The sequence below is a fragment of the Polypterus senegalus genome, chromosome 9 (assembly GCF_016835505.1).
Source record: "Polypterus senegalus isolate Bchr_013 chromosome 9, ASM1683550v1, whole genome shotgun sequence".
Classification (NCBI taxonomy): Eukaryota; Metazoa; Chordata; class Cladistia; order Polypteriformes; family Polypteridae; genus Polypterus; species Polypterus senegalus.
This window is the reverse complement of record NC_053162.1, coordinates 91,423,115-91,711,472: the sequence shown is the minus strand read 5'-3', so window position 1 is coordinate 91,711,472 and position 288,358 is coordinate 91,423,115. Positions and strand designations below refer to the sequence as shown.

General features: G+C 37.0%; 1 protein-coding gene across 5 annotated transcripts; it reads left to right on the top strand.

Annotated features, from left to right (window-relative positions):
• Positions 1–105,507: 105,507 nt before the first annotated feature.
• LOC120535554 (c-Maf inducing protein) lies at positions 105,508–287,153 on the top strand. 5 transcript variants are annotated; one of them, XM_039763476.1, is made up of 21 exons: positions 105,508–106,349; positions 206,805–206,930; positions 217,283–217,333; positions 219,574–219,741; positions 220,877–220,918; positions 222,154–222,216; positions 227,422–227,502; positions 231,261–231,364; positions 235,752–235,856; positions 238,423–238,782; positions 243,089–243,154; positions 261,641–261,667; positions 264,269–264,317; positions 267,960–268,085; positions 271,741–271,857; positions 274,254–274,394; positions 277,226–277,273; positions 279,744–279,890; positions 281,475–281,580; positions 282,546–282,616; positions 286,130–287,153. In XM_039763476.1, the coding sequence occupies exons 1-21, from the start codon at positions 106,026–106,028 to the stop codon at positions 286,181–286,183; spliced, it is 2,376 nt and encodes a 791-aa protein (XP_039619410.1). In that variant the 5' UTR covers positions 105,508–106,025; the 3' UTR covers positions 286,184–287,153. The 5 variants fall into 5 exon arrangements, with proteins under 5 accessions (XP_039619410.1, XP_039619413.1, XP_039619409.1 ...); XM_039763479.1 differs by having other exon boundaries at positions 105,509–106,349; positions 219,571–219,741; positions 267,960–268,067; XM_039763475.1 differs by having other exon boundaries at positions 105,509–106,349; positions 219,571–219,741.
• Positions 287,154–288,358: the final 1,205 nt, after the last annotated feature.

The following is a 288,358-nucleotide window of genomic DNA, read 5'->3' as shown; positions in this document are numbered from 1 at the left end:
ACCCTTAAATTAAAGACTTCAATGTACACTTTGATCACGTCCAAACTGTTTGATTTGTAAATTTAAATTGTGGAGCAGAAAAAATTGTGTCTCTGTCCCAAACATTATGTAGGTTGCTTAGTGACTCTAAACTGTTCATGGTGGTGCTATGCTCTTGAGGATGTTCTACACCATATTGCATTCCCATCCAGGAATGAATTCTGCCTCATGTCTAATGTTATTAGGATAGTTTACAACTACCCAGAACCTTATGTTACACTATGCAAGTTAGTAAAATATATGGACAGACATATATTTTAGTGTGTTGCCATTGACACAGAAGAGGTAGTGCCTGTCAAGCAGTTTACTGAAAGAAGCAAAACACACAGGAACAATAAAAAGAATCACTGCATGCCATTGTGAGCAGATGGAGCCACCAGGGGATGGTACACTCTGTACTTGTTAGGAGTCCCCTGAAAGCAGGTTCCTCATGAGCATGATGGTTACAGAGAGCTCATGCAAGCTTCTAGGAAACCTAGGAGGTGTTTCTTGGTCAAAATTTTGCTATATTGTGCCCATCTCTGATCACCTGACCTCCATCTCTCTGGTGTTTTTTTCCTCAGAGCCTTATTTCCCATAAGATTTCAGATAATGAGAGCAGAGAAACAGGATTAAAGAGTACATCAGGTAGACTGATTTTGTCCTCTGTTGTTAAAACCTTGTATCGAATATGCGGTTGCTCTTGGCGTCCCGAATGAGGCACATTACCTGCATTGTGAGGGAGCATCAGTTACAGCACTACGGCCATGTGGCACATTTCCCCGAGGGTGATCAAGCTCATTGTTGGGGACCCGAGTGGCTGGACCAGGACAAGGGGTCGCCCACATATCACCTGGCTGCAGCAGATAGACGGATTTTCTGGAAGGTGGGACTGGACCGCGTGTCTGCATGGGTGGTTGCCAACCTTGATCCAGAGCTGTTTTGTTGTGTGGTGGGTGCAGCAGTGCACTGTACCAGTGCATGCTCCCCAACTTGACTTGACTTGATGTGTTTTCATACATTCTTGTTTATCATGGCGCTAGAGTGTAGCAATGTATTGCATATTGGTCAGACATGCCAGTGAGAAGTTTGCCATTCTTTGACAGTTCCATCACTGTTTCTACTACTTGTAAGGTTCCAAGAGAAAGAGCAAAAGAGATCTCTAGGGCCACACTTCATTTAATTTCCAGGACACGATGATGAATGGTAGCTGTCTTGAGCACGAAGCTTTGGAAAAGTTTGGGGTGCCTGGCTCATTTTGGGTGTATGTAGGAAGAGCAAGGAGCTCACCAGAAGTTGCAAACCAAAATGTCTGATTGGGATGTACCACATCCTGGAATTAGCCCTTTCAGCCCTGGATTTTCTATTTTTATGGGAAAAATTATTTTGTGAGATACCTTTGGGGTGTCTAGGAAGCTCAAAAATGAAAAAAACAAAGAAATTATCACTATCATTATACAATAGCTGTCAAACACATCAATCTTTTTGAGGAAATAAAATTGAAAGTGGAGCTTCTTGCTATGTGGTGCACACAGTTCAGAAGCGTCCATTTTCACTTCCATGTCTCGCGGACTGTATGCCAGTCTCTCCAGTCTACGCTAATAGTAGCACGCCTGGTGCCAATGGCTGCAATCATACCCGTGCTTTACAAAAATGGCTGCATATTTATGTACTAATAATAGGACGTCAGGGTCAAAAGGGTTACGTTAGTTGAATGCCTGGAACTACATAGACTTTAGAAGGCTGAGGATGTCTTGCAAGGTTAGGGATTGAGAAAGAAAGAAAAAGATAATAACAGATTGCTGAGAAACTGGAGGCAATCCACACTCTCAGCTCAACAGGGTACATGTAAGTCTGAACTGGCACAAAGTAATTTACTGCTTTATTGCAGTCTGTTTTGTGTTCTCTCCCTTGTGGTTCTACTTTGTTATTTGAAACAATGCCTTTGGTTTGTACTAATAAATGGCTCTCTCTGTCCTTGTAGGTTTTAAGGCCTGGGGATGTGGTCTTTGTAAATGTCAGCTGACTCAGTTCTTGGTTCATATTGCAGTAGAGCAAATACTAACCAGCAGAGGGCATGAGTGAGTTTCCTTTCTCATTAATCATATCTCATAAAGTCACATCACATAAGGATTTATTTGTACAAGTTAAAAAAGACATTTAAAAGACCAGATGGATAAAATCAAATTTTATGGCACCTCTACAATATCAAACAAGTAAAATGGTATAATTATGGCAGCCATTCAGTCAGTAAAACATGAGCAAAAAAAAAAGCAAAACATCAGGACAGTTGTCCTTACCGTTTATGTAAAGGTAACAGTATAGTAATATTTATTCCCTCTGAACTATGGCAGTCTTTTACTTAAAATACTTGGACAAATGTCCAAAATCAAGAATAACAGGAGGGCGAAATGCTTACCATTTTCTGATTAATCAAAAAAGAAAAATTTAAAAAAATCACCAGTATTAGTCTTTCATTCACTGTCAAGCAGAAACTCAAGGGTTCCCCCAGATTGGTAGAATATGTGTGGTGTCTGTCAGCTCTTTCATGTGAGAGCTATGAGGCTGCTGTCAACCTGTCTTTACAGGGGTACTCTGAATTGGAAATGTCGGTGGTCTCTCGACAACTGTCAGATGATTGTTGTCGCTATCAAGATTTTGGAGTTCCATTTTTTTTCTTTCGTCTAGTCCAATTTACCTTAAGGGCTCCAGAGTCATACTCAGGTTTAAGTTTCATCCCAAAGATTTTATGTTGAACCAATGTAGATGAATCTTAGAGATGGCCCTGCAATGGCCTGGTTTTAATACTCAAATGACTACAGCACTATGTGATCCTACTACAGACAAAACCCGGCTCAGAAAGTCTGTGTGTATTTTATTATCATAAAGGTGAGTCTGCTGTAAGCAAAACAGCTGGAAAGCCATGCAGAACCTCCTCAAACATCCCACCGACAGCTTCAGTTGTACCATTTGCAGCTTGGTGTTTTCTGCCCATTAGATTGAGTCTTGCATACTGTGGCACAGCACTACAATAAGATGACTTTGATTGCTGATGGAAAAAAGTGTTTGTAGAGAATAACTGAGCAAGGCAATCATATCTTGAGAGTGCTATATAAAATGCTAGACGTGAGGGAGCTACCTTGTGCCGACTTTTATCTCTGCTGTGATTACATATTCTGCGGCACACAAGACAGCCATTTTGCAGCTGCTTAACGTTTATAAAGTTAGCCACAGCTCCTTTTAGAACTGTGTACAGGTTTAGATAATAATATTTTGTGGTTTGTTGTTATTTTTGGCAAATCTAAGCAGGAAGATTTAAAGTCAAGTACAATAAGAGGGCAAGTAACATTCACTTGCATATGACTCTGCATAACTGGAAAACACTGAGGTGTTTGTATTTTATAAATGGCCATATTGTCAAAGTTCTATTAGTATGAAGTATTCAGCATGAGCAACAACAATTTCTTTCAATACAGAGCACATTAAATGAATAGTTCTGTTCATACCTTGGATCAAAAATCCTGGGATTGAACCCCTCACATGGTCAGACATGTACATGCGAATTGTTGAATTTGTTGAGACAAAAATGACAGGTTCAGTTGAACTCGAAATTGTGGAGTATGGATTACGAATTTGGGTGGCACGGTGGCGCAGTGGTAGTGCTGCTGCCTCGCAGTTAGGAGACCCGGGTTCACTTCCCGGGTCCTCCCTGCGTGGAGTTTGCATGTTCTCCCGTGTCTGCGTGGGTTTCCTCCGGGCGCTCCGGTTTCCTCCCACAATCCAAAGACATGCAGGTTAGGTGGATTGGCGATTCTAAATTTGTGTGTCCTGCGGTGGGTTGGCACCCTGCCCAGGATTGGTTCCTGTGTTGCTGGGATTGGCTCCAGCAGACCCCTGTGTTCGGATTCAGCGGGTTGGAAAATGGATGGATGGATGGATTACGAATTCGACTTTACGGATAAACAGAAAGAGATAGGAAAAGATTGTAACTTGAAATCAGGAAGATGTAGTTAATGTTAACCAAAGTGAAAATCTAACTCAAAAAAATGATTTGCCAAACTAATTCCTAACTTTTCTTAGTTTTATGCAAGTGCTGTAATCATTAACTATTCCTTTGTTTTAATACAATTCTGATGCCAGTTTTAAAATGGCGAGATAATGATGTCGATTAACAATGGGTGTCATTGCCATCCATGTAAAACAATGCATGAAATGTCTTCCCCATAGTAAAAAAAAATAATAATTACATAGCAAAATGATGTCACAAAAGTAAGAAAATGAACAATAGTGTTGTGAACTGTAATAATAATTCATAAAATGAAACAAAACAATACTTAATGTGATCCTGACACAAATATATAACAAAAAAAACCAACATGTTTAAACCTGCTCAATTCAAGTCAAGATTTTGGCATACAAGTACATGTTTTTCTAAAATGCCAATGTATAAGTTTATTAAGGTAAGATGGAGAAGACCGCACCATTTTTATCTACACAAATTCTATATTAAATAAACACTTGAGGTCCAGTGTCATTGTGAAATGGCACATAAGAATTTCTCTTCCTTATACCAACTGGCTTTTGAGTTCCCTCCTGGTAAAGCCAGCTCTCCAACATGTCCTTAAAAAATCACTACTAGGTCCATTTGGGTCAGTTGCAATGTACAAGACAAAGTGCCGTACCAGCAGCGTATCAAGACCAGACTATGTAGTACGATACTAAGAGGAGATGACTAAGTGCTAACTCGGCAAACATCGGAACAAACTCAATACCAAGTTTACCTAATCTGCAGCCAGTCTTGTTTTGGCCATGTGTTTCTCCTCTGGTTCCTCATCCAGCTGGGTTAATGGCAGCTTGCTGGCAATTAACGTCTCACCCTCTCTCAATTAATGGCATTCTGCTTCATATTTCTTTCAATGGGCGGCAAGGTGGCACAGTGGGTAGCGCTAGTGCCTCGCAGTAAGGAGATCTGGGTTTGCCTCCCGGGTCCACCTTGCGTGGAGTTTGCATGTTCTCCCCGTGTCTGCATGGGTTTCCTCCGGGTACTCCGGTTTCCTCCCACAGTCCAAAGACATGCAGGTCAGGTGCATTGGTGATTCTAAATTGTCCCTAGTGTGTGCTTGGTGTGTGTGTGCCCTGCGCGGGGTTTGTTTCATGACTTGTACCCTGTGTTGGCTGGGATTGGCTCCAGCAGACCCCCGTGACCCTGTAGTTAGGATATAGCGGGTTGGATAATGGATGGATGGATGGATATTTCAATTATTTCTTGTCCTTCTGACTATAGATTAGTCCCATTTTATGATCTGCCTTGCAGTTAGTAAAGCATAGAGAGCAAACAGTTTTCATACCTAACGTATCCCGTAATACATCATATTGACCATATTGAATGTGTCATATGTATAGAACATACTGAATGTATTAAGTAAATTGTATGTAAGTTTGCCATTCAGAAATAACACAACCTTTAAGTAAAGAAAGCAACTGAAGTTTAACAAGAAAAAGCTAAGTTTGTAGAAGAAACATTTTTTCCTTTTTGCCTTTTATCCTGCATGTGCAATAACTTTTTTCTCTATTTTTGTGTGAACTGTTTTGCTTTGCATTTTCACTAAACCTTTTTAAAATGAACTTAAATAGACTGAGAAATTCTTTTTGTTATGTGTTTTGACTCATGCTGGATCCTACCTTGCCAACTCGATAGCTGATCAATTTTGGGAAACTGGAAAGATGCTGCTACACTTTAAGGTTTGTCTGAGGGACAAGAAATAGAATATTCCATTTCAGTTTAGCTTGTGGGGGTTATAATAGAATCTCCCATAGACTATGCATTAATATATAGGGTAATAACTGGAGACCAGAGGCGTGAAAGGTTTGGGGCAGCCACCCGTTTAATCGGTTTCCGGCTGCAAAGTCTTTGAGGCATTTTCAAAACAGTTGTTTACACAACAGAGTCCAAACAGAACTGCCTGCCTAAGCAAAGGCAGTGAGCTTTATAGCTCAGAGGCGGAAATGATGTAGTCCTCTGGGCGGAACTGAAGTGACATCACCCTTGGGGCGGAACGGAAGTGACCTCATTCTTGGGGCGGAACGGAGGTGGTGTGTCCTTCCTGGAAATGGCGGCTCCTGGTGGGATTTCCGGGTAAGACCTGCAGAGAACTCAGAAAGAGCGTCAGCGTACCCCGCCCCCCCCTGGGCAGATGTATAAACAGTATTGTCTAAGCCCTTCAGCTGCTTCCCATGCACACGTGTGTGACAAGACTCCCCCCTCAGCCCAGACCCGTCGGTGGGCGACCTGCACCGAGAGGTCGTGGGCCGGGAGAGGGCATCGGCGTTGGCATGAAGGGACCCCTGTCGATGAGCAGCGTATATTTGTACTGCTGCAGGTCAAGAAACCACCTCGTGACCCGCGGATTCGACTCCCTGTGAAGGGCCATCCACTTTAAAGGCGCATGATCCGTCACCAGAGTGAACACGCGACCCAAGAGGTAGTACGCAGCTGCGTCACCGCCCATTTGATCGCCAGAGCCTCCTTCTCCACCGCCGCGTACCTGGTCTCCCGGTCCAACAGTTTCGGCTCAGGTACATAGCGGGGTGTTCAACACCGTCGGCGCTTTGGCTCAACACGGCTCCCAAGCCTGTGTCCGGCGTCCGTCTGGAGGACAAAGGGAGAGAAGTTAGGGGAGATTAAGATAGGTGCTGAAGTCAGAGCCCTTTTAAGTCACTGAATGCAGCCCCCGCTTTATCAGACCATACCACCGTATTAGGAGCTCTTTTCTTTGTCAAGTCGGTCAAGGGCGCCGCTCTCTCGGAGAAACGAGGCACAAACCGGCGGTAGTACCCGGCCAAACCGAGAAAGGATTGGACTTGCCGCTTGGTTTGCGGACGGGGCCAGGCCATTATGGCTTGCAACTTGGAACACTGTGGCCTCACAGTACCCCGGCCCACTAGGTAGCCCAAATATTTGGCTTCTCTCAACCAGTAACATTTCTTGGGGTTGATCGCGAACCCGCCTCTCCCAATGTCCGTAATACTGCTGTGACCTGCTGTATGTGCTCCTTCCAGGTGCTGGAATAGATGACAACGTCATCCAGATAGGCAGCACAGAGCGAGTTATGGGGCGGAGCACTTTGTCCACCAGGCGCTGAAAAGTCGCAGGCCCGTGTAACCGAATGGAAGGACCGATACTGCCAGTGTCGCTAGGAGTGCTAAGCGGTTTTTCCTTGCGGACTCCGTTAAAGGAACCTGCCAGTACCCTTTGTCATGTCAAGTGTAGTCAAGAATTTGGCTGGTCCCAGTCTCGAGGAGGTCGTCCGCGAGGCATGGGATAAGCATCAAATCGGAAACTTGGTTGAGCCGGCGGAAGTCATTGCAAAACCTCCAACTGCCGTCAGGCTTAGCAATCAAGGCGATGGGGCTGGACCAGGGACTACTACTTTCCTCGATCACTCCTAGTGCCAGCATTAAGCGATTTCCAGTTCCACTTCTACTTTCTTTGCCTCCGGGAGTCTGTAGGGTCGCTCACGGACGATCACCCCCGGGTCAGTCACTATGTCGTGCGCAATCAGAGAGGTCCGACCTGGTTGTTCACTTACCACCTCTGGGACGGCGGATAGCTGCTTGAGCTCCTGTCTCTGTCTGGGAGATAGCTGTTCGCGAAATTAAGGGCACTTACTTCCGAAGAGAGCAGGGCTGTCGGAGGAGGATCGGGATCCCTCTCCTTCCACGGTTTCAGCAGGTTTACATGATATATTCGCTCAGCTGGTGGCGATTGGGCTGTTTCACCAAATAGTCGACCAATCCCTTCCTCTCCTTAATTTCGTAGGGGCCTAGCCAATGCGAGCAGTTTAGAGTGTGAAGTAGGAACCAATACCATGGCGATCCCGGTTGGAACTCCGGAGAGTCGTGCCACGGTCATACAGGCGGGCCTGTGCTGATTGTGCCTCCTCGATATGACTTTTAGTATAGGTCTTATTACATCAAATCTATCGCGCAATTGGGCGATATACTCCAAAATGTTAGTGGAGGGCTGTGCCTCCCCTTCCCAGCCCTCTTTTAAAATATCTAATAAGCCCGGGGCTGTCTTCCGTATAGTAATTCAAAGGGAGAGAACCCGTAGAGGCTGAGGACTTCCGGTAGGCAAAGAGGACAAGGGGGAGGAGTTGGTCCCAATTCCTCCCATCCTTGCTGACTACCTTACGTAGCATTTGCTTGAGAGTTTGATTGAATCTCTCCACTAGCCCATCGGTTTGAGGATGATACACGAGGTTTTAAATGCTTTATTTTCAGTAACTTGGCAGTCTCCTTGAGCGTTTCCGAGGTGAAAGGCGTTCCTTGGTCCGTCAGGACTTCTCTAGGAATGCCCACCGTGAAAAGACTCCTACTAGTTCCGTGCAATATTTTTAGTGGTAGCGGCGCAATGGAGCGGCTTCAGGGAATCGGGTTGCATAATCCACGAGGGCAGTATATATTTATATCCTCGGGCTGAGGGCTCCAGGGTCCTACTATATCCACCCCAATCCTGTCAAAGGAGCGTCAATAAGGGGAAGGGGAATCAGAGGAGCACGGTCCTTCCTAGGAATTTGCGCAGTTGACACTCCGGGCAGGAAATGCAAAGCGGCGAACCTCCTCATTAATCCCGGCCAAAAAGCGGGCTTAATGCGCTCTAATGTTTTATCGGGCGAGATGGCCTCCAAGAAGGTGAGAGTGGGCTAACTTCGCAAACCTGCGCCGGTAGGTCAGCGGGACTAGCAACAACTTCGGACCTTCCCCTCATGTTCAGCAACCCGATACAATAATTCATTATCCATGACAAAGTGAGGTCCCTGTGGCATGGGCAAATCGTCGTTGGCGTTAGCGAGAACCACTGCATTCTTTATGTGCTTCAGAGAGTCGTCATTCCACTGTTCTCTCTTGAAAGAAGCGGTCGCTCTAAACTGAAAGTGCAACTCAGAGGCGGGTCGGTCTGACCTCAAGGCGGAGAATCCTCCCTCGCTGCGGGGCTAGTGGATGGCGTAGTAGCCAGCGACGGTCGGGAGTATCTTCGTCACTCTCTTGGCCTACCGCCCCACTCCCTGTCGGCTGATTACGGTGTGGAAGCAGCTTGAGATGAGTCTTTATCATCTATACGAGGCCAAAAGCTTTTAGGGAATGCTTTCTAAACTACGCGTTACTGTCAGACCAGTCCGCCCGAGGATTACGGAAGCGGAGGATCGGGTGTACCTTCTGGTAAGCCGCGAAGGGTTCCTCCGAGACATACGTAACACCGGGCGGTATTATGCGGCGGATATCTCCGTGTATACATTTTAGACTGGTCTTTTTTAATCCATTGTTGCGGTAGAACAAAGCGGCGAGCAACGACAGACCGTTACTGCGGAATCAAACAGCGCTGTTACCATATGTCCATTAATAATAAGCTCTCCCGTATGTTTATCCGCCAGGGATTGCTAAGGGCACACAAACAACCCGCCATTGTCCCCTACGGTCCGCCTTGTTCCCGACAGGTCGCAAGCCAGGCGGCCCGGCGACTTGAACAGGCTCTGGATTGCGTGGAAGGGACTGCTTTTGTAGGACATAACTCCGGGTAGTCCACAGAGCGGCTGTTCTGCCCTCCCAGGTTTCACAGCCGGCCTCTGGGGTTGCAGGAGCTGTAGCAGCTCGTCCAGGAATGGAATTCTCCCCAGGCGGCTGGGCAAATTCCTGGGGTATGCTGTAGCAGCAAAAACAGGCCACTTGCTGCACTATTTGCAAGGGGGTCAAATCAAATGGCCGTAGCCACTCACCCACCTGTTGCCAGAGAGACATAGCCTGCTCTGACAGCCCTTTGTTGGGTTAAACTCCCAGTCTATTATATTCTTTACCTGCCGGCCTGGGGACAGCCCATCGTTAACAGGGACCTTGGTCCCGATGGGCTTCGGCTTTCCTACCAGAAGAGCATACTGAGCCACTCGTGTGTTTTCCCCAGAAGCCAGCCCGCCTGTGGGTCCCCTCTACCTTCTCCACGAGATGGGTTGGTAGCCCGGGTTATGCTCGTGGAGCAGAGCCTGCACGCGTCCTTCCTGACCCTCCGGCACTCCCTGCCCGAAACTTCGGCCCGGTACTCACCCACCTGGTTCCTTGAAGGTCCGTGTCCCGGGTTCTTCGGGGACACCATCCTGCCGACTACGCCACTGTAATAACTGGAGACCAGAGGCGTGAAAGGTTTGGGGCAGCCACCCGTTTAATCGGTTTCCGGCTGCAAAGTCTTTGAGGCATTTCAAAACAGTTGTTTACACAACAGAGTCCAAACAGAACTGCCTGCCTAAGCAAAGGCAGTGAGCTTTATAGCTCAGAGGCGGAAATGATGTAGTCCTCTGGGCGGAACTGGAAGTGACATCACCCTTGGGGCGGAACGGAAGTGACCTCATTCTTGGGGCGGAACGGAGGTGGTGTGTCCTTCCTGGAAATGGCGGCTCCTGGTGGGATTTCCGGGTAAGACCTGCAGAGAACTCAGAAAGGCGTCAGCGTACCCGCCCTGGGCAGATGTATAAACAGTATTGTCTAAGCCCTTCAGCTGCTTCCCATGCACCGTGTGTGACAGTCACAAAGACCCCAGGACAACGTCTAAAGAACTGCAGGCCTCACTTGCCTCAATTAAGGTCAGTTTTCACGACTCCACCATAAGAAAGAGACTGGGCAAAAACGGCCTGCATGGCAGATTTCCAAGACGCAAACCACTGTTAAGCAAAAAGAACATTAGGGCTCGTCTCAGTTTTGCTAAGAAACATCTCAATGATTGCCAAGACTTTTGGGAAAATACCTTGTGGACTGATGAGACAAAAGTTGAACTTTTTGGAAGGCAAATGTCCCGTTACATCTGGCGTAAAAGGAACACAGCATTTCAGAAAAAGAATATCATACCAACAGTAAAATATGGTGGTGGTAGTGTGATGGTCTGGGGTTGTTTTGCTGCTTCAGGACCTGGAAGGCTTGCTGTGATAGATGGAACCATGAATTCTACTGCCTACCAAAAATCCTGAAGGAGAATGTCCGCCATCTGTTCGTCAACTCAAGCTGAAGCGATCTTGGGTGCTGCAACAGGACAATGACCCAAAACACACCAGCAAATCCACCTCTGAATGGCTGAAGAAAAACAAAATGAAGACTTTGGAGTGGCCTAGTCAAAGTCCTGACCTGAATCCAATTGAGATGCTATGACATGACCTTAAAAAGGTGGTTCATGCTAGAAAACCCTCAAATAAAGCTGAATTACAACAATTCTGCAAAGATGAGTGGGCCAAAATTCCTCCAGAGCACTGTAAAGACTCATTGCAAGTTATCATAACGCTTGATTGCAGTTATTGCTGCTAAGGGTGGCCCAACCAGTTATTAGGTTCAGGGGGCAATTACTTTTCACACAGGGCAATGTAGGTTTGGATTTTTTTTCACCCTAAATAATAAAAACCATCATTTAAAAACTGCATTTTGTGTTTACTTGGGTTATATTTGACTAATGGTTAAATGTGTTTGATGATCAGAAACATTTTGTGTGACAAACATGCAAAAGAATAAGAAATCAGGAAGGGGGCAAATAGTTTTTCACACCACTGTATACACGGTGACTCAAAATTATGTTAACACTAATGGATTATTTATCTTGACCACACCTTTCTAGGTCGAGGCACAGGTCATTTTGGACCATTGCCATGGCCTCTACACTCGATTTGACACCCTTTCTGGTTATGGAGTATGGTGAAGGTGTGTGTGTTTAGCAGGAAAGTTTGTGATATCAATGTCCTGAAGGACAGAATACAGACTGCGGTGCCATCTATTCCCCACAAAATGTACGTCTTGGCTTTAAATGGTACTGTTGCTCATTGGTTTTTGTGTGTCGAACATGATGGCGAACAGGTTGAGACATTCCTGTAAATCATCTTGCACATATGAAGTATGTTTTGTGAAGAAATTGTTTCCGCCATTCAAATGTTAACATAATTTTGACTCACCCTATACTTTATTTATATTCTGACAATAGAAGCAGCCATACCACGTGCACTTCAGAACATATAATCCACTTGAAGCTATGCATTGTTGGGCCTGGCCCGTACTTAGTTGGGACACCATCCAGGAAAACCTTTGGTTGCTGCTGGAAGAGGTGTTGGCGACACCAACAGGGGGCATTTACCCTGTGGTCTGAATGTAGATCCCAAAGCTCCTGTGCAGTGATGGGGACACTGAGACATAAAATCAATGTCCTGACTCTCTGTGGTCATAAAAGATACCTGGGCATCCTTCATAAAGAACACGGTGTATCTCAATGTCCTGGCTAAATTGCTCACCTCAGTGTAGTCATTCTGGACCCCAAATCACCAAACCCCCCATATGTAATTGGCTAAATATCTCTCACCCCTTCGGCAGCTAATATGTAAAGCACTTTGAGTAGTGAGAAAAGCTCTATATATGTGTAAATAATAATTATTGTTATAATATGAATTCAAGAACATTAATCATGTAATCAGATTACTAAACCTCTTTAGGGTTACGTCAAACCCTGGAAAACAATTTAAAACCGTACTTTTTTTTAATAAGAAAAATATTATTAGGTGTAACAGAAACATGCATCCATCCATTCATTATCCAACCCACTATATTCTAACTACAGGGTCATGGGGGTCTGCTGGAGCCAATCCCAGCCAACACTGGGCGCAAGGCAGGAAACAAACCCTGGCAGGGCGCTAACACAAACATGTAAACACCACAACATCAATATAAATAAAGTAGGAAAGGTATGTAGTTGCAATCAGGACAGCAGAAGTGTGTTTCCTACCACACGTTTCTTATATATTTTCAGTTGCTAGTGTGTGAGTGGTGTGACAAACATGTGCATAGGAGGCAGCTAAAGGGCTTGAATGAGGGTGATTCTGAGCCAGACTGGGATGGGGCAGAGTGCACTGACTCTTTTTCTCACTTTTCTGCAGACCGTTCACGAGAAATTCCGCCTGGCCCTGATGACGTCAATTCTGGTTCCGAGCCCATGGATGAAGACCCTTCTGGTTCCGGCCCCTCTGATGTCATTTCCTATACTGGCCTTTAACAACTGCCACCTTTCTCCTGTCCCCTCGGGTCTGTTTTGGATTTGTGCACATCAGTGCTATCACTTTATTTAATTTTGCAGCCAGGAAAAAATATATGGGTGGCTGTTCCAAACCTTGCTATGGCTATTTGTCGAGTTTGTGACAGTGGGTAGAATGTCAGTGCCTGATCTGCTTGATAAATTGTGTTATTGTAGGCTACCACAGCACAAGGCTTAGCGACTTACACATTTTCCCTGACATGATCAGCATTGTGAACTAAGTGGGCTAACATCTTTCATTTTCTTCCCTTTCATTGAAATAATTTTGCCTTTTTGCCATACACCTATTTGCACCATGTTGAAGCTTCACATGACCAAATTCACCAAGCATATCACTGCGGTTAGGCCATACAGTACATTCGTTTCACTATCCATGTCAATACCCAATGACCTATTCACATTGTCATCACTATTGACTCTCACAACCCCCGTGTGCTTTTTAACACATTGAGTTCTGTACTTAATGTTCACGAACCTGTCTTTCTGGAAGCCTCTAGGGAAACGTGCGATAGATTTCTTTACTTTTTTTTTGAAGGTTGTAGCACTAGGGCCCTCGTTTCACCACCTTCTCATGATCCATCCATTTTAATACCCTGTTTGGCGGTGTTTGATCACTTCAAGCCTATCATTCTCCCCTTTTTAAAACAGCTGGTTTCCAGCATGAAGCCGTCTGGCTCCCCTCTTGATGTTGTCCCTCCTCAACTTCTTAAGGAGGTCTTTTCTACCTTGGGTCCTTCTATTCTTACAATTACTAATAGTAGTTTAACCTCTAGTGTGGTGCCTAAAAATTTTAGACATGCTGTTGTGCAACCACTGCTGGACCACTCTGTAATGTCTAACTTTAGGCCTATTTCCAAGCTACCTTTTCTGTGCAAACTCTTGGAAAAAGTCATCTATACCCAACTGAAGTCCTATTTGGACAAACATGCAATTCTGGAAGTGTTCCAGTCTGGGTTTAAAACTCACCACAGCACTGAGTCTTCTCTGTTAAGGGTTTTTAATGATATTCTTTTAACAGTGGACTCTGGTGACTTTGTACTACTTATGCTTTTGGATTTAATAGCCGCCTTTGACACGATAGACCCTGAGATTCTCATCTCCAGGTTGGAGCAGTGGGTGGGCATCACAGGTTTAGTTCTCCAATGGTTTAGGTCCTACCTCTCAGATAGAGGTTTTGCGTCAGCATTGGTGATTTTACTTCCACCTCTGTTGCGCTCCCCTTGGGGGTACCCCAGGGCACCATCCTGGGACCTCTTCTGTTCTCCTTATACCTGCTGCCACTCTGCACTATTTTTCAGAAACACGGTAATTCCTTTCATCTTTATGCAGACAACTGTCAGGTTTATTTCCCTATGAAGCGCCAAGGTCCATGTTCTGTCCAGCCCCTGCTTGATTGCCTTATTGGCATAAGGAGTTGGATGGCATTAAATTTTCTAAATTTTAATGAGAACAAGACAGAAGTCATGCTATTTAGACCCAATAGCACCAGCGGAACCCCCTGCATCGACCTTTCCACAGTGGCTCAATTTGAGAAATCCATGATCACAAATTTAGGTGTGAAAATGGATCTCACTTTAAAACTTGATAGCCATGTGAATGCAGAGGTAAATTCTTGCCTTTTCCAGTTGAGGTGGCTGTCAAAAATCAAGCCGGTCTTGTCTAAGTGCAACCTTGAAACAGTGAAACATGCTTTTATAACCTCTCATCTAGATTACTGCAATGTGCTTCTTTTTGGAATTAGCCAGGCCTCCATTGCTCGCCTACAGCTGGTACAAAACGCTGCTGCTCAATTTTTAACTGGCACAAGAAAGCATGAGCATGTTACCCCGATTTTGGCTTCCCTTCAATGGCTTCCAATTAATTTTCGAATCAATTTTAAGATCTTTGTATTTGTTTTTAAATCTTTTAATGGTTGTGCCCCATTTTATTTGTCAGAACTGCTGCACCCTTATGTACCATCTCGCTCTCTGAGGTCAGCAGACCAGATGCTTTTATGTGTTCCCAAGGCACAATACAAACTCCGAGGTAATCTGGCTTTTTCAGTTGCAGCCCCAAAACTCTGCAACGATTTGCCTTTGAACGTTAGGCCAGCTCCTTCGCTAGCTGTCTTTAAATCTTATTTAAAAACACATTTTTACTCTCTGGCTTTTAACCCATTTTTTTATATTGGCTATCTGTATACTTTATATTAAGAATCTCTTCAGTTCTTATGTGTTTCTGTTTCATTTACCTTTTGGTTTTGTGTGTCTGATATGTTGGGTTTTCTTTTTTTTATTGTACAGCACTTTGGTCAGTCTTGATGTTGTTTTTAAAGTGCTTTATAAATAAATAAATAATAATAAATATTGCTTGATTTAACTAACGGTTCCTTTTCTGTTGAGCTTTTCATTGATACATCATTGTGTGTTTTGGTTGAAGGTTCCACACCACTCATGAATTTTCATGAGTTACCATAGTGGCAAAACATTGCTTGGTACATGTGACTACAGTATTGGTTTAACCTTTGCTTTTTAAATATCCTTCCTAGTAACCTAATTGTTGCAGAAATCTGCTTCCGTGTCATTGCCTGTAAAATGTATGGTTTGTTACAAGCATCTGGAAGGAAACTCCACACAGAACTAGGGAGACTGTGCGATCAAGGTATGTTATGTTAATAAACGGAATAGTAATACATTTTATTGGGATACAAGTTACAGTGGTCTTGGTCAATGGGAAAATCATAAAGGACCAAGAGTGAAACTGGCTTTCATGTTACAGCAGTCCTAAACTTGAAAAGAACACCATGCTTCTTACTGATGGCTGATCCCTAAACCCAATGTCACATTACCAAACTTATAGTCAGAAGGTATGTCAAACTTGATGCCTCTTGCATCCACTGAACAGTGTCATCTCCAGACAGAGGAGTAGCTTCAGTGACAGACTTTTGTCACTGTCTTGCTCCATTGACAGACTGAGGAGATCGTATATCACCCACACTATGCTATCTTGTCACTGAAGAATGTCAATTTACATGACTAAAAATCATGGGGCATGTCAAATTATCAGACTGTGTGACAACTTTCCAGCACTGTTTCACATTTCCAACGCACCCTTTTTATAACTGTCAACAATATGCTTCTGAGCAGAGTCAGTTCCCGTGCAAAGGCTTATTGGTCACAATCTCTGCCTCCTTTTTTCCATTTTATTGTAGGGTATACCGTATGTAAAACACAAGATAACAGTCTGATGAGCCTTTCATCAGTTAACAAGTTCCAAAATACCTGTGTTCCCTATATTTCACCTGTTTGATTTTGCCAGTATGAGTCGGAAAACTAGCTAGTCTGCAAACGAAAATCACTGCGATAGTCATGTAATGCGACATGACCTTTGTAATTCTAATCATTATGTTTCAAGTTTAAGGATATTCCCTTTGCACCTTTCCTCAGAAGATGATGTCAGACGACAGCCTCACAAATGTTACATTTGTTACATTTCCCTTTGGAACTTATAAAATACTATCTGTGTGCAGAGTTGTGGCTCTGCGCCAGCAATTGGAAGGTTGTGGTTCGAATCCCGTAAGTACCAGAAGTGATCCTGCTCCATTTGACCCTGAGCAAGCCTTTAACCTGCAATTGCTCCGTTCCTGGGTATGACTTAAACCTGTACCTAGCCCTGCAAGCAGGTCCTCTAACTTGCAATTCAGGGGTTGGTGGCAAGATTGGCACTCTAGCTATTCGAACTAGTGGTGCTCAGGTGTCACCCGTTACACGGCTGCACTCAGGTCATAATTTGGGATCCTGAAGTGGTTTGTCTTGTGGTGGGCGTGGCAACCCAACCTCTGTGTGTGTGTGTGTACGAATGTTGTGGACGTTTTGAGTGATACATCCATCCATCCATCCTTTTCCGCTTATCTGAGGTCGGGTCGTGGAGGCGGCAGCTTGAGCAGAGAGGCCCAGGCTTCCCTCTTCTTCTAGCTCTTCCGGGAGAATCCCAAGGTGTTCCCAGGCCAGCCGGGAGACATAGTCCCTCCAGCGTGTCCTGGGTCTTCCCCGGGGCCTCCTCCCGGTTGGACATGCCCGGAACACCTCACCAGGGAGGCGTATAGGAGGCAACCTGATCAGATGCCCGAGCCACCTCATCTGACTCCCCTCGATGCAGAGGAGCAGCGGCTCTACTCTGAGCCTCTCCCGGATGACTGAGCTTCTCACCCTATCTTTAAGGGAAAGCCTAGACACCCTGCAGAGGAAACTCATTTCAGCCACTTGTACTCACAATCTCGTTCTTTCGGTCACTACCCATAGCTCATGACCATAGGTGAGGGTAAGAACGTAGATCGACTGGTAAATTGAGAGGTTTGTTTTAACCACAACAGACCGATGCAGAGCCCGCATCCGCCTGTCGATCTCATGCTCCATTCTTCCCTCATTCGTGAACAAGACCCTGAGATACTTGAACACCTCTACTTGGGTCAGGATCTCTCCCCCAACCCTGAGAGGGCACTCCACCATTTTCCGGCTGAGGATACAAGAAGAGTGAAATCCAGAGTGGTGCACAGTCCACAAAACTCAGAGAAACTGCCATGTACTTTATATAAGAAATATAGTCTAAAGTGAAAACAGAAGTTTGGAATCACAAAAAAAAGTTGTAATAGATGATTGGGTACACCTTGAAAGTTCAGAAAATCACTAATTCCAGCTTTCTCAGAAAAGTGCTGTCACAGGTTCATATAAATCACCTGGGCTTAGAAAACAACAAATAGAGTCAGGATTATGCAAAGAAATTGAGATCATAGTTAGAAAGTAATCTTGGACAAAATCCCTTTAAACCTGGAGTGTATTAGACAGGACCTTAAGCTGTAATCTTCACCAAACATTAGCTTAGATCATTGAAATAGGTTCTTATCTAAAGTCCTTCACTTTTTGAAGTCCATTCTGGTTTACGTAAACACAGCTTTCTTTAAACACTCGAGGCAGACATAACTTTCCTTATAGGGATTTGAAAAAAATGCGTTGGCTGACATTTCACAGAAAAATAGTACAGGGAAACAGTTTATACCGTATTTTTACTTTTATACAGCAAATACTGGATAGAGTGTGAGATGTTATGCTTAGACTATATAGCATAGCAGCACTTAAAGCTGTCCAGAGGAACGTGACCAGAATTTAAAGCCAGGGGCATCCCAGGACTTGAGGACATGTTGCACTCTGACAGACTCAGAAAATGAAACCTGTTTAGTTTTGAGCAGTAGAGACAGTGTGGGGACCTGATCCAGGTCCTCAAATGCATTGGTAAATTAGATGCAGCAGAGTTCTTTAACTTAAGTGTGAATCACGTACACGAGGACACCAGTGGAAGTTTAGGGGAAGTGCATTTAGGACTGATGATAGGAAGCCTTTCTCTATGCAAAACATGTTGGAAATTTGGAACAAACTACAGAGATATGGAGTTGAAGCAGAAACCTTGATAACATTCAAGAAGTATCTGGATGAAATATTGGGGCAGCTTAGCTATTAGCTAAACAAATGAGCTTGATGGACTCAATGGGCTTTTCTCATTTGTCATTTCTTTGCTTCGGCAGCACATATACTAAAATTTGAACGATGCAGAGAAGATTAGCACTGTAAGTGAGCCACTGAATGAGAATTTTCCCAAAATTGAATTAATGGTCATGCAGGTGTTTTAAAGTAATTAATGGAAAATCTTAGAGTGGAGCATAGATACTCACTCCTTTGTCTTTTAGAGTACCATAACAGCAAATTGACAATTTTAAGTCCCCCAGCCAGCAGTTGATTAGTTTTACTCAGTCTTCTTAATGTCAAGCCAGCAATTTTACGAGAAAGGTGTTCACGGCCAGAGTAAATAAGAGCAATATCAAAAAAAAAATACAATAAATGGTCGACCAAATCAATTTCACAGCTGCTCAGAGGAAAACAATATAGAACATATGGACATGGATGTTGGAAACCAGCAGTTATCATCTAGCCTTTTGGCATAGGAAATTGTATCAAGTGTATTGCACAATGAATTGTATTGTTACAACAAGAAGCTTTTGGCCCATGACAGGCATTAAAACAAAGTAACACACTGCATGTACTAATAATAACAACAACAACAACATTTACTTATATAGCACATTTTCATACAAACAGTAGCTCAAAGTGCTTTACATAATAAAGAATAGAAAAATAAAAGACACAATAAGAAAACAAAATAAGTCAACATTAATTAACATAGAATAAGAGTAAGGTCCAATGGCCAGGGGGGACATAAAAAACAAAAAACTCAGGCGGCTGGAGAAAAAAATAAAATCTGTAGGGATTCCAGACCATTAGACTGCCCAGTCCCCTCTGGGCATTCTACCTAACATAAATGAAATAGTCCTCTTTGGATTTAGGGTTCTCACGGAAGGGCTTGATGATGATGATGGTCACGTAGAATTCTGCCTTTTGATCCATCCATCATTGTTGGAGCATCATGAAGCTTTGAGTAGGTGGTTGTGGGCGCAGGCCACCACCACAAAGAAACCGGAAAAACAAACAGAAGAGAGAATTGGGGTCAGTACGGATTTTAGAGCCACCATGAATAGTTATTATGAAGAATTGAACATACAGAGTATCAGGATTAAGTTAAAGTGAAGTTTTAAAAAGGCCACGTTAAAGTAATGTGTTTTCAGCAGTGTTTTAAAGTGCTCTACTGTATCAGCCTGGCGAATTCCTATTGGCAGGCTATTCCAGATTTTAGGTGCATAACAGCAGAAGGCCGCCTCATCACTTCTTTTAAGTTTTGCTCTTGGAATTCTAAGGAGACACTCATTTGAGGATCTGAGGTTACAATTTGGAATATAAGGTGTCAGACATTCCGATATATAACATGGGGCGAGATTATTTAAGGATTTATAAACCATAAGCAGAATTTTAAAGTCAATCCTGAATGACACAGGCAACCAGTGTAGTGACATTAAAACTGGAGAAATGTGTTCGGATTTTCTTTTCCTAGTTAAGATTCTAGCAGCTGCATTCTTCTTTTTTGGGTAGTCCTGAGAGGAGTGCTTTATAGTAATCTAGATAGATAGATAGATAGATACTTTATTAATCCCAAGGGGAAATTCACATAATCCAGCAGCAGTATACTGATACAAAAAACAATATTAAATTAAAGAGTAATAAAAATACATGTAAAAGCAGACAATAACTTAAATAATGTTAGCATTTACTCCCCCGGATGGAGTTGAAGAGTCGCATAGTGTGGGGGAGGAACGATCTCCTCAGTCTGTCACTGAAGCTACTCCTCTGCCTGGAGATGACACTGTTCAGTGGATGCAGTGGATTATTCATGATTGACAGGAGTTTGCTTAATGCCCGTCGCTCTGCCACAGATGTTAAACTGTCCAACTTTAGTTCTAGTCGACTGAAAACAAAACGCGTGAACTAATTTCTCAGCATCTTTCAAAGATATAAGAGGTCTAACTTTTGCTATGTTTTTTAGGTGAAAAAAATGCTGTCCTAGTGGTCTGATGAATATGCGATTTAAAATTCAGATTACAGTCAACAATCACCCCTAAGCTTTTTACCTCCGTCTTGACTTTTAATCCTAATGTATCTTGTTTATTTCTGATAGCCTCATTGTATCCATTATTGCCAAACACTAAGATTTCAGTTTTCTCTTTATTTAACTTGAGAAAGTTACTATTCGTCCATTCTGAGATACAAGTCAGACATTGTGTTAGTGAATCAATAGAATCGGGGTCATCAGGAGCTATTGATAAGTACAGCTGTGTGTCATCATGGAATTAATGGAAACATTAAGATGGAATATGGTAATACACAAATCACTGCACAGTCCAGAAGAATCAAGTAAAGCAGACACACTGAGTGTGTCTTACTTCATAAGAAATGGACACTGTAGAGTGAAGGGTACTGGACTAGTCACTGGGGTGTCAGGTCTACTTAGCCATTGTTGAATATTGTTCATTGCTCAAACTACAAATTCTCTTGAATCTTCTGGATTTTCTTCCTGCTGCCAGTTAAATCCTTGTTTTCAGCTACCTTCTATTCAAAGGAGTTTTTACGTTGAAAACAGAAATTGCTTCCATTGCACCCTATACAGAGGTGGGTAGTAACAAGTTACATTTACTCCATTACATTTAATTGAGTAACTTATTAAAAAAATTATACTTCTAAAAGTAGTTTTACTGCACCATACTTTATTTATTAAGAATCAAAAAAAAAATGACAACACCTTTCCACATAGTCACCATCATTTGCGATGCAATTTTCCCAGTATCGTACAGCATCCCAACTTTTTAATGCACAATTACTACTCCTCCTGCCTTCACTGTTTCCAATGAAAATACAAAAGCGTGGAAAGTTTTTGAGCATCCCTGATACAAAGCTAACAAAACTATTATGACACATTTACAGGTAGTTATCAGTCCTACGTTTACAACATAAAGGACAGTTCAGAAATGTTTGTCACCACTGGGCATTCAAGGCTTTAGAAGAGCTCTTCCCTTAAAAGGTGATGGTATTTTGATGCTGAATGTCACAAGTTAGAAATACATTCCTGATTTCTTTTTCTGTTCTGTTTTTTTTAAAGGATGAGAGAAATAACATTCGTGTGCAAACATCATGGTGTGAGGCTGAAGTACACTGGAAGGTCATATATTTACAAACAGCCATATCTAATATATAAAGATCAGAATCTGTATGTGTGTATAGATATGTCTTGATGCAAATCTACGCCATTGGATCTCTGCTAACATTTGCACAGCTACCCCATTTGATCAGGGAAAGACCATAAACTAAGTGCTGACCCAATTTTTTGACCCGAAATATATCAATATTTTGGGGTGAAAATGGTAGCAATGCTGTTATTCACTGACTGCTGTGTGCTGGGAAGGGCATATGAAAGGAACAGTACAAATGCTTAACAGGCCACGTGAACACCACCAATGTCTAATAGCGTGGACACACAAGTAAACATGGGGTGGGGTCCTGGACAGGAAAAAAGAGACGTTATCATAAAACATGTGGAAAGTGAGGTATCCAATGGACAGTGAGAGGTCGGTAAAGCTCAATGAATACATACTGTACTTGGCAGGAGTGCCTTAAAGCTTGAGGAACTTGAGAAGTTGTAGTTGTGAGTTTTGATGTTGCTTCACTAGAAGTACAAATGAAAGAGATGGCCAACACAAGGGAAACACAAGGTGTACGTTTACACTTAACAACTCCCCTTTGAGCTATTCCATTGTAATATACATTCACATCTACAGACTTGGAAAGTAGACTCACACACTGACCTCCACAAACATTTTCATTTACATGCACTTCTGCTTGCTTCGAACATAGACGCCCTACTTCCCCTTTCCACCACTCTCCAAAATTCTTTACATATCCATTTATATCTGTAGACTTTACATGGGAACCACATTGTACCAACAGTTATTTTCTTCCACTTCAAGCACTACTGAAAACAACCCCAAAAGTACAAACGGTTAATTCATTACGTGAACCACCTAAATGCCCAAAGCCAGTAATTGTCATTACTGTTTGTAATATGTTAAAGAAAAATGCAATGTGTTAAAACTTTGTCTGTGTAAGGCTAAGTTAAAAAAATAATACAAGCCTGAACATACAACTGATGAAAAACACAAAAACAAATACTTGAGTGAAAAACATAAAAAAGTGAAAATTGAATAGATCTAATCATCATCTTCATCATAATATATACCCAACTTTCACATTCCTACTACTGACCATTTCAATTCAAAGGAATGCACTTTCCGTCAAATTGTTTTTTGCAATGGTCATCAACAAAAGCAAAGTCTCTGAAGAAAAGCAAGTCTCGATGTAATGCAGAAATGTTTTACTTTCACGCACCTGTATGGGATGTGTTCAAGTATCAGGAGCTCCAGTGGCCTGCTAATATTATTACTTATAATTTGACTGATGCCTTTATCCAGGTAACTTTTAGAATTTGAAATGCAATTGGTTACATTTCATTTGTTTTTCAGCCTTTAGTAAACATCGGACAAACACTGTATTTTATACAATTAAGTGCTTAGTTACATAGTATTTCTGATGCATCCAATTAACTGATAGCACTATAACTCAAGTCTGTTGTCTTATGCAACTTCCCAGGTAACACAGCTAGTTGTGAATATTTAGGCAGTATAAAGACAAACAACGGCTTCTATGCACCTGCTAATCATGCACTGCATTGCCAAACACACAAACACTCTATGTACAGTATCCATATTTTATATGATATATTATGGAAACTAGCACTGAAATTTACAACTATTTACAATTAGTGCTCACACACAACCCCAAAACTCCCCCAAAGTCCAGGCCTCACAATGCCCTTGCCTCTTCAGGTCCACCTCCACTCCTCTCCACCAAGACTTCGTCTTCTACATATACTCGACTCCAGCCATCAAATGGAGGGAGGCGGCCCCTTTTATATTATTTTTATGTGCTCCAGGTGCCACTCGATTAGCTTCCGCTGGCACTCCCCAGTGTGGCGGTAGTACCAGCTGCACACCCGGAAGCACTCCAGGTGTCCCTGGTCTTCTTCCCTCCAGCACTTCCGGGCGTGGCTTTGGGTGCCCCCTAGCGGTGACCACGGGCCCCTATAGGGTTGAGCTTCCAAGCTCTGCTCCCGTGGTCTCCAAAGCCACCAGGGCAATCGCCCCCTCGTGGTCTGCAGGAGGCGTAAGCCCTCTTCCGGTCCTCCTGGGCATCCCAGCTGGGTACCACCCCCAGCCACTCGCCACAATATATATCCTGATGTTTGTAATACAGGTCAAATTCCGTTACAACAAAGTGCCGGGGACCTAAAAAATATTTTGTTGTAATGAAAATTTCATAGTAATGAGATTCTGAATTTGTCACTGTAGTGCTTTCTTTAACTTGCGTCCAGGCATTTGCAATCATTTCAATAGCTTCTTTCACATTAATTTTCATTTCACCCTGTCTACAAGTTGTGCTGATGAGAATTTTTCTCAGCATTTCTTTATGATAATACACTTTCAGGGTGTGAATGATGCCCAAATCACCCATCGAGATCTTTTCGGAGTTGCTTCGGCAGCGAGCCACTGGAGCACTGTGAGGATAAACAGTCTTTCACAGACGTGGTGAACGCGCTTCGGGATGGTCTTTGGCATGTCGTCCCATTGGGGGAGGTCCCAAAAGAGTTTAAAAACCTCAGAACAGTGATTTTGCTTTTTCTTGAATGAGTGGCCCAGTAATAGTAATGTTTCTTGAATGAGCATCACTGAACCACATAAAAACTGCTTTTTCAATGGCTCAAATGCAGCACTTCTCATACCTTTGTGTTGAGGCCCAAGGTGTGCAACACAAGATTTTTCTACTATTTTTGCTTGGTCTTTCAAGAAAGTTCACAATGTCAGGGGCAAAATTTCGAATTCACCGGCAACGTCTTTTTTTCTTTTTGCCAGAATCAAGAGCCAGATAAAATGTTTTTTTTTTCTAATGTGCGCTGTTGTCATTTTTTCGTGTCTGCCATTTCTATTGGAGGGTGACAATGAGATAAATTCCAATGGATGTATTTCAAATGTCGAAGAGCAATAAGCAAAAGGTATCACTGAAAACCACAGAAAACAAACACAGCAAAAAAACAGTATGAGGAAAGTTCAAAGAGAGAAAAATGTACACTGTTTCTGTTTGGGGATCATTGTACACAACTGAGCTGCGACCACTGAACTAACTGCTCCGTGGATGATTCATTCAGGCATTTCAAGGTTACTTCATTATAATGACAGTATCTGCTGAATATATTTCGTAGTAACAAGATTTTTATAGACTCTGTCTTATGGGAAACCATAAAAATGCCGTATCGGGACTGTAAAAATACTTTGTTGTAATGAAAATTTCGTCGTAACGATATTCGTTGTAACGGAATTAGACCTATATATACAACTATTTTTCAAACATATTATAACAATGTCCTCTCTTCATGGCCAAACTGCTCAAAGGGAGCTGGTAATGAGATACTCAAAAGTCTATATTATGTATTTTAATATGGGCAGACACTTAATGGTCAGGTGTTTTATCTTGGTAGAGTAATATATATATTGCTGTACTGTCCCCTATTGTATTATTAATATGTAGCCTTAGAATGCCTAATCTCACAGACTTACCACTGTATATAACTTATCCCCACCTTCTCTTCTATATCTATAACCTCAGGCAATTAGATGTAGTAAAAAGACACGCAGGAGTTAAGTTACACATAAAATAATGTATTACTGATAATATTCATAAATAATAACAAAATGCAAAGTACATTTGAATATTGGCAACCATACAACCTGATAAAATGGACGTGTAATTCAGGTGGCACACAGACTTGCAGTTACTTAAAATGTCTCTAGTTAAGGCATCGTTGGTGCTCAGCTTTCAGCCACGTCTGTTCAATATGGCTGCTGAGCTGAGCTCTTCATTGTGTGGTCTTCATCCTCACAGGTTAGCAAGAGAGATGCTTCTTCATCATATGTGGGTCAGAGAGAGAGATTGTGGTTGAGCAAGTACATTTATAGATGTTCTCTCCAATTCCTAGAACCAATAGGATATCATGGTACTTGAAGGCCTCTGAGACAAGCCAATTCCAAACAGCCATACCTCAGACCAATGGGTGAAATAGAACATCTTATCTCCTGCCCCCAGAAGACCATATATTACGCTAACCTGGCTTTGTGTGGGGGATGGGGGAAAAAACTTTAGCAAAGAAATGCTCATCAAACTGGTTTAAGACACATCCCCCAAATCCTGTCGTAAAATTACAAAGAAAAGTCGTAAACATGGGGGAATAAACAAGAATGCCTCGCACCAAGGTACCACTAAATTACATTGGTTTGCCTAAATTATAAATAAAGACATACAAAACATTTATCAAGTTATGTGCAAAATCCTACATCACAACAGTCACAACAGTGACTTACTTTTTTGGTGAGAAGGAAAATATTTGCTTTAATATTATGAAAAAAATACCTTTTAGTTCAGTTCAAATGTACTTCTTCTACAGTATGGCCTTCTTTAATCTTTGCTTTTTTTCCTTCCATGCATTGATTTTGAAACCCACTTAGTCTAATTAAGGATTACTGCAGCTGAAGTCTATCCCAAGAGAATTAGATATATGATCGAAACCCTTGGAAATAAATCAAATTAATAAAACAGACATTCACAGACACTATGGAGCTATATACACCACTCTGTCCCTATCAGCTGTGTAGGCTTGTAGTCCACTTGCCAACCTGACAGTGTCTTGTTGTACCAGTTCTATCCTGTTTACTTCTTTTCCTCCAACCAAATGAAAGCATTAAGGGATTTCATCTTCCAGCTACAAATTATTTCCAAGGAACTACTGCTGGGGTTAGGACTGATCATTTTGAGTCATTCTTCTAGAATTCCTTCTATTTGTTGTGAACTGGCAGTTTCAAAAGCACACACATCCTTCCTAAATACTTCCTAAATTGCCCACTAGTGTGGATTGCTGTTGTAAGATATGGCTGACCATTTATCCCGGCCAATACCCCCAGGCCGCCAGATGGAGCCCTCCTTGCAGCATAGAGGTGCCTCGAATGCCAGCAGGGAATTATGGACAGTGGACTTTTAAAGCGCAGCCCTGCTGGATACCGTGGGGGCCGCCAGGAGTCGCTGCAGGGAGGCCCAGAGACTATTTTCCCCACACCCTGGAAGTACGTCCCAGTCACATGGACAGAAGAAATAACGTGCTTCCGGGATGAAGAAAAGGAGTTTTTACCTGACCTGGAAGGGCTAGAAAGTCACATGGACTGAGGGACAAACACTTCCTGGTCAAGGACTATAAAGGACTCTGGGAAATCCCAGACGGGCGAGCTGAGTTGGGAGGCAGGGTGGCTAAGCGTCTGGGAGTGGAGGATTGTGGAGGATTGTGGATTATTGTGGATTATTGTTTATTGAGAATTGTGGAGAGGAGCGTGCTTTGTGCACCTTATTATTATAAAATAAAGTCATATTGGACTTTTATCTGGTGTCTGACGTCTGGGCTGAGGGTTTAAGGGGTCGACAGTGCCCTCATCTGTCACACTGTCAAAACCCCGGTAAGAAGCACAAGAAGCTCTGTGGAACAAAGAAGGCAAGGCAATCTACAGCAAACACAATCCCAATACAGAATTCCATACAAAGTCAAAAAACAGAGCACCGGTTCAGTAATCCCGAAGTCACAAGGGTACAGACATAGCAAACACAAGTAAACATTCCACTACCTGGCATTCAAAATAAACTTGGCAGAAACCATGGAAGGGCCTTCAATATATAGGGTAGAGGGCAGTTCCTGGTGGTGATTGGCAGGTGGCCCTGCCTGTTGGGAAACCACTCCTAAAGCACATGGTATATAACATGGGCTACATATAAACATAGACAAAACCAAAAAGAAAGAATGAATATTATGGAAATAAATTAAGAGACATTAAACATGAATTTGAATCCCAACCAGATGAGGAACCCTGGATGAGATATGCCACTAGCAGTCCCAGGTGTTCCTCCCCTACTGAATCCCAACACCTACTTCAAGGCCAAGGGGCTAGGTAACTTGTTGTCAGCAATGTGTAAAAAAGGAGTCACATTTTTAATGCTTCAGTCTTATGCAGTGAGTAAGCATAGATGCCACCAGGTCGGTCTGTCTATCATTGACTTCCTCTAGCCCAAATCTACAATTGCTAGTGAGATTGAGTCACCCTGCATAGCTAAGTAGTAGTGTCTTTTTACCAATGATATCATCTTCTTCAGCAGATAGTCAGCCAATCTTATTAAATGAAGTCTAGACTGCACTCTGACATCCTGGAAGTACATGTAACTACTCTATCCAGGACACACATCATCAGATTTGTTTCCCAGAGTAACATACCTGGAGGTATTTAGCAACCCCTGCAGGAGCTAGCTTGGTGTCATTGACAGGTCCACAAGAGTTGTTACCAGTGTATCATCTACTAAGCTATGCCATATATGTGCTGCCTCCTCTGACTAGGTCACTATCACAATGGTTAATAATCTTTTATTCTCTCATCAGAAAGGTTAATAAACCTTTTATTTAATACTAGTAAAACACATGTTCCTAAAATAATAGGCAAAGTACTCTTGAATTTAGCTGGAGATCCCAATATTCCTACAAAAGGATGAAATTCCAAGTCTTTAGAGAGCTGGTGCTTCCTGTTTTGCTATATGGTTGTGACACATGGATACTATCCAGTGACCTGAGACAAAGACTGAACTCCTTCAATACTGCATCTCTTTGGGGAATCCTTGGGTACCATTGGTTTCACCTTGTCAAATGAGTGGTTACTTACGGATTTCCAAATGAGGCACATCACCTGCATTGTGAAAGAGCATCAGATAGGGCACAATGGCCAAATGACGTGATTCCTCAAAGGTGATCCGGCTCTCAGGATCCTCATTGTTGAGGACCCGAGTGGCTGGACCAGGCCAAGGGGATGCCCAAGTAATACCTGGCTGTGGCAGATAGATGGTGTTTTCTGGGGAGTGGGACTGGACCGCGTGTCTGCCTGAGGGGTTGCCATCCTGAGATGTTTGATTGTGTGATGGGTGCGGCAACATGCTGTACCAGTGCATGTAACCTGACCTGACCTGACCTGACATTTGTTCGTCTCTTCTTTTATAATAAGTTTGCCATATCTTCAGACGATATACAGTACTGTACCTCTAGGGCTCACTGAGATACACAAGCCCACCCACAATGCAAGTATTACAGATGTGGGAGATGACAACACAGCTCTTATACATCATAGATAGTCAAGAAAAAAAAATCACACTTATTAGCTACATCTTCCTTTATCTTTTTAATTTATTTTTTTTAACTTTGTGATTCATTGAGACTTCAGATGCCATACTGGCTTTTCTCGCATTTCAGTTTGAAACATTAAATATTGACACCTCATGGCTGTAGTGATCAGGGTGCTGTGAAATGCCCATTTCTGTCTGTGCTTAGTTTACATGAACTTCAGGGTACTAAAGTTTCCCTTTCACATCCCAAAAATGTGACTTGTACATTATTTGGGAACTTTAAACTGGTCCCACTGAGGCTAAGGCTCTGTGCTGGCAATTGGATGGTTGCCAGGTTATATTCAGTGTTGAAGTGTTGGTGGTAGCATTGGCACTCCAGCCACCATATAAAAACCTCACACTGTTCCAGTGTGATGCTGAGGTGTCACCCACTGCACTTGTGTCCCAATCCAGATGGTTCCTCATGTGGTGGGTGCAGCAACACGTTATCACCGCATGCTCCCAACCTTGTGTGTCTTATGATGTACTGGCATCCCAGCTGGTGTTTTGTTTTTTTTGTCTTGCATCACCACCATTTTTCTGCCTGTTTGAAATCATCAAAAGTAATGAGGTCTCTCTTCTCAGGGGCAACTGTAAACCTTTAAAGGGAAAGGCAAATTAAGACAAAAACATGAGATTCTGTCAATTGAGATAAAGAAAAAGTAATTTATTTTTTTTTTTGATTGTGACATTTTATTAGTTTACTGGAAGTGATACTGTATGTTACAACAGTGCATTGTGAGCATATTCCTGCATCACTCTGCCATTCCAAACAAATGAACAGATATAAAAAAATTAAACCCCCCTTTTCATGCATAGGTTTCTTTCATGTCAAAAGTTTAAATGCCTGTGAAAACCTTAAAGTGTGTGAACAAACAGAATGAACAATAAATTTGACCTTTGCACTTAAAAAATAGTAAATAGTTAACAATAAATTCTCAAATAAACTTAACTCAGGAGTGTAGGAGAACCATCACTCATCTTGCTTCATCAAGCACAACACAGTGATCTATACAGGACAGAACTGAATCCATTGCCAAGTCCATTGACTCGCGCTCACACTTGGTCATTCTGGAATTACCAATCATCCTAATGTGCAAGTCTTTGGAAAACAAGAGGAAAACTGGAGTTTGAAAGGAAAAATCAAAACTCTGCACTGGCAATAGCCGAGCATGGAAATTAAACACAAAATGTTGGGCCTGTGATTATGCAGTGCTAACTACTGAAATTGCTACCTTAATAACAACTATAGATCAAAGAGTCGCAAGTAAGCACATGTAGAATCAAATAATCCTCTTAAACTCCTATAAAGTGTCAGCCCTTATAAGTCATTTGTTCAGCATAAGAAAACACTGGATTAAATAAGAGCAAGTTATATTTTTAAAACTACCACAGTGTGTATTCAGATGTCATAAATGACTCAACCTTTTACCCCAGCAAGTCATCTGACCTGTCAGTGCTCTCATTATCTCATTATAAAGAGTAGGTGGATGAGTAATTTCAGAGTCGGGAATCACAGTGACACAAAGACTCATTTACTGAGAGGCAGTGAAGCCACAACAAAATGGTGAAATTTAGACATTAATAAATGGGGGGCAGTGTGATAGTCTTGGGGTTTTTTAATTTATTTAATTTATTTCATGTTTATGTTTGAGATTTTTTCAGCTCAAGCGCAGTGAGCCACACACACTAGAGAGAACAAATCTGTCAGTACATTCTAAGCAAACAGTTATAAATCTAGATGATTTGTACTATAACTTTATAGTTCAATGAAGATTCCAAAAAAATACCACTTGAGTTTTTTCATGTAGTGAACAAGCCAGACTGACCATCAGAAGACCCATTTGTGGTTTTACAGGAAGTGGGCACTCACTCGTGGAAACAGACTGTTCATCTATACTATATAGGCTTTAGTAGTTATCACCTAGATACAGTAGGTAGTGTGCTCCCTGGGAAATTGTTCATTAGTTATTGATGCTTTTACTAACCCAAAAATTTCTGTCTTAATATATATATTGTCATGCGCACACACAAAGGAGACAGCTTAGGGCTTGGCGCTGTGTACTAATGCCTTCTCCTCTCCTACCTCTGCAGAATGGAAGACTGACATTACGAACATCTCTGACATCACTTCTGTGCCTATTCACCTGGACTCTCCCCTTCCTGCGACTTGAACCCATAACTCAGAAATCAGCCATTTTGTTTCATTTCCTATTTAGAACTCTGGTCTGCAAAGGCTACTCCGTATTGTGTTCTTTGTTTTCTCATTCAGTTATATGGGGTCACCAAGGTGGTGCCCCAACTCTTTATTGTTGTTTATGTTCTATTTTACAATTTATATGTACATAATATAAATACTGTATCCATCCCTAGTGATACAGCAGTAATTCTAATATGAAGAAAGAAAGAAACACTTACACTTCTTCTTCTTCTTTCGGCTTCTCCTGTTAGAGGTTGCCACAATGGATCATCTTCTTCCATATCATCCTTTCTTCTGCTGGCAGCTCTATCCTTAACATCCGTCTCCCAATATACTCAGAATCTCTCCTCTGCACATGTCCAAACCAACACAATCTCGCCTCTCTGACTTTTTCTCCCAACCGTCCAACTTGAGCTGACCCACTAATGTCCTCATTTCTAATCCTATCCATCCTTGTCACACCCAGTGCAAGTCTTAACATCTTTAACTCTGCCACCTCCAGCTATGTCTCCTGTTTTCTGGTCAGTGCCACCATCTCCAACCCATATAACACAGCTGGACTCACTACCGTCCTGTTGACCTTCCCTTTCATTCTTGCTGATATCCGTCTTCTCTACCCACTCCACCCTGCATGCACTCTCATTTTTACCTCTCTTCCACAATCCCCGTTACTCTGAATTGTTGATCCCAAGTATTTAAACTCATCCACCTTCACCAACTCTACTCCCTGCATCCCTGGAGTCAGCTCCATTCAATTTGAAGGTGCGGGAGGCATTTTTCTAGTTACAAGAGCGATGTGTGCCTATAGGTGAGCTTCCGTTTTCAGTGCAGTTGCCAGAGCTTTATACTTTTCTCACAGTGTTTGGTTCGAAAATAAGAAAATGCAATTCCCAAACATGGGCTACAATCTTCTGCCAGCACAGGTCAATTTAATTAGCACACAGTAACTGTTGACCATAAATTGAGAGTCAAACTACCTTGTTTAACAGCTACCTGAATTGCTTCCATTTATTTCTTCTCATCTCGGTTTCATCTTCTCCCTGTCAGCCTGTCCATGTGGCTCAAATGTATTCTGGCTTATATGGCCAAAATGCTTGAGCTGTGTCTATTCAGGGCCTCAGTTACCCATCCTAAGTAAAATAATGTAATGTGGAACGAATCTTCCAGTTCACCGTGGCACACTTTACACCTTTGTCTACAGCCTCCAGGGAGTGTAAGTCTTCACATGGTTAAATAATAATGGCGATATGGTTTATTTACATAGTGTTTTTTTCCCATTCTCAATAATTGCTAAAATCTAAAAACACATGAAGTAATTGTAAATTAGTTTGAAATAATGAATGATGTAAATAAATATTTAACAGTTTTTTAAGACAGAAAAAGAAATCATGCACCTTGGCAAAAATAATAATAAGCTCAATATTCACAATTACATAAAATAGAAAAAACACTAGTAAAATGAAAACAGTATTCTAAAATATCAGTATTTAATTAGAGGCGTAAGTCTAATTTACTTTAAAACAAAATCAGCTACAATATAGGGTGATCCAGATCTCATGATGCAATTTTCATTATGCTATAACATTAAGTTTATTACATAGAAAATCACCCGAAAAATCCCGGACCATCGAGAAGTGTTTCGAACTGACGACATGAAGAATCGTCTTTGCACCGAACTGGAATCGTCCCCGCATAATTCAAAGACATCCAGACGATCTGGATCTGCAGAATTAGATCTGGACCACCCCGTATATGCAGTATTTTTTATTTTGATTTTTAAAAGGACTTTTGTAACATTTCTTCTAAAAAATTAAAATAAAAAGTTTTAAGTTTACAACACTGATTTTGTCTGACCCAATTTCCAGCTTTTTGGTATTCTGAAAAACTTGACATACTTATCCATTAAACAACAAAATGACACAGAAAATGTTCTTCAGTTTTGTAGGGGGATCTAAATACTTACATGATTATAATTTTCCACACATGACTTGTTTGTAGGCATACTAATACATTTTTAAATGCTGAAATGACTTTTTCCACATTGTTTTGTGCAGCACACACAATTAGCCTTATCAGACTGAATCTAAAGAGAGCAATGGTGAATGGAAGGTTCCTGCCAACACAGATCACTGAGCTACAGAGAGGTGGTATTTTTTCGTTAAGTCTTTGCCGGGAAAGCTAGATGGATGTTAATAGTTACAAAATCATATTTGAAGAGATATCATCCAACATGGCAGAGAACAAGTACAATTGATCATATTTGCAGTGCCTAACAGAAATTAAAATCCATAGATCTTTATGTCATGCAGTAGGCATAAAAACAATGTCATCTTTCTAAAATGCTGCTTCATTTCTTCATGCTGATGATGTCGGATTGCTGTCTGTGTTCATGCATTGATAGAGATTACCCTCAAGTGCAAGTAGGAACAATTAGATAAAAGGTCAGATCTAAAGAGAAAATGATCATTGTGTTTTTAGTACCATAATATAACAGATATTGCTAAATATGAGTAAATGTTTCCAATGAACCCTAATCGCACACCTCTGTGTAAATAAACAATACAAACATTTGCTGTTCCTGGAAAAGTAACATGAATCTTTAACATTTTATTTTAGGTAACTGTTATTTCAGGGGGTCATCAATTGGATTTCACTTGGGGCAAAATTCTCTCAGAGCATGAAATGAAGCAGTGACTGGAGGCCATAAACCCCTGACACACACTTTCCTCACACATTTTAAGTCCTCATATAGATACTCTCATTTAATCATCCACTTACTCAGATTAATTCTGACTTATCAAATTTATCCATCCATCCATCCATTCATTTTCTAATCCTGCTTTACCTTGCAAATACGAGTGCAAATAAGAGTGCAAGGCAGGAATTAATTCTAGACAGAGTTTACCTACACAAAAAAGGAACCATAAATACTATGTTGCACTGAATTAATTCTGATGTTATTTTCGTTCTAAATGAGCAAACCTAATCATTTAAATTCATATTTTTTTCCTCATGAAAATCCATGGTTAGCTGGAGTTTTATTGTTATTTAAGATTAAGGGATTTTAACGTTTTCTGTGAATCACTGGATTAAATGTACTTTTATCTTTTGCTGATAGCAGTGAGTACTTGGTTGCTGTATTATAATGCTTTTATTAAAATACATACTTCTGGAATTATGTAATTGTTTAATTAAGAAAATGAAAGAAAATCCAAGAGGTTATAGCAAATAAGGTAAGTGTTATTGTTTAATCAGGAAATAACTTTCAAAAATTCATGTATTAGCTAGTAAAAATGTCTTAAAGGAAAAACTGATACCTAGAATTATTGTTTGATTGACAAATAGACCAAAAAGTATGCATTTGTAATCTCATCCTTCTGAAATTCACAGCCAACCTCTGATATGGTGTATACCGTACAGCCTTCTTAAATACCGCCTGCATGATGACATCACATGCAACAACATTGGCAGTCACATGGTAGCAACAGATGATGGTGCCAATAACAAAATGGCCATGGTAAGGAAGTCCCACATGATCTGGTGAATCTTGTAATAAAATTTCACCCTAAAATATTAACACATAGACATCACTATCATAGCAATAGTATAAGTAAAACATTAGAAATGTCAAAGAATAGTATGCAAAGTGAATTAAAAATGATGAAAAAAAATCCCCAAAAGCTGATGTTCAAAACACAATCATGACAGATATGATATTCAGGAGATAATATGGTCATCCAATTAGGGGATATGCACTACATGCTCTCCCCATTTTGTTTTGTACTTCTTTATTTTTTTGTTTTTGCTTTTATCCATTGTTCTTTCACCATATTTATACTCCTGCATTGAAGCATTTTCTTCAATGACATCAAGTATCTAGTAGACTGTTCTAACCGATGAAACAGGCAAGCGAGAGAAATTAAAAAGAAGGCCCAGGAGACGAGAGGAGTTTAGAGATAAAAAACACAAAGGTCTGAGTCAAAAAGTTAATCAAACTAAAAAATTCCAAAGCCTGATGCAGAAACCAAACTGTCAAAAAAAAACAGTTTTTTGCTGCACTAAAAAATTTTGTTAGCCTAACACTATATAAAAATCTCCCTTATAAATACAAAAACTCGGACCCTAGAACTAACATAACACCTTCTTAAATGCTATTACAGCGATGACTTCACATAGATAGATAAGTTACTTATAAAATCATGTTTCATTTTAAAATCTCCTGATTCATAAAATGGAATCCTTAACTGCCTAGACTGATGTGACGTCACTTTTTTTCAGTAACAGTCCCTTTTTTTTTTTTGCATCGTGTTCTACTTAAAAATGGTAATTTAGCAAAATGTCCTGTTTTAGCAGTCTGGTCATTTCACTAAACGTGAATGAAAGTTCAAGAGGAGAGCTGTCTGATTTTATATACATCTAACAACACACACAAAACTCCAAGGGCCCCCATCCCTGTGTTTCATTTTAAGTTATGTTGAACAACGGACACGAAACTCTAAGGGGGACCTCCTTTTCGCTTTGATTTAATACACATCTAAATTAATTATGGACCAATACTTCATCACTTACAGTAATTAATAAGTTAGGTCTCACTTTGGAACTATGAAACTCTGATCAACTTACATTTGCCTGTTTAGTCATTTGGAGGCTCAGTGTTATTTGACCTTAGACAGTTTGCATTTAAAACGTCAGGTAGATGTTTCTGTTTTTGCACTACTGAAATCATCTGAGTAGACAGTAATGTTAGGACGTCCTCCTCCTTCTCCTACTTTGCTGCTATTGCACAAATGAAAATAACTCCTATAAACTTATGGTTTATGCGCCCGCAGTACCAGGCCAGGTTGCTGAGAGGCAGCTTTGATTATGCGCTTGCGCATCACTTCCACTCAACCACGTCTCACTTCAGTAAAGAGCTTGCAACAATCCAGCTGTGACGGTGACAAATGGCTCACTTATCAAACTGACGATTACTTCTAGATAAGCATTTCTATGGATGAGCGCAATTTGATTGATCTTTAACCATATGGGTGAACAAGAAAAGTCCCGAAAGAGTAGCATGGCTGCCTATGAATGGACTCACTTATAAACAATCAACCTGCTGATTACCTAAAATAAAATGCCCTACCATAACACACACAGGAACATTGAAAAAAGGTCCAGAGAAGATGTCTGAGAAGAATGTAAGGAGTATTTTAAATTTTTTAGATATTATTCCACTAAACGCAAGTACAGCAATAGTAATGCACACTCTGAACATGAATGCTATCTGCTGATTTCTGTACTGATTAGTAATTTTCTTTTGAAAATGTTAGACTATATTGTGCTTATATTTGAGTTCAGGTGCAATGTGATAGTATCATATATTTTGGTTACAGGAATAACAGATGTGATGCCAGCAGTGTTTCTCCTATTATGCAGTGTATTGTTCATTGTGTCATTGTGTGTTAAGGCAAATACACACTTATATTGTTCAAAAAAAGGCCTCATCAAGCAGTGAAAAAAATGTGAACATGTTGATTTTAACACACTGATCAGTAGGCTGATGTCCTTGTCTTTTTTAAATCTACATAAAAGTTACGAAGTGAAAATGATTCTTTTTATGTAGGGTCACCGGACCCTTAAGTAGTTGTTTTAGCCAAACGTTCGACAGAAGATGCATCTTCATTATTCAGTCTGACATGACCCCTTACCCCCAAGTTCTCTTTTCATACATAGTATTCACTGACACCATGCACTTATGGCACTGAGATGGTAGCAGCAGATTAGAACATTAGAACACTCTAGATGAGAACAGGCCATTCAGCCCAACAAAGCTCGCCAGTCCTATCCACTTATTTCCTCCAAGAAAACAAAGAAAACAAGTCGAGTTTTGAAAGTCCCTAATGTCTTACTGTCTACCACACTACTTGGTAGCTTATTCCAAGTGTCTATCGTTCTTTGTGTAAAGAAAAACTTCCTAATGTTTGTGCAAAATTTACCCTTAACAAGTTTCCAACTGTGTCCCCGTGTTCTTGATGGTTAATTTTAAAATACAAGTCTCGATCCACTGTACTAATTCCCTTCATAATTTTAAACACTTCAATCATGTCACCTAAGAATCTTCTTTTTCTTAAACTGTAAGCAGTAAACTGTAAACTGTAAGAGCTGTAAAGGCTCAGCTCTTTTAATCTTTCCTCATAATTCAACCCCTGTAGCCCTGGAATCAGCCTAGTTGCTTTTCTCTGGACCTTTTCTAGCGCTGCTATGTCCTTTTTGTAGCCTGGAGACCAAAACTGCACACAGTACTCAAGATGAGGCCTCACCAGTGCATTATAAAGGTTGAGCATAACCTCCTTGGACTTGTACTCCACAGATCGTGCTATATATCCTAACATTCTGTTAGCCTTCTTAATGGCTTCTGAACACTGTCGGGAAGTTGATAGCTTATAGTCCACTATGATTCCTAAATCCTTCTCATAAGGTGTACTCTCGATTTTCTGACCGCCCATTGTGTACTCAAACCTAACATTTTTACTTCCTATGTGTAATACTTTACATTTACTGACATTAAATTTCATCTGCCACAAATCTGCCCAAGCCTGTATGCTATCCAAGTCCTTCTGTAATGATATAACGGATTCCAAATTATCTGCTAATCCACCTATCTTGGTATCATCGGCAAACTTAACCAGCTTGTTGCTTATATTCCTATCTAAATCATTTATATATATTAAAAATAGCAACGGTCCTAGCACTGACCCCTGTAGAACACCACCTTTAACATTGGCCAGTTCTGATGAGGATCCTCGCACCATCACTCTCTGCTTCCTGTGTCTGAGCAAATTCTTTACCCATCTAAAAACATCACCCTGAACTCCCACTTCTTTTAGTTTGATGCCCAACCTCTCATGTGGCACCTTATCAAATGCTTTCTGAAAGTCCAGATAAATAATATCATAAGCTCCACTTTGATTGTATGCTTTTGTTGCCTCCTCATAGAATTCCAGCATGTTAGTAAAACATGACCTCCCTCTTCTGTACCCATGCTGACTGTTCAGAATAATTCCTTCCATTCATTTTCCTGTGATGCTTGTTAAGCTTACTGGCCTATAGTTGCTTGGATCTGCCCTGTCACCCTTTTTATATAATGGGATGATATTTGCCATTTTCCAGTCCTTCGAATCTCTCCAGTGCGCAGTGACTTCCTAAAAATATGTGTCAAGGGTTTATATATGTACTCACTAGCCTCCTTAAGAACACGAGGATAAATATTATCTGGTCCTGGTGATTTGTTTGATTTCATCTTATTTAATCTGAGCAGCACTTCTCCCTCTACAATTTCCAAATCCCTCAGTACCTCCTTAGTAGTCGCATTTACCTCTGGCAGGTTATCCACTTGCTCACTTGTAAACACCTCAGAAAAATGTAAGTTTAGGGCATCCGCTCTTTCACTGTCTGTATCTTTTAATTCCCCTTTACTATTCCTGATGAACTTGACCTCCTCCTTAACTGTTCTTTTACTACTAAAATACTGAAAGAATCTCTTGGGGTCTTCTTTGCCTTATCTGCTATTCCTCTCCAACTGTCTTTTAGCCTCTCTGATATCCTTCTTAATGGTTGCCCTCATGTTCTCATACGCTCTACGATTCACTTTGCAGTCATTAGTCTTATATGCCTTATACAGCAGTTTTTTCCTTTGCAACTTCTTTTTTAAATCTTTATTAATCCACCTTAGAGTTTTTTAATTTCCTATTAATTCCAAATGTAGGTATGTATCTGCCCTGCATTACATATAAAACATTTTTAAACCTGTTCCACTGCTCCTCGACTGTCTCCACACTTAAAAGCTTACCCCAGTGTATCCTACTTAAGACATTGTCGCATCTGCTCAAAATTAGCCCTACCAAAGTTCAACTTCACAATTTTAGTCTTTACATCTGCACTCTTACAAAATACTGAGCACTGTATTACATTATGGCCACTTGACCCTAGTGGTTCAATCACCTCTACACACTCAGTTGTATCCTGATTATTACAGAATACAAAATCCAGACAGGCTTCACCCCGTGTTGGTGCTCTAACATGCTGTGGTAAAAGACAGTCACTGATTACTTCTAAAAACTCCTGCTCTTGTGCTCCTCCATCTGCAAGGTTATCCCAGTTAATATTTGGATAATTAAAGTCCCCCATTACTATAATATCCCCCTGTAAACTTGCCTTTTTGATATCCCGTAAGTCCTGAAGTTGCGGACTGGACTTGTTTTTTCCAGCACACCCCAGAGATGCTTGAATGAACTGAGATCTGGGGATGGGAAGTTTGGAGGCCAGGTCAACACCTTGGTGTATTTGTCATGTTTTTCAAATCATTCCTGAACAATTAATGAAAATTTTGTGGCAGAGTGCATTATCCTGCTGAAAGAGGCCACTGCCATCAGGGAATACCATTACCATGAAGGGGGTGTACATGGCCTGCAATAACCTTTAGACAGATGATACATGTCAAAGTAACCTCCACACAAATGTCAGAACCCAAGGTTTCAGAGAAGAATATTGCCAAGAGTATCACACTGCATCGGCTGGCTTGCCTTCTTCCCATTGTGCAGCCTGCTGTCATCACTTCCTCAGGTAAGTGACACACACGCACCCAGCCATTCACATGATCTAAAAGAAAATGTGATTCATCAGACCAGGCCACCTTCTTCCATCGCTCTATGGTCCAGTTCTAACACTCACATGCCTATTTTAGGTGCTTTCAGTAGAGAACAGGGATCGGAATGGGCACTCTGACCGGTCTGTGGCTACCCCGACCCATACACAGCAGGCTGCAATGCACTTTGTGTTCTTAAACCTTTCTCTCATGGACAGCATTAAGTTTTTCAGCAAGTTATGCTACAGTAGCTGTTCTGTGGAAACAAACTAGATAGGCTAGCCTTCATAGCACACATATATCAATGAACTTTGGGTGCTCATGACCCTGTCACTGGTTCACTGGTTGTCCTTCTTTGGACCAAGTATGGTAAGTACTAGCCACTGCAAGACCTGCTGTTTTGGAGATGTTCCCCTCAACTGGCCATCACAATCTGATCCCTTGTTAAAATCATCTAGATCCTTATGCTTGCTCATTTACCTGCTTCCAACACATTATCTTCAAGAACTGACTGTTCACTTGCTGCCTAATACATCCCACCTCTTGACACGTGCCATTGTAATGAGATCATCAGTGTCATTCACTTCACCTGTTAGTGGTTTTATTGTTGTAACTTTCAAACAACAATTAACATTAAATACAATAATGAAATTTACTCAAAACTTTTAATGAAAAGTCTTATCAGAAATAAATTTCCCTTGGCCTCCACCAAGGATTTAAAATTGCCTCTCGTTCTACTAATTCAAACTGTTTCGGAACTCTTTCCTATATTGCTGGTGCTGCTCTGAGATTTTTTCATGTAAGAAAGACAGAAGTTTTTAGGAAGGGCGGTTTTACTTTCTAATGGATGTTCCAGTGAGTGATGACATTTTGCATGTTGATTAGCACATGTAAGTAAGAATGTCATTGTACTTTGTAAAAATAAAAATAAAAACAATAATAACAATTTTACAAATACATTGCACTGATTAGCACTGCTGCCTCCTGGGTTAAAATCCAGTGTCTGGTTTTCATCCACATCCCAAGATTTACTGCCGACTCCAAATGCTGTGTGAGTGGGTACTGTGTTGGACTGGCACCTCATCCAGGGCCAGTTCCTCTTTGGTATCCAATGCTGCCAAAAATATACTTAAGCCCCTCTATTGAATTAAGCTGGTATGTTTGCTTTTGTGAAGTAACAACATACTGAAAAGATCAGTAATTTAAATCGACTGCTACCGAAGAGAAAATTTAGGAAGCATGAAATAAAAATTAAGAATACGGATATTAGGTTAACAGAAGATATGGCTACCAATTGATAACATCTCCAATACTTTGTAAGGTATTAATTCATTGAATTAAAAAGAAAAACATAGGCACACACATTCAGATGTATCTATTTAAAATATGGCATGCTTATAGTAAGAATATTTCATATATTTTCTTTACCCACTTTTCCAGCTATAGAGTCATTGGGATCTTGGATTAGATAGAAATCCAATTACAGGCCCCAATGACACTCACTCATACAGGGCCAAATTATAGCCTCCATTTAAAAAAATGTCCACATTTTTGAGCTGTTAGAAGAACCAGAATTTCTCAATAGAAAACACACCCAGTTTAAAGAAAAACACAGTGTTCTTATTTATTTTCATTGTGGAATCTTACCTTGAACCTCTAACATAGGTTTAGCGTAAACATGGGAGTAGTAGGGGGCCAAACAGCATCCACCTACAGTCAGGATCTTGTCTGCCAGATTACAGACGTAATCATCCATGTCACAGACATTAGACCTCTAAGTGAAGCCTTCCAGAGCTACCAAAATGCTTAGTGCAAATTAAGTTAACTGTAGTCAAAGGCTATTACAAGTAGGTTAACTCTTAGTCAATTATTGATGTTGCTTCGAAGTAAAAAAATAAACAGTACATGTGGTCAAATTGAAAGGGATTCATTGAAACTTAAAATTTAATTCACATAACTCAGATTTACAGTGTCAAAGTAAGAGATGTTTTTCAATAGCACCAGTAAAGACTGATGGCATTAAAATGTCAATTGCCTGTTGAGTAAAGCTTGATATATAACAGATTTGCACACTTTTTGGTGTATTTCTCTTGTTTTTTTACATGGTGCCAAGTAACCAAAAACTGACTATAAATAATCAAGTGGACCTGGAGAGTTGTGCCAACCTGCCTCTAACCTACTATTAACATTGATCAGCCTGTCTACAGGGTATTTCACCCAAAACATTCAGAAAGATGACATTAGTTGTGGACTAGAGAGAGAAAGAAAGGCATGCTGGTGTGACTGACACACAAACCAGTATTAACAACCTTTTTTCTTATAGTTAAATAGGGAAGCATGAGGTGGACCTCAAGATATTTGGACCTTTCGAGTTGAATGCTAATTATAAAATATTAATTTACACTATAATAAGCAAGTTAACCAAAGAGGTTATATAATACATTTATATAAAAAAAACCTTCCATAATAAAATAAAATTTGTATAGCTACAGTACAACATGGGAGATCTTCTTGCATCTCTTTTTTTGATTTGATGTTCATTATTGAACATGTATTTTTGTATAATCTTTGGGGGTCAGAGCACACGGCCAGTATTTGTACAGCACCCCCAGAGCAATTTTCAGATTAAGGGCTTTGCTCAAAGGCACAAAGGTATAGGAGCCTGACAGCAGCAGGATTTGAACCAGCAACCTTCAAGATACCAACGTAGCACCACCACTGCAACGGAAAGGGGCTAAACTGTCAAAAATGGTGGGTTTATTAAAAAAATAAAGTACACAAGGAAATAAAATAAAGGGATACAGTAAACACAAATATCAAATTAAAGACAAAAAAACATAATGCCATTCTGAGTCTGGCAATAGAAGTTTAAACCCCTGTGTCTACCAGATGTGGTGGCTTTCCCATTTCCTCATATTCACATGACCACACAGCTTCCCTTTTCTTAACTCCATTCAGTCTTTCCTACTCACAGTTCAGGCATCTTTCTCCCACCAATAAGGTAAGTCAAGTCAAGTCGAGATTTATTATCAACCATATACATTAAAGCACACAGTAAGACGAAATAACATCCTCAAGGACTAAATGTGCAATGTACAACACAACAGGACAACAGCACATTCAGACAGCACTTCAGATGATGAATGGGAGGGGGGAATAAATAATATAATATCTGTACATATAACTGAACATATTGTAACAAAGTCGCTATATAGCCGTCTGACCCAACACAGACTCACACTGGAGGCACATACGAAAACAAATAAACTCACCTGTGGGGCACATCTTCCCCGTGTCCCACAAGCACAACACAGTCCCAAAGCACCACATTCTTCTCCTTTAACCACCACTCCTCTCCGTCAAGCTTTGTCTTCCTCTTCCCGACTCTGGCCCCTTGAGCTGTGGCTGCTGGCCCCTTTTATAGTCCATCTGGAAGTGTTCCAGGTGGTTGACTGCCAAGTTCCAGCTGCACTTCCAGGTGTGTAGAATACACTGCCCATAAGGGCTCAGGAGTCCCAGCTGCAGCACCCCCTGGTGGCGCCTGTGGGACCCAACTCCAGTTCCCATGGAGCCCTGCGGGAAACCGAGGCACCACTCCAACCCGGGGGGCTGCCATCTAGCATCCATGGGGAGGTATTACACAGTCCATGGTGGCTCCCCCTGAACATATAGCGAAGGGGGGTCCCGGCCGGGGATGGAACCCCAGCCATCCACTACAATATATACTAAATATACAAATACAAATGTACAAATACCTAAATATGAAAATATATCTAGCAAAAAAGACTTTGGGAAGGGAGGCACATCAGGGAGGCTGTAACAAATGCAGACTATAGACTAAGAATTACAAAAAACAGTGCAAAACAGCAGGTAAGTAGCGTAAACATGTCTTATGTGTGCAATTCTTTTGTGTAATTATACTGTGCAAATATAAACAATAGTATGTATTGAGTTTAGAAAGTAAGGATGTACATATGGACAAGAATGTTGGCATGTAAACATAACATTGTTTGCATAAACATTGTAGGTAAAAGAAACAGCCAGGGGGGTTAAATACAGGAGAGCAGTTTATGGAGAAGACAGTCCAGTGCGGACGGGGGCAGCATGGCGTTCAGCAGCTGAAATGCTTGGGGGGAAAAAGCTAGTAAGCCTTTGCTTCAAACTTTCCCCATAACATCACAGTCTATTGGCATTCTGGTATGAGGTGTCTTTCAACTCCACCATAAGTTCTTTTCTGTTCAAGCTCTGAAATCACATTTGGGATGAATGATAACACTACTCCCTTCTCTGTGTGGCCTCTGGTGTCCCTGCACTCCTGATCCCTTAAGGGGCTGGGTTTGTGTGGCACCTGATTACTTATTCACTCATGTAGTGAGACAGCATAGTCCTTCCTCTCTGTTCTCAAGAGGCCTCATGAGTGCCTTCTGTCTGTCCATTCAGGAAACATCTTGGCTGCTCCAATCATGCTATGACCTAGTGATTTCTTGTGACCCTTTGTTTTTCCTCATCTGTTCTCAATGTAGAATGTCTGGAATTCCAAGAAACCGCTGGGTTGCCTGTCCTCTGGCAATCCTGAGCAAATGGTACATGTTTCTCCCCAGGCATGCTTTGTCACACTTTCTTTAAAGACTACATATTCTTAAGATATTATTGCGTGATGTTGAAATTTAAAAAACATAACTGCTGGAATACAGTATTTAAAAATGTGAAACTATTTTCGTGAAATGCTGTCTGTTACATAGGGGTTATGTTGCTCCCTGCATTTGCCATCTTTGTTCCTAAGAGCAAATAGGGACCTTTATGCAGATACTTCAGCTTTGCCCTTCAGTACTCTCCTTTTGGAAACTTACTACCCAGACTCTGTCTAATTTAATTAATGATTAATCTTCCGTGCCCTCCACACATTCTTATCATGTTAGACACTTTTATCACTAGCTCTTGACACCATCTAAATGCTGTCTGCTCCTTCCTTTTGTGATGGATGCTCTCAGCCTCAAAGGAGTTCTTTGACTCAGCCCTGCTGGATTCTGGGGTTGCTGCTAGAGGGTGCAGAGAGAACTTGAGAGCCCTTCTTGGTTGGGCTCCAGCCTCACCCGGAAGCACACCTGGGACAGGATTTTGGGGCACCAGAATTACTCCCAGGTTTTGTATAAAGGTAGCAGCCCCATTTCAATCTGTATTCCATCAAGCTTGCTGAGAAGACAGGAGGAGAAGGAGGCAGACTGACACAGAGAGAGAGAAGAGAAGAGAAGACACAGAGTTACAGAGCACTACATACTGCTAATTGTTCTGTGGCGTGGGAAACAATCGATAAGGAAGAGTTTCCCACGAATTAAAGTACTTGTTTGTTGGTAACTTGTGTCTGAGCCTGTGTATGTTGGGTGTTTGAGAAGCTGCAGTGTCCCCTGGTGGCCACACTTTTAAAACCCAAATCTTCACTTCCTCTATCAGCTCACTGCTCTCAACTTCTGCTGTATATCAGAGAACATGTTGCCTATGGTGCCACTGTGACAAAGACTAGCATGATACCTTCAGCTCAAAAGGGTAACCAGTGATGGACAGGAAAAATGGAAGACTGTCCATAAAAGGATTTGGATAAGGGGTGTCATTAGTCTAAATCTTGCTAAGATAGTGAAGGACTGAGCATAGGACAACTGTAAACAACACCACCATTCAGCTTTCTGAAATTTAAAATGAACACTTGCTTGATTTAAAATGAACACAAGCCCAGAGGCTAACTGACTATGGAGTTGAAAGGGTGGCTAGAATGTTATTGGACCAAAATCCAGATCTTGAAGACGGAAAAATCCAGATTGTGAAGACTGAAAATGTTAGAAGTATTTTTTTTATTTTTCCCTTTTTGGTCCAATATGCCATAAACTTTAAACTGCCGTTGGTTAGATTTTATTTTTAACCATTCCCTCAGGGATGTCATTGCATCACCATTTTGAGTCTCTGTTTTACTATGAGTACTGGCATTTTTCATAGTTAAAACCAAGGGTGTTACCATTTTGTGTCTGCAGGTGCAGCATATGTTGTCAGACAGTGCAATGCGCACGTGTTTGGTGTGTGATGTTGGCACAATTGTGCTATAAAAGATAGAGGTTGGGAGCATGTGTTGATAGTGCGTTGCCACACCCACCAAACAATGAGCCACCTGGATTTGGATCCGAGTGCAACAGGCAACACCTCAGCACTGCACTGGAACAGTGTGAGGTTTTTTTTACATGGCTGGAGTGACAATCCTGCCTCCAACCCCCAAGTTTTCCCTGTACATTGGAGGACATGCTTGTAAAGCTAGATGCAGATTGACGTCATACCCAGGATGAAGCAGGTTAAGGGTCTTGCTCAAGACAGAGTAGAGTCACTTCTGGCATTTATGGGATTCAAACCGGCAACAGCAGCCCACATAAGGAAGTGTCTGAACTTACACCAAACAAAGAAAAGATACTATCAAGAGACTTAGTGTTCAAGCTGCTAAGAAAAAGAAACTTCTAAGGAAATAATTACTGGTTTTGAATTTGTTCATTCAGACTTAGTAACATGGTGATTTATAAAAGAGGATTTCTGTGCAATGCCCCTGGTAGCAACCCTGACAATTCTGATACTCAGTCTCTCCTGCTCGCTGCAGAATTTGACTGATAGGACTTCTTCCCATCCTACTGAACTTGTTAAATGGGAGATAAAAGGAATATTATTGTGGTGTACTTTTAGGTGGGAAAGTGAGTGAGCCATCCCTCCAGACATACAGGGTTTCAATACCGGGTGAGGGGGAACAAAGAGGCATCATGGCTTTCTTTTCTTTTTCATTTTAGTACTGTGTTTCCTCTTCTTGTTTATTCCTCAATGTTATTTATTAGTTTAATAAAATAGCATGTTACTTTTCATACCAGAGATGCCCACAGAACAGAAATCTGGAGATTATGGAGGAGACAACATTAAACTAAATTAACTGCTGTGCTTCTGGAACTATTCCAGAAGTTTTGTAGCATTGCAGCACTTCATGGAAATTTATCTCAGAACAAAAGATGGATACACTACTGCTATGAACTGATGTACCTTTACGAGACTGATATTTATATTTGTTGTGTTATAATAAAGTTTGATCTACTCATATTAAAATAACCAAAATATTCCATGAAAATACAATTTACATAATAATACCACTGTCTCTAGCAAGTGCTATTCACATCTATCAGGCTGGACCCATGGTGTTTTTCTCGAAATTTCAGATCTTCCTTAAAAGCAATGAAGTACAGTATATATACCTCTGCAGTTATATTGGCATGTTGTTAATTCCAAAGAATTGAAAATTGCATACAAACAATGAAGGAGATTAGTCAGACAATATCAATGACAAACAGTAGTGTAACAATATAGTATTAAGTAAATAGTGTTATGTTCAAGGTTGTGGTGGCATGTGTTATTGGGGGCAAAGTAAAGATTAACCTTGGACAGGAATCTCTCACCCCAGGCCAGTGCAGTGTCTTTGTTTAACCTAATATGAATATTTTAGGATTTGTGGAAAAACTGCAGATTATGAACATACACCACATAGATAGGAGAGAATATGGCCACTCTACATGAACTGAGAGAACCTGGGCTGGAAATCTAACCCAGGTTCTTGGAGGTATGAAGTGGCAGAACTGAACAAGTGCCACTTTGTCACCAGTTATTATACACGGTCTATGGAATTTATCTATACATATTACTGCACAGTACCAGTGTGATGCCCTGGGCGCGTACCAGCCACCCTACCCGACACCGACAGGCAAACATAAATACTGTCTTGCACACACGTTTTATTCCAAGTGGGGTAGCGCTTTCTGTTCGCTCCCCTCTACAGAGCACAGTACAATAAAGCACTAGAAACCAAACACAGTTCTTTCTTCTCTCTCTTTCTCAGCCACCTCCACTCCTCTACCAGCAAGCTTCATCCACCTCCTCCCGACTCTGGCTCCCTGAATGGTGTTGGGCGGCTACTTTTATTCAAGTCCTTGGATTGTTTCAGGTGGCTCATCAAGATTATCTTAAATCACTCGCAGGTGTGGTAGAAGTCCACTATAGGGGCTCTGCAGCTCCCCCTGTTGAACCAAGTCACCCAGAAACATGCAACTTGCAATATGCTCACACAACTTTTTTGTACAGTCACCCTAAAACTTGAATTGTTTCTTCATGTGATTACTTCAGTTGTTTAACTTGATTTTATAAGAAACATTTCTTTCTGCAAAGATACCATAGTTAAAAAAATACAATCTCTGCCATGAAGCCCAAGCTACCATATAAGGCCGGGTTTATACTTCACGCGACATTACGCATGCTACAGCGGACGCTCCTGCTATGCAAGCGTTTTACTGTTTATACTTGCGCATGTACTTTACGTAAATCTGGAGGAATCCAGCAGGTGGCAGTGTGAGATATTATCATGGAGTTCAGCTTCTCTGTGTTGTGAATTGCCTGGAACACCTATTAAATTCCAATGACACCTAATCCGCAATATCTCTGAAAAGGATTTTTAATGATTAAATCTATCAATCCAGGGATATGCCCATTCCAGCTAGCATTGGGCATGAAGCAGAAACAATCCCTGGATGAGGCATTAGTTCATTGCAAGGTGAATACAAGCACTCACATACGCTAGCGTTATTTTAGTGAAACCAAATCTGCATAAATTTGGAAGGAAACCAGAGCACAGTGTGGAAACTCAGCAGGAAAACAAGTAAACTCCATGCAGGGAACAGCAGCGACGTGACTGCCTGCGAGACAGCAGTACTACCGCTCCGCCACCGTGTCTCCCCCTATTTGTGTAATTATTAACAGTATTCATTATTTAAACGAAATTAATGATTTATCTGTAAAATGTAATATACATACTTTAATGCATTTCATCATGAAAGTGATATCAAGTATAAATCTAAAGGTTCTACATTTGCAGAGAGTTGGAATATCACACATTTAATGTGTTCTGTGTGGTATTCTATTGCTGCTTGCCACTGCTGTCAGGTCCAAGAAGCTCGTAGCGATTAAAAACTGGGATGACAGTAATGATAAAGTAAACTATGAGGTTAAAGTGGACATTTCGAGATTAAAAATTTCCACTTTAATCACAAAATAAACGTTTTCACCATGTCCTTAATTTATTTTTCTCTGTGGCTCAAATACAGTGCTGTACATTATGTTGCTGTTGTGAAGCTGCAAAAAAAAGATGGCATAAAAGATGGTATGTGAGACTTTTAAAATGTATCGTGTATTACGATCTGGAATATGCAACGCTTGAATATAAAAGCAACACGAATGCATCTGTATGTCGGCATTTTGCTTCACCACATCGAGCCATTCAAACATCAAAACACGCACATCGATCTCGTAGGATCTGCATAGAGGCTTTCTGTCACATGTAGATAGTAAACAGAGACTCTGAAGTCACATTCCAATTTTTATCACACTGCACCCCCTGACTTTTTGCTGGTACTGCAACTCGCACACGCGTTGCTTTAATTACTGAGGACCTGCTCAGGGGACGCATCAAATGAATGCTGGGAATGCATGGCAGCCGTGATGCGTGCGTGCATGCATTCTAAGCGTGAAGGATAAACAAGCCCTAACTCTGCGACAGAATAGCTAAGTATTATGTAGTAGTATCACCAGCGAGAGACTGGTATTCAGAGGAAGTTTGTAGAACAATAGAAAATAACTAGAAGATGGAAGGAATAAATAGGTTGAGACAGAATCTTTAATCAAGGAATATTCAGTGAACCAAAACAGCCAGCAGAACCGAGTGTCAACGCAAAAACACAAAAAAGGTGTAGTCGTAGCAAAAATAATATAGTTCTTAAAATCACTTGTTTTATTTGTCCTTAGGTCACATTCATCTTTTTCCTGTATTTAAAAAATTTGCCCAATGCTTGGATAGCTGAACCTGAGCAACATTGTAGCAATGGGAACAAAATGGTGGAGTCCTATGTGGTCTATGGCCGGCCAGTCATCCCGGCCAATACCCTCAGTCCGCCAGGTGGAGCCCTCCCTGCAGCATGGAGGTGCCCCGAATACCAGCAGGGAATTATGGACAGTGGAGTTTTCATCCTCAGCCCTGCTGGATACCACAGGGGCCGCTAGATGGAGCTGCAGGGAGGAGAAAAGATTATTTGCCCTACGCCCTGGAAGTATGTCTGAGTCACATGGACAAGAGGAATGACGTGCTTCCGGGGTGAAGAAAAGGACTTTTTATCTGACCCGGAAGTGATAAAGAATCATGGACTGAAGAAGGTCAGGGACTATAAAAGAACTGTGGGAACTCCCAGACATCGAGCTGAGCTGGGTGGAAGGGTGGTAACGTGTCTGGGAGTGGTGGCGTGTATTATTGAGAATATTGATTATAGTTTATGAGAATTGTGGAGAGGAGGGTGCTTTGTGCACTGTGTAATAATAAAAAGTCAAATATTTGGACTTTTACCTCGTGTCTGATGTCTTGGTCAAGGTTTCAAGGGAGCGATAGCACCCCCTATCTGTCACACTTATATAATAACAAGCATGGAGGCATGATAAGATGTAAAAAAATCTTAAATGCCTTAAATAATTTTCCACAGGGACTACAAAGGAGGTACTGAGGGATTTGGAAATTGTATAGGGAGAAGTACTGCTCAGATTAAATAGGCTGAAATCAAACAAATCACCGGGACCAGATATTATTTTTCCTTGAGTTCTTAAGGAGGCTAGTGAGTACATATATAAACCCTTGACACATATTCTTGGGAAGTTACTGCGCACTGGAGAGATTCCGAAGGACTGGAAAATGGCAAATATCATCCCATTATATAAAAAGAGTGACAGGGCAGATCCAAGAAACTATAGGCCAGTAAGCTTACTGTGCATCAGGTAAAATAATGGAAGCAATTATTAAGGGAAAGATTGAGCAAAACATGGCAAGAACAGGAGTTTAACTGACTAGTCATCATGGGTTCAGAAGAGGGAGGTTATATTTTACCAACATGCTGAAATTCTATGAGGAAGCAACAAAATGATATGATCAAAGTGGAGCATATGATATTATTTATCTTGACTTTCAGAAAGCATTTGAGAAGGTGCCACATAAGAGGTTGGGCATCACACTAAAAGAAGTGGGAGTTCAAAGTTTTATTTGTAGATGGTTGCAAAACTGGCTCCGACACAGTAAGCAGAGGGTGATGGTGTGAGGGAATCTTATCAAATTTGGGTGATGTTAATTGTGGTGTTTCACAGGGGTCAGTGCTAGGACCACTGCTATTTTTATATATAAATGATTTGGATAGGAATAAAAATAACAAGCTGGTTAAGTTTGCAGAGGATACCAAGTTAGCTGAATTGGCAGATCTCAAATCCATTGAATTTTTATGGTGAGTCCTGGACAGCATACAGGCCTGGCCAGATTTATGGCAGATGACATTTAATGTAAGTAAATGTAAAGTATTGCACACAGGAAGTAAAAATGTTAGGTTTGAATGCATAATTTGAAGTCTGAAAATCAAAAGTACACCTTATGAGAAGGATTTAGGAGTTTCAGTGGACTCAGCACTAATAAACTGCCAGACAGTATTCAGAAGCCATTAAGAAGGCTAACTAATGGTTGCTTATATAGCATGAGCTTTATAACGCACTGGTGAGGCCTCATCTGGAGTACTGTGTGCAGTTTTGGTCTGCAGGCTATGAAAAGGACATAGCTGTGCTAGAAAAGGTCCAGAGAAGAGCAACTACGCTGATTCCAGGGCTGCTGGGGATGAATTATGAAGAAAGACTAAAAGAGCTGAGCCTTATCAGGTTAAGCAAAAGAAGACTAAGAGGAGACATTATTAAAGTGTTTAAAATTATGAAGAGAATTAGTACAGTGGATTAGGACTGTTATTTAAAAATTAGTTAATCAAGTTGGAAAATTGTTATGGGTAAATTTTGCACAAATATTGTCGTTTTTCTTTACACAGAGAATCACAGACACATGGAATAGGACTGGCAAGCTTAGTTGGGCTGAATGGCCTGTTCTCATTAAAAATTGTTCTAATATGTTCCCATGACACTATTTTTGTTTTTTATCATGGTCTTGTATAACACATGATATCATGGCATAAATGTCAGTATATAGATTTGTCAAAAAATTAAATCTTAAGGTTTAATGAGTGCATTTTCTGACCAAGGCTTACATTTTCCTTGATGCTTACTGGCTTTTGATTTTCATTACATTTGTTGATATACATTTTTGATTTTACATTGTGAAATTGTTCTTTACATATCCAACTTCCAGGCTATGACCCCCTTGCTTTCCTTTGGTTACTAGCCTATCTCCCAATTCTAGTCTTCATCCCTGTGACCTACTAGTGTGGTTGTTACATTTTTGGGCTCTGACCTTTTCTAGACTAGCATTTAGTCCTCTCATCTGCAGGTCCCTCACACTAAATTTTCTTTTGTCATTCTGTCTCTGGCAGAATAAATATGAAATAATCTAGATGTGTCTGAGTGGTGGCTATCCTCCCAAAATAAATGCTAATGGAAATGGCCAAGAACACAATAACCATCCTGAGAAGAATACAGAATAATTTGTAATAAAAGATTGACTTATCCAGTGGACCACAGTCTCTGTAACACTTCACCAATGTAACGACTATGTACTATTAGCTGGACAGAAGACACTCATGAGAAATGCATGCCTGGAGATGATAAGAAAGAACTTGGTGAAGAACTCTGAGACAATTGTGGAAAAAAACATAGGTCTGCAAGAAAAACAATTAAACTTTTGGTCTGAATGTTAAGATGTAGATCTGACACAAACCAGAAGTCAGAATTAAAGAGCCATTGGATAGAGCCAGCTTCATTCAAATCTTAGAAGAGAGTGTGCATTAGTTTAGGCCAATCAATCAAGTGTACCAGCCATAATGATTGAGTCTGGAGTAAGACTAAGGGTCAAGAATCTTCACAATAAGCAAATGAAAGTTTTTGATTTGCAAGCTAAAGAGCACTTGCATCTCACAGAAAAAAAATTTGAACACCATAAATATTACAACATTATTTTAAAAATGGATATGTTTAAACCTGTAAATATTAATCTGCTTATTACCATGGTGGTGCACTTTAAAAATTAAGTGACAAATAATCATGATGTTAGAGAGTGGCAACATGATGAATTAGCCCATGCAAGTAAGAATTTCACTGTATTCAGTACATGTGACAGTAATGACCCAAAAAACCTATTAAGACATTCCAAACAAAATTTGACTTATAATGTGCATATCGGTAGTGAAATATTATTTTAAAAAATCCTCTCATTTACATAGACATATTATTCAAAGAATACTTGGGTAGGCCAAAATCTGCAATGGCTGCACAAGGTGTTTCAACTGGGTTAGGCAATATTTCTTCTCGAGTACCAAAACACTTCAGAGAGTATGTCACTTTAAAGTTATTCCTTATATGTTTTGGGAAATACAGTCATATGAAAAAGTTTGGGAACCCCTCTTAATTCTTTGGATTTTTGTTTATCATTCGCTGAGCTTTCAAAGTAGCAACTTCCTTTTAATATATGACATGCCTTATGGAAACAGTAATATTTCAGCAGTGACATTAAGTTTATTGGATTAACAGAAAGTATGCAATATGCATCATAAGAAAATTACGGCACCCCAACAGAGATATTACATCAATGCTTAGTTGAGCCTCCCTTTGCTAATATAACAGCCTCTAGAAGCCTCCTATAGCCTTTGAGGAGTGTCTGGATTCTGGATGAAGGTATTTTTGACCATTCTTCCATACAAAATCTCTCCAGTTCAGTTAAATTTGATGGCTGCCGAGCATGGACAACCTGCTTCAAATCATCCCATAGATTTTTGATGATATTCAAGTCAGAGGACTGTGACGGCCATTCCAGAACATTGTACTTCTCCCTCTGCATGAATGCTTTTGTAGATTTCAAACTGTGTTTTGGGTCATTGTCTTGTTGGAATATCCAGACCCTGTGTAACTTCAACTTTTGTGACTTGTGCTTGAACATTATCCTGAAATATTTGTTGATATTGGGTTGAATTCATCCGACCCTCGACTTTAACAAGGGCCCCAGTCTCTGAACTAGCCACACAGCCCCCCCACAGCATGATGGTACCTCCACCAAATTTGACAGCAGGTAGCAGGTGTTTTTCTTGGAATGCGGTGATCTTCTTCTACCATGCAAAGCACTTTTTGTTATGACCAGATAACTAAATTTTTGTCTCATCAGTCCAAAGCACTTTGTTCCAAAATGAATCCAGCTTGTCTACATGAGCATTTGCATATAAGAAGCGACTCTGTTTGTGGCGCGTGTGCAGAAAGGGCTTCTTTCTCGTCACCCTTCCATACAGATGTTCTTTGTGCACATTGCGCTGAATTGTAGAATGATGTACAGATACACCATCTGCAGCAAGATGTTCTTGCAGGTCTTTGGAGATGATCTGTGGGTTGTCTGTAATCCTTCTCACAATCCTGCGCATATGCTGCTCCTGTATTTTTCTTGGCCTGCCAGACCTGGGTTTAACAGCAACTGTGCCTGTGGCCTTCCGTTTCCTGATTACATTTCTTACAGTTGAACCTGACAGTTTAAACTTCCCCTAAACCATGATACTGAACAATCTTTGTTTTCAGAGTTACTTTGAGGATCCCATGCTGTCTCTCTTCAGAGGAGAGTCAAAGGGAAGCACAACTTGCAATTGACCACCTTAAATACATTTTCTCATGATGGGACACACCTGTGTATGAAGTTCAAGGCTTAACGAGCTAATCCAACCAATTTGGTGTTGCAAGTAATCAGTATTGAGCAGTTACAAGCATTCAAATCAGCAATTTTCACATTTTTTGATTTAATACTAAGAGTCACTTAGTTTTTTTACTAATACTATGGAAATACTACAAACAATTTCAAAATACAGCATACAAAATCATCAATTTCAAACTGGTATACACAGTCAATTGAGGTTTAAAGAAGGATTTTCTATGTTTTCCCAATTTCCAGAACTTTTATGATGAAACATAATGGTTTAAAAATATAGTACAATGCAATACAACAGATGATCTGCCTCCCATAGATGTTTTAAAATGTACATGCAAGATGAAAACAATCAGGACATTAAAACGTGACAAAACTAAGGTGAGTGATACGGTCACTGAAACAAACTGTGTGTTTCTGCATGGCATTTTTTAATTCTGAGAAATGATGTACATTTCATAACAATGAGCAAAGGGTGTAACTCTTTTGTCATTGTTGGTCCACCGCCAATGAGCCAACTCATGCAATGACATGCACACTCTCATAAATCATTTTTATGGTCATAAGCAGACATTTGCCCTCAAGATCAACACAGCACCTTTAAACTGATGGGTAACATATTTATTATCTCTAAACCAATGATTTCAAAGCTTTTCCAAGAATGTTTGCATTGATAAATCCAGGATTGCCTTTATTTTAGGAACTATTAAAAAATGTACTGGGTCATGTTATGACTCATCCAATCCCTTTCAGAAAGGTCATAAAACTATAACAAAAAAATCCCTGTACAATTTATAATAACTGAATTTGAAAATAGTGAAGTTTGTAGGTGAAGGGCTTGGCACCACTACCTTGTAGATCAAAGGTTGTGAGTTAAGTTCCTGGCCTGATCCATGGTTATGCAGAGTCTGGACATCTCAAACGAGTGAGTGAGTGGAATTGTGTGTGCCAGTGTGATGATCTGACACAGCATCTGCCTGTACTTACTGTTGACAGGATATCATGTGCCTCCATATATTGCTAAAGGACTCAGAAAATTGAATTTTAGATAAATCTGTTGTCAAAATGTATGTCTTTTTTTATTCTTAACTTTATTACTTGTTATTTGGCTTACTTATCCAAGGTGACATACAACATTTGAGATACAATTGGTTTCACTTATTTTGTTTTTCCACTTGGAGCACAGGCAGGTGAAGTGACTTGCTCATGAACGCACAGCGTCAGTAGCAGGATTTGAACCTACAACCTCAGTGCTTGAGGTCCAAAGTCTTAACCACTGAAAATGTCTTAAAGAAAAGAACAACAAAAAAAAAAACTACTAATGCTATATTAAACTAAAACACCATTATATATACAGCATACTGTATACACATAAGCATACAGTATAAAGGAGCATTCATCTTGTGAGCGATCAGGCTGCACTTACACCCTTCAGAGCAAATTCACTTACATAGAAAACACATTTTCACACAGACAGCAGTTCAAAAAGCCATATCAGCTGCAGGTTTGCAAGAGTCTCAACAGAAACCTTTAAAGCCAAATGAGTCACAAAACATTCTTTCTGTTCACTCTCTGGCCACATTTTTATTTTGTAGATGGTGTGTGGTGCTGCTAGTCCTGAAATAATAGCAACAACTCAGTAATGCTGAGGAAGACACCTTTTATTTCTTTCAATTCTGAGGAATGCTCAACTGGAGTCAGACAACTGAAGTGCTGCCAGAAGAAGCTCGTTGGGCACCTGGACTCCTTCAGGGTGCTCTTGAGGAGTGGAGACGGAATGACTGGTGGCAAAAGGGACAGTGTTGTGATATGTGAGCACTGTGTGCTGGACTGAATAAATAAACTGTGTACTGTGTGACAAACTTGTGTCCTGCCTGTCTGTGTCGGGGATAGGGCGGATGTATGCGCCCTGGGCTTTACACTCTGAGCCCCAAATGTGAGAATACTTTATATACATTGTCGCAGGCGGCTGGGGGTGGAGCCCAGCCAGGACGTCCAGGAGGAGGGCTTGTACCTCCTCCAGACCGTGAGGGGGCGACCGCCGTGGTTGTACTGGGGGCCACGGGTAGAAGGCTTGGAAGCCCAACCCTGTAGGGGCCCGGTGCCTGAACAACCCTGGACCTCAGCACTTCCGCCACACCAAGAAGTGCTGGTGGGAAGAGGAGCAGGGACACCCGAAGGGCTTCCGGGTGTGCAGCCGGCACTTCTGCCACACTGGTGCATGTCTGCGGAGGAATGCCGGGAAGCAGCTGGAGCCCATCCGGGTTCCTATATAAGGGGCCGCCTCCCTTCATTCAGTAGCGGAAGTTGGGTGGAAGAAGGACGGAGCTGGAGAGAGGACTGGAGGCGGCCAGAAAGGCATTTAGACTGTGAGGCCTGGACTTTGGGGTTCGGTGCTGGAGGCACTGGAACGTGCACTGAACTGACTAACTGTAAATAATGTGTAAATAAACGTGTGTTGGGTGCAACAAACGATGTCCATCTGTCTGTGTCCGGGTCAAGTTCCACAACATATAACCGGAACACTCTTTGCAATTATATATACATTCATACATTGTAAAAACTGCCAGCATTTCACAGGAATTAAATGTAATTTTCCATAATAAACTACTGTAATGAAAAATGTGTAAACACAGCGGGCTAAGTAATCTTATGTCACAAGACAGCAAATTATTGTAAATTTGTATATGGACTGGTCTGCATTGCAGTGTAGGACATTTTCAGTTTGTGCATTTCTATACCGTTTCACTTCTATATGTGGTAAGATGACAGCTAAAAGTGAAATCCTGGCTACAGAGACTCTGATGGAGACGAGTTTGATATTGTACAAACATCACAACGCTTTCATTTATACGGAGAGACACAGACACACGAAATAAGGGACCAAATAGTGAGGTGAACAAGAGTAAAGTCCTAGCAAGATTAAAAATTCAGCTTGATGTACATTTTTAGGAAAATATGTGACTTAATTGTAAAAAAAATTCTGTGAAGATACAATACATTAACTGTGTATTTTCAGTAAAAACTGTAATACAATAAATGGTTAAAACAATTATTTTTACATAGATAAAGGCACATAAACTTACTTTTAAGCAGTCTTGTAGCTGTCAATTTCAATTAACTGTTACTATTTTCTGAGTAATTGTTGTATTGCTGTAAAGGCACAATGGCACAGAAAACTACATTTGCATAAAACTTAGTATATTTGCATAAGAAACATCCCCTTTGTGACAACACTGCAGATGTTTTCCTGATGACTCCCACAACTTTGCACCGTGAGAAACAAGAACTTAAAGATGGCTGACAAACTCATTTTTCTGTGCCTGCTGAAGGGTTTTTTTGTGGTTAAGGGAGCTGATTTATGGTGTACTTTTTTGTTTTCTTTCAATAAACTGGTAAACCTGTAGCAACCTACATCTACACCTTCCCACTAGACAACATGAAGTAATTCATACATATAAGAGTTATTCACAACTAAAATTGTTTCTGTAAAGGTACAGTAAAGTATTGGCTACTAAACTAGAGTACTACTAAAGTTAATAGGATATTACAATAATTTAACAGCAGCATACTGCTACACAATATTAATTTTCTAGCCCAGTTTATTGTGAAGTCCCTTATAGTATTGTATTTTTGTTGCAATATACAGTAATATAATTCAGGAAAATGCTGTAAAAGTTTTGCAATCATTAGCCAGTAATTTACAGTAAATTTACAGTCAAAATGTTTACTGCGTACACATGTAAAAAGGAAGCAACAAACAACATATATAAACTGGAAATTAACATGATTATGTAGCCTCAATACACTTTTTTATTTCACACATATCCCTACTTCTTGTTTCTATTGATGACTCATTCACTAAGTTCTTGTAGTCTTTATCTTAAAGCTCAATTTACTTGGGTCTTATTTAGTATCTCTGGTGTGTTGACTGATTCTGTTATGAAGTTTATTGCTCCTGCCTGATTTGGATCTTGACATCATTAAGACTCGCTCAGATTTGCCAGCTCCAGTTGCATCTGTGCCTGCCTTTAGTCCTGACTTCAGACCCATTTCTACTATGTTGGTGGATGATTTTAGTCATGCTTCTGACATTAACGAAGAAAACCCCTCACGTATGCACCACTACTGTGTATCTGCATGTGCTTCCTCACTCATGTAGCAAGCATCAAAGCTTCTTGAACAGCATCAAGAAATTACTGGAGTTCCCATTTTGGTGATTATTAGGAATATTTACTTTAACTTTTTTTTTTTTAAGTTTGAGCATACCTCATCACACTTATGATTTTACCTGCTTAAAACCTGATTGTCTAAGCCCAATATACAAAAGAGGACATGTGGTTTAAAAGAATAAAGCAAACGCTAAATGCTAATTCATATTTTTTGTCCTCCAAACAAGGACGCTGAAATTATATGCATTGCTGTGCATTGCCGTGTTTTATACACATTGGGCCCAGACGTGACATGTGGTCAACATGGAAAATATAGTTGGTAATACAAATACAATAAATACAATTCATTTTTTCAATAGCCCAAAATCACAAAAGAAGTGCCGCAATGGGCTTTAACAGGCCCTGCCTCTTGACAGCCCCCCAGCCTTGACTCTCTAAGAAGACAAGGAAAAACTCCCAAAAAAACCCTTGTAGGGAAAAAAATGGAAGAAACCTTGGGAAAGGCAGTTTAAAGAGAGACCCCTTTACAGGTAGGTTGGGCGTGCAGTGGGTGTCAAAAAGAAGGGGGATACAATACAATACACAGAACAGAACAAATCCTCAATACAGTATAAAAATAAAAATTTTACAAGTACAGAGCAAAATTTAACAGTAGATGATATCACATAATATGATTTGGATTTCTTTAGAGTCTTGGAGACCTCAATCATCAAGCTGCCTCCCCCATTTGGCCATTCCACACCTGAAACAGCGCTAGGCCTGTAAATTGTATTGCATTGTATTGTATTACACATCCATAAACTCAATCTTAATAATCTACTATAAAAACACTACCCAAATTGGAAGCTGCTGTCCATTGTGTACTATAAATGCAGTATGGCAAGTATTCCCCAACCCTTTTTACCTACTCTGTGATTTGTTTATGGAATATTCATTAATACTGATGCAAATTAAAGGTGTATACATTCAAGGCAACTTGTAAGTTTTCATTCTCAAAAATGATGATTGATGTACTGATTAGTTACCAACTGTTTGTAAAGTTACAGTTGTAGTTTCACATCTCATTTGAGATTTTAGTACCCAAATGAAGCCATTTTCCGCATTCTTCAGGCTCAAATAGTTCCTTATCCTGGTTTCCTTGATGTTTTGCAAATTAAGACAAATTAAGTGCTTTTACCTTTTAGCACCTTTAATGTTTGCTTGGGAGTAGGTGCTAATGCTATCTGCTAGACTTATTATATTTAATAATAAATGTACCATACAGTCATAATCTGCTAGATTATGATATTTCCTAATTGCAATATCTATAGTTCTTCTCAGTTATGATATGGTTTAAATTGTGTTTTTCTATTTGGATTTTATAGTGAAATTCCATCTGAATCAAAATTAAAAAACTGTTTTGACTCCTTTGATTTGAGTTAATTAACCAATATACTGATTTCTTTGACCCTTGCACTAATTCTACTTTGTAAATGTATTCAAAATTAAACTAGAACCAACTTCTTAATTTGATACTTTTTATCTAACTACGGCCACATACAGCTGTCTGATTAAGAGGCTAAAGCATCGAACAGTCTTATTATGCTGGAGAAATTGACTGATATTATGTCCAGTAATCCAAGTCTCCAAGGGCAGAAAGTCTAAAATGACTTGGACTTTAATATGTCAGTCATTTCAGCCTTTGGTAGCTATACTTCAATTGCACTCTTAGACCTTAAAAATAAAGGTGGTCCTTTAGAGCGATGCCATAGAGCAGTGTTTCCCAAACTCGGTCCTGGTGGACCCCTGTGGCTGCAAGTTTTTGTTCCAACTGGATTCCTAATCAGTGACAACACCTGATAGCACTGATTTCATTTACTTAGCTGGTATTTTTTTTCTTTTGTTCGGCATTCAGAAAAGCATAGCAGCATGATTTTTATATTTATAAGACATTTAGAAATATGTCTGCTTTTGCTAGATTTAAATACTTAACTCTCTTTTATTGATTTCATTATACTTCGCCCTTTCTCTGTGCAGTTTTTCCCACTTCGTTGTATATTAATAATGACAATTTAAAATGAGCAGATCAGACACGCAGGCAAACAACATTGAATAATTAAAAGCTGCAACTACTTTAGAGTCAGACCCACTAATTAGTAAATAATACATTAATTAAAAAATTAGAGCACCTAGAAAACTAGAATGAAAATCAAGATGAAGATACTGTTAAAGAGAAACAAAATATATTCCTATATAACTGCTTAGTACATTTTAATATTATTTTTTTAGCAAACTTAGTTTTCTAATTTCTATATTGTTCCCTAAACACAGAACTTGGGAACTATCGGTTCACTTAATTAGCACAGGAGTTCAATTAAAAACAGAAGCTGGTTGGAACAAAAACCTGCAGCGACAGGGGTTCCCCAGGACTGAGTTTTGGAAACACTGCCATAGAGGAACCATTTTTGGTCCCCAAAATACCCATCTACATGAAGGTTCCAGAAAGAACCATTATTTATATTGATCTATAACAGGCTCCATACAGTGAATAACCAAAAATAGATGGTAACAGATTTGTGAAATACCAATGTGATCCTGATTTTAAAAGGACTCTTGCCACATGCAATGACACAGGCTATGTCCAGGCTTTCTTAAATGTTAGTGTTGTGTAATCTATCATATATTAAAGATTTCAGGTTTTGTTCTACATATTAGGATTTTTTTCAAAACACAAAGAACCATCTTCATATGCAAAGAACCCTTCCCAGAATTATGTGGTGCTTGGCCCAACAATGGTTCTATAACGAACCATGCAACCCAGTAAAAAAACATGTAGCACCATTAAAAATTATATTTAGATAAATAGTTAGAACTTTATTTGCCCCAGAGGGAAATTTTTCTTTTAGTTTAATTTATTAAGAGTGTATGTATTGCATTCCACATTTAATATGGTCATTCTGTACTCTTTACCAGAACATGTTTTAATTAATATGGTTAATAACTTGGTTGACACAGTGGTTAGTGCTTCTGCTTCTTAGCTTTTAATCTTGGGGTTTAGTCCTGAGGTGCTGTACTGTCTGTGTGGAGATTACACCTTCTCCCTGTGCACTTTGGAGTATAAACTGATCCAATATGAGTATATGTGAATATATGTGTGAATATGTCTTGAAATAGAGTGGTGCCCTGTCCACAGTTACCTCTTGCCTTGTTCCTGATTCTGCTGGGATAAGTCTAGGCCCCTGCAACCCATAACTGAATAAATTTTTTCAATAATGAATTATTGTTTGTTAACACAATAATAAACTGATACATGCTAATTAAACAGTTTTCAAATTTTCTTGTGCTGCTGATGATATTTTCAGTAACAAAGAAGATAAAGTTTAGTGAAGTTTAACAACAGATAATAAACTGTATTTGTATTTAATGTTAGTGTTGGGCTTCTTTGTTGTTTTTGCCTGTTCAAAAAGTGACTTTTATTTTCAAAATAAAAGGATTGTTCATTCCAGTTGTATACCAGATCTTGGTGTAGAATATATCCATATAAAGGTGATACATCTATCCAATGTTAATTAGACTGTATCAGACTATCCTTTTATTGCATCAGACTGTTCTTATATATATTAAAAATCATGTTTGAAATAAAGCAGTGGTCAATTGGACTTCTCTCCAGATCCGGATTAATTGTTGCGAGTGCTGATCGATTACATCCTCCTGGGAAGACGCTGGAGGCTCTTGCAAAACTGCAGGGTCTACAGAAATGCCCAGTTTGTGAATTCTCACCACAGACTTGTTGTTGCTACTCTTAGGATCCAGCTTAGGTCCAGTAGGTTACCACCTACTAGGAAAATGAGCCTGGACTTGGCCAGACTCCAAGACCAGGCTGTTTCTAATGAATTTGCACACAGTTTGCGTGAGGAACTTTCAGATTTTGGTACGAGTGCCAATCCTAATGTGATGTGGGAGACCATTCCCTGACAAGACCCTGAAGGTTGCTCAGGGTTGTGTTGGTGTTACCGGTGTTCCCAGGAGGAGGTGTTTCATTTTGCAGGGCACCCTGGATATCATCGAGAGGAATCGCAGCGCACAGCTCAATGGCAACTCTGGTCTGTACCAGGAACTGAGAAGGACGGCTGCGAGGGTTCTGAGTGCAGATAAAGAGGCGTTTGTTAGAGGAATATGTGAGCAAGTGACACACCATCTGTGGTCTAGCGACCCAGGTCCTGTTTACAGAGGAATCGAAGCATTGCGCACATCTGAATCTGTTCCTCGGAGAGTCGCAGTCAGGGCAGCTGATGAAACGGTCCTTACGGATGACACTGCAGTTGTGACCTGCTTGGCTGGCTACTTTGAGCAGTTGCTCAAAGCTGATCCTCCGGCTAGGACGTTGGATATCTCTGGGTCCATGGTTCTTGAGGGTGATCCTCCAATTAGCTGTGAACCACCCAATCTCACTGAGATTGCACAGGTGGTGAACCAGCTGAGGGGAGGAAAGGCTGCAGGGATCTGTGGTATCTGGGGTGAACTTCTCCAGGCTGGTGTTAAGGCTGTCTTCCTGGCATTGCAAGCAATCTATGCTTCCATTTGGGAGACTGGCATCATCCCAACTGACTGGAAAACGATACTTGTCGTCCCTATCTGGAAAGGAAATGGTGATCGCCTGGATTGCAAGAACTACACGGATATAACACTAATCTTGGTGCCGGGTAAGGTCCTTGCTAGGGTTGTTCTCAATAGGATCCGTGACCACTTGCTCACTTATCAGCGACCAGAACAGTCTGGTTTTACGCTTAAGAAGTCTACCATCGACTGCATCCTGGCACTGAGGATTCTCATTGAGTGCAAACATGAATATTGGCAGAGTTTCTTTGCAGCCTTTGTCGATTTTTGCAAAATCGAGCTGCCCTGTGGAACATCCTGAGTGTTCCTGGGATCCCCTCGAGGTTGCTGGATATCATGGCTGGCCTGTTCACTGGTACTGTGAGTTCTGTGCAGAGTGGAAGCAGGACCTCTGTGTTTTTCCCAGTTGATTCTGGGGTTCGTCAGGGGTGTGTTCTTGCTTGTACTCTGTTCAATGCTTGTATGGACTGGGTGTTGGGCAAGGTCGTGGGGTCCAGTGGCTGTGGGTCTTCTGTTGGTGAATAAAGATTCACAGATCTTGACTTTGCTGACGATGCTGTGATCTTCATGTAGTCAATGGAGGCTCTGATCAGGATGCCCGAGAGACTGACTGAGGAGTCTGAGTGTCTGGGCTTGCGAGTGTCCTGGATAAAAACCAAGATCCAGGCCTTTAATGACTTCTTGGGCACCGCCATCAGCAGTGTGTCTGTTTGCGGAGAGAGTGTTGACCTTGTTGAGAGGTTTACTTACCTTAGCAGTGACATTCATGTCTCTGGTGACTCTTCCTGTGAAGTCAGTAGATGGATTGGGAGAGCATGGGGGGGTCATGAGGTCGCTGGAAAGGGGTGTGTGACGCTCCCGATATGCAAAAAGACGAAGGTCCAAGTCTTTAGAGTCCTGGTGCTTCCTGTCCTGCTATATGGTTGTAAGACATGGACGCTATCCAGTGACCTGAGATGAAGACTGGACTCCTTTGGTACTGTGTCATTCCAGAAAATCCTTGGGTACCGTTGGTTTGACTTTGTGTCGAATGAGCGGTTGCTAATGGAGTCCCGAATCAGGCACATTACCTGCATTGTAAGGGAGCATCAGTTACAGCACTGTGGACATGGACTGTGGCGTATTTCCCCGAGGGTGATCCAGCTCATAAGATCCTCATTGTTGGGGACACGAGTGGCTGGACCAGGCCAAGGGGTTGCCCTTGTAACACCTGGCTGCAGCAGATAGAGGGTCATTTTTCGGAGGGCAGGACTGGACCGTGTGTCCGCCTGGGGGGTTGCAAACTGGGATCCTGAGTTGTTTCGCCAAGTAGTGGGTGCGGACTGTACCAGTGCATGCTCCCCAACTTGACTTGACTTGCTGCCCTGCTTTGAGTTACTTACCTAAGACAAAGCACATGCCTTTTATGTCATCACTTTGCTTCTTATTCATCCTAATGCAAAAAAATGTATATTTGCAAATATATACTGTATATATCCAAAAACAGATGAAGAAATTAGGTTAGAGTTAAAAATTGTACCATCTTTCTGCCATTTGTAACTATACATTTTTCTGAAGTGAACTAATTTACAAATGTATAATATACTGCATTCACATTTCTACAGTAAAATACGTATATGTTAACTGAACTGTTCTGGGTCAGTCTGTGACTGTGCCACTTTTCTGCTCTGGCCTGGTGACTACTCCTTCTCTGTTCTAAAAGGGGGTAGTGGACCACGAACTCTGGGAGTAATTTATTTTGTAAGCCAAGGCCAATGCTAAGACTTTCTAAACAATGACAATATATCCAATTCCAATAAACAATTAGCAACATTTATATTTAATTGAAAGGTGAATATAGCTGAGTAAAAAATTACCAAATCACATAAATGACAATCATCCTATGTGGCAGTGCTATTAAATACAAATACAGTACACGACAGTTCTGACTATATATAACAAGTACACATTAAATGTTAGTCCGAAATACGTTTATTGTGATGATAAATTAAGTTAATGTCCCAGATGTACAGATGTACAGAAAAGGAATAAAATGAACCTCAAATGAAAGTGAAAGCACCTACCGCTCGGTTTATTTTACTGTACATTGATCATTATGCTGCGATCCCCTTTGGCTCCTCTGAAGCAGTCTTTGTTCTGCTACTGTCTCAATTATAGATCTGGTGTAACAACAGATAATAAACTGTATTTGTAATTTTTTTCGGTTTGCATGCCTTTTGTTTCACTAAAGTTACACCAGCTACCGTACTTACTTTCATTCGTTTTAATGAGTTGTCTGGATTCTGAATCTTCCAATTTGACTTCTTTTCCTGTTTAAATCCTGAACGATCCTAAATTGTCTCTAGTGTGTGCTTGATGTCTGGGTGTGTGTGTGTACCCTGCGGTGGGTTGGCGCCCTCCCCAGGATTGGTTTCTGCCTTGCGCCCTGTGTTGGCTGGGATTGGCTCCAGCAGACCCCTGTGACCTGTGTTCGGATTCAGCGGGTTGGAAAATGGATGGATGGATGGATGGATGATGTGACTGTTCCACCAAAGTCCAGGAACATTTGGTCTACACTGGCCTACACTGCCTGCCATTCATCAATAATGAAATACCCGCTGAAAGACATAAAGTAGAATAATAATGAAATAGCCAAAGTTTTTAGTTCCTTCTTATTTATTGTGGTGCCAGAGAGTGGTGATGATAAACATGTAAGTAAGACTTTGTACGTACTCTGTACATGTGCAAATATTATTACTACCAATCACATGGTGCTGTTGCAAGGGGAATCTTTGCACCTGAGATCATTTGCATGTCCCATTTTCCAAGGTCAGTGCTATTCATTTCACCTCCTCTTACTATACTTTTTATCCAATTTCCAGCTTTGCTTAGCTTTTTGGTCCAATTTGCCTTGGTTTATGCTATTATCTCTTTTTTGGTCATTGTTTGTTTTACTGCTCTAAGAATAAGGTGATTTCCAGGAGAACAAAAATAAAGGCATTTTTGAACCAAGGATATAGTACTTTTAGTCACAGGCATTCATTATACTATTACCTGCAGTCATTTCCTCTGAAAATACCAGCTATCCATTTACTCAGATTTTCCACAGTTTGTCTTCTTATGGACCTGTTTCTCAACCCATTGAATGCTTTCCGCCTTTTAAATTGAAAAAGTACATTTCAACATATGTTCAAAGACAGCCCTTCTTTGTTAAATTTGTCAGTCCTAAACTGTCTTACCTAATTTTCATGGTATAATCACCTCTTATCACTTTCTCAACTTAGAAAGTAAGATTAATCATTCATGCTTTTTGTGAGCTAAACATATGCTAATCATGGCAACCTCCCTTTTAGGGCTGATATCCCTGGAGATCATCAATGTCAAAATTCTGAAGGAAACCTTTAATCAACTAATCCTATTGTTTACTTGCTTTATCTGTCAGATGTAATGGATGTACCTTAAAAAAGGAGAAACTGTAAATTGGCTAATCTTATTAAAATATTCACTGATGAAAGCTTTATGAAAAATAATTTGAAAATGTATCACGAACAGTTAGTGACAAACATCACTTTATACAAGAAATAACAACACAAAAATCAATGTTAGTTAGCTTGTTTATATTTCCTACTGCCTTTAACCTAAACTCCCCCATTGTTATCCCACTGTGATAAATCTACATTTTTGATATCTCTGATTCAACTCTTTTAATTTCCAGAGTTTATTTACAGTATGTTTGTTTCAACCCATTTAAGTACATCTTATAACTTTTATGGATGTCACCATTTTCTGAGTCTTTCTGCATGACCACTACCATGGTATTTACAGTTTCTATGCTATGCCCATTGCTGGCTGAGTGATGCGGCGTTATGTCATTAAACTCCACCCATTTAAGATGGCGGTGAGCCTTGTCTCATTATTAAAGTATTGGATCAATTTCAAAAAATTTTTTGTGTTATTGGGAGACTGAAGAAATCAAGTTAGTATGAGGCCTTTTGGTAACATTTATTTTGTTGATTGCTTTGGCCTAAAGGTTTTGTTTTGTTGCAATGTTTCTTTTCATTACTTTAGTTCTGGCCTCCTCCCACACGATGATTCTGGTAGCCCTCTTTAACATTCTTTAATTTCCTGCTCATTATTTCCATCACTCTCTAAGGACTTTTGAGTTCCCGTGTTCTGAGAGGACATCATGATGGATTAATCAGAGTTCCACCAGTTCCTGTTCTTATGTATTGCCAGCCCTTTACCATCGTTTCTGTACCTTGTACTTCAGAGCTCACCTATGTAAATGAGTGGCTTGTCAATGTTTGTTAATTGGAAATCACGTGACATGAAGGTAGGAAGACAAGGATGAGCAAATGCCTGTCTCCGTTTGTTCTTAATTATTTGCTGTTTTTGGATTTCAGAGCTCTATTTGCATTTTCTATTTTGCCTATATCTTTATGTTTTTGTCCTTTAGCATTGACATGTGTATGTGCCAGACCTCATGCAAGTTTCATAGATTTGATTCTCCTTTATATTACTATGCATCCATCCATCATCCAACCCGCTATATCCTAACACAGGGTCACGAAGGTCTGCTGAAGCCAATCCCAGCCAAAACAGGGTGCAAGGATGAAACAAATTCCGGGCAGGGCACCAGCCCACTGCAGGATGCACACACACACACACACCCACACACCAAGCACACAATAGGGACTATTTAGGATCGCCAATGTACCTAACCTGCATGTTTTTGGGCTGTGGGAGGAAACCCACGCAGACATAGGGAGAACATGCAAACTCCACGCAGGGAGAACCCGGGAAGTGAACCCGGGTCTCCTTACTGTAAGGCAGCAGCCCTACCACTGTGCCACCATGCCACCCTTTTGTATTACAAAACATATCTATTTTTAAAAAATTACTTTCTGCATGTCAACCCTACTTAATTATGAATCCTGTTCATTCTGCTGCCCAAGGTGTATGTTTATCAACCTTACACATGCATTAGACATAATCAGTGTTTGCTTCATTAGCTGTAAATTGGCTCTCCCCAGGTGGATGACACTCTACTCTGTTCTATACAGTATACCACTGAATTTGTCATTTTTTCCTGCTGTTAATGAGACTAAATAGGTGCTCTCAGTATTCTGATAAGGCATAATGTTATTCTGCATAAGTTGTACAATGCCCATACTTTTTTTTTTAAATAAAAACACTTCTGGACTTCAGTCAGTGAGAACAAAAACTGCCCCTTTAACATAAAAAGAATATCCTACTATGTCTGTGTTATAATATTCAACATAAAAAGGCAAAACAAGAGAGAACAGACTTCAAAATCAACCAAAAACTGACCAGGACTGTCTTGAAAACAGGCGATATCCAAGGCAGCCTGGATCCAACCTCAAAAGGTAAGCTTTAAAGTCTGCACAGGCCCAAAATGGGTCTCAGAAACTTAAACATTCAAAATACTCAAAATAAACAGAAATCCCCACCAAGAGAGGTAACTGTAAGCCTGTGGCTGAAGGACAAATACTGAACAATGTTCTTTAAATGTATATATATAATTCACTAAGGCAAGACAACCATGGAAAGCACGCCGGAAGGGGCGTGGATTCACTAAGCCGCGACAAGTGAGACACCTATGTTGCACGCAGGAAGGAGCCACGCCCACCAACTCCAAGACCATTGGATGCAACGACAACTCACAGGGCCACGCCCACCAACTCGGACGCGACGACACCGAAAAAATGGCGTCATTTATATTCATCTGTCGTAGAGGCCACATGCAGTGTAGGTCAGGTTAATGTCATGTGCATGTCATGCACCTCCGAGCTACGTTGACTGTTCATAGAGGCATGTTTCCCGCGGAGGTGAATCGCCATATGCAGCGTGTGAAACGGTTTGTGAGGGATATCCCATGGGATCCTTAAAACAATCCTTTACAACTGAGGTTAAAGCACAATGAAGTAAGCAGTCTTTAAAAAACGACTTTTTGGTTATGACGCATGACTGCGTTCACCATAGCAAACTGTTTTACACGCTACATACAGCTATTCGCATCCGCGACAAACATGCGTCTTCTTAGATGCTCCTGCAGGAACACGGAAGACATTTTCCTGCCCACCAACACTCCTTTTTCACCGGCCGGCGTCTACCCTCGCTCTCTAGGCATTCACACTGCCTGCCCATTTGCCCGGACGCAAAAACTCACTGACCACCCAGTTAGTCCCTTTCGTCTGTGGTAAGAGTCCACATGCACGTCTGAGCCACGCAACGTTTGTTATGCCACGGGTTCACTATTCTGTTGTATTTTGCTCTCTCCAGAGTTCCATCTTTTCATTCACTTACTGTTGTATTCTCACACCAACCAGACATCCATGTCTTTCCAGAAGTGTTTAGCATTCAATAAATAATTATGAGATTGACCATGTGTCTACCCAGCGCAGAGAGGCGTGGGTAAGCCGTTGAACCCCATTCGGGCTGCAAACCATGGAATTCCCACTAAGTGCGACTCATACGCTCCCACTGGTTGCGTCCCAACCCTTTGTACACACCCCCCTCCCATCTCGCTACTACCGTGGTCGGGTGTCTTGGTGGATTATATATAGAAAAGCAGCCAAAACCACACAGAGCAATGAAAAGTCTACGTCAGTCACAGGTACATCTGGACTGTGTAAAGACGACGACTCAAGTGATGAGTTGGAGGTGGGAACATAAGCGAGCAGTGCATACTGAACGAGAAATCAGCAGACTAGCATGACGGACGGAGCTGAATGGACGTCCTTCTCCTCTCCTCCCGTTCCACACTCCGTGCCGTGCACCCCCATCCCTCCGTCTGGCAGGAGAAGGCGTGAGGACGGTCCTCCAGTTTTCAGTCACGGACGATTGTGTGTTGGTTTGTTACATGCATTGCTACAATGTTGCTTTTCTTTCTGATTTATTACATTACCGATTTTTCAAATGTTAATTTTCTCTCTGTGCTTAAAAATCATTAAAAAACCGGCCTGATTATGCAGCATATGGTACGCCGTGGGTTAGCTAGTATTAAATAATTTATTAAGTAAACAGCAAAGCACAAAAAGATAATAAGGCAAAGAAAAAGGCAAAAATAAAGCAAAATGGAAATGCCTAAAAAAGGCAACCCAAAGCAAAAAAGTCTCCTACAAGGAAAAAGCTACAAAACAGAAGGAAAAAAGGAAAAATATTAAAAAAACAGAAATTTCCTAACAATACTTACAATGATGATCCTTACTATACAACATTTAATAATGCTTTGAGGGACCAAAGTTCTCAGCCTGAATAAAAAATGCTGGGTGGTCCCTCAGCAGTGATGCCACTGTGACTCCGCCTTTGGAGGGCTCCACGATTAAGACACAAGTCATGATTGGCCCTTTTGGTCAAGGTTTAATTGTTTGCATTCATTTCTACCCAGTGGTGGCTGGTGAAAAAAATTTGGGTAAGGGCACAGCATTTGGGGGGACAAACTGAATCAGCACTTATGTATTATACAGTGCCTTTCACATCTATTCATCTATCTATTATATCGTGCTTTTCACATCTATTTATTATATAGCACCTTTCATACCTATCTGTTTATTCTACATGCTCTCGTGGTCCTCATCATAGTGTCAATGCACATCTTGGCCTGCCCAGTACCAGACCCATAGGACAAATCCAGGCTAAAATGTATTATATCCTTTCTCCCATGCTGTCCAATCTGATGCCAGCTTTTCACTTTGCTCCAAAACTTCAGTCTGTGACATCCCAGTCCCTTTATTCTTCCCATAACTTGCCGTATAGATGTGGAAAGGAACGGTGCACCTGCCACCCAAAATTTATACTGCACCTGTCTCTAAATTGACAAATCCTCTGTCAACATGCCTATTTACCCTTTCTGCCAATATCCACACCACAGTGTCCTCACCCCACCTTAGTAATCTTGCAATAATGTGGATTTTGTCTGTCCTATAACACATCCAAAGCATAAGTCCAACACAAATCTTATTCTGCCTCTGCTAATACAGTGCCCGGTCCTTGGCTATTTCCACTGTATTCCATAAATCCACATCATACAATCACTAGTTCTCAGATTTTACTCAAGTCTTGCATCCCATTTTGTCCTTTACCACACCCACAGAGTCATTCCTGACCTAATTTTATTCTGCACTTGCTGCTAGTCTGCAATGTCCTATGCAAGTTTGCCAGGCTTACCGCACCTGGCCACAAATTTGCATTCTAAAATACACAGACCTCCACACCTTAAAACATAATTCGTTCCCCCAAATTGTCTTGTACTACACCCACAGGACAATCCATCCATCCATTATCCAACCCACTATATCCTAACTACAGGGTAATGGGAGTCTGCTGGAGCCAATGCCAGTCAACACAGGGCGCAAGGCAGGAAACAAACCCTGGGCAGGGCACAAACACACCCACACACCAAGCACACACTAGGGACAATTTAGGATCGCCAATGCACCTAATCTGCATGTCTTTGGACTGTGGGAGGAAACCTGAGCACCAGGAGGAAACCCACGCAGACACAGGGAGGGCCCGGAAAGCGAACCCAGGTCTCCTTACTGCAAGGCAGCAGTGCTACCACTGCGCCACTGTGCCGCCCCCCCACAAGACAAGTCCAACCTAAATCTTATTCTGCCTTTACGATCAGGATACCTATATTTCCTTGAACAAAAATTTTGCACTTTTTTCCTTTAAGACTGAAAATGTCTCAATTACTTTCTGATTAAATTGAATCATTTCACTGTGCCTGCCAAACAATATTAGCCGCATACTATTGTCCAGATCAATGTTTCTCAAACTGTTTTTTTCTGAAGTGGCACACTTTCTGTAACCAAAATAATCCCAAGGCATACCAACATTGTACTAACCACAAACACATATATAAAGTGCATCCAGAAAGTATTCACAACGCATCACTTTTTCCACATTATGTTATGTTACAGCCTTATTCCAAAATGGATTAAATTCATTTTTTTCCTCAGAATTCTACACACAACACCCCATAATGACAACATGAAAAAAGTTTACTTGAGATTTTTGCAAATTTATTAAAAATAAAAAAACTGAGAAATCACATGTACATAAGTATTCACAGCCTTTGCTCAATACTTTGTCGATGCACTTTTGGCAGCAATTACAGCCTCAAGTCTTTTTGAATATGATGCCACAAGCCTGGCACACCTATCCTTGGCCAGTTTCTCCCATTCATCTTTGGAGCACCTCTCAAGCTCCATCAGGTTGGATGGGAAGCGTCGGTGCACAGCCATTTTAAGATCTCTCCAGAGATGTTCAATCGGATTCAAGTCTGGGCTCTGGCTGGGCCACTCAAGGACATTCACAGAGTTGTACTGAAGCCACTTATTTGATATCTTGGCTGTGTGCTTAGGGTCGTTGTCCTGCTGAAAGATGAACCGTCGCCCCAGTCTGCACTCTGGAGCAGGTTTTCATCTAGGATGTCTCTGTACATTGCTGCAGTCATTTTTCCCTTTATCCTGACTAGTCTCCCAGTTCCTGCCACTGAAAAACATCCCCACAGCATGATGCTGCCACCACCATGTTTAACTGTAGGGATGTTATTGGCCTGGTGATGAGCGGTGCCTGGTTTACTCCAAACGTGACACCTGCCATTCACACCAAAGAGTTCAATCTTTGTCTCATCAGACCAGAGAATCTTGTTTCTCATGGTCTGAGAGTCCTTCAAGTGCCTTTTGGCAAACTCCAGGTGGGCTGCCATGTGCTTTTTACTAAGGAGTGGCTTCCGTCTGGCCACTCTACCATACAGGCCTGATTGGTGGATTGCTGCAGAGATGGTTGTCCTTCTGTGAATACTTATGTACATGTGCTTTCTCAATTTTTTCATTTTTAATAAATTTGCAAAAACCTCAAGTAAACTTCTTTCACGTTGTCATTATGGGGTGTTGTGTGTAGAATTCTGAGGAAAAAAATGATTTTAATCCATTTTGGAATAAGGCTGTAACATAACAAAATGTGGAAAAAGTGATGCGCTGTGAATACTTTCCGGATGCACTGTATCTCATCTATTATTCTGGACAGGATGAGTAAATATTTTGTCACCTCTTTGTTGTGCCTTCTAATACCAATCCTGTAGTCTTCATCTAGCTGTTGAGCAATATTAAGCTTGCCAATAATATTAGCCTAATGCTATTGTCTGGATGACAGCAGGTACTTTCATTCCACTTGCAACATTTCAGAAAAATGTTTAGATCTTGTACCCCCGTCATTGTACACAATGCTTCAGTACCAACAGTTTGAAACAATAAACAGGGAATGCAAAAAAAGGCATTACTTACATCACACCCAGTTAGCCAACTCCATTAGTCATAAAAAGATGTAAAAAGTCCACGTGTAAGTTTATCCTCGAATTCTTAAGTCAGGTTGGTCTTGTCCAAGGCCCTTTATCTTCTTTTTTTCTTCAAGTGAACAATTTATGAAGGGGTGTTTTGTTAAAAAAATAACCACATTTCTTTAATTTCTGAAGTTCCGCTTGAAGTTGTCATCAAAGTTGCTCATTTGTAGTTACGTAACATTAAAGACGGGTGTGAACTGTGAATCATTGACGTCAACATGACATAATGTGTCAATGATTATCCAATCACATTAGATTAAAAAAACCTAAAACAATACTAACTTACTCCCAATGAATGTGGGGGTGTCCGGTGCGCAGATAGCTGTGTCCCCAGAAAAATCTGAAAACAACCAATTAAGGGGCAGCCTCAGGTCACCTGCTTGCCAAAACTTCAAGGACTTACTGTACATAGACTCTCATTTGTTAAATATAGGCATTTACTTACCTTTTTTTCTTTACACAGAAACTAAAGAAATCAGAAGTCAGAACTAGTTTCTAATGAATGTTGACATGCACAGACACCATGCATGTTGCACAAATAAACACATTTAGTTCGTGATTATTTCACATTACCCAATTAATTACAGTAGCGTTTTTAAAATATTTGGGGGAGCGGTGCCCAGCAACCAGCATTACAAATTACCACTGTTTCTACCTCTAAAAAAGCAATTCCTGATGTCTGTTTTTTGATTTAAAGTTATTTTCATTGAATTTGCGTCTTTCCATGATACCATTTCAGTTTCATACTTGAACCGTTATTTGTCTTTACTGGTTGCTAGTGTCTTCAGAGGTCACAGACTAGTGACATCAGGAGTCATATGGTGCAAAATGCGCTTCCTGAGGCCACTTCATTGGCGAATGTGTGGCTTTCTCAAAGAAAAATAAAGAATTCTAAAGCTTGTTCGGAGTTTCTGGTTCTTTGATCTGTTTTTTATTCTTTGACTTCTTACTTTGGGTTTGGGTTCTGTTTTGGGTTTTGATACTTTGATCTCCTGTCCTCCTGGTTAGTATTTGAGTTTTGTTTTGACTCAAATGTATTTCCTAGACCTTCCATTTGTCCACATGGCATTAAAATAAGGAACATAATCATGACACAACTGTACACAATAATGCACAGAAATACTGAATAATAATCAAACAAAACAATATTTAAAAAATTACAAAGTGCAAAAGAACACATGAAAAATAATAATTGAAAACCAGCAAGACAAAGAAAAAATACTTATGCTAGGGGAAAGCTCTGGCTGAAACATAACAGTCTGAAATAAAAAGGTAACATGCATCAAAACAGTGGCTGGTTAGTACAACTGCAACATCCATTTTATTTTTAAATTAATTTGCACATTCTTTAAATTGCTGTTTATATGACATTTGGTTTATTGCTTATTATATGATTTACAGGAATGAAGGCTATCAAACACTCTGAAACAAAATGCATATCATCCACATATTGTGTCAAAGTTTTAGTGAACCGTGTAGTTTAAGAGTTAAGTAGAATTTGTCACCTGGTTTCAGTTCACATTTCAGTAGTTCATATTAGTTCACCCCTAGCCGCTTTTAGTCTGCTGTCATGGTAGTGAATAACTGCACTCTGCTTCTGCATGTCCAAAGCGGCCATGACAGTGTCCAGTCCATGCCAACTGGCATATAAAATAGGGAGGTTTGGAAAAATGAATGATTCGCCAGAAGATGATAATGCAGCACATTTCTGCTAGAATTCTACTTGGTGGTCTATCACTGATCATGGCACCAGAGAATGACAGTGGTTTAGTACATGCAGGAAAGAATTTCTTGTGACAGTATTGATCCTGTAAACCTATATAAACATATTAAGTAAGCAGTTTGTTACAAAAAGGAACTTACATTGAACCTAATTTGAGTATACAGCAGGGCACTGCAGTGCAAAATTCTGAAGGCCATTATACTCACTAGGTAGGCTTGCTTCTTCTTGCATTTTCATTTTCAAGACTGACAGTTTCTTTTATCACCTGCATCATTGAGAGGGCCATCTAGACAAAGGCTACTTAGCCTTTTCCACAGTGTGTCAAAATGATGCATGTGATGATTTTAAAAGTCAATTTCCCCTTTTTTTCTAGTGCTGAGATTCCTGGCATTAAAAAAGGGAAGCCCAAGAGCAACACTGTGTTGTATAAATTCTGCACTGAAGTATCCAATAAATCTAAAAGAAGAAGAAGAATTGATAGAATTTTGTAGTAAGTAGTCTGAATCAGAAGTAAACCATTGGGTTATATTTCTCACTTTTTCATAATTATATGAAAAAACAGCAACTTAAAATCATCCTGTCTTTGTGAAATCAAAGCAGTACTTGCTTACAGAGGTGAATTGATGATTTAAAGGTTAAACTGTCACATCTACCACACAATTTAGATTGGCAGTTCATCAATCAGTTTGATTCTTCTAAACCTATTTTTACTTCAGTTCATCAGTTTAGTTCGGTCAAGTAATTATATCATTCATCACTGGCACATGTTTGTTACACTTGTTTAATCATGCATTTGGCTATCAACCTACAAATTAAGGGTTTTTCTTACCTAAAAAGTGTTATGTTGCTTAATACCGTATGTTGTTTTCTTTCATGAAATACATTTCTCTATAACACTTTTGCAGAATTAATGTTTGAATATCTGGGTGGTAATCTTTTATTCACACACGCAAATGCAGAAGACAAAAAATAAACATCTAAGACAAAATTTATATAAAACAATCTACAGCAGTGGTTCTAAACCATTTCTATGCCCCACACCCCTAGAAAATGTTTGATTTATGTTTAGACCCCTTAAAAAAGTAATATTACATTTGAAGAGGAAGAAGTGAAATTTCAAATTTTTGAACTGCAAGTTTAACAAACTGAACCAAAAAAAAAAGCTTTTAACCCAGTGCATAAAAATTAAATATAAATTGGGCAATTTTCCTTTAAAAATATCAATAACTTGTAAATGTGTTCCCCCATCAAGCTTAGAGATTTGATTGACTGTTCAGGAGTTGGCGTATATATCAATGATCAAGATGTTTGGGAGAGTGCAGTCCTCCTTGAAGCAAGGGGTAATGGCATGCCACTAAGCAGTGGAACATAGTCGATGAGCTTTGTCCCCTGATAAGACCTGCACTGCAGTTCAAAAACTGACTGTTAAAATTGTTGTGCTACTGCCAGGACCAATAGCAGGAGAGAAAGGCTGAGTGTAAGCAGCAGGTGTTGCATTCAATTCAGTCCCCCTTGTCTCCCTCTGTCACAAATGTCAATCACACATTGAAATCAGTGATGTTTCATGATTTGGGTTTACACAGAAATTCATACTAGATCTCATCCTTCTCTGCAGATCATTGCAAGGTCCAAATTCCATTCATGAACGGTCTGCTCACAGCATAATTGTCATTCACAGGTGACAATTGCGTACGCAATTCTCAATTCTTTTCATATCATAGAACAAGAGCACTAACTAATAAATGACCTACAAATGGTAGCACACTGCAAGACACCAAATACACCATGACAAAGTTGAACAATGTGCCTCACATAGTTTTAACAAATCACAACATAGCCTTCCTCTTTTTAGTACCCCCTGAAAAGCCATCTGAGTTTGATCCCCTGATCTAGGGTGTCTAAAACCTTTGCACATTATGACTTTAAAATCACAGTCTCTTGTACTGTGAGTCGAAAAAACTATCTACTGCACCACCAAGCACTCTTTATTACTAAGTTGTTTCTTTAAACTATCAGTATCAGTTTCCTTTTTCTGAACTGCAGAAATTTGTTAGGCTTCATAGGCAAACTTATGGATGTAATGGCACTACCCAGCAGATACCTCAGCTCCACCTTATGTTCTGGTTTCTCCATCAATTGCGCAATATCCTTGTTGTGTTTCTCAATGTGACTATTCAGTGTTGACTCAGTTCTCCTAAATATTTCCTTTCCTTTTGTTGTGTTTTGACCTCAGACTTCAGCAACATTGAGTACAACTTTACATCTGCATTAAACTGTCAGCTCCTTTTGTTTTTTGTAGGGAATTACCAGGCAATGCTGGTGCTTAGAAGAGAAAAGCCATCAGGATCACTTCTTAGATAGCTGAGAAATGCCCAAGATGGCTATGAATCAGGAAGGGTGATCTATGGGCCAGTGATGCTGAGACACATGTTAAGGTCTGATCAACCTTGGCTAGGTCACCTAGGCTAGGGTGTATGCCGCTGAAAGACCTGAAACACCCACAGACCCCAGGATACATCACTGCATCTCAGAAACCCAAGGTTTCAATTCAATAAACATAATGCAATTATATATATTAATTGACCCTTCCAATTTTCTGAATCCATTTATGTTTTCAGTGTATAAAACACAACCACACAAATAATATTAAGGAAAAGTATACACAAGTTTGATGGCACCATTTCAATTGAAAGGTATGGGAACTTGTAATTAAGAATTTATAAGTAACAATAAATAAGAAAACAAAGTACATTTTAAATACACAATGTTTCAATGAATAATAATAAGAAATTATATTGTGAGTTAAAGGATAAAATGCAAAAAGACGAAAAATATAAAGGATGGATAATAAATTGGTCTGTGTCTGTATGAATCAATCCCTCCATTTTCCCAATTCTATTATACGTTTTTATACACTGAAAAAATATATAATTAAACACTGCTCAAATCTATCCATCCATACATTATCCTACCCGTTATATCCTAACTACAGGGTCACGGGGGTCTGCTGGAGCCAATCCCAGCCAACACAGGGTGCAAGGCAGGAACAAACCCCAGGCTAGGTGCCAGCCCACCACAAGGCACACGCACACCCACACACCAAGCACACACTAGGGACAATTTAGAATCGCCAATGCACCTAACCTGCATGTCTTTGGAGTGTGGGAGGAAACCGGAGCAACTGGAGGAAACCCACGCAGACATGGGGAGAGCATACAAACTCCACACAGGGAGGACTCAGGAAGCGAACCTGGGTCTCCTAACTGCGAGGCAGCAGCGCTACCCACTGCACCACTGTGCTGCCCCTGCTCAAATCCACCACTCAAAAAAATTTTTTATACGGTATGCTTCTTACCCCATGTACTTTTTAGTGGTGTCTGTGAAAAATTTTTAATCTCATGTTTTTTTGGAGAAAGTACATAACCAAGTTTCAAATTGAATGGGACCCAACAGTGACCAACTCTGAACAATGACAAACAATGAGAAAAACCTCGATGGAAAAAAAAAAAAATCTCACTTAACTTGTGTTATGTAATCCACACATCAATTATCTCATCATATTCTCAGACTGTGCAAAGTACATTCATTTTTTGCTAAAATTTATTAATACTTCTGGAAAACTCGGCATAAAAGATAAACAGGAAATACACATTCCCATAATACTTTCTGTTTGAACTGAAGACAGGATTATTGACCAATGAATGAGGAGGAGGAGAGGATCTTCAATTTAAATCACAGCATTATGAGATGTGCCTTTTCTGTTTATCTGTTACACTAGTTTTCCAGGAAATAATTATTAATAGTATTTTAGCAAAAAATACACACATTTCTCAGAATACAAAAGGACAATGGATATGTCGAATATGCAACACGATTTACATGTTTTTTATTTACTTATTTTTTACAAGTTTTTTATTCTTTATTCCATGTTTTTCACATCATTACTTGTTGTTCAGAGTTGTTCCTGGTTGAGTTCCAGTGTATTTGAATCTTCTTTAGGTCTTTTCTCAACAAAAACATAAGATTAAAAATTTTATGGACTACATGGACTAAGTAGCATAAAAGAATATCAATTTTGGGTGGAGTATTCCTTTAAGTGATCATTTTAATGTTTATTCATACATTTGATTAATTTGTAATCACTTAGAAAATACATTTGAGCTACCCAGCACTTAAAAATTTTGTCCAAAATGATGTTAATTTGGTGCAGGCCCAAAACATGTGACCCAATGAAGCTGGGACTTGATTGCAGCATTCGCAGGTTGGATGTTGACCTGGGAATATTTTAGACAGCAAGACAGATGTGCTCGATATATCATATTGAGTTGAATAATTGTATGCTTTGCACATATGGAGCGTGAGTGAATTTTCTGCATTGCTACACTCCACTCATTTTGTGATATATAGGTTAAGAGATCTTTTTCCCATTGTCCTCTTGGATCTTTGAAAGGGAGGGACTGTAAAATAAATTTATATGTTGCAGAGATGGTGTCTAAGTCCTCGAAATTGAGCAATATTTTTTCCAGCATGTAGGAGGGTGCAAGATGAGGAAAATCGGGCAGATTCTGTTTAACAAAGTTCCTAATTTGAAGACAGTGACAGAAATGTGTAGCTGGAAAGTTAAATTTGGATTGTAATTGTTCATAGGATGCAAAGATGTTGTCTATATAAAGATCTCTAAGCAATTTAATCCCAAATCTTTTCCAGATATTAAAAACTGCATATATTTGTGAGGGTTGAAAGAGTTAGTTCTCTTGCAGAGGTGCCACAGATAAAAGATTCTCCATCTTAAAATGCTTTCTACATTGGTTCCATATTCTGAGTGAGTGAAGCACAATTGTGTGTGTATGTTCATCTATTTGTGTCCAGGTTTTTATAGCTTGTATGTTTGCTGCCCAGTAATAAAACTGAAAGTTAGGTAGAGCCATGCCACCTTCTGCCTTAGGTCTTTGTACGGTCGCTCTTTGGATACGTGGACATTTTGAGTTCCAAATAAATTAGGTTATTGTTGAATCTAACTGCCTAAAAAATTATTTATTAATGTATATTGGAATGTTTTGAAATAAAAAAGAAGCTTAGGAAGAATACTCATCTTAACAATGTTAATTCTTCCAGCTAGAGTGAGATGAAGGGTTGACTATCTATGTAAGTCTTGCTTAATTTTTTCCATACAGACGGCAAAATTTTGTTGATAAACAGCTTTGTGTTTACTACTTAATGTTAACCCCTAGGTATTTAAATTGATCTGCAATGATAAAAGGTAGGGTGTTCAATCTAATATTGTATGCTTGAGAATTCACTGGAAAGAGTACACTTTTATTCAAATTAATTCTGAGACCAGAGATCTTTTGAAATTCTGTGAGTGCTATTAAGACTGCAGGCACAGAATTTTGTGTGTCTGTTATATACAGTACCATATCATTAGCACATAGAGAAATTTTCTGTTCCAGTCCTTCTCTGATAATCCCCTTTATCTGATAAGCATTTCGACAGTGAACTGCCAATGGTTCAATGGCAATTGCAAATAGCAGTGGTGACAAGGGGCATCCTTGTCTGGTACCACATTCTAGTTTAAAGTAGTCTGAACAAATGTTAATACAAACTGAAGCTTCTGGATTGGTATACAGTAGTCTGATCCATGCACAAATGTTCGGACCAAACCCAAATTTCTCTAATGTAGTGAAAAGGTATTTCCATTCAATCATGTCAAATGCTTTTTTCTGCATCCAATAATAATAATATTTCTGGGGTGCTTGACTTTACTGGTGAGTATATTACATTAAACAGGCATTAAAGACTGGAAGATAAGTGTCGACCCTTGATATATCCAGTTTGATCTTGTGATATTGTCGAAGGCAGCACTTTCTCCATCCTTCTAGCTATGATTTTTGAGAGTATTTTAACATCATTATTCAAAAGTGAAACTGGTCTGTATGATGCACATTGTAATAAGTCCTTGTTTTGTTTAGGAAAGACGGTGATTAATGCTTGGCAAAAGTTTGAGGTAGAATTTGATTGTCTCCAGCTTCTGTAAATGTTGCTAATAAGAGGGAAGTTAGTTGAGTGGAGAATTTCTTATAAAATTTTACAGGATAGCCATCAGGGCCTGCTACTTTCCTGCCTTGAAGTGACTTTATAGCATCTAGTAATTCTGATAGTACCAAAGGTTTATCGAGTTCCTCCACACTAAAAGTATCTATTTGTGGTATCTGTAATGTATCCAGAAATGCCTTGGATTGTGTGTTGTCTTCTTTAAACTCAGTAGAATATAAGGATTTATAGTAGTCTCTAAATGTGTACATTATGTGTTTATGGTCAATGATTTAATCTCCGTTCGTGTTGGTGCTTGCTGGGATTGCATTGCAAACTTCTTGCTTATGGATTTGTTGAGCTAAAAGCTTATTAGCTTTCTCTCCGTGTTCATAGTAATGATGTCTTGATTTATTAATTAGTTGTTCAGTTTCTTTAGTTGTCAAGAGGCAATCAAAAAAATTTAATTTAGTAGACATAAAGCCTAAGAATAGTTTTAACAGGAACTGGACATTCAGGCTAATATTCTGTAAATTGGCTTGTCATTTTCTATTCACCCAAAATGTCCAAAATTCAGGAAGTTAGCATCTGAAGATCTTACAGGTGTTACTTCATGTTGTTATGATATGAGTGCACCAAAAATAGCAAAAAGGATATTAGGCCTCAAACATAAGCCACAGTAGTAGGCCAGGATCACTATTGACGTATCTAAAATAGCCTTACCCCAAATTATGAGCTACAGGCTTCAGTCAAAGAAGGCCCCAAAATAGGCTGAGGGCAGTTCTTAGCAGTGAATATAAGGTGGTTTCACCTCTTGGGGTTTGACCTACAAAATTCAAGAAACATCAGAGAATAATAAAAGATACAAGTATGCTGAATAAAAGCAACATTATTAACAAAAATAACACAAACACATGAACTACACTTAAAAATAAACAAAACACAAAGTAAAAACACATGTACATTTTAAGACAACATTTATTGATCCTTTAAACAGTATTTTCTGGTTGTAGACGATGATGAGTTTTGTAGTACCCCCAAGTTTTTGTTTTTTTTGTTAAAGTGTACAACTGAGCCATAGACCCACTTTATGCAATTATTTGTTAACATGTTTTTTACTTAGTATCTTTAAAACTTATATTTATATAAAACTTATTATATTAAACTTCATTAAGTAACACACCTGCTGAATTCTGTCCAAGTCCATTTATGGGGATTTTTTAATATTAATTCGAGCAAATTACAGTCATTGGCAAATATACTGTAAGCTACTTTTGTTTTTATTAAACAGTTTACAATGTTTATTAAAAAGAGCAGTAATCCCAGTGCAGCCATTACTGATCCAGCTTTTAAAACCAATGAAATGGGAAATTAAGTTATTTCTCCAAAACCCATTCTTCTTTGTGTTTAATACATTTCCGTATCCACTTCCAGGTAGTACAGTGTATTTCCCTCTTTTCAATTTGAGATTTATTCTGTATGGGGGATATTATTGTAAGGTTTTTAAGCATCAAAATCCAAATCACTCTGGTTTTGTCCATAAAAAATATTTGTTATTTTATCTGATTAAAAATATGGAAACAAAGTTGTTTGTCTTCAAACAGAGGACTATTGCTAACCTAGCTAAAGTCATTTTGGCCAAAATAAAGTTCATTTCCTGTATTCATATAGTACATGTCTCAGATCAAGTGTGACCAGTTTCACACTGCTATTTCATAACCACAACTTCATGATGACGAAGATTTCTTGATTCCACATGGAGCAATGTGACAAGTTCATCAAAGGTTACACTTTGCAGCAAATGCTGTTTTAAGTTTCATATTGCAAAAGTGCACTGTCATTATTATCTGAAAACTTGAACTCTTTAGAGCAATTTGTTTCACAACAAACTGAACTGAACCTCCACCATGTCAGTTTTAATTACTTTCAAACTAAATGCTATGTTTACATGCAAATCTAATGCAGTTCTACTTCATATATATAACCTTTCAGCTGGAAATTTAAATCATTCACGTATCTTGAAATGCTACTACAAATATGAACCATTTTTGGAATAAGGCACTATTAATTCAGTATTCAACTTTAGAATAAACATAATTTCACATTCTCAACATAGAAATATTATACATGTATATATTTTATTAATTAAATATTACTTTATTAATTAACAGTGCACAAAGCACCCTCCTCTCCACAATACTCATTAAACAATCAATACACACTACAATAATCAATCCACCACTCCCAGACGCGTGGCCACCCTTCCACCCAGCTCAGCTCGACTACTGGGATTTCCCATTGTCCTTTTATATTGCCTGACCTGGAAGTGTTTCCAATCCTTCAGTCCATGTGACTTCCTATCACTTCCAGGTGAGATAAAAAGTCCTCTTCTTCATCCCGGAAGTACGTCATTTCCCCTGTTGCTATAACTAAGACATACTTCCGGGTTATAGGGCACATATGATTCTCTGGGCCTCCCTGCAGTGTCCTCTAGGAGCCCCTGTGGTATCCAGCAGGTCTGTGGATAAAAACTCCAATGTCCAGAATTCCCTGCTGGCATTTGGGGCACCTCCATGCTGCAGGGAGAGCGTCACCTGGCGGCCTGGGGGTATTGGCTGGGATGACTGGCCGGCCATAGTCCACAATATATATAAATATATATAAAGGATATACAAAATTCTAAAAAATGTGTAATAAACTGGTGTTCCTTCCAGCAGACATCCCAAGTCACAAGTTGTTAAAAAAAAACTTGCATACTGGTGTTTGTCCTCCTTGTAAAAAGTCTCCCCTATATACTATTTAAGTAGATTGCAAGAACTTGTTTCAGTCATCATGGGCACTGGCACAAAACCCAACTAGAAAAAAAAAACAAAAAACCACAATGCAGAGAAAAAGAAAACAGAAACAAAAAAGTAAACAGTAACAAATCAAAAACAGCAAATTCTAAAGAAATTAATGTGCAAGGTACACTGGCATAGATGGAAAAATTTTCAAGAAATTAGAAAATGTAAAGTCTGTCAACTCCAAGAGATCAGAAAGATTAAACATGTGTCTTGGACACTATGAGACCATGGTCCCTGGTACCATGACACATCGCTCATTCTTATGTCCCTATAAACAACTGGATATCAACAGGAAAATAAACAAAGATAATGTAAATGAAAAAATGCATGCCATTAAAAACAAGAAACATATAAAATATTATAAAAATGTAAAAAATAATAAAATGAACAAAATCAGCTGATACTACTAACTGGTGCTAACTTTGATTTGTCTGGCTATGCAATGCATGTTTTCTTATCAGGTGTTGCTGTCAAGGCTGCTGCCTTTTATATTGCATTCGTTATAATAAAGAAATGCTTGCTTTCACATTATATTCTGCTGACTGACTGTTAAAGATGGAAGTGCATCAGTCCATAAAATAAATGTTGTTGTGATCATTTTAAAACATATTTTACTGGAAGCAATTAATCTGTCTCATATCTATGTCAAGATTTTTCTTTAATTTAAAATGCTTTATAATGGTTTCTAAACAAAGGACTTGGTCAAACTGATCATACAGGTTGTGGTATTAATCTGTTACTTGCTCAAACACCTTTGCAACTTTAGGTTGGCATTATGCTAGTGCTTCAGAAGAATCTGCTTCTAAAAAGTACAAGTGTATTGTTCTTAATTTGTATGAATTTCAGGGAAAAGCAGAAGTGTTAGGTGTTTAAATATATCCTTTAAAAGCTTACATCCTCATTATTATGTGCACAATTAATACACATCTTTCATCAACTCGAAGCATGAAACATTTTATAAAATGCCTGCATTAAATCCAAAGAGTACTCCACCAATACCTGCTTTGTTGCAACAGCAACAATAAAAGCAGTTTCTTTATTCTTTTCTGTTATCTATCCTTTCATCTTGTTAGCTGCATTGTCATAATAATTAGTTGATGTATTAATTTTATCTTAAGCTGCTTCCATCATGGTCTGAGCTGCTTATAACTTTTTAATATTAATTACATTTATGTAAAAATGTAATGACACCCCATGGAAATTGTTGACTTTTTTCACATACTTGAACAGACAAACATTAAATCTTCAAAAAAATTTAAATAGTGCCTATAGATTAAGGTGATATACTTGAAAAAATCAGTACAGAACAAAAAAGTATAACCCATCTATAGGTATATTAATACCTGCTTATGTTCAAATACAGAAAGAATAAAAAAAAAAAAGCAGAGAAATCAATTAGAAAATATATTGTGTGTTTAAAACAATTGATTAGAAAAAAGGAATATAATAGAAAGCATGTGTAATCATCCAATATATATATTTGTCACACATTCACATCCAAGGATCACCTTCTGGGATCCTGGACACCAGCGGGCACAATCGCTAACTTTTGTATCTCTCCTGTCACTCATATCTCGAACAAGATACCCACTGAGGGCAACTAACCATGCCCCTTCGAGTCCAGGAGCTATAAGTCACTCCTGAAAGGTGCTGTCTTTTTTAGATGATAAGTGCACCACCTTACTAAACTCTGGCCCTGTAACTAGTTCACTTTCCAGAGCCTTTTGGTGTGAACCCAATAGCTAAAACTTTACCTTTTGTTAACCCTTGCACTATCATGCACCTGTTACTTTCAATTTTTTTCTTCATTTTCAAACAAGACCACGGTTCTCTCAACTCTCATTCATGTGAATGCTTTTGTCAGGCACACTTCCTGCACTCTCAGTTTTTATACATTTTAACGTTTTCCTCACTTTAAGTCTCCAATTAAAGAAGACGTAATATGTCCAAATTTTATTGAAGAATTTCATCACGAAGGGTTATCAACATAAAAAATGAGTGGACGCGCAATCCTAGCACTGAGAAATGAGGAAGTCAAATGAATTAACGCCAAAAATGTCGATCGGTTACACATCAAATTGGTTAAATGTGTCCAAAAATGTCAAATGGTTGCATAGCAAATGGTTAAATGCGTATCAATAGACTATGCTGAAACAGTTGGTGGTGATTGTGCGGAAGATGAAAATAACAACTTACAATATCATGAAGAATATCTACAACCGTTAACAACGTCCAATATTACAATGCATGAATTACTGTAGAAAGAAGGATGTATCCAAGAAAGGTAATGTATTACATCTTCTGCGGATAACATTAGACAACAAAGGAGGTGTTGATATGCCATTCGTATTAAAACGTTAACAGTTTCTGGTTAGAATAGCTTTTGCAAAAGACAATTAACAAATCTCAGAGCCAAACATTCCAAAAAAATGTTTTATCTAATGGAGAGAAAGAAACGAAATTCAATCACGGGCAGTTATACCTTGCATTGATGCATATGTAACAATTCCCATGAAAATAAAAATCTGTTTAAATTGTACATCTGCATCCCCATATGTGAGCAACAGAACTGCAAAGAGGCTAGCCAGGAGGTTGGCGAGTGAAGGGAGAAGGGAGCAAAGCCCCTAGTATATTGTGTAATAACAAAAAAATTGCCAGTACCCCTTTCTAATTTCAGTTGCCTTTAGCCAGCTTTGCTAAGCTTCCTGAAGTCATTAAAGAAACACTAGCAATCATTTGGTTTGGAAACTATTTGAATATACTATGAACTTGTACTTTCCTCAATGATTTCTAGCCTTAGTACATTCTGTACCTTCAGATCCACTTCAGTACATTTTGCCTAAGGGAGGCAATACGTGCGCTCAGTGTTGGTATACATATCATGTAAAATAAGGTGTCTTAGATCTGGATTATTCTTCACATCTGCCAGCTCATCTATCATCACAGTTCCAGTGACACAAAATGCATAAGAAAAGAATCACCATTCTCTGTCAGTTGGTCTAATGAAATCCAGAACTTCAGTATATTTACAGCTATGTGAGATGTGTATTTCACTGTCTAAGAACCCTTTCTTTAACCTTTCAGGGTCTGCGCCAGTGCATGAGAAGCATAGATTGGAATATGGAAACCAGGAACATGACCTCATACTCCTATTGGAACTTGTGCAAATGCAAATACAGCTCTGTGTCTGCTGAGCTTTTCCCACCTGCTGTCACACAAGGGACCACAGATTTTCAAAGTAGTCTCTCAGTTGAGTGACATATGCCAATATAATAAGTTGCATGCTAGTCTCCTCCTCCCATCCTTCTCAGAACAAGTTCAGGATGTGAAGCATGTACCCATCTGCAGGACCTCGCTGTAAGCAAACAGCAGAGATAGAAGCTGCGGATCCCAATCCCTCCCACCTGTTTGTACGACTTTCTTGAACATCTGCTTGAGGGTCAAGTTAAACCGTTCTACTATACCATTACAGTGGAGAAGATAAACAGACATTTTTAAATGCTTAATACAGAGGATTCTGTAGAAGTTTGTTTAAATATCTCTCTTAACTGATGGAAGTAGTTTGCACCTTTAAGATTTCTTTAAGAAATCCAAGGAATTGTAATTTGCATGAGTAATCCAAAGACCAATGGCAGGGACACTACAAGTCTAAAGAAAGGAAAGGATTAGTGAATTAGATGCCTAGTCTGCCAACATGGAATATCATTCTGTGGTATATTTTCAACAGAAGTGTGACCATTTGAAGAGATTATAGCATTTCTAGCATGCTTCAGAGAACTGGCCATTTTGAAATTGAAAATTGAAAAGTCAACAAATTCCAGTACTGAGGTAAAAGCCTCTTCATATACAGTAGGTTGGAAAGTTCAAATGTGTTTTTTGTAATGTATCCACTGAAATTGAGGACATAAGTATCTGCTCTGCAGATGCATGTATATCGTTTGTGGGGAATGTGGTTTGTGCCACCAGGTTTATTGTTTTTTTTTTTTTACTTATTGCAAGGACACAAGAGAGGAAGTAATGACAGACATGTTTGTTCTATTATTACTATTTATAATTACTATTATGAAAGAGGGCAGAATATTAAAAAATGTACCACAAGGACCAGGAGATGAAAGTAAATGCAAAATTTAAAACAAGAATATCAATGCCAAAGCCTAATACATTAACCAGAAATCAAACTCGATTCACTGAAAAGAATTTTTGATTGCTAACTATGCACATGTAAATTTTGTTTTAATAATCTAAAAACTTGAATGGTGCTGACAGCATGCTTTCATGTTAAATAGGGGTGGCTTTATTATGTCACGCACTGTTGCCAACAATAACATGGACATAGCTCATAGAAAACATTTAAAAAAAATGATGCTGCTAATGAGAGAAAACAAAATACAAAATGGCAGTGACAAAATCTAAATAAAATAAAAATAAAATACAGAACTGATTGAGAATTCCTAAACACTATGCTGCCTAAGGAATTGAATAGTGCTGTGTATCTAAACTCATTCATCCATTTTAGCAGCACCTAACTTAAAGGGCTGGACTATAATGCCAGTGCACAATACCATTTGCCATAGGCTCAGATGCACTCCAACTGCTGCTCAGAAACAATGGGTCATGAAGTGAGTAGGTTCCCCACACCAGAAGCACCTGGCCACATCTGTGCTTTGAGATTGTATCTTGTGGGCACCTTCCTTCTCTTTATGTGGGGAATCCAGTTGTTAGAAAGCAGATGGTACTGGCTGGGTATTCCTATGTTTGGCCACTCACTCTGCCTTGAACCTGTTTTTAAATAAACATCTGTTGGTAATGGTCAATCAGTTTGATTGGGTCTTCAAATTTTGCTCCACAGGTCATGCTACAATGACATGGAAAGATAATTTAAAAGAGTCTAAAGAACATTTTCGACGACTGGTACTTCTACAGTCTTCTCTATGACATTCATGCTGGCCTTTGACTATCTAGCCACATACCCCGAAAGATTGAATATCTGGTCACTGATGGGTTTGGAACAATCATATTTTAATTTATGGCACATGTAGGCTCGTACATTAGGTCTGACACAATAGTGAGTCAGAATAGTTTTTTTGCAACTACTATAATCACGTGCCCATGCTCCACTACATCCAAGTAGGCACACAGGGCCTCTGTCTGAGATAGGTAAAAGATGTTAACCCAGTGGAAGTTCCCATTTTATTGCCTAGTGGTGAAACTGAGTAAGAAAAAACAAAAATGCAGTCTCTGATTTTATACATTGCCTGCTCTGGTCACATCAGTGTACTGATTCCAGACGTTGGTCAATATTAAAGACTTGTTGTGGCATCTTTAGTCCTAAAAGGCCTTGACAATGAAATGGGATAGTCTGCCAGTGAGTCTTAGACAGGATCAGAAGGGTTTGCCAGGGCTGCAGTCCACACAGTAACAAATCCCAAATTTTTGCCAGGGATTACCTTTAAATTGGTGCCCATAAGTCTTGCAATATCTTCTTACACATGAAAATACATTGACACACATACAGTCGACATTTATTCTGATTTACAAAAATAAAGCAATTTGTAGATAATGAATGAAAATTAGGGCGGCACGGTGGCGCAGTGGTAGCGCTGCTGCCTCGCAGTTAGGAGACCAGGGTTCGCTTCCCGGGTTCTCCCCGTGTCTGTGTGGGTTTCCTCCGGGCGCTCCGGTTTCCTCCCACACTCCAAAGACATGCAGGTTAGGTGCATTGGCGATTCTCAATTGGCCCTAGTTTGTGTATTGTCCTGCGGTGGGTTGGCACCCTGCCCAGGATTGGTTCCTGCCTTGTGCCCTGTGTTGGCTGGGATTGGCTCCAGCAGACCACCGTGACCCTGTATTCGGATTCAGCGGGTTGGAAAATGGATGGATGAATGAAAATTATAACTCTTCTCTGATTTGATGAGTTAAATACCACTATAAACTGCTTTCAAATACAAATATTTCAGTAGGACGTACATAATGAGAAGCAGAGCTACTCTACATAAATGGATTGTGATGCCAAAATATTTTTTAGCTCTCACAACTCTAAACTGAAAATAAGTGATCTTCAAAATAGTTGGCTAGAAGGATATAGTAAGGACAATAAAACATTAAATCAGATAGGCAGATAAGAAAATGAGTGTTACATACTTACTGCTATATGTTTTACTGCATTCAAGACATGAGCTTAAGGCAACTGGGTATAAAAGACTTCTTTTCATTATTGCTGCTGCCTTCAACAACTGAAATGTTTTGGGCACACACCATATCTCTCTGCGATAGAAGTGATTCAACATTATTAATGTGCCTGAAACAGGCTGAGTTGCTAATCACCAAAATGCCAGAAAAAGTGCTATTTGATAGCCAAGGGTGCCCACATTCCAGCTGAAAAAAAATAAGGTTGGGCACACAAAGGTCAGCAACAATCCAAAGAAAATAAGACAAGCTGGAAAATAATTGACCGAAACACCTATGACTGATAATTTAATGTATTCATTTTATTCTTGTGGAAAGAACCTATTGCCTATCACTGCCTCCATTACAGCAACAGCAATAAAAAGATAGGAAGTGACAGAAACATTGATAGGCACCCAGATTGCACTTGACAACTGGTTCCTAATAAAGAATAAAATTAGGCAAATTCTGTATAGAGTAGATGACACCAGCAATACTTCTCCACTTTAGTGCTTTACACAGAAGCAGATAAGTGCCACAGAGTAAATCTGGTCTGGAGTTTTTATAATTCCCATATCCCCAGTTCTTCAATCACTTGCCATCAACTCTTATACACCAAGTTTGGTGGAAGTTAGGTCTGCTCTTTCTGCTGAAGCAGCCAAGGATGCAATGTATTAACTTGTCATACAGTAAATATTTTAAATAGTTGTTTGTACATTTAAAAATATTTATAAAACGGTCAAATTCTTTACTGAGTAAAATAAATACTTAAAGATGAAAAAAAAATCATTTTTCTCCAGTATTGGTACAATTCTGTGTGGCAGGCTTTTCTGCTACAGCATACAGAAATCAAATATACTGAAATGAAAGATTCCCATTATAACCACACTGTTTATTATTTTATGGCATATTTGGAAGATACCTTTTATGCATTGTGACTTACAGGATACATTATAATTGTTTACACTCAGGTTTGCACTTGGTGGACAGGCAGTGACTCACTCAGGGACAGGAGACAACTGGAAGCCTTGTGTCTTGTTACATAACGCTGCCTTCCTAACTGATATTTAACAATAAGATGATCACTCTGTTCGGATTTGCATAATTTAAAAAAAGATCATGCTGAGTTCCTCTAATGTAAATTTGTTGAATTTACTCACAATGGACTATTAAGTAGCTTCACAGAAATGATGCAGTCTTGCCCAGGATAACTATGTATAACACATTGCTTGATTCATCCATATTACATTTCCTTATATAATTGAGGCTATATTTTACAGAATAAAATTAAATAAGTAAAAAATATAAAACCATGAAGTGTGTTATGGAGTGTAGACTGGCTGGAGTTTATCCAAAGGTCCAGAGTCTCTAAAGGAGAGCAAGGGCTTGTGAGTGCAAGAGGTTACTAGTTCCAATAAGAAGCTCTAGTGAAACTTTCAAGGGGCATTCCTTATGCAGGCCATAGTCCTAAACATAGCCCTGCAAATAATCCCAATCAGGTGTTTGAAAATAACCTTTAAATCCCACCTTAGATTTACTTTTTGGCCAAGCCCCACAATCACTCCCGTTTGTTTTTTGGTGGTTTTAATGTGACAACTGCTCTGGCTGTATTCCTGATTCTCAAATTGCTTCCATTGCAGCAATGCATCATGGTAATCATGGTACTTGTGATGGCATGACATACATGCTTCCGTAACATCCTATAGCCAACATCTGTATAAAAAAAAATGCTGCTATGAAGTGGAGAGGATGACAACTTTACTAATAACATTTGAGAGATAGATGCCAGCTATGTGATGATTTTTGATTTTTTTAATTAAATATCACTTTCACTTTGATTGCATTTTTGATAACCTTGCCTTGTGTTTTGTTAAGCTTCTTTGTTCTTTTTCTTCAGTTATTGTTTATTTTTCTCAGCAGTTTGGTGCTTTGTATGCTCTTCGGGAGTTGGGCCATTTCAGGTAATTTCAGGCCATATACCTTAGAAGCTAAGCAAAACAAACACATGTATACCGGAAAGGCAAGGCTTTGTTGGGTTAGTTTAGCATAGAATAGTATTAGTAGAGATTACATCTTTTTGCACCACATGCTGGTTAGTTTCCTTGCCTTCCTTTCCCTGCACCATATTATATGTATTTAAACATATGCATATAGCTTCTGTTACTAGTTGGCTGTCTTTTGTTGCCATACCTGACCATCACCCAAATCAGCAGGGTTCCCTTTTTAATGTTTAATTGCCCTTTACTGTTTTAAAGACCTCTGCAACCTCATTCTCATTTTGAGGCTCTCACAGTATTTACTTTCTGGGGTACCAATAACACAGTGGAAGCCTACTTCCATCTAGTTGTCCCCTACTATCTTACTGTGCTGCTCAAAACACTGCAAATAAACTATATTATATTATCTTTAAGTAATAATCACAATTTTAAGATTCTGTCTTTAATTAAAAATATTGTAGTTTGGCTCTAATTGTGATGGCAGTATAACAGTATATAGAATCCAAAAATGTAATCAATAACATTTTTGTACTTCCAATCTCTGCCATAGAATTCTCATCATTAATTAAAGGCTGTAAAAAGACAGGCAACAACTGAGTAAAAATATTACATTCCACATTGAGAGAAGATATATGAATTTTTAAAAAGAGGGAAAAAATACACAGTCACACTGTACAAGACTAACCTAGTAAGTAAATGTTAATAGTAAATTCATGTTTGTTTAATTTGTACAAATGTAAGTTTCACGTAGCTACATAAATAATGGAAGACTTTGTTTATCCCCTAATAAGCTAACATGTCAATGTAATATTCTTAATATCCTGCTACATTTCTGTTGTGACAATAGAATTAACTCACTTTGTTAGACAGAAAGAAGCACAAACTGATAGATTAGATTGCCTGCAAAAAGAAAGCCTTTGAGGCATATAGTTTTCTAACCTTACCATTTTATGTAACATATAGAACATATAGAACCTTAAAGAAATGTAGCTAAGATACTTAAACCTTAAACAGAAATATTATAGACAAGAAATATTTTTTTTTTTATGCATTATCATTTTTTTCCCTTATTTTTTGTGTGAGCGATTTACTTTGAATTTCACTAAAACTATTAAAAGAAAGACACTTAGACTGTGGAATTTTTTGTATATGTGTTAGACTTAATCCAGGAACTTTTCAAGTAGCTGCATTTAGAATTACTTTGGAAGATCTCGACACACACAGCTGCATACAAATAAAACATTTACACTTGTAAGCTGGAGATTGGTCTGTACCTTCTTTTCTGTTTAATTTTCATTCATTTTTTTCTTTCATTCTGTGTGAAATGTTTAAACAAGTTTGTATTTGAGTTTAGTATTGACTAATTTCTTTTTTAATTTAATTTTAATCTTTTGAATAGTTTAAATGTATAAACTTTTTTCTTATTGTCTGTGCCACTTTGCTGTTGCTTATTTTCCTGGCTCTGTGTTGAGCCCAAGTGAGCCAGGTCCTCTTATTCATGCAAGGTGTGCTTCCAGTAGGGCAGACATCTCAAGCTGTTATATTTAAATACTTCCTTAGAGTTCAAAATACCAGTCTCACAAGGTACAGATAAACCATTAAACTCTGGCTTGCATGGACAAGTCTTACAAAGAATCTTTATTAATGAAAATATTTATTGCAAAATAACAAACATTTACAGAAGGGCAAATATAAGGCAAAAACAATTTGCCCAAATGGCAATCCAAGTCAAACAAGCCACAAATCCAAAATCTGAAGGTAAAATTCAAAGACAGAAATCAAATAAACCAGAACATTAAGAAAAACAAACAGTAAAGTCCTACACAAACTAAATGATCCACTGCTGATCTCTCTTTCTGTCTCAAATATTAAGTCAGAAGGAGGACTCAGCAGTGGTGTTATCAGGATGGCCCTGTCTGCTGGGGCTACACCCACAAAGTTCAAGGATGCCTCTTTAAAGAGACAGTACATCATTAAGAAATAATAAACAAAACTGACGGGAATAACAGAAAAATATGAAAAATAATTAACAATTAACAAAAATACAAAAACAAGTAAAAGTGAGGGAAGAAAGCTTGGATGTAAGAAAATAATTGGGGCATGACCCTACATAATAAATACTGACATAATAAAAATCGATCAAATAAAAATGACTGTTTTGTGAAAAGTGTTGCAGTCTTCCTGGACATTCGTGGACTGAAATTTTAATCATAACTGCTGCAGTGATTCAGTTCTCAGATTTGTCAGTTCTTATACTGGTAAGTTCAGTGGTTTAACATCTCCCTTTGTATATGCGTGGTTTTAACATAGCAGTATCACAGGTCATCCTCAGTGCAGTTTTACTTTATCTATGCTGAAGTGTTTTGCTCAGTAAACGTTAAGCTGACAGTGAGTCAATGGTCTTATTTTAGTAGCCTTGTTAGCTGCATGAGAGGTAGGCTAAGCCACTGAACAATTGTTCCTGATTTTGTATGCCTATGTTTAGTTTTTAGTCTTTTTTGTATTTTATGATCATTTACTGCATGAAATAGTATACCTGTATTTGAGTCCTGTGTGTTAGGGTTTCTGTATGCATAAGCCTGCGCTCTTATGAGTACCACACAACATGTATTTGATTCTCTGCTTGCCTTTGAGCTTGTTGAGCCTAAGTTTAAGTAAGATTTTTCTCAGGATGAGGTCTAAAAAGTCCTTTTTTACTCAATCACATGCACATCCATCAATACACTAATTTGGAATCACCAATTCACCTATTTGCCTTAGTTTTGGGATATGGAAAGAAACCCCATCTTCACTCAGCTAGAATGTGTAAACTCCACATGAACAACTTGGCATGAAATTCAAACCCAAGGTGTCAGATCAACAAAGCAGCAATGCTACTGTGTCTACCTAAATAAGAGCTACCTATATATACAGTATTCAATTTGCTAGTAAATGACATGCTCAGGGCTAATATTATACAGTTCAGAACAGATTGAAACATGTATGTGGTATCATGCGTTTTACTTATTTACAGAATGTATATGAAAACTTCACCCATGACATTGTCTGTGAACAGACAACAGAACAAAGATGTGTCTTTAACCCAGGAAAAACAGTGAACAGAATCAATGATAAGCTGTATTCCTTTTGTATTCATAAATGTAATTCAGAAAGTGGTAGGCATGTTTTCTGAAATTTAAACCATTGCTGCTTCAAAATGGGTGTGCTAGGTCATTTTAAGCTTCAAGAGAACATGCACAGCATTTTAAAAAAATGTATTAAAAAATGCTCCACTTTAGAAATCAATTTCCCTTGTATACCATGGTTGTAAAAAATAACTTGGGGTAAAAATACTGAACTTCTCCTTTAAGCAGGCTAGTCATGTTTTTCTTTATTTTCTTAGTTTTAGGGTTTCTGCAGTTACAATTCATCTGCTAATTTATTTTTCATTATTTTCGGTTCCTTCTGTCTAAAGTGTGGTTCGTTTTTTAGTAAATATTAATTTATTTTTACAGAGGAACTTCCCTGCTGAATTAAGCAAATGAGTTTCATAAAATCCATTTATTAATTTGTCATTGGGAGTTTTGAGAGGCCAATACCAATCTCAAATGCCACTGAAATTAAGGACAAAGCAAATGACAGCTTGTGGAGCAGCACAGAAAGAACTGCAGAAAATCTGGGCAGTGGTCAGCAACAGCAACAATCCTTATATGTATCTGTATTCCTCCTATGGAAAGTCTACCTTCAATAACAAAGTTTTTGATAATAAACTAATGTCCGGGAACACATCTACTTTGTTAGGAATCTCAGTATTTAAAAATGTGATTACAAAGTTATTTCTGTGTAATGTTAATAAAGTATCTATCTATCTAATGGGATAAGAGAAATGGTTAGCATAACATTCTCTATAATGCTTATAAGGCTTATTATAATGCCAATTCAGGGTCATGGGGGCCCATATCCTATAGCTAAAGCCCAGGGTACATGGCAGGAACAAATCAAGTACAAAAATGAAATGTGTACTATTCAAAACTCCAGAATCATGACATAACTGTGACTCTAAGGGGTGGACTGCAGACATGATTATCCAGTTTACTAAGGTGGCTTAAATGATTTTATGCTGCACCCATCATTGGGCTTGAATATAGCTGCCAGGTACTCATGCCAGTAAGCTAAATAATAAACCCTAGATTGTTGCCTGATAGAATCAAAGATTTTCTGAACTTCAAATTCCTGTTCCTCATCCACCTGTACAGGGGTGGTGGAGGAATGAAGTTACTTTAAGCACTAGTATGAATAGGCTATAGATAGAAAATTTGAAAGGAAGGATGGATTATTAAATTGACCATGCAAGGCCAATAGCTAAATACACTTAGGAATAGTGTAAAGTTTGAAAATTGTATAAGCCTATTTCTAGGATGCCACCCTCAGCTGGATGTCCTGTATATCAGGCCACACCTTCTGTAAAATCCTAAACTGTAGGGCCAACCAACATTAACAAAAAAGCAAGTGTTCAGACTTTGTTTGTCATGTTTCTATGTATGTTTGCTCCATTATTTTTCTTTCAAAGATTTTCTCTGTTAACACAGTCTGCTTGTTTGTTGCTTTCAGGAGGATGCCACGACATTAAATTCAATTTAAACCTTGATTTAGTGAAAATATATAACCAAAAATATAAATAAAATTGTGTCCCCTTTCAATGATAACAGATTTTGGGATCCCAAAAAGGTAAAAACATCAATAAAAATTCAAATTCCTTTGCTGTGGGCAGTTTTTCGAGTGGAAAAAAGTGCACTCTTTGAAAACTGATCCTCTACTACTAAAATTGTTGCATTACATTGTGATGGAGGTAGGTTCATAAAAAAATCTACTGACAATTCTTTCCATGGGCCATTAGGAGCAGGAATAGGCACCAGCAACCCCACAAGGAATCCTCAGCTATATTTAGTGATGTTACAGACCTCACATGCTAACATAACTAATTGCTTTATATCACAAGACATATTCTACTAAAACTGGCAATGCTTGAGCTGTGTGTGTTGGGTACTCACTGGATGGCCAAAAATAGCTTAATTATGAACCCCTTGGAGCATGTAATCTCCCCAAGCAGATGGAGGAATAAACAGTTTGTCTTCTGGAATGGCTTGAGGATGAATGAAAACTTTATTTCCTTTTTCGTCCAAAGCAACTGGAACCACTGTATCTCCACCACCACAGCTGCCAAACGTTTTGAGCAGAACAATGTTTTCTGGTGAAGTATGATCCTAACTCACATCAAATTGACAAGAAAGAGAATCGGTTACGTTCTGCTATGGTTTTTGATTTGCAATTTAGTCTTTGGTCACTTTTTTCTATTTTGTTTTCATTTTTTCCTGTATTATTTTAGCTTTATTTTTACCAGATATCTTGTTAATGATGATCATTTTCTATTAGTGTTTTGTATTAAGTTAATTATGTCCTTTGATAATCGTGGTGTTGTGTTTGATGGTGGTGGATAGGAAGCCATAATTTGACCACTAGCTCTAGGTAGGCACTGTGATTAGGCCTCTTAACAAATATCTGGAGTTTATGGTTAAAGCCTCAGTTAGGCCTTTGCAGAGACATTGAATCTATTTGTTTATGCTTGGCTTTTTCTTTTATATGTTTGAAAGTATAGTTAAAGGTTCCTTTGTACAGAATCTTAAGCTTTGACCTTTTTGCTCTGTTTTCTGAACTGGTATTTTTTGGGATTTGTGGACTTTGGTTTTTGTGGTTTAGTTTTTTGTTCAGAATTTCCTTGTTTCTTTTTGTTTATTTATGTATTGAGTAATCTTGTTGGAATTTGGTATTTATTATTTTTTTAAATTCTGTATTCTCTGGATTTTATTTTTGAAATTTAAACTTTGACTACCTAGACATTTTCACTTAATGTTGTATTATTGTATTTAATACTTTTAATTTAGATAATTAATAGTATATCTTTAAGCCAGAAGTTTCCCTTCCTCTTTTGGCATAAATGATATGAGCATTAGGCTTATGATTTCTGTCCCCTACCTGATAAGAAAAAAAAAGTCAGACCTGCTAAAAAGGAGGCCATCTAGTTTCACAGTAGTTCAGACCTTTACCTGGTTTCAAATATTAGAAATAGGCTGTTTATCACTGTTTAGCCAGTGACATTATTCTTCTAATACTAATTTAGTAGCTAGAAGCTATTGGTTATTCACATCTTAACTTTGCTCTGTGGATGTCAGCTTCCTTGAAAAATAAGTATATGGATGCAATTTCCTTGTGTCATCAACCTAAATAGTAAGTTATAAAGAGAGGTCGGGATGGTGTAGTACTGGTGCCAAAGTGAATTTTTCCTTCAATGTGTCACTCACAGAGTCGAGGGGTGAGATTATAGAACTTGATGAAACATCAGTAATAACTGGCAAACCAATTTCCGCTTTAGTCCTGTGTGAGAAATTTCATACTCTACAAATATGAAGGGGGATCAAAAAAATTTGCATTTTTCAAATTTTGGCAAATTATCTTTTCTAAGCCTTCTTAATAATTATCACATTTGACATTTGTTGTTGTTGGTGTTGTAAAAATAAAAATCAATTATGTCTTCAAAGTAAGCAAGTACATAGACTCCCAGGCTACCTCAACATATGTAATTTACAAACTGTGGGATCATTTGCTAATGCATAGTATGTTACTTGAATCAGAATGTCAGGTATCAAATGCTGTCTTCCATTCGTTCTCATCTGTTACACATGAAGTTATACATACTTTTTAAACCATGTTTAGTAAAAACTGTGGAACTAGTGCCACAATTTGATAGCAAAATAACAAAAGGAAGGAGATAACTGTTATAGTGATTTTATTTAATCTATGAAAATCAATGTATGGGTAAATGGGCCCACTCTTCTTTTGAACAAAAAATAAATAAATCCAGTCCCATTATGACTATTTGATGGTCAAGTTTTATAAACTGTAATCCTTCATATTTTTAGTTTCAGGCTTAGACAAAGTATACATTTCCTCCATAAACAGAGGGGCTCCAGGTAATAATTTGATAGTCATACTGTTTATGAAATGGAGGCTCTTAACACTTTTGCTTATTATAAATGATATACAGGTGCCGGTCATAAAATTAGAATATCATGACAAAGTTGATTTATTTCAGTAATTCCATTCAAAAAGTGAAACTTGTATATTAGATTCATTCATTACACACAGACCGATGTATTTCAAATGTTTATTTCTTTTAATTTTGATGATTATAACTGACAACTAATGAAAGTCTCAAATTCAGTATCTCGGAAAATTAGAATATTGTGAAAAGGTTCAATATTGAAGACACCTGGTGCCACACTCTAATCAGCTAATTAACTCCAAACACCTGCAAAAGCCTTTAAATGGTCTCTCAGTCTAGTTCTATAGGCTACACAATCATGGGGAAGACTGCTGACTTGACAGTTGTCCAAAAGACGACCATTGACACCTTGCACAAGGAGGGCAAGACACAAAAGGTCATTGCTAAAGAGGCTTGCTGTTCACAGAGCTCTGTGTCCAAGCACATTAATCGAGAGGCGAAGGGAAGAACAAGATTGGTAGAAAAAAGTGTACAAGCAATAGGGATAACCGCACCCTGGAGAGGATTGTGAAACAAAACCGATTCAAAACTGTCGGGGAGATTCACAAAGAGTGGACTGCAGCTGGAGTCCGTGCTTCAAGAACCACCTCACACAGACGTATGCAAGACATGGGTTTCAGCTGTCGCATTCCTTGTGTCAAGCCACTCTTGAACAAGAGACAGCGTCAGAAGCGTCTCGCCTGGGCTAAAGACAAAACTGCTGCTGAGTGGTTCAAAGTTATGTTCTCTGATAAAAGTAAATTTTGTATTTCCTTTGGTAATCAAGGTCCCAGAGGTCCAGTGTAAAGTTTCCACAGTCAGTGAGGGTTTGGGGTACTATGTCATCTGCTGGTGTTGGTCCATTGTGTTTTCTGAGGTCCGAGGTCAACGCAGCCATCTACCAGGAAGTTTTAGAGCACTTCATGCTTCCTGCTGCTGACGAACTTCATGGAGATGCAGATTTCATTTTCCAACAGGACCTGGCACCTGCACAAAGTGCCAAAACTACCAGTACCTGGTTTAAGGACCATGGTATCCCTGTTCTTGATTGGCCAGCAAACTCGCCTGACCTTAGTATTGTGAAGAGTAAGATGCAATATGCCAGACCCAACAATTCAGAAGAGCTGAAGGCCACTATCAGAGCAACATGGCCTCTCATAACACCTGAGCAGTGCCACAGACTGATGGACTCCATGCCATGCCGCATTGCTGCAGTAATCCAGGCCAACGGAGCCCAAACTAAATATTAAGTGCTGTACATGCTCATACTTTTCATGTTCATATCTTTTAGTTGGCCAACATTTCTAAAAATCCTTTTTTTGCATTGGTCATAATTGATATTCTAATTTTCCGAGATACTGAATTTAGGACTTTCATTAGTTGTCAGTTATAATCATCAAAATTAAAAGAAATAAACATTTGAAATACATCAGTCTGTGTGTAATGAATGAATCTAATATACAAGTTTCACTTTTTGAATGGAATTACTGAAATAAATCAACTTTGTCATGATATTCTAATTTTATGACCGGCACCTGTATGTGGGGTGAGTGAAAGTGAAAATTTACACCGCAAAATCATAGAAAACAGAGACACAGATACCGTGTAAGTATCTGACAAATTAAAATCAATCTCTAGGAGTTTATTCAGCTGTTGTGTTTCCTGAGCCAAGGGTAACTCAAAATTAACTGTTGAGATTTTGCTTTGAACAGTAAGCCTCTCTTCAGGTTTTCAACCTGCATCCTTAAGGATGGAACTAGAAATTCTAAGAGTCCACAGCCAGTGCAACCACAATCAATTTATATAATACTCACAAATATTTTGTGGACTAACCTAAAATCTTGAACACTGGAAGTAGTGTGCTGCCATCTTAAAACCCACCAGGGTACGATGTCACACAACACAACTGCTGGGAATCACAGGGCAGCAATGTGATTTTCAGGGGACATCAATAAAAAGGTACACTTTCACCTGGATAGTAACTTTAACGATATGGAGTATCTATAATTTGTACAGATCTTAAACAATTTTAACAAGCCAAGTTAACATTTACAGAAATCTCAAGATGCATCACACATAGATTAAACTTAAGGTTTGGAAATTGAAATAGCATAACTGGTTTTAAAATATGAGAAAATAAGCGCCCCAGAATGTTACTCCCCACGATTTACTTCCTGTAAAGCTGTACAGTTTTTTCAGGAAGAATTCCAGTCCTTTTTATGAGATCTCAAACTATATTTCAGATATTTTAAAATAATTAGGAATGCACTTTGAGATAACACCAGATATTTTTAAGAATATCTTAAAATGTACTTCAAATATCTTAAACTCAAATTTGAGGTGTTTTGAAATAATATTTAAAGAGTTCTCAGTTGGAAGAGACACACATTTTAATAACAACAAAATTAGTTTCAGATGTCCAAAAATGTACTTTTAGGAATGCAAACATGAGTCAGAATAAAGATATCTAAAACACATTTCTAGATATATAAATTTTTCTGTGCATTTTGTGACACCTAAAATATATTTCAGATATCATAAAATAACATCCTGGATTTTCAGAATATTAAAAGGCATTTCAGGATATACTATATGTAAAATGCATTTTGCCAGGTCTTAAAATAACTTAATTTGCAAATCAAGATATACAGGTATCCACATACATTAAAATGATAACAAACACGTACAAGAAATTTTATATAAGTCAGGTTCACATATTTCAAAATACAAAAAAAGTTATTTCAGGAGGTCTCAAAATGCATATAAGATATCATATAATATAACTTAGATATGTCAAATTGACGATGATGTCATTTTAAGATATCTTGAAATAGAAATATTATCAGACAACTACAATTAATTTTAAAGGTATCTTAAAATAAATTTCAAGATATCCTAAAACTTCTCTAAATGTTAAATCAACTAGCCACAAAACAATATTTATCATTATTTGGAAACCCAGCACAGTTTATTAAAGATGAACTGTCAATAGAATCTGGAAGATATTTTGCTACTCTTGCTACCATATCATTATTTTGTGATTCACAATATTACTTTCAAACTGTAGTATCATTACATTTGGCAAATGTGTTTCTTTAAGAGTATGAGTTGTACAGCAAATAACAAACTAGCTCAAACAGAATAAAGGGTGAAGACAGAAAGAACACAAAAAGTACCCAACAACATATGCACATGTATACAGAAAGTATTCAATGAGTAAAATTGGCGTGTCAGATAGATAGATAGATAGATAGATAGATAGATAGATAGATAGATAGATAGATAGAAACATATTGACATGAAGTTGGTTGTTGGATCTATGTGGTAGCAGTAGCTTACAAACCACTGTGCCACTCTCTTGTTTGTCGATACCTTTATTATTTAGTAATTATATTTAATCAGCACTTCTGTAATCGATTGCACTAAATTGCTATTTCTAACAGATACAGAAGTATTGTAGATACAATAAAAGCCTAAACCACGAAATAAAATTGAAGAATTTTAAAAAGAATCTTTGGGAAAACTAATATATGGGGAATTCATTGAAAGGACAAGATTGGGGTATTTAGTTAATTTTTACTACTTTACTATTACCATGTTTGCTTTAAATATAAGAGGTAAGTAGCACCTTCTTGTTGGAGTCTCTGATTCATTGAACAAAGCAGATCTATGGAACTACATCATAAGAATTTGTGGATTATACTATAACTAGTTAAGTATGTTTATGTAAGATAGATTTTGCCCATGAGGCAAAGTTCATATTTTTTTCTTGCCATGATAAACATACTGTATCAATCTGTGTCTCCTCAGTAGTAATCATGGTGGTGACAGGTACCTCTGTGTCAAAATGGAGAGGATACAATTTAAAATAAGTGCAACTGTTAATAGTTTTGAATATTTTGCTAATTATATGTGGGAATCTAATGAATTAGGGAAGTATGGTTTGCTTTTCAACATATGTCCACATGTTATTATATTTCTGATGGAAGGGTTATATACACTGAATACATAATTTAGGACATAATATCAAACACAATTATGAAAGATTACAGCAGGTATAGTAAAAACAGGTGAAGCCACGAGACTGAATGTTTGTAGATTCAATTGCATAAACATGTACCAGTAATTGCATTAATCTTGAATTTAGCTTGAAAGCCACCTAAAAACAACAAGCCATAATAAAACAACTTCATCTGAGCTTTGTCTTATCCACTTGAAACCATATAAAATAGCCTTTCCATCCAAAATACAATGCAAGAAAACTGTTCTGAGACCCACAAATACTTAGAACCACTAAACAACTGAAAGGTCTGATTGAGTAAAGCAGAAAATGAAAAGCCAAATAATCTAAAAAGCATTCCTACTATGAAATTGGAGATTAAGACCTTTCCCTTTGAAAATATTATACTTCTCATGCCAATGTAAAATACATCTGCAGGCAATACCAGGCTGTAACTTACTTGCAGTCCCGCAAATGGTCGATAAGCTTGTGCAAACAGTACTTTCCATTAGGGGTAATTTCTTCTTATTGATAAAGCAGAAATAAATATTTCTTGCATTCACCACGTATCATTCTTTATAAACAGTAGGTGGGGATTTATTTGATCTATCCATCCATTCATTCATCATCAAACATTATTAATCCAGGTTGGGGTGAAGGGGATGGAGATTTTTCTGGCAGAATCAAAGACAGGAAACAACCCTCCATAAGCACCATTCCATGATAGTTCATATTCATGCACATACCAACACTCACTCATTCAGGGAAAATTCAGCCTTTCCAGTTATTCTACATGCACATCTTTGGGATGTGGGATGAAAACCATGTTTGAAACCATTAAACCCAATTTTTGATCATGAAGTACCAGCAGAATCTTAGTGCAAGGCCAGAACCAATCCTGGACTGAGTGACAATGTAGTTGATCTAGCTCTCTGGACAATTCAATAACTGTATTGTCTCAGAATCTATTTTAAAAGGGCTGCATTATATTTCTTGACACTAACCAGGCACTTTGCTCCTTATTCCTAACATTCTGTGTGTGAAATGCTTATTGACTTCTAGCAGTAAAAGATCACAAATACTGGTCTGAAACTCATATTTATTTAGGAAGCACTGCCACCGCATGAAGAATTTCAGTAGGAAGAACATCTGCAAGGTAAATTCTAAAATACACTATTTACATTAAAAATAACTACACATTATCACCTTACTATTCTCACAATGTATGCTTTCTGTTCAAACTGTATCAGTTAAATTGGACATTAATGAAACTTGCATTTAATATGACATTGGGGAACATTTTCAAACCCATATATCCAATTCATTGTCAGAGGCAGGTGGACTGGCTTGTGTAGGCCAAGTTTCTCAACAACGCATGTCTTTAGGATGTGGGAGGCCACCCCACCAAACCAAAGGGATTCGTGAGATGGCAGCAACCACTACGACACCGTACCGCCTTTATCATGAGCTTGTATATATTAATATCCGCACAAACAAAGCCACATTGTTGGTTTAAAACGCTCTCTCACATTTCAGAAATTCATGAAGGCTCTCCCTTGTCAAAAAGAAAAAAATAATAAAGTGCCCGCTGTAAAAAAACTATTGTGCTTTAAGGTAGGCAAGTCCGTTAAAATTAAATTCTTACATTGCTTTCAGCAGGCACAAATCGCTTAGGTCGAAAAACAACCATTCTATTTAAAATTTCAGAAACCGAATAAAGCTCCTAATATATAAGACAAAAGTAGCGTGATGACAGGGATGGGTGTAGCAATGACAGGGACGACTTCAGCGCTTCCGTTACGTCGCAGCAGCTCGAACGACAGAAGGAATTCCGTGTAACCAGAACATACAGAAAAGATTTTTTTTTTATATATCGTCAGCGGTGCTCCCTTGTCGCCTCCTCTTTGCCTTGTGGCCGCGCTCCCTAAAAGATACAGACACACACGCGCGCACACACCCCCACGCACGCAGCGCATCCGTTTCTGTTCTCCATTGACGTCATCATGTTTTCACGTGACATGGTGGAGGCCAACCAGCGGCTCGCGCAGCTTCTGCAATCTTTCACCAACTGCCTTGTTCACGGCCACCAAGGAGGAAAAAAAAACACCCTTCCGATTAAGCATTAAAGAGGAAACCCGAAGCTCGTCTTTGTCTTTGTTATTTACTGGATCGGTTCAAATAATAGTTTTATGATGGAGATAGACATGGCTAAACGGGCATTTTAACCATTTAATGGAGACAAAGTCGATTGGTGGAAGAAAAAGGAGTTAAAGGAGATCCTGTTTTTATGCTAATATAAAGCCTGGACAAGGATTACCTTTTTACGTATACCCGTTTTGTTTCTGTCACTGTCTCCTGTTTCTCTGTCTTTGTCTCTCCTTCCTTTTTGTTGTCCCCTTTCCCCATCCCCCCTCCCCTTTTTTTAGGCTGCACTTCTGTGGTAGTGGTGTTTGTTGCCGGATTATTCCTCGATCATTCACTCTCAGTAAAAACTGTATTTTATTCAATCACTACCACTCCTTTACGGTTGGGACTGGGTTTGCTGTCTGCTATGGATTTTGATAGCAGTTCGGGTGGAGGCGCTGATCTTCACAACAATCATAACCCACATCAGACAGACGAGAGCAAACCTCTGCTGGGAGAGATGTCTGCCCCTACACCGCCGGACGGGAATAAAATGGGAGCAGCTCCTTGTCGGAGAGCCTTGCTCCACTGCAATGGTATGAGGTACAAACTGCTGCAGGAAGGAGACATTCAGGTGTGTGTCATCAAGCACCCGAGGACCTTTCTCAGCAAGATTTTGACCTCCAAATTCTTGAGAAGATGGGAGCCCCACCACCTGACCCTTACAGATACTAGTCTGGCTTCAGCTACGGTAAGTCTAACTGACACTTTATTATTTGGCATTCCCTGTTTTTTCGCACATTGCTTTCAGTTACGCCGATTTCACGCTGAGCTGCGGGGCCGAAGTGATTGGTTGCGATGGCCTCGGAGTTCAGAAATGAAGTTGGTCTAGCGGTCCACAACGGACAACGGCTTTTCTGAGACATCAGGCGCCTCATATCGTTTAAGCTTTTTGTTATTTGCTTTTTAAAACGCTTTCATTTTCTAATAATACAGTTGCTGCCCAAATACATGAGCAAAGCACAAAACTAGAAGCTTTCCATAGTGTACGATGCAGATCAAACCCTGTAAAACAATATTTAAAAGAAGTCGCATACAGTACTGCGAGAATGCCAATTATTGTGTCTTTTTAAACTCCATTATCATAACAGATTAAACCCAATGTGGATTTCCTGTTCAGCTTATTAATACAAGACGAAAATCTTGACGTACATTTAACGGCATGGAGTTCGACTTGCGACAGTCAGCACTTTTTCCTTTTAATTGGTCATGAAGGGCATCATATGGATCCTCTCATGAAGGCTGGGGCACATGTATAGAACCTGACGTACGATCCAAACGGAAGATAAGAGATGTTGCAGTAGCGGCCTGTTTTAAGTGTAGATAAGAATATGCCTTTCGTTTAAAACAACAAGGCTTTCACTACTAGTGAAAACACTGTGAACACCGATTCATTCACTGATTGCACCCGATCATCAATGGGAATTCACTAGACCGTGTTCTGTACGACAGAAGAGTGAAAAAGTGGTATCAGCAGTCGTCCGTTCATTAGTCGCCAACCTGTAAAAAGAGGAAGTAGTATAGGTGTCGCTGAGCCATTTAGGATGCAGCTAAATACATTGGTTTTTGTGCTTTCTTTACTTCAATTCAATTTTCCTTTAAATTTAACATTTCATCTTTAATTTCAAACGATTGCTTACAACGATAACAGAAAATCTTAAATTTATGAAGTGCGAAATGTAAACATTTCGAATTTTGCCATATTCAGGCTTTTATTTAAAGGGTTACTCCTTCACATAAATGATTCTTGTTAGAGGCAGGGACAATAGAACTAAGGGGAATATTTAAGCTGAGAAGTAGTAGCGTTAAAATTCATTTTTATTTTGTATGTCGTCTTTTTTAGTAACATTACTTGTGCATTTCAGCAGTTGTTTGGTAGTACAGTCCAATCATCAGGTCAAAGCCAAAATTGTACATAAGAAAAGGGAGATAAAGTTTCATTGCAAAAATTATATTTTTTAGGGGTGGGTCTCTAACTTCATAGTTGTGCGAATGATGATCAGTGAAAAACAATTTGTACAGAAGTGGATTTTACTGAAGGGTTGCAAGAACTTCCTGGAAAGAAACCGTGTACACAAGTGTGAACGTATTTGCCTACGTACTACCTGTAATACCCCAAGTATGTGCAGCATCATCAGTTTTTATTAAATGCATAATATACCATGTTTAATTTTGTGCGTAAATGAAGACTTTCTTCCTTTCATTTGCGGTAAATGCGTAGAAAAGCGCCATCATACGTATCCACGCATCAATCAATTCTTGAACCCGCCTAATAACGTACAGGGTCCGGACTATAGCAAGCCGCCTTCTTATTTAGTGTATGGATCAGATTCTCTTTTTGTACTTTAAATAGTCAGAACAACTTGTAATTATGAGTAGTCAAAGTAGGACACGGATGATAAAACGGATTGCTGCAGAAACTAATCTTGGTTTATTGTACAAATATATATAATCCTCCCTGAAAAATGTGAAAAGTAAAATATTTATCACGTAAACAATAGTTCTGCATAAACGATTCAATTTCGAACATTAATACACATAACTCCATAATGTATATACAGTCTAGTAATAATCTCTTATGAAATCAGGTTTAGAAGTTAATTATTAAGGGAGACAAGTAAAATGGAACTTTTTTTACGTTTATTTCATGTTTTCCAATTTTTGAAAAAAATCTTTTTGGGTACACGATTTTAATACTTTTCAAACAGAACTGTTCAGGAACATATAAAATGCATGTATTTAAGCAGAAGGTGTACGAGATGCCTGGTGAATGTTATTTATGTAATCTATTTTGTGCTTGCCGTTTTATTTACATTTATGACAGCTGAAAGGTCAGTCTTTTATGTTGCATAGTTAACCCGGACAGCAAACAGGAATACGACGTGTTCCTCGTCAATTTAAGCAACATTCGGCGAGATGAGTGAGTTGATCGCAATATAATGTTGCAGCTGGTGTGTGGGCTCCTCAACTGAGTTCAAGTTTGAAACAACAAAACTTGGAGGGCTTACAGAAAACCACTATGTTGTTTAGTTCAGGGACATATCAAAGCAGCGTTTTGCGATTTTGTTTTCCAGGTAAAAAACCTACAAGTTAGACTGCATAGTTCTTCTTGACAGTGTGGACGATTTAGTTTCTATAAATGAAAGTTTAACAGTGATTCCTGCTTTTTGGTAATTTCATTTCTTTGTTTCCATTAATGTTAGTTTGATATTGGCTTTCATGTATTGGGCTAGGACTGAATTGCTCCATGCTCAAAGTTTGTGACTGTCATATTCTCAAATGGGTATAGGTTAGGAATGGATAGCTGGTTGATGACATTTTAAATATCTTCTTCAGTCTTTGGTATCTGGCTTCACCTGTATATTGATATTTTGAGGCGAAGAGAACTGTCAGCTTAACTTAAGTATTTACTTAAATGCTAAATGCCTGGTTTTAAATGGATCGGTAAGACTACACTGGCCCAATATAAGTGATCATGGATGTGTAATTGTGTGTGTGTAAGTAAGTGTAAAAATCTGCCCCATGGTGGACTGGAGACCGCTCCATGATTGGCTTCTGTCTTTTCTCCAGTGGTGCTAGTTGTGGCTCCAGCACTTTGTGAACATATGTTAAACACATACGTAAAATTATTGTATTAATTATTGTACATTTTTGTTTTACCTCTTATTCCCAAGCAAATGTTAAACCAATTTATATGTACCTAGTTTATTGCTTACAGAATTCTTGCTGATGCTGTCTCTTATTTACTTACTATTTCTGTCCATCAAAGGAGGATGAGCTCCTTGTTACTCCTTAAAAGTGCGGGTTATATTGTTTGTTGAAATTATCAGTTTGAACTGTATTTTTCTGAAAGGCTGTTAATTTTAAAGTATTATCTGTGTAACATATATTAACTCTTTAGTCCATAAAACAATCTACCCTATAGGTAGTTAAAAACATCACCCACACTGTAAATGTTAAAACTTAATGGAGTCTCATCCAGCATTCTTATTCAAACCCACTTAAATCCAATAACTGGAAGGTAAGTCATCCAGCTAATCATTTTCTCACATTTACTTATCCAGTTCAGAATTATGAGTGACCAGTGCCAATTCCAGCATCACTGCTTGCAATAGAGAAGCCATCCCTGAACGCAGCATCACTGCTTAAAATACGTATCAATTTTAATAAAGAAGGCATAGTTTGTTTTAATACATTTCTAAAAGCTCACAGTTTTACAGTAATGATATTTTGTTGCACATTAAAATTCAAATTTGGAAGTTTTCAGTTAAAGTATCTACTAATAATCAGATATAGGAAGTTTATAAAATGATCTTTTGCATAAACCTTACAGTAACAAACAGAATTCTTTATTTAGTATGAATGATTTCCAGTAATCAAAGGTGTACTTTTTCACAATTAAAACAAAAAGAACATCGCTTGTGTAATATTTTACAAGGAAATGCATTGTTAAATGAATTAATACATTTCTTTCACATTTTCCTTATATTTGTCCTTAATCTATTTAAGATCATCCATCCAAATATTTTAAGTTGGAGATCTCTTAAATTATAGCGTTGTTTCTTGCTATGCATTTCTCTACTTTGTCATTATCAGTCATATGTAGCATATTTCCAGGAGATGGGGCTACTTGTATTTTAGGCCAGTGTGGCACTTTGTTGTTTAATTTTATGTTTCTCTTTCACCAGTAGTTATGGTTTAACCCCATGTAAAATCCTACAGTCAAATGAAATAAATTCAAGAATACCGTTTTGTAAGAAAACTATTATATAGGATTGTTCAAACCTCATAACTATGGTAGGACTACAGATTTTCAAATTGGGTAATTGATTTGCTTTTTGGGAGGTAGTTTGTTTCATTTTTATATTTGTATTGCCTGGTTTTGTCAGTTTCTGCCCACCATGTTTACTGTCATAGGTCAGAATAGTAATGCAGTGGTTTCTGATTCTGCTTTACTGCTCAAGGGCACTAGATTTGCATCTTGACACCACCACTATCACTTTGGGTTTGTGTGTTCGTCTTGTGTTCATTTGGATTCCTACTATTATCCTGGATTTCCTCTCGCACAATGACATGCGTGTTAGTTGAAATTTCTCTCATATAAAGCAAATGTTCCTTCCAAGGATATGGGCTCCAATCTTGTGGAAGGTTTAAAAAATTAATAGATATTTACCATTAAACAAGTTAGGAATAGGGAATAATATACTGTATATAATGAGAAAATAGAAGTCAGTAGTCTTTTCAAAGTCATGTTTCTAAAAATCATATAAATAAATGTGAGGTAACAATTTTTGAAAATTATCCAGTATTTTCTGTAAATTTTCCACTTATTTAATTTACAGTGTAATAATTGTAAATTTTAAATGTGGAAAGAATTGTGTGAATCAAAGCATCATTGCATAAGTGAAAGAAAGCTTGTTTTGTATACAGAAATACTATGATTTCTGTTTTATAAAATTTCCATCAGTTACATCTTACAGGTCATGTATGCACCAACTTAATGAACCCAATTTTAGTATCACAGACGTCCAAAGTAATTTTCACACACCTCAGACACAAACCAGCTACTAACCCTGCATGGGGCAACAGTCCATCGCAGGACGTTTTACATGAGTTCTTTTTGTTTTTCGCTTTGGCTAAAGAGAAATGAAGGTCCAGTAGGCAGATTTTCAGTCTCATGTAGATGTGGTGTGGTGTTCCTTCTGTGTGGAATGTGTGTGTCATACATGGTTTTGTGACATTGCCATTTCAGTATAAACGTATGCTGTTTGGCTGACTGGCATCCCTCAGTTTTCCAATTGTGCGTCACTCCCTTAATGTATTTAGGTTTGGTTTTGTGCCTTGTGCTTATTGCAGCCAGGGTGGCTTTGGCTCCCTTTTGACCACAAATGATTTTACATGGTTTTAGAAAATCAGTGTGTTATGTCCGAGGAAGCATTTTGAAAAGGATCATGCTTGTTAATTCTGAGTAAACCTATTAAATAATCAAACATAAAAAAATTGGTAGCCTGCAGTCATTTTTTTTTTAAAAGTTTAATTTCTCCCTGGCAGTTTAGTGGCGATTACAACCTTTGTAGAAATGATAAAAGACACACTGTATCAATCACAATGAATCTTCCTGCACTCCATGCATTTGGGAAAAGCAGAATGTTTGAGGGGAAATAACAGCAATGTATGATTTAATATTTTACATGTTTGCTTTATAATATCTCTGCAACAAACATAATTTTGTCTTGTGTCCACATCTGCACAATGCTTGAAAAAAAAAATCAAATTAATGAAAGTGTCATTTGTTACCTTCTTTTCTATTCACAAGATGCATTTACTTGTAATTTAAATATATTGATCGTGTCTTTCATTTTTGATTATATATTAATTTTCTAAAACATCCCTGAGATAAGTTTAGGCCAAAGCACGAGTTTATGCCTAAAAGGTACATGGCAGGATGTTTTTTAGCATTTTTTGACATTTTTTTTTTTTAATTTTTTTAAAGTAATTTACTTTTTCCTGGCAGTGAGGCCTACTGTAGTGCTGCACAACGTAATATAACAATTAAGAAAAATAACATTAATAATAAATCCCTACTGACTGCAAAGAAACACATTTCTGTTGCCAGTGCCACACAATTGCTGGCTAGATATGCTACCATTACTACCCAAACTATTGTCGCCCACCTTGTGTTCCACCTTTTAGACATGTTTAAAATAAATTTAAAGTGAATAAAAAAGCTGGCTGGCCACGCCTGTCAAAGTGTAAAACTGAATGAGAATATGTGCAAATATTTTTAAGTTTTAATGTTCAGATCTTAAATGCAAGGCAAGTTAATACATTCACTTGTCAGATCAGGCTATCAATTTCAGGCAGTATGAAAGGTGAGAAGCCTTCATGTTGTCTGAGCAAAACAAAATTCACACCCCTTCAGAAATATAACAATGATAAATCCTCAAAGTGTAGTGCTTTCAAAATTATAATTTTATTAGAAGGCTTCAGAAGTGGCCACTGAATGCTAACATCACCGATCCTAAATAAGATAAATTGTATTCCTTTGTTTGACAATCTGAAGGATTTAAGTATTCGTGTAATTTACTCTTCCCCACCTTCCATCTGTGTCCATGTACCCTTGGTAAGCAGGTTTTATTAATTATATAGTTTAGTTGGCAAATGCTTTTACTGTACATAAGGTAACTTACAGCATTATCTAAACAAATTTAAATTATCTTATTTATATTTTTACAGTTGGTGGACAGGTGGGTTAAGTAACTTGCCTAGTATGAGACCATTGATGTATACTACAGTACATCACACTGACTTGCAAGATGAAAGCTTAAACAGAGTTCTGTGCAGCTCCAGAAAACATTAATAATGGTCATTTCCTCTGTTCATCAATCTTACATAATCCAGTTTTGTGATTGTGAATGAGGAGATGAAGCACATTCCAGCAGCCCTGGGTACAAATTGGAAATCAAGCTTAGATGAGAAACAAGTCCATCACAGAATACATGAGCACTCTTATATGGGACCAAATTTAGACTTGCCCAGTTAACTCTATGGGCATCTTTGGGATGTGTGAGGAAAACCACAATAACTGAAGGAAAAATCCACAATGACATAGGAAGACTGTGCAAAGTCTTCTCAGATATTGAGGCAGCCACTTTAAAAACTGAGCCATACAGATGATTTACTATAATTCATATTCAAGCATTTAAATACACAACTCTGAAAACAGATTAAAGTTTTCAACTAATCTTTAATACATTGCACCATTAGCAGTGGTGAAAAGGCAATTTATTGGGCTAATAAGACTGCAGTACTATATCAGAAATAAAACAACTGTACAGTAATATAAAATGAAAGTTACAAGAAATGCAGTATTGGCAGACACAATGAGTACACTGGAAGAATACATGTTAGTATTTTGCATAAGGCAGATGAAATTGAGCGTAGCCTGTGTGTCAGTCTAAACCTTGGACTACCTTTGTGTGCCTATTGGTAAACTTTATTTATGCTAATATGTGCAGAACACTTTGGATTGGAGTTTATGTTGAAAGGATGCTGCTTTTTCCATTGTCATAATACTCTGTTCCTACTAAATGCATTATATTTAATGTATGTTTTAATGAAATTTGTTATAAAATAACTACTGCAGGAAACATGGAAATAAGAAACTATTATCAAAACTGTTTTCTCTAATTAAGAATTTATGGCTGCATTAGGTGAAAGGTAGGGGCATCAGCCCATTTATCATGGTCCATTCTGACACAGTCAAACTCATGCAGGGAAAGTTTAGGATCTAAATTAACCTAACCTGCACAATGTTGGGATGTATAAGGGAAACGCATGCAGACACAAGAAAAATGTGTTAAGTACACATGGTGAGCAACTAGGATTTGAATTTCGGAATAAGCAAATCTGTTAAGTAGGCTAACTGTTGTGCCATCTTGCAACATTTGCACAGAAATACAAGTGTTAAGTGAAACATAAAAGACTAATACTCAAGTAGGAAATGCTTGCAACTACTTATTGTGTAATTGATTGAACTCATAAGGCAGAAACAAATTCACACTGCAGATGTTTTGATTAATAACAGAAGTTCAATATTATGTATGTCGTACCAAGATTACAAAGTTTTCCCTTTTTTTCTCCTATGTATGTGTGTTTTTATATGCAAAGGCAATAATCTCTTTTGTTATCTGAAGGTATATTTTTTTATTGCAAAAGCTCTGTGAAAATAGCTGGTCAGTTATAACCAGAGATAGTGCCTGGAAAATTAAATAAGTAATAAAACTGCAGAGGGTGACCTTCAGCTGCACCCACTCAATCAACAAATAAATGTGTATCAATAGAATCCAGATTAAACACGAGGCCCTCTCTTTGTATTCAAAGTGCAGAAGAGCACCTGGGAGGTTGACCGTGCCGCCTCGATTAACCAAAAAAAAAAATTCACAACGTCACAAAAAAGCAACACAACACCAGAATGGAAACCCCTGGGGTGGCCAGCCGCATGTCCACAAATCAGCTGTTTTCCAAGTCCCAGCTGAGCGACGCATATTCTGTCGCCTGCGCGTGCTTCTGTGGTTGTGTGTGTGTTGCATTCCTGAAAGAGAAACAAAATCCGAAATCTCCCGAGTTGCCCTCTTTCATTTTTAATAACAGCTTTGCCGTCTGCTTCCCACAGCTGATGACGCAAGCAGATGGGAGGCGAATATCCTGTAGAAAATGGGCTTTTGTGATTAGCCAATTGGGACGGAATTGAAGTGCAGTTTTATATATTCGCTCTGTATAGATCTGTATTCGCTCCAGTATATCGGGTGGCAGCAGTGGAGGGTTGGACTTTTTTGTGCGTGACATGCAGTTGACAGCGGCATCCTACCGCAGCTGCACAAGTTTGGCTCATAGTCATGAGGGCTGCTGTTAAAGAGGTTTCGAAAGACATTTTCTGGAGGCAGTAGCCAAAAATCATGACGGTCCTTATGGGAGGACAATGTAAAGTTCAGGAGTTGGACGGGAGCGCGAAACGCCAAAGCCAAAACCTTTTGGAGCCCCGATAGGCGCTGGGAAGGAATGGGAAATAGCTGATGTGATTGTGTGGGGACAGTGAAAGCCATTATCATCCTGCCCTTTTAAAATCACCCCATCATTTTTTTCTTCCTTTTTTCAGGCTGCGCATGAAGACATACATATATGTGACGACCACAGTTTGGTTTTCAGGTGGCCTTACAGCTCCATTGTACTACTGTAGTAACAAGTTTTCACATTCTGTACGCCAAGTTCGCAGTAAATTCTCGTGTCTGATCCCATAATCCAGTGCCGGGTGTGTCAGACAGATTGGCGGCAGTTTATGGACCCAAATTGATTTGTTCCTGACTTTCTCATAATACAACTGGGAAAGGCATTTCCCAGTTTCGATATTAAATTTGGCAACGCGTTACAATAGAGACTTTTAAGGCTACCAATAGTGCAATGTAACTTAACCGTAAGAGACTAATTTGTTCATGCTAATGTAAAACAAAGCGTTTGTTGAAGTCTTTGTGCATACAAGTTTGTGAGAGAGGCAATCCCTAAAGTGTCATCACTTTTCTTTCTGTGTTAGGAATTTGAACAAACTGTTGAAGATGGCAACCTATACATTTTATCTGTGTTTTTATGATCCTTTATATATTGGGCTTTTCTATTCTCTTCTTTGGTAACTACAGTGGTGTGACCAAACTTGCAGCTCCACGTCTCCAACAACCCCGAATTAATTTGATTAATCCATTTTTGAAATTAATGGGTTTATTATAAATGTATACCACACCTTTCTTGCAGCTTCTCTTCAATTCAGTTTTGTTATACTTCTTATATTTAACCTCCCCTTTCAGCGTTTACTTTTTGTGTATCCCATGGTCAGATGTTGTTTCCCCTTTTTAATTTTATTTTTTTGTCAAGGGTACTTGGGTTAAATAGTTACACAATTTAGTTATTTTTCTGTGAAAGCCTTCTACTGTCCACTAGGCCTATTCAAGCTTAGTGTGCAGCTTTTGTTGTTTCATGCATTAAAATATGTTCTTTTATGACTACAGTTCCAAGTTCCCACTTAACTCTCTGCCTCTATATTACATGATGTCTAGTCTGCCAGTAAAAAGATTAAGTCATACAGTTGGGATTTCCTCCCACATCGAAAAGATACACATTTTAATTAGCGAGTGTAAATTGACCCAGTGTAAAGCAGTCTGTGTCTAAACGAGTGTGCTCAGTCCATAAGTTATTTCTGCTTTGGTTCTGTCAGTAGAACCAGGTCTTAGATTTTATACTGGATCAGATAAGGGGTGATTTAGATGCACACAATAGCATAAACATAAAAATCATGGATACAGACTCATATGACAAAGAATACAGTCAATCAATCAGTTAACAAAGAATTAAAACAAATTATGAGGTTGTCGGATGAAAGAACAGTTCCACAAATGTTTAGAAGGCCCTGCTTTCACTCACGTTGAGCCAGTTTTTAATCTATAATTTTCCAGGCAGTATGTGTATTTTGATTTTGAGAAAAAGAGACATGCTTGCCACTAAAGATAGCTTAACCCTGAATACACAGTAAATAGGGCTGAAAGGCCGTTTATTGGCTCTGCTGCCTCATACATTGAGATGTACTGTGGCTATTAGATACCTGAAAACATATGAACTATATTTCACTCCCTCGTGCTTATTTTTTAGTTTACATAAAATAATTCTTTTAAGTGTTGGTCATTGTTTTTGAGTTCATACTGCAGACGTGTATGGCAGAATTGAGCTAATTAAGTTGTGATGCCACACCTGATAGGAAATTTTTTTTTTTTGTCCCATTGTGAGAGGGCTATGTCTGTGGTTGGCATGTATCTTGTGTGAGGATAGGATTATTCAGGTTTTAAAATGGATGGATGGATGGATAATAGAGTAACTCAGTGGTTCAGGTTTCCCTTTTAACTGTTGCTTTAGCATTAATATAGAAGCACTTTAAAAAGTGTTAATTAACGGTATAGTTTCCTTATGTCGTCAGTTTTTTTCTGTAATTATTATGCAGTTATCTCAGTGAAGTTAATAATTAAAAATAATAAAAAAAGAACCATATGAAATGTTCTGTATGTTGCTCCTATGTTTTGTAGTGCAGAATTGCCTCTGCTGCCATTATTCACTATTAAGCTTTAATTTGCATTTCAGCACTGGATCTCTTTCAACTCAGACAAGTGACATCCCAGAAGGCATTTTTTGCCAAACTATACTAATTACTTTTGATTTTTTTATAAAAAGTTAACAACCATCACTATGTATAACACAACAATTGTTGTTTTGCACCATTTACATTTTCTTCTGTGTATAATCCTGTAAGATATTGTTAACTGTAGAAATGCTGTTTTATGTTGGATGATACACTATGGCACAACTCTATGTGTCATCTCTTCCAGGGTTGTTTCTTAAAGGGATAGCTTCTGACAGTGGCCATGAAGGAAAAGATTAAAACAGTTTGCCCACTGCTTTCATGTGCGCTTTGTAAAATAACTGACTTCTAAAAAGGTAAACCGCTGTTCTTTGTAATTGAAATTTCTGATTGATGCATTTGGTGAAAAATACTAATATCTATAGTAGATAAATCTGTCTGCCTTTCTCACCCTGAAATAAAATCATTACTTCTGTATCTTTCAGGACTAAAAATATTAGTTGTGATGATTGCACCGAGTATGCTTATTGCAACTGTAGTGAATTATAGTGAGTTCTGTGAATTTCAAATTTAATATGGTGGATCCGATCCCAAAACATCAGCAGCAAAGTAGGAACCACCGTTGGAAGGAGTGCCAGTCTCTTGCAGGGTACTTGCACACATGCTCACACATACTCATGAGTTGTTAATTCCAAACCACCAAGTAACCTAGTACACACTTCTTTGGGAGGAAGATCATGGAATCTAAAAAAGAACTGTATGGTCATTTGGAGAATTTGTAAACTCCCAATGGCTGGAATTTGTCTCCCGGACTCTGGAGCTGTGAGGTAGCAGGGGTTATTACTGTACTGATATGTAGCCCTTGAACAACTGCTATATACAAATTAACTTTAATATGTAAAAACAATCAATAGTAAAACCCACCCACAAAGTGAGGCTCTCAATTCTAACAAATCATCTATTCTGACCACTCCAGCAGTGTAGCCCACATTTGTTTTAAGTGATAATAATGTGCACAGTTCTCTGTATGGTTGCATATTCTAGCATAATATAAAATAATACAGAGGTTATATGTTTGTTTATAAAGACTGATTCAGTGATGTTTAATGATAGTAAAAAAATGTTTGGAAGTTGTGTTACATTCTATGCAACCCTAAAATTGGAAAAGGCTGGATTAGTTAATTGATAGGTGGGTGAATGGATTTACACACATATTTATTGTGGTGAATTTCTTGTTAATTCCATAACTGATGGTAATTTAATGCAGTGTAGGCAGACCGTGAGGTGCCTTAGAGGTTTCTCCACTGGCAACAACAGCATCATTATTGTTATTAGACCACCACCAATGGTGGTTTTATGACCTAATGTAATGGATAGAGAAACAGACACAGATGGAAGTCAGTGGGGCAATAATAGGATATAAAGCGAGGGTCTTTCCCAGTAACAGATAGCAAAAGGAAGACCTGTTAATTTATCTTGTTAAACCTATACATGGTTTCCTGCTTATTGTAGATAATAGACTGTATTATGGTGGCCTTGCCCTTTAAGGGACAATTAGGGCACATATTTAAAGGAAAAGTTATAGGAAGACGTCCTTTGGATTTTGCCAGACCATTTCTGACTCTGGAATGATTTGTGTGGTTCCCCAGAAGTAGTTCCTGGGTGAGCCTTAAATTTCCCTGCTGGCCCCACACTAGAAACCTTGGAGATGGTAGAGCTACTTTATATAAGGGCTCAAGTGCTAAGAGGGAGAGAAGCCAGATAGATTGTGAGAATATGGAGATAGAGAGCAGGAGTTTTTTTAAAGCAATATTGATATATGCAAAAGAAGCAGACTCTACATGATAGGCAGGGTTTGAACCCATGCTTAAGCAGGTTCAGAGAGGTCTGTAGGTTTGTTTTAGGCCTCTGTACCCTTCTGAGTTATTATTTTTGAAACATTAGATCTCTTTCTTTTCATTAAACAACTTTCTTATAACTGCCTAGAAATTTATTTTTGTTTTGTTAAAAACTGATTTCCAAATTTCTCATTCCACCAACACTTTCTAGTTTAAAGCATCAGTGTAATCATGTAGAAGTCAGATTTTGTTTATCTCAAAACTGCATGGCGAGAATAGTGAGTAGGAGTGTGGGAATCCTTTGACACACTCCACATTTGTTTGAAGTTTTTCATAGAATTTCATTTTTGTTAGCGTTTATCAACATACCTATGAGCAATGGTCCATTTTACTTAGGTTTTTCATACTTTGCTGCTGGCATTTCACTAAACACCACTCATTTAGGTACACTTTGACCAGTAATTGCAGTATGAAAATGAAATGGATATGTCTCTTACACTTGTGACCCTGAAATAGGAAACTTTAACCTTGTGTGATAGTGAAGCCATCTCTTTCTGTTATATAGCATCTTTCGTTGTAAAGGTTGTAGTGCAAGGCACTGTTAAAGCTTTTAATAATGTAATTGCACATAGATGTCTTCTGATACACACACACACACATACATGAGTTTTCAGAAATATATAGTGCAAAAGGGATCTATTTAAAATTTTTGTAAGGTAAACTCAGTTAGGTCAATGGACATAATAACAGCTCAAGTTTTTCTCTGGGAAATCACATGATTGGTGGTATGGGCAGAAAGTTTTCACTAACCAAAAAAAAAAAACTTAAGATAGCAATGTGACTTGATTTAGTGCCTTTCTGTAGTGTGTATTGTAGGGCAGAGTGGTGGCTCTGAGGTAGGGATGTGCACTGGTAATCAGAAGGTTGCTAGTTCAAATCCCGTAAACGCCCGAAGTGACTCTACTCCATTGGGCCCCTGAGCAAGGTCCTTGGAACCTACAATTGCTTCGTCTTGAGTTGATCTACATCCAGCCTTGAAAGTAGGCCCTCTACCCTTTAGGGAAAAACCTGGGGGTTGGTGGCAGAATTGGCACTCCAGCCACCATAAAAAAACCTCACATTGTTCCATTCCATCTGAATTAGTGTGGTGCTGAGGTGTCACCCATTGCATGGCTGCACTTAGGTCCTAATCTGGGGATCCTGAGTTGATTTGTCATGTGGTGGGTACAGGTGTATCAGTGTGTGCTCCTAACCTTTCTCTCTCTCTCTCTGTAGTAAACCTGATCCAAAGATTATTTACCACTATAATTTATTACATGCTGCATATGTGTGTGTTTTATATATACTGTATGTACAGTATATGTAAGTGTGAAAAGACTTGGTGTGACACAGGTCTAATTGCTTTTGTGTTGAGGTTCTTTTGAATTGTAAAGTAAGGGGATATGCTGAAACTGATTTGATTCTCTCCTCATGTGGCTGATATGACTGTGAGTTCTTGACATGGGGTTTTTAGGTACAGCATACAAGAAGAGGTGGGAGAGAAGGTGAGGCTAGTGAAGAGGTCATGGGTCATCTGTGTACATGGATTGGAATAAGTATGTTCAGAAAGTGTTTAAATGGATTAGAAAGCAAGAGCTGTTAGTTTAATAAGCTATGGCATTTATTTTTAATTTTCATTTACATTTTGCTTCTTCTGCCATCGCAGCAGAAAGCAAAAAGAGAAATGTTACATTTGCAGTCAGAAGAAATCTCATCCTTTAAAAGATTTTGTGACACATTTGAAAGTTTTAAAGGGGAAGGCTAGTGTTTCAAAATTTTCACCAATCTGCTAAATTTGTTTAAAAAAAATATATATATATATATATATATATATATATATATATATATATATATATATATATATTTCTTATTTGTTTTATTTTTAGCTTAGAAAGGATGTAGTTTCAGAATTTTAAGCTGACATACTAAAGCTTAATTTTAAGAAACTGGGCGTAGATGTTTGCTCTGCTTCATCTAAACCCTAGGCATTTGCATTCAGTTCTTAGTCTGATCTGTGCAGTTTTCATATTCTCCTAGTGTCTTCTCAAATTTCCTGTACAATCCCAAATAAGATTATGTCATGTTAACTGTGCATTTTAAATTACCCTTGTGTGAGTGTGGTGTGTAATGGACAGGAATCTTACCAGAGTTGGCTCCTACGTTGTGCTTGGTGCTGTTAGGGTAGGATTCAGTTCTCCATGGCTTTGCCCTGGAATAAGGCAATTCAGTTAATAAATGAATAATGATTTGAATTTCTCCATTCTCCATCTTCATTTCCACCTGATGGGGTAAACGTTAATATTATACAAAGTTATTGTCTGTTTTACCTGCATTTTTATCACTCTTTAATTTACTATTATTTTTTATCAGTATGCTGCTGTTGGAGTATGTGAATTTCCCCTTGGGATTAATAAAGTATCTAATCTATCTAATCTATCTATCTATCCATCCTCAACCAAGTAAATGTCATTATGACAGACACAAATACACGTATCTTAACAATCAAATGTACCTGTCCATTGTCAATTCTGCTATGTGTGAAATCACTTACAGGTCTTTTTTCAGCTTGTGATCTGTATTTTTCATTTTGTCTGTTTTTTCTCTCAGATGAAAATCTTATAATAATCCTTTTACAGTAAGTCACAAAACTCACTACTTAGAAGACTTGTGCATGGTTACTATTTTATTACAGCTGCAAAAGGGAACCCATTTTAAAATCAGAGAAAAGAACCCAGAACATCAGGTACAGATGTTCTAGAAAATTAACTCTCAAATCATCATTCTCAATACTTTTCATTTCACCAAAAGCATAGCTAAGACTTGTGTTTTTTATTTCTATGACTGACTGTGTTATCCTAGTTCTGCCTGACCTTTGGAAGATAAGCTGTTTTTCTGTATTCTCATTTCTGCCTTTTTCATGTGGAGCTTATGGAATACATCTCCTTATTTCTGTCGTAACAGATTAAATAGTTCCACCTACAATAAAAATATATGTACTATATATAATTACAGTATTTCCTTTTTAATGAAATCAGTGCTTTCTTTTGTTTCTTTTTATTACAAAAAAAATTGATATCGTTTTAAGTTTTGAACTAATATCTTATGTTTAAGATCTGTCCATTCATTTTCAGAACTTACATTTTCCATTACATGGTCAGAATGACCTGGAGGCTGTTAGCTGTTGTTAGAGTTTGAAAACAATTCTGGGTGGAATTGCAGTGCATCACTTTCACATGTACATACACAAACTCAATAGGGAAAATGTGAAAACTGCATATTAGGGTGGCATGCTGGAGTACAGGTTACTTTGATCTAACATGTTGGATTCAGATTCTGTTCCCAGTTGTTGTCTATGTGAACTATGCACATTCAGCCCATGTCTGCTTTGGGTTTTCTTCAGGCACTCCAGTTTTACTCCCCCATGACCAAAAATGTACTGGTTAAGGTAGCTGACCATTCAATATTGAACATAGAGTTGAGTTGTATCCATTATCCATTCTTGTACTACCATGAAATTATTATTTTATTCTTTTGTTAAGTTCATGGTCTTGATGTGTTGGAGCCTACCACCCTTCACTTAGTTGCCAGTGCTTATCACTGTACTTTATTATTTATAAATCCATTTTTTTAGTTAACTACTTAGTCCAGAACATGGAACTCTTAGCATTTTCATGGTTAAATTTGGCTCAAAGAATAAACTATCGCTAAAATGGGGCATCAATTCATTGCTTAGCATACTCAGTGACGCATCTGACCTCACTAAGATCAGGCTGTTTAGCCAACTTTACCTGCATATCAATGGAATGTGGGAGGAAATTGGAAACCCAACAAAAAAAAACACATGCACGTCATGTAAATTCTAGACAGAATGGTCCAGAATTTGAACTCATTTTTTTTGTCAGAAGTGCTACCCCCTATGTCCTAGCAATGTGTGCTTTGGCTCTGTTTCCTGGGATGGATCTTGCCTTAATGCCTAATGTTTGTAGGATTGCAGCTGGGTACCTGTTTGCCTACAACTGAATTAAGCAGGTTCAAGAAATGTGTTTTATTATAATACCAGTAACGGCGCGCTGAACGTTGAGCATTCATAGTTTTCATACTCTTTCTTTCTCTGTACGTTTAGCATTCGTTTGCTCAGAGGTTGATGCGCTTGCTGCTTCCTGAGCAGCTCTTCGTTTTTCCACCTTAGTGGCTCACTTCTTCTCTTCTTTCGTCATAATCTTGTCATGTTAAAACTGATTAAGTCAGCGTTTGTGTTGCAATTACTTAGTACATTTTTCTTAATTTTTCACTTAAGCTGGCACTTAAGTCAGCAATCCGCCTCAAGAATGATTTAAGATGTGAAGAGGTAGGGGAAGTGACAGTGAAGGTAGTAGGGATGAGAATGGCACCCATACGCATGTGCCGTACAGCCACCCTGCTGGCCGCTGCCGTGTTGATTCTACAATAAAATAAAATAAAAATAAAAAGAGGAATAACCTTGGAGGTCAATCATCAGCCCGAAAGCTGATAGTAGATGTGACTTAGTATATGTGTACAAAATTTCAGGTCAGTAGTTCAAACGGTTTGCGCACTACTGTTGATTTAAAATCTGGGAAAGACAAATGGACATCCACAGTAGTGTATTATATATAAAGATAATGCATTAAAAACCTTTTTAATCCAGTTCAGGGATGTTGGGGGACAGAACCTTTTCTTGCAGCTTTGGACACATGTTAGAAACCAATCCCAAGACAAGACAAGACAGGACAGAGTACAGTCAGTCATGCATCCTAGGAGTACAGATGACATTTATTTTTTATTATTTATTATTTTGGCTTATTAAAAAAACACACTGTAAACCTTATACAATGGACTTCCAAATAAGATTCTGTCAAATTATATTATATTATCCTATGATCTTGAACTGGTGAAATGAATTTGAAAGTAAATTGTAAATTGTTTAAGATTTACTTCAGTGATTTCAAATATTTGCAGTTACTTTTATTAAAGAGACTTAATTGACCCTGTGTGAATGAGTGAATAGGTTGGCCTGTCTTTGTATATCCCTAATTGTGCAATTCACAATTAATTTATGAATTAGATGTAGTCAGTCAATTTTGTTGTAAAAGCTGTTGAATTTCAACACTGTGCTGGTTTCCTCTCCATGTGAGGCAAGGCCATGTACAGTTTGTGGAGATCATGCTGAGCATCGTGACTTGGAGAGGTTTTAAACAGCAGGCTGTTACAGTCATCAGAGTCTTATCAACATCCCTTACTTCCTTTATTTTGTGGATATGCTCATCCTGTGAATTCCACTTAAACTACATTTATTTTAATGATTTTAAAAGATTTTTGTTGTAAGCTACATGTAATATTAAGTACATATTGTCTTAAAGTGGAATTTAAACTGTTATGTGTTATCTCTTTGAATGTTCCTGTGTGATGTAAATATCATTCATTATTTAACTCATTCATTTATTTGTAATTTAAAAAATGTAGTATAGCAAAACTTTGAAACCAAAAATTAGTTTTCTCTAAATTGTCATATGAAGCCACACATACAGTAGAATGTGGGACTATCAAAATTATTTTGCTCAATAGATGTTTAAATTCATTTGTGTCAGATAGCACAGGTTTTAATAACTAGATAATACAGTGCTGTTAAGAAAATATGTTGTATCCGTCTAGTCTTCATACAACTTAGTAAAGGATTGTTGAAAATTTATTTACTTTCTTTTTTTCGTTGATATTCTACAGCTGCAGAAAATGTATTTTAACCACATGACATGTTTGTATACATCATGACATGTTTGTGTACATCAAAAACCTGTTTCTCATTAACCTAAAACTTAAAATTCAGACACACAATTTACTTGCTTCCAGATTACTTGAGCCAATATTGTAGGCATAACGTATTGTTGGATATCCGCACATACCTTAAAGCAAAGAGACTTCAAAATCATAATATTATGATCATAATAATTACTTATGAACACTGAAATCATGTCAGTATTTTTTTACTGGTGTCGTTCATCATTATGAGAACCCCCATCCCCCTGATGTTTAGTTATACAATACATTGTTTTTTTGGAGTCCCTCTTCCCTATTTTTGTCTCTCTAGAACAGAAAAATTGTAATTTTTAGGCAATTTTTATTCTGTATTTTGTGCAGGAAATTACTCCCTTATAGAAAAATCAATTGGTGCCTTCAGCAGAATAATTAGAAAAACCTGAAATCGTGCATGTAACATCAACCAAACCCAGGGGATCAGCAGTAGTTGGAAATGAGAGGTCAAAGTTACTCCTTTTCACAGAACTTTGAAAAACTAGAGAATCGGTATTATATGCATGTGGATTGTCGTTTTATGCTATTTCATAATGAATATGGTAATATTTTTTGATATTTGATTCTTTACTTGTGGTCCTAAGCCCTCTAAGAGCCACTCCCAAAATGCTAAAAAAAAAAGGCAACTTTCAAACATAAATGTGTGGATTATCATTTTAGACTTCTTTCAAGGTCAGTGATTCCAAATATAATGTTATTTTTAATTTTTGATCCTTAAACAAGGATCTAGTGTACTTTGGACCTCTATCAGAGGGCAAAAAATGACAAATTTCTTTTACAATCGAAAATATTTAGACTTATAATATTCAACACAACTATTCTTGTTTATTTTGTACTTCTATCCTATGAAGTAAATAATGTACATCTCTTGTGAACAACCTGAATTAGGAGGGCTTCTGTTAAAATTGTTTACTTATATTTTATACAGTTGGATCATAGAGATTTTAAGTGACTTTCTTAGATTCTTAAAGAGAGTTAAAAAGCTGGCACATCACATTGTAGCCAGTTATCTATACTCAGGCTATTAATATATTTTGTGTTAATGAAATAAAATCTTATTATCTTAAAATATTATTTATTAAAATCTTATACATTAAGATATTTTTGACGCCGCTCCCCAAGTAACTTTCTTCACTTTATATGCAAATGATGATAGTGGAGTACTGCTCAATTTTCTGTTACAAAGGGTGCTATCCATATTGTATGTATTTCATTACTGTTAAGTGTCTCAGTATAGATCAGTGGTAAATGGAACTCAACGTATAAAAGCCGGAATAGATACAGTCATGGTCATCTCATTCAATTACTTGCCACTTAATTTAGCATTTTCCGAGTGAAATTTGCAATGCCATTCACTACAGTTAACTCCCAGTGATCCCCAAAAGAATCTCAGTATTCGAATACACATAACACACAAACCATCAGTGTGGAGTTTCATAGTATATCAACAGGTGTTGCTGTACTGAGCCCTAACTAATTTCTGTTATATATATTCAAGCCTTGTTTATTTTTTCCATACCTTGTCATAGATAACATGATAGCATGTGGGAACTGGAGTATTTATAACCATTGGTAAGTTTACAGGTTCTCTTTTTTTTGTCCTTTTATCAGCTCTGATGCCTATTTGAAAATGGACAATTTTTTTTTCAAAACACAGAAGGATGTTATTGTTCCTTTCAGAAAAACAGCTTTTAAAGGAAAAAAGAAGCTTTCTGCTAGTGTTAACCCAGAGAGAATTTCTCACTGCCACAATCTATTTAGTACCACAATACCTGCAATTGAGTTTCACCCAGCAATGTCAAAAATATGTCCAGATAAAGGAAAAAGCCCTGCAGGAAAGTATTTGGTACTGCTTGTGCCAGTCATGAAATCATTCCATAGAGGGAATAAAATTGCAAATGAACTCACAACAAATATTAAAAAAGCAAAAAAAAAAAAAAAACAGTTGGTGAAACTTTTCACATGTTCGTAAATACCACTTGTATTTAAATTGTTGAAATGCAAACCTATGGCATTGTGCAGGATAAAGTTCTGTTCGCTGTAATGCAGTTTCAAGCATATTTTTGGCAAATTGAAAATATTTGATTTTAATTGTATTGTAAATTCATTTGTCCTGGCACCAGCCTTGTTATACATATTGTAATTTTTAACAACCATTGGTAGCTGGAATGCATGTGTCAAAAGATTCCTGCTTGCAGTTTATTTTCTTAATTAAGATTATTAATGTAATTCAAAATTTGATAGTTTTCTACATGGTTTTAGACAATAAGGTTTTCAAATTACATAGTGTTTTGATCTCAGATTGAGTATAAATAGGCAAACCAAGCACTGAAATTGGACCCCTTATCATTTTAGTTTGTAGAGTAACAAAGAAATTGTATGTATTTTTTTGTGGCAGAACATTTGTGTGTGCCATTCTTTACCTTGTCTGTGGCTTCTGTGACTTTTTTGCACTGAAGATACATACATACATACATACATACATACATACTATGCTATGGATTCTTTTGATTTGTCTTAGAACACTGTTACCCATTTCAGTCTGCTGGTGGTTTTTTTCTCTAGCTTATTCTCCAGTTTGTTCCCACTTCACGGTGTGCTGTTCTGAATAGCAGAACTTGTAAGCATACAAATAAGTACTCATGCAAAAACCTGTTAAGCTATGACATTTCATGTGTTTGATCTTCTATATTTTATAATTCACAGATTTCACATTTTTCTTTTGCATTTAAAGAGTTACTCTTGATTTTTGTTAATTATTATTTTTCCACAATAAATCTATTTCTGTTCTGAAACATTAATATTAAAAAAATAAAGGCTTTGTAGTATTGCACAGTATGTACCACAGAAAATAATGACGTAACAGTAATCTTACTGTTGATTCTTTGTGAAAGAAGGAGGGCACAGGCAAACTGAAATAGTCCAGTGTTTCTGTCCTAAAAGTAAAATCTGAGTGAAATAATAAGAGTGCAGATGTTTTTTAAAAGGTAGAGCATTTTTATAGGATGTTTGAATTACTCTGTGTCATCTTGTTCTTCTGCAATAATTTCTGGCACTGTAGTTCCTTTTTCCTAGAAATGGAGAATGGATAGCATGAGTGCCTGACGGTTCAGTTCCTGAGTGGGGTGCCGTCTGTCTTTGTACAGTTTGTTTGTTCAGCCAGTGTTGCTGCCTGATATTTGCCTGTGTCTTTATTTTCAAAATCATTTCACTCTTCCTGCAGAACTGTGTGTGCTACTGAAATTTAATAAAAAGACTCTGCCGTTTTCCATTAGATTTTGTAGCATACTTAGATATGCAAGTTTAAAATCAGAACTCTGTGATATTGTTCTTTCTCTTTTAATATTTTTGTTGTTTATTAATTTATGAAGAATGATTTGATAGAAATATTCTGCAATGTTCCTGACTGTTTTGTGACTTTATATTGAAGATATAGAGGTTCTTGAAGTCTTTGTGGAATTTCTGTTTCTGTAACAAATCACTTCTATGTACACACAGGCCTTTCTTTCTCAACAAAAGATGCTTATAAGAATCTCATAAATAAATAGCGACCTGTTTTAATTATCAAGGATTATGTGATCTAAGAGCATGGTAGCTTTTTAAAATAATTGGCAAGTTTTAGAAAGTTAAGTGTTAGGTAATAAATTTGGAAATAAGCTGAAGTACACATCCCAGCAAAAGTTGGGACAATTGTTTGCACACCAAACTAATGTTTTAGAGCATAAGAAATTTTACAGTTAAGCAAGGACCATTAACTTCAAAAAGCTTGTTATATTAGCTAAAGGCAAACCTGGCCTTGCCTCTCATCCAGATTGCTTGAAAGTCATCAGCGTCTGCAATTGAACTACATGACTCTGCAGATTAACTGATAAAGTGCTGACATGAAACCGATCTTATTTTCCTTCATTTGTTTTGTAAGCAGTGATGGATGTGTCATATAAGATGTCTGCAGGCCTTTTTTACTAGAACAGGGTTTTCCATAACCTTGTTTAGTGTCTGAAATACAGGTTTTAAAGCAATGGTAAAGGTATTTATGAAGTCCAAGTTGAGCATATCATAATACAAAGTAAACAGTCCATATTTAAAGAATAAAATACATTCTTCCTTTATTTTTGCAGATTTATATGTTTTGCTTAAAAATTAGTAAAAGAATTATGAACAGTCCAAAAGGAGATTTCTCAAAGGAATATGCTATGTAAATGACTAATATTTTGTGTGCCGTGCTTTTGGAAGTTGTCATTTAAGTAGGATAGCTAAACCAGCTTTCTATTCCAACACAAAGAGGTAATTTGATTTGGACATTTAAGTTATTCCCATTGTGTGAAATGATAATATAAATTAAATTAAAATGAGTACCAAAACATCAAAATATTAGCTATTTAGATTACAGTAGTTACTTCTGTATGTAATACTATACTAAAGCTACAAATACATGGATATTATTGAAGCTTTGGAAAAAAAAATTGCATTGTACTTAAATAGAGTTAGTCGTAGATATTTTGAAGATCCTACATTTTAAGCCATGAAATGATCACTAGCTCATTCAGATAGTTTTAAGAGTCAGGCATGTCAGTTAAGAGATTTTTTATTTTGATAGAAAAAGTGGCTTTTTTTTTTTTTATTTTTTTTTTTTAGGTACACCTGCTCTTTCTGATACTCTTGCCAGGTACATCTGCCCCCTTCGTTTTGTGCCAGTATCAGGAACAGTAACTCTCCTGGGGTTTTCATACATAGCAAGTTTATTGAATAGGACACATCTTCAAAATATTCTATCGAGTTCCTTTGATGAAGGGAGCAGTGGAGGTGACTCAAATTTTGTAGAGTAATAAGTAATTGATTATCCTAACAGTTGAATAGATCTGGTGATGCCAAATGTGACATACAAATGTGCCTGATTGGGTGATGTGTCTAACTGCCTGACTGAGTTCTGCTTGTCAGCCAAAAAATGAAATATTCTACATACACACGAAAGGCAAATGCATCATTGGACACTGGAAGATTGGAAAGACATTGCCTGGTCAGATTAATCCAAATTCCAGCTGTTTCTTACCTACTAGAGGATTAAGATATAGTAGACTCCATGACTCTAGAGATCCATCCTGCTAGTTCAGTTGGGCATTCTGGTGATATGTTTTTATGACACAGACGTGATTTTTTGGTATCAGTAGAGTACCATTTGAATGGTACAGTATGCAGTATCTCAGCTTCACTTTCATGGTAGTTCTTTGCGCAAATGAAGTTTTTCAGTGATACTATAATCAGATCCATAATAGGGTGCTAGAATGCTTCCAGAAACCCAATGGTAGATTCAGTTTAATGAGTTAAAGTCATCAAACAGCTTATTTCATTCCAGTTGGCAGTCTGTAAAATGAGACTGAAGATCTGTTTGAAGTAGAGGTCAATTACAGGACATACCCTTGGCAATGTTGATTTCAGTCTGCATGCTACATTTCTGAGCTCTTTATTGACTACATGCCTCAACAATTTTAGGATATATTGAAGGCAAATATAGGACCCCCACCCTATTAAATTAGCTACCCAGTGTATATAAGTTAATAATTAATTTTATTTTAAATTGTTTGACCCCCTGTTAGAGTTCAGATTTTCATGCCAGTTTCTTGGTTTGAATTTTTTTCTCCCTATAATAATCAAATGAACATTCTGAATCATGTCTAATTTATATTTTATTCTCATTTAAGACAAATTCTTTTGTGACTCGAGTGTTAACATTGTAACCAGATATGTAGCCAATAATGAAGGCACTACTGCCTTTCTTAAAATTGCGTGAATAGTGAGGTCTTTGGAGCTCTTTTGTTGTTTATGGATGTTTATCACTTCCATTTTTTAAACTTGTCTTTCTGAACGACTATGACGTAATGACAACATTTCAGTATGAAGAATTAGTTTCGGCAGTCACAAGGCTTATTATCATTCTTTGTAATATATACGACAGAGTTCATAAAAGTATGTAGTTTTGCTGCCAGTCTATTAAAACTACAGATGTGAGAGTCTTATTTAAATATAAGCTAATACATTTTTCTCCATCTGACTGTGAATTCAAGATGTCATAGTAACAAATTTACACAGTGACTTTCTACAATGTTTAATTAAAACAAAAGCAAATAACACAGTGGCAAAAGAGAATAATGAACTTTTTATGTGATTAATAAAACATTGAAAATAGCACCTTGATGTTGGCGTGTTTGTTAGATCAATAAGTATACGTGGTTCCTAACATTTAAAAGCTAACCTTGGGTTCTTTTTATCACACAACAAGAAGAATGAATAAGTGGTTCTGCCTAATGGGGAAATAAGAAGAAAAAGGAACTGGCTTCATTAATGTGATAAAACATCACTGACGAACCATAACTCTTATGAGACAATGCCTGACAATAGAGTAGTATAGTGGCCTCAGTATGTCAGTAAATGAGAAAAATAAAGAAATACTGGAACTGTTGTACATTGTTTGGATTTAAAAGTGTTCAATTTTAATTGATGAATAAAATACATGATGGAGAGCATAGACTGAATGAGACCTGCTGCCATGGAGGTCTTAACAATTAACAAATATCCGAAAACAGAAATATAAATGTTTAAATATAAAGAACAGGATTAAAAAATTAATCTGCAACATATTTTTTTTTTATTCTGTTCATTGAATAATTAATTTTTTTTAGGTGTCAAGCTAAATAGTTTTTTTTTCTAAAATCATAATTCTTTTTACATTTAGACCTTGTGCTAACATATTTCCTTGTGTTTGATTGAACTTCAAAAAAATGTTTATTAAATACTGCTTTATTCAACATCCAACAAAGAGCCAAAGAAGGCTCTTTGGTTATCTTCCTACAGCTCTAGATGCCTTTGTTTTGAAGTGGGATTTCAGTGGAGGCTTACAGTGGAATCTTCAGTATCTGCATTCATATTACACATCACAAAAAAAATGTACTTACAAAGAATGGTGGCCTGCCTACCTTCAAATGCATTAGATCAAAGCAGACAATTTGTGGTATCCAGGCCAGTGAACCCAAGTTTAAATCGGTGTTCATTAGCGACTCCTGATGCTTTTGACATGTAGTCACATTTGACCATATATTTAAAAGCAATTTTTTTCAAGCTCCATTATTACAAATATCTTTTCGTTTAGTCTTCATATCTATTATTTAAATAAAAAACATAAGCATTTTATATTTGCAGCATTATGATATGCTGTGAGTCAACTGAATAATATTTATAGTGCATATGATTTTCTCATTTTTTTTGAGTTTTGACTTTTCAGCTCAGTAACGACTCTGATGGGCTGAGCTGGCTTCATAGTACCTTATTGTGCAGAAAGCTGCAGTTGAAAATGCAGTTGTGCAGTTAGGTGACTAAGACTGGAGAGGTAACAGGAAAATCTTGGTGCCCTAGTGGTTGTGTGAGACATATTGAATCAAACGTATAGAGTTGGTGAATGCAGAGCATTAAAGCACTGAAAAAAACATAGGTTGAAAATTGGAGATTTGATAAAAATGAAGAATTTTACTTTTGTTAATGAAGGTAAATATTTAATTAAAAAACACATACACCAAGTAAAACGAGCTTTGGTCAAACTAAAACTCCAAAACTGTAAGGAGTGAAATCCACAAGGTCACGTAATCACTTGTCAGCACTTGAAGTTAGAAATGGGCTGAGTTAAAGGCAAAAGCAAAATGTTGAGAGTGCTTCATGAAGGGTGTACTTCTCTTTTATTACCCATTTCATTTGTCATTTGATTGCTGCCTAGTTAGTGTTGCCTAGCAATGGTTTCAGATGATTGTGATAAAAACGTGTCAGCATGGTATCTTAACCTACTCCAATTGCTTGTATTGCCTTTAATTCTGTCAGTCCAAACACACACTATTATATTGATTGATGACTCTAAAATGACAGTGTGTAAGTCAGATTGGGCATGTACGTGAATGGGATAGATTGGTGTTGTATTTAGGTATGGTTCCTACCTTGCACCAATTACTACCAATTACGGGTAATTCTCTGTGACCTATAGTTGAGAGGTGATTTCAGAAAATGGATTAATGTAAATGAAAGCTTTTTAAATTCAAGCACAAGGCGAAACAATTATAATCATCTGACCCTTGTTAGTGCCATTTCTTTTTAAGTGTTTTTATATCTATGTTATAATCTGGAATTGTTCTGAGCCGTTCTTAACAGTTCAGTAATAGATCTTCCATTTGCTTTTGTCTGGCATATCATTGCAATTTAATAAAAATTTCAGTAATTTGATATGATTGTGGCTTCAAAAGGCTTTTTTGATCAAATTTTACTATCTGTAAAACAGCACCCGAAAGTGTAAGGTAAATTTTCTTTTTATATTTCCTGAGTATAGAGATCTTTGTTTCTCCATTTAAGATAATATTATTGACTCTTTTTGACTATTCACTTGTTTTGTGGAGCTTTCCTTATCAGCTTTGGCAAAGTTATAAATAAAAAAATTATACATTTTGTGTGTTTGAATGAAAATATTTGAAATTATCAATAGCACTACGGTGTTGTACCATGTTAGCCATTATGAATGTAGCGAGAAGTCAAGAAAAATGACACCTTTTATTGGCTAACCAAACAGATTACAATTTGCAAGCTTTTGAGGCAACTCAGGCCTCTTCTTCAGGCAAGACATAATAATAAATAACAATATCAATGATAATAATACATTTATATAGTACCTTTCCCCTGCTCAAGGTGCTTTATAAAGTCTCAGAAAGATCAACAGGGTATATGTAACATTGGATACAAATATTTTCTGCATAGAACACTAAAACCAATAAATACTGGATATACAAAGCATTACGTTGAATAACAAAACAATAATCCAGAGGAAAATGCTAAATTTGATACTAGGAGAAAAGCCTGAACAAGTAACAATTTGTGATATAACACACACACAAATTATCCTGAGCATCTCGACAAAGTGATAAACTGAAAGAAGGGGCAGAATCTTAGGTTAAGTTAAAAGACTCCCTGAAAAGATGAGTTTAAATTGGTTTTTAAAAGTATGAATTGAATCAGCTGATCTAATTCATTTATGGCGGTCATTCCACAGTCTAGGCGCTATAGACCTGAAGGCGTTCGTGTGAGATACAACAAAATTGCCAGAATCAGAGGACTTTAGTAGGCAAACTGGAGTATAGTGACTGATGTAGACTGGTTCAAGGCAATTTAAAGTTTTATAGGTTATTGATAAAATTTTATATTCAATCCCGTAAGAGACAGGAAGCCAGAAGGTGAAGAAGGATGGGTGTTATGTGATCACTGTTTCTGGTTTGTGTAAGGACTCTTGCATCAGAGCTTTGAATCAGCTGGAGCTGTGATGTAAGATTTGAAGGTACACCTTACCAGTTAGGAGTTACAATAATTGATGTGAGATGTGATAAAAGCATGGACAAAGTTTCTCAGCATTAGAAAAGGAGAGGAATGAGCGAACATGGGATATGTTATGAAGGTGGAAGTAAGAAAGTTTCTTGATGTGGTTTATGTTCCTTATAGAGTTTATGTTCAGGTTTGAATTACTTAATTACTGAATTACTTAATCATGCCCGTGTTGCTACCATTTGAAACACATCCAACACATATATGTCATTCAGTAGCTCCCCTGAAGTCCTGATCAAAATAAATTAATTTAATTCACAAGGTACAGTCAGTAGTTAGGGTTTTTTTCTCTAGTGGAGTGTTAGAATAAAGTAAACAGTACTTTATAAAATTACTGCTTCAGAAGCAAGTAAAGTATTTGAAAAAGTTCAGGATTAGGTTGTTTTCTTTGTAGGTTGATAGCTTATCCCTAGACTGTTCAGAAGCACTTCTGGCTTAGTATGTAAGCCGACATAAAAAGCAATTACTTAAACTTGTCCTGTACAGTTTTCTTTAGACTACTTCATGGTGGTCCCATAAAACTTATTTTTACCAGTCTTTTTCTCATTTTTGTCGTATTTAGCAGTTTTTTCTCCATACGTGTTGTACAGGTAGCTTAACTACAATATTATCCAAACCTCATGATCAACAGCCTTTAATTGTATTAGTCATAGTTTTTAGTTTTAAATGAAAAATAAAATGACTAATTTACGAAACCAACATATTTTATTTGTCATATGAGATTAGTACATTGTATTTGTTGTTCAGGATTTTTCTCTCTGTAAGAAATACGCAGAAAGGGAAATTGTACTGCAACAGTGCATAGAAAAAAATTTAAAATACAGTAATATGTGACAATGCACAAGAGAATATAGACCAGGATCCTATTAGCTGTTTATAATACATATTGTTTGTGTTTAATAACTTCTGTGAACCTGCTGACCTGGAATTTTTTTTTTTTTAATGATATTGCTTTCAGTTTGTACCTCTGGTAATTTGGCACTGGCTTTATTATGGTAGTATTTAGTGTGTTGCTTTCTTCATTTGAGCTTTGCTTTTTTCTGCTTCACAGCTTTCTTTATTTCAGCTTTTCATTTTCCTGCTTTATTTAGTGTATTGATATAAAATTACAATGTAACTTCTTTCCTGTGTTCAAACTCCAGGTTTGCCACAGCCATCAACATTAATAAGATAGGCATCATGAGAAGGGTAATTAACTTTTAAAAGGCCCAGATATAAACAATATACTCAGCACTTAGGTCATCGCAACATACTTGTACACATATGCTCCAAAAAAGCAGGTTAAGATGTATCTCTGTGCATGTTCCTTAAGTCCACAATAAGTATTTTTCTTGGTGACATTCATGGCCATGTTCTCAACTTAACAGCCTTACCTCCCCATTCCTTTAAATTGTTGATCTGCCATGTTAATTTGATTTTTATTTTATGCCATGTTGATTTGATTTTTATTTTATTTGGTTGCATAGAAATGAAGAAATGTGAACATAGCCTGAGACAGGAGTCTTCAGGGGTTATTCTAAAGGGCCACAGAGATCACAAGTTCTTGTTACTGGCCTTTACCAACTTTGTTCTGCCCATTACAAAATCTTTCTGTTGATAATTTTATGTATCATTTTTTCCCTTGATTAAATTACAGTGACAATAGCAAAGAAAAAAAGCAAAAATGATGATATGATTTATTATATAATACAACAAAACATATTGAAGAAATTTTGCGGTGTCAGTTAATCGTGCTGTATATAAATTGCTTGTTTTTCCCCCAGAAATACTCTAGGGTATAGTAGGTTTACATAATATTTATCAGTCAACACAGACAGGTATAACACTTTTATTTTTCTTGAAAGCAGATTGCATGCATTAGGAGAAATAAAAAACAATTTGCAAGCTTAACTCTTTTTCAGCAAACTACAAGGACTGAACAGAGACACTGTCATTAGCCCCTCATGGATTTGTTTCATGACTGATTTGTACTTTGCATTCAGTTGGAGGATCCCAGTCCTCTAAATAATGTACCTTTTCACACCTTTAATTAAACACTCCTCTTTGTCATTTTCTTATTTACACATGGTGGTAAATCCCAAGTCAGCAGATTTTCCATTAGTCATATATGTTGTGAACATTTCTTTTGCATTTATGAATGCTTGAATGGAGAACTGTATTGTATTTTGATGGTGGATTGAATAGAAATTACCTGCCTGACTCAATAAGATAGTTATAAAAAGATGGGACAGGTACATGACATCATGAGTGCTGTGCTTCTGTCAGTACTTTAACAAGCTGTTTTGATAGGAATTACATAAGCATAAAGAAACATATTGTGTGAGAGTAGTACAAATGTGTGTGCTGATAGAAATGAAAAGATGTATACAATTAGGAAAAAAGCCTAAAAATCTTTTATAGTAGGCTTGTGGGAGGGAGAGAGGGATAATAGTCGAAATAAATAAAAAGTTCAGATAAAAGTTGCATCAAATGCTTTGATGGGCTTCGTTTTTCTTCTGTCTCATTCTCACAAGCCTTGATATTATTTTTCTACATTGAGGCAGAAAAGTGTTATGATATGTCAAAGCACACAGCTCTGTATGAAGTTTACATGCTCTTCCCTAGCTGCACGTACTTTTTCTGGTTTGCAGGTTTTGTTGATTCTAAATATGAAATAGTCCTGATGTGAATTTGAATTAGGTCTAACCAGGTTTCAGAATGTCACGTTATTTTTTTTTAAATGCAGACCGTCATTTTTCTTTTTTTTCCTTGCATGTGTACAAGCTCTGCAGACATTTGTGAAGTAAAACCTACCTGATTGGTTTGGTTGTGAAGATCACTATATACAGTTTATTAATGATCAGAACCACTTAACAAATGTTTTGTTACATGTAGAATCTTTGAAGTCAACACATTGCTATGCCCCCACCTCCCTTTTTTGCCAATCATTTTTAGTTCTGACTAGGGTGACTGATCCACTTGTGAAATTTCAGCAGTATAGGTCAGCAGAGTGCTTTCTTTCACATGTTAAGTTCAGACAGTTTATCACTGTCCGTATGTAGATGCCATGTTTTCCTTATGTTTGTTCTCTGGCATCGTGAGTTTTCTTTCCCTTTCTAGACAAGTGCATGTTATATTACTTTTAGAAATTGACATTTTTATGTCCTAATTTGTTTGAAAAAACAGAGAGTAGCTGTGATGTTTGTGAAGCTGTCAGTTGTAAATGCAAAGCAGTTACAGATTCATTAGTGTTTGTATTTTGGTCTTGCTGCTGGTCTAACAAGTTTCACAGGTAGCTGGGTTATTTTTGAAATTATATTGGGGAAATAATTTGGACAAGATTATTATTATTTTGGGCTATGCCCCTTTTTTGATCTAAAATTTATTAGCACACTGTCTCATACTGTAGTAAAATTAGCACATTTACATGGTCTATCTTTAAGGTATACCAGTACATATGTACCTTATTCAGACCTAATCAGGATGACTTGATTTCCTAGTCATCTAACAAGCAGAGAAAGTAATAAGAAAACGTAATTTGAAAGAAGTGTCCAAAAGGTTAGCAACAGTTCAGCATGCTAAATTAATGGAGGACACATGAAGAAATGTCGCCCTGACAGATTCTAAGGAGCCTTTTAGCTGTTCCTTGTAAAATTATTTTTTTTCCCTAGTTCTAAGTAAAATAAATATGCTATGGTACGTGGGTTCAGTTTCTTTTAGTCGAACATAGTAAGATGACACGCTAGCAAGTTATTGTAAGTTCATCAGGCAGTAAATGTCCTTTTGAGTATTTCTTAAAACAGTGCTGTTACAGGATTAGGGATTATTGTGATTCCAAGACTTTCAAATAAATAATGTCTTTAAAGAGACCGAATGGAAAGGAGGGAGGGAATTCAGTATGGCTTAATCTGACCGTACTAGTGTCATAGTGCAGTTTGTTTTTCATTTTTTACAGGTTTTTTTAATGTGTTTCTTGCTGTTTCATTGATTAAGGTATTCTGCTGTTTTGTAGTGATTTACAAATGAGTTTTCAATTACTCATATCCATTCTTTGCTAACTGTTCTTAGTGTATGCATAAGAATATCCTCTGCTGGTCTGCCATTTGCCTGATGTTGTCGCAAATTAAAAATGTGTAACTCCACCCGATTCAATTTTTTTGTTTTTCTTGATTTGATTGTAGAGATTAGTATACTGGAACCTCCTGTCAGTCTGCTCTACAAACACTGCAGGTCCCTTTAACATCTAAATTTATTTTTGAATCTTTTTATTTATTTTTATTCATGTGTTAATTTGCAAGCATTTAAAATGTTTCTTTCTTGTGGCTTATTAACAAGTGATACTAGTGCAGGTCAATAGGTGGAACAAGATGGTAATTTAAGCTTTCTTTGTTGTTTCAGCTGTTAGGCTTATATGGCAGCTGCTGAGCTGCAAGTTGAGTAAAGAATTCTATTTAAATAACAGAGAGAAACAATTTAGCATTACTGGTAAAAATCAAGCAGCAGTGCCGAGCTGGCCTTAAATCCTGAAATGGGGTGTGTATTCTGCCATGCCCTTTGTAATGTCTTGGAATTTGCACTTCACAGTGCACACAGATAAGAAGCAGGGATTTTAAATAAAGATGTTTCTTTTTCATTTTTTTACAATTTTAATTCCTCACTTGTCCAAATCATTCTACATCCACTGCCAGTCATATAAGTAATAAGTCCTGTCTCGCATTTGGTAAGGAAAATTTTATGAAGTGAGCTGTATTTGTATGGGAAAGGATCTAAAACCACAAAACTCTTGAGGATTTCAGCCAAAATGAAGTGGAGGCTGAGCCATTAGTAATGTTAGACATGGTTTTCAGCTTTGGCTCTGGTGCAACACTCCTGCCTGACATATTATAGTTAAAAAGGATCAGTATATTTGAAAAACTTCAGTAATTTAAAGCAGGGAATTTTAGCATTTAAAAAAAATAGAAACACATATGCAAAAATAACTTAAAATCAAAAGAGAGATGGATATCTCTTGTTAGTATGAAACATGTTTAATTTAGTTTTGTTTGTGGTTTTAACCGGAGTGCTTATTGACAATTACAGCCCATAAATACATTTTCTTAAACCATTTTAATATAAAAATGCCATAATTGTAAGTTCTTCTTAATTTTGTACAGAAAAATTAAAAAACGTGTTATGGTAACTAACACTCAGAATAATAGTAGCAGGCCTCTAAAATCACACACAGAGGTTATTTATTAAATTGAGCTGCCTGAGAAAACTTAGCAACATGCTGTGGCTTGTTGCCCGAGACGCCTTGTCAGCAGTGATACATGCTTCTGTTTTCTTCTGCACATTTATTTAATTAAAAAGTTAGTGCATGAAGAGAAAATAACCAGGTCATTAGTCAAAATCTGTATGATTTTTATGCTCTGCGAGAAGCAGAGAAATGTAGCTTATATGATGACAACAACAGCAACAACAGTAGCACAATCTTTTTGCTTATTGGCTATTTAAGCATTTGTCATTTTTTAGACATTTACTGCTAACCCATCCTGGAAGGGTGACCAAAATGTGTTAATATGGCCTTCAATCAAATTCCTTCCCATTCTGGGCTGGTTTCTTCCTTGCTGCCAGGATAACCTTTGACATTGTTATTAAAAAAGCATATGCAGGCAAAGGATGTCCACAAAATAGGCACATTCAGCATTGGGAAGATATAATGATTTGTATTGCTAGAACTTTAATTTTTGTAATCAAAGATGTACTTTGTATTAAACTAGCTCGCTTTGCTCGCCAACCCCCGTTTTTTTTTTTTTTGTGGATACACAATTTTGAGATTTTTTTTTCTTTGAATTGTTGCGATTTCATTAGTTTCACTTTTATTTCAGAACTTCTGTAAAAACAATATTTGGAATCTTTCAAGTCCCAACATTCTGAATCTTTTAAATGAGCTCAGTGAGATGTGTTTAATGACTTTGTACCATAATTCAGGATAGCTTTGTCTGTTTGGAATTTTAACATAGACAAAACAATCTACATCATCAGCAGTTAATAATTTTTTTTGCAAATTAACCAATAAATAAATGCATTTGAGGTATACTCCATTTTTGAAAATCTCTTGACTTAAACTTCAAAGCCTTACAATATTTACATACTTCTGACATATCACCTATGTCCGTATATTCGATCTCTATTCACCATTTCGTTATTTCTCTGAGTAATAATTTCTCTTTCATGGCACTAATGCGATGTTTACGTACTTTGTTTTGAAACTGTCGTTTTTTTTCTGCTTTCATATTCTGTATCTTGCTCTGCATGTGTTTCTCCCCTACATTTTTTTTTTTTGAAGTCTTTTGATTTACAGTTTTCATCATCACTAACCCACTCTGCATGTGTTTGGCCCTCTTGTTTTTTAATTTCTTTATGACGTTTTATTTTGTTTTCTACCGTCTTTAATTTCTGACCTTTTTTTTTAATGACACCTGGTCCGTGGTGATTATTTTCCTTTTTTCGAGTAATAATTTCCGTTTGTTTACGCTCCTGCAATCTTTACTTTCTTTTTTTTATACTTTCTAATTTTCCTACTTTAATATTCTTTAACTTTCTCCACATGTGTATCGCACCAACTTTTTTTTTTTTTTTGAGCCTTTCGAATTCCACTGCTTTCATAATCTCTAACCTGTGTGCATGTGTACAGCGCCAACGTTTGTGAACGTGTTTATGAAGTTCTACTTTGTCTTTTACTCTTTGTCTTTCAATTCTGAGCCCGATTGAACATATTTTTCAGTTCCACTTGTTCCGGGCTGATTATTACTTTCCTTATTTTTTGAATTTGCCCCTTGATTATTCTTTTCCTTTTTTGCGTTTTTTTCTCTCCAACACTTTTGAGTCTCTTTTCTTCACACTGCTCTTTCTTCTTCGCTTAGTCGTTTGCGTTTCATTTATAACGTATTGTCCTTATACACTTTATATGCGCTGAGAGCCCTGGATCTGTGTGTGCTCAAAGCCTCCTTTACACGACTGAGTGTCTTGCTGCCCATGCTCTTATTTATTTGTAAGTAGGGCGTGTCTTACAAGAATCTTGTGTTCTACGTCATCACGAGACAGTCCTGAGTCAATCTCTTGGCCAAAAGTCTCATGTTTAAGGTCCCCGTGAGATGCTCCGTGGCTAATCTCTTTAGTCTCATGGGTTTTTTAAGTGTTATCTGTGATCTTAACGTGAAGCTCACGTCTCGTTGACCTACTGTTTCTCTCCAGGATTTTTTTTATAATAGAGAGATAATATAATAGAATAGTTCTAGTTTTTATGAAATAAGTGAAGTTGCTTCTCAGAACACATGCAAGTTGGTTAAGTCATCAAACAAATGCTCAAGTAAGATCAAAGTACACAAAATCAGTAACCTGGAAGTACAGTTCCATGCAAGAGTTTGGGCACCCATTGTCAAGTTACCAACTTATTTATTAGATTAACTGAAAAAAATGTAAAAAAAAAAACAAAAGAGTAAATGCGGAATGTGGGAAGGCTTGATTATCCGTTCAGGTGTAAAGTCATCGGAACTCGCTGGGTTTTTAGTCTGTTCGTAGCTCATTAGGTATAAGTACGGTCTGGAATTGTTAGCTAATGATAGCTCCAGAGGTTAATAAATTCTTTGGTTCTTCAAACATTATGTAATATTTAACGACCATGAGCTCATTAAGCACCTGACTGAAGATCTGAAGATTAAACTAACTAATACCTTCAATACCTAAATAAAAATGGCTGTGTAAAATACAATTACAAAAGAAATGTCAAGCATTATTTGGCATGTGGGCAACAATTCCAGCAGGAATACAGTTTTTTTTAGTGTATTTCCTTGCCCTCTGTTTCAAAAATATTAGAAAATTATGGGTGATTTTAGAGTGGAACTAGTGGAAAAATGAATCCATGGATGTTTAAAGCCTTGCTTGGGTAATACCAGATGGACAGCTGCAATTTCATACTCATGCTCCTCTCTACAATATGTATCCTACATGCTTCAAATAATAAATAAGCTTCTTTATAGTCTTGTTCAGCCAGTGATTTGTGGTATCATGTCAAGACAGAGAGTTAAGTATGTTGTTGAAAACAAAAAAAAAATTGCGAGACTGGAGCTATAGCTGAACAAACCACAAACACAGATGGAGAATGGATTTTCGGCTGTGCTTTATGAGCAAATTCTTAATATATCTCAACAGCTCCATTCTAAATATTGCACACAATGTACAATAATTATTTTAAATACAGAAGACCATCAAAAAGACTGATCATTACTGAATATGCTACATTTAGGATATGCTAATATTTTTCCTGACACATCCTGCGAAAGGTTGAGGCACAGTAATTTTTAACTTTTATCTTACAGATCTTTAATCCTGTTATAGTCTTAATTGTTGAGCTCTCTCAGTTGCACTGCCCTGTAATTCAGATGTTTGCATCTTGTGTCTAGCTTTGACTCAAACAAAGGCTTGAAGAGCCTGAGAGCCGAATGAAGCAAGGTAGATAATTACTTCACATGGGCTTTCTGAAACTGAGACTGCATTTATCATGGCAGAAGCAACAGACTGAAACTTTGGGAAATACCAAATCAGTACTCATTTGCAGTGGCTGTAAAAAGTATTTATCTAACTGTTTTTGTATGTTTTGTTGTATTAGAAAAAGAAAACCTATCTGTCATAATTAAAATGTTTCTATACATTTTTCTAAGTTTATTATAAAAGCAAAGACAAAGAAAAATATTACATCTTTTTTTGTTTTGTTTTGACCCAATAAGATTTATTGGGTCAACATATAGACAACGGCCTTTTAGGATAACTTTAAAAGCTGTGTTAATCTAGACTCCTGTTGCTGCCCACTTGATTATGGCCACATATTATACCACATTAAAGTTTGCCTTTGGAGAATATTTTTTTTTGTGTCACTGGAGGATTCAGTACATGTCAATAGCAGTAAGTCACTATTATTTAGATTAATACATTTATTTATAATCATTTACTTCTTTTATAACTATTGGTTACTTTAATATCCTAATTACAACATTTATTTCTGTAGCACATTTTCATTCAAATGATGTACCTCAAAGTGATTTAAATACATTAGGTAAGAATAATAATGAATAGGTAACAAAAAATAAATCAGTATAGACTTATATAATGTAGATTATAACCCTAACAATAATGTAATTAGTAGAAAAGTAGTGCCCTGTTATATATATATATAGATAATAAGGTCAGAAATCAGAAGAGTTTTAATTCTACTTGTATGTTTATATCGGGGACATTTTGTTTTAATTGACTCTTATTTTGTGCTTTATATTAACTGTATAATTGTGTACAATGCTTAGATCTTGAAAAAGTGTGCTTTATAAAAATTAAGTAAAATTAAAAGTTTTCTTCCAGGCTTTGTCTATACTTTCATGTATTTGTTTATCTTCATTTCATATGCTCCAGTTGAGAAATATATACCACATGCAGTTAGAAAAAATTTAATTTAAAAATGCATTTAAAAAAAAAAGTTAATTTTCATATTTGGTGTTGATAGAATTTCATAAGTTTTTTACGTAGTCTCCAACACTTTCTACCTGAAATGTTTTCATTTATTAATCAGGTCAGTAGTGTCACATATACAGAGTGCAGTGAAATTCTTACTTGCATATGTTATTCAACATTCAACATGTCGCTGCTATTCGGCTGCAAGACCAGTGAGTTTAGCAACCTTAACTTAAAAGTATTCCTAATTTGGTGTGAGGTTTGCTTTCAACTATCATATTCTTTTGTTAAACTTTCCAAAGAACACCATAATTTTAATGCATTACTTGTCATAGGGATATGAAATTTTGATGGACAAAAATGTATATCTTCACGGTGTATGTTTTGTTATTATTGTTACTTACCAACCATAATGTTTTTTCTAGAAATCAAGTCATTCAACCTGAGCTCATGAGACATCCATCCATTATCCAACCCGCTATATCCTAACTACAGGGTCACGGGGGGTCTGCTGGAGTCAATCCCAGCAATACAGGGCGCAAGGCAGGAAACGAACCCCGGGCAGGGTGCCAGCCCACCACAGGCTCATGGGACATGCAGTACTTAAACTATATACAGGCAAACTTGGACTCCATTCAGATGTATTATGTGACATTTATTTGCTGTGAGTCCATTGCTGGTGTGCCATAACAAAAGGGGTGAATATTTACTGAATTGGCTGTTTTTTAACTTGTTCTAAATTTGGAACTAATTGGTGAAATATGTTTTGTTTTGCTTTGTTTTAGAGTTTTTTTATGTTGGTCAATTACAAACTATTTCATTTGATTAGGTTAGGATTCTATATTATAACAGGCATGCAAACATAGAGCTAAATGTTGTGTTTTTTTAGTCATTTGTAAGCTCATTTATTTCTTTTTTTATTGTAGGATATAAGCTGGTTACTTAAATTTTTTCAAACATTTACAATATATATTACTGTCATATGTTAACTGATAAAAGGTGAGGAAAAGTGAAAATTTACGTTGAGGAACCCTGGCTTAAGAAAGATGATGGTTTTCAGCTGCATGCAGTTAAAATCCTTTCCTTCAGCTTGTTGCTTAGCAATACATTTTCTGGTACAATTCAGGCGAACTGGCATTGAGTCATTGGACATGTTTCATTTATGAAACAATGTGATGATGGCCAAATATTGCTGTGAAAACCAAAAACTGAGAAAGAGTGCTATACCTATCACATGAAGAAGATCCTGGGAACTAAAAAAACATTGACTCAAATAGGACCACATGTTTACTTGGTACACAATTGTTGACAGCCATCCTAGCATTTGATACAATGGTTTTGAGTTACTAGACTGTTTAAAGTTCCATGTTGATGGGCCAAGTGTGTACCGTTTGAATACCTATTACCCAGATAATGGATCTATGGTTTGGCATGCAGCTGATCCTTGTCAGTCAGTAATATTCCTCTTTAATGCTCAATGCTATATGTTTCAAAACACAGTCTGGTATTATCCAAGCTCTGTTTGTCACTGTAGGCATTTACCTAATGATGACAAAGAAAGCAGTAGTAAACACGTACTGTAAAGGTGTACCATGCTGTGAACAATACTGTCATTTACAGTATGTGTTTTGTAAGACCTGTTTCATAGGACATAGTGGCACTTGTAGCTTCATATAATAGCTCAGACTTGGCAGACATGTAAAAACTAGTTTTACATAAAAGAAAAGCGAGCATATTAAAAGTATGTGGTACTTTATTTATACATAATTATGTATTAAACAGAAAAGGTGAAATTAAGTTTAAAATACAGGTTTGATAGGACAAATGGCACTTTATTCAGTAATGGTACCTCATTCTATAGAGATCCTAATTGATATACTGCTATTAGTGGCTTTTAACTGGTAAAAAATCTCTTTAAAAACCTACTTTTAAGTAATCCTAAGCTGTTTAGTATAATCAGAGCGCATGTTTTATTATAATTTGTAAGACCCAAAGCACAAAATAATTTGAATTTTAAACCAGTTATTAACAGCTAACACATTTTAATGATTTTCAAATGTGCTTAAACCAATTAATGATTTCAGTGTATTTATAACATAAAATTGTATTATACTGTACATTATTTTTATATTTTCCATGCATCATTATATTATCAAATGTATTTAGTTCAGTTTGCATGGTGTAGAAACTATCCTGATTGTACTGCGCTCAAATTAGGAGCCATACCTGAAAAGGTTGCCAGCCTACTGCAGGGCACTGTATATTTTCCAACATCGTGCTGTTTTATACATTGGAAAATAGTTCAAAATTTCAGATTTTTTAAATTTTTTTTATCACCACAGCATTAGTCATTTTCATTTCATCTCAGTTTGATACAAGATAATTGGACTGTGCATGGCAGTAAGCAGCAGCAGGTCAAGACTTAAGAGCTACACATTGCAGCACATATTTGGTATGATGATGTTGTAGTAGTAGTAGTAGAATAAAAAATGTTCATTAATATATTCTATATGCAGACGAATCTAACATTTGATTAACTTAAACAAGTCTGCATCTTCACTTGCCACTGGCCTCAAACAGTAATTAGGCTCCAATTGTTTTTCTACATTTTGTTGCCTTTAAAAACTTCGCTGCTCATGAGTCAGTCTATGTGCTTCTCATAACAATGCAACCATTTATTTGAAAGAGTAGAGCTCTTAAATTTAAAAAAAAAAAAAAATTGTCGTGTGGTGGGTGCGGCAATGTTCATGCTCCCAACCCCTGCCTCTCTCTCTTTCTCTCTCACTTTCTTTTTACATTAGCTATAATTTTTCAGTAGCCCTTTTAATTTTTATTGTGGACTTTCTGTTGACCCAGTGTTGACACTGAACACATTTATCATAAGGATAGTAACTCCAAGTGCATTCTTTGATTGTTTATTTGAAAATATTTTTCAGCCCTTTTGGTATTGACTTTTCATATAGGATAACGACCCTAAATGTATCAGAGGTCAAATTGTTCAGGCTGGTAGGGCGTATGGTGACTGAATGTTTAAAAACACACAGCTTATGTAAATGGTGTCATGTTTCCTTAATAAATCTTCAGATAAACATTTTACAAGGAGGATACTGGTGTGGTCTTCTACCTGCCACAACATTTTGCCTTGGAATTACATAAAGTTATTTTAACAGTTTAAATATTTTCTGTTTAAAAACAAATACTTAAAAAATGCTTTGTGCATGTTTAACATTTTAACTTAGATTTTGTCTTGGTGAAATTAAAGTCATCCACCCTGGCAATTGGTTTTATATCTACAGGTTTTATAAAATTAATAGTGTAATATTTTTACATGTTAAAATGCATCACGGCAGATAAGAAAAAAGAATACAATAAAGGCACGAGAGAATGTTTCTTGGAAGTGGCCTTTCTTTGGTGGAGTGTTTCATGTTCATGTTAATCTTTTTCTTGTGTAAGCCAAAAGTTAGGAGCAAAAATATTATTAATATTCACAGTATTTACTAAATAGTTAAACAGACAAAGTAAACCATTTGTTAGCTTCACCTTTCCCAATGTCTAAACCAAAATGAAGGCTATTTTTTTTATTCACAAAAAAAATTCTGGTCTGTGTTTTGCAGCATTTCTCATTTACTGGAAAGCAATCCCCAAAAACATGCATTTCACCAGACTTTAATTTAAAGCAATATTAATATGGCTATAGTCAGACTAAATTGGAGAATAATGCAAAAATGGCCTTGATCCTTTAAGTCTCTCATGTACAGTATTTGGATTAGAGCCTGTACACAAGTTGTGTTGTCGATGTAAATATTGGTCCTTTGACATTTTTGGGGAAAAAGGATAGAATCTTGGTGGCTGCTGAGGCTAATTTACAAAGATATACTCGCAAGTAGTGCATTTTTAGCAGGTAGACTTAAGTTCAGTCTTGAATAATGCAGACCACGTCATCATGAGCTTGAGAATTGAGTTGGATTTAATCACTTTTTAGATGGTTTTTCTCTGTTAAATTTTGATTATCTGTCGATCTGTCTGTCTGTCTGTCTAAAGTGCAGAATTCTTCCAACATATTGTCAGTATGAGTAGCAATTCAGACAAAAATGATTAATGGCTGTATGCCAGAGCTTAGAATATTATAATGGGAGCACAAGGCCTTCTTAAAAAGTTAATAAGTTAGTTGTAGCAGGCAGAGCCTTCAGCTGTAAGGCCTTAAGAACACGGAATACTCCACCTACCAATTTACGGTAGATGCATATAGTTTTTCAATAATATGCTCTTCTTTCATCTGCCAATGAAGCTGTTCCTAGTGTTTTCTCAAAATTATGTTAATATTCTCATATCAAGTCTTTTTCTGTTGCTTGGGTCTTGCAGTGTTTATTGGTTTTGAGTGTTTTTGGTTTAGATAAGTCAATTGTTTGACAGATACTAGTAATTTGAATATGTTATTCAATTAGATAAACATCTATCTATCTATCTATCTATCTATCTATCTATCTATCTATCTATCTATCTATCTATCTATCTATCTATCTGTAATTGCAGTACGGTTGTGTCCTTTCCAGGTCTTATTTCTAATTTACACCTGATACTACCAATATAAGCTCATAATGAGAATGCTTTATGTTATTTACATAATATTGTATTTTAACTGCATTATTTTTATTAATATGTAAATCACATCTTGTAGTATAACAGTACTTTGTCTTTCTATTATAATAAAAAAAATCCTGGGATGAGACGTGACTTTTTCAGAGAGATACTTTCACGTCCCGCGAGACAAGACTTTGTGCCAAGAGATTTAACCATATCTGGGGCTGGAAATAAAAGACAAAGAGTCGATGTCAAAGTAGAACATCATAAAAAAAACTCAATAATATTGGCGCAATACACATGCAGAGCAGGTTAGAGACAGTGAAAGTACAAAAATTCAAAAGTCTCAAAAAATGATAGTAAAGATCGCATTAGAACAAACAAATGGACATTATTACTCGGTTAAATAACGGAACAGCAAAAACAGATCGAATATATTGTTCGGATTTAAACTTTAAGTCAGAGACTTGTAGATCGTCTAATTCATGTTGCCATCAGGTAAAAGTAGTTTTCTTCCCAATGAAGAGGCATATCCGCTAGAATTAAAAGATTTGCTGTTTACTGAAATTGAGTGGCAGAGTCACGAAGCGCCCTAGTATAGAAATAAATTAAACTGGATGGGTTCCTAATGTAAAATGAAGCAAGACATAAAAGAACTGAAGTCTCTCAACTGTAATGGCTTGCCCACCTACATTTGAATACAAAATACCATTAGTGTCAAGGTTGCCCTTATTAGCTGTGTCATGAAGGGGCATTGCAACTGAATTATGTGGTAAAAATTATTCTTTGTAATTCAAAGATGCTAAGTAAAGTTTGGGATTTTGTGTTAAACGTGATATAAATGATCATTTTCACTGTGAAAATTATTGAATCGCAAGTTATAGGAAATACTATTTTCTTGGGGATACAACTGCAAGGAAGATAATGGCGCAGTTTAAATGCTGTAAATCCACAAAAAGCCTCAGCTTTACTTAAATTATACTCTAACAGGATAAAAGCCTTTCTGTCTTTTTTGCACATTTGGTCTGTTGTCAATTTCAGATCTTCTTACTTTGATCATTTTTATGCATTCTTTGCATCCTTATACTCAAATGATATACAGCTGAAAAAATGTTTTTCTCCTCCTCTCCATATTCTGTTCACTTTGAACATTCTTACAAAGCTGGAAAGCACTTCTAGGCCTTTCTTGCCACAACTTAGTTAATGCATCCTGAAAACCACATGCACATATAAAGAAAAAGCATGGCAAGCTAACTCAAAAAGAGAAGGGGGTGTTTCGGGATTTAGATCTCCCTTTTAACTGGGAGTAATACAGATGAATGCTTCCAGTGGATGCAAATTTACAAAGACACTCTGACAGTGGGTGATATAGGCAAAGAGCAGGCCTAACGGAACACAGATGTCAATGAAAATATTAGAACCATAAATTTGTCTAGTGGTTTCAGTCCTATTTTAAGAGATGAATGGGTAGTTTAATTACTGGGCAATGGCTTTTAACTTTGTTTCGCTGAATCTTTATGGAGAGCGAAGAAAAAGTAGAGCATGCCTTTTCATTTAATTTTTTGCAAAGGCTGAGAATGATGTTATACATTCCAATCTTAACTGGATCTTCGCTTCTTTGGTTGCTATGTGTGTCAAACAGATAGTATCACTATGTATTTCTCTGTCAGATATTGCAGAATATTTTTACTGGGTTGTCATCGTTCGTTTGTCACCTTGGATGTAGGAAATCTATAGTTGTGGAGCAAATTCATGTTTTCTTTGCAAAAAAACAACGAACTTGAAATACATCACCAGATACCCTCTGATATAAAATAGAGAATTGACCCTCTGGTCAACAATATTTAAACTTTTGTATTCTTGTAATTATGGTCCATCTGGGATTAGATTTTGATAGGCAACTGATTCTACCAAAATGGGCCCTTATCCCTGCAATGCAAATTTATCTCTGTGAGTTTGACATGCAACTTTTACCTTTTTTGCTGTACTTCATAAATCTTAATTGATCCATGCAGCCTGCAGCTTGTATTGTACTATATGTTTAGTCAGCAAGTTGTTCAAAGCTAAGTGAAATACAGAAAACTTCCAGCATGAGTTTCATACTTTGCAGATGGACCACCATAGAGTGTCATAGCTGTTTTGAAGTCTGTTTCTATTTAAGAAATGAATCAATTTCTAGTTAGCTGATAGCCAGATAGCACTGAAATGTCCTGCTTTTTTGTAGTTGAATAGTAGCCATATTAAAAGGCTTGTTGAAGATAAAGGTGGTAGCATATGAAATACACTTGAACACATTCTTCCAAGAATCACGTTAAAAAATGTATGCAATACCCTTAATTCTGTTTGGCAATTGAATCGATACAGTTAAGGATTGCTTAGGGTTTTTTTTTTTGCTGGCTTTGTTTTCTAGACGATGCAGCTTTGTGTTAATTGATGTTAGATTTAGTGTATGCAAGTGTCTACTGATGCATACCATTATTTAGCTATAGGCTACATGACTTCAGGGCCATCTTGAATTCACCATATGTTTTTCTCTTACTGCTCATAAAATTTGGATAGTTCCAGTGTTTTCACAGCTGTATTGTGTTGGTCTTGCTGCTGCTATCTTGATTTTGACATAATTTTCCTCAATTAGACAATCTACAGTACATTTATGTTCAAGTTATGTTACAGTGAGCTTAAGGACTAATCTTAATATTTTTGTAGTCTGTCATGTCATTCTTTTATATCTCTCTTTTATAAAAAAAATCCTGGGAGAGAAAGAATAGGGAGACGAGATATGATCTTCACGTGAAGATCACGGAAGACACTTAAAAGACCCCGAGACGAAAGAGATTAGCCATGGAGCATCTCACGGGGACCTTTAAACATGAGACTTTGTGCCAAGAGATTGACCCAGGACCGTCTCGCAGGGACATTGAACATGAGATTCTTGCAAGACACACCCTACTTACAACCAATATCAAATAAGACAGCGGGCAGCAAACCACTATCATGTAAAGGCTTTGAGCACACACAGATTCAAGGCTCTCAGCGCATATAAAGCATATAAGGACAATACGTTATAGATGAAATGTCAATGATTAAACGAAGAAGAAAGAGCAGCGTGAAGAAAAGAGACTCAAAAGTGTTGGAGAGAAAAAAACGCAAAAAAGAAAAAGAATAATCAAGGGGCAAATTCAAAAATTAAGGAAAGTAATCAGCCGGAACAAGTGGAACTGAAAAATAAGCATGTTCAATCGGGCTCAGAATTGAAAGACAAAGAGTAAAAGACAAAGTAGAAATTCACGTTGGCGCTATACACATCCAGAGCAGGTTAGAGATTATGAAAGCAGTGGAATTCGAAAAGGCTCAGAAAAAAGTTGGCGCGATACAAATGCAGAGAAAGTTAAAGAATATGAAAGCAGGAAAATTGTGAATCACAGCTGTAAAGCAGCTGATCAGAAAGAGAATTATCGGTATACAGCATCAAGCAGATACTGCCTCAGCCATGCTGTCTATTGACCTGCTCTCATATAACAAACGCTTCAGAGCCTTTCCTGTACTGACCTCACAATTCAGAAACAGTTTCATCCCAAGAACTCTAAACGCACTCAATCAGTCCAACAAGTGCTCCTTGTAGAACTGTTTGTACTTGTTGACAATATCATTTTTAAGATGAAATGCAGCAAAATATGTTTATTATATTATACAGATAAAACTTTAACTTTAACTACACAGTGCCGCAATGCTAGCGAGCCACTGGCACTCTGTTCACATATTGTTCCTGCCTCGCGCTGTATTCTTGCTGGTGCTGACGCAACACTGGAAGGATAGATGGATAGAATAATTAAACACGTACTACGAAGATATTTCAATGTTCCTTAAAAGTTTTGAAGAATCGGCTTTCTAAGCTTACAGATGGCTTAACGTCTATTACAGAGCTGATTGTGTGGCGATTGGGTATTTGGAGAAAGAAAAGTAAGGAATTGGAGGATAGTACATTTCAAAGAGACAGTACTGCTACAATAAAGTATTTCATCAAAGGTAGCACATGGCACAGCAAGCATCTTGCATGAGACATGAACAATCACTGTGCCACCATGTTCCCATGTTTAAATACAAAACAAAGCATTTAACGTGCTACTTTAGTTACGATGGGATTGAGATACTAGTAAATTAAACGATTTTAAGATTAAGTTTATGATGTAGTTTATTTTGTCGTTAAAGTAGAACGTGATTAAAGTGGAAGTTTAGAGATTAAAGTTGACATTTCATGCTTTTTCCCCCACTGTGTGACTTTTTTTTTCTCTGTACCCTAATAAGCTTTCATATGACACTCAGACGGTGGGCTACGATTTGCCTTTTCACGGCGGATTTGATATCTGACAACTTCCTTTTTATTTCGGGCACTGTGTGACTTTGTTAACCTGAGCTTTCGAGATTCTCCGACACGATATGTCACTCAATCAACTTCCTTTTGTTGTTTATACCACTGTTTAAACCAACAAATAGTATGTTTTTCTTTGCCTCTACATGGTATTCGCTGAAATTCTTCTATTTTCCCTCTTGCTTTTGCCATTGCCTTTTCACAGAAGGCTGAGCTTAAGGGCTATTTATATTGATTTGCATATTCAAAGAGGTGTAATTCTGGGAGGAGTTGGGGCGGGACAGCAGGCACGTGCACGTGCGTTACTTTTCACACTGACTGGGATTTGTGTAGCGGAAGAACGTGGAAGTTGGCATACGCACAGATTTATACATCTGGATTTTTTTATGCGTAAGCACATTTTTGCTTTTGTCCGTACGCCATGTTATTGTGTGAATTCTATGCACGGCGTTATACATGAGGCCCCAGGTGTCATTGAAAAAAAAAAAAAACAGGACAAAGCAAGGTCAGAAATAAAAGACAAAGAGTACAAAAAAAGTTAAATGTCATAAAGAGGTTAAACAATAAGGGGGCCAAACACATGCAGAGCATATTTGGTTTTATTTTGAAGCAAGTCATGCCTGCTTTAAATCGAACCCAAAGATAGGTTTGTGGTTGTTTCGGTTCACCAGCAAGATGAGACTATATAGGGCTATTTTGTTTTGCACATGCAGAGATAATAAAAACTGTGGAATTCAAAAGACTCAAAAAAAGTAGGCGCGATACACATGCAGAGCAAGATTCAGAATATGAAAGCAGAAAAAAACGAAAGTGTCAAAAAAAGAAAGTAAAGATTGCATTAGCGCAAACAAAGAGAAATTTACTCGGAGAAATAACAAAAAGGTGAATAGAAATTGAATATATGGACATAGGTGATATGTCAGAAGTATGTCAATATTGTAAGTCTTTGAAGTTTAAGTCAGAGAATTTCGAAAACAGGGTTTACCTCACATGCATTTATTGGTTACTTCGCAAAAAACACACGTCTCATGGACCTCATTTAAAAGATTCAGCATGTTGGGACTCGAAAGATTCCAACTATTGTTTTTAACGAAGTTCTGAAATAAAAGTGAAACTAATGAAATAGCAACAATTCAAAGAAAAAAAATCTTAAAAGTGTGTATCCGGAAAACCAAACACGGGGGTTGGCGAGTAAATCGAGCAGGGAGCGAAGCCCCGTAGTGCTTTAAAAACTTGCATTGTTAAAACAAAACATTAGTTGTAAGTTTTTTGTTTTGTGCATAATGCAATTGCAATTCTATCTTGATAGACATTTAAGCAGACATGCAGTATTTTTTGTCAATAAAAGTTTAATTTTCTTAAAGATTTGGACAAACATAGCCTCATATTATATTGTTGATCTATCTAGCTATGAAAATAATTAAACATTTAGCTTAGCTGTTTAACTTTATCAGTATGAGTTGAATATGATGATATGGCAATGTAACAGAGGAAAAAGACATAATATTTAAAGCCTAAAAATGGACAATAATATTTACTTAGGATAATGCCTTTCACTGTTTTATCTTCTTTCTACTACTGGAGCTCTTACCAATCTCATATCTGAACACTGCAGTTACAGATCAGCCAGTTTATTCATGTTTAGTTTGCTATCGAATGACATTGCCAATAACCTCATAGCTCAGTTTTTCACCCTACTTGCACTTTCTGCTGCCAGGTAGATAAATGAGTTGGACAACATCTTAAACTGCAGTAGTCTTCAGAAAAGGGCGACCTAGGACGTTTTTCTTTGTTAGGCTGCATGTTGTCACCTGTGGAAATGTTGGTGTGACAAAGTTGTAGATCAGCATTCTGAATGTCTTTAATTTTGGTGTTCACATCAGACCTAAGTGCTACTAGCTGTAGTTTCAGAGTATTATAATTACAGTAGAAGTCAATGGAAATTGTAGACGCCCCCTTTTTTCATTTTATTTTCATGTCCAGAGTATGTGTATTTTGTTGAAAGACTATGTCTTGCTAAGTAGTTCTAGACATGTTTTAACTTTATAATCTGCTCCTGCATTTCTAATTTGCACTTTAACTTTGTATATGCAGACTGTTATTTACATGAAAATTTCACCCACAGCATTTGCTGAGAACAGAGAAGATATAACCAAAAATCTGTTTTAAAAATTATTTCCAACATTTTTATTGTCATAAACATACCTTAAAAATATGAAAGGCATGTTTACTCAAATTGAAACCTTGACATTTAGACATGAATGTATTTGGTAAGTGTTGGCATTTTTCTGGTGACCCATTGACTGTCATTGTAAGTCCCAGTGGGAGATGCATTTTGTTTTAAATCTGTAAGTAATACTTAAAAAGGAAAGTTTCTGGAGCAAATGAATGCGTGCCAAAATTATGAAAAATAACATTGACTGCAAAAATACTGATCTTTTCCTTTTCATTTAATCATGTGTAGTAGCAGTAGTCTGTAAAAACATAACACACATAGATCATTCAAAAATGTTGAATTCTTTACATTTGAAGAAAAACTTGAGACTTGATTCTTTGTTAAAATTATCTGTAATTCATTAAGGCTCATTTATAGTCATTTCATGATGTTGCATTAGAAGCTGCTTGCAATGCCAAGTGGTCAGGAAAATGGAGATAGCCATACATTATTTGTGGAAATATCATGTCACTTCTCTACCCTATCATTCATTTCAGCATGCTGATCATTTCCAAACTCTAACCTGTGTATATAATGTAGAAAAAGTCAGATCTGAAAAAATGTTTTTAATCCTCCTGCATGCACTTGACCTAGTCATTTTAACTAGCACAAGGGGCATTCATTTTTCTGAAAATTTGGCAGTAGCATTCCCTTGATATTTTTCCAATGTTGTCCTTATGCTCTTTTGAAGTTGATTCTAGTTGGTTCCTAAAGAAGGGGCCTGAGCTTCCTTGAAATCTTGCATATTGTAATCAATCACACAAAAGAGGTTCAGCAGGATTTGATCAAAGTCAAATCATTCTGTCAGATTTTGATTGATAATATACTTTACTAGGGATTCCAGTGATTGGCTCTTTTCAGGACCATAAAGACTGTGTGCCATTTCACATACCAAAGATTTGAGAATGAACTCTTAACAGTAAACAATGCCAAGTGACTTCCAGTAGGACCTCAGCTGTCCGGTTTCATCAGGCCAAGCAAAAGAAGGTCAAGTTCTTTGGTGAAGGTCATTTGTCTAACCTACACCTTTGTGATTTTCATTCTGATAGAGCTTACAGTGAATTAAAATAAATATACAGCAAGTCTCTTTCAGAAAATGGCTTTTTTTTTTTAAATGGTGTATGTGTCTTAAGTTGTTTCATCAAGTAAAACTTGGCAATGCTACAGTATGCTGCATTTTTCCTCAGGCCTACTGAACATGTGCACAGACATGTGCACTGAGGAGTGCTGTGGTTAGGAACCAGCCAGGGATTATATAAAAATGGAATATAGGGGGCTATTAATGCCTTTGCTCAAAAGGCTGTGTGTGTGTGTGTTTTAGTATTGTTTCCTTGGCAACTTAATGGTGTGGAAAGCACGGATGAGCTCTGATAAGCTAGGCTGTTACCCTCATGTTTATGGCAAAACTTGTGGCCTATGGTGGATCCACTCTCCTGTCAAAAGATAAGAAAAAATAGTCTGATATGATACTATGGATAAAGTACTGCTGTTCGCTTTCCATATATTTTTTAGTATTACACATTTTTAGTGTTAAAAAAAGAAATACATTTTTAAAATACATTAGAAAGAAGCTAGCAGTACTACAATTACTAATAATATTTCAGGTAGGATGAAAGACACTTAAATTTTGTACAACTGAATCGCCTAAATAAAAATGTGCATTTTTTTTTTTTTTGCCACAAAGGGTATGCCATATGTCGGCTGCACTTCAAGGCTGTTAAACTGCTAGAATTCATGCAAGTTTGCCCAGACTTCTCAGTTACCATGTGGTACATCTTCCTGATTCCATAGTATAATGACTATGTAAGTTTTTCTGAAGAATCTATTAACTATTAACTCCATCTTTGTTTTCCTGTTTTGAGGAAATACCCTGGTCATCTTACCAAGAGTCTGCAAACACAAGGAGTGTGGCTCTCTACTCCAACTGTATTTCTGCTGAGGATGAGGCCATTTTCATTGTCCCTTGAGGCCTAACCAATTTTGAGTCAAATGTATTCAGATGACAGCTCACTAAGATGAGTCGGTACATAAACCATAACATATTGTTGCTCTCTATCATGAATGGAAAATAACACCTTGCTGAACTTACTTTGGCAGCCAGTGGTCACTCGCTATACTGTGAGATAGAGTTCTTGTGCTGCATATTTGCTGCCTGAAACAACCTTTTTAGCTCATGATTAGCATGATTAAAGTGGCATTCAGAAGGAAAGCACAGATGCAATAGACAACTAGGAAATGTAGTAAATCTCAAGGACTCATTTCTGGACTCAAAGAGGCTATGGCTGTTTTTTCCTTTAAGATACTAAGCTAATTTTAAAGTATTTATTATATTACCTGTATTTCCATTTTGTCCATGATGGTCTAACAAGGGTGCCCACCCAAGTCCTTTGGCAGATGGCTCTCTCTCTCTCACTCTTATGCTATAACATGTTATACAATAACAGAAAAAAAAGACACACAGTTAGCTGGGTTGCTGAAACAGCATACACTTCATTGCTGAAAATGAATTGGCATGCACTACACTTGTGTTTTTCATTGGGTTTTTGAAGCCAAAGTTATTTTAATAAGTATAACTACTAAATGTTTCAGACATAGTGAAAGCATTTACAACATATATTTGAATAGTATATACAGTTTCCGCCAGTCATGCTCAATGGTTAATTCTGGTTTGCACAGGCATAAAAAAATGATGTCCGATCACTTCTTTGAGGCACTTTAAAAATGACAAGAAAGTCTGTTTTATAGAACATCTGAAACATTTAATTAATTTTGAATTGAAAAGATTAATTTCACAAGGGTAACCCTTAAACCATGGACAAATAAGAAAATGAAGAGAGATATCAGGAAAATAAAAGCACCAAGACTTTGTGAATTTCAAAATTTTAAATAATTTTGACACGTGCTTTGAATATTACTCTTAAGCAGATGTTATTAACAGGTAAATTCCCTCCATATATTGATGCAAACATAAATCTCACAACTGCGTACAGTATATCACAAACTTGACAAAATGATTTGATAAGCACATTGTTAAAAAACTTGTTTAAAGAGTTTATTTATTTCAAAATATCATGAATTACCTTGCTATTCAGTAATTCATGGATTTGAAAATGTTTGACTATTTTTTTTTTGTATCGTTCTCAAGCAGTACATATTTTAGAAAATGTCATTGAATAAATTTAGTATGTACACATAATAAGATAAATCAGGTAGACTATGAAGATCATATTCTTTATAAATCCACTGAAATGCACCACAGTCCAATAACCCCCCTCCAATCCACATTTGTTGTTAACACTGGAAAGAACAACCTCATTCACTACCCCTCGCAAAAGCTAAAGTCATGCCCTGCAGTTGTAAATAAAAGTGTCCATCATGCAGCTTGATCACAAACTAAAGTAAAGCATTTTCCATACACAAGCCAGTTCAAAAGGATCACAGAACATCTTGAATGCCTACACGTAGCAATAGCACAGGCAGACATTACACCTGTTTTAGTCTAATAGCTTACAAATCCTCCAAGAAAGGATTACACGTGTTAGTTTATGGTAAATCCTTTAAATGAAGCTTGACTCAATGAGCCTTTAGAGAGAAATCATAACGCAGATGTACCATGCAGTCTTCAGCAGCACAGAGAGATTGCAGATTTGAGCATCACTAAAATCCTCTACTCACGTGTCAGATAAGCAGGCAACCCATCTCTCTCCTATCAGGAAGGAATTGCTCCTAGCAACAGTCTAGTCCTATAAACCTGACCTGCTCTTCCTCCTACAATTCCTCCTGTAGAATCAATGCATCTGCAAAGAAAAAGCCTTTTAAATTAAAATAAAAAGATTTTCTAAATGAACAGACATCAAACTGCTACCGTATCTTTTATCATTTTATCACACACACCCCCAGTCATCGACAATAAACAAAAATACTTTAACTGGAAACTTGCCACAGTAAGCTCACCAGCTACACTGAAGGAAGTAAAAAAATATATGCTAGAAAGTCAAGCAACAGAGATCCCATTCCAGTGGATCAAAAAAACAAAGCAGTCTTTTTAAATCTGATGACATTGAAGGCATGAGGTTCCTTAACCTTATATTTTGCCATTTTGGTAAAAAGCAGTAGTTTGCAAATACCACTGGATCATGTCTCTTAACTTTCAATTAACAATCAGTCAATAAAACTGATTGCATCCCAGTATTGCAGTCTATGGAGAAGAATTCTGAACAGAAGAGCTGTTGTTCTATATTGCAACATTTCCAATTATCCATATGAAAATAATGTTACTCTGGCACGGTGTCTCTGGACATACAGGCTTGATTTTAAGGAAATCACTATCAGTACCATCATGAATGAGAGGGATAACTGTGGCAGGAAAGATTGGTAAAAATATTTTATTCACAAGGAATGGGGAAAAAATTTGTATTCACATTTGTCACTGTTCCAGTGTAATTTTAAAAGTAAAATTTAAATACAAGGTAATACTGACGGTGTTAGCAATTGAGAATCAGTTCAAATGCAGGGCTACATTGTAGGTTAGGATGTTTCAATCATTTGTGGGCTGTATTGCTTCCTCAACACAAAATCTGAAAATTCGAGCTTTAATGAACGTCAGCCACAGATGTCAAATGGTAATTAGAATTATGACATCTATAAAAAAGTGTTCTGGACAATGGATCCCTCCACAATTATTAAAATAAATGCTTGTCTCTAAGACTGCAATATTTGATATTTGAACATTAAAAAATTTGATGAAAACTGCCTATAAAAGCTCACCAGTCCTATTCACCTACTTTCTCAAAAAAAAAAAAACATCAAAAGTTTTGAAGGTCCCTCAAGTCCTACTCTTTTCTTTATCATACTACTTGTTAACTTTTTCCATGTGCATATGGTTCTCTGAGTGAAGAAAATGTTTCTAATGTTTGTGCAAACTTTACCCTTAAAAAATTTCCAACTGTGTTCTTATTGACCTTATCTTAAAAGTTATAACCTGGATCTACTGTGCTAATTTCTTTCATGATTTTAAAAATCTACAAGCATGTCAGTCACCTCTTAATATCAGTTTGCTTAAACTGAAGAGGTGCAATGCTTTAATCTTTCTTCATAGCTTATTCCTAACAGTCCTGGAATTGGCCCAGTCACTGTTCTCTGGACTTTTTGTAGGCCAGAGACTAAAACTGTGTGCACTAGATAGATAGATAGATAGATACGTTATTAATCCCAATTGGACATTCACACACTAGGGCTCAAGTGTGTTTTAAAGCTTAAACATTACCTCCTTTGACTTCTTCTCTACACACCGTGCTATGTAACCTAACTCCTAATGGCTTCTGTACACTCTCCGGGTGTTGATAGTGACAAATCCACTATGACTCTCTGGTTCTTCACATAAGGGGTACTTTTAATTTTCAGACCTCTTAACAATATGTATACTCACTAGGGTCTGTAAATGGGCTCTGTGAAATGTATGTATATAAATTAAGTAGAACTCCTTATAGTATGAAGAACATTTGGCAAAGCAGGTAGAGGCAGCTAAAACCATAGCAGAGTATAGTGTCTAAATCACTAAGAAGGCACAAGCTCTAGGTCTCAATGCCTACACATTATGTAGTGAAGCATAGACAATGTGTTCAGAATTAAGCATTTGCCCAAAAGATATAAACAAATTGCTAATGGCCTTAAACAAATAGGGTAGAACATCCAGACATCATTATTATCATCCTTGCAAACCATAGAAACAGAAGACACACTAATGGCAAATACTGTCTCCTTAAAGTGAAAAAGAATACCCACTCTTCATATTCATAGCAGTGGTTGTTTTGCAGACTTTGCTGCTCAAAGCATTACAAGAATGTGCACACATAAATGGCACCAAAATCACATTTTAATGTCAACACATAGAGCTGATAACCTCACACCTGGTCATGTAGGACATACTTCTGTAGAACAAGAAATGCACAATACTGTATGCCATTCATATTTCAAATGAATGGCATGGCCACTGACTCATATGGTTTCAAAGGGATTTACAGACAAATATGTAAATGTGATCATAACTTTCAGAAAACCTTCAACATGTAGATGCCACAATATGACAATCCACATCTGCTTATCTTTTCACACCTTCAGCATCAACACCTTCATAGACCTCTTGATACCCTTTGTAAGTGTTCAGTGTGTTGTACTTTCAATCTCATGTCTTAAATAGGATTGCCATGGGAATCCTCCTGGCTTGATTCATCTCAAGCCACCATTCTGGAGATCTGCAGGCCAGTAATGGCTGGCTGTCTGGTTCACACAACATTCTTAACAGACCATGACTTCAAAGACCTGATGCTCAGTAGACAGTAGTTCCCATGATTTTTGGTAAGATTAGTGTTAGTTTATTATTGCTCCGGAGAGTGGCGATGTGTTGGTCTAACACTAAGGTTAAATTTCACTGTACTTTGTGCAAGAGACAAAACTACTGCTGCCACCCAGAACAATGTTAGTATTTTGTAAGTCACAATTACACTTATTTATCCTGCAGAGAACAGAGTTTAAGATAAAGTAAAGAACCACTTAGGTGATCAGAGTTTTAATCCATTCCCCCATTTGATCTTTTCATTCTTACTCCTTGATGTTTCAAGCCTCTTTTCATACAGTATTTCATTAGCCCATGTGTATTTGCAGTCCACAAGATTGGTGTAAGATGTGAATTAGGACAGAGAGGATGATCACAGGGAGCACACAAGACCTTATGCTTTATAAACACTCTTAACATTTGGAACTGTTTTGCGCGTTCCTCTATTACATTAGGTGTTTCCTTAGTGTCCTAAATAATATCATTGTTCCTACTTTCAGGGAAGGATTTGGCTTGTTCAAATAAGGGACTGAGCTTTGCTATACTGCAAGCTGTGTAATGAATACAGGCCATACACTGAGTCATACAGGACTCCCCTTCAAGGCAGCTAAGGGATCAGGTGCTCTGATTTGTAGGTGAGCGAGGTGCCTGTGACCTTGGTGCGTCAGCTGTAATATCAGACAAAGTAGAGCTACTGGGGTAGAATTTCTTTTCTGAAACCAGATGCTGGTGTTGCTTACGTCAGAAGGAGACAAATGCTTGTCTCACCATCCCCCTGGTGCTCTCTGTCTTCCTTCTTGGCATATTTCTCAGATTTTATTACTTTTTATGTAAACTTGTTTCTCAGCATTTCAAAGCAAAAAGCAATCCAAGTGAAATGAAAAAAGAAAAGACATAATACAATGGTGGTAGATGGGGGGGGGGTTGGTGTTCATCGCAATTTTCAATGAAGCAGTATTGTTCAGAATGAATTATTTGTTAGGCAGCCTCTGCAGCTTTCTGGTCCATTGATAGTTATGTAGTTTGAGAAGACCGTTCGGGGCAGTTTGTGTGTACGCATGTGTATGTTCGTGTGTGCACACGTGCTGTCACATCTGCTTTGGTATCCTGAGGATCCTAGGCTCTAGTTCACATTTTTGCGCTAATGGATTTTTAGCTTCAGCGCTAAGCCTACAGTAAACCTGATTCATTCACAGAGCCTCATTCATTGCAACTAAGAATCAATGCTGTTTTTTTTTTTTCTTCCAGAATGCAAGCTCCAGCTGAATGAATTCATTCTTAACAGACTGCTGCTCTCTTGCTGCACTGTTAGTTTCCTGATGGGCCGATGTTCTCCTTTGTGCACAGCACAATCATATTGTTGCAATCTAAATAACAGCTATTTTTATGATTGCTGTGTGTGTCTTTGTGATTACTGTATTGGCATGTAGCCTAATCAGCATGTCAGTTCTTTAAATGCCCCTTGAACTGTATGCCCCTTTTTAATATAAATGTTGCACACTACTTTATTGTTAGTGGTTTTGTTGGTCGTGATTGGTGTCTAGGGATTGGTGTTAGTTGCCACAAGGCTGCAGTGTAAAATCCCACTGCTGACTCAATGTGTTTGAGTTACAAAGGTACGTTTCTTATATTAGACGGCATGTCGGTGCAAGTGTTAATACTGATTGTCAAAGGTCCAGGGGATGTAATTTGACCTTGTATAAAATGTATTACAGGTTTTTGGATTTCCTTCCATAGACCAAAAGATGTGTGTGGTAAGTTAATTAGTTGTGCATATAAGTGTGATGTGCTCTGTGATAAACTGGCATTTAGTTCCTCCTGGATGGGCATGTATTGATGAAATTTAATACATGTATACCAAGCACTATTTAGAATTGGTGATTGGCTCCTACATTTGTTCTACAGCCTGTCTTTCTGAAGCAAGAAAGTCTGTAGAGTAATTAATACAATATTTCAGTCATTTACCTGTATATATGGCATTCAAAATAATAACGAATTGCAGCTCTTTTAAGTCAAGAGTATACTCTTTTTTAGTTTATTTAGTCATTCATGGAACAATGTTAAAAAAATGGATCATAGAACTTATCCTGCAAACGTTATACACAATGCAGGAACCCAGTTTGTGAGCCATTTCATCACGGGGCCCACACTTGCACTCTGTCACATTTGGCTTAGCCCACATGGCAAGTCACTGGAATTCCTGGAGAAAACTCCACACTGGAGACAGTAGAAACTCTGCACATGTTTGACTACAATTTAAATCCAACAAGTTGGAGCTGTGAGGGATGTCTTAACTTCAAACTCATGAAATTGAGCCTTTGTAAACCATTTATGAATTTACACATTTTATTTTTATTTATTTATTTTTTTCTTTTTATTAATTTTATTGCATTCCATACAAATCAATCAAGTTTTTACAAAAAGAATAATTGAGTTAAGAACAAATCGATCCCCACCCCTGAGAGAGAGAGCAAGCCAAACGGCATGAAATTTAAGACCTGTAAGCATACCTAAATTAATAAATTCTCTGTGCTTTATGAGATTATTTTAAAATATTACTGATTAGGTTGTATCATGCCCTGGAAACATTTTGGAGAGATTTAGTTGTCGAGACAGATGTGCTCGATATATAATTTTGAGTTGTATAATTGTATGCTTTGCGCATATGGAACTCGAGTGAATTCTCTGCATTGCTACTTTCCACTCCTTTTCTGATGTATTAATTAAGAGATCTTTTTCCCAGTGTCCTCTTGGATCTTTGAAAGGGAGGGATTGTAAAATGATTTTATATATTGCAGAGATGGTGTCTAAGTCCTTGAGATTGAGCAATATTTTTTCCAGCATGGATGAGGGTGCAAGATGAGGAAAATCTGGAAGGTTCTGTTTAACAAAGTTCCTGATTTGAAGACAGTGAAAGAAATTTGTAGCTGGAATGTAATTGTTCATAGGATGCAAAGACGTTGTCTATATAAAGATCTCTAAGCAAGTTAATTCCAAATTTTTTCCAGATATTAAAAGCTGCATATGTTTGCGAAGGTTGAAAGAGGTGGTTCTCTTGCAGAGGTGCCACAGATAGAAGCTTCTCCGTCTTAAAATGCTTTCTACATTGGTTCCAGATTCTAAGTGAGTGGAGCACAATTGGGTTATTAGTGTATGGCCGATAACGTGTGTTTATTGGAGCACAGAGCAAGGGATACAAAGAAGTACTGCAGTATTTTACTTCTATTGTGGACCATGCATGTATATGTTCCTATTGTCTGTATATTTGCTGCCCAGTAATAAAACTGGAAGTTAGGTAGAGCCATGCCGCCTTCTGCCTTTTGTCTTTGTAGGGTCGCTCTTTGGATGCGTGGATGTTTTGAATTCCAAATAAATGAGGTTATTGTTAAATCTAATTGTTTAAAGAATGATTTATTAATGTATATTGGAAAGTTTTGAAATAAAAGAGGGAGCTTAGGAAGAATATTCATCTTAACAGTGTTAATTCTTCCAGCTAGTGTGAGATAAAGGGTTGACAATATATGCAAGTCTTGCTTGATTTTTTCCATGTAGACGGCAAAATTTTGCTGATAAAGAGCTTTATGTTTACTTGTGATGTTTACCCCTAGGTATTTAAACTGTTCTGCAATGATAAAAGGTAGGGTGTCTAATCCAATATTATATGCTTGAGAATTCACTGGAAAGAGTACACTTTTATTCAGATTAATTCTGAGACCAGAGATCTTTTGAAATGTGTGTGCTGTTAAGACTGCAGGCACAGAATTTTCTGGGTCTGATATATACAGTCCCATATCATCTGCATATAATGAAATTTTCTGTTCCAGTCCTTCTCTGCTAATCCCCTTTATCTGATCAGTATTTCGACAATGTATTGCCAGTGGTTCAACGGCAATTGCAAACAGCAGCGGTGACAAGGGGCATCCTTGTCTAGTACCACGTTCTAGTTTAAAGTAGTCTGAGCAAATGTTGTTAATGCAAACTGAAGCTTCTGGGTTAGTATACAGTAATTTAATCCTTGCACAAATGTTCGGCCCAGACCCAAACTTCTCCAATGTAGTAAAAAGGTATTTCCATTCAATCATGTCGAATGCTTTTTCTGCATCCAATGATAATAATATTTCTGGGGTGTTTGATTTAGTTGGTGAGTATATTACATTAAACAGGCATTGAAGATTTGAAGATTAAGTGTTGGCCCCTAATAAATCCAGTTTGGTCTTGTGATATTACCGAAGGGAGCACTTTCTCCATCCTTCTAGCTATGATTTTAGAGAGTATTTTAACGTCGTTATTCAGAAGTGAAATTGGTCTGTATGATGCACATTGTAATAAGTCCTTATTTTATTTTGGAAAAACGGTGATTAGTGCTTGGCGAAAGGTTTGAGGAAGAGATTGGTTATCTCTGGCTTCTGTAAATGTTGCTAATAGGAGAGGAGCTAGCTGAGCGGAGAATTTCTTGTAAAATTCTGCAGGGTATCCATCAGGGTCTGCTGCTTTCCCGCCTTGGAGTGACTTTGTAGCATCTAGTAATTCTGATAACGCCAGAGGTTTCTCAAATTCCTCCACACTAAAAGTGTCTATTTGTAGTATTTGTAATGGATCCAGAAATGCATTAGATTGTGTATTGTCTTCTTTAAACTCAGTAGTATATAAGGATTTATAGTAGTCTCTGAAAATGTGCATTATATTTTTGTGGTCGACAATTTTAACTCCGTTCACGTTGGTGATTACTGAGATTGCGTTGCGCACTTCTTGCTTGTGAATTTGTTGAGCTAAAAGCTTATTAGCTTTCTCTCCATGTTCATAGTAATGATGTCTGGATTTATAAATTAGTTGTTTGAATTTACACATTTTAAACCTTTGCTCTTTTCACATCACCTTTTCGGTTTTCCAAACCTTTAGTATAGAAAGTATATGAAATCAAAATAGAAAAGTATTATCCAGTAGTCATTAATCTTTGCAGTTTGATGGTCTAAAGGTAGCACCAAAATCAGTGATTTAGTCTTTCTTGTGGCTTAGATTGGTTCATCTTATGCATCCATTCAAATTGACTATTTATATACTCTATTCATTTTGTTTTTTCTGCGGTGATAACTTTTTCAAGCAATAGCAACCTGCTGTAAACCAGACACTCATTTTTATGTTGTCATTCACTTTGTTTCTTTGTTTTGCTTTATAATGGGTAAGTGAGAAGAAGAATGGACTGAACTTTGAATAATAGAAGGGGAAAATATCACCCCTGATCAGGCCAAATAAAAATTAAGGAAGTAGGACACACAAATAGAGCTAAAGGTACTTTGAGAAGCATTAGGTGCTTGAAAGATGCTTGTTAAAATCAAGAAGGGTGAGAAAGGAAGGAAGAGAATTTCTAAAGTTAAGTGCAGAGGTGCTATTTTCTACCTTTAAAATGTGACAGACATAAAGGCACTTATATCATTGGAGATTCCCCTGAACAGCAAATTGGTTTGTTGTCTGTAAAAATGATAATGTAGTTTCTGGTATGGTTTCGCTGGTCACCACTTATGGATATTTTAATACAGTCCTTGTTTCAGTAAGAGAGTTAATTAAGCGACACCATGCCATGGATCTTAATATGAAATTAGTGATTCTAGTAATTTTTTTTGTACTTTAATGCAGTGACATTATTGTGAAGGAATTCTTTCAAGATGTTTTTAGTGCTGTAAAACTACATCCTGTGCTTGGACATGCTATCTTAATTTGCTATGTTTTTCAGTCAAGTTCTATTGCTTTCCATTCTAGGACAGTGCCCTCCCATTGTAAACGATGTACCATATAGATAGTAAATTTTAATAAAAACATACTTAAATATCAAGAAAGGATGCATTATCATTGAAGTTGGAGCAGTCTTTTTTTAAAAAGGTGCAGAGCCCAGAATCCATGAGGCAACCGCTCAACTTACTGTGCCATCCTATTGTACAGAAGTGAAATGAAGAATGTTAAATAGCAAAATGTCACCTAGTACATGTTATTTAGGCCCACTAAGAATTACCAATATTTAACTACTTTTTCATTTATTTTTCTTCCTTGCTTATGTTTTGTTTTAGTATGTACATGCAGCCATAGTTCCAGTGCTGATTAATAACTTATTAAGCAAGAATGTAGTAAACATTTAAATTCCTCTTTTATTCTAAGCGGCCTATGGACTGTAAAAATAGAAACCTGCCAAACAGATTTTACAAAAGGAGACAATGTTACTATCAGTTATTCATTTTGTTTCTTGATCTCTTTTTCCAGTTACACTGATGTGAGAGTCAGTGCCTATTAGAACATTAGAACAATTTTGAGGAAAACAGGCCCTTCAGCCCAGCAAAGCTCACCAGTCCTAACTACTTAATTCTTCCAATATAACACTGCTTGGTAACTTATTCCGTTGGTCTTTGGTTCTCTGTGAAAAGAGAAAGTTCCTAATGCTTGTGTTCCCGTGTTCTTGATGAAAGTAAGTCTCGGTCCATTGTACTAATTGCCTTCATAATTTTAAACGCTTCTATCATGTCTCCTCTTAATCTTCTTTTTCTTAAACTGAAAAGGCTCAACATGTTTTAATCTTTCCTCATAACTCATCGACTGTAGTACTGGAATCGGCCCAGTCGATCTTCTCTGGACTTTGTCTAGTGCTGCTATGTCTTTTTACTTTCTCGTATACATAGTATAGAGAAAGTATAGGAATCATGAAAAAATTCGACCTTGAAATTTTGATGAATATTGACGTTTTAGACCTTCCTGTATCCGAAAGCACCACTTTTGAAATTATGTCCATCTGTATGTAAAAACGATAAATTGAAAACACTTTGACCTAGGTCAATGAGATTTTATACACCTGCTTTTATTTCAAGATTTTTTCAATTAAACTATGGTTATAAATAAAGAGATATGACTCAAATTTTGTGTGAATAATATTAGTGACGAAAAATCAGTAGTTATAAAATTTGAGAAAAATCACGTAATCGGAAGTGGTGCTTTAACTGAATACTTTAGCTAATATTTAAGTAAAATATGTGTAACATTTCAGATACATGATTCAAATTTTGTATAGGTATTTATAATGATAAAAAGCAATCAGATTTTATTTAAACAACCAATCTGAACTTTTTGTATCATGGACATATATAAATGTGTACACGATATTAAATTAAATTTACACATCATCAGTTTAACAATAACGTGTAAGCAATGAACTTGCCATATAAATATAAACAATAAGCTGCTACGTCCCCGTTGTGTTCCTGGTAATACATTTAATTTTATGATACTTTTTTTTTTATTTCCGCTATCACCATCATGTAGCAATTTATTGCAACAAATATTATATAATGCTAAAACTTTTTCTATGTTTTTAGGTGACTATAACTCTTTTTACTTTGCATGTAATCTAGGTAATGCATATGTAATCATGAAAAAATTCCACCACGGTTTTCAACCTCCCTAAGTACGAAAATATTTTAATATAAAGTTTGATTATAAATAGAGATAAATGATTGTGTATCAATATTATCAATTAGTTATGTTGAGAAACAAAGAGGTATGCTATTTGGGAAATACTGTGCAACTGGAAGTGGTTCTGATGATGTTTTCCTTTATCTCAGTACACGAAAAAGTTAAGGGGAGCACACTCACGATTTTTTTGTAGCCTGGAGACCTAAACAGTGCACGGTACTCCAAATGAGGTCTAACTAGTGCATTATAAAGCTTCAGCATAACCTCATTGGACTTGTATTCTACACATTGTGCTATATAACCTAACATTCTGTTAGCCTTGTTAATCACTTCTGAGCACTGTCTGGCAGTTGATGGTGTCGAGTGCACTGCGACTCCTTCTCAAAAGCTGTACTTTCCATTTTCAGGCCCGCCATCATGTTTTCAAACTTCACAATTTTACATCCTACAAGTAATACTGGTAAATTCTAGTACATTTTGGCATAGGAAAGGAACCAACCATGAATGTGAAGTGAATTCATTAGTCATATAAGCATCCAGTGTCATTGCTACTGGGGCAGTTGAGAGATGAAAGTAAACATAATACACAGTATCTTAATGGTCAATAATCAGTATGATCATTTTTATTCTTTAAAACAATCTTATCTTATTTTTACTTTTTCTCACGTTTTAAACTAATACCATTTTTTTTTTCATTGTTCTTGCAATTCATCAAAATATAACAGTCGCTGACAGAGATGTTAATCTAATTTCTCAAGCTAACCAAGCCAGCATTCTGTTAGACAGTAACAGAACACACCAACACTTTTTGTTTTGTTGTAAGACAATAGTTGTTTGAAACAGTCAAAATGGTGACCTGATATACATGACAATTTCTCTGGGTTGGGGTGTAGGCCAGAACAGAATTAGCAGTTTAGGCACTATACCTCATGGCACAATGTAAGAAAGTAAGGAATAGTGGTTTACAATGTTTTGTTGTTCAAAAGAATCCAGATACACCAGCTATTAGGGGAAATTTGTTTAGCTAAATCACATTCTTCTACAAGTATAACAGAGATATGGTATCAATTTATTAATTCAATTCCACTGTGCATCTTTGCTTCCCTCTCATATTTGTCTGTGCTTTATCTGTCAAGATTATCTCCCTCGGCTCTTACCATTAAAAATACATTATATACTCTCTCTTTCTTATGGTCATAGAGTAAGATAGTTGTAAGCAGTGCTTAGGTTACATAATTTTTTGTATTATTTTGGTTTTACTAAAAAAGCATGGTGTTTTTTATAGCATTGTGCAAAAACAGCAATAAAAAAGATAAGTATTTGATGGCATGAAATGTAGGACTAAACTGTAGTCTTCGTAACCCTAAAATGCTAGTACCACAATATAACAGGTCTTTTTTGGGAGCTCTGTTCTAGTTACAGTTCAGGTCCAGATTGAGATTCCTCTCTCTGGAGCATCCGGTGTTTTATAGAACTGTACACTTGAAGGAGTGGAGTCATTTAGTCTCACTGGGCATCTTTTCATTGCTGTGGGCGAAAAAAGGGATATCAGTGTTGGCAACAGTGCCCCCTCTTGCTCTGGGGTGATCCTCTGACACACTTGTGTGACTAATATATATATAATTTTTTTTTTTTTTTTACATTTTCTTTGTAACATTGGAATAATATTTAAAGACATGTAAATTCTAGGATTGAACCTTTACATGCACAGGGACGGAAGAATTCATTATATGCGTTAATGTTCTTTTTTTTTTTTACTTTAATATCTGTCTTGTGTCTATCAGTATTCTTTCCTTTTTCATTTTAAATGAGCATATTAATAGAACATAAAACCTCAAAAAAATAGCTAATCATAATTAATAATAATAATACATTTTATTTATACAAGACGCCTTTCTGAAAACTCAAGGACACTGAACAAACAATAAATAAATAAAGACACAATTATAAACAACTAAAAACATCAGAAAATATAAAAAATAAAACCAAACATAACCACTGTAATCATAAACAAAAAGCCATTTTAAACAGATGCGTTTTAAGTTTACACCTCCAAGTAGTGCTTATCTAAGTCCATCCATCCATCCATTATCCAACCCGCTATATCCTAACTACAGGGTCACGGGGGGTCTGCTGGAGCCAGTCTCAGCCAACACAGGGTGCAAGGCAGGAAACAAACCCTGGGCAGGGCGCCACACACACATACCAAGCATGCACTAGGGACAATTTAGAACCGTCAATGCACTTAACCTGTATGTCTTTGGACTGTGGGAGGAAACCCACGCAGACATGGGGAGAACATGCAAACTCCACACAGGGAGAACCCAAGCAGCGAACTCGGGTCTCCAACTTGCGAGACAGCAGCGCTACCCACTGTACCACAGTGCCGCCTGCTTATCTAAGTCAAATTTTAAATATATCTGTATATGTGTAATGTGTGTGTATATGTATTTGACAGACTGTTGATTGTAGCTGGCAGTCAGTACAGGAAATGACATAAAGCATGGCAGTGTTGATTCTCATTGTCTCCAAGTCAAGAAAAACACTTTGTGACACTAAGAATTTTAATTAACCAAACAAAATGTTCACCAGGTCTTTGTTCTTTGGTTAAATAATTTAATATTTGATATGACATTTACTGTAATCATGGGATTTATAGTCCCATTTGTGTTTGTCCTTGTACCATTTTGTCTTGACGTGAAAAAAAAAAAATTAGGTAAAAGATGTATTTAAGTACTGCGGTTGGCTGGCGCCGCCTGGGGTTTGTTTCCTGCCTTGCGCCCTGTGTTGGCTGGGATTGGCTCCAGCAGACCCCCGTGACCCTGTGTTAGGATATAGCGGATTGGATAATGGATGGATGGATGTATTTAAGTAATTTAAGTACAATAATCTGATGGGTATTATAGCTGTCATTAGATCCATCCATCTTGCAATCTGATTATTCAATTGTTGATCTGGTATGAGTTAGTAATGTGTCTAAAATGGACAAACAGAGTATCGTATGCACACACAAACATTCAATCATACAGGACCAGTTCCGTCTCGCTTCCATGTCTTTGGTATGTGTGAAAAAGTAAGAGTGCAGAAAAGTAAAACTAAGTTGGAATGTTCTGTGCATTCCCAGGACAGAGTCAAGAAACTTGTGAGGTCAGAAAATAGCTGGATGAGCAGGTACAATGTTGATTTTTTTAAAACGAACAAGTACAGTAGTACATTTATTATTCGTGCAAGTTTATAAGTTTAATTTGCCATCTTAGCCTAGCATAAGACTGTCAAAAAGACACTTCCTCTGAATGTTTCTGGCATGCCTATTTTTTCCAGGATAGACTCCAGCAAAATGTGAGTACAATAATAATAATGCATGGATGTTATATATCAAATTATACAAGTCTCATTTACCAAAAGCTTGGGAATGAAAGTATTTCCTGAATACTGATCATTAAATCTCCTTTATAGGGAAAGCCTTTGGTTTTTATAGTTGACCAGGTAGGCTGCATGGATTTCCCCACTGGATACGTCCCATTATCCTACGTGGAATGCCGGCATTTCAGAGAGCATGAGAATGCTCTTACAAAAAGTGTACCTAGGCTGAGAAAGCTGGAGGTGTCAGTTATACTATTAGTCATCCCTCTTTCATTTCACATCACATCACCCTTGATTTGCAAACTTTCTTGTAAGGTATTTCAGTAAAGAGCAACAAGTTTACCTAGGGTCACCATATTATACATATTTTGAAGAAACACTCATGCATGTCATTTGTAAGGCTAATTCAAGTATTCTGAGAAAAATAAATGTATTCAATATACAGTTGTTTTCATATTTTCTAGAATTAAGAACAAGATGCTGTTTTTTTTTTTTTTTTTAATAAAACCAACTTAAAAATTGTTCATTTTTTTTAAGTGTTCTATTCCATTCATATTGATGGCAATAATTAATGATAGAGTATATTTGACATAAAATGATACTGAATAAAAGAAAACAACATGCAGTTTAAAAAAAAAAAATATATATATAATATATGTTCCAGGACATTAATCTGCATCCAGCCCTGCAAGTAGGCCCTCCAACCTGTGGGGAAAAACTTGGGGGTTGGTGGCACTCCAGCCACTATAAAAAACCTCACACTGTTCCCAATACATCTGAACTAGTGTGGTGCTGAGGTGTCACCTGTTGCATGGCTGCACTCGGGTCCTAATCTGGGATCCTGAGTTGGTTTGTCGTGTGGTGGGTGTGGCAATGCGCTGTATCAGCGCTGCTTCTAACCTTCTGTCTCTCTCTCTGTCTCTGTGTTTCTGAGTATTTGTGTGCTTACTGCAGATTAATACAGTAACACAAATCAAAATGTGCAGAAAGTGAAGGGGTCTGAATACGTTCTTAATCCATTGCTTATATGAAGCTTCATGTCCCTGATTAACTAATTGACTGAAAAATAACAAATTATCAGCTCTTTGAAGGTAACTACTGACAATTTTCATCAATGGATCAGCCTCATGGACATCCAACCTCACAGAAAATTTAACTTAATAATGTAAACATTGGAGAAAATTGCAATGATGCTAATTGGAGCTCTAGGGCAAAATGCATGTTGTGTACTCTTTGTATTATTTGGCAGGTACTGTATCACATATCTATGATCTACTTCTCATAACAGAGTGGATATGGCAGATGTTTGCCGACTGGCAGGCCATCCACAAGCGTTACCTGGTAGGTAACCATCCAAGATAATCAGAATGCAGTTCCAACCAATGAATATGTAGCACGTGTGTGTGTGTGTATATGTACAATTTGTCTATCTGTACCTTAGCCATTTAAGCAAGGTAACTGTTTGTTTTCCAAAAGCAGACCTCATCAATACAGAGGTTTTTTAAGTTAGTGTGGTTGAAGAGTCGTAAGTCTTTGCAAATTTGAGATGTGGGATGTAACTTGTGAATGCCTCAAAATGAATAAACCCTCTAAAGTGGTGTAATACATGGAGCCACTATGCTTACCCCTTTTGATTGCATCAAACTATTTTTTCCCTAACATTGACAGTGTTGACTTTGCATTTTTAAAAATAAAGAAGCTTATCTTCTTAAATTTCCTTTTACCAACAGCTGTAGTTCATAGCCGCTTTATGCTTTACAGTAACTGTTGACTTTATGGCTTACTCACTTATCCCTCCCCCAGAAATTATTGGCATATAAGAAGGATGTTGTTTAGCCAGATTGCCTACTCTTTAAAAGTGTCAGCAAACAGGTTAAAGAGGTTATATTTAGAACTTGATTACAATTGATTCTGCTTGTATATTTAGAAACAGGCTCTGTATTTTGTAACCTAACTCATTAATGTTCTACCATATGAGGCAAACATCATTTGTCTGTTATTAAATCTATAGCATTGCACTGACAGATGTATCGCATGCATTTGAACAGTTAATAGAAGATCAGCTTTAATTTGTTTGGTCATCCTGTGTAATTTGTTTAGTCATGGTTTATTTTAGTCCCCGAGTGTGTGGCACAATTATTTCTGAACGAAAGCAGCAGCTGGTAATCTAATAAGCAGGAATCTGTGTTTATTGAAAGCATGGATCCTTGCAAGGTGATAATATCTCTAAGATAAAGATTTCCTTCTTAGCTGCAAAAGGCAGGGAAAAAAACAAAGAAAAAACACAAAATCAGAAAGGTGTAATTTTTACTGCAGTATAAACTGTCTCCAGTTGCATTTTTGTTTCCATAACATTCTGTGAATATGGTTGGTTTTTCAAATAATGCACTGATTGTAACAAAGTGTAATAGGAAGATGACTTTGGGTGAGTTGTTTCTCAGGCTAAAGACACCTTTTTTTTTTTTTTTTAAATCCCTACAAAAACAAATTTGCAAAATGTAATTGAATAATGAATATCACAACTTTGATTTTAATGGTAAGTGACATTGTAGTATCAAGACTGCCACAGTATTTCTAAGCAAACTTTGGGCTAGTGCAACGTTAGCATGATTTTTAATTGGATTTCATTTGGATTTACAGGTTTTGTGCAGTTTTCATTGGTTGCAAACTCAAAATGTACACCTTACTAGTTTGTATGAAAGTTTATGCATAACTTGTGAAAGACTTGCAAACTATCCAGGGTTGGTTTTGGGGTTGCACGTAAAGTTCTTCTGGATTAAGTTTAAGTACCCAGAGATCCTTCATTAGAACAATGGTATTCTGATAATGACAAAAAAAGTTATTTTGTTTGTCCCTATTCTTTCCTATCATTTAGTTTGAAATACTCCTTAACTGAAGGTTATAGAAAGAATACATACATCTAATCTCTTGCCGGAATAGTTTAGAATCTGAACTTATTCCAGCATCAACAGATCACCAAGGATGGAAGTCAAGTAAATTGTAAGATGAAGTAATGCACCCATTTATACACATCTAATTCTCATGATTGTTTTTGACCTCCCAACATGCAGCCTTGATCTCCGTCCCAACATAATTTTTGTTTATGAATTTAGATTTGCTTTATAGAAAATATAACGCATATAGTATCTTTTACAAGTGTTTCACATTAGGTAAAAGTTGAATAAGGCGTTATCTTGTAATTTTGCTACACAAATATAGAGTTGCATTGAATGTACACTATTCCATTTTTTTTTATTGTGACAGATGTTTATTGCTTTCTGAAGTAAAGTTTATATATAGTATAGGGTGTTACATCTTGCCTGAAGAAGGGGCCTGAGTTGCCTCGAAAGCTTGCATATTGTAATCTTTTTAGTTAGCCATTAAAAGGTGTCATTTTGTTGACTTTTCACTATACAATATAGGTAAATTCTGGCCTATACTCAAACTTACAAATTGACCTAGGGGCAGTCAGTTAGGTTAGAGCTCTTGTTCAGTAGCTTTACTGTCCCAAGCTATGCAAAGTATCCACCCACATCTGTTTTCTTTCAGATCAGCTGTCAGACAACTACAGTAATTAGACTAGACTTGTCCATCAAAGGGAAGGCCTGACCCGACATTTTTTGGATCATATTACAATGTTGGTTTTTAGTCGCCCAGACTGGCTTTGACACAACTGAAAACTATACCACAAACAACGCGGCACACAAGTCAATGACTGATTAGTTTTTACAGCTTGCATTTGTAGGTGAGGATCCAATGAGGAGAATAAAAAAATCTGCCATTTCTACCGCTTACCTATGTATACATCTCATGGATGGACAGACATTAATTGCTCACACTGCTATGATTCATTGTAGCTGCAAAATGGTAGTTTTTACTAATTTTTGTAGTAAAAAAAGTTTGTTCTTTTTAGGTGTCTTTGGAGATTATGAATTTGTTTGTGGAACAGTATTATAATTGGTGTTAATAACACTGATAATTAAAATCCCTTTCTACAGCTGGTATTTTTGAGATGAAAACTTGTCCCTAATTGATTCTTGGTGATATGGGGTATTAGCTTCCAAAGTAATAAGTCCCATTGTCCTCTCCCACTGAAAGTAAAGGGCTAAAGCATTCCATACATTGTTTATACAATTGTATTACAATTCCTGCTAACCATTTTTAATTCTAAATGACACTTCTAAATGTACAGTCCATTCTGTTCACTTGTGGTAGACTCCAAAATAACTTGATTTAAACCAAAACAGTAATATATAAATTAAAAAATAGCCAAGTTTTTTTCCATAGCAATTCATCCATTTAACTTTTAAACCTGAAGAGACAATATAATACAGCTGTGCTGTGATAACACATTAACAGTATATGTACTATATTTGCCTTAGCGGTTGTGCTTTCTGTTATTTCTCATTTAAAGCAGCAGGCAGTGATCAAGTATTTATATATACACTGCTCAAAAAAAAAAAAATTAAGGGAACACTTAAATCACACATAGGATCTCGAATGAAATATTCAAGTGAAATATCTTTACTGAGTAATACTGTGTTATTCGTTGACAATAAAATGATGTAACAAAGGGCAATGGAAACAATCACATCAAAAATCATAGTCAAAAGCTGAAATCACAGGCTGATCCAACTCATGTAAATTTCATCACAGCGACTCATAATGTGACTCAGTAGTGTGTATAGCCCCGATGTGCCTGTGCGCACTCCCGAAAACGTCTTGGCATGCTCCTGATGAGACAGTGGATGGTGTCCTGAGGGATCTCCTTCCAGATCTGGATCAGGGCATCAGAGCTCCTGGCTAGTCTGTGGAGCTACTTGTCAGCAGAGGATGCATCGTAGAGGGAGGGCAATACTGATTTCTACGTAACCTAGATGTGCTCTCAAATGTTAATGTGGGGGCACCAAAAGCATTCTTGATTTTTGCTTGAAAAGAAGCCTGCCTCTTCATATCTGGGAGTCAGAGTCAAGAGGCAGTGGACAACATTTTTGGAAGAATTTAATTTATTTGTATTGTAGCTAATATTTGCAAGAATTCTCATTGAAAGAGTGCTTTGGATGAACAAATATCTTATGTAAATCCAGAATCAAGCTGGGCATTACAGTGTCAGAGGTTTGGGAATCAGTGGTGCCCCCTGGTCATTACAGTATAATGAATGAGAGGCAGGGCAAAAGCCAAATGCCATCCTAGCAAATCCCCATTTAGTCCAGCATAAAATAAGAAAACTAATGAAAATCTTACGCACACAGGCTCTATCTGATAGGGACAATTCCCTTTTTATTAGTGCTCTCTCCAGTCCAACTTTCTCTACCTTCTTGTGTACTAATTATTGTGGTTCGGTCCGAAATGAGATACCACCTTCAGGAAGAATCTTCCTTTTATACCAGGTGAATTGTAAGGGCAGAGCTTTGTTGCTGTCAAGGGGCAGTTTATTGAGGCTGTGAGAGAAGAAGGCAACAAGGCTGTTAGTGGCAGTGACCCCTCTCGTCCCAAGGTGGTACCACGTACCTTAGGTGAGTCTAGAAGACAACCCTCTGGTGCGCAACCATGACGATATATACAAGATTATTTTAAGATCTTGATAGCATTTTTTCACAACACACTTTAATAAACATACAAGTGACTTTAGTGCACATCATCTGTCCAGAGAACCATTTACACCTTTTAAAAGCACTTTGTAAATGTAAACATATTCTGTTGTTTCCACTTAGGAATAATTTATCCAGTTTTACCTTTTGATGGAAAGTGAAATGAAAACAGTTTTGTAATGCTCTCCAGTGTATAGGTTAGCAGGCTTAAATACAGTATAACGTTTATGCCTATTATTGTTACTCATTCAGAACAGGGGTGTTGTTTATAGTTACCATGTTTTAAACACATACAATGTTCTTTTTTTGGCATAACATGGCCCTGTTCGATGCTAAGGTTATAAATAACAATAACCCATGTGAGCTTTTGGAAGATGCTGCTTTACTGCTAGATACTGCTTTAGCTTAGTTGGGTTTTTAGTAAAAATCTGGTTAAATTGATTACCAATTTAAAAATGTTCAGATAAGCAGGCTTCTTTGTGAGCTTTAGAGCATTTTGGTTAAAAGCATTGCATTAATTAGCTTGAATTCCGTTTTCTATTCACTAGGATTTAAATATTTTAAAAATATACATAAACAGTATAAAATATACTGTTACCAATTGTTTTGTTGTATATTGAATATCTCCTTCGAATTACTATAGAAAAATTATTATTTTTCTGATAAGACTTTGTTCTGAAAGAAAGTTAAACTGCTGTAGATGTGTGTCTTTCAAAGCATATTCATTAGAGTGCATTTTATAGTGTTAGAAATTTGAAAACATAATCTTGCAGTGTATGTGTTTTCTTCTTTGTCTTAATGCCGTTTCCATCAATCTCTTACTCAAGTGGCTTGCCTGTTAGATCATTACCTGAGAAAAATGATGAGCAGTACTGAGAGGTTGCCATGGTAATGATGCATGATGTAGTTCCCATGGTGACCAGTTGCTGCGCCTTGGAGACTGTGATTGGATCTGACTTTGCCTGCTGGCCAGTTTTTTTCTTTATCTGGTGGATGGGTAGCTGTTCAATTAATATGACCACCTTTTTTAGGGGATATATATTTTTATTTTTAAATAAAACAAGCTTGATAACAATCTCATTCAGCACTTTTGCTTGCTCTTTCTTTTCTTTCTTTTGTCAACTAAATGAGAAAAATACTCCCTCATTTGTAAATGACCTTTAGATTACGTGATTTCAAAAGTAGTCATGTCTTTTTTTCTCCTACTGTGCTTCCTATACAAATAAATAAATAAATAAATATAATATAATATAATATAATATAATATATGTATGTATGTGTTTTTTTTAATGATTACTGCTTATTGGTTGTGGCAGACAAACAAGTAATCCATTCAAAAAAATACACACAAAACTATACTTCTATTTATAACCTCATCTCTTCTTACTTAAGCTGCTCAGGCTGCTTTGCTTCAACATTCATAACAATCTAAATACATGAAATTGAGCAAGCATTACTGACACATTTTCATTTTAACCCACATTGGGTGTATTGTGATTTATACATATTTCTGTAGCTGCTATTGCTATCTTAGTCCTTCCATTTTGGTTTCCATCATATTAAAAACTTCAGTTTAAGTGAATATTTATAATTTAATGTATCATTGTAGCTTGATTTTAATGAGGAAGTAGCACTTTTTTTCTACAGTTCATAAATATATGATGTAAAATAGCCTGATACTGGTTGATAAAAAATTAACGTAATTGAATATCTGTGTTAGCGTACAAATATGTTTTAAAGCCTTAATTTCTTATCTTTTTTGACTATATGCTGTTAACTTGCATAAATGTCAAGTCTTTCCAACTTTTTTGAATGTGAAATAGTTTGCCAGTAATATACCAAAAAAGTAATTTATTACTATATTTATATTTTATATAGCCCCTTTATCTATCTATCTATCTATCTATCTATCTATCTATCTATCTATCTATCTAGAATCATTTATTATATCTGTTTAAATGTACTGCGGTTGTAGGCAGCCTGTGACGTGCCAAGAACAGAAAAGACCAATCAAGGGTCTTTGTACCCTGTGCATGTGGCCTGACAACATAAGATCCATGCATGTCAGTCCAGTATTTGGTTAAAGGATCACAATATCCTCAGGCATCCATTCATCTAGTTCTTGAGTTTCCTTGTCTCATTACATGGTAGTTTTGGCTGCTAGGCATTCAGCAGGTGTGATTACGATGCCAGCCCACCGTAAGACACAATTATAGTGCATCCACACTCACTAATATCAGATCAATTTAGGAATCATAATCTGCCTTATATGAATGTCTCTGGGATGATGAGAGTCTTTGGAAAAAGCCCCTGTGAGTATGGATAGAGTGTTCCAACTCTTCTGATTTTGAACTTGGCTTTTTGAAGGTCTAGGTCATCAGCACTAGTCATGTGGGATCTGCCCAGGTTTAGTTGAAAGTGGAGAAAACAAATCTGAAATTTGACTAATTATTTTGAGGAGATGATCCCTGAGAGGGGTAGTTTGTTTATTTTTTGTGTGTTTTTTGCAGTAACAAAACCCTGCTTAGTGTGTTCATTTTGTGTCTCTGTATTGTATTCACTCATTTAGTTTTACTGTTTTAATTCAGGTATGTCATGTGTAACATGTACACTATACAAATAATCCAGAAATGTGTCATTTGAGAGAGTGTTAAAAAGAAGTTTCTGTTTAGTTTGAGGACATGATTATGGGTAAGAGTGGATGTTTTTGAGAGTGCTTTGTAAATGGAATGGTAACACTTCCACTAGCATTTCTTGCATTGCCTCCAATGTTAACATGGTAGGCTGTAGCTAGTATTAAACTGGAAGTTCATAAACGGCTCAGATGAGGTGGGTGGTTGGAAAATGTTCAGTATATACATCAACTTTCTAAGAAGGCAGAATTCTTTAATATCAGTGCTGACAAAACTGACTGAAATGTGATGATTGTTTGTTGCTGTCATGTCATTGAGTGGAGTAGTGACAACTGTTGGTATTCCTGTCTACACATTCAGTCCCACTAGAGCTAAACCTTAATGTGTAGTCACCCTTTTAATTAAACCACTCAGAAATGCTCTCTTCCTTGAAAGATTCATTCCCTTTACAGCATCAGCTCAACAAGGATAATGTAATTTATCTCCTGTGCTAGATAACTGCTGGATCCAATTCAGTAGGCTGCTCCTTGCTGAAGAGAAAATGAGCTATTTAACTTTAAAAAAGTTATTCAGACAAAATAATGTTATGCTAAAACTCACATCAGGGCATTCAGAAATTCTATTTTCCAAATTTAAAATATCTATTTTAAATAACTCACCTTTGTAGGCTAGTGACTACAAAGTGGTCTGTCTTAATAATCACATGATTCAGTCCCACACTGATTTGCTGATTGTGGCTTAGGAAAAATGAGCTTTGTGTCCTTAAGATTGTATATTCGCAGTATATGTAAGTCAAAAGGCATCGTGTGATGTAAAGACTGCAGTGCCACCAGCGTGGCAAAGCCCCATAAAATTGGAATACTTGATCAGGCAGAATTAAATAAAAGCAGAAATTTTAAATGCTATAGTATGCTTAATTTCAGTCATACTTAAAAGACAAGCAAAATGACACCTTTTATTGGCTAACTAAAAAGATTACAATATGCAAGCTTTCGAGGCAACTCAGGCCCCTTCTTCAGGCAAGATGTCAGAACACAGTACAACACCCTAGTACTACAGACATACAAGACACCGAAATGTACCGCTACAGTCATACTTAACAAATTTATTTAATTCAGTTGCTGCTGCAGAACTTAATACAATGCTGAAACTGTATAATGAATGAATAATTTACCTAGCAGCTACAGTAGTTGTGATAAAATATCTTCAAATATGAGCTTTTGTAGCCAGTACACTGCTTTTTATCCTACTTTATCCTTCTGCTAATGTAGGCACATCTCTAGAACACATCATCAAACTTTAATATTGTTTGTTTAAAAGTATTGTTATAGCATGCAATCTTCCAGTAATTAGTCATGCAAAACATTAAGATTCTCCCTGTGTCCTTTTGTAAATGATTAAATAGTTGAATCACATCATCATTTGCTGTAAGCCCCTACTCAATGATGCATTTTTTTGGAAAACAACATTAGAACTGTATTTTATGTTGTGTTCTATGTTATCAGTAGATTAGAATGCAGTGTATTAAATATAGTTTGAATTCAGTAGAATGAATAGGCATAAAAACTGAAATGTTTCTAAATCTTTTGTTAGGACTGCTTGGCTTTGGCTATGATGTTTTTTTGAATTCCTATGGTAGGCACTGTGGTGCATTGGTTAGTACTATGAATATTCTAGTTGAAGTGATATTTTAGTGATGTCCAAGAAAACTTTTTCATCTGTTGTTTTCATAGAAGAAAAAGGTAACAATGTTTCTCATACAATGGGCTTCAGTGGTGGCCAGCAGGGGTTAACAAACATTAACACATACTTCATGTTACTTATGTAATCCATTTGCCTGTTATCAAGAACAATGTTCAAAACACATGTACTGTATTTTTAATAAAATGTTGTCAAATAAATACTTCTGGAAAATCGGAGTAGTAACAAAGTGAAGTACTTTCAAATGGGTTTGAGCTTTTGAAGAAATGGCCTAAATCTCTCCTCGTTAATTTTTCCAGACTGGCTTCTTTCAGCTTAGAACAATTTGTAAGATCACACTATTTTTAACATTTTATAATGCAGAGTAAGTGCTCCATGCATTCATAATATCCTGCTTAGATGATTGCAACTCTTAGCACACAGGTGTCAGTCAGTCTTCTTTGTCATGTTTGCAGCCAAACTATTTACTGGTATGAAGATGAGAGATTGTATGACTAATAGTGTCCTTTCTTTCTCTCCTTGTCCCTTTTAGGATCCATTTTAAAGTAAAACTTTTTTTTTTATTTTTAAAACTCTCTATTACTATTCTATCTTATTCTCACAACATCATTATATCAATATGATTTTTACATCGTCTTTTGTTAGATGTGCCTCAGTCCCAATTATAACTTAAGGGTAATTTGTGTTTTTGCAGTTGCCACTTCAGAATTTTGGAATAATCTACCCTTTAATATTAGGGCTACTCCTTCCATTTCAGTTTTTTCATTATTTTATATAATCTAGCCTTTAAACGTGCTTTTTCTCATTAGCTTTTGGATCTATTTACATTCATGTTTATGTACTTCTGTTTTACACATTTTGTACTATTGTCTGTTAAATGAGCCAGCCAGCTGGTGAAATTTTATATATTTTATTTCTTATTTTTTGGGTATCAATTTCAGTATATCTGATTACAGAGCACCCAGACTCACAAGGGAATTAGTTGGAAGAAAAGTTTATGAAAGGGCTCCTATAGCCAACTGATGAAGTTGCTTAAGTTACCAAACAAGTTGGAACATGGTACTGTGTTAAGGCTCCTGTCTTACTTTTTAAATGTTAAATGTCAAATACAGGGTGGCAGCTGAAAACGATATTTTATTCCTCGGTGTCCAACTTCCACACAAACTCACTTGAGAACAATATGTTTTAAGATTGTGAGAGTAACATTTCTGTAACCCAAAAAATGTAATGTTCATCAGTGAGGCTCCCCAGTGCACTGGAGAGTAGTTGAAAGTATAAATACTGTATATTACTGTATTTGTTTTATATTTAAAAGTGAATAATATAAGACCTCACTAAAAGGCCTCTTTAGTATATAAAGACTGACAGATTTTTTTCATATGACAAAGAGCATTATGAACAAAAAGGAAAGCTTAGAACAATGCAAGTAACAACTCACCCACCATCTTTTATTACTAAAAAGTGTAATTCATTATGTTTAATCTCTTTTATGGTCTTGTTCATTTTTCAATTATTATTTATAACTAGGGGGCTTTGCTCGCCAACCCCCCAGTCTGCACTTCGCGCCAGCCACTTCGTGACTCATTTTCACCAAACAACAAATCTTTTAATTCTCGCGGATAAGCCTTTTCATTGGGAAGAAACACTACTTTTCCCTGATGGCAACCTGAATTAGACGATCTACAAGTCTCCAACTTAAAGTTTAAATCCGAACAATATCTAAATACTTCTGTCATATCATCTGTGTCCATATAATCAATCTCTTTTCAATGTTCCATTAGTTCACCGAGTAATAATTTACATTTGTTTGCGCTAATGCAATCTTTACTATCATTTTTTTGAGACTTTAGAATTTTAGTACTTTCATTAGTTGTCAGTTATAATCATCAAAATTAAAAGAAATATTTGAAATACATCAGTCTGTGTGTAATGAATGAATCTAATTTACAAGTTTCACTTATAGAATGGAATTACTGAAATAAATCAACTTCGTCATGATATTCTAATTTTATGACCGGCACCTGTATTGTATATTTAATAATGGATTGTCATGACTCAGTTTATGTCTGCTACCGATTTGTGTCACATGGTAGTGGACATGCTGTCATAACTAAATGTGAATATGGCAGTTTTTTTGTTAAATATATTGTATATATGTTTAACCTGAGCATTTGCAGACTATGTAGTTAGTGCATTGATTACCTTCATCTGCATTGGGAACAAATAGTTTTAAATCAAAGTAATTTTTATTTTTTGTCTGACAACATAAGCTGAATTTGTTGTCCTATACTACATTTTCAAGTTTATGTCAGGTTGTAATTTTGGCAAAGTTTTTGCACTTCAAATTAAGTTGGAGTGAAAGCTTTAATATATTGAATATAACTGAACTGGAATTCAACATTGCTGTCCTATGATCTCTCAAAGGGCTGTGGAAGATGGCACCCCTGTTATATCTATATGCTGTGCTAGTTGCATGTTTGGATCCTGACAGCTGTGTTTAGCTGAGAATATTTATGGGGTCTGCCAAATGAGTGTCAATTGCTATTTCAAACCCTAGAAAATCTCACCAAACTTTTATGATTGAGGAAACATATAGCCTCAATATTTATATTTTGTCTGCTTACTGTAAAGATGTTCCTACAGTAAGTATATTCGCCATGTGATTGTAAAAGTTTTTATTTGCATTGCCCACTGATGTGTTTGCCTTGTGCTACAGCAGAGCTTTCATGCTCAGTTTGCCATGCAAAACACAACAAATGCATAGGTCCAGAAAGTTTAAATACAGTAGTGTGAATATATTCAAGTCTCTTCACATTTAATCTCTTCGTTCCCAATTTGCAACTTAGGACAGCCAAAAATAATTAAATATATACAGAAGGTCCCACAAATCTAGAATTGTTGTTTTTTTTTTAAAAAAAAAAATAAAAAAAAAAGTGCTCTGTGTTATTGACTTGCAGTTTGGATACTGTGTGGTAAATTCTTAAGCCTCTCTTTGACTGCAGGTTCCTTTGAGAATTAGTTATTTTTCCCTATGATTCAAGGCTTATACGACACTGTGTGTATATAACATTTTTAATATATAATGTATATTTGGTCAGTTTCTTGGCCTTCTCTAAAATAGCAGTGATATCAATACATATTCATATTTATGTAATAATGTAGGAACAAAATAAGCTGAAACTTAAAGGAAAACACTTTAAAAATTATTATTACAGTTCTTAAATGAAATTTCATGATTTTTGGAATGCCTATTTATGTGCATTTTTTTTACTAAAACATAAATATAATGAGAAACCAATTGCTAGCTGCCTGTTACAGCTCATGTTCTTTAGATAAGTGGACACAGGGGATTGACTACTTGTAGTTCTAGCTGTGCATAGTTTGCATTGTTCACGTCCATTGGTTAATACTGTCAGGGAAAAAATGATAATGTTAGATGTACTGTTTCTAAACAACAACTCTTGGTCTTTGAAGTAATTCACAGGCCTTTTGGAATCTGAGTTACAACAAATATACAAGCAGGTATTGCCAAAAATATTCAGTCGAAATGGTACTGTATTTATTTATACCTGACTGACAAAGCTATTATTGGAGTATGTTGACATCATGTAAAAAATGAGCTTGAAATACAGAAAATGAGTAACTTGATGACTTACTGGATGTGGTTAGTGTACAAATTAGCTGGAGACTTCGTTTTTTAAAATTTGGAATACTAATGGTACAACACCCTAGTACTACGGAATACTAAATGTAATTCTTTGCTGTTCTGTGTCACTCTTTCCAGTCACACCCATAACTTTTTGTCTGGTGAATTCTGGGTGTGTCACTTTCTCTAAAATGATAATGTGGCTGGAGAAATTTCAGACAATAATTGTTCCTTTTAGAATTTTTACAATTATTTGTATACCAGATACAGGCTAAATATGTAGGGTTATTCATTTTATTAAATTTTCATTTAGTATGTAGTCTGTATCTTATACTTTAATTGCAAATTATAAAATGACTCTTGTAATTTTTTAGTCCAATTTTATTCAATTGCATGATTAAGAATGTATTTGTAAGTATTCTTATGATAAGGATAAACATACTCATACTAAGCATATTGTAAAAGCAGTTAAGTAAAAGCACAGCATTATGATGCACCATCTCCCATCATTTCATAATCACGAAACTGACTTGAAATCAAAATTCCTCAAGTGTCATTTGATATTCATCCAGCTACTCAGCAGCCATGGCACTAATGCAGCAATTAACCAAACTGGAATGGGATGCACACTCTCTTATATCGGTCCAGTGAAGTGATTCCAGTCAACCAAACAGCTTGATTTCTGGATTGTTGAAAGGAAACCAACAGGCATGGAGCAAACCCAAATGTCAATGTGAAGTACTTGCAGATGCCTGTCAGATAACATCCCAGCCAGGAAATTTGTATTTATTTTTTATTGTAGATCACATTGTCTCTAAACAATAAACCTAATTTGAATAATATTTAGTTCCTTTGATGATGGCAGCATCTGGTGCAAGGCTAAAACCAACTGTGAATGGAATGAAAACACATCCATATTATACTGTACTAATTAAAAAAAATAATGGTCTCTGTTAAATAGAGCAGCTAAATAATGTCATTCTACTTGTTTGTACAGTATTTTTTTTTTGTGCTAAAAATCTTGATAATAATAAAAATGAAAAAATACATATAGGAAGTTCTGTTCAACATAATCTGACTTTTTAAATCAGCTAATCCAGTAACATTACCACCATAAATTGGCATTATCGATAATCTTCCACCTTACTTTCTTATCTACCTTTCTGAATAAATTTTCTGTAATTAGTATAAGGAAGTCTCAAAAGTCCTTTCCCTGTGAATCATGTGAAAACATACATTGGTGAAGAGAGGTGACTGGCCTGGACTCTGTGGTTAAGTTTCTCACAACTGAGCATGAAGCTGTTAAGAGATGACCTTGCAGTCCACTTCTGAACTCCGAAGTCAGTGTTAACTAAAATCTTCACACAGACATGGGACTAGATTAATAGATCCCTAGAGTTGTGAGGCAGCAACATTAACCACTGTCATTTCGGCCCAATTCGAATAATTTACTTCAATTAGAAAGGTAAGAAATTGCAACAATGAAAAAATAGTTAATCCACAAAGAATTATCTCATCCTGTACTTTATTAATATTTGCATATGATTGAACATTTTTAGTGTACAGTTTTTCTTTGTTTTTAAGTGTATGAAAACAGTATCTATCGGTTTTACGTTTGCATTGCTTTCTGCTACTTACTATTTTCTAGGAGTTTTCCAGTAAAATGACTTTCCAGTCTCTTTAGCATTTTGCCAATCATTATCTAAAAACCCCCTTAAAGCTCCTGATAAGCAGGCACACATGTGAATGACAGTTCTTCATCTTGGGAGACATTAAAGCACTGTCATTTTCACCTGTGTCTACTCATCAGAAACTGGGACTTGTAAGTCAGGAATATGGGATCAATTTCAACCTTAACATATTAAATAACTTTTTCAGTATGAAATGCTAAATAAAATTACGATTGTCTGAGATTATACTGGATTGATTAAGATGCAATGATTTATCCAGTATGTACATTTGCAAGTACCTTCATCTCTAACTATTGTGACTGTAATATTTACCAGTACATTTTCAGAATTCATTTTAAATGTCATACAGCAGTGTGGAAGGCAGATGAAACTTCAGTATTTGGGAACAAAAGGGAGAATAACTCCACAGTGTGCCACAGAATTCAAACACATCATCCAGAGATTCTGAGCCCAAGTCTTGTGTGTGTGCCTGAGTTCTGAAAGAAACATAAAAATGTAGTTCTTTTCTTTAGCACAACAGAAAGCAATTTTTTGACTGTGACTTCTTGAAACTGGATACTGAAGTCTTTTTTTAATCTATTACTTTTTATCATTTTTTAGAGAGTTTGCAGCAGTTTTTCCCCATGTAAGTACAAAACTGCAGTGGTAACTTTGCAGAAAGATTATGAGTTGAGCTATTGGGACTCGCAGACAACAGAGACAAGTCAATTGATAATTTGTAATATATAGTATAAAAATAGGCATATGCTTTTTTATAGGTTCTAGCACCTCCTAGTAGTAGTAATATACAGTCAAACAATGATAATGTGAAATAAACTAAGATAAGAACAAATACTGATGTAATGTAAGGACATTTATTCCACATGTAAAGAGCATAAAATACGTAGTAAAGGGGTTAACATATATTTCACCAAAACAACTAGTCATCTGCGGTGCTTTTAATTGTACTAGAGCAGACATACTGTATACACTCAAGGGATCGAAACAAGTAAGAATTAATTTACAGGCTTGAATTAATCGCATACTAAAAAATGTTTTAATTGAAATCCTACGGCAGTTATAGCCCCCAACGACTACTTTTGCTAGATGATGTATCAGTGGTATACATTTGTGCAACCCCCATATAATTAAATACATCCTTTTTTATTGTCCCAGATACCTGTGTTTACCTTTGGTCACCTAGTGATTTGGATACATCTCACTTCCAAAACATGAATGTATTTAGTATTTTTCAGAGGAAGCAGCGAATTAAGGGTGTTACGGGCTGCACTTCATATCTTCTCGAAATCAGACGTCATTGTCTTTTGTTCTGTTCGCATCATCTTCACAAAATACCTGGATTTAAGTCATGTAGCATTTGTGTAATAATATTTTGGGAAGGTAAGTTTCCTAAGAGAATAAAAAAAAAAACCACTTAATGTGTGTGTGTGTGTGTTTGCGGCGTGTGACTGAATGCAAACATACACACACTGCTTTCCCTGGATGCACATTGCTGCTCTCCTGTGTACAAAAAAGCTTTTGTGTCTCCCAGCAACAAAGGCCAGTTAACAGTACCAGCTGTCGACCTTCAGTTTACTGCCATTAAATATTCCAGACTAAGAACTTTACAGTGGAATACCACTGACTCAACGCATCGAGAAGAGATCATGTGAGAAATGAGTTCTCCCAAACATTTTCCTTTAAACCTCTCAAGGCTGATTTTCTTTTATCTGTCCACAGGCATATTTCAGTAGAATTTGCTGCCATAAATCCATCTACCCTTGCATAGCAGTAGCACTTGGAGCTTATAAAGTAAATACCCCTGAATTCCTAATGTACATTTATGGTTTTAATGTTAATACTGATTTATCGAGACACCCCAGCTTATAATGAAGGTGAAATTCTATACATGTAGAGTGGAATAAGTTCAGTCATAGCTGAAGTTAGCATCTACCATCAGCAATCATTCATTAACAGCATCCAATAAAATGTGTAGGCTACTGAGTTTTTTTTATTTTTTTTATTAGCTTTTTTAAGCAATTTGTTTACACTGATTTTATTATAATTATTTTAAATGATCATTTCTTAATCTTCTTGTAAAGCATTGGCTTAAAAACAGAATGAGGATTATTATTATTTTCACTTTTACTTTAAAACTTTTGCCACTTCACATCTCTGCTGCTCTGCCGCATTGTGGAGGAGGGTGCTGAACGCACACTAAGGAGATGCAGTCGGATCATCTGCTGGCTTGCTGCTGGTGAGCTGCGTGTTCTGCTTGTCTATTGCCATTGTTTTAAGAGCTGGGAGCACATGAAGTGTGTCTGCCAAAAGCATTCCAACAACTGATAGGTTAGATGTCCGTGAACTTGTTTTAAATTGTAAGTAGGATGTGACGTGCAAAAGTCACCATCTCACGTGTTTTGCTTCCTAAGGTTGTAATGTCTAGTCAGCATTACGTCAAAGTGTCTCTCCAAGATGATCACGTCTCGTATGTCGTCAAAGTGTCTCTCCAACTCCGAGATGATCACGTCATGATCACTTTGCTCGCCCCCCATAGGGGTGTGCTACGCTCCTTCTACTTCATGTTTCTCCCGCTCGCGTTGTGAAGGGGGGGTTGCTGAATGTATGCTAAGGAGATGCGGACAAATCAGCTCTGGCTTTGTGCTGCTGCTGCCGAGGTGCGTGTTCTGCTTGTCAAGCTGTGCGTCGATCATTTAAAAGCCTGTTTAGCAGCTGTTCTTTTGTCTTACTGCTTTGTCTTGCGTGATGTTAAAGTGTCTCTTGCGGGACGTCAAATTGTTTTCTGAGAAGATCACGTCTCATCTCCCTCCCAAGATTTCCCAAGAGTTTTTTTTTTTTATAATAGAGAGATAAATTAGGGCCCCTCAGTATTCAGTGGTAGGATATTGCTCTTTTTAACTCACTACACTAGGTGAAATGATGCACAATCTTGAGCCAGCAGACTTAGACAGAATACATAACTGGTCTGATATGTGGCAGAAAGGTTTACTTCCTATGTATAAAATTTCATTTATGTCCCTAAGCACTGCACATATTGTAAAATTGTGCTTAGTGAAATGACCATAGAGAGCCTGTTACATTGTCCCTAAAATAGAGTAATTCTTTCTGTACTCATTCATTAAGGTATGTATATACATACGTCAATAGCTTCATAAACAAATATGCATCAGTAGTTTTAATATTATGAACTGTTGTACAGAAATGCTATTTTGCTCATGGTCCAGTCTTTGCATTTGTCTGTAATAGAGTCAGATATATCAGCATGTAAAAAGTCATAGATAGAAGAGCGCACTATTTCACAAAAAACACAGGCTCAGCAAATGAGAAAATTCACATGGTGAATGAGACAGAACAAGAGTGGGAGATGTTTTGCCCTTTCATATTGGAGCTGAGACACTGCAAGAGGAAGGGAGATGAATATCTTTATCCACCCTGTCCATACATCAAAAGTGTAACACTACGCCAATATATTTCCCATTCTTCTCCTTCTGTTATTTGTTCTTTCTTCAGTCATCATAAAGTTGAGTGCCCATGAATTTAATTTGCATAAGACAAGGTTCTATTATATTGAAATTTAGAAACTGATTGTCTAAAACTTGCAAGAAAGGGCCAGAGTATGAGGAATTATAGACTAGTCATTGGGAGAAGGATAAAATGGCATTTAGGTTATTTATGATCATGTGCCAAGTACAGTTTGGGGACGGAGAATTATAAAAATTGTCAGCACACGTATGAGGCCATATCTGTAATATTGTGGTTAGTTTTTGGCTTCATATTACATTTGCATAAAAGCACTAGAAAAAGTCTAGAGAAGAGCAACTAGACTAATTTTAATTCCAGGACTGTGACATATGAGCTACAGTTGTGCGTGAAAGTTTGTGAACCCTTTAGAATTTTCTATATTTCTGCATAAATATGACCTAAAACATCATCACATTTTCACTCAATTCCTAAAAGTAGATAAAGAGAAACCAGTTAAACAAATGAGACAAAAATATTATACTTGGTCATTTATTTATTAAGGAAAATGATCGAATATTACATATTTGTGAGTGGCAAAAGTATGTGAACCTTTGCTTTCAGTATCTGGTGTGACCCCTCTTTGCAGCAATAACTGCAACTAAGCATTTACGGTAACTTTTGATCATTCCTGCACACCGGCTTGGAGGAATTTTAGCCCATTCCTCCGTACAGAACAGCTTCAACTCTGGGATGTTGGTGAGCATTAACTGCTCACTTCAGGTCCTTCCACAACATTTCAATTGGATTAAGGTCAGGACTTTGACTTGGCCATTCCAAAACATAAACTTTATTCTTCTTTAACCATTCTTTGGTAGAACGACTTGTGTGCTTAGGGTCGTTGTCTTGCTACATGACCCACCTTCTTTTGAGATTCAGTTCATGGACTGATGTCCTCACATTTTCCTTTAGAATTCTCTAATATAATTCAGAATTCGTTGTTTCATCAATGAAGGCAAGCTGTCCTGGCCCAAATGCAGCAAAACAGGCCCAAACCATGATACTACCACCACTATATTTCACAGATGGGATAAGGTTCTTATGCTGGAATGCAGTGTTTTCCTTTCTCCAAACATAATGCTTTTTATTTAAACCAAAAAGTTCTATTTTGGTCTCATCTGTCCACAAAACATTCTTCTAATAGCTTCTGGTTTGTCCACGTGATCTTTAGCAACCTGCAGTAATGTTTTTTTGGAGAGCAGTGGCTCTCCTTGCAACCCTGCCATGCACACCATTGTTGTTCAGTGTTCTCCTGATGGTGGACTCATGAACATGAACATTAGCCAATGTGAGAGAGGCCTTCAGTTGCTTAGAAGTTACCCTGGGGGTACTTTGTGACCTTGCCGACTATTGCACGCCTTGCTGTTGGACTGATCTTTGTTGGTCGACCACTCTTGGGGAGGGTAATAATGGTCTTGAATTTCCTCCATTTGTACAAAAACGTGAGATTGGTGGAGTCCAAACTCTGTAGAGATGGTTTTTGAAACCTTTTCCAGCCTGATGAGCATCAACAACTCAGAAATCTCAGTTGTTCGTGCCATGATACACTTCCACAAACATGTGTTGTGAAGAGCAGACTTTGATAGATCCATGTTCTTTAAATAACGCAGGGTACCCACTCAAACCTGATTGTCGTCCCATTGATTGAAAACACCTGACTCTAATTTCACCTTCAAACTAACTGCTAATCCTAGAGGTTCACATGCTTTTGCCACTCACAAATATGTAATATTCGATCATTTTCCTCAATAAATAAATGACCAAGTATAATATCTTTGTCTCATTAGTTTAACTGGTTTCTCTTTATCTACTTTTAGGACTTGAGTGAAAATCTGATGATGTTTTAGGTCATATTTACAGTATGCAGAAATATAGAAAATTCTAAAGGGTTCACAAACTTTCAAGCACAACTGTATAAGGAAAGGCTGAAGATTGAATTGAGTCTTTTCAGAGATTTAGAGGAAACATGACAGCAATATTTATGTTATGAAGGAATTAACAGATAAGATGCCATTTATTACTTTAAAAGGAGTGGGTAAAATGAAAGGAAGTTGGTGCAAATTTAACTTTAACGCTTTAAAATATTTCTTCACACAAAGCACCCACCATAGATACTATGGGATGATCAACCAAGTAATATAATACTGCACATTGCTGTACTTTGAAGACCTTAAAATCTTAATTTGACCCTGGCGCTGTGGAATACTGTTGCAATGAAGGGGTGTTTGTAGACTTCAGAAATCTTTAGATAGGTTTCCATGTAGTACATTGCCCAGAGCATCTCACTGCCTTTGCCGGCTTACCACCTTCCCATAGTGCATCCTGCTGCCATCTCTTCCCTCAGGTAAACAATGCATACACACTTGGCAGTCCACACAGTATAAAAGAAAACATGCTTCATCAAACCAGGTCATGCTCTATTATTCAGTGGTCTATTTCAGACACTTGTGTCCATTATAGGTGCTTTTGGCAGTGGACAAGAGTCAGCATGGGCACTCTGACTCGTCTGTGGCTAGGCAGCCCCATACACACCAAGCTGCAGTGGACTGACACGTTTCTCTCTTGGCCAGTATTTAGTTTTTCTGCAACTTGTGCTACAGTAGCTCTTCTGTGGGATCAGACCAGACAGGATAATCCTTACTCCCCACATGCTTTAGTGAGCCATGGGTGCCCATGAATATGTTGGTGGTTCACCTGTTGTCCTTCCTTCAACTACTTTTGGTAGGTACTAACCACTGCATTCCAGGAACAACCCACAAGACCTGCTTCTTTTGGAGAGGCTCTGATTCAGTCATTGAGCCATCACAACTTGGCCCTTGTCAGTGTTGCTCAGATCCTTACACTTGCCAATTTTTCCTGCTTCCAACACATCACCTTCAAGAAATGTCTGTTCATAACCTGCCTAATATATCCCACCCTTGACAAGTGCCATTGTAACAAGATAATGAATGTTATTTATTAATTTCAATTGTCCGTGGTTTTAATATTGTAGCTGATCAGTTAAAGGTGTGTGTGTGTGTGTGTGTGTGTGTCCTGTATGCACATTTATATTGTTGACCTTATCTCTACCAGATTTTGCCCAGATATACCCCATTTGTATAGGGAAAAATCACAGGGTATGTTTTGTTCTGAAATTTTTCCTCCTGGGGAACTTTGTTGAGTGACCTACCTATACTTTATTAGGGAAGTGCCCCAGAAGTCATTCTTGTTATTTGGCACAAGTATATAAAGTTGTTCCCCACTGTGGCTTTAGTACATGGAATTTATTTAGTAAGTGCCCCTGCACACTTTTCCACCCCAGGCTGCACTTGGTACCTCTGCTAATATTTGATAAAAGTAATAAAAAATGTACATGTTTATTTTTAGTGAAGGAACATAAATACAGGTGATTATTTTTCTGGTCTTTAGGTGGAGTGGTGGCTCTTTGATATTCTCTTTGTAGATAGTTTATTTACTGCTTAAATGCTTGATTATTGTTTTCAAATCAAACATCAATGAATTCAGCTTTTTCATGTATTAATTGCAAGCTAAAGAGACCAGGAATTGAACTGTCTTTGTACACTTGTTGTCTGGGTCCTGTTACCAAACTTCAGTTTAGCGTAACTGTCACAAATATGATACACAAAATCACATTGAAGAGGATGGACTGTATCTGATGATTCTACATGGAGAGAATGAAGTGGTGTAGCCCCATCATTGTCAAAAGTGAGATCATACTGATGCACTCACTGGTTGAAAAGCTTAGGCCTTGATTCTTGGTGAGAGGTTTACTGACCATTTTAAAATGAATCAAGAAGTATATAGTGAAGGAAGTATTCCACAGAAATGGTTATAAAATGTTAAAAGCGAAGGGATAGAGTTGAGTGCTTTGTAATGCTTTTTGAAGAATGTTAACTGTTAGTAAAGGTTTTGAGTTTTGCACAAAACTAAATTTTTTTCATGAAGGTAAAGGAGTTAATTAGCAGTGAAAACTGGTCACTGATTAGGAGAAGCGTTAGAATGAAAACCTGCAGCCACTGCGGCCCTCCAGGCCTGGAGTTCGACACCCCTACTATATAGGGTGATCCAGATCTAATTATGCAATTTTTATTACTCTATAACTTAAGTTTATTACATAGAAAATCATCCAAACAATCCTGGACCATCGAGAAGTGTGCAAACTGACGACAAGAAGAATCGTCTTCGCGCCGAACTGGAATTGTCCCTGCATAAATCAAAGTCATCCAAACGATCTGGATCTGCATAATTAGATCTGGACCACCCTGAGGAATGAAGGTCAGTAGGAACAAGACAGAATACACGTGTGTAAATGAGAGAGAGGTCAGTGGAATGGTGAGGATGCAAGGAGTAGAGTTGGCGAAGGTGGAGGAGTTTAAATACTTGGGATCAGCTGTACAGAGTAAGGGGGATTGTGGAAGAGATGTGAAAAAGAGAGTGCAGGTAGGGTGAAATAGGTGGAGAAGAGTGTCAGGAGTAATTTCTGACAGACTGGTATCAGCAAGAGTGAAAGGGAAGGTCTACAGGACAGTAGTGAGATCAGCTATGTTCTATAGGTTGACAGTGGCACTGACAAGAAAGCAGGAGACGGAGCTGGAGGTGGCAGAGTTAAAGATGCTAAGATTTGCACTGGGTGTGACAATGATGGACAGGATTAGAAATGAGTGCATTAGAGGTTCAGCTCATGTTGGACTATTGGGAGAAAAAGTCAGAGAGGTGAGATTGCATTGGTTTGGACCTGTGCAGAGGAGAGATGCTGAGTATATTGAGAAAAGGATGTTAAGGATAGAGCTGCCAGGGAAAAGGAAAAGAGGAAGGCCTGAGAGGAGGTTTATGATGTGGTGAGAAAGGACATGCAATTGATGGGTGTAACAGAACAAGATATAGAGGATATGGAAGAAGATGATCTGTTGTGGCAACCCTAACGGGAGCAGCTGAAGGAAGAAGATGCCTATGTATACATGCACATATATAGTGTTTGCATAAGTACATCTGGACAGTGAAGTCAAAATTGCTCATTCTTAAAAATGCACAGGCATTAAACTCTCACAAGAAATTATGATCAAGGCAGAAAAATATGTTTTGACCCACTGTCATAACCAGAACTTTTAGGTAGTTTTCCAACCCCTTGCTAAAATCCAGATTCAGTTGTTGTTTGTTTATGGAGTTTGTGACTCCAGTATTCTTTTCAGCAGTTAATAGACATTCTTGATTAGGTGTTAATCAGGAAACCGATCTGGGCAGTACAAGTCTTTCCACTTTCTCCCCCTTGATGATCTTGTTTCTTGTATCGGTAGTCTGTTTTGGCTCTTTGTGTTGCTACACAGTCCAACACTGCATGAAGTGACTGGAGGTCTTTTCTTATTTTTATAATTTATTGTAGAGAGTTTTAGCATATTTTTCAGTTATTTTATGTTAGTTTGTCAGAAATAAATTACAAGATACAAAGTTAATAAAGTGCACTTAATTAAACCTGACTTTTTTGGTCTCTTCTTTTAAAAGGTTAATTTATGTAGCTTCTTTCATTTTGAATCTGAATTAAAAATGTCTTTGAGAGGAGGCAATTAAGATAATCGGATATAAGAAAAGGGGGCTGCCTTCTGATTTTTTGTTTTATTATCGTCGGCCAGGTTGATTACTATAAAGAAGCAAAGGGGAACTTTGCTGAAGATGAAAGTAGAGGTGGGTGGCAGGAAATGCGCAATTAATACAAAAAGTTCTCGCTCAAACTGTCAGCTGGTCTTTAACAGGAAATTCTGTAATTCGCTACAGATGATCTCTGGTGAGCATTCTCTTTTTAGAAATTTCTGTGAAAAACCCAAGCTCGAAACTTAACTTGTGTGGCTACATTTTGAGTTACCTTCAATGCCCACCTTTAGCAATATATCAAGAAGTGTTTATTTAACAGTTTTTTTTTTTGTTTGTTTGTTTTTTTTTAATATGACAAAAAGTATAAAAAATGCTGTTACACATTTGGATGACTGGGCATTCATAATCAGTATGTGCTCATTTCCTGAGAGTTTACTGCAGCTGTTACATGGCACAATGGGCGCTTTACCATTAAAGGGAGTCCCTTTGGAAACAATAGGGTAAAGCTAGCAGGCTGGTGTCAGGGTTGGGCAGGGTAGAGGCTAGGAAAATGTGGCTAACATACTGTAAGTCTATTAGCATTGTTCGGACTGTGGTTTACAGATGCATGCTGCTCCAGTGCAATTGCTTGTTATACAGCACTCGGCTGGTTTTATTAATCTTGTTCAAACAGTTGCTAAGAGGAAAAGGCTGGAAAATATGGTTGCTATGCCAAAGGCATGATAGATAAATAAAAGAAAAAAAGAAAGCTTTGCCACTCTGATCCAGCAATGAAGCATATATAATGTGTGATATTGTATAACAGTAGCTCACGAGACAGATTGTCAGTTATTAGTTTGCATTTCTGTCTTGTTGTGATAGGTGGTAAGAGTACATTATTTAATCTAATCCCTTGGCTGCTCCAGGAACTGTTTTTTGTTTTGTTTTTTTTTTTTCTTGCAAGCAGGAAAGTAATGTACTTGTTTATTGAGATCACTTGTGACTCATTAGAAAAATTAACATTGATAGTCTGTATTGGGGGTTCAGTTATGTCCGTGTGAAAAAAGGAACTGAATTGGTTTTATGTACATGGACTTCATTGAGCAACTGTTTTAATTTGGCTAAATGTTAAGCCTTATCTGCCCCAATCCCCTTTTGCCACTAGAGGAAACACCATGGTGCTGATGAGGGCATCAAGGTTGTTTGCTGCCAGTCTAAATACAAATAAGACTGTGTAGCCAAGACAAGTTCACAGGTCGGAAGGCCATGAGTTAAGGTTAATTAACACAAGAAGTCAACCTTAGTAAGCTTTTACACACTGGATGCATTGGTGTCATTTTTACATGTTTGGATGACACTCTGCTTTAAACATATAATTTGCTTGGTAGCAACACAGAATTGTGCCCACAGGCTAATTTATTGGTGTTCTTTTCAGGCTCAAGAAGTATTGTTTTGTATTGTATTGAGTTTTGTAGAAGGTTTCACTCTATCAGAAAAAGGCAATTCTATTAGGTGTATGCAATGTAAGCGGGGTAGTTATGCATTAAGACCTCATATCATTTTTGAGCTTTAAAAATGATCTCAAAAGTTATCTGATAATTCCTGTTAATGACCAATCAAGTTTTTAAATGATGTGCAATAGCCCATTCATGATAATTTTTCATCTTGTGTCCAGTAATGCCATAATATGCACTGGCATGCATGACCTTGTACTGGATAAATGGGTGAAAAAACTGATGAATTAGCGGGATTAGCAGGGAGATAAACTCTGTCATTTTAAGTGAACCTTACAAACATAAGAATATGCATTTCTTAAATGAGAGGAGCCAAAGCAGCTTGTGAAACTGGTTTACTTAGCCAGTAGTTAAGGTTACTGTCTCATTCAGCCATCCTTTTCTGAAGTTCATCAGGGCATTGTCTCAACTAAACTCCTTCGCTACATTACGCCTTTTTTGGGAAGAAGCACTTCCTAATTTCTACTTAATAATATGCTTCACCTGGATTTTTCCCACTGTCCATTTTTCACAGTTTACTTATTAAAATTCAACTAAGTCAAATTTGTCAATATCTTTGGACCTGGATCATCTTGCAGTACAGTGTTTCCCTGTTTAGTCCTGGGCTATACTTAATTATACCTCTCTGTACAGCCTCATGAGCTGGTAGGTCTTATTTTGTTTTTTTATCATGGTCATCAGAGTATAGTGCACACATCTCCAAATGAGAAAAAATAGCACAATATAAGGATTAAGTAAAATTATCTTTAAGCTAAATATACTTTTAAACGCAGCAAAAATTTTAATATGTGTACATAACAATTTACAAAATATATCTGTGTGAAATACTAATTATTGACTCTGTTGCTCATTACAATGACATTTTTTAGGCTGAAGTCAACAGGCTGTTGATCATCTGCAAAACATTTACCTGTGATTCCCATGTTGCCCTGGAATTGTCGTCCTTAAACCACGGACATTGGTAGTCTTAAGATTGAAGTAGACTAGGATGAAAGAGGACACAAAAGAGGCGCAAAGGTGTGCAGTTCTTATGTTCAAAAGAAATAGTTTCCAAAACAACGTGCAGGGCAGCTCTTTAACTAAACAAATAGTCCATGATTCAAAACTGTTTGTGAGAAGGTAAAATGCAACAAATGTAAATGATCAATAAATATTCATTCTAACCAAGAGTAAAGTCAGTAGTCAGAATTGAGTATATGATCGTTGTTCAGTGCTTTCTCTGTTTGTTACTCTTGTCTTGCTCCACTCACCCATCTAAGGAATACTCTGTGAGGATGAGACCCTTCTCTCCATGACTCCCGTCTGAGTTACCACCCCTTGATGTCTTCAGGGATTTGCTGAGCCCAACGCGGTCTTCGCTATGCCTTGGTGTCTGCTGGATCCCTAAGAGCCCCCTCCTTGATTCCCATCCTGGTTACTATCCCTCAGCATTCAGTGGGACACACTGAGCCTAGCTCAATCTTCCCTATGCATTGATGACTGTTGGATCCTTAAGGCTCTACACCACTACACGACAAGGATAATCTGGCTTGCCCCTGGAGGCGCCGCTCACTCCGAGCTTTCCTGGGGTTTCCCTGACTGCTTCATCTTCTTCTCATAACACTGGCTTTAACTAATTCTGCTCTCTGTTCTCTTTAACTTACATGCTTGATTTTTTTTCCTTCTGTCTTGCTCAAGCTCCTTCACATGTAAACGCAAGTCAGCAGTTTGCTTATTAGTGATTCCGAGGCCATTTTTATTCTGAAAACTTTGGTGATGTAAGATAAAAGTCTGTGACTCTCAAAGTACTACTGTGTTTATGAATGTCAGACAAACATTATACATCCACCCAGGTGCAGAAGATGTTTAGTTACATTAAATACCAATTATGACCATAGATTTTGGTCATGACAGTTGGCACCAAGTGGGCAACATTGAGTTTTCAGTTGAGAAGTGAATTTCCTTTAAAACCAATCTACATCTTTATGTAAAGTTGTGTGTGGGTGTGTCGTTGGTGAGGTTGCCATCTGGTTTAAAATAACTTTTATTCTCTTATGAAATAGCAAACATCTGCCAACACTGGATGATATCTCAGTAAACACATCTGATACATGGTCATAAACAATACAGTTTCTTTTTATTAGTCTTTTATGAAGTTTGTTTTCCTGGTTTACCCATTCATGCTTTTAAAATAAACTAGCAAGGTGTATTTTGCCTTTCTTCAAAATATCATTGCAAATTTGGGTTATATTCTTATATTCATAAAATTTATTATTCATAAAAGTTAACCCGGTACTATAAAGTTGCAATTAAAGGTGCTTTCCCACCGCAGGAACTTTGTCTTCAGGAATCAATGAGTTCTTGTACGATGTAAGCCCTCGAACACTTGTGATGCATTGTGGGATATCAGAGCAACCCCTTCCTCCCCCACTTATTGTTTCAACATGCTCTGAACTTCACAGGAGTCCAGAACCCTCAGCCCCAGTGACGCGATGCAGTCCAGAGCAATTGGGAGTTCACGGGGGACCCGCTGCCTTATAGTTTCAAAGTGACTGCTACTTCACAGGGGACATTCGCCCGTCTTATAGCTTTGATGTGGTGCATGACATGGCGCAACAGGTTGGTGACTTTGAAGAGTGATGTGGTGGAATGCCAGTACTCCCATATGTGCTTTTCAGAATTTTTATTCTTTACAGGAATCATTTATTGGTCTGACTCAGCTTAAAATGATTAAAATAGACCAAGGATATCACTGACATGATATATCTGTATTAATATTTTTTAAAAGTTATAAAGATAAAGAAAAATCACATTAAAAAAGGATCTTGGTTAAAGAAGGAGTCCTCATACTGTCATAAACAGCTCTCAGATTGACAGTAACTGGCTAAGGTCAAACATTAAATCGGAAATTATCTACCAAGTTTAAAGGACATAACAAACTATGAAAATTAGAAACTAAACAGATTCTTGTCTGCTTACATCCTGAAATTCTTACCTGAAGGTCTCCTCTGAAAATTAACAGTTTCAACACCAACAAAACCCAAATGCACACAGCTGCATACATAGAATACAAGTATATTAATATATATAATATATATGCATGTAGTATGTGCATGTGTATATATACTATATATTTTATATATCTCTGTATTTTCTAATTTTTTTGTAATTTGTACTCATTTTTTAACCTGCTTATTCCTGAACAGGGTTGCAGAGTGCCCTGGAACCTATCCCAGATGGCATTCTTATACTCTTCTAATCTTTGTTCAGGTTGGCAGAATGTTTTGTATTGGTTCCTGGTTTGTTCGCTGTGTGTTTAGTGTGCAGATTCTCCTTGGGTCTATTAGTAATTTTCTCTACACGGTTGTGATGGTCTGGTTTGGTTCTACACTCCCTGGTGATTCCAGGTGCCTCTCAAACCCATAACTGTTGATAGTCATGAACTGAGATGAACCAGCAAGATGAGAATACACCCACTCACGGCAAGGGTTTGGTGTAAAACTGTCAAGTGTTTTTATTAAAAACTAGAAGAAAATAAAATTGCAAATAGTGCAGTGTAAGAAAATATTTAATAAATAAATAATCCAGTAAAATCAGTGACAGTCCGTGTGTTAAAACCAGATAAATAATCCAACAACAAATCCAGAATAAAATGCAGTTATCGGGTCCTTAGTGTTTATCCTCTATTCTTTGTCGAGCCCAGCACAACCCCCTCTCTGTCTCCTCGGCGCACCTATAGCTCTCTCAGCCACTGGAGTCTCCAGCAGCCATGCTTCTCTTCTCCGACCCTGTCTTGGCTGCCTCTGTCAGTGTCTGCCAGACCACTCAGGGTCGATTGTTTTCCCATCTTCCTTCTGGCTGCTTTGGTGTACCTTGGATTCCAAAGGTGGATTCTGACAGTGGCCTTGATTTAGGCACACCATCAAAACCACTTCTCTTAAAGTCATCAGCAGGCATGTTCTGCCCGTAGAAAACCGATCCTTTGCTCATCCATAGGGCTAATGACTGCTGTGTCTCTCGCTCACTTTCTGGGTGGCTCGCTGGCACGTTCATCTTCGGCACCCAATACTGCTCTCACTTTCTATTTCTTTCACTGTTGGGTTTTCTCTCTGTTCTCCGCCTCTCTGTTGTGTAGGCTCCCATTGCCTGATTGAGTTCAGGTGTGTATGAGGCACCTGACTGTGCTGATCGCATTCACAAGTGATTGAGAGATCAGCCAAACAACCCTGGAATGGCTTGTGCTTGCGCATACCCACACCTTTTCAAAGCCAGCATGCTTCGGGAGTAGATTACTTACTTAAAAATAGGTGTTCTTCCAGAGGGGCTTAAAGTGGAGAAGGACAAACAAATTGTGATTGCATTCACTACACTCTTGGCACGCAGACTTATTCTGATAAACTGTAAGAACCCAAACTCTCCTCTTTTAAGTCAGTGGGAAACCGATGTGTTATATTATTTGAAATTGGAAAAAGTTAAATACTCAGTTAGAGGATCCGTACAGACTTTTTTCAAAACATGGCAGGATCTAATCAGTAATATTTTAAAATAAGTTTATAAAGCACAGAGAATTTATTAATTTAGGTATGTTTGCAAGCCTTAAATTTTACGCAGTTTGGCTTGCTCTCTCTCTCAGGGGTGGGGATCGATCTGTTCTTAACATAATTCTTCTTTTTGTAAAAACTTGATTGCTATGTATGGATTGTAATAAAATTAATAAATAAAAAAAAATTAGTGTTTAACCACGGATCTCTTGTCATAATGCTAGGACTATATCCTACAATCTAGATTGGTATTTGTTAGGGCAATTACTGCTTTTAATTGGCCTGGTGTAAGCATTTGGATGAGTGTGCCAAGAAATAGACAAAGGACTGATTGCTGACTTATCGCCGGTTCTGGTGACTTCATACAATCTTCAACCAACATGGGTTAAAGGAACAGGTGGAGAGAGTATCTTAGTAACCCACCCATCATTCCACACATCCATTTTAGGACTCACTTTTCCATTTCAGGGTTACAAAAAGCCAGAGACCATAGCAGAAACCAAACATAAATAGGATACAAGTTTTTTGCAAGGCTGAGCACACCTTACAAGCAGGGCAATCACCAAGTGGAATGTGCGAAGAAAATAATACCTGAGATAAAACCATGCAGACTCGGGGAAAATGTGCAAACACCACACTAATGGTAACCATTCGTATTTTATCAAGTACTTGTGCATTCCTCCATACAGAATTCAGTATCTTTAATTACTCCATTTTTTACTTCCTTTATGGAGATTTTTTTAATTCTTAGTGTGGGGAAATAATCTACTTCATCATCAGCGCTTTTCTTGCTGTATTTATAGAAAGCTGTGAGAAAGTTTGGTGAGACACCTAAAGAAAGAGCTACTTTGTGTTATATGGAAACTTACTCATTGAAAACATTATGAATAAAATGTTATCTAATTAAAGAGTTGTGCCTGAGATTTAGGTGAATTAATTGATACAATATCATCAAGGAGACATCAAGCATAATGACACCTTTTATTGGCTAACTAAACAGATTACAATATGCTGCCTTGATAACTTGCATATTGTAATCTGTTTCATTTAGCCAGTAAAGGGTGTCATTTTCCTTGACTTCTCATTGCATCCATAATAGCTAACAGGGTACCAACACCCTATTACAACTTGATATCATCAGAAAATCTACAGTAAATTTTGACAGGATATTTAGGACAGCTTTTTTTTTCTAAAAATGGGAGATGACAACTGCTTGATGATATTTGCTATGTGCTAGTTGGGTTAAGAATAAATTTATTTTGATTAGTTAGAAAGTCAGAAAAACGTGATCAGTTCCAGATAATGTGCCCACACTGGGAAATACACTTTCATACATTGCTTTTTCTTACATTTTAAAATATAAAAAAAGAGAAGTTGAATGGGTTTCTTTTGGGAATTTGGGGTGCACAGTTTTAGCTTATATCTTTGTGAAAATATAAAAAAGTTTTATGAAAGTGGCACAGGTTATGTTAAATGTTAATAAAAAAAAATTCTCTTGATGCACCTTTTACCCTGTAAAGAATATGGAATGCACGTCCAAAAACTAAACAGGATGATATTTAAAAATATAATAGCTACTAATCAGTTTAATTAATGAATTTGAAAACCCTTCCAAATTACCCAAATAGTAACAATTATATTGTATATATAAAAATTGCGATCTTTATGCTTTTCGCCTTCATAATGTTAATGACACCAATACGATTAATCTGCAGCCTGATGTAAAATACTAGGACTGAAGAAGTTCTTAAGATAAAAATGGAGCTGTAATCTTCATAGAATGTCATAACTTACTTAACAAGTTGTACAGTGACTTTTATTGTTATTACTGAATTTAGTAGAGTTTTCAAATCTTGAACAATAGCTTACTCTTGACTTAGGTTCACCATTATTGCTTCAAACTTTGCTATTGTCAACATTTATTTGGAGGCACTAATGAACACGATACATGGAATTGTCATAGCACATTTGAAAGCTCCTGTAACTCTCTGGGACTTGCTATGATAAATTCTAACTTATTTAACTTTCTCATAGCAAGTCACAAGTCATAGACATGCGCTCATGTGTCTGCAACAGTTAATAGCCAATTAACACTCATCCAGATGTATAATGTATACACTGCCTACAAACAGTAATAAACAATGATATCTTCAAGAAAAGAAATATAGTGTATGTTTTGGACTATGCAAATGGAGTAGAGGGGCATTAAACTTTGAAGTTCCATGTTTGTCATACAGATTTGCAGGTAAGGTGGTCACTACTTGCTTATTCTCCAAGTTGCTTATTTTCTTTCATACAGCACCTCTTCTTATTTGTGTGTGTTCTTCGATGATTGGCTGCCAAAATGTGCCAAACTTATTGTACTTTTGCATTGCAATAAATGATTTGGAAGCTTGATGAAAAGTTGTGAGGATGTCATGCAATTAATCACTGCCAGCACTTCCTAGTCACGTAATTTGATTTGATCACAGGCAGCAAGATTCAGCAATTGCAGTTATTAAATTTGATGTGCTTCCAAAAAGAAGTCATGTCCTGTTCTGTTGCGTGAATCCAGATTTAGTCACCTTTTACAATATGGTGACCTTATTTTAACCTATCACATGTATTCTTTTTTTTATGGCAAAAACCTATTTCAATTTTTGTTTTACTTTCTGAATAAATAGCCAGAGACTACAGTGGTGTAGGTTTGTTGTTGTAAAGTGTAGAACAACTTAAAAAATGGTAACTGATTCCAGACAGTTTTGCTTCCAGCATGTGTGTTGTTTTCTCTTCCGTAAAAGTACTTTGGAGCTAGGATTGTTTGTTTAAGTGGTCATATACTGTAGATAATTAAACACATGTCAGCTTAGAAATATTTAGACTATAGCATGCATCACAGTCCTAAATAACAGGTGTTGTAGCCCTCTAGTGCTTTAGCAGAGTTTAAGGGGTGGTCAATGGATGCACTATGTTACTAAAATAAATCTCTAATAAAAGGGTACTTTTTCCTCAGAAGTTTTTTTAAAGTCACAGGTATAGTAATATGAATATGTTAATTATCAACAAATACCATAATTAAATCCATCATATACAAAGTAACTCTCTTTTACACTGTGCCAATTGTTAAAAAAGAGAAAAACATTCTGTTCAACTTCAATTACAGATTACTGTATTATCCTGAGAAAGGTCACTTCAACTTGTGTATTTTGTATGTAGTATGTTTCTCTTTTATATGTCAGGTAGCTGCTATTTTCAGCAAATAGATCCTCAGTAGTAGGTCTGAGCTATTGAAACCACTGCAGAGTTGTGTGCATGTGCCAGCAGTTTGTACCTTAATTTGCTGCCTGAACAAACATTTATTACATCAAACACATGACAGTGAAAAATTATTTATAAGCAAAAATGTCTCTTCAATGAAGTAAAAAAAAAAAACAACAAACCGGCTAACTCAGTCCCACAATGCTCTGGATGTTATGCCATGTGTGCATTTTCCAACTGTAAAAATAAGAAGGTACTGTTCTTATTTGGCAACAACTACAATAAGTAGACAAAAATATTTTGTGTAATTTTAAACATTGTTAATGGTACTTATGTATTTTTGTAATGTTTTAGATACGTTACTATAAGGGAGATTTAGTTTACTGTATATTTTAACTTTATATTTCAAACAATTTACAATATTTGACTTGGGATATAATGTAAATATGTAGCAGTATATCTGTGACACAAAAAAATGCAGTTATTTTTAATGGTTTGCCTGCAACACAGCCAAAATATGAAACTTTGCCCTTTCTCCAGTGTGTTACATGAATGGATATATCAGTCTGCACATGAATTTACATTTCCTTTAAAAAATGTATCACTTGCATGATCTTATTAAATCAATTATATATATTTATTTATTTATAAAAAAATCATTGTGGTACTTTATTTTGCCATGATCCTGATGGTTTATAAAAAAATTTTTAGATCAGTTTGCATTTAAAAAAAAAAAAAGGTATTTTTACAAATAATAAGATTTAGAATGGTATCCATCAGGGCTTTGCATAGGTGCTTTTTGTCTTGTTTACCTATTAAGCTTATAGCCTGGTTTCTGTTGTTGCTTAAACAAATAAGCTCCAGATTAAAACATTGTGGCAATGTGAGTGAAATTTCATACCTTTTGTAAATAGTAGATCCCAGAGGAGGAATGGCTTATCTAATAACTTTTTTCTTTCTTTTTTTTGTAGCCTACAGGATACATGGAGAACTCTGTCTCCTACAGCTCCATTGAGGACATTCAACTTCTGTCCTGGGAAAATGCACCCAAATATTGTTTACAGCTCACAGTCCCAGGAGGGACAGTTTTGCTGCAGGTAGGTGGTATTTCTCATGAAAACCTTATTTGCTCTCTCTGTTTTTCTTTTAAGACTACGTGGTAGCAGTCAATACACAGACCAGGAGGCATTTATTATATCAGCAGTAATTGTGCTGGACTGTTTATATGTTATTGTTCTTTCTCAGCTTTGTTTTTCCACTTACCGTTGGTTCTGATAGCTTATATTGATTCAACATGTGGATATACTGTAATTAATCCTTTTACATCTCCAAAGCAGCACATTCAATATTAGATCATTATTTGCTTTCTTTTTCATAAATAGAACACTGATTATTTTTTTTTCTCTAAGTCTCTGTGGGTTGACACAGTGGTGTAGTGGATAAAATTGCCACAACCCAGAGCTTTGATCCAAGATTGATTTTTCTACTGGGGTGCCTTCTTTTTGGAGTGTGCACGCTCATTTTGTGTGCTTTCTTTCACAAACTAGATTCCCAGATTGTTGCGCTGATCTGAGACTCTAAACTGACTTGGTTTAAATCCATATCTCTGTAGCCTGTAGTTGTGTTAGTAGTATTCCAAACTCTTGATTGGCAGTTGAAGGACACAGGTTTAGCATACTAGTACACTAAGTCAATAGACATAATGAAACGGCAAAATTAAGCTATAGTAGCTGGAAAAGACCAAAATTTGGAGGATAGAAACACAAAAAAGTGTCAGCCTACTTCTTTCAGGTATGAAGTAACGAGTTCCTCCAGTTCAGAAGTACACAAAGAGTAAAATGTAATGAATGAGTACAGTAGACAACAGTGCTTTTGATAATAATACTTCAGAAACTTAATTATTGCGCTTAATGATTCCTAGATGGCACAGGTACAAGGCAGATTACTGCCCAGTATAGCACAAGTCTATTGCAGGGCCCTCACAAAAAGTTAACATAAATTTGTTCACTAGGGAGATTTAGAAATACCAACTTGCTTGCTTGCCTGCCTGCCTTTGGCCAGTGAGAGAAAACCAACACTCTCTTAAAAGTAACATTAAGATTATGAAATTAACAAACAAAATTCACAAGCAATGCATCACCACAGGATGAAAAAAGCACCATAATAATTGTGAAAATAAGTGAACACAGGCTATAAACATAACTTGAATGTATGATATAAAGTACAAAATTATCTGTTTTCCCTAAATTTTCTTTAAGCTCAAAGGGAAAAGGACTCTGCAACATCAGGCCTAAGGCAGAAACCAATCCCGGAGAGGACACCAATCCGTTACTCTTAAACAAGACCAGTTAATTTAGCTTGTTAATTAAGTTACCTAATATATGTTTTCAGATATGATAGAAAACCTCATGCAGGCACAAGTAGAATATGCAACATACACAAAGACCCTGGACTAGGCCAGACTTTGATCCCGGTCTACTGGAAAAATATTGCACCAGAGTCACCAGTGTGCCACCATTCTGCTGGAACATTGTGATTATTGTGGCCTTGTAGAGTCTGCATGTTCTTTGTGTGTCAATATATTTCTCCTCCAGACACTCCAGTTGTCTGTCCTCGTTGATCAGGACATGTGTGTTAGTTTAATTGACAGTTCCTATGCTGACCCTTTTGCTGCTGCTTTTCTAGCTAATTACTAAAGTTCTAGTTTTGTTCTTTTGTGTTTTCAGAAAGAACTATAAACACTAACTTTTATACCAGACAAGATATTATAGTAAAACTAAGCTAATTTCTCATTGCCTATTTGATTCTGCTTTGGATTTTATGATGACGATGTAATACAATATGGGTGTTTCATCCCTTGATGTTTTGAACCTGCTGAATAACACCTGATGCTTATGTCTATCCTGGCAATAGTGGATACAAAGCAGTCACCACTCTATAGCAGGATGTACTGTACAGTACACTCTAGGGCATTTTAGCATTGCCTGTCATTCTGATCACATCTCTTTAGAATTTGAGTAAATGAGAGTCCCTGGAGAAAAACACTAAAGATATGCTGTCAAAATTTGAACATATTTAATGCAAATGTCTTGTGTACATGACCTAGCATTCTTTAATTATGGTGATTGGATTCAATGTACAGCAAGGTTTTGGTAATAATACACCCTGCCTTGGATAAGCAGATTAGGAAAATTGTAGGGATGGCTGGATGGATAGATGGATGGGTAATACATAATTGAACACTGAGAACAAATCAGGTGAAGTATTTGAGAATTAAGTCATATTTGCTAAATTACTTTATAAGTCTTGCATTGATTCTGATGGTGTATTTTTTTCCTCTAATTTAGACTTCCTACTGATTACAATTTTCTCAACTGATGTCAAACTGAATAAAACATTTTTATGTTGCTAGTATATTTTTACTTTATAACATTCTTTGTTTCTGCCTCAAGTTTTCACAAACTGAAAATGTGCTACTGCATTTTTTTATGTAGTGTGGTGAGTTACTCCTAATGTGTCAAATAATATAAAACTCTCTAACCCAGTTAATCCAGTTCAAAATTATCATAGCATGATCAAGTACAGAGAGCACATACACACAAATATTCAGCCTTAACACTAGCTTGAGGACAATCTAAATTTACTGATCAACCTGTCAAGCATGGCTTTGGCATGTGGGAGGAGAACTGAATTACAGTACCTGGAAAAACTCACACAGGGAGCAGGAAGATTGTGCAATCTCAGTAAAGATGATAATGGGGTACCTGATTCAAACATGGGATGTTGTTTCCCGAAATGATATCGAGAGTACCTTAGTGCTACCCAATATATCAAGTTGTTTTGAACCCAACCAGTTTTTTTTACTATTTTATAATTAGTTGAGAATAGAGGCAACTTGCATTTAGAAAGATCTGCAGCTCATGCTTGGGTGTAAAGTTTTCGTGGTATGTACAGTTTGGTTTAATTATATAAATGGTAGATGCCTTATGGTATACGAGCCCTGTTGCCTGACCACATCTGATTACATATTATTGTACAAGTAGTTTTTTTTTTTTTTTAATTTTATTAATTTTATTGTAATCATTCCATACAAACAGATCGATTTTTACAAAAATAGGATTGAAATCAAATCTACTCCCACCCCTGAGAAAGAGACCATGGCTAACAGGGTAAAACTTAAAGCTAGTAAAAATAAGTAAATTGATGAGTTTAAAAAGTGGATAAAGGTAAACAGAGAAGAAAAAGAAATGGGAAGAGAATCTACTTCCTCAGTGCTTTAAGAGCTTAATCTAAAATGTTATTGATTAGATCCAGCCAGGTTTTGAAAAAGTTCTTTACAGATCCTCTAAGTGAGAATTTGATTTTTTCCAATTTCAAATAATATAAAACATGTTACCCACTGACTTAAAAGAGGAGAGTTAGGACTCTTACAGTTTAACAAGATAAGTCTACATGCCAATAATGTAGTAAAGCAATTACAGTTTGTTTATCCTTCTCCACTTTAAGCCCATCTGGAAGTACACCAAACACAGATGTTAATGGTCTGTCTGATAAGCATTTAAAGATTTTGATCCAGAATGATGTTAATTTGGAGCAGGCCCAAATTGAAAAAGGTGGTTCTCGTGCAAAGGTGCCACAGATAAAAGATTCTCTATCTTAAAATGCTTCCTACATTGGTTCCATATTCTGAGTTAATGAAGCAAAATTGGGTTGTTAGCATATTGGCGATAACTTTCAATTATAGGGGCACAAAGCAGGGAATATAAAGAAGTACTGCCGGATTTTACTTCTATTGCAGACCATGCCTCTGTATGTTCATCTATTTGTGTCCATGTCCAGGTTTTTATAGCTTTTATGTTTGCTGCCCAGTAATAAAACTGAAAGTTAGGTAGAGCCATGCCACCTTCTGCCTTAGATCTTTGTAGGGTCGCTGTTTGGATGTGTGGGTGGTTTAAATTCCAAATAAACCATAAAGGCTATGGTTGAATCTAATTGCTTAAAAAATGATTTATTGATGTATATTGGAATGTTTTGAAATAAAAAGAGAAGCTTAGGAAGGATATTCATCTTCACAACGTTAATTCTTCCAGTTAGAGTGAGATGAAGGCTTGACCGTCTATACAAGTCTTGCTTAATTTTTTCCATACAGACGCTGAAATTTTGTTGATAGAGAGCTTTATGTCTACGTGTGATATTTACCCCTAGATATTTATTAATTCACTGGGAAGAGCACACTTTTATTCAAATTAATTCTCAGACCAGAAATCTTTGAAAATTCTGTAAATGCTGCTAGGACTGCAGGCACAGTATTTTGTGGGTCTGATAGTATGAGGTTTTTTATGGTGGCTGGAGTGCCAATTCTGCCACCAGGAGATGAAAGGATAAGACAAAATTACAGAATGTTACATTTATGTTGTTTCATCTGTAAGTAACATTTTGTTCCTGAACTTGTCTCTGAATTTTTTTTTGGAAATTCTAATCTGGCATTTTTATCTCTCATATGGAAGAATGTTATGTGTTTTGCAATGTAGTCTTTAAAATTCTACTGTCAAATTCACGCCCAAATAGTATATTGCATTACATTATGAAGGTTATCAATGATTTCCATGAGAATTGTTTCAGTGTTTTTTTCAAATGCTAACTATTCCAGTGGTAGGATTTCTATTTCAGAGTAATTCTGTAGTCTGTATCTGCCAACTGCAAATGCAGACACCAAAAGGAAAACAGCAAAGACGAAATCCAGTACCACACATTCATAGTTTTTATATGTGCACCATCAATAATGTAGGGAACTCCCCAAGGGCATAGCCAGAAACTCGTTTCAGAGAGGATGATAAAGTGCATGAAACATAATTCTATTTATGATCATAATCACTGAAATCTTGAAGTAAACTCAAAATTTGTGTTTTTGTTAATAAAAAGGCAACTTTGATATGAGGTGAAAAGAACTATATTAAGTAAAAGTACAGAATGTCACCCTCTGTAATGTTATCAGTTGTATAAGGTTTGGCATCAGTTTCTGCACATGTACCCATAGTTCATTATTCAATTTAGGTGTCTTAAGATTAAGTAGTACGTTATTTGGCCAAATTTTTTTAAAAATTAAATGGGACTGCAACCTAACAGATAGTTCCTATCTGACACCTATTGATAACAGTGTCAAAGGACTTTGTTATGACATCTCTACAAGGCTGATACTTTAATTGAAGAGTGATATTACCGCTGTTCTCATATTTAGATGTTGGTACTGCTTGAATTTTGCTTACAAATTCATGGCTTCTGAAGTTGTTACACATGTTCAGAAAAAATATTATTTTGCAATTCTTGAATTGATTGGACCATAATAAAGGAAAACATTAGTAACATCTATTGCAAATGTGACCCGAGATCAAAGCATGCAACATTTGTGCATACTGTGTATATCATATATATATATATATATATATATATATTTGACTCAAAGACAACAAATTAATAAAGAACTAGCATGCTTACCTTCTAAAATTAGTAAATGCCTGACATATAGTGTACAAAATGGGTGTTATTTACCAAAAAAAAGAGGCATCTGTTGGATCCTAGTGAAATGTACAACTCGCTGTACATGAGTCTGTGTGTGGTGGTTGTTAGGATTAAGTTTGGACTGAGTAGCTTAAGAGGTTGTAGGAATGTACATTAAGCAGCAATCTATACACCAGAACAACAAAAAAAAAAAACAGTGAAATGCAAATCTGCAGAGAAAAAAGGCAGAAAATTCCAAAATCCTGGTGGGCGAAGCATACTGCATCATTCCCAAGAAGAGTCCAGCTCATAATCTCTGCTAAAGTTCTGAGTAAATGGTCTGAATACTTGTGTCAATGATATTTAAATTTTGTGATATTTACATTTTTTATTTTTAATACATTTTTGATTTGTTATTCTGGGGTGGTGACTATGCTTGATATTGGGGGAAAAAATAATTTGATGATTTTAACACAAGGGTAGGACATAAAATAATGTGGAAAAAGTGAATCCATTGTTTGCGCGTGTGTATGTGTATATATGTGTATACAAGTGTATGCACGATAAAAGGTCCATTTTTAAATAAATAATCATCGCGCACGCGGCTTATCGAGGGGGTGTGGTAGTGTGGCTGAAGCGGTTCTCAGGGTGATTCGCGGTGTGGGCGTTTCTAACCTAAGTGCACAGGTGAGAAACTGTCCACATCCGTGATTGTTCCTGGGGCTCTGATTTGGCACAGCTGCCATGCCCTCTTGATAAATAGAAGCGTGAGTCGGATAGAGGGGAAGGAAAGGAAAGAAAGAACAGATGGACGGACGGATGGGAGGTTGCAGGAGGAAAGAGCAGGAAGCAGTGGGGAGAGAAAGAAAGCCGGTCCGGGAGAGTGAGCGAAGGCTCACATGCAGCTGTGCAGGCAGCCTGGGTGTTTGGCCGACACCCTAGGTGTAGTAGTTGTGGTCGCTCCCGCAGACAGCGGGAGTCAGGACTTGGGACGTGGTGTCCCCAGTGTGAGAGCCTTGGTCGTTGGGGAATCCCAAGTCGCTGTTCGTAGAACCTACCGGAGCCAGGGATCGGTAAGGCAACCGACCAGCAGGAGAGTGGACAGAGGGCCAGCAGCAAGTAGGGCGACTCCCCTGTTGAGAAGCCCAGATGAGAGGAGTAGGGGAGTTGCGGCAGGAAAGAAAACACCAGGCTTTGTTGTTTTAAAGGATTGCTTCCTACATTATTTAACCTTGTTGTTTTTAGAAGATTTGTTCTATTTAATTTTAACCTCCACAATAACACTGTGCGCAGCCCGACATGCCGCACCTCTGAGCATCCACTTTGTTTTCACGACCCCTCGCCGCTGAAGGCAGTGTCGTCTTCACATTGTTTACAACTCGACGCAGTTAAAAAGTAGAAAGACGCAAAGCTGTTTTCCTCATCTCTTTTACTATAAGTACTGCCAATTAAAAAAAAAACTTATAATGTGGCAGTTTCCGTGACAGTAACGTGGACGAATAAATACAACTTCTCTGTCAGAACGTGCCTGGCGGTGGATGGCTCAGCGCTAGAGTCCAGAGAGGAGGCCTGAGAGAGGGCGTGTTTGTGTTTACTTCTTTTCAATATCAGTAAAATAACTCACACAAATAATAACAATTCGTAAAGACGATATAAAAATGTTATCCACAAACGAAATGACGCTTCCCATCCAACCTGACGGAGCTTGAGAGGTGCTGCAAAGAGGAATGGGCTAAACTGGCCAAGGATAGGTGTGCCAAGCTTGTGGCATCATATTCAAAAAGACTTGAGGCTGTAATTGCTGCCAAAGGTGCATCGACAAAGTATTGAACAAAGGCTGTGAATACTTATGTACATGTGATTTCTCAGTATTTTTATTTTTAATAAATTTGCAAAAACCTCAAGTAAACTTTTTTCATGTTGTCATTATGGGGTGTTGTGTGTAGAATTCTGAGGAAAAAAATGAATTTAATCCATTTTGAAATAAGGCTGTAACATAACAAAATGTGGAAAAAGTGATGTGCTGTGAATACTTTCTGGATGCACTGTATCAATAAGAAAGCAAAGTATAAAGCTTAAGTTTAAATTACGTTCATAGACACGCTGCCGCTAAATATTCGCAGGCAAATCCACAACTTAATACCAGGAATGCCTATTAAACATCTTAGAATCACGAGTACCGATTTGGGTAGTGATCACTTCAATGAATGAAACCTGTTCAAAAAATGCATTACACAATTGAGAAGGCAGCAAAAGAATATGAAGCGAGTGACACATACAAGCATATTCATAAGTGCAGCTACTATGGAAACAAAGCACGGTGTAAACCTTAAGTTTAAATTAAGTTAATAGACATGCTGCCGCTGGCGTTTGTCATGCCTACGACGAGTACAATATTCGCAAGATACAAGTTTAATGAGAAGACGCAGTGTGTAAACAAGACTTTTGATCATTTTATAGGGGAGTTAAAATTGCTGTAATGGAGTTAAAATTGCTGATGAAGGACCTGTGCTTATACAAACGAACAGGAAAGCAAGGTGTAAAGCGTAAGGTTAAATTAAGTTCATAGACATGCTGCCGCTGGCGTTTGTCATGCCTAAAACGAATACGATATTCGCGAGATACAAGTTTACTGAGAAGACACAGGGTATAAGCAAGACTTTTGATCACTTTCTAACGGAGTTAAAATTGTTGGTGAAGGGCTGTGCATGTGAAAACATAGATGAGATGGTCAGGGACAGAATAGTGTTTGGCACAAACTCAGCGAAAGTGCGAGAGAAACTTTTAAGTGCCGGGTCTGAGCTAGAATTAAATAAAGCCGTGGACATCTCAAGATCGCACGAGATATTCACGAGATACAACTTTAATGAGAAGACGCAGGGTATAAAGCGTTGATGCTAAAGACCTGGCGAAGTCATGGAGAACATGGAAGGATGAGTTCAGAGTATACACACAACTTGCAATGCCGGAGGCAGAGGAAAACACTAAGGTCAGATTATTCCGTTATCTTATTGGAGAGAGCAGCAGAGAATTGTGTCAGGTGGTGACCGGTGATGTAAGACCTGATGAGTTAACCATGAGCTTGATAATACGTAAATTTGATGAACATTATAACCCAAAAATAAACTAAACTGTAGAGAGGTTCAGATTTTTTTCAAGAAATCAGGCAAGGGGAGAAAATATAGACAACTACGTTACAGATCTGAGAGTGTTAGCAAGCACATGCAATTTCGGGGAGATTAAAAGTTCCCTTATACATGACCGAATTGTGTGCAGAACCAGTGATGCAAGTTTGCAACAAAGATTACTGAGAGAAGACAAACTGACTTTAGAGAGGTGCATACAAATATGCAGAGCCACAGAACTGTCGAAGGAGAACAGCAGAACAGTCACACGGGCTTCCCTATTCTATACTTCTCCCAGTGCGTCTCTCTAAACACTTTGTGCAGGAACATTATCATAAGGCTTAACAATGTTATTGTTACACCTTCTACGTGCACCCAACCGTCCTTATTACAGAGTCTTCCTTGCTTTACCGCTGGCTGCTTCTTTCCATTCACCTTCCTAGCTCTTTATTTAAACAGTTTTCCTTCTCTCTTTTCCACTCCTTCATTGTCTTCTCCCTTTTCGTTCAAAATACGCGCCTCCTTGCCTTATTACAGTAAATTCCCCTTACGTCACACCATGGTGCGTTTAGCAAGGACCCACAGGCGTAGTTTGCCCCCAATTCTTAAACAAATATCCCGCAGACGGTTAATTACTGGGACATAATCTCTAAAAGGAAGCATGCTGCAGAAACAGTTAAAGGCACACAATAAAAAATTTTGTGACAACTGTTACAAGACGCCCTCGCTAAATACTCGCAAGAGATTCCACAAGTTCATAGACACGCAGGAAAATCCACAAGTTAATACCGGGAATGCCTGTTAAACATCTTACATTCACGAATAGCGATTTGGGTAGTGAATACTTCGATGAATGAAATCTGTTATCTTTACAACGGTTGATAAACACGGAATGTAACTTCAAAACAACACGTCCTCCAAATACGAACCTGATTGAAAGAAATAATGATAATCAAATCCTTGATGACGGCAACACTCATAACAGTGACAAAACAATTACATTCACAATCAGGTTATGTTATTTTTAAAATGTTTCCTTTTCTTTTTTATAACTTCTTTAACACACTACTTCTCCGCTGCGAAACGCGGGTATTTTGCTAGTATATAATATATATAAAACATGTGTATGCATGTATGTATGTTGTGATATATGGCCGGCCATCCATCCCAGCCAATACCCCTAGGCCGCCAGATGGAGACCTTCCTGCAGCATGGAGGTGCTCCAAATTCCAGCAGGGCATCATGGACATTGGAGTGTTTATTCACAGCCCTGCTGTATACTATGGGGGCCGCTAGAGGACGCTGCAGGGAGGAACAAAGAGTATTTGCCTTGCACCCCAAGAGGAATGACGTGCTTCTGGGTTGAAGAAAAGTAGTTTTTTTTCTGACCCGGAAGTGTTACCAGTCACATGGACGGAGACAGAAGAAACACTTCCGGGTTAAGGACTATAAAGGACTGGGGAAAACATCAGAGCTGAGCTGGGTGGAAGGGTGGCACGTGTCTGGGAGTGGTGGATTGTGTATTATTGTGTATTATTGTTTATTTAATGAGTATTGTGGAGAGGAGGGTGCTTTGTGCACTTTGTATTAATAAAAAGTCATTATTTTGGACTTTTATCTGGTGTCTGATGTATTGTCCGAGGGTTCAAGAGGTCAACGGCGCCCTCTATCTATCACAATGTACTGTATATATACTTATGTATGAGTACAACATTCACAAGCACTTGGGACTACTTTAGCTTATTGCTTGTTACAACTGTATAATTTGATTATGTTATATGCATTAAATTTTTATTTTTTAATTTTTTTATTGTTTTTATTTTTAGGCTGCCAACAGCTATCTACGGGATCAGTGGTTTCACTCATTACAGTGGAAGGTAACTTTTTAATCTTTACATGAATTCTAATGCTCATTTTTATGTCAAATTTAGTCTTTTGAATTGATATCTGACTTAGAGCTCTTTTAAATAGTGATTATTAATCTCTTCAATTTCCAAATATTTTGTGCAATTGTTATGAATATATCATACTGTACCCCTGCTCTCTCCATCAGATCTCTTCATGTGATACCGTAATAGCCATTTATGTGTCACTCCGTTTTTCTTAGTTCAAGAATTAATTGATTGCTGCATTACTATGATAATTCAAGCACCCATTGCACGTAAATATATTCTTTCTAGAGTGCTTGTTACTGGTCAAGACAGTTTGGAAAAGTATAAAATAGTTAAGAATGTATCTCCAAATTAGTGTATTTGGAAAACTAAGAAAAAAGTTTAGACGAAATCTGGAAATGCTGTTGTCAAGATATGTTCAATGCTTTGAAATTTCCATTTGAAAAGCAGGTTTAATGACATTAAAGTGCTTTTGCCAGAATTGAGCAGGTAGGCTTGCAAATGGCTAACATTCCTTCCCTAATTCCAGATATGTAATACAGTGTGGCTTATCAATCTAGAAACTCATATAATCTTGTATACAGGCAAGTGGTAGGATGATCCAGTGTGGTTTACAATGTTAGAAGGCTGCCTTGATGTGTGGTTCCTCAACTCAAACGTATAGTTCATATATTATTTTTATATTTGAACTGCATGTTGGATTGTTTACCTTGTAATGTACCTTATTTTTATAAATTTGTGTATAAGTTAATTTACCATTTATAACCATTCCACTTAAGTTGTGTTTGCTTTTTCAGTAGAAATACAAAAAAAACACATAAATTATTAAGTTAAATGCGTACAAATTTGATGAAAATGTCTGTAGAAGGGGGCATTGCATTAAAAGTGCAGTAAAGTAATCCTATGTGTAATTAAGTTTTAAATACTTGTAATGGTATATATCACATTTATGTTCCTCCTAATTATTTTGTGCTTATCATTCTGAATAACTCTCAATACTGCAACAGGAAATTCTAACCTGGCTTGCGTCCATTTGCTTAACCTTAACACATGAAGTTAATGATCTATTACAAATCCTGACCTTTATCCAATTAACCTCTGTAATTTAAATTAGTTAAGTCAAAGATAAGCTACTAATACGAGCCAAACATAACAAGCCTTTACTTTAATGGCATTGCAGTAACATTAACCTTGTCTTTCATTTCTGTGGGTGAATTAAGCCAAAACTACATTTTTATTGTCATTGCTAAAAAAAAAACCATCTGAAAACACAATTTTATAAACACAAAACATAGTAAAGTGTTCGTGGAGTGCATATTCAATATAGTGAAATTTGAAGAGTGCATTTACAGTAATATTTATTTCAGAAAACATAATATAAGAGCTGCCTTTGGGGTGTGTTGTCTTCAATAGGCAGCACAACTCCAAAACCATTACTGATTAAGTCTTTTAAATTGAGGAAGCAACTGTGGGTAAATTGTGGCTAGTCCCCTATATGACCCCTGTGGCCACTTTTTTTCTCTCTATGATAATCAATATCTATCTATCTACCTTTCTATCTGTCTGCCTGAGCCATCGTCTATCCATAATTTGAACCTTACAAAAAGGTCATGACATTTGCAGAGTCTGCCCTAACAGCATCTTGTGAAAGGCTTGATGAGGTGCTATAACACTCTGAAGAACACTCAAGCTCATACCCACAAACACTCTCATGAGGTCAATTTTGTGTTTCAGATTAACCTAATGTACATTCTTTAGTTGTCGGAAGAAACTGTATTACTCACATAAATCCCAATGCAGATCTCCTGAGAATGTGAAAACTGTATACAGACAGTGGTTGAATATTTACAAGTTTACAATGTATATTTATTTCTGAAGCTGGCATGTGTAATCCAGCTTTTTGTGTACCTAAGGTTTCTTTTTCCTAATAGGAACAAACCCAAATCAGTTAATTACTTTGTACATTACAGAGATTAAGTAATTATACCTAAAAATTAATTACAAAATATATTATTCCCAAATACCCGTATATAAGTGCTTTTTAATCTAGGTCTTTTAAGTGATTGATTTTACAATTTATATTTTTCTTTTCTACTGTGTGAAGCAATGTTCAAATCTGAGATTTGGGGTGGCAAATTCATTAAAGATGAGTAGAAGATGACATCTATAAAGGATTAGGCTTTTATCCTGAAATTGTCTAACTTTATTTATTTTCTTCCTAGAAGAAGATTTACAAGTACAAGAAAGTTCTAAGCAATCCAAGCCGTTGGGAGGTGGTCCTGAAGGAGATCAGAACCTTGGTAGACATGGCCCTTACCTCACCACTGCAGGATGATTCCATCCACCAAGCTCCACTTGAGATTGTCTCAAAATTACTCTCAGAGGTCAGAAAAGTGGGTTGACTCCGTTGTAGCGTTGAAAACAATAATCTTAATTTTTTTCAAATTTTTAAAGACATTTCATTTACCATTTGATGTCTTGCAGTTGATAGTTTGAGAAATCGTTTTTTTTTTACTTGTGTCATTTTCAATAAAGTTTAATGTATAGTTTAATTTAACTTGACAAGTACTTGTATTCAAATTGAGGATAACTGAAATATTTTAATAAGCTATATTAGAGACAATTGTGAATTTTAATAAATTATTTAGAGACACAGTCAAGGGTCAATAAGTAATCACAAATAGGCCAAAAGTAAACTACTAATACCAGTCTGATTTAACAGACATTTTGTTTGATGGCCTCATAGTAGTTTTAAATTTGCCCTTGGTTTTCTGCTTCACTTTTCTGTGGGTGCATTGAGCTAACACTGTTACATCTGAAGACAAACTCATGGCCCATGCAGTAAACCATTATCAGTGTGCCTGTTCTGCTTAATCTTATGCCAAGGATACATTTATAATGTCTAATAACTGTTTACAAAGAAAATATGAAATTATAGTAAACAATAAATGTGAATATATATAATAGGGGTAATTATAGGGTGGTCCAGATCTAATTATGTAATTTTCATTACGTTATAATTTATTAAGTTTATTACATAGAAAATCACGCGAAAATCCCAGACCATCAAGAAGTGTGTGAACTGACGACATGAAGAATCGTCTTTGCACCAAACTGGAATTGTCCCCGCATAAATCAGAGTCATCCAAATTATCTGGATCTGCATAATTAGATCTGGACCACCCTGTATAATAAAATAACTGGGTAGCTAATACTTGATTTTAAATAACAGTTTTTTTTTCTCTTTGTTGCTTCTGGTTTGGGGCAGAGCATCTCTATTAATATGTGTTTATTTGTGGGTTGGAATTTATTTTTTGGCTAATATACACAATTTTTACTTTTTTGTATTTCACTCAGATCAATCTATCTTTGTGATTGCCTGCTATCAGCAGGTTACCAAAGGTGTATTCGCTTAACCACTGAATTAATTAAAGCATGGTAGAAAGTGGAACATAATAGAAAGTGAAATCATTTGGAAAAGTTTACAGGTTAATGAGTAATCATTTGTTGTTTTTTTTTTCTTTTCAGAATATTAATTTAACTACACAAGAACATGAAAACATTATTGTGGTAAGTTTAATATCTTGAAGTGGCACAAGGATTTACTGCAACTATATTTTTGTTTTAAGATCCTCTGCTGATACTACTCAGTCTCTTAGCAATGTCTGTCCCAAACTTACCCACTCATAATACTTTTTCCGCAAAATTACAATTAATCATAAAAGCATACTATATGTTGCTTTCATAAACAAACTACACTAAAGAATGCTTCTTTGGTCTTATGGTCTTGGTAAAGAGAAGTAAAACAGATCTAGCTGTGAAGAGTTAGTAAAATATTTAGTTTTATCTGTGTCTCCTTTAATTTTCGTGGAGCTTTTCAGAATATAGTATTACATGTTCAATTTTTGAGAATAAATAAGCATTGAACTGAAAATTGAAAAGACTGGCACTGTTCTCAATCACATTTAAAACAGTAAGTGTAAGATATTTATGATGAAAGCACAAGACATTATTTACAAGGCCATCCATTATTGTATGTTTTCAAAGAAAGAAAAGAAACATACTCTGGAAAGTCAACATAGTCAGTGCAGTAAACTTTTTCATACATTATATCTTCTTTGTTACTGGAACCAAAATCAACCAGATAGTCAGTGCAGTAAACTTTTTCATACATTATATCTTCTTTGTTACTGGAACCAAAATCAACCAGATTACTTCCCAAATTTACTTGATTCTGTGTTGTTATTAGATCACAACGTCTTTAGTTTGTCAAAGTTTGGATATCACTTTTAATACTGGAATTATGACGACAAGCACAGGTGTCTCAAGTCACAAAATAGCAGCACTCATTAAAAAACACAGAAAATAGTTAAAAAGAAAAAGCAAAAAGAAATAAAATTTAAATTTAAAATTAAGTAGCAATCCATATCTGACTGTAGTGTTACTAAAATAATGATGAAAGTTGATAGCAACCACATTTTCCTAAAGCAAGGAAGTGGAAGTACCTTGTGGAATGCAAAAGTAGTTTCATGTAAGGTGCTTTATAAATGCCATAAAAGGACTGGTTACACTGGGAGTACAAATTGGTAATGATATAAAAAAAAAACAATATCATAATCATTACCTCTACATATTCTAGTGTTTTATCATAAATATACTAGCAAAAATTTGTTAAAATTTTGGTTTTGTTTGGTCATTCAGAAACAAATTCATATGTTTCGCTTTGGAATGGTGAAGACTTAATGTTAACATTATTGTGTTTCCTCACAAAAATAGGGTAAATTGGATTTTTATTTATTTTTTAGGCAATTGCACCACTGCTGGAAAACAACCATCCACCACCTGACCTCTGTGAATTCTTTTGCAAGGTATGTTGAAATGGAGTCCTACTTCTCAAACAGCACAGTTTTGCTATGAATTTTTATTTATGATATGGGAGTGTTTTATATATATATATATATATATATATATATATATATATATATATATATATATATATATATATATATATATATCCAGAAAGTATTCACAGCGTATCACTTTTTCCACATTTAGTTATGTTACAGCCTTATTCCAAAATGGATTAAATTCATTTTTTTTCTCAGAATTCTACATACAACACCCCATAATGACAACGTGAAAAAAGTTTACTTGAGATTTTTGCAAATTTATTAAAAATAAAAAAACTGAGAAATCACATGTACATAAGTATTCACAGCCTTTGCCATGAAGCTCAAAATTGAGCTCAGGTGCATCCTGCTTCCCCTGATCATCTTTGAGATGTTTCTGCAGCTTAATTGGAGTCCACCTGTGGTAAATTCAGTGGATTGGACATGATTTGGAAAGGCACACACCTGTCTATATAAGGTCCCACAGTTGACAGTTTATGTCAGAGCACAAACCAAGCATGAAGTCAAATGAATTGTCTGTAGACCTCCGAGGCAGGATTGTCTCAAGGCACAAATCTGGGAAAGGTTACAGAAAAATTTCTGCTGCTTTGAAGGTCCCAATGAGGACAGTGGCCTCCATCATCCGTAAGTGGAAGAAGTTCGAAACCACCAGGACTCTTCCTAGAGCTGGTCGGCCATCTAAACTAAGCGATTGGGTGAGAAGGGCCTTAGTCAGGGAGGTGACCAAGAACCCTATGGTCAATCTGTCAGAGCTACAGAGGTTCTCTCTGAAGAGAAGAGAACCTTTCAGAAGGACAACCATCTCTGCAGCAATCCACCAATCAGGCCTGTATGGTAGAGAGGCCAGGCGGAAGCCACTCCTTAGTAAAAGGCACATGGCAGCCCGCCTGGAGTTTGCCAAACGGCACCTGAAGGACTCTCGGACCGTGAGAAACAAAATTCTATGGTCTGATGAGAAAAAGATTGAACTCTTTGGTGTGAATGCCAGGCGTCACATTTGGAGGAAACCAGGCACCGCTCATCACCAGGCCAATACCAGCAGCAGGAACTGGGAGACTAGTCAGGATAAAGGGAAAGATGACTGCAGCAAGGTACAGAGATATCCTGGATGAAAACCTGCTCCAGAGTGTTCTTGACCTCAGACTGGGGCGACGGTTCATCTTTCAGCAGAACAACGACCCTAAGCACACAGCCAAGATATCAAAGGAGTGGCTTCAGGACAACTCTGTGAATGTCCTTGAGTGGCCCAGCCTGAGCCCAGACTTGAATCCGATTGAAAATCTCTGGAGTGATCTTAAAATGGCTGTGCACCGACGCTTCCCATCCAACCTGATGGAGCTTGAGAGGTGCTGCAAAGAGGAATGGGCAAAACTGGCCAAAGAAATGTGGGCCAAGCTTGTGGCGTCATATTCAAAAAGACTTGAGGCTGTAATTGCTGCCAAAGGTGCATCGACAAAGTATTGAGCAAAGGCCGTGAATACAGTCAACCCTCGTTTATCGCGGTTAATCCGTTCCAGACTCTGCCGCGATAAATGAATTTCCGCAAAGTAGAAACCATATGTTTGTATGGTTATTTTTATATATTTTAAGCCCTTATAAACTCTCCCACACTGTTAACATTATTAGAGCCCTCTAGACATGAAATAACACCCTTTAGTCAAACGTTTAAACTGTGCTTCATTACAAGACAGAGATGGCAGTTCTTTCTCACAATTAAAAGAATGCAAACATATCTTATCTTCAAAGGAGCAGCGCTCGCTAAGAAAAGCAAACAATCAAAAAATCATTACGTACTTTTAAGTATACAGAAGCACCGCGATAAAGCGGCATTTTGTAGAGGAGCGTCCTATCTTCTAGGCAAACAGCCACTGTGTAAACAGCCCCCTCTGCTCACACCCCCTCCGTCAGGCAGAGAGAGTGAGAGAGACAGAGAGAAGCAAATAAAACAAGCGCCACGCGGGAAGCATATCTTTTAGCATTGAGGAATTTTAGTTAATATGTAATACATGCTCTGATTGGGTAGCTTCTAAGCCATCCGCCAATAGCGTCCCTTGTATGAAATCAACTGGGCAATCAAACTGAGGAAGCATGTAACCTAAATTAAAAGACCCATTGTCCGCTGAAAGCGGCGAACCAGCGAAAAATCCGTGATATATATTTAGATGTGCTTACATTTAAAATCCGCGATAGAGTGAAGCCGCGAAAGTCGAAGCGCGATATAGCGAGGGATTACTGTACTTATGTACATGTGATTTCTCAGTATTTTTATTTTTAATAAATTTGCAAAAACCTCAAGTAAACTTTTTTCATGTTGTCATTATGGGGTGTTGTGTGTAGAATTCTGTGGAAAAAAATGAATTTAATCCATTTTGGAATAAGGCTGTAACATAACAAAATATGGAAAAAGTGATGCGCTGTGAATACTTTCCGGATGCACTATATAATATATAATATTAATTAATATATATATATATATATATATACACATATATATATATATATATATATATATATATATATATATATATACACATATATATACACACACACATAGTGGTACCTTGGTATATGTTCACTTTGGAATAAGTCCAACTTGGTATACGTCCTGTTTGGATGCGAAAAATTTTGCTTGGTATACGACCTTTGTTTGGAATATGACTCGTGTGCTAGAACACCGTGCACTACCCTTGTTTACCTCCCTTGAGACAAAGCCAGGAATGCCCATGAGCGTCAGTACGCCAGTTACTAGCATTCAGTGAACAACCCACGAGCTACCTTTGTTTACCTCTCTCGAGACAAAGCCACGACTCTCGCTATAACTCTCTGTGAATTTTCACATGATTTTGTGTTTTTTCGTGTAAATTTGAATTGGTTGTTGAAAAGTATGAAGGTGGTATGAGTATCCGGGACTTGGCTGCTGCATACTGTATGCCGAGAACGACGGTATCTACGATTGTGAAAAACAAAGACGTTATTAAAAAGTAAAGTGAGGTTACATTTTCATTTATTTCTTCTAATTGCTTTTGTATTTATATTTATTTCTCTCGAACACCTGTGAAGTGAAAACCATTTCAGGTGGCTACCTGTGACTACCTGTTGAAGCTCATCGAGAGAATGCCAAGAGAGAGTAAAAAAGTAATCAGAGCAAAAAGTGGCTATTTTAAAGAAACTAGAATATAAAACATGTTTTCAGTTATTTCACCTTTTTTTATTAAGTACATAACTCCACATGTGTTCATTCATAGTTTTGATGCCTTCAGTGAGAGTCTACCAATGTAAATGGTCATGAAAATAAAGAAAACACATTGAATGAGAAGGTGTGTCCAAACGTTTGGCCTGTACTGTGTGTGTGTATATATAGAAAGTATTCAGACCCCCTTCAATTTTTCACTCTGTTATATTGCAGCCATTTGCTAAAATCATTTAAATTCATTTTTTTCCTCATTAATGTACACACAGCACCCCATATTGACAGACAAAATAAAGAATTTTTGAAATTGTTGCAGATTTATTAAAACAGAAATACAGAAATATCGCATGGTCCTAAGTATTCAGACCCTTTGCTCAGTATTTAGTAGAAGCACCCTTTTGAGCTAATACAGCCATGAGTCTTCTTGGGAAAGATGCAACAAGTTTTTCACACCTGGATTTGGGGATCCTCTGCCGTTCCTCCTTGCAGAGTTCTCCAGTTCTGTCAGGTTGGATGGTAAACTTAGGTGGACAGCCATTTTTAGGTCTCTCCAGAGATGCTCAATTGGGTTTAAGTCAGGGCTCTGGCTGGGCCATTCAAGAACAGTCACAGAGTTGTAGTGAAGCCACTCCTTCGTTATTTTAGCTGTGTGCTTAGGGTCATTGTCTTGTTGGAAGGTAAACCTTCGGGCCAGTCTGAGGTCCTTAGCACTCTGGAGAAGGTTTTTGTCCAGGATATCCCTGTACTTGGCCGCATTCATCTTTCCCTCGATTGCAACCAGTCGTCCTGTCCCTGCAGGTGAAAAACACCCCCACAGCATGATGCTGCCACCGCCATGCTTCACTGTGGAGACTGTATTAAACAAATGATGAGCAGTGCCTGGTTGTCTCCACACATACCGCTTAGAATTAAGGTCAAAAAGTTCTATCTTGGTCTCATCAGACCAGAGAATCTTATTTCTCACCATCTCAGATTCGTTCTGGTGTCTTTTAGCAAACTCCAAGATAGAACTTTTTGGCTATATATATATAGTTCACCATCCTAAAAAAAGATAGAAATACGCTTATCAGAAATAGAAATGCTGCTGATTTTTTATTTTAAAGGTAATCCAGCCACACATTTCTTCTTAAATTATTTAGTGCCATTCATGGTAAATACAACCTCAAAGCTTTCTGCAGAAGCATTTTTTTGCACCAGTTTGATCGTTTTTCATTTGAAGTAAAGCCTTTTTTGGCACAGCACTATTTCAAATTTGCTTATCCAAACCTTAACATGAAATACATTTGGAAAGGATTTGTTTACTTTTATATGACTTTTTTTGTAATGAAGTGAGGTGATTTATGCTTTGAAAGGCAAATTATTGCTGTATTTTGGAGGTAATCCTGTACAGAGAAATAGTGCTGTATAAAAAGAAACTTGCAAAACAAAAAATGTCAATAAAAATGGTCCATCCTTTAAAGAGCTCCAAACAAGTTTTCTGCTTACCTTTGATGTCCTAATAGAACATGTGGTTTCCCAGGCAACAAGACTTGTCTCCTTTGTGCCTAGTGGCTTCAGACAACATCATGTCAAATATTACATAATATTTGTGTTGTATTCCCCATTTGAGTTTGCTTAGGTAGGGTGAGTATGAAACCCAAAAAAGAAGAAGTCATCAGTAGATCAAAGACCTGAATCACTTAAACTTCCTCATTTTCACCCTCTTTCCTCTACTTTAGTTTATAATTTTAAAATGTGGCTGATGCTTTGTGTTTTCACTAGAAATTAATTAAAAATAAATATTTTGATTTAAAATTTATGAATATATCTCATACATTTTACATTATTCAGATTACATACCTGTTATGTACAACCATGGACTAACAAAGCCGCTGTAATTATTATTTTTAATGTAACATTGTGACATAGGTCTTTTATTCTATGAGGTAATATATTATGCCTGATATTCTGTTGTTTTGTTGGTGTCTTTCTAGCACTGCAGGGAACGCCCCCGGTCCATGGTAGTGATAGAAGTGTTCACACCTGTGGTACAAAGAATCCTTAAACACAATATGGTATGAGACTGTTTTTTTTGTACTTCTCATAATTTGAAAGTTATAAAATGATTTATTATTTCCCAGTTCCTAATCACAATCTTTAAATTCACCAGCTGTTCTGTTGCCAGTAATAATACTTGTTTTTCAAGTGCATGCCTGTGCATGCTCATGTTTTACAGCTGTCTATATAGTTACAGAGGCATGCTGTGGTTCTTTCTTATTGTTCCCTCCTTGTGTTTTATATGATTACTAAAGTAGTTTAATATAGGTCTCCAATAATAATAATAATAATGATAAAATGATTAAATCTAAGAGGGTTTATATCTACAGGGTTTTAGGTTTGAATGCCAGCCCATCCACTATCTGTATGTAATTTTGACTTTAATCCTCTGTTACCAAGTGTGCTCAATAGAAGTTTAAAAGTGATTCTTGAAAAGCTCAATGTGAATGGTTTTCCAGTTGTTTGAGTTCTGTGAGGCTACTATCCCGTACTGAGCTGGTTCTCACCTTGCATACAATGTTACAGAGATAAATGGCATCCCTTAAGACCCTGAAATTGATTAGGCGGATTTGACAGTAAATTCTTGGGAGAAAGAACAAATAATAGTAAATGATTTTGATAGACCAGCATGATCAAAGTCTTCATGTGTAGTTTTCATTTTCTCCTCAAGTGTTATCACGGTTCATTTTTCTTTCTTTTTTTTTTCAAGAATGTATTTTTGTATCAGTTTAATGGGTAACTTGTTCCCTCTCTTACTCATTGTAGCTTTTTATTAAGCTGTGCAGTTCCATATCACAATGCTGAAATGTGTAACATCTCCACTCTTTGCCTAGTTGACCTCAGTTCCCATTCTGGCTTAAAGTACCTTTTAAGTGGTGTTGGTGTATTCACATGTGAACTTCCTGTCACAGTCCAACAACATCTATTACAGATGTTCTGTGTTATCTCAGTGAGAATGAATTTAGATATTAGATGACTGAAAGATTAGATACTGTGACTGATCCATGAAAATCTGGTAAAAGAAATAGATGAATAATATTCAATTTGCTAATATACTGTGCTCCCACCCCCCAGCAAATCCTTCAGGTTTAAATCTTCTGATATCATCTAATAAGTTTTTTGCTGCTATTTTAAAATTATTTTCAGTCATTTGACTGCTCCTAGAAGTTTACTGAGACTCCCTAGTGGGCTCCAGCACCCTGGTTGAGAACCACTGGTCTATAGTGTGCATGTGTATGGTCATGTGTATTTTTTGTGGCTACTCTAACCGGCACTTTCATACTAACAGACTTACATGTTAAGTAATTTATATAGTAGTTGTAAGGTACACATGGTTCAGTTCTGCTTCTTCGCAGCTTCATAAGGTTGGGTTTAAATTCCCACTTTGTCACTGGCTGTGTGCAGTTCATATTTTGAGTTTTGCTTAGGATGCTCTGGTTTTCCTCCCACATTTCCATGATTAACAAGTTAGTTTAACTTGCAACTCTAAATTGGCCTGGTATCAGTAAGTGTAAATGAATAGTGTTACTGCCTCACAGCTCCATGACAATTCAGTAATACCCCCATCACTGTCTTTGTGGAATTTCTTACCTTGGTTATGTTTAACTCTAACCTATCTTTTCACCTCCATGAACATGTCATATAGGGCAACTGCTTACTTTAAATTGGCATGATGTTGGGTGTGTTTCTAAGTGAGCACTGAGATGCACTGCTTTGTTTCTTACCTTGTACCTGACTTTCTCATGGTAGTCTCTAAATCCTCATTACCCTACAATTGGATTAACTAAGCCTGAAAGGGGTGAGTAAGAATTGATTGTGCGTGCTATTTTGCTAAGCAGATGGTCACTGTTTGTGTTGAATTTGGTTATTCTCACAGTGTTCATGTAACTGCTTAGTTTATTTTTCAATATCCAAAATAGCCACATGTATGATACATACAATAATATACTCTAAATCAACTTAACAATAAGAGCATGAGTGTGCTTGTGTGTTTATTTGTATATATATCTTGGAATATGTTAGCCAGTTTATACTGATGTGCATAGAAAGAAGTAAATACAGGCAACAGAGCAAGGGCAACATTGCAGTGGGAAAGAGAACTGAATGCCACTGACTGAGGATGAAAATGTCAGCATCTGAAAGTAATGGAGATGATGTGAGTCTGTGGCAAATATATATCTTGTTTCACAGAGGAAATATGGAAACTTGGCACACAGATTACAAGTCATTTGCGTTCCTGGAAGGAAACATATGAAAAAGCAGTAGACTTTCACATGGGAATGTAGAAGGTTCGGTACAGGCATGAAATAAGCCAGCTTTATCATCTGATATGGTCTGTGTGTATTACAATTCAATTTAACCAAGGGGGTAATTATTACAGATCCCTTTTACAGGCAGTAATGGTTACAATGCATGGCATTCCTTAAAATTCCAAAAATAGAATATAGTTCCATTAGTTTGCAGCTTCTGGTGTATGATTGAAGATTATCGTGTGCTTTTTAAGAAAACAGAACAATATATTTGGTGGGCAACGTTTCAGTTGTTTGTATCACTACAAGGGTCTTCTGAAAGAATATGGTTACATAAACATGGAAGATGATGGATATTTTTATTTTACTTTTGCAGTTTTAACGTTATAACAAGCTTTCACTACATTTTACTTAAAGTTCCTGAATAATAAACCAACAACCTTGGATTTTGTAATTCATATGAACTTTTTTTAAACAGAATCTTCTAATTTGAATTGTCTTTCTTAGTTTCTTTTTTTATTTATTTTATTTTGCTGTATAGAACTTGCTTCTCTGCTCCCTAATTTAAAAAGATAATGTGAGAGGAGATTTGTGCCGGAATATGCTCTATGGTGCATTCGCATGTCCATTCTGGGTTGGTTCTCATGTTGAAATGCTGCCAAAAGTTATATATATAGCCATAAGTTTATTGGAGACGTATGTATGAATACTAAAAAAGAATATTGTGTGAAAGTTGTCCAAGAATTTAATTATTTGGCCTAACTAATGCATTTGGCATTAAAGATTCTAAATCCACAGGAGCAGTTTATATGTTTATGTGAATTCAACTCTTAACTACAAAATAAGTGGCTAAATAAAATACAGCTAACCATGTCAGATTAATGTGAAGCTGTAGAATATTAAAGAAGCAGTATAAGAGTTTAAACATAAAAAGTGCTCACACTCTTACAGTATGTGAGCTAATTTACAATGATAAAGAGCTATATAATGCAAGAGTCACAGTCTAGATTTGTATTTATTTTTGTGCAATATATATTATAATCTATTGTTTTTATTTTATTGATTTTATTAAAATCATACAACATTCCATACAAATAGATCAATTTTAGAACAATAGAATTGAAAACAAATAAACCCCCACTCCTGAGAAAGAGAGTAAATACTATATATTATAATCTATTAACAGATTGCTTTGTTAATGCATTCCTTTGCAAATTCTAATGGATTTGAGTTATTAACATCTATGAATATGTGTTAGGTTTTAAAACTGCCATAAAATGGTACTGTGTCAATATGATCAAAATATAGCCATTCCCATATACATTAATGCATAAAAATCTTTAAAAAAAAGTCTGTTGACTTTCCTGAGTGATACAACTGATATTTTTCATTACAACTTATTAAAGTTTAACTGTTTCAAATAACAGTGTATGTCTTCTCCAGAAATTGCTTAACCTGTGGGCAGTGTAATTAAAATATATTGTCTGGGTAATAAACCTTTACTGTATTTGTAATTCTGTCTACAGGACTTTGGAAAATGCCCTCGGTTAAGGCTCTTCACTCAGGAGTACATTTTGGCACTGAACGAGTTAAATGCAGGAATGGAAGTGGTGAAAAAGTTTATTCAGAGGTAAGCATTCACTGCTGTTTTCACTCCATTCACTCCATATCATTTGTAAATGTTTTCATAAGTGAGTCCACATCTAAAATTCTAGAAGAAGTAATCAAATATACTGTATATTATTAAGAGATTCTTTAAGGTATAGCTACCATTATCTTAGGGAACCTTTCTTTTAAGGTTAAGGAGAACATTTACTTCTTACTCAAAGGAAATAGCAGGTGTGGTCTAAGGTACAATGTTCAGTGTATCAGATGCTAATTGTATTTAGTTTATCGTTTATATTAAGGTTGTGTTAGTGCCCCTAATTTATTTATTGTATTCAGAAAACACTGGCCTGAGTGAGTGTGAGTGTGTCCTGCAGCTGATTTACATCCTGTCCTGAGCTGGGTTCAATCACAACTTCCTCATCCCCCTTGTCTCTTTAATTTGATTGAAGGGGTTTGGAAAGTCAGTTTCATAGCCATAGTTATTAGTTTAATTTCTAAATGTGAATATATGTTAGTGCTATACCCATTTCATTTAAATTAAAATGAGCTGGACTGAATCAATATAATTATCTATACTAATAAAAGGCAAAGCCCTCACTCACTCACTCACTCACTCACTCACTCACTCACTCACTCACTCACTGACTCATCACTAATTCTCCAACTTCCCGTGTGGGTGGAAGGCTGAAATTTGGCAGGTTGATTCCTTACAGCTTCCTTACAAAAGTTGGACAGGTTTTATATCGAAATTCTATGCGTAATGGTCATAACTGGAAGCAGTTTTTCTCCATTTACTGTAATGGAGATGAGCTTCAACGCGTGGGCGGAGTTTCGTGTGACATCATCACGCCTCCCACGTAATCACGCAGTACATAGAAAACCAGGAAGACCTCAAAAAAGCGCTCAAGAAAACATGCATTATATAATTGAGAAGGCAGCGAAACAATAAGAAGCGAGTTCTGCTACTTCGGAAACAAAGCACGATGTAAACCTACACTTTAAATTAAGTTCATAGACAGGCTGCCGCTGGCGCTTGTAATTTAGTGCCTGCCCATATAAGGCCATCCGTCAGCGGCAATCCAATAGCAAACTGCCACGGGTAAATATTCACGGGTGAAGGACTGTGCTTATGGAGAGGAAGATGAGATGGTCAGGGTGGTGTTTGACACAAACTCAGCGAAACTGCCAGAGAAAGTTTTAAGTGCCAGGACTAAGGTAACATTAAATAAAGCTATGGACATAGCACGAGATGGCACCAGCACAGCTGGGAACCTTCGATGCAAGTACACCGAGTGGCTCACGTGAACTGATGCAGTGCACAGATAAAAGCAACAGTTCCAAAGAGCTGAACAAAACCGAATTACACAATTGAAAAGGCAGCAAAAATATGAAGCGCCTGATAAGCATATTCATAAATGCAGCTACTGTGGAAACAAAGCACACGGTGGAAAAAGTCAATGTCCCGCTAAAGGAAGACAGCGTAAAAAAAAAAAACCCGTGCATGCAGTTTGTCACATCACAGATAAAAAGGAAGACGAGCTGTTTATTGATGCAGTAAGGAACTAATCGATGAATGAAACCTCTTATCTTTACAACGATTGACAAACACGGAATGTAACTTGAACACATCCTACAAATACGAGCCTGATTGAAAGAAATAATGATAATCAAATCCTTGATGACAGCAACATTCAATAACACTCACAAAACAATTACTGTATATTGACAATCATGTTACGTTATTTTTAAAATGTTCCCTTTTCTTTTCATAACTTCTACTTCTCCACTGCGATACACGGGTATATATATAAATGTATATCTATAGCCCGATCTACAATACATACTTTAGCATAGACAAGCGGTGGCGCAATTGTAGAGTCTTAAGCCTCTAACGCCGACATTCGAGGTTCGATTCCGAGAGGGGATGTACTGACTATGTACGCGCTACCGATTCATTTTACCTTCCCATCTCCTTGGTTTGGGACGTATGAAAAATATTAGGTTAACGCAGAATCATGTTACGTTATTTTTAAAATTTTCCCTTTCTTAGCACAAGCACAGTTGAGAAGCTTCGATGCATGTACTCCATAACGCGTTAAAAAATAACGCATTTAATCACACTTTCAATTCCAAGCAAACGGAACTTTTGTCAATGCATGATTTCCTGGTACATCCATTACACTGATGCACACATCACAGCTACAAAAATGTTAGAGTCGGAATAAAGCGCGTTCCTACGACTGATCATTTCGACTACCCAGCGAAGCCTTGATAAAAGCATGGTTTTGTGCACACTGAAAAGCAAGCAAAATTAGATGCATTACAGAAAGCGGACTTTGTGGCTCTTACTGGGGATCATTGGACTTCCGTGACCGTTAGTAATTCTAAATACATCTAATTACAAAATGTTCAATGATCACACTGTTTTAGCCTAATGTACAAAATAATTTTGGCTAATGTTACTCAGAGTTTAAAGAGTAAGCTGGTCAAATTACCTTTTATGTTTCTGACTTATTTTTTTAAGAAGAAAAACTGCACTTTATGGTGAAATTTTGGTTATTATTATTTAAAGACAATACTATTCTGAAAATGTACTTAAAGTACTTAAACTACCACTTTATTTTTAAGTCTGCCCAATTTTAACCAGGGATGATATTTTTGTTTCTGTTTTGAATTCAAATGCAGTTTAAAAGCTTTTTTTCAGAAATTAAAACAGCTTCAGTTTACAATATTCATGTCCATGTCTATTATTTGATTCTGTAAGCCCACTAAAACCTTTTAAATAAAAAAAAAAACATTTGCGATTTGGGGCAAATTCGTGTGCGATTACATACGATTAATCAAGATTAATTCTTACACAGCCTCTAATTAATTGGATTAATTTTTTAATCGAGTCCCACCCTATATATATATGTAGATATATATATGTAGATTTGTATATATATGTGTATATACAGTATATATGTAGATATGTATATGTTGTATATACAGTATGTATATATGTGTGTGTGTATATATACAGTATGTGTATATATATGTATATGTATATATATGTATGTGTGTATATGTATATATATATATATATATATATATATATATGCCAGCAACACTCATGACAATTACAAAACAATTACATTGTCAATCATGTTACGTTATTATTAAAATGTTTCCTTTTCTTTTTACTTCTCGCTGCCAATCGCAGCTATTTTTATATATATATATATATATATATATATATATATATAAATAGATAGATATGACAACAACACTCATATCAATGACAAAACAATTACATTAACAATCATCTTACGTTATTTTTAAAATGTTTGCTTTTCTTTTTCATAACTTCTTTAACACACTACTTCTCCGCTGCGAAGCGCGGGTATTCTGCTAGTTTACAATAAAATGAATATATACAAAGAAAACTAGTACAATTAAATAATGAGACCTTTGCAATTAATGTCACTAGCTGTAGACCTCAATTCATCATGTTTACCCATTACTTCCTATGCATCATTTTCATCATATAGACTGATATCATCATTCCATGCCCATTGTCCACAACCCATACTCTCTGGTTGCTTACAAACACTGTTTTTCTTTTTGGTCATTTTATTTATCTAACTCATGACTCATTAACTGAAATTTGGTGAATCGTTATCAAAAGAAACCACTATATTGTGACCACATGTATTGTCATTTGTGCTATGTTGTATATAAAAATTTGTTTATTTTTGGCAAAGCCTCAGATGTACCAACAAATTTTTCAATGAAGTATCAAACATTGTGACATAAGTAATTTTAATACTGGTGCCTACCATACAGAACAAATGTATTTCTTGCACAATTTAACCTTAGGTGAAGAAGCCCATTTCACCTGGTAAGATCAATTGTTACACATTATAGACGTTTTTATCCTATACTTTCTAATGTAGGTTGCATACTTATGTTCTTTCTGCAGTCACATGTTGTTTTTTTCTTAGTTATAGAGTAACTGGATTAAAGTGATAAAGTAAAATTAACTTCAAAACATACCTATTACCATTTCTGCTGTTTACTTACTGTTGTTTCTTATCTTTCCATACATATAATAAAGACAAAAATATAGCTTTGATTTATCATAGGTCTATGTTTTGCATTGTTTTGCATGACTTAAGAAAATTACTAGCTACCAATTTGTTCTTTGTTTTAAACCATCTCAGTTGCCTGACTATTTTACATGTGCTATAGAGAATACATATACTCTTGTGCCATCTTTAAAGTTGCACATTAAAAAAGGAAATAAGCTATTATTTGATTTGTTTCTAAATCTCATTTGGAGGAGCTCTTATAACAATTGTATTGCTTGCAGTATTGTATTAAGTTTTACAAATTAACTTGACTAAATGGAAATTTTATTTTTTTAACAGTATGCATGGGCAAACTGGTCACTGTCCACACCCAAGGGTTCTACCAAATCTTGTTGCTGTTTGCTTAGCTGCAATTTATTCCTGCTATGAGGAGTATATTAACAGGTGTGTATAAAATTCAGGATGGAAAGAAATGTATCATATTTAGAAGAAGACCTTGTACAGAATACTGGTGACCATTTGATTTTACAGTGTTGTTTAATATTAATCTTTTAAATTTACTCGGTGAAAAACAGGATATTCAAGCCTTACAATTAGGGTACAAGAGACATTAGTGTTATTTGTGAGCTTTCAGCACTTTAAACTTTTTTGTTTTTAATAAAATTCCTTTCTTGTAAGAATTTTTTTGCAGCCAGTGTGATTTGGCAATGAGGCATTTGCGTCTAAGTGCATGAAATGTAACAGTCTAATTATACCCCTTATCATACAGTCTCACTTTGAGCAAGTCACCTTAAACTGCCTGTGCTCCAATGTGTAAGAAGGTATATCTCCTTGCAATACTGTTATGTTTATAAGCCCATTTAGATACTTTGTTTACAAGATAGTTACAGCATTATAGATCAACTTTATTCTGCATTCAAGTCAAATCAGTTGGTCACTTCGATATGTTCAGCTTGTATCCCATAACACTGGATGATATAATGAACTAGTAAGGCTAAGACTTCTTTAAAACTGTATTACATTGTGGATTTATTTTATGCTATTCTTGCTTTATCCTCGTATTGTTCTTTCTGCAAGTGACAGTCTAACAGGTTTTCATTAAAGCATTCCATCTTGTGGACTTATAGGGGTATTAAAAGGTTTCCATGAGCTACTATCCATCAACTGTGGTGTATTTTTATTTGTAGTGTTTTGTACTGTAATTAATGTGTAAATTATAGCTTTAGTCTTTATTTATTTTTATATATATATAAGCAAGCAATATATATATATATCTTATGTAATATTAACATTTATCTTAAATGTTGACAAAATATTGAAACGTGTTTGCTTATTTGTGTTTTTTGCGCTGAGTTCAGCATGAGTAGCGTGAAAAAAATGTCTGACACTTGCCTGTTATCACATACACTTTTACATTCATAAAATTACCTTTTCTAGTTTGCAGAGCTAACCAATAAATAAATATCAAACCTTACTGGTTAAGTTGAAAGTCAATGTGAGGGCATAATGGATATCCTCTATGAACAATACAGCTTTGTTTCAACTTGTATAAAATTCCACTGGACTAAATCCAAGTTAGCTTGTTTTACAGTTAGGACTCACAGGTTGCTTTCTTAGTGTTTACATCATTAGTGTTCAATCATTTCCAGTTCACAGTCATGATTAGTTTGAGACAGATAATTCACCACCAATGATTTATGTTGCATAGATGTTTCATTTAACCATTGTAGTTATTAGTGCCAGTTAGATACCTTTTACATAATCTACTTTGATTTGACTAAACTTTTTTTTAGTTATTTTCTACTTGTGCTAAGTGATAGGCTTTGCATCACTGTTTAGCAAAGGGAATTGTTTCTCTTGAACTCTTTAATCTCCAGGGATGAAATGCATCATTTCCACTTTGTTGTTATTTCCACTTACACCCCACTGGGTGCCATTTTCCTTGTTAGTCGGATGTCAAACAGAAAGATTGAAAAATGTTTTTATTTTGACTTATAGCAGGCAGTGGGTGTTTCAGCTGGAAAAATATTTTGATTTATGATTCATATTTTAGTCTTTCAATTACCTTTATTTTGATTAATACGTATGACACCAACTTAGGCAATTTAATGATATGAATGTATGTAATTGTAAAATGGTTTTAAACAAATAAACCATATACATTTCTTCTTTTTATAATTGGACTAAAAACAGCTTCAGCTTAGTTTACAATATGTGTATCACTGTGACAGTATAGAGGCCATTTAAATAATGAAAACAGGTGCATTTGTGAATTTTTTGGGATATTAAGAGGTTACTAGTAAAAATATCATGTCTCAACAGTTTTTAACCATGGCATAATGGTAACGTCGATAATAAGCCTGTACTGGATAAAGTGGGTTGGGAATGGACAGTAAGTTTAATACTGTGCAGGACAAAATGAAGATTTCATTATGTTAACTGATATTGTCCTTATAATGATCCTTGTAGTAATATTTAGTATCTATGAGATGTAATTTTCATGTTTCTAGTTACACCATTTACTATGATTTATCTTATTTTATTGCCATGAAAGTTAATTTGGTGAAAGTCATATAAAATTAATGTTAATTCCCATATACTGCAAAAGGACAACAGTAATAACTACAGCAATCCCCAAATAATCAACTCAACACTCTTAAATATTTTCATTAAATTATTGTTAAAGATGCAACTATTCTAAGCACATACATTTTAATGCAAAATGTTTCCCCTAATAATGATGAGAAATAACAGTAGTAATGCCTTCAAAATGGTAAGATGTATGCAGGTTTCCTATATTGGCATTTACAAAATGTAGTAATTTCACTTGTTCTTTTATTTATACTTTTAAAAATACCGTAACTAATGTAAGGGAAGATACACTAAAATAGTACTTGATAATATATGGCTACTCAGTTTATTTTGGACTAAATGACATGCAGCATACTGTTTAATGTATCAATATCAAGCCATGTCTGATTATCTGGCTTCCTTGTGTTCTTTTCCACAGTCGAGATAACTCGCCTAGTCTAAAGGAGATCCGGAATGGTTGTCAACAGCAATGTGACAGGAAACCCAATCTGCCTCTGAGACTGCTAAGAGCCAATCCTGACTTAGTCTCCCAAGAAGTCACTTCGCCTACTGAACCACGCATCAAATCTGTGGTTATTGTAAACTCCAGTGAGATCCATGTGGAGTTAAAACATAATAATACTGCCAATCAAAAGCTGAAAAGTCCTGCAGGAAATGAAAGTGAGCCTAACCTTATTGACTGCCTGCTAGTGAGTCCTGCCTGCAGCACTATGAACATTGAACTGAGCCCACAGGCAGACCGTGTACTGGTCTGTTACGTTGAAATTCTCAAAATGTTGTAAGTAAACCCTTAAGCGCTAATTTGAACTACATAGTGCTTGGCATGTTCACCACTAAAGAGTGTAGGAAAAGAATGGTCACATAAATGACCTCCTACTAATGAGCTGTTTTTGAAATTAATATTTTCAGGAGGAGTGTGAATTACAATTCAGTGCAAGATAATTCTTAACTTTGTTCTTTTCAGAATCTTGCTATAGAAGCATAGTTTAGACTGATCAGAAATACCTAGACTACAGTAAATAATGAACAAACCAAATGTCACATGAAGGGTATTTATAGAAAAAGTTATGCTGGGAAAACAGACCTTGGTGTAAAATTAGTTATGAGTAAGCTTCTTCTGAACAAGTCTTTTAAAGAGTGCTCTATTTTATATGCAGTTTATACTGCAAAACTCTTGTGACATTTAATAAAGAAGATGACAATAATTATAAAACAAAGAACAAAGTAAATTAGCTCTTTTTCAAGTTACATATTTGTAAAAAAAAAAAAAAAGACATTTTTATTGGCATATTTAACATACAGTGAGAGCTGGAACATTTCAAATCCCTGTTATGCTCTTTTCCACTTTTTTTGTGTGAACTTTGTCTAGCACAGCTTGGCAGCAATAATTATAAGTGCATTTACCTGAACCCCATTTTCTTCTTGCATTGGATACTTATGACAACCTGGTTCAAAGCATTATCTTCTGCATATTTGTTTTTTGTGTATCATTGTATCGTTGTACTAAACATTATTAATCCAACGATGTTCCCAATTGTCTGAAATTATCCTGTTTTCTGAAGAATTCTGCTTTTGTACTTCATTAACTGTTGCACAGTGCCGGGTGCTCAACAAATTGGGGGTTAAATCAAACTTTTGAGATGTTCACTGCTTCTCATTTACATGACACCATTGCCAAGATTTTTGACTCTAATGAAAAATGTTAGAAGTGAAAGTAGTTAAAATGAAATTTGTTTTATATTCTATTTTTTTTTTTATTTGCTTCACTTGACAGAAACTTTTGTCACTTTATGGCTTCCTGCTTTACAGGGGATTTCTATACCATGTCCTTTGACATGCCTTTACATGCGCTGCATTACGTAACAGTCAACTGATACCTTTTTTATATACAGTACTAGAATATTTAATAAGGCTCATTTGTAGAACCAGTATTTGACATTTCCTTATGACTTGGTTTAACAGCAGTAAAACAGGTTGTGCTCTCCCTAGATTTTGGGAGTATTGGAGAAGGCGTTTTTGCAACTGATTGACCTTTCTTTAGCCGCAATTTAGTCTAACTCCAAGTCACAGGAGTAATATAGCATCCCAAACATAAAACCCAAATATTATAAATAATTTGTAAAACTAGTTTATTAATAATCTCCTCAATTGAATTGCAATTATTGTAATATAGCTTTTTTTAATTAAAATAAGAATAAAATATTAAATAATTTCTTTCTTTTCCCATTCTAAAGAAAGAAATAACTGGATTAATGTATAGTAATAACTGTTAATTAATAATAAAGAATATTTCTTATTATTATTAATGTCCTGGGTGGCATGGTGGCGCAGTGGTAGTGCTTCTGCCTCGCAGTAAGGTGACCTGGGTTTGCTTTCCGGGTCCTCCCTGCGTGGAGTTTGCATGTTCTCCCCATGTCTGCATGGGTTTCCTCCGGGAGCTCCGGTTTCCTCCCACAGTCCAAAGACATGCAAGTTAGGTGCATTGGCGATCCTAAATTGTCCCTAGTGTGTGCTTGGTGGGTGTGTGTGTGTGTGTTCCCTGTGGTGGACTGGCACCCTGCTCAGATTTGTTCTTGCCTTGTGCCCTGTGCTGGCTGGGATTGGCTCCAGCAAACCCCTGTGACCCTGTGTTAGGATATAGCGGGTTGGATAATGACTGACCGACTGAGTTATTAATGTCCTAATACAAATGTTTTTTGAAGCAACATTTTATCCTCTGAATTAACATAGAGTAATTGTAAAATGTTCGTTCTGCTTGAACTACACATCATTAGGTGCTATGTACTTGGTGCTGAGATGGATGTGTAAAAAAAAATAAACAAAAAATAAGCATGTGATGGCGTGTTATATGTGTCATCTGCATTATAACTATGTAGAAAATGTATTTTACTTTTTTACTTTTTTTTTTTTTTGCTGGAGGGTAGAATTTAGGATTGTGTTTATTACTTTCATTTATGCCATTGGCACACTGTTCCAGTGTAAGGTGCACCACATGCAAATTATTAATTTAAAACTGTATTGGAAAAATTGTTGCTTAAACTAGGCAAGGTATCTTGCCTAACTTAAATATACCTGTGGGAGAACCTGTTCGACCAACTGTTTTGTGTACTGGAACATGTCTTTTGAGATATGGAAGATGCTAGCATCAGTAATTTTATTTCCTTGTATGTAAATGGGAATTTTGTGTTTTTCTTTCCTCAAATCACTTTGCATTTGCTTGCACACTCAAGATTTCTTGCATACTCAATATACTGTAGGACTCTGTGTGTGTGTGTATTTCTTCAAATGAGGTGTGTAAAGAATTACTCTTGATCTTTTATAGAACTGTTTTAAAGGTAGAAATAGGAGACATACACTGACAACATTTCAATTTGATCAGAACACTTTATGCTGGAGCTGAAATATTGCTATACATATACTCGTCAGTTTTTTGGCACAACAAATTTGAATTCCATCCTGTTTTTCTCATTTGTTTTTCCCATTAATACATGTTATGCATAGCAGACATACTGTACTTCATTCTAGTTCTAGAACTGCACAATCAGTGTTGACATTTGTGACTGGATAGGATTTGCTATTCATGGATCTCTGCAACATACATCTTATGTTTTTATGTAGTTAGGGAGAGATAAATGCAAAACATAACATTCTTAATGGTTCATATTTTTGTGTCTAGAATTTCAAGTACATTTTTTTCTTTGAATTTATTTGACTTTTTACTACTTGTTTTTCAGCTCTTGTGTTTTTCTTGTTCTCCTTGCCCAGCTGCACTAGTATGATTTTATTTTTTTTTTCCTATTTTGTAACAATTCTGGCAGCTCTGCATTTCTGCCATGTTCTTCTGATGCACCCATGCCTACAGAGATCTCCTTGTCCAATAGCAACTTAGGTCTTACTTACATGTAGTAGAAGGGGTGCATAATCATTTTGACCAGCTTCTGAGTTGCCCACTCACAGGTCCAGGAACCTGAGTTTAATTTCCAGAATATTATCAGTGTCCTGGTTAACTTAGGATGTTTCCCTGGGTTTTCTTTATGTGTCAAAGATATGTTGGAGTGTAAAAAGTAGGTTCAAAATATTGATGGATAAAATATAATTCTCTGTGAAAGTAAAATGTTGAAAATAGTTTTGAAGCATGACTGATCTTTTTTAATTGTTTGGAGGGCCTCCTTTTTTTATATTTTTTCATTCTGTAGATGTTGAGCAGTAGAAAACATTTTTTTGGATTGTGTTTGTTTAGTATCTTTTTTTTTTTTTTTCTTTCAATTTTTGACCCAACAGCGATATATCCATTTAATGATGCGCTACATTGTAACAGATTCTTACAGTGGACATTGCTGTCTATGCCTGTATATTCTCACTATCTCTGTCTCTCTCTGTAACTGACACAGTGACTCAGACAAAAGTTTGGATCAAACAAGAGGATTTTATTTTGTGAAACTCTTGTAAGGAAGAGTTTCCCCCACTACAAGCACAATCACAGTAATAAGCCCGACTGTACTATGTCTTCTTCTCTTTCTCATCTTCTCTGCCTCCCTCGCTTCTCCATCAAGCTTTGTTGACCTCGTCCCAGCTCTGGCTTTTGGATTTGAGGCACACAGCTCCTTTTATATACAACCATGGAGTATGTCCAGTGTCCCAAAGGTTTTGCCCGGGAGTACTTCTGGGTAAGGTTGGAGCCCAAAAAGGTAGTGCTTGATAGTCATTTCTGATCCCACTGGTGGCACCCATGTAATCCTACAGGGTTATGAGGCAGCAAACTACAATGTCTCATGTGCCTTGTGGGAATCCTTGATGGCACCATAATCGAAGGGGCTGCAACCTAGCTGTTCAGGGGAGGCATTGCCCTGTACACCCTATACATAATGTGTGCCAGTGTTATACCACATTTGCCAGAGAAGACTAACTTTCCATGAGCTTTTCAGAAAAATAACTGCTATAAAAATAAAATCTGTTTTGCATAACTAAACAGCAAGTACCCCACCTCTAAACTGCACCCTCAATTTTGTTACTAATGTTATATTTTTGCCACTTTTGTGGTTTAACTGGATGATACCATACTTCGCTTCTCTGTTCTTCTGTAGGTCCGATTATGATGACTGGAGACCAGCACTGGCCAGTCTGCTACAGCCTATTCCATTTCCTAAAGAGTAAGTAGATTGTTATTCAAGCATGTTTGTTATTTGTTGTAAATGGTGCTTACGTTATCCAATTATGTGTACTAGAAGTACTTTTTAAATAAAAGTTTAAAGTCTATTGTAGGTTTAATTTTATCCCCTTAAGAAGTGTTTTTTTCTGAATTGTACACTAAACGCAATATGTCCATAAAAATAAAATGTAAAACACAACAATTGATATTATGTGAACCAGCAAATGCACAACAAAAGCTGAAACAGACTATACATAATTTGCCATCTGCAGCATTAAAAGGTTTTTGAAGAGTTTGTATTTTAAGATATTTAGCTGTTGATATAGCATAGATATTGTCAGATTTATATTTCTTGAAATCACTTGGTACTTTATTGCAAGCACATAAGCATCTTTAATGTGTTTTTTTATTCCCTTTTTTGGCACATTGTTTTAGCATGAGTTTGCAAAAATTATAAACATCAGATCGATGTGGATATTTTTTGTCAGGGTCATGAGGGATCCTTAGCATATTTCTATAACATTGGGCAGAGGCAGGAACCAACCCAGAGATGGGGTGCTAGTCTATCACAGGGGCTACACAGATTAACATGGGGCCAATTTAGAATTGCCAATTAAAGCTGTATTCATGCCATTTGTTTTGATAGAAAACCTAAAATATTTTTATAAATATTTTACTTAAATATTTGTTTTTCCGAAACTTATAGCCAATAGGCAGTGTAGTGAGAGTTTAACCCAGTGCCCTCACTGATCATAAATTGTCACAAGGTTTTAGTCATAAAATGCACAGTACTAATACTTTTACAAGATATTGTTGCAGGATTTGATATGTAAACACTGTGCATGTTACTTTCAGATTTATAGCATCAGCATTCAACCCTTATCAAAAAATATGCACAATTTTACAACAGGGTTGGAAGCCATTCTTTTCTAAACATTGGAACTGAGCAGTTTACTTAAAAAGTCTTTATGGTTTAATAATTAATAACTTATGAATAAAGTTACATAGCATTTTCAGTACTGAAAAATGAACAAGTTATATCCTGTTGTGATCAATGGTACAGTATATGAGCCTATAGACGAAACAGGAAAGTTCTGTAATAATTTTAATTCTTATTTAATTAATTCACATTTACTGTGCATGTGTATGATTTAGTTACATTTACATGTGCATTATATTTGTTATATTATAATGTATTTATATTATATTATAGTACAGTGTATTATATTGTACCAACAGCAGTATGTCTGCATAATGCCTCACTGTGACATCCAAGTCAAAAGTTTTGTTTCCTTTAATTTTTTTACTGTATACTCATTCTGATGTGTGTTAAGACCAAAGTGGGCATTTATATTTATTTATTTACCTGCTTACTTACTTATCTACCTATTTATGTATTCATTAATTTAAAGATCTTCTGTAAAAAGTTATCTATTAGCTATACTAATAAAAGGCAAAGCCCGCACTCACTCATTCACTCACTCACTCACTCACTCACTCACTGACTCATCACTAATTCTCCAACTTCCCGTGTAGGTAGAAGGCTGAAATTTGGCAGGCTCATTCCTTACAGATTACTTACAAAAGTTGGGCAGGTTTCATTTCGAAATTCTACGCCTAATGGTCATAACTGGAAGGTATTTTTCTCCATTAACTGTAATAGAGTTGAGCTGGAAAGACGTGGTGGGGCGGAGTTTGTGTGACATCATCCGCCTCCCACGTAATCACGTGAACTGACTGTCAACGCAGTGCGTAGAAAACCAGGAAGACCTCCAAAAAGCGCTTAAGAAAACATGCATTATATAATTGAGAAGGCAGCGAAACAATAAGAAGCGAGCGAGTGACATATACTACCATATTCATGAGTGCTGCTACCTCGGAAAGAAAGCAAGGGGTAAACCTAAACTTTAAATTAAGTTCATTGACAGGCTACCGCTGGCGTTTCACATGCCCACAGGTAATCGGGATACAAGTTTAATGAGAGGATGCAGGATATAAGCGAGTTTTGATCACTTTGTAACTAAGTTAAAATTGTAGGTGAAGGGTGTGCTTATGCAAATTCGAGACTGTGTTTGTGGGGATTGACAGTTAAAGGCGGGTGGGGAGTCCGTCATCATCTCCCTCCCATTCATCTCATTTCGCTCTGAGCTGAGCTCAGCTAACGCCGTCTTCCGAAGCAACTTCCTCAGACTGCCACCAAATACTCACAGAAAAATCCACAAGTTAATACACACGCCGTCTCTAGAGTTTCTCCACACTGAATCCTCCAGGCACTACTTACAAAAGGTCACATTGACAATCGTGTTACGTTATTTTTAAAATCTTTCCTTTTCTTAGCACAAGCACAGCTGAGAAGCTTCGATGCATGTGCTCCATAACGTGTTAAAAAATAATGCATTTAACACTAGAATTACCAGAGCCTACGAAAAAACTCGTAATTCCGTCCACCTTAAACTGCTTCTTAAATCCCTTCACACCTCTCCACCAGCGCCCTTTGTCTTCCAAATGTGCTGATAAAGAGAAGCCGGCTATTCCATCCCCCACCAATTTAGAACGTGCACGAACTTCTCTCAGCTCATGCCTTGATTGAGTATCTGGGAGTGAAGTGGAGTTTTAGAGTGGAAATAATAGATCGTTGTATGGAACACACGCATTTCATGTCTGTTCCGTTTCTACAGTAAACTGTGTCAACACATTGTTAAAATAGAAACTTTTTTATATTCTAGTAGTAGATGACAAAATGTAGGCATAAACTATATAATGTATGAAGCCTGAAGTCCAAATAGCAAAGAAACATTTTCTCAAGAATAACACAATTGCACTTTTATTCAAACATATAACTGCAGAAACAAAAAGCCGCCTTAACATGCGACATTGACACCAGTTTACTGTATCTGACTCCGTGGCTCAATAGACTCAGCCCCCGCTTGGGAATTAAGGGGTTGCGGGTTCGATCCTGCGCCCCTCCGTTTTGAGAAGTAAACTACTCTTGTCTTACTGTTTTAGAATAAAAGAACATATTTGATTTCAGTCTGTAACAGCCGGTGCAGTTTATGATCCTTGTAAAGGTTAGCTTTTTTTATTCACTTTTCACTCTCTCAGTCGCGTTCAGAATCAATCCATACAACCCCATCTGACACGGCTGTTTTCACTAAAGACGCGCTATAGCTCTGCAGTGTACCACGATGCATACTAACGCACAATCACCCCAACCCCGGTTCTGACACACAAGCGCTGGCGAAGCTGCCTTCTTCGTATCTCACCGTCACTTGCTTTTCTTGTTATTCAGTTTTATTGAGTGTTCCTGCCAGTCCCGCATGTTGCTGTATGCTTTTTCTTTTGTACTACATGACATGCAGAGGAAAGAATGGTAAAGACAAGTAACTTCGGCGCTATATGCAATCATCAGACACTCCCCATCTGCCCGTGTCGTTCAAGCACAGGAACATATATTGGTGTAAAAGTATAACAAAAGTGCACTTTTATTCAAGTGCACTTTTCCATCGCTTTTCCTGTAAGAAGCAGTGTACACACTTCTCTATCCAGCATACAGCAACATGCGGGACTGGCAGGAACACTCAATAAAACTGAATAAAAGAAAATCAAGTGACGGTGAGATACGAAGAAGGCAGCTTCGCCAGTGCCTGTGTGTCAGAACCGGTGGGGGCGTTAGTATGCATCGTGGTACAGCACAGAGCTATAGCGCCTGTATTCTGTTTCTTTTGTACTCGAGGGCACGCAGAGGAGAGAATAGTAAAGAGCAGTAAGTTCGGCGCTATATGCAATCATCAGACACTCCCCATCTGCCCGTTGTTTTGTTATACTTTTCAATACTTTTTATACTGCTCAAACTGGCATGCTCAAAAAATACACGTGTAATGCCACGAAAAGTGCACGCAGACACTTCATTTCGCAAACAAAACAAGTGCACTTTTATTCAAAACTACCTGTATAACCGAAGAAAAAAGAAATCAAGTTACAGTAGGCGATTGATACGACAGCTTGCATGGTGCAATGCTAAGAAGTGCAGATTTTCATTCCGTGCTATATGAAATCATCACATTCAAATATTAACAGTTCCCACACACCCAAGGACCGTACTTCCTACATTTACGACCGTGTACTTGTTGCAGTGTACACACCTCTCTGTGCTATGGTTTCTATTACACTGAATGAGCACCTGACACTGTACTTTCTTCCCTGGGGGAAGGGTCCGCATCAGAGAATTTCCAGTTCCTGCATAAATTCACACCCGATCTGACGCTGTTCGTTTTCAAATAATATTGCATTAGTGCGATTATATTTTCACATATATTGTCTCTTTCTTTCAGGTGTGTAATAGAAACCACAGCATAGAGAGAAGTGTGTACACTGCTTCTTACAGGAAAAGGCAATGGAAAAAGTGCACTTGAATAAAAGTGCACTTTTGTTATACTTTACACCAATATATGTTCCTGTGCTTGAACGACACGGGCAGATGGGGAGTGTCTGATGATTGCATATAGCGCCGAAGTTACTGGTCTTTACCATTCTTTCCTCTGCATGTCCTGGAGTACAAAAGAAAAAGCATACAGCAACATGCGGGGACTGGCAGGAACACTCAATAAAACTGAATAACAAGAAAAGCAAGTGACGGTGAGATCTGAAGAAGGCAGCTTAGCCAGCGTTTGTGTGTCAGAACCGGGGGTGATTGTGCGTTAGTATGCATCGTGGTACACTGCAGAGCTATAGCGCGTCTTTAGTGAAAACAGCCGTGTCAGATGGGGTTGTATGGATTGATTCTGAACGCGACTGAGAGAGTGAAAAGTGAATAAAAAAAAAAAGCTAACCTTTACAAGGATCATAAACTGCACCGGCTGTTACAGACTGAAATCAAATATGTTCTTTTATTCTAAAACAGTAAGACAAGAGTAGTTTACTTCTCAAAACGGAGGGGCGCAGGATCGAACCCACGACCCCTTGATTCCCAAGCGGGGGCTGAGTCTATTGAGCCACGGAGTCAGATACAGTAAACTGGTGTCAATGTCGCATGTTAAGGCGGCTTTTTGTTTCTGCAGTTATATGTTTGAATAAAAGTGCAATTGTGTTATTCTTGAGAAAATGTTTCTTTGCTATTTGGACTTCAGGCTTCATACATTATATAGTTTATGCCTACATTTTGTCATCTACTACTAGAATATAAAAAAGTTTCTGTTTTAACAATGTGTTGACACAGATTACTGTAGAAATGGAACAGACATGAAATGCGTGTGTTCCAAACAACGATCTATTATTTCCACTCTAAAACTCCACTTCACTCCCAGATACTCAATCAAGGCATGAGCTGAGAGAAGTTTGTGCACGTTCTAAATTGGTGGGGGGATGGAATAGCCGGCTTCTCTTTATCAGCACATTTAGAAGACAAAGGGCGCTGGCGGAGAGGTGTGAAGGGATTTAAGAAGCAGTTTAAGGTGGGACGGAATTACGAGTTTTTTCGTAGGCTCTGGTAATTCTAGTGTTAATCACACTTTGCATTACAAGCAAAGGAGAGCTTTTGTCAATGCATGATTTCCTGGTACACCGATTACATTGATCAGCGGATCCCGATTCATTTTACCCTCGCACCACCTTAGTTTGAGAAGAAGTATGAAAAAATATGAGGTTAACACAGAAAAACAGATCACCAATTCAAGCTTTATGAATAATTGATTCGCCATCAATAATTGTTTTGGTAAAGCCATCCTCCTTCCATTTTATAATTTTTCCACCACTAGCCATGATTAAATGAACAGTAAAAAAGTAAGAGCAAAGCGAGGGTGACTTATTTAGGCAGGCATATATATGACAGCAACACTCATGACAATGTCAATCATGTTACGTTATTATTAAAATGTTTCCTTTTCTTTTTCATTACTTCTTTAACACACTACTTCTCCGCTCTAGCGGGTATTTTGCTATATATATATATATATATATATGAATGACCTCAAAGAGCTGAGACTTTTGATATCACGAGCGTGTCTGCAAAACTGGGGTCTCCTGCCCAGCAAAAGTCGAGCAGCCAGCGCGTGCATAGCTGTGCCGGCCTTTGAGGCGCTGACTGCGCTGCTGCCTTAAGTCAAAGTGAGCAATTTTTATTTTTTTCATCCTCCCCTGCGCTATAGCCCAGACAAGTGCAAACACGGGACCCCTTTTCTACACCACGGCAAAATAATATTAAGGCGATTCACACTTTCTTTTGCACGTATACGATTATGAGGTCCTCAGCTCGGACTATGAAGACACGTACAGGAGTGGAGGACTGACAGTGCCATCACAGCCGATTAATGGCGGGGACGTCTCACCAGTCTACACAAGACCCACGCGACTGTCCCCAAAAGGCGATCATAACGTCAGCGAACACATCTCTCTATACTATATAAAAGAAAAAGGCAACTTTCCTTTCTTTACACCATTTTTCCTTTTATCCCAAACCAAAGCCTTTCTCTCTTAACACTGCAGAGGACACAAAACTAATTTTCTTTAAATGCCGGTAAGGCACATTACCAGAGGCACAAATTTGAACATTCACATAGAAAATGTAATTTCAATGTACCTGTACTTCTTAAAACGTTAATGTTTTACTGTTTAATAACTTATAGACTATAATTAATTATTTTTTCCCTTGCACTCAGTGACCAAACCTATATACACACATATAGACACATACAAACATACACACAAGTATATGTATGTGTATATATATATATATATATATATATATATATATATATATATATATACACACACACACACACACACACACACACATACATACATACATACACACATACACACATATATATAATTTGTGTGTGTGTATGTATGTATGTGTGTGTATATATGATGTAGATAGGTATGTATGTGTGTGCATATATATATATATATATATATATATGTGTGTGTGTGTGTGTGTGTGTGTGTGTGTGTGTGTGTGTGTGTGTGTGTGTATATATATATATATGTATATGTAGATATGTATATAGATATGAAGATATGTATGTGAATATATATATATATATATATATATATACACATATATATTCACATACATATATATATATATATATATATATATACACATATATATTTACATACATATATATATATGTGTGTGTGTGTGTGTGTGTGTGTGTATATATATATATATATATATATATATATATATATATATATATATGACAGCAGCAATCCAAGCTGTGAGAAAACAGTAAAAGGAGCGTGTCAGGCGTTGTGGTACATTTTCTGATGCAGCTACCGAAAACAACTTCGTGGCGCTGCCGCCAAATACACAAAACAATTACTTTGACAATCATGTTACATTATTTTCAAAATGTTTCCTTTTCTTTCTCTTTCCTTCTTTAACACACTACTTCTCCGCTGCCAAGCGGGTATATATATATATATATATATATATATATATATATATATATATATATATAGAGATAGATAGATAGATAGATAGATATGAGAACAACACTCATATCAATGACAAAACAATTACATTAACAACCATGTTACGTTATTTTTAAAATTTTTCCTTTTCTTTTTGGTACCTTCTTTAACACACTACTTCTCCGCTGCGAAGCGCGGGTATTCTGCTAGTATTATATTATAAAAATGAATATATATGATTAAATACTTAGGAATACTTTGCCTCACATTAATTGGATTTTCCTTCATAAAACCTAGGTTCATAAAACATTGTATCTATACTAATAAAAGGCAAAGCCCTCACTGACTGACTGACTCATCATTAATTTTCCAACTTCCCGTGTAGGTAGAAGGCTGAAATTTGGCAGGCTCATTCCTTACAGCTTAGTTACAAAAGTTAGGCAGGTTTCATTTCGAAATTCTACGTGTAACGGTCATAACTGTAACCTACTTACTTACATATATATGGCCATAGCCTGCAGCTCGGTCGCCACGTGAGGCGGAGTTGCGTCCCTCATCATCACACCTCCCACCTAATTGAGTGCCTGCCCATATAAGGCTGTCCTTCGCTGCGGTGTCTGCATTCCTTTCCTTGGTTCGCTAAAGAAGCAGCCTTTTTATTTAATCCACGGGTTCCCCGCTGTTTTATTGTTCGTTTATTACGATTGTTGTAGTTATTGGGTAAGTATTTTAGACTTAGGTTACTGTTCAGGTACCCATTTCCTTTATTTAATCCGTGGCTTCTCTGCTGTTGTATTGTTCATTTATTAAGATTATAGTTTTTTCTTGATTCCCTTCTTTGGCTGACTGCCTGCCCATATAAGGCCGTCGGTCGCTCCGGTCTTTTGATTTCCTTTTTTGGCTGGCTGCCTGCCTATTTTGAATCCTCCATCCACACGCCTCCCACGTAATTGACTGCCTGCCCATATAAGGCCGTCCTTCACTGCGGTGTCTTCATTCATTTTTTGCTTCACCAAGAAAGCAGCCTTTCCACGGCTTCTCCGCTGTTTTATAAACCAACGACATATAAGGCCATTCTTTGCTGCGGTGTCTTCATTCCTTTCCTTGGTTCGCTAAGGAACCAGCCTTTTTATTTAATCCACGGGTTCTCCGCTGTTTTATTGTTCGTTTATTACGATTGTTATAGTTATTGTGTAGGTATTTTAGACTTAGTTTACTGTTCAGGTACCCATTTCCTTTATTTAATCCGCGGCTTCTCCGCTGTTTTATTGTTCGTTTATTACGATTATAGTTATTTCTTGATTCCCTTCTTTGGCTGACTGCTTGCCCATATAAGGCCATCCTTCACTGCGGTGTCTTCATTCTTTTTCTTGGTTCACCATGGAACAAGCCTTTTTATTTAATCCACGGCTTCTCTGCTGTTTTATTGTTCGTTTATTACGATTATTATGGTTATTGTGTAGGTATTTTAGACTTAGTTTACTGTTCAGGCACCCATTTCCTTTTATTGTTCCAACCATACCCCCATTAACATGTCTATTGAGGTGATCACCATCGATCAAAGAACTATCACTTACCGAGTGGTTTCCATGCCCGTAGATGGCGCCTGCATTTCCATTCTCTGTGTTACATATTGCACGGACATATCAGGCTTACTTTTGATATCCGGAGGGACATTGTGTCTTATGTATTGAATGACTGGGACAGGTTCAAGGTGTGAACTGATGACGGTACAGGAGATAATTATATTACACAGGAGCACTATAAGACTGAAATGCTTAAGTCCTTCACCTATGGTTCTGCATGTGAGTTAATGGCTGCCGCTGAATTGTTCGTTTGTCGCTTTCAAGTGTACCGAAATGGCCAAATATTTTACACCTTTGGAGAACCGTCAATGCCTCTTAAACATCTTAGATTCACAGGTGACGATTTGAATAGTGGACACTTTGATGTTTATGAATGTTTCAACTCTCAAAAGCTGGATGCAAAGTTATCAATGAAGCCGGTTGTATGCTTACATCGCTTGACACATGGCAAATTTCACTTCAACACAAGTCCAACTGAAAGCGATTATGACAGCAGCAATCCAAACTGTGAGAAAACGGTAAAAAGGAGGCGTGTCAGACGTCGTGGTACATTTTCTGATGCAGCCAAACGAAAACAACTTCGTGCAGCTGCCGCCAAATACTCGCAGAAAAATCCACAAGTTCATAGAGATGCTGTCGCTAAATACTCGCAAGCAAATCCACAAGTTCATAGAGACGCTGTCGCTAAATACTCGCAAGCAAATCCACAAGTTCATAGAGACGTTGTTGCTAAATACTCGCAAGTGAATCCACAAGTTCATAGAGATTCTGTTTCTAGGTACGATCCCAATAATGAAAAGCGACTCATACAAAAACAACAGGTTTGGCTTAAAAAAGCCGATTGTGGATTTGCGTACGGCCCAAACATACATTATGAATCTGACAAAACAGTACACATTGGATCCATGGATGTTCACTGTGACTATTGTCAAACTCATAAGTGGAAATGTGAGTCTCCTGGTTTGTGCTATAACAGTGGTAAAGTCTCTCTCAGTCCTTTACGTAAGCTTCCTGACCTTCTTGAGGGCCTGTTAAATGGCGAACATCCTCAAAGTGAGCATTTCTTGAACAACATTCTAAAGTACAACAGCGCATTTCAAATGACGTCATTTGGTGCTAACCAAATCGTTGAGGGAAATTTTATGCCTTCATTTAAAGTTCAGGGACAAGTGTATCACTTGATTTGCAGTCTTTTACCTATGCCGACTGAGGAACACAAATTTTTACAAATTTATTTCGTCAGGGACGATTAAAAGGAAGCACAAATGCACTGTGCTAATGTTTCTGAAGTTAACATACCCCTGGTAAAGCAATTACAAAAAATGCTGCATGATTGTAACACTTACATCCAGGACTTTCACTCCACAATGGACAGTATTTCAGATGAAGACAAAGACTTCAAAGTTGTCATTCACGGCGACAAAAAAACATTACATGCACACAAAGGCAGATTTAATAAACCCACAGTTCGTCAAGTTGCTGTTGTCATCGTTGGGCAAACGTTCAACAATAGGGATATTGTCTTGAAAACCAGAGACAATAAACTGCAACGCATTAAGGAAACCCACAGATCCTATGATGCACTTCAATATCCCCTCATGTTCTGCTATGGTGAAGATGGCTATTCTGTGTCTATACCTCAAGTTCATGCTGCCAGTAAGTTACCTATGAAAAAAAACGTCTCTGCAGCAAACTTCTATTCATACCGGCTTATGATCAGGCAACATCATGATAATACTATCCTTTTCTTCCGAACTTTATTAAATCAGTTTTTAGTTGATATGTATGCAAAAATTTAATCTGAAAGACTAAATTATATCAGACTAAATCAGAAAAAACTACGAGCTGAAAATTACATTCACTTAAAAGATGCTATTGACAAAAATGACACTAATTTAATAGAACTTGGTCAAGCTGTGATATTACCATCGTTCTTCACTGGAGGACCTTGCTATATGCACGAGCGTACACAAGACGCAATGACATACGTACATCATTATGGCCGCCCTGACTTATTCATCACATTTACTTGCAATCCTAAATGGACTGACATCACTGAAGTTCTCCTTCCACGTTGAAAACCTCACGATCGCCACAACCTTATCAGTCGTGTATTTCATCTCAAGATTCGCAAAATGATAGACTTGCTCACTAGGAGTAACATTTTCGGCTGTACAAATTGCTACATGTACACCATAGAGTGGCAAAAGCGAGGAATATTTCCCATGCACACATTCTGTTGTGGCTAAAGGATAGGATTAAACCAGCTGTCATCGATCAAGTCATCCGTGCGGAAATTCCTGATCCACAGACTGACCATGCCCTCCACAAAATAGTAAAATCCACCATGATTCACGGCCCTTGTGGACCTCATAATATCAACTCACCATGCATGATCAACAGAATATGCAGTAAGAAGTACCCGCATCCGTTCATCTCAGAAACTGAGACCGGAGAAGAAGGTTACCCTCAGTACCGCCAGCGCACATCTGCTGATGGAGGTCATACAATTAACATCAAAAGAGTAGATATCGACAACAGATGGGTGGTCCCTTATAGTCCTGTGCTGTCCTGCTTCTTCAATGCTCACATCAATGTCGAATTTAGCAATTCAGTAAAATCGATCAAATACATATGCAAGTATGTTAACAAGGGAAGTGAACAGGCAGTATTTACAATACAAAATGAAAAGGACGAAGTATCTCGATATGAAGCTGGTCGTTACATTAGTAGTTTTGAAGCAGCCTGGCGTATTTTCTGTTTTCCCATTGATGAACGTTTCCCTCCAGTCGTTCATCTTGCTGTGCATCTTGAGAACAGAGTACACAAGTACACAATCCACCACAGACGACCCTTTTAGCGTTCTTTGATCTTTGCAAACACGATGATTTTGCAAAACATCTTCATTATAATGAAATTCCATCATATTATGTGTGGGCAAACCTGTTTTGTCGGAGGAAACCGGGCAACCCTGTACCAGGACATTCGGGAGTGAAAAGAGATAATGTGCTGGGACGGGTCTACACTGTGCACCCGAATAACTCTGAATGCTACCATCTTCGACTGCTGCTCAACAAAATCACAGGTCCCACATCTTTCAAATCTCTCAGAACATTTGATGGTGTCCTACATCCGACCTGTAAGTCGGCCTGCAGGGCACTCGGTTTTTTACATGACGGTATCAACTGGGACGAGACTCTACAGGAAGCTTCTTTGTCTCGCTCACCTCAAAAGATCCGTGAACTGTTTGCTGTCATGCTGGTATTCTGCCAAATGGAAAACCCTTCAAGCCTATGGGAAAAACATAAACACAGCATAGCAGAAGATGTTAGGAGACAGACTGAAAGAGATTATTTACGAACAGAAGTCCACCAGTAGTTACATTTGATCTATAACAAGTGTCTACAGTTGCTTGAAAACTACGTAATTGCTATTGGAGGTCAATCTCTTCATCATTACGGTTTGCCTTCACCTTTTAGTGAACTGGCACAACTTACGTCAAATCCCGAGTACTTGAAAGAGACACTCGCAATTGGCCAGTATAGTCACAAATAACGAGCTGTTGCTAAATAGTGACCAAAAATCAGTTTATGAGCAAGTCATGAGCAGCGTTGTCTCAGCCACTGGCACGGTGTTTTTCCTTGCTGCTCCAGGAGGAACTGGTAAGACATTCCTAATAAACCTTCTCCTTGCGGAAATCCGAGCAAAACGTAACATTGCCATAGGTGTGGCTTCTTCTGGCATTGCTGCAACTCTTCTTGAGGGTGGCAGAACTGCTCATTCAGCTTTCAAGCTGCCTCTGAACCTCAACCATACTGAATCCCCCATGTGTAACATATCAAAGCAGAGCAACATGGCTGAAGTGTTGCGACATTGTCAGCTTATTGTCTGGGATGAATGCACTATGGCACACAGAGGAGGTGTTGAGGCTTTAGACAGGACCCTCCAAGACATCTGAAACACCAACAAACTTATGGGAGGCTTGATAGTGTTGCTGGCTGGAGACTTCCGCCAAACCCTACCAGTCGTGCCCAGGGGAACACGCGCTGATGAAGTTAAAGCATCTCTGAAGTCTTCATACCTATGGCCACAAATCAGTGTTGTTACTTTAAGAATAAACATGAGAGTTCATTTGAAAGGCGACAAAAAAGCCGGGGAGTTCTCTCCTCTTCTGATGAGTTTTGGTGATGGCACCTTCATACTAGAAAATCGTAAAATAAATATTCCTACAAATCTCTGTCTCATCGTGAATACCTTACAAAGCCGCCTTCAAAATGTTTACCCCAATCTACGAAATCTCCACCAAAACGACGTGTCATGGTTGAGAGAGAGAGAGCTATCCTTACACCAAAAAATGACATGACTACAACTATAAACCACATTTTACTTCAAGAACTACCTTCATAGCCGAAAACATATCAGTCTATTGATTCAGTTGTAGAAGTGGAAGACGCAGTACACTAACCGGTAGAGTTTCTCAACACTCTAAATCCTCCAGGCACTCCTGGGCATAATCTCATTTTGAAGGTTGGGGCACTAATAATGTTACTGAGAAACTTACAGCCACCAAAACTTTGTAACGGCACGAGACTTCAGGTCACGTGTCTGCAAAACAACCTAATTGAGGCAACTATTTTTACTGGCAGTGGCTCAGGTGTGAGAGTTTTTATTCCTCACATCCCCATTATACCATCTAACCTCCCATTTCAATTCAAACGTCTTCAATTTCCAGTAAGGCTCTGCTTCGCAATGACAATTAATAAGTCTCAGGGACAAAACCCTACAAAAGGTTGGCATTGATTTGAGACAGGATTGCTTTTCACATGGCTAACTGTACGTTGCATGCTCAAGAGTAACCTCAGCGCACAGCTTGGTCATATTACAACCGGAGGGCCGAACTGACAAAGTGGTAGTTGCATGGCAGGACCTGAACAACCATAAAAAAAGATGCAATATTTTCCTATTGTAAATATCAAATTATTTTCTTTCTTACTTTTTATGTTAGAGAATTTGTGGATGCATGGTTAGTGTTTTTAAAATAAATTTGTTTATTAGTGTAATGTCAGTAAACAATCATATAAACTTTTGATTCTTATGGCAACTTTATGCCAAAAAGCAAAGTCAGGGTGACTTTCAAAGAGGCGTGATGGCAGGCTACAGAGAGTTAATGACAACTGTTGCATGTTTTGTTGATAAAGCTTATGATCTTGCAGGTACCATACAGTAATGACAGCATTAGTGTGGAAAATGTAACCTCTAGGGTGACCATTAACATCTCTAATTACACTGTTTACTAACATGTCATTTTCCTAATACAGGCTTTTGTTCTTAATATGTTGGGTTTCCCATTCCCATCATCCCCAAACTAAAGATGACCTATTCTGAGGTTATTACTACTTGAACTGTATGATAATCTCTGCAGTGCAAAGAAGAATTTAACATTGTTAAATGACAACTAGTTTGGTAAATAGGACCCAAGAGGTCAGATCAGAAGTGACTGGCATTAAATGGTTTAGCAAAACAAAACAAAGGCTTTTAATTGCTTCTCTTAAGTATTACTCATTGTATTTATGACCTTGCATTTAATTACTAATGGATCTTTAAACACACCTGAGCCCAATGCAAACTGGCAGGCTAAGAATCTAAAGTAAATGTGTGAAGTTTCTTCTCAAATACAGAAAAGTGATTGCATTATTTCCTGTTAATTACTAGTTGTAGTGTCACTTAGTGGAGGAAACTGATTATGATGCAGCTTGAGGTGCAATTTCCTTCTAACCTTTCTATCATTTTTGGTCAATAAACCCAAAGTTATTTGACAAAACATTGTGATATGTGGCATAAAAGCAGAGCATTAATTTTATTTATTTTTTATTATTAAATATTTTATACTTTAGGTAACACTGATTATCAGTTAAATTGCAGTTTGGAGTGTATTATTTTTACAACATCGTACTTTGTTTAATACAGAACTGTTGCCTATGTTTGATCTACATATCCAAGTTAGAGATCAATCATGTCCTCTTTGCCCTTTCTGGAACCTTCTTGTGAGGCAAAAAAAAACCAAAATCAGTATGGCAGCATAATCTCCCATCCCCCATTACCATCTCCTTGAATACCACTTCAAAAATTATACTCCCTATTGTATTTTTGCCTCCAACTCTTTTTTTTCATTCTTTTTATCCAATTTCCTCTCTCACCCCAAACTTTCCTAATATTAAATCTTTCCACATTCTCTCTCTCTCCTAATCCAGTTCAGTGGGGCTGTTTTTCCCATGTACCATAGCTGCCAAGCTTGCACTGGCCTCTCGCTGAAAATCTCCCCTTTCTTCTTCTGATGACTCTCCATAATATAATTCTTCTTGCAATCTGACCAGTCAAGAAATGACTTTTATACACCAATTTTGTGGGAAGCTGGATATGTTCTGGTCAGTGACAACAGGAGCTGATCATTCTTAGTGCCTTTGGTTTTTTTTTTAGTTCAGCTGTAGACCACTTCCCTCTTGGTTTTTTGACAAAGGCTCCATATTGTCCTTTGCTCTGTCCTTCCATAATATTGTTTAAAGGATAGGTGTAGGAGTGGGGATGTGCAAGAGTAGGGTCATTGTTTTTATCTTTTAATTATACAGGTCCTGTTATTCACTTACTCTCAACAGTAGAAAAACATTTTTTATTATGATCTGCAAGGTTTAAGTGAAAAGAGAATTTCTCGTCAGGGATTGATAAAATATAAAAAATCAAATAAAAAAAATGGGTAAACATGGAAATGGCTTTGTGGCATTCTCTTTACAAATTTCATATTCTTTAGAAGATTTGGCTTTATAAAAATGCCCAGTACATCATGCCTTCACACATTGTTCCATCATTGCCTGCATATAATAGAATATAAATTTTATACTATATATTCCATGCTAAAAATCATTCTTAAAAAATTCCAGTAAGTTAATGTTACATCAAACACTTGCATATTCAACTGAAAGATATTAATGAATTTCAACATTATTTTTGTGTACATCATCAATGACTCATATGAGTTTTTGCCTAGTGCTCTAGATTTTTGATTATTTTCAAATTTCAAATTACTTTGGTATCATGTATGATCTTCATCAACAGGACCTAAAAGATATAAACAATTTGTAAAATGTGAAAATTACTTTTTGTGTCTTTTCCCCAAAACTATGTATTCTACCCAAAAGCCCTGTTTGTAAATTACATTTTTAAATTATCCTTCAGTGGGTTCCAGTATGGTGAAAATGGCAGTGCAAAAGTTCACAAAATTATTACATAGGGTATAGAAAGATATTCCTGAAAAATCAGCATAGGTTGGATATAGTTGTAGAATTGATTTTAATTTATACCAGTAGTTTTGTGCTTGGTAACAATAATGTATACAAATGTTGTAAGCTAAAATATGAATTCTAATGATATATTTATTTTGAAGTCAAACACATAACGAGTATAAAGTTTAATTTGTCAGATCATGGATTAGTTTAATTGTCGGTCATGTGGCTCTAGTTTGTTGTCATGTGTGGCCTCTTTGTAGGTTAGTATTTGGATGTTTTAGTCCCTAAAGAAAGGCAAGGAAATCCAAACATCCAAAATTGAAAGAATTAACTCTAGAATATGACAGCATTGCCTGACCAGTCCTCACATACTCCTTGCAAAATGTTTCAATCAGGAATACATTTTCTTCAGAATTCCAAAGAAAATGGTAGAGACGTTTTATTTTAAGTAACTAAATGTTTACTATAATCAAATTACCCAGTTTACTTCTCTCTGTCTGAGTCATACTGAAACGGCCTGAAGGTTAGCTTGAAATGGACAGAAAGATTTTTCATCCGCAGTACCTGGCAATCTGTTGTCAATTCTTGCAGCTATGCCTCATTTAGACTTTTGCATAGTAGTGTAAAATATAAACAAGCGTATCTCTGTAGTTTAATAGATTAAATTCTTTTATAGATGGAAAGGTTGGTATTTTTGTAATTTTTCAAAAAAAATGATTATATGGAAGGAATTATTGTTTGATTTCTATTCAGAGAAATTGCAATGATAGTTATGCCAATGACCTGGAAGATAATTGGGTGGTAATATAGAGACTCCATTTTAAACTGCAAAAGCATGCATGATATTTCTTTATAATTTATTAAAAATGGTTCAATTAACAACACAGTTTCCTGTGGCAAATGAATGTATACAATGACTGTGAAAATTAGCTTTGACTTGACAGAACTCTTATTTTCACTTCATAATCTATTTGAAAAGATATATTTTTAAAATACTAGGGGGCTCTGATCCCTGCTCGCTTTGCTCGCCCACCCCCGGGTTTGGTTTACAGGATATACAATTTAAAGACATTATTTTCATGGGAATTGTTACATATGTATTATTTTCACTTGTCCTTTATTTCCAGCACCAGGCGTGGTTAAATATTTCTTGCAGCATGTCTAATGCTGCTCGTGTTGTGAAGGGGAGGCTGAACGCAAGCTAAGGAGATGCCGTCAGATAATCTGCTGTCTTTCTGCTGCTGCTGCTGGCGAACTGTGTGGTCTTTTTGTCGTACTGCACGTCGATCATTTAAAAGCCTGTACAGAAGCTGTCCTTTTGCCACTTCGTGTCTCTGCCGCTTGCGTTGTGAAGGGGGGACTGAACGTATGCTAAGGAGTTGCAGTCGGATCATCTGCTGGCTTCCTGCTGCTGCTACTGGCAAGCTGCATGTTCAGCTTGTCATTGTTTTAAGAGCTGGGAGCACATGATTTCTGTCTGCATAAGGAATCCAACAACTGCTTGGTTAGATGTCCGTGAACTTGTTTTAAATTTTGTCTCACTGCCTTGTCTCGCGTGACGTTAAAGCGTCTCTCGCGGGATATCAAATTGTCTTCCAAGAAGGTCATATCTCGTCTCCCTCCCAGGATTTCTTTTTATAATAGAGAGACATAAAAAATTGCCTTATCTTATCCCATAGTAGCCAGCATTGTCATAACTAAAATCTTATTCCTTAATTACATATGATGTATAGTGTGATATAGTCAGTCAGTCATTACCTAACCTGCTATATCCTAACACAGAGTCATGGGGGTCTGCTGGAGCCAATCCCAGCCAACACAGGGCACAAGGCAGGAACAGACCCCAGGCAGGGTGCCAGCCCACTGCAGGGCACGCACACACACACACTAGGGAAAATTTAGGACCGCCAATACACCTAACCTGCATGTCTTCGGACTTTTTGACGAAACCGGAGCACCCGGAAGGAAACCCATGCAGACACGGGGAAAGCATGCAAACTCCACGCAAGGAGAACCTGAGACGCGAAACCAGGTCTCCATACTGCGAGGCAGTAGGGATACCAGTGCGACACCGTGCCACCCTGTGTGATATTGTATTCCCCCAATTACCTGTAACTTTTATGTTATTTCTTTGTGCAAACAAAATGTCATAATTTTACAGCTTATACATTTCTAATATTTATATACATTTTGCTTTTGTATCACCAGGGCTCTTGCACATGAAAAATTCACAAAGTAAGTAAATTCTTACTCGGTTTCCATTGTATTATATGTTTTCAATTATTTTAGTTGTTATGTTAAAGAAGTTATACAGCCTTTTGTAATATCTATACTTCCTGAACTTTGGTCCTCTGGTCTTATAGGTTACAATCAGTTTCCTGCCCCCATATTGATCAATTGTCTACTTTGTTTCTTGCATTCATTTTTTTTTTTTTTGTTTTTGGCCCTGTATTATTGTATGTTCATAATGAATATCTGATTGTTTATAGCACAAGTCCTGGACTTGAAATTCAGATGGACAGATTCAGATGTTTTTCTGTTTTACTTTTTCTAATATATTGTTTAATAGAACATTGTAACATTGCAGCCTATTCATATATACTCTTCCTTGCACTGAACACTGTGATGAACTTTTTGAATTTTTTTTGTTGCTTTCTTTATCGAGATTATCATGTTATCAATGTGTGCATAGTAGTCAGAACACTGAAAAGATAATTCTGTTTAGAAGAATATTCCACACAAAAGTTGTATTTTTTGTAACAGATCTAACAAAGTTTATTCTTTAATGGAAGCAGGCAGTGATCAACACTGAGCAATAGAAAACTATCAAACCGTCCATGAAAAAATCTCACATTACTCTTGCCACATAATCCATCCATTATCCAACCCGCTATATCCTAACTACAGGGTAACGGGGTCTGCTGGAGCAAATTCCAGCCAACACAGGGCACAAGGCAGGAAACAAACCCCGGGCAGGGCGCGCACACACATACACACACCCACACACCAAGCACATACTAGGAACAATTTAGAATCGCCAATGCACCTAACCTGCATGTCTCTGGACTGGGGGAGGAAACCCATGGAGACATGGGGAGAACATGCAAACTCCACGCAGGAAGGACCCAGGAAGCGAACCCAGATCTCCTAACTGCGAGGCAGCAGCGTTACCCACTGCGCCACCATATAATCCACATCAGGTAATCCAGGTGTATATTCAAAAGGCCTTTCACACAGGGTTGTGATTTTGAATTGAAGACACACCTTTCTCCCTGATGCAATTGGCGAAGAGTCCGGTCTTCAGTTAAAAAGTGTGACTTTGTGTGAAAGGGTTCCATGTTCTGGAGTACTTTAGTTCTGCTATAGAAATTCACATAATAATATTTTTTTTTAAAAAGTATACATTTTGCTTGTTTTGAGTATACAACTGGATGATGAATAATGTGAGATTTTTTTGCATTGACATTTTGATATTCAGCATTTGTCACTGCTCACTTCCATTAAAGCAGGTTTCTAAATCTCAGGTCCTGGAGGGCCGCACTGGCTGCAGGTTTTCATTCTAACCCTTTTCCTAATTAGTGGCCTGTTTCTGCTGCTATTTAACTTCTTTTGAATTAATTATAATTGACTTGTTCTTGAAGACTCAGATTTGTTTTTTTTTCCTTAATTAACTGCCAAACAGTAATGAGATACAAAATGAGTCACAACATGACCATCAAACTGTGTCCATCATACAATACCTGAAACTAAACATGAACGTCTCAGGAATGTTAATCTGCTCAGGTCCACAAAACATATTTTAACAGTGCTCTTAAAAAAGAGAAAACAACCATTTCTGAAATGTATGCTATGGCACAATGAGAGTAGCAACAAGCCATGAATTAAAGAACAGATTTAATTAACAACAAGCTCCTAATTAAGCAACTATTTGGAGTGAAATTGGTTGGAGTTTGAGGCCCTGACTTAATTGATCTTCTGTTGGCTCACTCACTTCTCATTTCATTAGTGTTTTGGTGCCGTTTAAGGAAAAGAATTAAACAATTCTGAGGAATGGTGAAGAAGTTCAGGGAAACATCTTAAAAAAAAAAAAAAAGTCAACTAGAATGAATTCAAAAGAAGTTAGCAGCAAAAATTAAGAAATGGGTTGGAATGAAAACCTGACGCCAGTACAGTCCTTCAGGACCCCGGAGTATGAGAACCCTGCATTAAAGAGTAAACGTTGTTAGTTCTGTTGTTAATGAAAACATAAGATTAAAATATTTTGCTCAGTCATCACTACAAACCTCATGGGGTAAGTAACATTTAAAAAAACTATCATTTTTGGGTGGAGTATTCTTTTAATGCTGTATTTCAGTGCTGCCTGAATTCTTTAAGTGTTTTTATTGAATTAGATGGTTGACTATGTCTGAAGCCAACCACTACTTTATTATGGTTAGGTTGTTTCCTTAATAAATGGCTTTGTCAAAGTAATTCCTTTAGCTTTTCTAGGATAAAGGTCCAATAAAAATATGGCTACTTTTTGTGTTGTCCAAACAAATGTGGAATCTCAACTGAGTATTTATATTGTGACTTTCATTCAGTGTGGGCACTAGCACTATGTCAGCCTGATCAAAAATAATAGTACATTTTCTGTAAAAAATGAAATGTTTCTTACTGAGGTTTTAAGAGTTTTCTACTTTGAGACAGATAGAAATAAAAAATATGAAATATTTTTGCATGTTAAGCATCCTGACACAACTCAAGTAATAATGACTGCAGTGTTAATGGAAAAGAAAGCTTCAGAATTTTGGCTACTGTTGTGCCTATTGATTAATTATTTCTTACCATCCCAAACAGAGAGCTGAAGTATGTTATCCAAAGATTTGCAGAAGATCCTCGGCAGGAGGTAGGTGAACACAGTAGAATATTAAAGTGTGCTTAGACTAAAGTGAGGAAGTAGCAGTCTTCTGGTGTGATATTCATTCTAGAGAATGTATCATATGTGGATAAAAATACATCCTCTTATTTATCTAATGTATAATAAAACAATGCTCTGTTTGTGAGTGTGTGTGCATACCCTATCCCTCTGAGCAATTTGATTGATATGTTTGGCCTTGGTATGATTGATCAGTTTCTGTTTGGTTACTCAGTCAAATGTGATTGAGACAGGAAGTACCAGGCAGGAGAGGCTGGCACACACAAAGATGGCCGTCTTCAGACACAGGAAGTACAGTATTTGCAAGAATAAAAATGTTGTTTTCACAGCATGTAATGGGGGCCCATCTTCCATTGTTGGTAGTCAAAATTTTAATTGATAGAGTCAGAGGAGCTGTTTTTAACGGAATGTGATCAAGATCGGAAGGGCTGCCCAAAAAAGGTTGAGACACATGAGGATACCATAGAAAGGTGTAGGACATACGCTGATGGAATACATAAGGCAAGAGATATCAAATATTTTTTTGAATTGTTTCTGTTATTGTCCTTTACAGGTAATTTTAGATATTTTACATGAAATAGCTATACTGATTAATTCCCATAAAAAAGAATATGCCTTTCTAAATCCATGCCGAATTTTTCATGGCTTCACTGTACTGCATTCATGAAATCAAATGGAAAGTCTCCAGTGATTTTAATTTTGTCTAATATATATCCATGTATTTATTAGGTTGGGTTTTGTGACAATTTAGTGCGACAACTCATAAAGAAATACAGGTTTGGCTTTGAGTTATTCTCATGGTGTGTTAAGTGGCAGAGCCCATAGCATCAAAGAGGCTCCAGTTTGAGGATATGAAGTGGCAAGTACCAAACAAACAGCATGATATTTGTTGCATTATATAACTTGTCATCATTTCTAATAAAGGAGACAAGAAAGCAACTTCTTCCTTTAATAATGTAGATCTTTGGTACAGTACATGTAGACTTGCACTTTTAGAAGAACTATAAAGAAATATTTTTTTCATTATAGTATGGCTTTCTGACTCATAATTTACTGTTTCTATTCTAATTCACATTGTCCCCAATTAACAGTTCTGTATCATTCTCTCTGTTCCCCCAGTTTTTACTCTTTTGCTTCACCTCTTATAGACTCTGCCACACATACTGTATTTCTTCACTGAGACAATATGGGAATGCTTATTCTGAAACCTGACTCACTGCTATGAGATAGGATTGTATTTTGATTACCCTATAAGAAGAAGGAGGAACATAACACCGCCAAGGATCATGTTTACCACTGAACACCTGATGGTGTATATGATATTGGCATCTCTGTCCAGGATAAATATTTTGTATATTTAGTAATACTGAGTAGTTTCTAAACCTTAATCAGCAGAACACCCATTTAACTCTATCATTAAACCAGCTCCCACTGTGGTTTTACTTTAGGGCAGAGTGAAATTCAACTAGAAGATCTGCTGGTTTTCAGTTACAGGCCTATTTATAGCCTGTATTCTAGAATTTATAATTTCAATCATTTATCATAAACCCATTGATATGCCCAACCAAGTCTACCTGTGTCCCTAGCCTTCTGATTCTACCAGTAGAATTCCACTGACATCTGTAAGAACTCTGGTTATGGCTAAAGTAATAACATAAGAAACAATCCCAAAGGGTAGTTTAGAACTGCCAGATAGCCATTACCCTTTTGCTTCTTACCTCAAGATGTTAAGAAGAGCACCTCTATGCCACTTTTACCTTGCTTATTTTTTCATATGTTGATGTCCGGTTTAGCAGCACATTGGACTGATCGGTAAATGTGTCCTGTATTCTTTAATTTATGTTAATAAAAATCATTTGTGTTATCATTGACTTGCTTTGTTTCTGTATTTAGTTTGACTTGTGTAACAAAGTGAACATGGTAGAGCACATAGGTTGGGGTATCAGAAGAGCTGTGCGTTATTAATGATATTTAAGTGTCTAATTTACATAACAGCCATGCTTTCTGTTGGTGCAGTTAGTCCCCTTGCTGATACTATTCAAGACACCAGTGTTTACCACATTTTCTTTTCCAATAATTTGTATAAAATGTGAACCTTGTGCCGTAAAGGTTTACCTTTTTTCTCAATTTCAATATGAACTAATTTGATTAAAAAAAACTTAAGCTGTATCATTTCCAAAGCAAAACCTTATGTTGTCTCTATATTATGAATTGAAAAGTTTGAAAAAAGGTTCCTAGTTCTCTAACATCCCATCCAAGAGGTTGAGGTTTTTTAGATCCGGCCTGTTTTAAATTATATCCCATTATCCAAACAGTGGTTGAGAATATGATGCTCTGTCAATAAATATTTTGTGGATTTGCACAATTCCAGAATGTGCCAAGTGTACCAGTTTTTATTTCAAAAGCCACACACTAATAGCTTCAAGCTGTCGTTAACTGAATAAGTTGGAATTTTGTATATAAGCTGAATGAGTGAGAAAAACGTAATGGCTTTTTCTTGGAAGTACTGTTAGATCTCCTTTCATGTCAAAATTTGATAATGTGTCTTTTTCTACCTATGTATAATAATATCAACTGAAACAGAGGTGAATGATTTTTATCACTCTAAATGTTAATTAAAAATTCACAACTCATGTAACAGTTGTCATCTGCTAACTTTTCCTTATGCCAGACTTGGTTGCAGTATTAGTAGCACGTGCCCATGATTGTCTGTAGTTTTGTTCTTTTTTTAGTTCATCAGTTTAAATTTATTTTGCCAAAAATGTATTATATGCAATTGTGCCATTTCATTTTAAGAGTTGTGCTCTTTGGGTAGTATTTGTTTTTTTTTTCACAATGTGTTTAACAGTTTCTTATCCTCTATACCAGGGATGTCAGCTCTGAACTTGCAGGCTGCAGGCTGCATGCTTTCATTCTAACCATTTTCTTAATTAGTGACCAGTTTCTGCTGCTAATTAACTTCTTTTGCCTTACTTAATTGACTTTCTATTTAAGGTCCTTACCCTGTAATTGTTTCTTTTTTCTTTAATTAGCAGTGAAACAATAATGACACACAAAGTGAGCCAGCACATGGCCAGCTAACTTTTGTCCATTATAGAATATCTGAAAGTAAAAAAGGTGAAGGTATCAGTAATGTTGATCTGCTCAAGTCCATAAAACATTTTGATAGTTCTATCAGACAAAAGAAAAGCAACTGTTTTAGAAATATCTGCTGTGACAGAATGAGAGCACCAGCAAGTCATGGAGGTAAATAGCACATTTAATTAACAACAAGAATCATTTTCTACTTTAGAAAATGGTTGGAGTTAGCTAGTCGTCAACTGTTGGATGACTTCACATCTCATTTTTATTTGGCTGCTATTTAAGAAAAAAAAATCAGAGGATGGAGTCTTTAAAAACACAGCAATTAAAATGAAGGGAATAGAAGTCAATTAACAGAAGAAATTGGTCCCCGATTAAGAAAGTTGCAGGAAGGAAGACCAGCAGCCACTGTGCCCCTCCAGGATCGAAGTTGGACACAACCTGCTCTACATAATCATTTTTTATTAGTAGTAGTCTAGTCATCTCAAAGTTGCTTTCTTTATGATAACACTCCTCTGTGTTTTTTCACAGGTCCACTCATGTTTGCTGAGTGTTCGTGCTGGCAAAGATGGCTGGTTCCAGCTTTACAGCCCGGGAGGAGTGGCCTGTGACGATGACGGAGAGCTCTTTGCCAGTATGGTACGTGTATGCAATAATGTGAGTCATGCTCTTCAGCTTAGTATCATTTTATTAATAACATGTTTTTAATGGCCAGAGGAGTGATTCAGCCAGGCCAACACCAGAGGTGTGACCTTAGTTTCATTCAATCATCAGCACCTCTATGCTACCACTTTGCATGTTTAGAAAAATGAAGGTAAATATCTGTCATATTTAGTTTTTTTTCCCCACTATATCTTTCCAGCACACTGTTTCGTGCCTTGCTACCAGGGTAAGCTCTAGCCTCCCAAAGATCCTGAATTGGATTAAGTGGGTTTGAAAATGATATGATATTATCATTTCAGCATGTTTTATGATGATTATAAAAATATTTTTCACTGAATTTGTGAAAGTGATGGGGTGATGCGCCATCTGTGGCTGTATAGTCAAATTTCATTGTTAATTTCTATGTTTTTTATGCTTCTTGCTGCAAACATGGTTTTCATTTTAAAAAGTAACATTAAAATAATAGTATCCATTGTCATTATCCAGTATAAGTAACAATTATAACTTAACTGCCCTTAAAAGACAATGAAAAAGCTTTTTATTCCTGCAAAATTTAAATTTACCAAATTGTGTTTTTCTAGTCACTTATTTTAAATCCTGAGCTCCAACACCATGCCTGATTTAATCAGTGATCCTATACCATGATTGTTTAATTGGTCTTTTCTGCTCCGTACTGTTTCACACCATCCATCAGGGATCCAACAGCTGAGCATGGCTATAAATGGTCAATGAAAGTAATTCAGAAAAAGGGGTACCGGAGAGGCAAAAGCAAAAAGTTGTAACTTCTCTGTTTTTCAGTTTATGCTACTACTATTCTTTCCATTTTCATAAAAAGTGCTTGATGTGTTGATTTGTTAAATTATAGTGGATTTAAACTCAAAACGTGTGTCTGCTGTAGGCAAAAAATGAGATCTGAATTTGTAAGAAAAAGAATATTCTTATTGTTTAAAGTATTTGATTTCTGATATCCATATTCTTTTTACATAGGCTGCCAATAATGTATGAGGAAAAAATATGTGTAAGCCACCTAAACTGGGCACAGTGACAAAAAGTTCATATTGGTTGTTTGTTTCTGAAATATTTGGCTACACATTGCATTTAAAGCATATGTGCATTGGCCTAAGATTGGCCTCTTGCCTAAAGTATATGAATATATGGATTCTTCAATGCAGACATTTTTCCATGAAATGTTGAAAGAATCATAACATCCCCAGCAAATGACGCTTTTCTTCACACTGGAAACAATCATGCAGCCTCCTATAACCCCCTTTATATAATAATGATATATATTATCTATCAAAATCAAAATACAATTGTGGAGTCGGTAAATCCAAACTTTGTTAGTTGTTAAACTGTATATGGCCAAATGTAAAATTTAATATTGGATGTGGTTCATAATGTTTGCATAGTGTTTAAGAAGGGTCTGTGGTAGGCTGCAGGATAGCTTAGAGCATGAAGAAATAATATTCACATGGCAGAATCAGAATCTTAATCATAAAACACGTGCCTCAAAGTACCATAAACATCATCTACACAATGGCTCATCCACATTTTATTTGTAATATATCACAGACAGGCAATTTATGCTTAGCATATTGACTTTCTTTGTATTTTCTTATGAAGAATGAGATTTTATTGTTGTATCAGACCATATATATCCAGTTCTCTTCTGGAACATTTGGCTTTAAAAGTTAGATGAAATGTAAGTTTTCTAGTAGGAACACATGACATTCTTAAAGCTTTGCAGACCAGCAGCTGTAAATCAAGTATAAATCAAAAAAGTAAAGGCATTTTAACAATTATGTGCTAAATGCGTCAGATAGAAGCCGACATAATACAAACATGTTCACGATGGCTTATGAGTAGTTCTAACACACACCGTGCAGTGCTCTGACGTTGGTCTAGTTGAAGCCAAGGTCAAATAGACATGGACGCTCCACAGCGGGAGTGCACCATTGTTGAACAGCACACCATTATGAGGTTTCTTTGGGCAGTGGGAATGATACCTGCTGAAATTCACTGAAGAGTGTTGGCTTGGGCAGATCAATAAGCTGTGTGGGTCTCCATCTTGCACAGAATTTACTGTACCAAGTCATCATGTGCTATGGCAGATGAAAATCCATAGCTGATATCCAAGTGTGCAAAAACAGTGGACAAAGTAATCCATCTGTCTTCTCTGGTAAAGGCATTCACCATTTTGATGTGGGATTGTGTGTTGGTAGTTAACCAGGTCAATCTTCATTGGTTACATTTGTTCTTCCCACTTTAAGCCTTTCTGCTGATTAATAAACTTTTCTTTGAGTCATACTGTTTTCCCTTCCATTCTGAACCAGTTATCTTTAGGTAAATTTCAGCAGGTTCTACTACCTCTATCCAAAGAAATCTACCAGCAGTGAGTTGTTCAACAGTGGTGCAATCCCACAGTGCACATCCATGTTAATTTGATTCAACTACTAACAGCATGTGTATGTTCAAACTACCCATAAGCCATCATGTGTTGTATTATGTCAGCTTCCATCCATTGTGGTTACCGCATAATTTTCAAATTATATGCAGTATTCATGATTCCATCCACCTTGACTAAAGCCCCAATTCTAGCTGAAGAAAAGCAGCCCAAAAGCATGATGCTGTCTCCACCGTGCTTCACTGTGGGTATGGTGTTCTTTTGATGATGTGATACACACCTTTTGGAATTATGGCCAAATAGTTCAGCCTTGCTCTCATCGGGCCAATAATACATTTTGCCACATGGTTATAGGAGATTGAGCACACCCTTTTTGCAAAGTTTAGCTGAGTTTGGATGTTTTTCTGTCTGAGAAAAGGCTTTCGTTTTGCTTCCCTACCCTACAACCCACATATATGAAGAGTACAACTGATTGCTGTCACATGTAGAGAACAATTAGTACTTCCCAGGAAATCCTGCAGTTCCTTTAATGGTGCTGTAAGCCTCTTGGTGGCCTTTCTGATCATTTTTCTCCTTGTCTTCTCATCAATCTTGGAGAAACATCCTGATTTTGGTAGAGTCGCTGTTGAGCCATATTTTCTCCACTTGTTGATAACTGTCTTCACTGTGCTCCATTGGATGTTTAATGCTTTGGGCACTTTTTTGCACCTCTGTACTGAATGGTACCTTTCAATGATTTCATGATTCATGTTTTAAAAGCTGTTTGCGGACCATGGCTTTTAGAGTATGTTGCAACCAAGAGGATATAAGAATAATCCTACAGGAACAGCCAAACTTTATCTGAGCCACTTTAAGTGATGTCAGGTGTATACTCACTATTATTTGCGATGAGTCTTCTTGTGATTGTTTGATTCTGAACACAGCCACATCCTTGATTATTAAAGGGTATGCACACTAATGTTAACAGGTTTTTGTATGTTTTTTTTTTCTTTTGTCACTAATCAGTTTCTGATTTGTTTTCACCTTCTTTGTATAGATTGCAATTTTGCAATAAAGGTGAAATTAGGTCTGCCAGAATTTATACTGGCTTCATTTTATTATTACACAAAATATGCGATTTTGGCAGGTGTGTGTAGACTTTTTATTTCCACTGTATTACCTGCTATACTAAGGAGACATCATGAGAGTGCCATTTGTAAAGTGTCCTCCTTTATCAAGATTCATATAACTCTCTTTTGATTTTAGGTTCATATTTTGATGGGTTCCTGCTACAAAACAAAGAAATTCTTGCTGTCATTGGCTGAAAACAAGTTGGGTCCATGTATGCTGCTTGCACTGAGGGGAAACCAAACAATGGTTGAGGTAGGGCTAACGTGCAACTGATCATTCAGTTTTATTTTTTGCATAGTGCCAATAATTGTGTGCACCTTTACAGTGGGCTTTATAGGACTAATAAAATTAACAGTATGTTATGAAATGTGTAAGCTAAACAGTTCTTTAACAAATGCAGTCATTCAGACGTTTTGAAACTGTAAATATTGAAATGAGTTATACAAAATCAACCATAGTTACAGTATAAAGCTACTGAGCAGGGTAAATAAGAATAGTGGTTAGACAAATTGAGTGTAAGTAATAAAAGGAACTATAAAAAGTCAGTATACAGTACAGTATTAAAGTATGCAATTACAGAAGATCGTATAATTAAGTGATAAAGGGTAGGTTTTTGATGACACCAGATCAAATTATTATAGTGTGTAGTGTGACAGAGAGGGCACGTTTTGTAATCCTTTCTGATGACATCAATTGCAGATAAGCCCTAATGCACTAAATTAAAATGGCAACAAGTCTGGGCAAGACATTTTTTTTTGAAGTGCTAAAATTAATGTCTCTTTATCCACATCGTTAATTTATTCTTTTCCACTGGCCTTGTAAAACCATAAAAATACTTTTAGAATGGTACGCTAAGCTGAGAAGTGCAAGGGTTGAAGTTTGGAGTTCACTTGACTAGAGAAATGGCCTACAACAGTCACAGCACAAAGTAGACTTTCATGCATAACCTTGTTACAGTATATGCATAACCTAGTGTGTTGCCTTAAATCATTCATTTAATTATTTTATGAATATTGTACATTGATGATAAAACAGAATTATTTTTATTATTCATATTTGTTACTAAAAGTAGCATGTACAGATTTTTAATTTTCTGTCATGAAGAAATGGTTCTTTACTTTTGTTGACCTGCAGATGTTACCCAATATCAGAATTATGAACACTTTGAAACCAGAATCTGTTGGACTGGGCCAGTGGGTCCAAAAGTTTAATTTCAGCAATCTTTAGCTGAAGTGCACTGATGACAGCATTGAGCAAGTGATGTACACAGCCATTTTAAATTCATAGACTTAATATGTACTCAAGCGCAATTCAACAAGCGAGTTGACAGAACCTGGAAAGGGAAAGGCTAATTTAATACATAGTTGTTTATCTTAAAAACAACATACACATTTTAATTATTTGTTCTAGTCCACAAACCTTGCTAAAGTTTATCTATTCTTTATTCAAGCCAAATTTTGAATAACATAGTCTTGTGATTATGTTCTTGAATCAGTTATTATGCAAATGCCATCTTGTGATACACAAGTCTAATTAATTTTAATGTAAATAGAGTGTTGTACTGTGTTAGCCATTATGAATGTAGAGAAAGGCCAAGCAAAATGACACCTTTTATTGGCTAACTAAAAAGATTACAATATGCAAGCTTTCGAGGCAACTCAGGCCCCTTCTTCAGGCAAGATGTAATTTGATTTACAGTAAAAGGTATCATTTTGCTTGGCTTTTCTCTACAATGTAAATAGAAGACTGCAACCATGATTGTAATGTAAAGGGCTCTCTTGCCACTAACAAAATGGCATACATTGAGGCCATAGTTTTTGAGACATGGTTCAGAAAGACACTTATAAACCAGTGACCTTTTTTTTAATTTGCATTAGTGAAATTGATGCAGATGATAACATCTGTGCTGCTTTTGAGCAATATTTTAGTCAAATGACTAATTCTACTTATGTAGAATGTACTTATTCTACATATGAGTTATGTGGCATTATTCAAGTTCTTCGTAGAACAGCATCACAGATAATGTTCTCCTTGGGTATCACGGTGGCGCAGTGGTAGCGCTGCTGCTTCACAGTTAGGAGACCCGGGTTCGCTTCCCAGGTCCTCCCTGAGTGGAGTTTGCATGTTCTCCCCGTGTCTTTGTGGGTTTCCTCCAGGTGCTCCGTTTCCTCACACTGTCCAAAGACATGCTGGTTAGGTGCATTGACGATTGTAAATTGTCCCTAGTGTGTGCTTGGTGTGTGTGTGTGTGTGTGGTGTGTGGGTTGGCGCCCTGCCCGGGGTTTGTTTCATGCCTGACAGCAGACCCCCATGGCCCTGTAGTTAGGATATAGCGGGTTGGATGATGGATGTTGTTCTTGTTGCAGCTCCTTTATTTAAATATGTAACGTGCAAAATGGCAGTAATTTTCTAGATACACCTTTTGTGTCCTAAATTCCTATCTTTTTTGTCCTTAGTCAATGAGAGATAGACAGTTCCAATGGTAATGTTTACAATCTCCTTTCAGAATAATTACTTTATGATGTTACTGGTGCCGTAGATTTGTGCGAAAACTGCTTGTTTTCATTGTGAAAACTCATACTAAATGACAGTATGCACCAAGTTACATTATATTACACCTGATGTATATCGGATTAATGATGTTTCAGATCCTGTGTTTGATGCTTGAATACAATATCATTGAGAACAATGACACACAGCTGCAGATCATCTCAACACTGGAGAGTACAGATGTCGGTAAGAAGATGTACGAACAGCTATGTGACCGCCAAAGAGAGCTCAAAGAGCTGGTATGTATCTGCAACATAAATAGTCAGTGCCATTTGACAGCTTCTTGCTTACTGTTGAAATTTCTTTGAAGATAAATCCTTTAATAAGGGTCAAAGATTCTTACTATTAGATGTTTGGTTCCTATAAATTGGTAAAGTTCAGTACTAAAATATGTCTACTGCTAAGTATTTCAGAATCAAATGAGGTAACTGTCACACTAGTATAGGCAATAATCAATGATTATTTTAGGTACTAAATAAATAAATGGAAGTAATGTATTCTGGAGTGCTGCGACTCTCATTAGGACAAAAGGTTAAACCTGATGTGTTGCTGCTGACATGCTACAGACATACAGTTTTTCTTTTTTTTTCTCATCTTCAAGGTCTTTTCCCCCAACTCATTTCAAGCCAGTATTATAATAATAATAATTTAATAATATGTATAAGGGTCAAGTAATATTGCATGGGCAGGTATTGTTCATCAGACTGACCATTGCTCTTACAGTCATATGAAAAAGTTTGGGAACCCTTCTTAATTCTTTGGATTTTTGTTTATCATTGGCGGAGCTTTCAAAGTAGCAACTTCCTTTTAATATATTACATACTTTATGGAAACAGTAGTATTTCAGCACTGACAATTAGACAGGTGCATAAATCTGGGCAATCCAACAGAGATATTACATCAATACTTAGTTGAGCCTCCCTTTGCTAATATAACAGCCTCTAGACGCCTCCTTAGCCTTTGATGAGTGTCTGGATTCTGGATGGAGGTATTTTTGACCATTCTTCCATACAAAATCTCTCCAGTTCAGTTAAATTTGATGGCTGTCGAGCATGGACAAACTGCTTCAAATCATCCCATAGATTTTCGATAATATTCAAGTCAGGGGACTGTGACGGCCATTCCAGAACATTGTAATTCTTCCTCTGCATGAATGCCTTTGTAGATTTCGAACTGTGTTTTGGGTGATTGCATAAGTTCAACTTTGTGACTGATGCTTAAACATTATCCTGAAGAATTTAATATTGGGTTTAATTCATCTGACCCTCGACTTTAACAAGGGCCCCAGTCCCTGAACTAGCCACACAGCCCCACAGCATGATGGAACCTCCATCAAATTTGACAGTAGGTAGCAGGTGTTTTTCTTGGAATGCGGTCTTCTTCTTCTGCCATGCAAAGCGCTTTTTGTTATAACCAAATAACTCAATTTTTGTCTCATCAGTCCAAAGCACTTTGTTCCAAAATGAATCTGGCTTGTCTACATGAGCATTTGCATACAGAAAGTGACTCTGTTTGTGGCGTGAGTGAAGAAAGGGCTTCTTTCTCATCACCCTGCCATACAGATGTTCTTTGTGCAAATTGCACTGAATTGTAGAATGATGTACAGATGCACCATCTGCAGCAAGATGTTCTTGTAGGTCTTTGCAGGTGATCTGTGGATTGTTTGTAACCATTCTCACAATCCTGCGAATATGCCACTCCTGTATTTTTCTTGGCCTGCCAGACCTGGGTTTAACAGCAACTGTGCCTGTGGCCTTCCATTTCCGGATTACATTCCTTACAGTTGAAAGTGACAGTTTAAACCTCTGAGATAGCTTTTTGCAGCCTTCCCCTAAACCATGATACTGAACAATCTTTGTTTTCAGATCTTTTGAGAGTTGATTTGAGGATCCCATGCTGTCACTCTTCAGAGGAGAGTCAAAGGGAAGCACAACTTGCAATTGACCACCTTAAATACCTTTTCTCATGATTGGACACACTTGTATATGAAGTTCAAGGCTTAACGAGATATTCCAACCAGCCGGATGTTGCAAGTAATCAGTATTGAGCAGTTACATGCATTCAAATCAGCAAAATTACAAGGGGACCCAAATTATTGCACGGCCAGTTTTTCACATTTGATTTAATTTCATACAACTAAATACTGCTTCACTAAAAGTCTTTGTTCGGAAAACACCCCAGTACTTAGATATTCCTAGGAAATGAAAGACATACCACTGTTATCTTTTTTGTTGAAAGTAGAGTAAATTATTATGCAGGCTGAGAGGGGTTCCCAAACTTTTTCATATAACTGTATTTCACTGAATAATTTCTTGCATGTGCATAAATCAGTGTCCATTACATTTGCATATATTACAATTACAGTTCCAAAACCTTAAGAGAATATTTAAACAAATCACACTTCCCATACTGAGCAAAATATTTTTTTTTAGAAGTACTATATATTCTTCATATATTTGAATACTATAATCTGGAAATATAATTTTAGAATTGCCAAAAATCCATACAATAGTCTTGCATTTTTATGATTTAGATTACTAATAGATTATAACATCAGGGGAATTTATTTGAGAACATTGGTTGGTATTGCAGGATTACAGTTCAGGGACCCAAGTTTAATTCTTTCATGGTTATCTGTTGTGTGGATTTTATATGTTCTGCTTACTGTATATCTGCATGGGCATTTTCCAGGCACTACAATTTTCTTTGACATTCCAAACATGGATATTGTTAGGTGACTGTAAAGTGTGTCATTATGATCACAATTTGTTTTTGTCTTGCACCCATTGTTGCTTGATTCGACTTTAGTTCTCCTCTGCGCTCTGATGGAATTACACAATTAAAGCACAGGGATCTGTCAACAGAGGTGTTGTTTTTAGTTTGGGTAAAAATTAACAACATGAAAATGAATACTTAAATTAATGTTTTTGTTCAGTGCAGTAAGAATTACTTCATTGTTATTCTTACATTCCGACATTTCAGTTTGCAGTAGCTTGTTTACCCCATTCATTTTGTCTATATAAATAAATATATTTATTATTTTAATTCCTGTAATATTTCTATTTTCTAGCAAAGGAAAGGTGGCCCTACAAGGCTCACACTGCCATCCAAATCAACAGTAAGTTTTATTCTTGTTTCCATATCATCATATATCAATGAGTAAAGCTGTCCAGTAATGCTAGAATCATGTGCTAGATACAGTAAGCAAAAGTCTGAAGTGTTCCTTTGGATTATGATGGTTGTTTGTCAAATATGCCTATTAATGGATACAACCTCTACATCAAGTTCACAATCCTAGGAATGGTAAAAAGTATTCTTCCCACAGATATAAACCATAACACTCGGCTTGTCTTGTATGGTCTGTTTTGCGTTTTTCCAGACACTTGTGTTTCTTGCCACATCCTAAACAAGTTCATAGTAGGTTAATCGGAAACCTCATCACTGACTCGATGAGAGCAAATATACTCTAAAATGAACTTGTACACCATCCTTATTTTAACTTAAACTAGTAAAAATAGCTTCTTTAAATAAATGGATGGATTGAGGATGAAGATAAATATACTGTTATGATTTCTACATATACTTAATTTATACTGTTGATTGTACACTGTACAATGTTTTTCCTTATCATTAAATTTAAATTATTATTTGTTCATTGCCATTACTCACAAAGGAATGGTGTGAATTGGATCACAAATATAATTTAGTCAAAAAGTACAGGCACAGAGAGTAAAGACATGGTGAGATCATCATAAGGCAAGTTTAAGAATAAAGACAATACAGAACTTTTTAGTCAGTTATGCTTCATTATCTATATATATAATTCACTAAGGACATGCAAGACAGAGAGTCCTGCCCGCCAACTCTCAGAGCCCCGCACGCCAACTGTAAGACCATGGGATATGCACGACAGGGCCAGGCCCGCCAACTCGCAGAGCCCCGCCCACCAACTCTAACCCTCCTCCCGCATCATGGGATACGCACGACAGAGCCCCGTCCGCCAACTTAACCCTCCTCCCCGTCCACCGTCGCTTTCGAGGCATGTGCACTGCCTGCTCATGTGCCCGCACGCAACAACACACCAAACACAGCCTCTGTCTCTTTCGTCTGTGCTACAGTCCACATGCACCTCTGAGCCACGTTGACTTTTCATTGTTCTTTTCGGCTCTGGCTGCTTTACTATATATATAATCGACCAAGTCGCCCGACCATGGGGTACGCACGACAGAGCCCCGCCCGCCAACTCTCACCCTCCTCCCGCGTCTACCTTCGCTCTCGAGGCATGCGCACTGCTTGCTCATGTATCCGCCTCCAACACGTCACCAAACGCATCCTCACTCGCTTTGGTCTGTGCTACAGTCCACATGCAGCTGTGAGGCACATTGACTGTTCATTTGCCTACCATGGCCACCGCTTCAAATGTATTTCATGAAAACAACATTTCTTTCAATGTTATACAAATTCCTGCATCAGGTAACTGTTTGTTTCTAGTTGGATATTTCTGGAAAAATGTCATCGACAAAACTGTTGCTCTCGAACTTCGCAACATGGCTGTAACCTTTGTTTGCCAACATTGGGATAACTTCGGCGACGTGCTGTCCGTTGTTCTTAGTCATGGAAGCATAGTCATACAGTCTGCTCAACAATATGCTGACTACATGAATACTTCCAGAGTTTATGGTGGCGAGGCAGAAGTTGTGGCGATGTCCCAAATGCTTTCAGCTACTATCTCCATTCACTTCCGAGAACGTTGTCATGCCTCTCCTCAAGTTTACAAACCGGGCCAACATTTCTCCATATCCCTGCTCTTTAGCGATCCTTTGGATCATGGTCATTACGAAGTTCTCTTGCCTCTCAAATATACACGTGATAACGTTCTGGCGCCATCTATTGACATTGTCGGTATTTGCACACAAAGTTCACAAACACGTGATCGCCACACTGATGTGACATCATCTTCCCACTATCCTCTTACTGAAAAACATTTACAAACGCATTTCACACCAGAATTTCAATGCAACATTTGCTCAAAAACCTTTATGCTCCAGAAATATCTCAAAGCACATTTAAACACACACTCCGCTGAACAAATGCATTCCACACAGGTCTTTCAGTGCACTATTTGTTCGAAAACGTTCCGACTGCAGAGATATCTCAACGCACATTTACAATCACACTCCACTGAACAACTGTGTCTTTCAGGAAGTGTTCACACATCAATAAATAATTTTGTGGCGTATGCTACGCCACGGGTTGACTAGTTTCTTTATAATTCCATCAGTTCCTATTCCAGTCTCATCACCACCTCTCAGACCCCAGGTGATTGTGGGGTTTTTATATGGTTTCTGTCTTTGGACCCAATGTTCTACTCAGTCAAAGAGGTCTTCTGACTAAAAACAACTTTCTGCATTTTTACCACAGTAATTGTGAGATATTTTATCACCTTACTAAAACATAAGAGTGGTGCATACAAGGGCAAACATTAATGTGGGAGCAGGAAAAAAAAATAAAATCCTGTAAATGCAAGTGTTGAATGTAATGCTGTAGAAATGTAATCCATTCTCTAATTGAGTCGTTCTGCTTTCCAGGATGCAGACCTAACACGTCTGCTAAGCTCAGGTTCATTTGGCAATCTAGAGAATTTAAGCTTGGCCTTCACAAACGTCACCAGTGCCTGTGCAGAGCAACTAATCAAGCTGCCTTCCCTCAAGCAACTGAATCTGTGGTCCACTCAGGTCAGGATGTTTACTTCAGCACTTCTAACACTTTTGAGATTTTTCTAGTTTTGTCTATGTGTCTTGGATATTACTACAAGTATACTATTTAAGAATTGATTGTGCAAAGTTTAATTTAAACCATTCATTTAGAGAATTTGGGATTGTGATTTCATGGAAGTTGAAGTAGTCTGAAGCACTGCTGCCTTACCGTTCCATGAGACAGCATTTCAGTATTGACTCCCTCATAGTGTAGCATTTGTACGTTTTTTCCCACATCCCAAAGGCTTATGAGTTAGAGTTCATTGTCAACTCTAAATTGACTGGCTTTGAGTGAGATGTACAAGTGAGGGAGCGCTGCAATGAACTGGCCTCCCTTCCAGATTGGATTCTGCCCTGCAAATAATGCTGCCAACATTTGCTTGGATCCATTTGACTCAATGTGTAGCGTACATTAATGAAATGAATACATTAATAAACCCATATATATAGCATGTCCAGTTGTTTGTGTTCCAGATCTGGCATCCTTGGTTTGAATCACATGCCCATTTCTTGTTAGTGACAAGTTTGTATGTCCTTCCTGTGTCTGTATTATTTTTCCTCTTCGTAATCTTCATGTCCTCTCATAACCTGTCAAAAGATACGCCTGTCAGGTCAATTGTTGATTTTAAATTGGCTTAGTGTGAATGTGGTTGTATGCCTAGAGTGGCCTGTGCCATGGACTTGGTTCACTGTCTAAGGCTATTTTCCGTTTTGCAAACAGTGCTGCTGGGATCAGCAATGGCCCCACAGGATCCTTAATTGGAATAAGTGGGTGGGAGAATGTTGTTTTATATTATATTAGTGTAACCAAAATTACAAGATAGTCTATACCGTATATAGTCGCGGATAAGTCGGGACTTGATTTTACAGAGTATAATTTCTGGTATTTTATAATGTCGACCGTATAAGTCGAATGTGGAAAACTCACGCTATTGTTACAAGGGATTATGATATGCTAACACCCACCTGGGGGAGTAACCACAGAGCACACTGTCTTTTTTTTCTATGTGGGTGTGGCAATGCGCTGTATCAGCGCGTGCTCCTAACCTTCCTCTCTCTCTCTCTCTCTCTATTGTGCCTATGTGACCACAAGATATAATACCCAAACTATTCCAAAGCAACGTTTTCACTGATTTGTGTTTTTCGTAACTTGAGTAACTGATGCGAGATTGGAGGAGGCAATAAAAAATAAAAATAAGAGTTGCATTTTTGAATAGGCGTATAAGCCTGGGTCTGATTTTATGATCGATTTTTCGGGTTTCAAGACCCGACTTATACGTGAGCATATACGGTAATAAAAAGCTGCTGCTATTAGTAGTCACATGTATTTGCCAAATGCTCGGGTCAAGTCATAGTATGTTCTGAATGGACCTTTCTAATCAAAGTTGTATGACATGTTTTGTCTATTGTTTCATTGATCTTCATTTTATACAACAGCTGGACATGTTATTGTTATTTACAGCCTTTTTAGACTTATAACATTTCAGTATTAATCCTGAAAATATCCTATATTATTACTGTATTACATCACCACTACTAATGATTTGCATGTTCCTTGTTTAGTTTGGAGATGCAGGATTACGGCTGCTTTCTGAGCACCTCACTTCACTTCAAGTACTCAACCTGTGTGAGACCCCGGTCACCGATGCTGGACTGCTTGCACTAAGCTGTAAGGAAGTGTATTTACTAATATAATTGTCTGTTTTAGAAATGTAGTGTTAATCATTTTAATAAACGCATAAATCAAGTAAATTTATTATTACCATATCCTTCATAAATATATAGTGAAATGGACTTTAGTGCTACATACAAGATTACACAAAACTGTAAAAAGTGCAATTAGATGCGATACCATACAGTAAATACACCAGACAGTCTATGGATATACATTAATCAATAAATGTCCAGTTGTAGTTGTGTATGACAGCTAGAAAGCAAAAGTAGAAGCATAAATATACATTTGACTCACGAAACAGTATCCCACAAAAAACAGTATACATTGACATGACCTTAGCCATGACCTTATGATCATTTCTGAGTTGAATTATTAGGATTTCTTTCCATAGGATTTCCAAAGTCAATGACAGCGTCTGTGGTACAGACAGAAGGAATTGTGGGTGCAACATCAGGGGTAAATAACTTGAACTGAAGACAGAGAAAGGTCTTGATGATGCTCTAAGTCATTTTTACTATCTGCTACAAGATCTCATAGTGTCGGATGCTGCAATTCTCCTACCAGACAGTCAGAATAATCTCTGTGGTACCCTTGTAGAAAGTGATAAGGGATACAAGTGGAAAGCTTGTTCTCTTCAATAATCACGGGAAATGGAAGTGCCATTGTGCTTTTTTATCTAGAGTCATGTTAGAGTCTGGGGGAGGCTGTCACTGATGTTCTTTTAGGTTTACCACTCATTTTTTGTGACCTGGTTCATGGATCCAGGCAAAGGGATAAAATCTTTTATTTTTTTATACAAGCATACACCACACCCTAGGCTTAGAATGTAATCTGCTAGGTTTTACTGTCTAAATAAAACACATCCTTATTTGTTGTTCATCATTTGTAATTGGTGGCTGTTTTCATTACCTTGTAGTTTGCATGCCATGCTAAATAAATTCTTTAACATTGTTTTCTAGCAATGAAAAGTCTGTGTAGTCTCAACATGAACAGCACTAAACTGTCTGCAGACACCTATGAAGATCTCAAGGTATAATACTTTCATAACTTTTTAATTAAAATGTTCAGAAGACAGACATTATTAGTGTAAATAAATGTTTGTTGAATTTATAAAAAATTCTTCAAAAGTAACAACATCCGGTTTGTACATAGATAATATTGTGCCCTGTGTAAATTACTTATTATGTGTTTTACTGCGAGCATTTCATGCCATCTGTGTCAATCTGGGACAGTAGACACTTTTCTTCACATACATTTATAAATTTTGGGAATGTCCCATCATAGCTACTTATTGGTACAATGTTGCATCTTTTCTGTCTTCCATTCTTGTTATTAATATTCCTCAGTATCATCATACTGAACCATCTCCAACAAAGGTTATTCTCCCTCCGATCTCTTGCTGCTAAATCTGTTTTAATAACGTTTTGGAAACCCACAGACTCTCTATTATTCTCAGCTTTCAAAACCTCTTTTCTTAATCAAACCCTATTGGCAATAAGGACTGATGGAACATCCGGGATTAACATTAGCAAATCACTGTACCGGGTGTTAATCATTCAGAACCGAGTTTGAGTGGTCAGCACTACTGGTCATTAAAGTACTTCTAGGATTCTGGGGACTAGAGAGAAGGATAGTTATTTCATTATGTAACTTTTTTTTGTATACACTGTTTATCTGCAAGCATATTAGGGCCATGGAGGAGAGGAAAAAATAGAAAAAAAAAGTGTTTGTCGAGAATAAATTCAACATGCCAACTTTATTCTCATAGTTTATTTTGTCATTAAAGTGGAATGTTGTAAACTGCATCTTAAGATCCATGTTTAATTTACTAGACTTTCTCAAGCCCTGTCATAACTAATGTAGTACATTAAATACTTTGTATTAAGTGTTCCCCGACTCAGTTGTTAATCGCTGCATGCTTCTTAAACTGAGTTTCTCTTGCACAGGCAGCGATCACCACACAGAATATATTCACTTCATGATATTATTGCTCCCTGAACATTTAGAATGCTAAGATAAATACTGGCGGAACAATGGTGTGGCGGTAGTGCTGCTGTCTCACAGCAAGGGGGTCCCTGGTGTTCCCTGCCTGGAGTTTGCATTTTTTCTGGTGGGTTTTCTCGGTGTGCTTCAGTTTCCTTTCAAAGGCATGTAAGATGTGGGATTTTCTTATGCTAAATTGACCCTAGTGCATCTGTGTGCTTGTATTCGCCCAGTAATGAGCTGGCCCCCATTCAGGAATTGTATCTGCCTCATGCACTATGCTTGCTGGGATAATTAAACATGTATATCAAAGATTTTTTTAAAGTTCCGAACTCTCAGTGCCCTAAGTTTATAGCTAGTTTAACTTTCAAAATGGTGTTTATTATGTGGTGATTGGTTATGTGGAGAAAGAAAAAGAAAGCATATGGACTAGGGGTTTGGTACGTTTGATAGAATCGGCACACTTGCAAAAAATAAAGCCCGAACATTCATTGAATTCTATGTTCGTGTCTCTAACCACCAGCTCACGATCCCAACATTTACACAATATTTCATTTAAACCAAAAGCCTTGTCACACCTGTCATAATGGTTCTCAAAATTGAACATATACCTACGAGACAGCAGCACTACTGCCACACCACCATGGCCACACATGTTTAATACATACTTTAATGCATTTCATCATGAAAATTGTATCAATTATTTATCTTAGCATTCTAAATGTTTAGAGACCAGTAATATCATGAAGTGAATTTAATTTGTGTGGTGCTCACTGTCTGTGGCTCTTCTCAATGCAAGAGTAAATCAATTTAAGAAGTACATAGTGATTAACAACTGGGTCAGGGAACGCTTAATATAAAGCATTTAATCTACTACATTAGTTATGATGGGTTTGAGAAAATCTAGTAAACACTTATTTTATGATGAAGTTTACAACATGGCAAAGTTATACTAGAGAGAGAAAAAACAAAGGTTTAAATTGGAAATGTTGAGATTAAAGTGGATATGGCAACTTTAGTCTCGACATAAATGTGTGGGAATAAAGCGGAAAAAAGTCGAGAATAAAGTCAACATGTCGACTTTAACCTAGGCATAAAGATCAATGTAGAAATGTCAAAAATAAAGTGGAAATATTGACTTTAATCTCTACGCAAATGGCAAGATTAAAGAGGAAATGTCGAGAAGTAAGTCGACTTAACTCTCGACATGCATTTTTTTTTCTTCATTGTGTCTGCATTTTTTTTTTCTTCTCCATGGCCCTAATACGCTTCCATAGCATTTGGTTAGTTTACCAATTTAATAAATAATTGATCACAAAAATGTAACACCACCCAGGCATTTATATTGTAATAGAGGCACCTCTGTATGCCAAAAGGACAAATAGCACCATATAAGACTTAAAATATGTGCAAGGGATGATTACATGGGGGAAATGCAAAGCTGTAAAAATTGCAACATTTTACCTGGCCTGCTGAGCTGGGATAACTATGGGATTTTTTTATTTGCTAACTGATTGCTAAGTCTCATAAGCTTGGCTGTTCTCTTAAACTCTACCACATTTCATTTCTACCTGTTCAGATTTATCTGGTATTTCTTAACCACTTTTCCAATGAACTTTTGCTCAAAGTCTTTCATCTCCTAACTAGAACCTAAATGAGCTAAATCAGGGATGAACATTTATACCCTAACCTGAAGTTAGGTTTTGTGGGACAGAGAATGGCCTACCAAATCCTTCAGTCACCCTATGGAAAGGCCCGTGTGGTGTCCTCTGGCTGCATTTCAGATTTGACTCCCAGTCTTCCTGTAATTGTCTAAGCACCAATCTGGATGCCTACCATCTGCAATAAACAGCTGGACACAATAATGTCTCTCTCACATCACATATTGCTACACTAAGGCCTGCCTTTATTTATAATTAATTTCTCAAGATTACTTTTTCCAACAATGCAATTATTAAAATTCTAAAATGTCTAAAACTTCCACAATTTAAAAAAAAAAAAAAACTCTTAAAATTTCTTAAAAACTCTAAATATAAGAACTATCCAAATTAAAAAGGTAATTTTGAAGTACACTGTGTAGCCTAAAGTAAGACTATGTTAAGTACAATGATGGACAAAGAAAAGCAAAATCAGTAAAGTAGAATTATATGAATGTTACATTAAGTTAAGACTGTACTAAAGCAGAGCAGCATGGTGGCCTCACTTTACATTTCCACGTCCATTTTCCAGCCTGTTCTCCTTGTGTTCATTCAAGCTTGCTTATATGTATTCCAGTTTTCCTTTCACATTTGAAAGCTGTAATGACAGCTTTAATCTGTCCATGTGTAGCTTCATGCATTAGCGTGTCCCATGATACTCATACCCCCTCAAGTGTTGGATCCCATCTTGTTCTAGAAGTGACAGATAGGCATTCTTCTCCTTTGACTCAATATTTGAATAAGTGGGTTCAGGAGATTGGTGAAAAAAATGTAAAACTCTTTTGGACTTGCCATGTTATGTTTTGTATGAGTTTTTGTTTGGGGTAAAAAAACATTTCTTTTCCTTTTTTTTTTTTCTTTAGGCCAAGCTGCCCAACCTAAAGGAAGTGGACGTTCGTTATACAGAAGCTTGGTGAAATTTCCATACAGACAATGAAAGAGAACCTATATATTAATAAAAACTGTTTTTAGTGAGATCTTTTCAGCTCATGTTTTTGTAGGAAAGAAACTCTGGGTACTATTACAAAAGAAAAGGAAAAAGAAATTAAATGTACCTGCCCCTGACATGTTTTCAGCTCACATCGTTTGGTGGATTGCAGTCAAAATGGAAATTTGAAGCTTCAAAACCTTTAAAGACTTTGTAGCCGTAAGCAAATCATTTAAAAGGAAATGATCAACATCAAAACTGAGGATTTTATTTGCCTTTTTTGTTTAATCATGCCATGTATATGACAACGGAAAAATATATACAATATCTTATTTTAAGTTTTAGTCAATTTGAATGGACTATTTTATTTTAAAGACATCTCTTTTCTCTTTTACCTTAATGATACAAATAAAGAGCCAATAGGATTGATGGCAAAAATTTACAGATTCAGCACACCCCAAATCTTTGTATTTCTTGTTAAATGTTTTATTCATTGTATTTTTTTGTCTTTTGTACATAAAGTTATACATAGCTCACATATTTAATATTGTTCACAATGAGCAGGTCTGGGACCTGCATTTTATTTATGAATATTTGAATTCTTCAATTCCCTGTGTTTATTTGTTTGTTGGTTTTTGCTTATAGCACTGTAAAAAAAAAAAAAGGAATTAGTAGTTTGCAAGTTTCTTACCTGCCTATTCAGTTGTTTAAAAAAATCTTGACTTTAATATGCCCACTTAGTATGTGTTTTATGTTGAGAGGGGTGTTCATTATGTTATAATCCAGTGCCAGATGTGTTGTGGGCTGTTTCCTTCTTTTTTTCTTTCTTTATTTTCTTTTATTTTTTTACATTATTGGTAGAATACTTCATTTTGAAAGTGCGCAAGTGTAGAAAAAAGAAATGAAAATATTTTAGTAAATTTTTGAAGACCAAATTTTTTTTTCCGTTCTTTATTTTTCTTTGATGTACTTTTATGTTTCTGTTTGAATTACATCTGTATAGATTCATTTACTTTTTGTTTCCATTTAAAAATACAAGTGCACTGTTCTTTTCTTTTTGTTTGTTGGTTTTTTTTTTTTTTTGTATTGCATATTGCATTTTTTTTGGTTTGTTTTGTTTTTTCTTGCGCATGTGTAAATTGCATGATATTTTATAAGAATGGAAAATTGAAAACATAGACTGAAATTGCTGGAAAACGTACAGTTTGCTGGCGTCCCTCCGGCTGTAAGATCTCATGTAAAAGATTTAGCTGCCCTCATCTGAATGTTAGAAGAACATCAGGTACAGTGTGTTGTAATGAAAAGCCAGATAGAAACTGAAGAATAATCCCCAGTTTATTTAAAGCTCTACTGTACAGAAAAAGAAAGTGAAATTCTTTCAGACTATTATTTTTTTAGATATCTCAGTATAAGAACATTTCTGGGTATAAAGTAAATGCAGAAAAAATTAAGTTAAATGAACCTTTTTGTAGGTTTTTACTGTAATAAGCTGTAAAAGAACTTTCACACACCAGCACATCATTGCCTACAGGTATATCCTTGACCCCATACTCTATATATATATATATATATATATATATATATATATATATATATATATATATATATATATATATATAAAAACAATTTATATAGTGTGCTGAGATTGTGTCATAGTATGCTGATGCTACGTTGCTACACACAATTCCTCTGCATAGTTTAACCTGTGTAGGTAAGAATATTTACTGCCCAGCCGGTTAATAGCTGAGTGAGGAACCTTGGATGTGCCGTGTGCAGATCTCATTATGTGAACTTTCTCTATAGAACAACAAATATGAATTAAACCCAAAAACTAAAGTCACATCATTCAGAGCTGGTACAATGCACGTGTATTGTTCATCTGAATGCTCCTGTTCCACAAAGTGTGCAACTATTTTTTTAATATTTAATTTTTTTAATTATTTGTATCTGTTTATTATCTGTGCCACAGTAATGTACAAAATGTGTGAATATCATTTTTCAGAATATTTTGTTTGTTTTTCATTGTTTTGTTTTTTGTTTGTCTGGTAGAAGGCCTGCTACCTTCTGTTTGTCATATTCTGTTACAAGGTACACTTTTCAGTACCTTCTCTGTGCCTCCACGCTCACACAATCACAACCAGGCACTCATGTACATTTAATGAGT

Coding starts and splice junctions, on each gene's coding strand:
- LOC120535554 (XM_039763475.1), top strand. CDS start 106,026: ATGGATTTTGATAGCAGTTCGGGTGGAGGCGCTGATCTTCACAACAAT. Junction 106,350..206,804: donor CTAGTCTGGCTTCAGCTACG/GTAAGTCTAACT, acceptor TTTTTTTTGTAG/CCTACAGGATACATGGAGAA. Junction 261,668..264,268: donor GCACATGAAAAATTCACAAA/GTAAGTAAATTC, acceptor CATCCCAAACAG/AGAGCTGAAGTATGTTATCC.